At 36.9% G+C, this 288,358-nt stretch overlaps 4 protein-coding genes, 2 non-coding genes and 1 pseudogene across 12 annotated transcripts in view; 2 read left to right on the forward strand and 5 right to left on the reverse strand.

The window, feature by feature from the left end:
• Window positions 1–18,057: 18,057 nt before the first annotated feature.
• TRNAA-CGC (transfer RNA alanine (anticodon CGC)) lies at window positions 18,058–18,134 on the forward strand. Its single transcript has one exon. It is a non-coding gene; the product is annotated as a tRNA-Ala (tRNA).
• Window positions 18,135–38,567: 20,433 nt separating this feature from the next.
• TRIM33 (tripartite motif containing 33) lies at window positions 38,568–153,254 on the reverse strand. 4 transcript variants are annotated; one of them, XM_010976106.3, is made up of 20 exons: window positions 152,612–153,254; window positions 106,437–106,555; window positions 105,871–106,015; window positions 105,581–105,713; window positions 74,402–74,518; window positions 71,909–72,023; window positions 69,526–69,672; window positions 68,932–69,049; window positions 67,244–67,518; window positions 66,486–66,650; window positions 63,539–63,739; window positions 56,124–56,256; window positions 54,603–54,666; window positions 52,139–52,298; window positions 50,646–50,995; window positions 48,421–48,544; window positions 46,991–47,065; window positions 45,065–45,217; window positions 43,597–43,647; window positions 38,568–43,517 (listed from the first exon to the last, which is right to left on the reverse strand). In XM_010976106.3, the coding sequence occupies exons 1-20, from the start codon at window positions 153,135–153,137 to the stop codon at window positions 43,305–43,307; spliced, it is 3,384 nt and encodes a 1,127-aa protein (XP_010974408.3). In that variant the 5' UTR covers window positions 153,138–153,254; the 3' UTR covers window positions 38,568–43,304. The 4 variants fall into 4 exon arrangements, with proteins under 4 accessions (XP_010974408.3, XP_064344933.1, XP_064344932.1 ...); XM_064488863.1 differs by lacking the exon at window positions 63,539–63,739; XM_064488862.1 differs by lacking the exon at window positions 46,991–47,065.
• LOC116155057 (U6 spliceosomal RNA) lies at window positions 79,447–79,553 on the reverse strand. The gene has a single exon (XR_004139087.1). It is a non-coding gene; the product is annotated as a U6 spliceosomal RNA (small nuclear RNA).
• A 3,373-nt stretch (window positions 153,255–156,627) lies between the features above and the next one.
• On the forward strand, window positions 156,628–158,309 carry LOC105085955 (cytochrome c-like; annotated as a pseudogene).
• A 20,763-nt stretch (window positions 158,310–179,072) lies between these two features.
• Window positions 179,073–209,148, reverse strand: BCAS2 (BCAS2 pre-mRNA processing factor). 4 transcript variants are annotated; one of them, XR_010382239.1, is made up of 10 exons: window positions 208,937–209,148; window positions 208,733–208,825; window positions 206,076–206,146; window positions 204,477–204,638; window positions 200,374–200,424; window positions 199,659–199,739; window positions 198,425–198,564; window positions 193,675–193,845; window positions 192,157–192,201; window positions 179,073–180,558 (listed from the first exon to the last, which is right to left on the reverse strand). XR_010382239.1 is itself a non-coding variant. In XM_031457863.2 (8 exons), the coding sequence occupies exons 1-7, from the start codon at window positions 209,027–209,029 to the stop codon at window positions 198,438–198,440; spliced, it is 678 nt and encodes a 225-aa protein (XP_031313723.1). In that variant the 5' UTR covers window positions 209,030–209,148; the 3' UTR covers window positions 190,672–193,845; window positions 198,425–198,437. The 4 variants fall into 4 exon arrangements, 2 of the variants coding, with proteins under 2 accessions (XP_031313723.1, XP_031313724.1); XR_004138783.2 differs by lacking the exon at window positions 179,073–180,558 and having other exon boundaries at window positions 190,672–192,201; XM_031457863.2 differs by lacking the exon at window positions 179,073–180,558 and having other exon boundaries at window positions 190,672–193,845.
• Window positions 209,149–210,056: 908 nt separating this feature from the next.
• DENND2C (DENN domain containing 2C) lies at window positions 210,057–279,545 on the reverse strand. Its single transcript, XM_010980718.3, has 19 exons — window positions 279,447–279,545; window positions 240,506–241,518; window positions 239,833–239,969; window positions 239,304–239,416; window positions 238,538–238,708; window positions 235,118–235,214; window positions 230,640–230,684; window positions 228,618–228,805; window positions 227,094–227,203; window positions 225,442–225,511; window positions 224,843–224,920; window positions 224,182–224,322; window positions 223,547–223,695; window positions 222,906–223,083; window positions 219,383–219,424; window positions 218,213–218,318; window positions 213,408–213,647; window positions 213,080–213,166; window positions 210,057–211,973 (listed from the first exon to the last, which is right to left on the reverse strand). Exons 2-19 carry the CDS (start codon window positions 241,327–241,329, stop codon window positions 211,942–211,944), a joined length of 2,808 nt encoding a protein of 935 aa, XP_010979020.1. The 5' UTR covers window positions 241,330–241,518; window positions 279,447–279,545; the 3' UTR covers window positions 210,057–211,941.
• Window positions 279,546–282,175: 2,630 nt separating this feature from the next.
• The window catches only part of AMPD1 (adenosine monophosphate deaminase 1), a 19,846-nt gene continuing 13,663 nt past the window's right edge, over window positions 282,176–288,358 (reverse strand). The window contains exons 8-16 of the mRNA XM_010980717.3: window positions 288,120–288,314; window positions 287,694–287,825; window positions 286,872–287,035; window positions 284,980–285,106; window positions 284,634–284,797; window positions 283,831–283,951; window positions 283,003–283,176; window positions 282,710–282,820; window positions 282,176–282,355 (exon numbers count right to left, since the gene is read on the reverse strand). Of these exons, the coding sequence (XP_010979019.2) occupies window positions 282,197–282,355; window positions 282,710–282,820; window positions 283,003–283,176; window positions 283,831–283,951; window positions 284,634–284,797; window positions 284,980–285,106; window positions 286,872–287,035; window positions 287,694–287,825; window positions 288,120–288,314 (1,347 nt within the window). The 3' untranslated portion in view covers window positions 282,176–282,196. The remainder of the gene's footprint in view (window positions 282,356–282,709; window positions 282,821–283,002; window positions 283,177–283,830; window positions 283,952–284,633; window positions 284,798–284,979; window positions 285,107–286,871; window positions 287,036–287,693; window positions 287,826–288,119; window positions 288,315–288,358) is intronic.

Raw genomic sequence — 288,358 nt, forward strand, 5'->3', positions numbered from 1 at the left:
AGAGGTTTATGCTTTATGTATTTTGAAGCTCTGTTATTAGGCACATGAGCATTTACAACTGTTTTGTTTTCCTAGCAAGTTGATCTTATGAAATTTATCCCTCTATCACTGGTGATATTTTGTCTTGAAGTCTGTTGAATCTGATATGCTCCTCTCTCTTAAACTGAAGTAAAATAACACTTAAACTCCAGCCTTTTCACATTTCTTGCTCACATTTGTTTATTCTCCAATCTCAGTGCATAGCTGAAAACAAAAATTAGAAAAGTGGTATGAACCAAAAAAATTATTCCTTCTAATGCAGAAAGGAGAGGTGTTAACCAAGAGGCTGGCCCATTCCCCACTCTCATCCCTGATGCAGGGGTGCAGCCTCTCCCTGCTCTCCATGCTTTGCTCTCAAACTTTCCCCCTTGAATCATGAAAAGCAGCTCTACCCATTTATAACATTTTGATGCCTTTGGCTTTATTAAACTTGGGGCTTTCAATAATGTATGAAAAATCATTTCATAGCTAGTAAAGCAGGATTGGCAGACAAACTTTTTTGACCAGAGCATCTAACTGTGAACACAATTGATGCAACTTTAACAAACATTTCAATCTAGAGTAGATTCAGAGAAGAATTTTGTGGCACTCAGAGGAAATCAAGTGCAAAGTTAACTGATTTTTCTTCATTTGAACTTTTCAGAACATCTGTTCCTGTTATAGGAACAGCTGGCAGTATAGATTTCCAGACTGTGACATAGAAGGTTCAGAGGGGTTTCCCCAAAACATTCATGTTAAGAAAAAGTTTGGGGATTTTATTTTTTCATTAAATTGCTATGGTTCGATTGCTGAAAGAACATATTGCTAGTCTTAGATTGTTTTTAGAAATCTTAGACATCCAGTAGGGGCATTGGAGACTTCTAAGTTCATTAAAAATAAATCAAAACCAATTTCCACATGGCATGGGCTTTAAACATCACATCCTATTATTGTAGGAAACTTCATGAATATTTGACTGGCAGCTACCTAGGTGATGGGATTTGAGAATGCCACAGAAACCCTATCCCAGGAACAGATTGTCCACCATCAATCATTTCTTTGAGTGAGAAACTGTCTTCAGAAAGTTCACGTTTCAGCTCAGCCACCACTTCTGTGCAGGTAACATCAAGACTTACTGACACACGGAGCATTTGTTCTTCAGAGCAGTTGGTGGTTCCCTAGGCTTCAGTCCCCATCATACTAAGTAACTCTAATGGCTTCTATTATCAACCCAACACAACACAGATGATGCCAGATACACCTCTACAGTCCTGACCTATTTTTATGAACAATACATTTCCCATCTCTGGCTTCCAGACAGTGTAGTGGGAATGACCATCTGTGAATAGCTGAAACCCAGCTTTCCAAATCAAAATTCCTTATCACACTTCCATGCTATAAGCCCTAATGCACCTAATGGGTTATTCTTCAGCCACCCTAGGACACTTCTCTTCCTTCCTCATTGAAGAAGTTGCAAAGCTTCATTCCTTCCTTTCTAAATCTGATGGCCTCAAAAAAAATAAGACAGGCGATCTGGGTATAAGAAGTCAATAGGTATGAGGCAGTTCAGTTCAGATCAACATTTACTGAACACCTTCTGTGACCCAGACATTATACCAGCATGAAGATCTAAAGGGCTCATGGCATGATGGGAGAAAATGGCAAGGAAATCAACAAACACTTCTGGGGTGCCATTATGGGGCTGTCTCGGTCAGCTAGGCTGTTAACAAAGTACCATAGACTGGGTGCCTTAAAAAGCAGACTTTTATTTCTCAGTCTGGAGGGTGGACGTCAGAGATCCAGTGCTAGCATGGTTGGGGTCTGGTCAGGGCCCTCTCCCAGGGTGTAGACAGCTGCCTTCTTGTTGCCTCCTCCCATAGTGGAGAAAGCTCTGGTCCCTTTGCTGCCTTACAAGAGCACCAGCCCCATTCCTGAGGGCTCTACCCTCATGACCTAATCACCTCCCAATATCTTGCTTCCAAATATCATACTGGAGATCAGATATCAACATACGAACATCAGCTCTATAACAGGAGCTCAGCAACAAAGGTGAGGGAAGAGGGTGACTGGGTTGCAGAGAGCAACCTGGAGGAAGTGATTCTTCAGTTAAGGCGGGGTAGGAGTTAGCCTGCTGAAGGGAGGCCGAGCGGCATGAGGAACAGTATAAGCAAAGATACAAAGACAAAATCTTGGTGGCTTTATATTTCTAGATCTTAAATCAAGTCAGGGAGTGGATGGTGATGTAGAGGTAGCAAGAGGTGAAACTAATGGTGGCAGCCAACAGCCAAATTTTGAAGGACTTGTTAATATATCTTTGTACTTTTTTAAATAAAAATCAGAGTTTTAAGCAGGAAAATTACAAAGTCAGGTTGGCATTTGGATAGATACTTCTGGAAGCAGTTTGAAAGATGAACCTGAGGGGGACAAGACTGGAGGCAGGGAAACCAGTTGTGATAGATCGAATTATTGGTCCCAATTCTTTACCCCACTTTAGTAGCATTACACATCCATGCCTTTTCCGTGGCTTCATGGTGAGTGCAGTATACTTTTTAACCTTGGACTTGATTTGGCTAATGGGATGTTAGACACGGCACAAGCAGAGGTTTGAAATGCACTTGCGTGGTTGAGCTGGCCCACTCGTGTCCCTGCCTGCCGCCATGAGAAGAGTGTGCCTCCACATCCCTCTGGCAGCCAACAGTGCCCGAAGGATGGCACGGCAGTGAAACAGGCCTACACCCAACCTGCAGCTGAGACAAGTCCAGTCAGGCCTATCCTAGATCACTGAACCACAGCCAATTTGTAGGCACATGAGTGAGAAATACTTGTTGTTGTAAGCCACTGAGTTTTGGTGTTTTGCTAAAAGGATTATTGCTTTAAAAGCTAATTGATATACCAGTTAAGAAACTATGGAAATAATTCAATGAGAAAATAATGAAGGTTTGAAATAAGGTAGTGGCAGTAAAGAGTAGGAAGAGGTGAATTCATACATCCCTAGGAAGCAGAATCTAAATGATGGGGTAATTGGATGTGGGGATAAGATTTAAGTTAAGGAAGCCTCATGGGATTTTAACTTGGACAACTGAGGTGGAGAGAAATGTCACCAATTGAGTTGGGGTGTAATAAAAAGGAGCATGTTTAGCTGAGAAGATGACTTCAGTTTAGACATGGAGGACTTGAGCCATCTGTGGGGGTGTCCATGTGGAGATGACCAGCAGGTAGGAAGGGAAGAGAGAGAGGGGGTCAGTGCAACAAACTTGGTTTTGTTTTGATATTTTGCTTCCCAACGTCTGAACCTACTTCCTATATTGGAGAATCTGCCATTGTATGAGTTTGGTGTGAGGCAACACCCCACTGATCTTCAAAAGTCCAAGAGGCCAGATACTCTGTGATATCTGGGACCAATAGTCAAAGGACCCAAGTGCAATGAATCAGCTAATTCTACTCAACACTTTTATTTTGTTAGCATTTTCAATGAAAATACTTCTTAAAAGCCTGGGACAATTAAAAATTCATTCAGATGGTCCCAGTAGTAACATGCAATGTCCTGTCTTGGTCCAGGCAGGGTGTCTATGTCCTGCACCCCCCCACTCACTCTATCCTGTTTCCTGCTCATTCTCTCAACCTGGTTCTCCAGCCCTCCTGTAGACTCTGTATCAGTTCCTCGCTAAATCAGTTCCTTTTCTGAAGTCAACCAGAGTTGGTGCCTTGTTTTAATTCGAGAACACTGACTAGTAAAGACATCAGCAACAGGAGAGAGGTGCAAGGGAATTGGAGAGTTGACTGGAGAGCTGGCTGGAGGACTGGTTCTCTGGCTTGTCAGAGGAGAGAGCAGTAATACCCAGTTAATGTCCAGGGAAGGGAATCTGGCAGCCCCTGGCTCTCAGGGGTAAATTGCTAATATTAAGTTATCACTTTTAGTCACCTGGAAAGATGAACTCATGAAAGTGAGACTTTGAAGACCACATTGCTACTTGCATAGAACAAAATGAAGAGCATGAAACATAAGGAGTGTTGGAAGCATGGCTTTTCCTAAGAGGATTGGACAGTTTGAAAAATGACAAGCTCACATCTGTAAACTTTCAACTTAAAGGCTTTAATACTGTGTTATCTTATCACGTGTGGTCTTTTAAGGCTAAAATAGCTGCAAACCAAGCACAGAGTTACTGTCAAATCTCAACATCTACTGAATTGACTAACTCCCTAGATATGTTATGGGAAGGCTAGGGCATCTTTCAGGAAAATTGTCATCCCCCAAATTTGTAATAAAGATATCTGGGGAAATCTGGACTGAGCACACCGAGCGTTGAATCCCCACTAGGTCTCCCTTGCCAACTGAAACCCATTCCCCTCCCTGTCTGATGCCTAGTTTGAAGATGCTGTAACCCCCTTCACACATTTCTTGCAGAAGGAAGCCAGTACTACTGATGCCCTCCCCCCACTCTGTCACTCATTGCTTATAAGTCTGTCTATAACTAGAGTCAGACACAACCTGAATGACCTCAAAGCAGGGGTCAAAGGGGTGGGGCATAATCACAGCTGACCCTTGAACAACACGGATTTGAACTGCATGGGTCCACTTACATGCGGATTTTTTCAATAGTAAATACCATTGTACTACAAGTCAGTGGTTGGCTGAATCCACAGATAGGGAGGAACTGTGGGTATGGACGGCTGACTGTAAATTATACCGGGATTTTCAGCTGTGCAGAGGCCCTGTGCAGCCCTTACCCATGGGCTGTTCAAGGGTCAACTTAAATTAAATCCACCCACCCACCTACTGTCAATTGGTCTTTGCAAAGAAGACAAGAGTGCACAATGGAGAAAAGACAATCTCTTCAGCAAGTGGTGTTGGGAAAACTGGACAGCCATGTGTAAATCAATAAAGTTAGAACACTCCCTCACTCTACACACAAAAATAAACTCAGAATGATTTAAGGACTTGGACATAAGATGAGACACTATAAACCTCCTAGAAGAAAACATAGGCAAAACATTCTCTGACATAAATCTTAGCAACGTTCTCCTAGGGCAGTCTATCAGGCAGTAGTAATAAAAGCAAAAATAAACAAATGGGGCCTAATTAAACTTATAAGCTTTTGCACAGCAAAGGAAACCATTAATAAAACAAAAAGACAACCTATGGACTGGGAAAAAATATTTGTAAATGATACGACTGACAAGGGCTTAACTTCCAGAATATATAAACAGCTCATTCAACTCAATAACAAAAACAAGGAACCCAATCAAAAATGGGCAGAAGACCTAAACAGACATTCCTCCAGTGAAGACATAGAAATGGCCAATAGGCACATGAAAAAATGCTCAGTATTGCTAATTTTCAGAGAAATGCAAATCAAAACCGCAATGAGGTATCACCTCACACTAGTCAGAATGGCCATCATTAAAGTCCACAAATGATAAACGCTGGAGAGGGTATGGAGAAAAGGGATCCCTCCTACACTGCTGGTGGGAATGTAGTTTGGTGCAGCCGTTATGGAAAACAGTATGGAGATTCCTGAAACTAAAACTAGGCTTACCATATGATCCAACAATCCCACTCCTGGGCATACATCCAGAGGGAACTTTAATTTGAAAAGATACATGTACCTCAATGTTCATAGCAGCACTATATACAATAGCCAAGACATGGAAGCAAACTAAATGTCCACTGACTGATGACTAGATAAAGAAGTTGTGGTATATTTATACAATGGAATATTACTCAGCCATAAAAAAGAATGAAATAATGCAATTTGCAGCAACATGGGTGGACCTAGAGATCATCATATTAAGTGAGTCAAACAGAGAAAGACAAGTAACATAGGGTATCACTTATACGTGGAAACTAAAAAAAGTGACACAAATGAACTTGTTTACAAAACAGAAACAGACTCAGACATTACAAAACAAACTGATGATTACCGGGGGGAAAGGAGGTGTAGGGGAGGGATAAGTTAGGATTTTGGGATTAGCAGATTCAAACTACTACGTATAAAATAGATAAACAACAAGGTCCTACTGTATAGCACAGGGAACTATAGTCAATAGCTTATAATAACCTATAATGAAAAAGAATGTGAAAGAGTGTTTATATAGCAGAATCACTACATTGTGCGCCAGAAACTAACAACATTGTAAATCAACTAACCATCAATAAAAAAGAAGACATTTTAAAAAACAAAGAAAATAGTATAGAGTAGAGATGAGGGGAAAAATAACCTTAAAAACAAGTTAAATCCTCATCAGAAGTGTTTCGGAGTAGGAGACTCTGAGATGGATATTAGCATGCAGGGCCTTTAATAAAGGAAGCGCTCGGGGGACCACATCTGTGGACGAAGCAGAGCTGGGCAGAGAGGTCGAGCAGAGACCTCAGCCCGCCCCACGGCGGGCTCGGGAGCTGGGATGGCCGTGGAGCTGTGCAAGTTGGGGCCAAGGGTCCAGGCGTTTATAACCCAGCTTTGACTAGCCCCTGGATGTGGCTGCTGCAGGAAGGCAGCCTGACCAAGGGCAGTGCTTTTCCTCACCTGAAGCGGCCCTACGTGGGCTGCCAGCTGAGGGCCCACTGCCAGCCCCACGCCCAGCAGCTGAGGAAGTCAGTCCCTCATTCCTAAGAGGTGGGTTGAGTGGTGCATCCCAGTGTTTGCCATGAGTGCACCATTTCCCGTCGTTATTTAATCAGGAGTACGCTGGCCAGAAATCAGTCCGTGTTCTAGCTCCAGCCACTGCGAGTGGCCCTAATTGCCATGTTAGTTGTTGATTTCAAACCTGGACTTGAGTGACTTCTGCAGAATGAAATTCTATGGAATAATGGAGGAAGGAATGTAAAAACTTAGCTATAGAAATGCTATAGGAGATGTATCATGTGTGACCTGCCCATACATCTATTCTATCCTCTAGAGAGCCCAGAGGACCAAAATGCGTTGTTGAGGAGAGTACCAGCATCTCTGAAAAGCAATTTTATGACTGATTCCCATAAACCAATGATGCAGTTGAAATGGGACCCTTGATTCGAATGGAAAAGGAAAGATATCAGAGTAGAAGCAGCTGATTTCAGGCACTTCACTGCCAAAAACAAGATAATCACGGGCATCCCAATAGGCTGCAGGGCTGGAGTGGTAATCAAGATGGTCTGACCTGATTTGGTGGGGACTAATTGATTACATTGTCCACCAACATCGACTCTGTTCTAAGAAAGACTGCATCGCCAGCCTCCTTTCAGTTCTGTGTGGTTACTGACTAGCTTGTGGCCAGTGAGATGCGAGAAGAAAGAAGGGAGGTGGGCGATTCCCAGGGCATGCCTTTAAAGGGGGCGGGGAGGATGTCATGTTACCTGCCTCCATCCTACAGAATGACACATGGACACGGGGCGACATCTGAGGCAGGGTGGAGGAACCAGGTGGTCCCTAGACAGTCTCCTAAAGCAGAGCCCTGGATTGCCTGCCCTCAGACAGTGACATGAGAAATAGGCCACTCCTATCAAAGTCCTTGTTATTTGGGTCTTTCTTACACCCAGAAAAATGCATGGCACTGATCTAGCGGGTGACAGGAAAGAATCATTGCATGCTGGAAAACCAGTGATGTCTCCGGGGCAAGACCTTTGGTCAAACTGTCACCTACAGCACATTGAGGGGTGTGAACCAAGCCTGTGGTCCTGGAGGAAATGGTTGAGGGGAAAAAAATCAGAATGTTGGCATGTTTGGGGTACTCTATCCCTTTTAGAATAATCTAGGGGAAACCTGGTTGGTCTGCAGCGAGGGGTAGAGGGGAGTACTACTCGGCTGAAGAATTACTGTCCTGCCTGCAGCCTGCAGTCCCAGTTGCCTGAGAGGGTGAGAATGGGGGGCTTCTGTGGGTCAAAAATCTAAGCTGATTCTAGTCACTGAACTAAAGTGTTTCTAAATTAAGAGACAGCCTTGCAGCGGGAAATAGGTCTGTGACATGGCCCTAACCTTCCTCAAGCGTGTTTTAAGATCTCTCTCCGAGACGGGAGAACCACTCAGTGGCCCAGGATGTAGGGGCATTGATTTCCCCTACAAACCAGTCATTTCCAATGGCCTTAAGATAACTAGCATTAAACTGGGCGTGGGATGATTTGAGCACAAAGATTTGTAAGTAAACAGCCAGAGCCTTCAGACTTAAATCTATGTCTCAGAGAAAGACAAGTAATGTTGTGTATCACTTACGTGGAATCTAAAACATAAATGAACTTATTTACAAAACAGAAACACAGACATAAAAAACAAACTTATGGTTAAGGTGGAAGGGGTGGGGGGAGGGAAAATGTAGAGTTCAGGATTTGCAGATACTAACTACTATATATAAAATAGACACACAAGGTCCTACTGCATAGCACAGGGAACTATACTTAATACCTTGTAATAATGTATAATGAAAAGGAATCTGTAAAAGCATATATATACATATAACTGAATCACTTCGCTGTACACCAGAAACTAACACCGCATTGTAAATCAACTCTACTTCAATAAAAAAAAAAAATCTGTCTAGACAAGAGAGTTGGCTGTTGGTACTTGCACCTGGAACTAACCAGAAGCAAACAGACAGGGGGCCAAAGATAACACAAGCCTGGCCTGAAAATTCTTGTGACCGATCAACCTTCAAGTCTGTGATTGTTCAACCTCTAAAGCAGAGGTCAGCACACTTTCATGTAAAGGACCAGCTGGTAAATATTTTGGGCTTTGTGGGCTCCGTGGCCCTGATCCCCCTTCCTAGGTTTGCAGGATCTGCCCAGTGCGGATGGCGGTGAGAGGAAGGGCCCCTCCCCCCACCAGGACCAGAGGCTGGTGCTCCCCTCCCCTCTGGCCGCCAGAGGGTGAAACCGGTGGCCTAAGTGTAGCCCAGCTCTCAGGCAAGTGCCACAAAGAGGCAGGGCAGTTAGAACCTCTCAGGTAACTCAGTGGTGTCCCAAGGAGACAGTAGGTCCTGACCTGACACCCCAGAGTTACAACTTTGGTGGGGGTCCTGGCTTCTGATTCCTTGTCGCCACCTGCTCATTTTCTAAGCCTAATCTCTTCAGCTTTCCTGAGAAACTTCCTATCTTTCCAATAAATTGCCCTTTTTCGCTCAAGTCAACCAGCCTTTTTGTTATGTGAAAGCATGACTGTTTATAGTTAAGGATATCAGTTTTGGAGTTATCAGTACAAAGCAGTAGTAACATACATGAGACAGTATGAAATTGCCTGGGAAGAGCACATGGAAAGAGAAGTGAGCTGGAGACAGGCCCACGGCAACGGAAGCACTTAAGGGAGGGAAAGAAAGTGATCTGTGAAAGGGGAGAGAGACTGGGCTGTGGACAACAGAGAGATTGCCTGCAGACAGGTGGAGCTCCAGGTTTGGTTTGTGGCACTGGAGTTGTTCTACATGTAAGTAAGGGACAGAGGGGGTCATGACATTCACAGAAGCCACCAGGGGCTATAAGTCAGGAAGTCACTAACATGGACAGAGAGATCACCAAAGATGGACACACTGGATTCTCAGTGAGCAAGCATTATCAGCACTGACTCCTTGAATCCAATTTAACTTCTTAATAATGCATTTTCCCTACTGTGCAGCTGAACAGTTTCCAATTTTTTCCATTTTTCATTTTTATAACCTTGAGATTATTTCATTGGCAACCATTCTTTCCCATTTATATTTTACATCATAAGGTTGATTCTTCACCTTCTGATCCATATATTCTACCCATTAGAGTATCTGTAATTGTGAATTTTCTTTTATGACCATTTTTTTTCCCTAATCACATCTAATAAACTTGCCCAAGTAGACTTGTTCTGTGAATTTTCAGTCAGTGCCAAATTCTATCAAGTGTACTTTCAACCATTGTCAGTTTTACTTAGCAATATTGAGAATGAATGGGAGACCCCCTGAGAACTTGTTTATTGCTTGGCTAATTGTGAGCTGTGTTAGGATGCAGAGAGAAGCGGAGAGATGGGGAAGGAAGGAGGGGAGAGAGAAAGTGGAGAGTGAGTGAGACCCAGAGGGAGAGGGGGCATAGACCCACTGGGTCCCTGTCTGTAGGGCTGACACGCAGCACCCTTGGCCTCTGACCCCAGCACAAGTAGACTGCGGTTGGCGGGGCTGAGCTCCCATCGCAGCAGGGAGCTATGGGCCAGTGCCCATGCGGCCCACATGCAGGTGCTGGCAGGGACCCCCAGAGCTCTCTGGCCTCTCACCCAGCACTCAGCGCCCAGCAGTGCCCCTTGGCCAGCAGCTCCATCAGTCCTGGCCTCAGCGAGGACAACGCAGAAGACAGTGATGTACTTGAAATGTTTACAAGAAATAAACCATTACTGGCTTGCCAGAAGCCACTGGAATGTGGGGGTTATTTATTACTGCAGCCTAACCTGCCTATTTTGATTGGTATCTATAGCTGTGCAGCTTTGGGCAAGGCATTTAACATCTCTGATTCTCAGTTTTCTCATGGAGGAAATAGAGAAAATAAAACTTAACTTGCTGGGCTGTTTTAAGGATTAGAAATACTGAATCAGAAGTGCCCAGTATATCGCAGACATTCGATAAAGTTTTATTATCAATAGTATTACTTAGTATAAATTTCAATTTAGTTTAATTTGGAGATCAGCTACCTTGTTTTCACTTCTTTTCCTGAATGCCTTAGGATTCAGCTCATTCTAGTGGCAGGAAGGAATGACCCAGCTCTCCCTTTGCTGGAGAAAAAGGGAAGGAATTTGTGGATGGCATAGACTTGAGCTCTGGTTTCTGGACCATCAAGGACTATTGTGCAGGGAAAGGGGGGTCAGCACCCTCTGCGGGTGGGTCAGGCGAAAGGATAGGGGAGGGAACTGAGGATGGGCTGGGAGCAGAGGGTGAGGCCCTCGTACAGGGTCCAGGTCCTGGATTCTGACCCCTGGAAGGTTGCCCAAGAAGGCACCTCTTTTCTTGCTGGAGGAGCAAAGTGAGCAGATCAAGAGAGACTTCTTTGAGCACCAGGAGCCTCCACAGGTCAAGATGGGCCAGGCCTTACCCCAAAGAGACCCCTCCCCTCCTGCACCCAGGGGATTCAGCTTGCAGGAGGGACTGCAGCTCTGCCTGCAGCTCAGAAGTCACCCATCCTGCAGGAGGGACGGGCGGCCACATCCTCCCTGTGATGGCCTCCCACCAGCGCCATAGCCCACCCTGGACATCGGGTGAGCAACCATAGGAGAGGAGGCCCCAGCGGGACATAGGACTTCCTGCCCACCCCACCCCACAACACTTCCTTCCCTCTCCTCTTGCTTCTTCCAAACTCCCTCTCAAGGCATACAGGGACTTTAAGAACAGACATCTGAGTGTGAAGGGATCATAGGTTTAATCTGTTTAGCAAACGCTTTTACTACTGCTGGAACAAAGAGAACTTATGCCTTGATAGTCAGAGATTATTGCACGTTTTAAATTATTAGGACCGAACTAGTAAGTTCTCCCTGTATTTATAAACACAGGGCCCCATTATAAACACATCAACAGACAGAAACCTAACTGCCAGTTTACCTTGATGGAGAATCACGGTGGGAAAAGTTGGAAACGCAGATCTGTGCAGTTGTTCTGCATTCAGTGTGATTTCCATTGGTTCTGTAAACACAGACGTGCTCTTTCTCTTAAACCTCTTAATCATTTGAAGGATAGTATTAAAATGCTTTCTAGGTCTCAATGGTTCTGTCAGGAATTTTCATTTGGATATTTTGTCAACTTTCGTGTCTGTCCTGCATCCACTTTGTGTATTTCCTCTCAAAATACATTTTGCAGATAAATAGGCAGACAGCTGAGTCAAGTTTTATGCCATATGAAAGTTTTATGCCATATTAAAGCCATTTTAGAAAACCTATCAATTCTATCCTAAAAATGACATCGTTCTAATAATAAAGCTCGGATCGCAACAACAAAATTGCCTAACTGCGTGTACCTGGTAACTGTCCTAACGTGTGCCCTCACTTGGCTCCCGCAGTCCGGCCCATCCGCAGCGCCCCTAGCGGCCTCCCAGCCGCTGCGCCTCGGGGCCCTGCACTGTTTCTCTCAGCAGTGTCCACCAGAGGGCGCCAGTGCTCTTCAGAAGAGGGACGCCGACGCCAGTCTTCGCTGAGACAGCCCAGGGTTGTAATGAGGATTGAAAAGGCCACGACAGCCACCTTGCTTCAAGATCATACACTTACCTGAACATGCAGCCCAGGGATTTTTAGATTGAAACCATTTTACATCCCTAGTGGCAGTTCCTCCCAGATAATAATGAAAATGGTGATGATAATAGTGGTGTTGTGATGATCCCTTGCCCAGACAACTTCCTGGCCCAGAAGAATCTTGGCTGCTCCTGATAAAGGATTACCTTGAGGGGGGTCTAAACTATTACTTCTCCCTCAGCTATTTTCAAAATTTTAGTTAATAATATCTTGTATTTTCCTGTCTGACTAGGTTGTAAAGTATTCTTCAAAAACATCTCATTTTGACTTCACAAAAATCTTGTTTCCCTCTTTAAAGATAAGCAAACATTTGCAGAGGGCATCATTACTGCTGCTGGAAAGACACACCCAGCTAGTGAACGGCACCTGAATTCGGGCTCTCTGTCTCCAACGCCTGGGCCTTTGCCTCCCTAAATCCTTTGCTTACCCACTTCTGTCCTTTTCAGCCCTTTCCTCAGACACTTTCAGTCACAGACATTGGCACCTGGGTGAGTGCGGGTGCGAGTACCAAACCCTTTCCCCGCAGCCGCTGGGGCGGAGCAGGTGCAGAGATGGGGCGGTGTAGTGACAAGCTCTGGAGACTGGTGGCTGGATATGCAGGTTCTGGTCCTCGTCCCGCCCCCACCTGGGTGACCTGGGCAGCACACCAACCCGGGTGCAGCTCCTGAGCTGTAAACCGGGGAGCTGGACTAGCTAATCTCCGAGGAGGCCGCATGAAGCTCTGTTGTTCTGGGTGGTGATTGTTAGGAAAGCAAGAGCCACTGCCCACTGTTTTTTGTTGTTGTTTTTTATTCTTTTGGTGAGGGAAGGTAATTAGGTCTACTTATGTATTTACTCTTAGAGGAGGTACTGGGGGTTGAACCCAGGACCTCATGCATGCTAAACATGCACTCTACCACTTGAGCTATACCCTCCCCTCCACTGCCCACTGTTTTGGGATAAACAGTGAGTGTTTCTCTTACCAAGGCTGTCGCCCCAGAAATTGTACCCCTATCCCTCCCTCAAATAGCAAAGTGGTGGAAGATTTGACTTCCAGTGGACCTCGAGCCTCATTATATGCTCATTGTAATGCACTAGCTGCCAAGTGGCACACCCACAGAGGCCATGACAGTTGACAGTTGCCATGACAACAACCAGGCAAGCCCATACAAGGACTAAAAGGTGGGGTGCATCAGCTCCGGGCCCAAACCACACCCCTGATCTCCAATAACTCACAAATATTCCTTCCACTCTTTCCAATTCCCCCTTTTACCTTGACCCTCCTATGTATTTGGTGTCTCCGCCCAAAGTGGGCGGAGAAGTTGATTTCAGGAAGACCGAGTTCAGGTCCCTGCAGTTATCCATGTCTGCAGTGGCCACAGTGAACTGGTTTTCGGGGATAGAGACAGACAGAGATCTGGTCTTGGTCTATCTGCAAGAGTCCTCGTCGACCTTGTGTGACTCTGGCTGAGTTCTGATCGCAGTTCTGAGTACTCTGATTTGCGAGCTAGGTTCCCACTTTTCCGTTCTTTGGCCATTGAACAAAACTTGTGCTGGTCCAGTCTTAGCATGGGCTTCATTACTGGCTGCATGAATTCGATCAGGAAAAAACCCTCACTGGCCAAGACAAGGGGTCTCTGCCCTGGCCAGCTCTGAGCTCTGCCCCTCCCTCTCCTCATGACCAACTAACCCCTTCTCAGGAGCCAGATTTTCCATGCCCAAAACCGGGCAGTCTGACCTGAGAGTTACTTATGAGAACTAGTATTTGATTGGTCAGACCTGCTGGAAGGCGTCCCTGGGCAGCATGAGTGGTGGCCATGGCTACACTCCGGGTGCTGCCCCATCTCTGCCACTTACGACATGAACCCCCACCTCCCGTCTCACAATACTCATTTCCTGCGGGGGAGCCCCTAGATTCCTTTATTTTCTTTCCCCCAGATGTCACACCTAGGGCTTTGAAATACAATAAATAAATCCACTGTAATGATCAGATTAATTACAAAAATTGTCATTTTATTACAGGGAGTGGAAAGACTGGAGGTTCTGGGAAGCCTTACATAGTAAGTCTCACAAGTACAGGGAAGCGCACAGATTCTAAGAACTGATGCTTTTTGCATTTTGCTGGTGCCTGTGAGTGGTTCAAAGACTTAAATCAGGTGGCTTTCAAAAACATTTTGCCCGTTTGTGTTTCTCTGACAAGTGTAATTGCTCTAATGTGCTGCATTTACATAACGCCTTGCATCAGGCACGGTCTCAGTTTTTCCCTCGGCTTCGGAAGTGCTCTTTGTCAAAGCTGCTTTGGTTCTTTCTGTCCTCAAGAGAGGGTTCCCCTGCACCTGTATCTGACTAGTGTCCTAAACTCTGGAAGGTGGGAGGCTTTGAGGAGGAAGCTGGGAGCCTAGGGGCCAGGGGCCAGTCCTCAAGGTGTCAGGCCCCCAGGCAAGGTTCCCAGGGGCTCTTGAGGGGCACGTTGTGTGTCCCCCCAGGCCATGCCTGACTGACTGCCCTGAGGGGGTGGCCCATCTCGTGGGCTGGGCACAGAGTGTCCCCTCCAGGCTGAGCCAGGACAGGCTGAGCAGGGATTTGTGATGGCCCCTTGCCTGGCTGCATTCCTGAGGTGCTCTGGACCACAGGGGCATCCCTGCTCTCAGCCCTGGGGCCCAGCTCTCCTGAAGCAGCCAGGTGCTAACTTGTTGCAGCACCCCTGGCCTCCCCTGGAGGAAGTCTTCCTCTGTGGGGCAGATGCTTTAGCCCCCAGGCTCATTCCACCTTTTCCAAGAAGCTATCTTGGGCTGGTCCTCCCAGCCCTCGGGAGTCCATGGTCTGCAGGAGCTCAGAGCATCCTCCCAGCCTCCCGCTTCATCCCGAGGTTTCTGCGCATCAGAGTCCCCACTCACAGCCCGACCCCTCCTGGGAGCCCAGGCAGCCAGGGAAGCCAGCAGGGCTGCAAGGCCACAGCTGAGATTACACCACGCTGACCCTTTAATCTCTGGTCTCAGTGCTCATGTAGTTTTCCCTCTTTGTCCTCAGGACCTTCCTGTGAAGTAGGTAAGACTGCGTCCACTGTGTTCTTTACACAGAACGAACCTCTGGCTTGCGGGGTGATGCAGGTCTCACGTTACACAGATCTCCTTCCTCACTCGAACTTCAGGAAGCCTGTGGATGCTGCCTGTCTCCTCCCCTTGTAACCAAGCAGGACCCTAGGGGGCCTTCCTGTGACAGACCCCTCCCCAGATCCTGTGCTGTGGCTTCTCTTTGAAGGACCTGGATGACACTGACCGATGCACAGATGCTAAAGCTACTTGATGACCATGAGCACGTGGCCCCCAGACTAAGGCGCAAGAGGATTGACCATGTTAAGCCCCGTGACACCGCCCTGTTACCTCACCAACAACCAGTCAGAACTGTGAGCGGGCTGATCACACACCCCTCACCTTGCCTTTAGAAGTGCTTCCCTGAAACCCATCGGGGAGCTCAGGTGTTTTGAGCTCTAGCTGCCCTGCACTCCTTGCTGGGCGCCCTGCAATAAATGCTGCACTTTCCTTCACCACGACCCGGTGTCAATAGATGGGCTTCACTGCGTGCGGGCAAGCGGTCCCAAGTTCGGTTCGGTAACACTCTCCCAGGCCCGTCCCTCAGAGGGACCCTGAATGCCACCCTCGGTCAGGATGGCCTGAGTGACCCACCGGGTGGGGCTGGCTGAGCCGGTTCAGTCTGGAGGGCGACCACAGCCCCAGGGCAGGTGGGGCTTACACATCGCTGAGAAACTCCCAACAGCACAATCCTTTAGCCCCCTGGTTATTATAATATGTGCTTTATTTAAAAAGAAGTAGCTTTTAGGACATCTCTATGACTGAGGGTACACAAAATGAGTACAATTTATCTAAGAATGGCACAAAACGTTTGCTGAGTGACTCCTATGTACCAGCCACTATTTTTACTCATGAAATTCTCATCTGGACCCTATGAAGCACGTACTATTACCATTATTCCTGTTTTACAGAGGGGGATGCTGAAGCATGAAACAGCAGGACCCTGTGGGACCCTCCTGGATACAAAAGCCCCTCCTTGGCCCCTGTTTCTCTTTTGTAGAAAAAGCCTTTAGTCTCCTAGGCCTGAGTTCCAAAGAGCAGACTTAAGCAGATACTAATTAGGAAAGTGAGGGAATGCAGAAACAAAAGAAAAGCAGTCAAACAATAGTTCAGTGATGAAAAACAGCCCTAGGGGTATACGTAACGATCAGACTCAGATCTTTGGGTTGTTCTGTAGGAACGTAGGCCCCCACCCGGTGGAGGTCAAACTGAGCATGAGCGTGTGGACCCCAGGTTGGAGTCAGAAGGCTGAGGCTGAGCTTTTTGGAACACCACCCTGTCACCTCACCTCCAGCTAATCCTGCATGCTCCTGCAACCCTCACCCCAGGTGTTGCCTTTAAATCCCTTCCCTGAAAACCATCAGGGAGCTTTGAGCACAAGCCACCCACTCTCCTTGCTCAGCCCTGAGAGAGACCTTCCTCTGCTCCAAACTCTGCTTTGGTTTGTTCAGCCTCACTGTGTGCCAGGCACATGAACTTGGGTTCGGCAACAGGCAGAGAAATAAGTGACTTGCCGCATGCTCAACAGAGCTAGGCTTCAACCCCTGTCATCTGGCTCTGAGCCCACGCTCTTAACTACTAGGTTACACTTCTGAAGATGTGTCACCAAAAAAGGAAAATATGAGAGTCAGAATGAGTTAGGAGCTACATAGTGCCCAGAGAACCTATGTGTAGTGCTATTAAAAAAGAACCATTCACAGGGGAAAGGGACACAGGAGGGGGTGAGTGGGGCCCACGGGGAGTCCAGGCAGCCTCAGGGCATGTCCCCTACATCTGCTTGTGCTGACTCCCCAGAGCTGCCCGGGGACTTGCTCCTTTTCTCATCTCCTCCCTGTCTCTCCTGACTTCCTAGAGGCCATGATGCTCTCTGTGCAGGACCACAGGCCTCGGCACATTGTTTATGTTCAGTGTGCTGTGGATTGAGTGCAGGTAAAGGTCCCGTCACACTTGGGTCAAAACCAATGAGGTCACCTGCAAGCTGCCTGGGATGTTCCAAGTGAGCAATCAGTGCTCTTCCTGAGCCTTGAGGGTGACCTTGGGTTCACCTCTGGGTGGGGATTGAGCCAAAAGACACAACCAAGCCCAAGACGGGAAGAAGGAAGGATTTATCATTACTTGCAGCAAGGAAGCAGAACACCGGGGATCTTTCCCAAAGCAGTGTCTCCCCAGCAAATCTGGGCAAGTTTAAGCTAAGGGTACAAGCATTCTCATGAAGGTGCTGCCGGAAGATTGGCCCCCATTCCTGACAAGCCAAATTGAAACTCAGAGACATGGTCTTAGAGCTTAGAAGAAAAGAGACAGCTTTCTAACTTTGCCAGGCACAAGGGACTCTCAGCAAGCCAGTGGCTTCAAAACTGAACTCACCTTGGGGATGCGGCGGGGTGATATGTAGCCATAACTCAAACAATAAAACATCGATAACAATGAACAGAATCATTTTCTTGTCATAAGACTTAGAGTCGTATCATGGTGTCTCCAGTTGACCAGTTCTACAGAGGCTAGTGGCTGTCACTTTTTCGATCTGATCTCTATCCCATGAGCGCCCATGGTGTGATCTTCTTGGTAATTCAGGATATTTTGTAAGGTTACAGTTCCATGAACTTCTCCCTGGAGAACAACTCAGAAACCAAGTATGATTATTATTTTTGATTATTGGAATAAAGCAGAAACAGTAAAATTAATAGCTTTATTTTAACAGTGGGCCTGGAGCTGTGAGAAGCAACCGGTCAGTCAGATCAGTTGACTGGTTTAAGGGCAGGCATTAAGAATAAGCAATCTGGGGGGTCAAGGTATAGCTTAGTGGTAGAGTGCTTGCCTCGCAAGCACGAGGTTCTGGGTTCAATCCCCATTACCTCCACTAAATAAATAAATAAACCTAATTACCTTTCCCCCAAAAAACAAAAAGCAAAAAAAAAAAAAAAAAAAAAAAGAATAAGTAATCTGTTAGCCTAAACGCGGCCATTTTATTAATTCTCCTTCAACGGGGCTTGAGCAGAGAGATTTAGCATAGAATTGGGGCAAAGGTTGAGAGTCCAAGCTTTAGTTGATTGATGTCACAAGGGTCAGAAAAGGTCAAAATCGTCATCCTTAGGTTCTGACCAGTCTGGGGTCTCAGCACTAGTTACCATCCTCCGCCTGGCTGGGGGCCTGAGTTCCTGCAGAACAGCTCAAAGATCCGTATCCGAGTGTTAAATGTGTCCCTTGAGGAGGAACTGGGACTCTGTTTTGTCACTGAACTATTGTTTCTTAACTGCTTTCCTTTGTTCCTACTTTCCTTTGTTCCCTGAAGACGGTTCATCACTGAGCCCTGTTCAAGGGCAAGCACTGTGGCCAGGCTTAGATTACAAAACGACTTTTCCTGTGTCGAAAAAGCCATGCCTGGGTCTTTCTCTGGGGATGCCCTACCCTGTCTGCTGACACTGGGGCTTCCCTCCTTTCTACCTCCAGTTTCTACCTTCCTGGACACCTCACCTTGCTGGGCCTTCTCTTCCCTTTCCCTGAGTTCCTTAATTTAACGTCTGTGTCTGGTTTTCAGTAGAACCATTCCTGGCAGTGAAGGTACCGGCTGATAAACCAATTTTTCTCAAATGGTGCAAGTATTTTGAAATGTCTGTGCTAAGAAACCTTTTATCTAGGATACTATTTAATGCACAGATTGAATGAATGAATGAATGGGGCCTTCCAGAAAGAGCTTTGGGCAAGATTGTGTGAGGACCCAGCCTTGCCCCTGTTTGGAATCTGGCCTGCCTCACATCTTGAGTTTTGCTAGCATGGGAGAGGTGACAGGCTTCAGCTAAGCTATTTGGGTCATAAGAGCCTCACAGACAACCTGGGTCCACAACACTGGGAGCCCTGGGCTGGACCAGGTTGAGCAGCACGCGGGGCCAGCCGAGCACCCACCTCTCCCGTGGGCGGGAGCGCATCTCTGCATGTCTGCTCTGTTCTTCAAACTCAGACTCACTGCTGCTACTGTTTCTCTCTTCTCTCTCCAGTAGCTCCTGCCTCTTTGTAGTTTGTTTCCTCATCACTTCAGCCTGGCAAGACTCCTCAAGGCCCTGACTCGACTTCTTGGTCTCGCCCCACCACATGAACCTTGATTCTACCCACATTCCCAAGGTCAGATGCCTCTCTTAGACCAACCAGCCTAAGACCACCAGGGACAAACCTGGGTCTGACCTGACAACGGCAGGTTTGTTGGCCTGTGGCAGCGAGAGAGCTCACACCAGAGGAGCTGGGAGGCACGTTACCAAATGCAGGAGAAATGAGTTATTAGAGAACGCCGGGGAGAGGTGGAGTGTAGGTGACACTCAAATGAGCAGTGTTCTCACAGCAAAGCCAAGCTGAGCAGGAAGGGATCAAATCAGGTCTGGGCTGCAAAGCGAACCAGGGCCTCTTTCCTCAGAATCAGCAAAGCCAGGACAGCTGTGGATGGTTGTGTCCAGAAAGCCCTTAACTGCAGCTCTGCACCTGGGCTGTAAAACCCAGGCTGCCCTCCCTGTGTCAAAGTGACTTAGAACCTCCAGGCAAGAGGGGATGTTTCATTCACACTGATAGAATTTCAAACGGTGAAATTGCTGGTAATCTATGATTTTAGAGGAAAAGTTTCCCAGTGAGTGAAAGCGCAGTACTCAAGGAAGGGAGTTACGCTTTACAGCTGCAGCATGTCTTTGGGAGACACATTGTGTCGTGGCAACGTTGCAGCTTGCTTTATCTGTGTCTGCTCCAGCATAACTGGCCAGGCGGACTGTTACTTTGTCGGTCCAAGAGGGAGGATCAGATTGGCTTAGCCTAGCTCTGCAAGCTGGGTCCAGCTCAGGCACTGGACGTCAGGTGGGGACCCGAGTCCCCTGAGTTGGAGCCGGGAGGAGGGAGCTGCGGGCCCTCCTTCAGGCTACCCTCCTGCAGGGGCCTTGAGCGCGGCCAACATCACGTTTGTATGCCTGGCGCAGGGCGAGTAAGTCTTGCCCGTGAAAATGAGGATTCCAGCTCCAGAGTTGAGGCAAGGCCCTCGTACAAACAGCCTGGCTCAGGTTCAAAGCATCAGACCGTCCCTACCAACTGCCCCTGCTCCACGCCCCCTTTCCAAGAGGAAGACCACGTCTTAGGGTGTAGGGTAAACTGCTGTAACACAGATCTGAAAACCCGAGGGCTTAAACAAGACAGAAGTTTCTTGTCTCTCAGGTAACAGTCCAGAAGCAGACAGGTGACCCAGGTGGGCAGCTCTGCCATCCGCAGCACGTGGTTTCCACTTGGACATCCAGGTGGCGAATGTGGTTCTTGCCAATGTCCCAGCAAACAGGGAGGGGAGAAGCAGGGAGCACACACTTAGTCCTTTCAAGTGCAAGACTCGGAGACAGGGTAGGTTATTTCAGCTCACATCTTGTTTGCAGAACTTGGCTTCAAGTGAGGGAGTCTGGGGCCGTATGACCAGGTGAGCCTCTCTTACTGGGGAAAGCGGAGAGCAGACACGGAGGGACAGCTCCCAGCACGCAGAGACACAGACCTTGTCAGGCTAGCCTCTTCACCCCCAGGCAAGAGCTTCCTTCCCTCTTTGTCCTGTCTTGGTCTCTGAGGGAACCAGGGACTCAACACCAGAGCCTCCCGGCAGACCCTCCCCCGAGGATCCTGGCAGGGGTCTCGCTGCCAGTGGTGATGAGGGTTTGCTTCACCATATCCTCCTGCGGTGTCCTTCACCACTCAGCCCCCTTGCCCACCCCTATCCCTGTCACTCGGTCTCAGGTGCCTGCCCACCCCCTCTTCCCTCCAAAGGGCTTTGGTAGGCAAAGCAGGCATGGCCCCTGGGAGCACTGGAGCATCCTGAGACCGGGTCCTGCCTCCAGGGCTTTTCCCAGCCTTCTCCAAACAGCTTGTTCTCTTCTCCCTCCCACAGGCCCAAAAGGTGTGGGCCCAGGTGGGGACAGAAGGCACCAAGGTTATGCACAGCCCTGGGCAGCTCTCTTGGCCCAGGGACTGACCACACTGGGGAGGCAGCTTTCTTGAGTGTCCAGAGCAAGCAGCAGGAGACAGGTGGCATCCCAGGCACTGCAAGCGCACGCCCACGTCCCCGAGCCAACCCAGATGCAGTCCTCCACAGCTGGCACCCACACCGTCAGCCCTGGTAGACCTTTGGGCACTGACCCCAAGCCCAGGCAGATGCCGCATCCCTGACGTGGTGGATGCTGTTCTGACTCATGTCCGACACAGAGGACACCAAGGACCACACACACAATTATTACAGACAGACCCCTCCCACCCCAACACTAGCTCTTAAGTTCACATGGAAGAATGCCCCAGAGAAACAAATTCATACTAAAGCGATAGTGACTTCAGGTGCTGAGGGGCATGGTGGCACCGCGGTTAAGTGCATAGACCTGAAGCCAGGTTAACTGAATTAAATCTAAGGTCTGCCACTGACTAGCTCTGGGGCCTTGAAAAACATTACTTAGCCCCTCTTAACCTCAGTTCCTTCATTTATAAAATAGGATTAATAATGGGAATCCAATTCACAGTCATCACACAAGATGAAAAGAATTGCCACATTAAAAGTGTCTAAAACAGTGCCTAGCTCAAACATTCAGTAAATGTTGGCTATCGTTACCTTTCTAGAGGCCTTTGGGTTTTAATAATGGATGATGATAATACATGACCCTGTGGAAAGACAGCCACACATTTCCATGAGGGGCTGAAACCCTGGCACTTTCTTCCTCTCCATTCCACTTCTGGCCACCATGATCCTGGGGGACTCCACTGTCCAGGTGGATGAGCCATCCAATCACTGACTTCCTGCCACCTTGACCTCTTCTCCCTTTCTACCTTCTCCTATGTTCATACTGGGGACATTATCATTCCCTGACTTACTTCACCTTGAAAAATAACTTGAGTGTCCTATTATCTACTGACTACAACTTTCTATCCTCCCACCTTGTCTATTCAACTACCCCAGCTATAACAGATCTTCAATGTCATTGCATATATGTGGAGGGAACTCTAATTTGAAAAGATACATGCACCCCAATGTTCATAGCAGCACTATTTACAATAGCCAAGACATGGAAACAAGCTAAATGTCCATTGACAGATGACTGGATAAAGAAGTTATGGTATATTTATACAATGGAATACTACTCAGTCATAAAAAAGAATAAAATGCCACTTGCAGCAACATAGATGGACCTGGAGAATGTCATCCTATGTGAAGTAAGCCAGAAAGAGAAATACCATATAATATCACTTATATGTATAATCTAAAGAAAAAGGAAAAAAACACAAATGAACTTATTTACAAAACAGAGACAGACTCACAGATATAGAAAACAAACTTATGGTTACCAGATGGGGAAGGAGGTGGGAAGAAATATTTGGGATTTGCAGATACTATTATCTATAAAATAGATAAACAAGTTTCTACTGCATAGCACAGGAAACTATATACAATATCTTATAGTAACCTATAATGGAAAAGAATATGAAAAGGAATATATATATATGACTAAAACATTAGGCTGTATGCCAGAAATTGACACAACATTGTAAACTGACTATACTTCCATTTAAAAAATATTTTTAAAAATATCCTGCCCATCCAGGTAGTAGTCTCCTTATCCATCACCTCTTCCTCTCATTACTTCCCTCTGGATTTATGGTTCATCTTAATCTATGGTTCATCACATTCATTTCAGTCAATGTTCTAAACTCCTTTGCCTTCTGTCCTTTAATGCACCAGTCAGGCAAAATCCTAACCCTGGGTAATTCCCCTATCCCTCTGCCTGCCCTCAGCCAGTTGCACAATGTTGGAGAAAATAAAGACCTAAAACGAACATCTGTTAATGACTTACTACATATCAGGCACTTTTCTAAGTGCTTCTCATTCACTTCTTCCAATAGTCCTATGGGAAAAGGATGACTATTCTAATAGTCCAGGCGAGGCTCAGAGACTTTAAGTGACCTGCACAAATCACACAGTCTAGGTTTCTCTGGCTCAAAAGCCTGAACTCTAATCATTACATTAAATTACCTCTTACACAAAGTCTCACAGAAAGTCAGATTGCTACCAACTTATAAATTCACAGTCACCAAACTTCATTAGTGCCTCATCCATCCTATCTTTCTCAGATCAACTCACTTGTTCCTCTCACCACTATAGCTATTTCAAACTTTCATTTTTCTTGAATTTCTGATCTGCTGCCTCAACCCTCTCCATAACCCCTCACTCCCAGCTGATGGCCTCCAACACAACGCAGAGAAAAAGGGAAGCCAGCAAACATGATGCCCTCAGCTTCCCACCATCAAATCCACAAGCACCATGCTCTGCCGTCCTCTCCTAAGTCCATTCTGTGAGGAGAGGGGATGTCCTTCCTCTGAGTAATGGCCAATCCTACCATGTTCTCCGGATCGCCTCCCAGCTCCTTTGCCTTGGGATATGTTCTCTGTATTGATTATCCCAGTTCTCTTCAGTCTTGAACTTCTCCTGCACTGGGTTTTTCAGAGCAGCTTTGAACTTGCTCGCGTGTCTCTCATTAAAAAGCCAACCATCCCCATCTTTGCTTCCCTCTTCTGACTCTTCCTCATTGTGGCCAAATATCTCTAAAATATGGTCTACACTGTCTGCCTTGGAGTCAATTCTTCTCATGCTTCATTCATGCTGAAGAATGGGAGCATAAGATGCAGGTTCTGGATGACCACAAGGAAGAGGGGTTAATTACTGTGGCATCACCACAGAAAGCCTTGCCTTTCTCTGTACCTACCAGCCAGGGATCACAGAATTCAGTAGTACCAGTACCTTTAAGGTTTTATGCCAGAATAATTCCAATTTTTTAAGTCCCTGAAAGGATTATAAATTCTACACCATTAGCAGTGGGCTTGGTTAACCAGATTTGAGGACCAGTGTTGACTCACAACCAGGTGTTACCACTAAAGGCTTTTCTGATTGCCTAAGGATGCTGTCTTCACCTCTCAGATTTGGAGGAGGATGAAGAGTAGGGTATCATTTTTTTAGGTTCCTCTTCAGGTGGAACAGAACCCTTCAATATCAAAGCAGTACCCAGGATCCTGCTACTACCCATACTTCAGCATGTGGACAGGCTACTGTTCAGCCTCAAACCCAGGAAAAGTGCCTGCCATCCACAAACTGAACATTCACCCTCACTACCTATATAGGATATTGCACCTCTCTGAAATCACTCAGGCCCCCTTTAGAATTCCAGGAGAAGCGATGACAGTTCCCTGAGCACTATTATGGATTCTCCTGCCAGGTACAGATTCAGCCTTGGAGAATCCATCACCAACTAACCAGATTCTACGATAACCCTCAGTAGCATCATAGGGGTGGCCAAACTCCTACAATAGTGAGGCATCTTCTGTTCAGCACATCATGCCTGGTTTGGAGGACCCTCTCCTCTTGCCTCTACAAAGCCTCTGGCAATTACTTGTATCCCTGGCCCTCACCAAATCCAGCCCCTCACCTTGCCTTCTCCTTTGCCCTGCAAGCCGCAAGCACATCTCTCTGAAAAAAAAAAATTTGGCCTCCTGATCAACTGAAACATTTCTCCAGGAAATTTATGGCTTAAGATCTTCATGAAATCCTCCTGATGGGGGCCAGTTAAGAGTTTAGTGAACAGGCTGAAGAGATTAGATAGCCAGAGTAATAAAGACTACTGATGCTCGGGAATGGAAGATGCCAAGAGGCAGAAGTTCATCTTCAAAGAACAGACTCCGCTGTTTATTTAAATACAGGTAGTAGTTCATAGGGTTTAATGAAAAAGAATTAGTCATCCAGTCATGACAGGCAGTTTTGGAACTCCACTTTGTGCATCCCTGCCCCAAACGGGTAGCAAGTAGGACAACTGAGGCTCAGCAATTAGCTGACCTCTTACACAAATTAACATGGGAATGGTCACGAATGACCCAAGAAAGGGAATATACACATGGAAAGTAAAGGAGTGGAAACAGCTGCGATGAGGCACAGGATGAGGTCTGCTACATGGATAATGTTTATGAAAGGTCGATGGACATACGGAGACAACAAAGAAAGAAAATGTGTGTTGAAAGAAACGTGTTATGTTAACACAATCCTTCAGTTAGATCTTCTTCTCTTGGAAAAAGTGAATAGGAAATGTGTTGGTGATTAATCCATTTCTTACTGTTCTTTGGAAGGAACTGGGTAAAATAAGCATTATTTCTTTCTCATACAATTAGAATCAGTTTACAGAGTAACTTGTCCTTAGAATTTTCTTTAATGAAAGATTTTAAATTGTAGACCCAATTTCTTTAAAACTTGTAAAAATTTCTTTAAAAGTTGTAAGAAAAAATGTTTTTTCAAAACATTAAAAAATTTTTTTATTGAAGTGTAGTTGATTTACAATGTTAGTTTCAGGTATACAGCAAAGCGATTCAGTTACACATAAACATACATACGTATTTTCAGTTTCTTTTCCATTACAGCTCATTATAAGAAATTGAATATAGTTCCCTGTGCTATACAGTAGGTCCTTGTTGTTTATCTATTACATATAATAATGTGTATCTGTTAATACTAAGCTCCTAATCTATTCCTACCTCACCCTTACCCCCCGGTAACCATAGGTTTTCTATGTCCGTGAGTCTATTTATGGTTTCTAAATAAATTTTTATTTTTTTTATATTCCACATATAAGCAACATCATATGATATTTGTCTGTCTGACTGACTTCACTTAATATGATAAGCTCTAGGTCCATCCATGTTGCTGCTAATGGCATTATGTCATTCTTTTTTTATGGCTAATATTCCATTAGAAATATAAATATTTAACATAAATATACCACAACTTCTTTATCCAGTCATCTGTTGATGGACATTTAGGCTGTTTCCATGTCTTGGCTGTTGTGAATAGCGCTGCTGTGAACACTGGGGTGCATGTGTCTTTTCGAATTACAGTTTTCTCTGGGTATGTGCCCAGGAGTGGGACTGCTGGGTCATATGGTAAATCTTTTAGTTTTTAAAAGAACCTCCATACTGTCCTCCATAGTGCATCAGTTTTTATATTTCTAGAAATTTGTTAGTTTTATCTAACTTGTCTTATTGGCAGAAAATTGTCCATAATATCTATTTATAAAATTCTTTTTAACTTTCTAATTATAAAATAAAACACAGAAATAGAAAAACCACACAAAGGTATAGTTTAGTGCATTTTGATAAGGTCAGCACCCTTGTGACGACTACTTGGAACAATGAATAGAACTCTGGTAGCTTCCCTGGAAGTCCCTCCTCCTGCCTTCTTACTATCGCAGCCCACTTCCTCCCTCCAAAAGTAACCACCCTCCTAGGTTACAGGAATCATTTGAATTTTTAATGACCCAAGAATGCATCCCGAAAGAATGTAATTTAGCCTCACCATTTAAAAAAAAAACAAACTGGTATGTCTTTAACCCCCTTTTAATGCACAAGTTTCAGTTTCCAACCCTTTCTTTTCCTCACAACATACCTCTGAAGAGCAAGGGCATTTCAGCCAGAGAGTTCCACGCGATCTGGGTTTCGCTGACTGCATAATCATGGTGCAGTTCAACACGTTATTCTGTGCTCTGCAATTTCTACAAACTGGCAGTTGGATGCAGAGGCCTTAGCATTTTCAGGTTACACTCCTTTGGCACAACTGTAGGTTGGATTTTGTTCTTGCATCAGAGGGCATATTACTGCTTTTTCCCCCACCGTGGATTGCTCATTGCTTAGATTCATTAATTCACTGAGGACTGCAAAATGATATGTTGATTCTATAATTTGATTTTCACTCATTAGCTGAAATAATTTTATAAAGGAATGCTTCCCTCATCTGCTACTTGGTTACTCCGTGACAGTTCATATAGGAAAGACAGGATATAGGATTTGAGTCTTTTGATATATTTACCATTTTTCAAAGTAATGAATTGGTTTCCATCATCTTCTAAAGGTTCCCAATTTTTATATCATTATGAACTCACAGATGATATAGTTTATGGGCTTCAATCAACTGTGATTATTATCCTTTTTGAAATTCAAATTATACCATTTTGGAAAGTGGAACTCTTCACGTTGGCTCCTGAGTCCTTATGATATGACAGTAGTAGTGGTTAGCTTCCTTTAGTCTCTTGTGTGACAAGATGCTCCAGGCTTATGTATTTCCTACACCAAAATTTGAATCAGTCATTTAACAGAAAATCTGATTAATTTTATTGTGGAATAGTATTTGAAGACCACATCATGAGCTAGCTTGGATATAATGACTTCTTCTGTGGAACACTTAGGAAAGCAAAATAAACTAAAAAATACTCTTTTAAAATGAGATATAATTTACATAAAATAAAAAGCATCTACTTAAAGTCTATAGTTAAATGAATTTTTACAAATGTATACATTTTTGTAACCACCACCCCAATCAAGATATAAAACATTTTCATTATCAAAAACGTTACAGCCTTTTTCAGTAAATCTACCTACCGAACCAGAGGCAACCACTAATCTAAGTTCCATTAACGTACATTAGTTTAACCTATTCAAAAGAGATGTATACTTTCCAATTATTAGATACTGTGTTCTATAAATCCTCATTGAACTTTATATTTCTGTATGCTTGTTTTAGGTATGCCCCTTGTAAAGAACAAGTATGTGAATTTTTAAAATTAAAGTATAGTTGATTTACAATGCGTTAGCTTCTGGTGTACAGCATAGTGATTCAGTTATACATATATACATATTCTTTGTCACATTCTTTATTATAGACTATTATAAGATATTGAATATAGTTCCCTGTGCTAAACAGTAATACCTTGTTTTTTTATTTTATATAAGCAAGTGTGTAAATTTTTAAATGTAGTTTGACAAAGTCCCTTTTTACTAGGCAGTTTGGTTTGCTTATATTTACTGATTATTGATTTTTAAATTTCTGGAATATTTTGTGCTTTCTATTCATCCTATTTATTTCCTCCCTTTCTTCTTTTAGATTTCCCTTTTCTTTTTCCTTGAATGCATATTACACATTGTAGTTCTATTATTTTTAAAAGGTTATTAGTATGTATATTTAACTTGAGGTCTAACAGTGACCAATGTCTTGACCCTAGTGTCAAACAACTCAAGGCCCTTAAAATGCTTTGATTTTGAGTTTCCCTTTCCTGCTATTTTTGTTCAGTATTTCAGTGCTCTTGTTTACAAAGGGGCTTTTTATCTTTTCCAATATTAAGGTATTTCAAATACCACAAAATTCATCCATTTAAAGTATACAATTCAATGGTTTTTAGTATATTCCTGGATATATATGATCATTACTACAATTTCAGATTTTCATCACCCTCCAAAAGAAACTCCAAACCCTTTAGCTATCAAGCTCTACCCCTAAGCAACCACTAATCTATTTTCTGTCTCTATAGGCTTCCCTGTATTCCACTTACTGTTTATACAGTAGTCATTGATGGACGTTTGGATTACTTCCACCTTTTGGCTACTAGGAATAACACTGCCATAAACATTTGTGCACAAGTTTTTGTTGGGACTATGTTTCATTTCTGTTGGTTATACAGTAGGAGTGAAATTGGTGGGTCATACGGTAACTCAATGCTTAATAGTTTGAACAAGTGCTGTGCTGTTTTTGAAGGCAGCTGTCCCACGTTGCAGCCCCCCCTGGCAGTGTGTGAGGGTTCTGATTTCTCCACATGCTCACTCACATTTATCTGACTTTTTACTTCTACCCATCCCAGTGGGTATGAAGTGAGATCTTCTTAGGGGTTTTGCTCTGCACGTCCCTGGTGAATGACGATGATGGGCCTCTTTTCACGTGCTTATTGAACATTTGTGTATCCTCTTTGGAGAAATGTCTGTTCAGATCCTTTACCCATTTCTTAATTGGGTTATTTGTCTTTTTATTATTGAATTGTAAGAGCTTTTAATATATTCTGGGTACTAGTCGCTTATCAGATGTATGATGGCAAATATTTTCTCCCATTCTGTGGGTTTTTTTCATTTTCTTGATGGTGTCCATTGAACAAAAGTTTTGATTTTCAAATTAAAGTTAAGTCAAATGTATCTTTTTGTTGTTGTTGCCATGCTTTTGGTGTCACATCTATGAATTCCTTGCCAAACAGAAAGTAATGAAGATTTCCCCCATGTTTTCTAAAATTTTTATAGTTTAGCTTGTATATTTACCTCTTTGATATTTTTTTTGTATATATTACGAGACAAGGATCCAACTTCATTCTTTTGCATGTCCTGTATGGTTGACTCACTGACATTTTTTGAAAAGACTCTTCTTTATTCATCGAATGGTCTTGGCACTCTTGTTAACAAATCAGTACAAGAGATTTATGGGTTTATTTCTGGACTCTCAGTTCTGTTCTGTTGATCTAGTTCTGTCCTCGCGCCCATACTACAATATCTTGATTATCATTGCTTTGTAATAAGTTTTGAAACGGGAAAACTATTGCTTTATTCTTTTTCAAGATGGTTTTAGCCATTCTGGTCCCTTGCAATACCATATGAACTTTATAATCAGCTTGTCAACTTCCACAGAGAAGTCAGTTGGGATTTTGATTAGAGATTACACTAAATCTATATATCAGTTTGAGTATTGCCATATTAACAATGTTAAGTCTTTCTGATCCGTGAACATGATGATTTTCTAAGTACATTGATCTTCTTTAGTTTCTTCCATGTTTTATAATCTTCAGAATATAAGTTTTACACTTACTTTGTTAAATTTAATTCCTAAGTATTTTATTTGTTTCCATGTTACCACAAATGGAACTGTTCTCTTAATTTAGTATTTTCAGATTGTTTATTGAAAGTGTGTAGAAACACAATGCATTTTTATATATTGATCTTTCATCCTACAACCTTGCTGAACATGATTTTTAGTTCTAATAGACTTTCAGTGGATTCCTTAGGATATTCTATATATAAAATCATGACATCTGTCAACGGAGATACTTTTACTTCAGCTTTTCCAATTTGGATGCCTTTTGTTTCTTTTCCTTGCGTAACTGCCCTGTTTGCCTCCAGTACAATGCTAGATAGTAATAAGGGCAGATGTCAGTCTTTTTTCCTAATGTTTGAGAGAAAGCATTTAGTTTTTTAGCATTATGATGTTAGGGGTGGATTTTTCATAGATGATGTTAATCCGACTGAGTAGTTTGTCTTTATTGGTTGGAATGTATCCTTTTCATCTAGGTTATCTAATTTGTCATATAATCATTCTTCATATTCTTAATTCTTTTATTTCTATAAGATCATTGGTAATGTCCCATCTTTCATATGATTCTAGTAATTAGAATCTTCTCCTTCCTTTTTTTTTTTTTTGGTTACTCTAGCTAAAGATTTGTTAATTCTGCTGATCTTTCTAAAGAATCAGCTTTTGGTTTTCCTTGATTTTCTCTGTTTTTGTATCATGTATTTTATTAATTTCAGCTATGATCTTTATTTCCTTCTGCTTTCTTTAGGTTTAGTTTGCTTTTTTCAGTGTCTTAAGGTGAAAAGTTAAGTTATTGATTTGAAAATTTTTTCTTAACATGCATTTATAACTATAAATTTCCCTCTAAGCAATGTTAGCTGAATTTCATGTTGTTTTATTGTGCCATTTTATTCATCTCAAATATTTCCTGATTTCCTTTGACTTCTTTGATCCACTGGTTATTTGGGAATTTAATTAAATTAAATCACTTATTTGTGATTTTCTTACTTTTTCTGCTATTGACCACTAATTTCATTCCCTTGTTGACAAAGAACATATTTTGCATTATTTCTATCCTCTTAAACCTACTGAGGTTTCTTTTATGGCTTAGCACATGATCTCTCCTGAGAATGTTCCATATACACTTGAGAAAAATGCATATCCTGTTTTCCGTAAAGAACAGTGTTTTACAGACGTCTGTTAGATCAGCTGGTTTATAATGCTGTTTGTCTTCTAGTTGCTCTACCCATTATTGAAAGCGGGATATTGAAATCCCCAACCATTATTGTATTGTCTATTTCTCTCTTCATGTTTCTCAGTTTTTTGCTTTCGTACGTTTTACTGCTGTTAGTAAGTGTGTATAAGTTTAGAATTGCTTAATCTCCCTGATGTGTATTGAAACTTTTATTATTTTATAAAATGTCCCTCATACTATTTTCTATTTAAAAGCCTTTTTTCTCAAAGTATAGCTTTCATGTTGTTGCTGTTTGCAGGACACATTTTATTTCCTCCTCTTACTTCAATCTGTTCTTATCTTTGAATCGAAAGTGTCCTCCAGTAACAATATATAGTTGAGTCAGGTCTTTTTATCCAGCCTGACAATCTCTGCCACTTTATTGGATTGTTTAATCTAATTTAATGTTACTCAATGTTAATATTAACATAATTGAATTAATCCCTGCAATTTTACTTTCTGCTTTCTAGATCTCGTCTTCTTTGTACTATTCCTCCTTTAATACTTTCTTTTGCTTTAAGTAAATATTTTCTAAAGTATTTTAATGTCTTTAATTAATTTTCATTGTATTTTTTGAAGATTTTTAAAGTTGTTCTAGCCTTTACCATATACACTTTATCAGAATCAGCTACAGATTCATACTAGGCTAACTCCATGTAGGAACATTTCTCTTATATAGCTCTATTTGTGTTTCCTTCTTGTAGTATTATTATATACAAAATCCCATTAATTCTACAATCCCCAACAATACACTATTATAATTATTACTTTAACCAAGTATAGTTGACTCTTGAACATGGGTTTGAACTGCATGGATCTACTTACAGTGGATTTTCTTTCAATACGTACATGATCGTGTGCTACAGTGCTACACGATCCACAGTTGGTTGAATCCTCAGATGCTGAACTGCAGATAAAGTGGGCTGACTATAAATTGTACATGGATTTTTCGAATGTGTAGAGAATCAGTGCCCCTAACCGTTGTTCAGGGGTCAACTGTATAGTAATTTCCTTATGCTAAAACAACTCCTCCCCACCTCCTTTACGCTGTTACTAGCAAATACAAAATACCTTACATTTCAGTATGGGCCCAATGATATATCCATATACATATTATTTTATATAGTTGCTTTTTACAGCAATTAAGAGAAGGGAAATACGCATTTATGCTGTCTTATATAATTACATAATTACCTTTACTGATGTGGATTCAAAGTATCAAAAGGTGTCATTTGCTTTCAGCCTTAAATCCTCTTTAGGTATTTCTTGTAAGGCAGGTCTGCTAGCGACAAAATTCTCCAATTTGTCTATCTGAGAAAGTTCTAATTTCATTTTTGAAACACACGTTTGCTGGATATAGCATTCTTGGTTGACATCTTTTCCCTTTGAGCATTTTGAATGTTATCTATAAGCTTCTGGCCTCCACTGTTACTGTTGAGAAGTCAATTGTTAATCTCCTTCCCTTGAAAGGAGTTGTCTTCCTCTTGCTGCTTTCAAGATACTGTCTTTGAGCATTTTTTTACTTTGAGGTATATTTGAGGATTTCTTTATTTTTATCATACCTGGGGTTCACTGAAGTCCCTGGATGTATAGTTATTGTTTTGCAATACTTAGGGAGAAATTTCAGCCATTATTACCTTGAATATTTTTACTCCTTTCTCTCTTCTCCTTCTGGTGTTACCATTCTGCATATGTTGGTGTGCTTTAATGGTGTCCCACATTTCTCTGACGCTGTATTCATTTTTCTTCATTTTAATCCATTGATTCATCTTCAAGTTCCTTTATTCTTTCTCCCAGTTCAAGTACACTGTGAAGCCTCTCTAGTGAATTTTAAAATACTTGTTACTGTACTTTTCAACTCCAGAATTCCTATTTGGTTCTTTTTAATATCTAGCTCTCTATTGATAGTCTCCATTTGATGTGACATGGTCATCACACTTTCACTTGCTTTTTACCTATGGTTTTCTTTAGTTCCACTTTCAAATTTTTCTTACGAATTGCAACATCTTGTCACTCTCATAGGCAGTTTCTGTTGCCTGCTTTGTTTCCAGTATATGAGTTGTATTTTCCTATTTCTTTGCGTGATTATTATGTGTCAGGGACTGGAGATTTTAGAGAATATGTTGTGGCAATGGGTCTTCCCCCTCCCCACTCTGAGCTTGTTATTTTGTTTAGTGACTGGCCGAATTAGTTCAGTGAAAAGTACTCCCTTGCCTCTCTCAGTATTAAGCTTCTGATGTAGCTCCTCAAGGCCCAGCTTTGGGTATAATCATATTTTCCTTGTGATGACTGAGTTTGGTAGGACTTCCTTACTTCTATGAAGATGCCCAGCTGTTAAACTTCCACAACTGCCAGCTGCTGTATTTCCAACAATGCTGTGGGGCGTAAGTTGCTCTACAAAGGAATCCAATCATATCCTGGCTTCCTTAAAGGCACCGATGACCATTTAGATTTGAAAACAATGAACATCTAGACATGAAAATGATAAAAACAAAAGGACCAAGACAAAATTATACAGAATGCAGTACATTGCAGAGAGATAGACTGTATGAAGAAGTTAAAGGACAGGATGGCTCCTTTGAGCTGTCTTAGTCCCTGGTTCTCTCCTGCAAACTAGTTAACCTACAGTTTAGACTGTATCTTAAATTTCTTCTCAGTTGTCTTTTGCCACAACATGCAGTGTTGTGCCGTCACGTTTGAAGTTATCCATGCCCTGTCGCAAGTGAAGTCGGTTCTTCAAGGGATTAGGCGCTATTGGTTTCATAAACTGCTTCTCCCTCAAGGCAAAATCACTATGCCTGGGCTTAGCTGGGACAATGTCAAACTTCTGAGTGACACCTCTAATCTACGAGCTCAGTGGAGGTGGGAAAGCAGCCCAAGGCCTTCTCTGCTCCTCTTCTAGCAGGGAACCACCACTTCATACCGATATCAGTGTCCCTGTATTCTGAATGAGCCACACCCAACGGGGAGCCTCTGCTCTGAGTGGGGGCTGAGTAGAAGTGAGCTCCCACTTCTCAGCCACGTCACGCAAGACTTAAACTCAGCAACAGGCAGCTGGGGGCAGGATGAGAAAGACTGATATTCTGCTTTTCCCAGGAGGAGAGCCTTCCAGCTGGGAACTGAGGAAGAGGAGAGTCTTGGTTCAAATATTACACACTCTCACCATTCAGAATTTTCACAGGTTCTTTTGAAGAGATGTTTCATCATCTGTTTGCACAGAGAACCATGTTCAGAGACTTTATGTTTTGTTACTAACTTTCACCAGTTTCTGGGGAAGCAAGGAAGTGCAGCTCCTCATGCTATCATGCTGGAAAGCATTCAGTTTTCTTTTTAACTTGCAAAAATCGACATCATTATTGTTTTATAGTCTACTTATCCCCATTAACTATTTTCTTTGATCACCATTCCTTCTTAGATCTGTTTTTTCTTGGAGTAAACCTTCAGAAATTCAATTAGGATATAATAGTAGTAAGTTCTTTGTAGCCAAAATGTCCTTGCCTTTTTTCTTGATAGTTTTTGTTGGGTACAGAATTCTAGATTAACAGCTCCCTCTTGGTATCTAAAATATTACTCCACTATTTTCTGGTTTCCATTGTTCTTAAGCAGCTATAACACTAGTAACTGTTACTTATGGGGAAGGTCTTCTCTTGCTCTTTCAAAGACCCTCTGTTTTTAATTGCTTCATAAGGGTGTCACTAAGACTTCCCACTTTTGTAGGTCCTTCAGAACTTAGCTCAGTAGGCCTAGAATATTAACTTATTCCCCAGCCTTCATAAATGTCAGGATCTATGACTTTAATAAAATTTGGCAAATTCTCAGTCAAAATACCCTCAAATATTATCCCTAACTATTCTATCATCTCCTAGCACACTATTATGTTCATCAACCTTCTCCACATGTCCTTAATGTCCTTTAACTTCTTCTTCATACAGTCTATCTCTCTGTCATGTACTGCATTCTGTATAATTTCATCTTGGTCTTTTTGTTTTCATCATTTTCATGTCTAGATGTTCATTGTTTTCAAATCTAAACGGTCATTTTTCTCCCCATGCACTCTTGTTATCCCCACCTCCACCACCATTAAGCCTCTTGTTCCTTCTCAAATTTTTGATGTTTTCTTCTATTCTCTGTATTGTATGCCAGTGAATCATTAAGCCATTAAGTATAAAGGGCACACTTTTTTTTTTTTTGTAGCCAACATACACAATACCATCCCAATTTTAGAGATGTCAATCTTTTAAAATGTCTTTGTACACAATCATCCAGTAATTTCAATATCTGCAGTCATTGCAGGTCAAAAATCTTTCTCCTGATTTTTAGAAAATGGTTTGTTTCTCATTTTTGTGACCTTGAATGAATCCAAGATTATTGGAACATTACCTATGAAAACTACTTGAGATTGAGTTTCAAGTGCTTTTCTTAAGAAATTAATATTCTGTTGAGTGCCTGGAATTACTTCTAACCTGAAACAACTTTGAATTCTTAAGTTTCCTGACTGCATAAATAGTATGAGTCTGTATCAGCTTATAGATACAAATTCTCGGATGATTTTTTTCCTTTCCTCCACCCAGTTTCCTTTCTCTGAGGCAGGCTATTCTGGTTCATTCTTTACTGAGTGTATCATATTTTGAGGTCCCAGGTTTTGGAGGAGTATCTCACTCTGACCTGATATTTATGTCAGTCCTATGCTTTGTTTTTAAAGTTTAGCAAATTCCATAGTCTTTAGAACACAAGGATTGTCAGAGTCCTCTTTAACAGTTACTTCCCTGGATTCATGCTTTTTGTCCCACAATCTCCTCTTCCCACTCCATTAAACTTTATTTTGAAATTTTTCAAGTCTGCATAAGTTTGAAGGAACATTATCGCTGCACCCATATATCTTTTTCACTATTTGCTATTGTCACATTTGCATCATATACACACACACACACTTTACCTAAACATTTAAAATAAAATACTTCATCCTAGATATTTCAGTATGCCGTCTCCTAAGAAACAGATGTCCTGTATAAGCACGACCCATTATTACACCTAAGAAAATACACACTCCGGATCATTTAAGAGTTCATATACAAATTTCCACAGGTGTGCCTAAAATGTCCTTAATGGCTAGGATTGTTTAATTCAAGATCAAATGTAAACTCATGCACTGCTTGCTGTTTCATCTAGGATAGTCTCCCCACAGTTACTTGAACAGTTAGTTTAAGAATTTATATCAGAAATCTCTGTAATGCCCTATATTCCACTTCTAATTATTCCACATAAGATTCAGGTCAAACACTTCTGGCAAAAATGCTACCAGTGATAGGGTGGAGCTCTGAGCATCCTTCTTCCTTCCTAGCTCAGCAACACATTTAAAGGGTTTGTTTGTTAGTCAATCTTATCCAGCATTTCAGATGTTTTATATTATCAGCGTTCCTCAGGGCATACAGTCTGCCATATTGTCAAAAACTGATGCCCCCTCTATGCTGCCTTTCCAAATCACCAACAGTAACATATTTATAAGTGAAAGAATAGTGATATATTTATCACTACCTGAGGCCAGGTAATAGGAAAAGAGGACACTTGAGACAAAACCTGGCATTAGGTATTGTAGCCTACTGGTTCATGTTTGCATTTATTATCTCCTAAAAATCTATAGCAAAATATGGGTATTTGCTGGAATCTTTAGAAGTCTATATATTTAAGAGTTGAGGATAGGTTTAAACATCTTGGGATCTTGTATTAAAGTCTCTTCTCATCCCATCAATAAAAAGGGAGAAATTACATTTCTAACCTCCCCCTTTTCATGGCAATAGCAGGAAGATATAGGAAAAAGGAAACTGAGAACTTACTATGGGCTGTATATGACTATCCTCGTTTCACAAATAATCAAAAGTAAAACTCAGAGTCCACATAACCAGTAAACCTAAGTTTGGTTTGAACCTTTTAGTCTGAAATGTTGAAGTCTGCCCAGTAGACAAAATTCATGCTTTTTTCCACTGTACAAAATGCATATAGAATGGTAACAATTTGGAACATTCATTCTGATGTTTTACTTTATTAACATAAGCTCTGTATAACCTAAAGAAAAAACAAAGTCAAATTTCTTGAAAGAACGGTCTACACTCAATCATCTAACCTACTGCACTCTTGCTGCTGCTCAAACTGGAACAGCTCTTACCAGCGTCATCTATGGCTTCTAAATAGTTAACTTCATCATTACTTCATCTCTTGTTCTAGGACTTGTTGTCACTGGTACTTCACACTGTGGCTCTCCTGGCTTTCCTCCATGACTAATCCATAGTGCCCTTGTGGAGTCTTTTCCCCTAGTTTCCTCTATTATTAAGTATTCTACTCTTATTCTATACATTTCCTAGGCAACATCATACTCTTACATTGTTTTAGTTATCAACTATTATGCAAGTGGCTCAGTGACAGTTGTTTACTGAACGCCTACCGTGTGCTAGGCATATTCATGATGAATAAAACATTTCTGTTGGATCTTACAGCCCAGGGATTTCTCATGAGCACCAGAACTATGGACCTGCACCTTAATTTTCCATAGGTACCTTCAACTCAGCAAATCCCCAAACTAAACTCATTCTCCTCTACTCGTAATCTTTTCTCCCCTGATTATTTTAGTATATACCATATAAAATATACCTAAGGCAAGTACATGGCCCCAGTTATTGGTCTATTTTACTTTTTAAATCTAAAATTTGACTATTTTCCATTTCCACTGCTAGATAGCCTAGTTTAGGGCTAACCTGGATTACAGCCTACAACTGCCTCTCCACTTCCAGTCTTCTCCATAACTCATTCTTCATAATTAAAACGATCTTTCAAACAGGCAAGTCTGATTATGTCAACTCTCCAAGCCCCATCCTGCTTAAAATTCTTTTCAGAGACTCCTTGTTGCCCGCAGTGTAAGGCCCAAGCCCTTTAATGTTGAGTTTCAAGACACCCTGCATGAAAAGGACTCTGCTCATTTCTTTAGGTTAGTATTTTAATACTCCAACTTACACTCTACTCCAGCCAAACTGAATTTTTGGGGTCCTGGAATACACAGATGTTCTTTTAATTTTCAGGCTTTTGTAATACTTCTTTTTCATTCTCTCTTTACCTGGTCCACTGTCCTATCTTTCATGAATGAAAGAGAATGCTTCCCTGACCAGCAAAATTGGGGGTCAGATCCCTTCCCATGCGTTACTATCTACATTCTGTGTTAACCCTATCATAGCACTCATCATTCTCAAATACAGTCTAAAGACTTGTGAGGGCAGGAAGGTATTTTATCTTGTTCATGACTGTATCTCCAGTGCCTGGCACATAGTATATATTTTAAAAATAAGTTTAAATGATTAAGTCCCAACTCAAAAAGGAAGGAAAAAAAATTCATTTGAAAATGTTTTCAATTTTCTAATTTAATAGAAATAACCAAAACAATGTGGCTTTCAAACAAGGCTTTAAACTGATCTAATACAACTTCTACAACACGTTCCAGAGCATTGTAACAAGAAATATTTACAGGCAGCGAATGCATTAAATAACCAGGAAAGGAAAAGCTTGCTTTTATTACACACCAGCAAAAAACACAGGAAGGGAACAATTAGAAACTGTAACTTTGTTTAAAAAATTAAATATGATTATTTAGAGAATACAATACCACAGAAACAGCACTTTTTCTTTCAGAATCATACTGAAGGATAGTTAACTATGTGCAAAAATAATAGTAGTTGTAGTAATGGTAATAATGAGGGGAGGAGACGAGCTGAAATACTGGAAGCAAGGAACTAGTAAGGCTGTGAATTTAACCCTTTCGTGTGTAGGTATGTCTACATAGAAAATTAACAGGCTTTCAGATTGCACAAAATTTTTTATAGGCGTATTTACATATTTCACTGTGATTTAAAACATAGTTAATGCCTACATCTCTCAAACCAGGAGCAGACATGCATTTCGTTCTTAAGACCGAAATTTAGGCCACACTTGAAAGGGAATATTGCAGTGGCACTTACAAAATCATTTCAGTGCCTTCCCACACACAAATTTGGTGAATTTAAAAATCAAAATTAAAAATGCTGTTCTTTTAAGATCACTTGCTAGAAAAGGGCTAAATGTAATTTTGCACATTTTGTAGTTTGATTATAATAAATGTATCCAAATTGACTAATTTTTGAAGATAATTTTGTTTCTCAGACACAATAAAAAAATATATAAAAGACCACAAAGGCAAACACAAGAAACTAAGATGGAAGAAATGCTATACATGCATTTGACCAAGTAAAAGAAACCATTATATCCAAGAGTACGTGTTGAAATCTGAAATGTCTACATAAACTGTGGCATATAAATTTTTTCTTAAAAAAGTACCTTCAATTTTTTTTACTCAAATGCCTACTTTTAAAAAAATATGCAACTTTCCCCAATTTTTAAAATAAAATGCCACAATATAGTCATTAGCTCCAGCATACATTTAAATTTCTTAATTTTTAAAAGATAGACTGGGTGATATGCATACAAACTTTCCTATAAAATCACCATCCAGGAGGATTATGACATGCTATTAGGCAACAGACTTAAAGCAGTGTTATTGCTTTATCGAGGAGGAGATAACCATGGGAAATAAAGCATCCAGGTCTGGTATGTGATCACACTGTGATATACCTTAAGCTTTGGATCACCTCCAGCAGACTATTAATATAGACGGGATGAATTAAGAATTCATGGGATGAATTAAGAACTTGATTGTTTTAATCAGAGAAGTTGGGGTGGATGGATTTTATAAAACTACTCACTGATCCAATGTTAAATACACAAATAAGCAGTGCTGACTTCAAGAAATGAGATTTTTATACTTCATGTGTTGTATGTGAGTGGGTAAGGGACTTAAAAGGCCAAGGGAGAGCAGCTACTCCCATTTTGAATACTAAGAGACTATTTAACATATGGTAGGCTACAGCCCAAGGGCTGAGTCAGAAACCCTAAATCTACTGGCTAATTAAAACTAATCACTAATAGTTACATGGCAGGATACCTGCTGAGGTAATTAATAAATCTATAATTTCCACACTATAAACCCTTTGCTTGTATTTAAAAGCATTATTTCTTTGGATTAACTGAAAATCTCAAAACTGTTACAACAAAAAATCAGAGTTTAAAATTCCCTTATAAGAAATGGAAGTCAGAAGGTACCTTGTTGATTCCAAAAAAGAATAACTTCAACAGTGGATACAATGCCTTAACCTTTCTCCGTGGTAACGAGTTGATGTTTCTATATAGAGCATGACCTACAATTTAACCATACTTTGGAACACACACACTTCACCTTGCAAAGCAATCCGAAGCAATTCCTTCACTCAGTGAATCAGCTGAGCCAACTGCTAAAAAATAAAAATTTAGGCCAATGGAACACGCTGAGGGACACTTTGTTCTTAGTGTTCTGAGGGGAAATGAAAGCAATAAAGTATGGTGAAAACTTTGTAAGCCTTTAAGGAAATATTTAATATCTCCAAATCTAAAACACTGCCTTTAAACCAAACTGCTTTTCAGGGATTGATACTCGATTCTTGTCTTTTTTAAACAAATTAACAGGAAAACATGCTAAGATTATCTGAATATCAATTTAAGTTTTTGTATTTTTTTAGTTACTGCTAAACAAATTGGCTTATAAACACAATGATTAATGTGCAAGAAAAATCTTAATGAACTCTAAGGTGAACATCTTCATTTAATGGTGGTTTGTTGACAGTTATACAATTTAATAGTAATTCTTCAGCAGTATAAATTATCTTCTGTTAACAGAAATGGAGCCTAGTAAATGCTGACAATAAGTGGCTTTTAAAGAACCAATTTTAAATTAAAAGAAAAAACCCGAAAAACTCCATCTAACATGGAAATGTTTTGAAGGGAACATCTTACCTTTTAAGGCCTCAGATACCAAGAAATAAATATTTACTTAGAATTTTGTTTTTCCAACCCTGTTGGTAGTACTTATTATCTAAGAAGCATAAAAAGGATTCATATGAAGAGCAAACATGAAGTATTAGAACTTGATGGCTTGGCAAAGTGAAGTTATACTGTTACGCATCTCTTTCCAAAAATGTGCCCTTATGTAAGTCTCCTGATAAACTGAAATCATGATGTGCTGGGGAAGAGGAAACACGCTCTGATAAAAAAAAAACGTTTTAAAACAATTTTCTCCTTCTTGTAAGAAAACTTAAGATTTTGAAATTTGAGAAAAATGATGAACTTTAAAACATATACCAAACTGTTTTAACTTATAACAAAACTAAAAAAGAAGCTAAAAGAGAGTCACAGAATGAAATAAGTCAACAGCAATAATAAAACCAACACACCATCAAAAGGCTTGACTCATATTCATGTTTACCCCCACCATTTGTTAAAAGAAAAACCCAAAGAAATTTGTATAATAATTTCTTTATAGCACTTTATTTGATTCAATACGCACTAAAAAATATTTACCTCTTAGACAATTATGTCAACTTTTTTCTGAGTAGTCTACTGTCTGAGCTGTTTATGCTGAATTTTTAAAAAGGCAAAAATGATTTGCCACAAATCTGCTGACATCTGAAAAATATCTAATGGCAAGTCTTCTATTTTGGTCACTTTACATTCTAACATGTCCATACAAAAGTAGGACTAAAATTTTTAACCCAACAAAAGAGAAGCCTGTGCACAGTCTAGAACACACATCTTGGATCTGAGCATCACAAATGAAGAGAAGAAAAATGAAACAGAGCCAAGGTGGTTTATCTGCCTTGGGTGCTGAAATCAGAGTAGTAAAGGTGGGTTTACTCCAGTAACCATTCAAGTGGGGATTGATTGGCTCATTTTCAGGATATACTTACAGGTCTCTTCTAAGTCCTTTAAGCCCCTAGTCCATGCAAATGTCCCACTTGGTGGACGGATGAGTAATCTAACCCCACCGGGTTTATTTCAATATTTTGATATTTTAATATAAGCTGCTTCTTGAAGATTTTCTGAGAAGTCTGTTCTCTATTAAAATAAGATAGAACCTCAAAATATGAATGTGAACATTAGAAATAGACAGCATATATTACAAATCCATTCTTGATAGGAACATTAGTAAGAATACATATTAGCTTAAAAAACAGGCTCAGCAAATGTTGCTGATCTGCCAGAAGTTTTAGTTCACTATTTACAAATAAGACAAAGTGAAATACAGAAAATTTTACACATTTGGTAGTTGACAGATTACTGTTTGCCAATAGTGGTCTATCAGAAAACTGATATGAGGGAAGACTGGATAAGAGCCAGTTGTCACCTTCTCAAACAAATGTTAAATGTACAGAAAACTGCATTATTTTCAATTTTCAAACATTCTGCCTTTCATGGGAATAACTGTATGATCCGATGATTTGATTGCGAAGTGCAATTCTGTGAAGTGTCTTCTGGAAATGACTACTGTAATTACATGATCTGCTACTGAAAAGTTACTATATTTATTTCAGTGGACCATTAAAGGTGATTAAATGACGATCAATGGTTGTGTTTCCTAGACTCTTAACTATGAATAGAAAATTAAACTACTGTTGAGTTCTTTAAACCAATATAAAAACTAAGGCCCAACAGCATCAAAATCAGAAAAAAAAATATATAATGGCATGATGTAGGGCACATCTGCACTGACATCAAAGTGGAATCTGAACAACTTGATTTTTAAGTAGAAAATAAGCCAGTATGTGTGTGGAGGGGGAGGCATAAAGTTGTTTTAATAACTGCACTTTAGTCCAAAGAGATAATTTAATAAGCAACATGATCCTCAAGTACTCGAACACTCAGTATCCTGCACCAGTCAACACCAAATGATCGTCAATGTCTGCCCATTCTAACAATGAGTCCTCTTTAGTAACAGAAATCTTCAAATCACTTCACTTTTGCTTTTGTTTTTACTTTTAAAGTTGCAAATAGAGTCCTCTCCCCTTTTCTTGACAAGAATGTGTTTTCTGTCCATTATTTCAATCTAACACTGTGTAAAAGCTATCAGTTTCTTCAAGGAGGTGCCCACTGTAGGCAGGATATTCCAGCAACACTTAAATAAAAGTTTTTCTTTTCTTTCTTTCTTTCTTTTTAAACAATTGATTTAAGTTCATATCATTTTACTTTATATGTACTGGTCTCTCATCTGACTTTAGGCGTTTTCTGCGGGGCTGTATAAAGTCTTCGTCAGAGTCCTCAGTTACCTCACCATCATCCTCTTCCTGCTCAAACTCTGGCAAAGGTGCGAAGGTCCTGTCTGAGTAGATCTCTGTGAGTTTATCTTCAAAGTACAATGCAACTGCTTTCCCTGCCTGAGCTACTTCTGAATCAGCCTGCAAGCAAAAGATAGGAATATTCACCTATTGGTAATGCATATTCCTTCACCAAGTTTGCATGGTCTGAAAAGCTTACCTTCAAATTAATCTCTTGTGTTTCTGCATAAACTTGAACAACTTTCATCATCTAAAAAGGATACCAGAGTCAAAAAAAAAAGGGAAATTATAATCCTTTCTAAAGTTATAAGACTGCATAGGATTGGTGACGAAAGTCAGCCATACTAGGAGGAACAAATTGCTATTACCAGATCAAGTGCTTTCTAAAATTATACAGAATACGGACCCACTTTCTTTACAAAGCTACTACTAAAGCTACTGTGAAATTCTCTCAAATTCTGAATTAGTGGCGTCAACTTGAATAGGAGTTGGTCTGACTACATCAATCTACTTAAGTGGTTGTTGAAAGTTTGGCCGTTTTTAAAAGAACACTTACATTTGTTTTACAAATTTTTCACTTAATCAGAATTCTATCTGTATGGCAACTGGTTAATCATAAATTATTTAACTACTATTAAAGCAGTTAAAAGGGGTCTTCTTCCCGGCAAGTGCTAACTATGGTTCATCAAAGCATATTTATTTGAAAATAATCTAACTGGATTGAAAAATAAGACAAAACTTGGGACTGTATTAATTTAACTTTGAGCGAGTGAGGTTTTACTATATTCTTTGTGGCATATTACTATAAAGGTGACTAAACTTTTCACCTAGTAAGAAACTTTTTGTTTAAATTTTTAAAAGTCACCTAGATGCTTCCAGAGGCAACTCTGAGTACATGTTGAATGATTCAATGTGATTTTTTTAGTTAATATTCACATGGCACCCAAATTTCATCAGTAATAAAGATTTTAGTTATTAATCTTTTTGAAGATTTTGTGGATCCTCATCCAATTCCATTTTTTTCTCCTATAATAATGAAAACATTCCTTAACAATAAGAGACTTGACCTTTCACAAAGAAAACAAAAATTTCCTTGAAGGAGGTATATATCTACCACATTTCTTCTGAAAGTATGGAGAGCTCATCTTTAGTCTCAAAAAAATACATAACCAAAGTTAATGAAAGTCACATTGCTGAGATCAGAACTCAGCATTATATACTCAGAGCTACTATTCAGGTGAGCCACCTGAGTTTATAATTTTAAGGCTCTATTATTTATATGGTCAATAATGAAATCAAAGGACACTAGTACAAATACCTTTCCTAAATGTACTCAAAATCATTTTAATCATTGTAATCATTTCCCACAAAATATACTTAACTACAGATTACTTTCTATACTTATCTGAAGCCTCAACATGTTCAGGAAGGGGTATTCAATAATATTCCTAATTTATTATATTATATTTAAGTATATACTTCAAAATACATGCAGTAAGCTTTCTTCTTTGGAGCTGTGGATGCAATCAAATTTCACTTCTGACAGAACTGAAGCAGAATAAATTTTTAAAATCAACTTTGAAAATTTCTTGGCAGAAAAAACAAAAAACAAAATAAGCAAACAAAAACTAGCAATCCAAGACTCTATAGTTTGGAAGCTAACATACTTCATTAAACCTTTCACAGTTCTTGAAGATCAAACGAACATCAGCCACAAAGTCATCTGGGATTTGGTAGTGTTGGGAATGTTTTTTTTGCAGCTTCTTTTTCACGGTGGATAAATCCATTGGTTTCTTTATAATTTTATAGTAGTTTGGTATCTAAAGAAACAAATAAGAATATATAAGGATTCTCCAAAAATGCCAAAGTGTTTAATTTGAATTTGGAAATGCATGGCACATTAATTTTAGAGAGAAACATGTGTTGATTATTGAGCCAGCTGCATGCAAATTCTGAGTAGAGAGAATTGTACTTTAAATCTTCTGCCTCAATCACATCATGAAAATCAAATCATATTCAGAATGTATGGCGGTCTATGGTTAGTGAGGGACCCACAGTTCTATCTTTAATAAGTAAATCTGGAAAGAAAGCAGTCAGCAAGGGCAGCCAGCCACTAGTGTTAAGGACACCAGCCCATCCAAATTGTATGACTCCTATTAAAAAAAGAAAAAAACAGATTCCAAAATGTATTATTATTATTATTATAATACGGTATCTTTTAAAAGAGAGAACCTTGTAACATAAAGAACTTCGGACACAGCAATAGAAGGAAAAAGACTGTAGTAACACAATTCAAGTTTTATTAACCATTTAGTGATCATGCCGGGGAGTTCTGACCCCAACTCTTGGCCAAAACTTTGTAACCTTGGGTAATAACTGAACACAGAGAAACTATTTAAACAGTTATGAAAATAAAATATTGAAAAGTCATTTTCTACTGAAAAGCCCCTTAACTTGAAGACCAGGCTTCCTGGTATCAGATGATTACTATTCAAACAAAACATCTTCCTTGTATCTTTTTGTACTTTAAAATCCATTTCTGAGCCTAGCTAGTAAACAGATTACTATTTCAATGCTCTGTAACAGGCCTGGTATTCAGTAATATCTTAATTCAACAAGTGATGGCAAGTAAATAAAATACATGCAGCATATTTTCATCCCATTTATGAGGCCCCGAGCATCCCTGATATTCCTTTTACTATGGGACTTTGAAGCCTTTATTCCTTACAAAAGGTTCATTTAAGATAAACAAAGGGTGTTGGCTTGCAAAATTTCCCCATAGTCTTTTCTTAATCTTGACTATTCATAAAAGAGGATTTATGAAGGCAGAACCAGTGTGAAAGAGTCAACTTTACACTTTTATTCAAATTAATACTTACATAGAAATTATTTTCTCCCCAAAGTACATATACTAGAATCTTAGAAATAATTTAGTCCAATATCCCCACTGTAAGTTTAAAAAGTAGAGGCAGAAAATTTTGTAATTTCCCCACAGTTATAAAGCTGGTTAATGGCAGAACTAGGAGAAGTAGTTAAGTCTTCTAATTCCTAGTTCAAGACTCTTTCCATTATATTTGTATCCTTTGTGTCCATCTTAAAAATAAAAGAGAACACTAAATTCATTGTCTTCATCATAGCAACAAAAATCTTTAAAAACAAACTCCAGTTTTAACAAGTGAATCTCCATTTAGTCCTAATAACATCAAAAGTACTTATTAATAAGAAATTTATCAGCTTTTATTATGCTAAAAAATTTTACATAGGCTACTGAATCCTAAAAATAATCCAACAAGGGAAGAAACAGTTAAAAAAAAATTAAAAAAAAAAAACAAAAAAAATTGTGGGGGGGGGGATTAGGTTTATTATTATTAATTTAATGGAGGTACTGGGGATCGAACCCATGGCCTTGTGCTTGCCAAGCATGTGCTCTACCACTGAGCTACACCCTCCACCCAGTAGAAAAGAGAACTTGAGCACCTTGGTTGAGGTCAAGAAGCCTGAGTTTTAACAAAAGAGTTTGGGCTCTGGCCTTAGACTGTTTAAGTATTATACTCAACTTCTTTATCAGGAAGGTACTAAGGTAAACAACTCACCGAAGCAGGAACTGGTTCCTGGAATTCAATACTTAATTCATGGCAATAGAGGTAAAGCAGAAGACGTTCACATTTCTGGCCCAAGAAAAGAAAGGAAAACCCATGAAATGTTTCCTCCTCTAGTAAGATATTCTTGAGAATGAAAACTTTATCAGTACAAAGTATTATTACAACAAACTGAACATAAGCCTCCCACATTACTACCTATCCAAGTAAATATATACACCCAGAGAAAGATACCTTGCTTCCCGTTTAGTTTTGAGACTGTAAGTTCATTTAAAATAGGTCAGAAGATAGTCAACGATAGAGTGCCTTTGTTCTTATCTGATAACTCAAGTAATTCATCTACTATTACCTCAACTATTTATGCAAATGGATAGGAGTCATAAAAGCAACATACAGCATTTTGTACAACAATTTATCACTGTTGCTACTCATTATAATTCCCCAAGGAAGGCAAGATACATGCTACTCCCTTTCTTGAAGGGATTCTTCTGAGGTTCAAAATTAAATAAAACCTGTCCGTGTCTTCTTAATACATTTCTAGAATTTAAAAAATAAAACCAGAAGTAAATTGAAATGCATTTTACATTTATAGTTTCTATTTGCTTATACTTCTTTTAATATAAGTTTGTATACTCTAAACACATACCTTCTCCTCAAAGACAGTGGAGGGCAGATTTTGCAAGTTTATACATCAGATCAAAGCCAAACATAACTGTAATGACCACAGAATTATGTGAAAGATATTTTGTCATTAGAGATCAGACTACAGACCAGATCAGCAGAAATCTGAGTGAAATGAGGAGAGGAATTTGTATTTCATTCTTCATACGATGGAAAGCTATTAGAGGATTTTAAGTAAGGAAGTGATAGTTTTTAATATGTAAACAAGTCTATGCACTGCATAGAAAATGGACTGTAAGTGGGCAAAAGTACAAACAAGGAGTTCAGTGAAGAGATTATTACAATAGTGCAGATGAAAAACTATGATGACTGCCTAAGAAGAATAGTCAGGGGGGAAAAAACAGTATTATAGTCATTCCTGATTCTTCTATTTCTAATACATTTCTGGCTTGAGCAACAGAGATGACTGGTGGTACCATATGATAATGGGGATTATTGAGGGAGGAATGCAAGTTTTTTATGTTGTTATTAGCTTGTTTTTACTGCCTTTGCTTTCTGAAGGAGAGGATTAAAAATCAAGATTTTGGTTAGGAAATGCTAAGTGTGACAAAGCCAGACATAAGAGCCTGGAGCTGAGGGCTAGAGATAAAGATTTCAGAAATCATGAATACACCATCAGATGCTGAGCTTAAAAAGTGAAAATTTATCAGGTTACATGTATATTACACTGAAGGAAAAAAAAAAAGACATATAGCCAGACAACTACAGAATCCCTAATAATAATCAACTTTTTTGACACTTACCCTTTGGTCCACGGGACTTAACCCCTGTGCAGTTTTCCCCTTCTTAGTATGTTGCAAGTTATCACAATCATATTCAACTTCTGGTTTCCCAATATCTCTGCAAAATGTGCATATCCAGTCTCCACTAAAGAAGGAAATAGGCAATTAGTCCATGTAATCATGATAAAACCCTAGGGAAGCTGATTTCCTAAAGGTAAGTCTACAGTTTCTTTCCAGTTCTGTGGAAAAGAGAAGTTCTGTTTTTGCCAAATCTCATAAAGTGAAGTTGGATAATAAAAACCTCCCAAAACATTTCCATTCTTCAATTGATTACTTTCTGGAAAGCAATATAAAGCCAGTATCTCTGTATTCAAAGGGAGTCTCTTCATAGCACAAAGCTCATGATCAGAACTTGCAGCACAGGATCAATTCTCAAGACCCTGGTTTTACCATCACAATGACTCCATATGCATGAAGAAGACAAGAGCACAGGATATGGAGTTCTTCAGGTACCTTGTACTGTTTTGGCATGTATTAAACATGCCAAAAAAACAATTCTTTTTTCATGACCAGTCTTTTAAATCTGCTCAGTCAATGGTTTTTTTATATCAGGATTTCTATTAAATCATAAATTCCAATATGATGACTTCAAAAGCATTCTCCCCTTTCCCTCCCCATATATATTTATGTGTGTGTCTAGGGATTATACTAAAACTATGTCAACCATTTCAGTTCCTTCCAAAGCACCTGCCTTTGAGAGAAAGCTTTCAGTGGCAAAATTCTAACATTCCAGATGTTACTATCCAAAGAAGCAAAAAGTCTGAAGTCTTAGTTTCAAGACCAAAATGCCAATGCTTTTCTTTTCTAGAAAAGTTAAAAAAAAAAAAGGCCCTTCTTACATCTATGGCAAATGACTATATCTTCTAAGATTTAAGTAAGAATTGTAATTCTTCAGAAAAAATATTCTGGCACTCTTCATACATTCACTACTTTTCTAATCCTAAAGGCTGAATTTTGAAAAAGGGGAGCATTATTCAACTAAAATTATTTCTCCTCAGGAATCTGAGAAGAAATGTGAATTTTCTATCTATAGGTAGAAAAGAAGCTGAGTTTTCCAAAGGACACTGGTTTACTTTCTTTCACGTAAAGAATTTGGGGTAAGGACTGGTGAAGAAGGAAGGCTAAAAGAAGTAAGTATGATTCTACTATTTTTGATCTCTGAAATCAACTGGAGATGAAATTGCAAGAACATAAAATATGTTAAATGTAAGAAAAGAAAGAGTCTTCTAATCCAAACTCTGCCACCTGAAGATGCAGAAATTAATGTCTGAAAATTAGTGAACTGTCCAAACTAATTAAGTTAGTTCACTACAGAATTACAACCAGACTACAGGTATCTAACCCAGATTTGTTCTACTCTATTAGCTAGTATCATCAGCTAGTCTTGGGTGCCCACCAATCAATGTTTTAATGCTTGAAATCAGACTTGGATGCCATGGGGTCATACAGCCTGAGGACAATGCTCATACTTTGCCCCAGTCTTTATCTTTACTCCAAGTTCTTCTCTTCTAACTAAGGAATTCAGTTAACTGTCCATTCCAAAGTTAATGTCTAAAAGACATTCCAACTAGAGGATCAAAGAAAAAGTCTGAGAAATCTACACACAGTGCTTCAGCCAGGAACTACCAATTAACTGCTCCCAGTGGTCAAGAGGAAGCTATTCCTAAAAGAACTCAAGACATTCAAGGTGTTTTTACAAAGTACTTGTTTTTTCTTTAAAATGCCTTTTGAGAGCTTTCAAACATGAGAAAAATAAGTCTTTGGCAAGATCCAAATAGAGTTGCCTCAAACTGAATAGCATTCACAAATAAAGCCATTATTATAGACCCTATGAAGATTGATGGCAATAAATAAAAAAATTATCTTCAAGAGGAAATCAACTAAGTTTCTCAACACCCTAATCCTTTGCCCCTCATAATTTAGTTTTATCTCATTTGCCCAAATTAAGTATAAACTGGAGGCCAGGAAATAGTCTATTTTTTATCATTAAAGCACAACTTAGACCTTGGACATTTCATCGTTCAGCTGCTTGTTTCTCTAGAAAGTAATGGAATAATAGGCTCCCTGTTTTATAGAAGTATTATGCACTGGCTAAGAAGACTATCTGTCCTGATTAACTTTGTTTGGGGGGGGGGGTTGGCTTATAAAAATAAACAACAACGAAAAATCAGTTATTTCACTGGTACCTTGGAAAGCTAAGAAGTGTTGGAACATGACAAGTTAGATGAAAGACCTTTGGACACTTTTCACAGCACAAGAGATCCCCTCCATTTTGGCAGACAGCACACCAGTCTTCATTTGGGTCATCATCTTTGCTGTTGCCATCTCCTCCAATCCTTGTGGACCTGTGCATGAGGCTTCGAATTGGGGACTTTCCATTGACGAGGCTATTGAGCCCTGACTGTTTGCAGCTTTCATTCGTGTCTGTAGGTTCAGTTTTCACGTGGTTTTCCAGGCTTGCTAATGCATCCAACTCACTCTCCAGATGCAGGTTGGTAGAGAGAGGTGGTGTCAAGCTACTCTCAGGACTACTCAACTAAAACAAAGCAAGGACAAATTCTTGAAGAATCATTTAATCCTTATTGTAGGCAGTATGTGTTTAGTTTTGTCAACATGTATATACAACATGATATACTGACATGATTATTTTGAAATGTATTATTAATTATAAAATTTGACATCCTATTAGTAACGTAAAAGAATAAAAATAACCTCAAAATTATTTAGGCATGTTAATGTATGATTTCAGCAAGCAGTATAGTATTAGTTCACTTGAATAAAGGAATTAATTAAACTGTTAGACAGACTAACTGGGAATAAGTACAGGGTTATACTTTTCCTGCCAAGAGCTGACTGTGATGCACTATTTTTCACTCAATAATCTGTCGCATAGCTTTGTAGAATTTTGAAATATTCTTCTGCCCACTTATTTTAACATACTAAGATTACGACAGTGTAAACTCTTCCATCATCCTTTTGCATCCAGTTTTTTGGAGGTACTTTCCAAACCAAGTTCTGAATGAAGAGGTAACACTGCTCTCTAAATCTACATAAATTGCATTCAATATACTGATACCCTGAGCTGAAACTTCTATGTGCCAACCATATGGGAAATGAGACATATGCCTGGGTAGGAAGGAAAAAAACCAAGATTAAAATTTCTAAACAAAGAGACAAAGAGGGACTTGGGCCTTCTTTCATATAAATTTTATAAAATGTTCCATCTGAGGAACTCTAAAGTCATTAATAATTCATAAGCCAAAGGCAATCTTCCCATCACAAAACTCTTTGATCGTTAAACTTCTTTCATGTCAGCAGTCTTAATCCTGAGCTCATAGGTCTAGGAAAATAGCCAAGGATCTTTTTGTAGCCTGAGACTCAATGTAACTACTGAAATGATTAATAAATTTAGAACAAGAACCCAAACTAAAAGATAATTTGAAATGAGTCCTTAATACAAGGACTTAAAACAAGTAAGTCTTTTCTGACCAATTACAGCTGACACTTAGATGAAAAAGATCAGTTAGAAAAAGAGAGATTTGGCTTGTACCAGGCATAAAAATAAAAAAAAAAATGAATAAATGCCCAAACGACCACTATTCAGATTAATACACCCCAAAATGGAAGAACTAGTGAAATGATCTCCTTAAATCCCTGACAGACTCCAGGGGGAACTTACCATGCAGGCACTCCTCCTGCCATCCTCTGTCTTTTCTTGTTTCACGGCTCCTGAAAAGCTGCATATTTCATCTTCAGTGCCAGGTTCTTGCTTGACCTTCACTTGATCAGACTTGAAACTAAGACTTGTTTTTTCAGCAGTTCTTCCTGACGACCCACAGCTAATAAAAACAACAAATAAAGATCACATATTTGTAATTGTTTTTATATACACTATACAGTCAAACTTGATGAAATTCCTTAAGTTATATGAAATGTTCATTAAAGTGAAAACAATTTATTAGCTTTATAGCAGATAAGGATATTTCATAACACAGTTAAGAGGAGTATGGTATAAACATAGCTTCAAAATTTTAAAAACGTAGATCGAACTTTCAGAAGACCTTAGAAACACATTTTATGGTCTGAGGCACTTATTGTAACTCATTCACAGAATCTAGGAACAATCATTTTCCCAGGCTTAGTAGTACAGAATATCAGTAATTGCTCCTCTCTCTATGAAAGTTCAAATTCTTCTCTACCCTCAAATATCTGAAGGAAACAAAATCAAAAATGGTGATTCATGAAATGTTCTCAAAGGAATCACTGTTTTAGCCTCTGAGTCTTTACCTGAATTGATGTGATGATAAGCTAAGAAGACAGGTACATGACTAATCAGTTCTATCTAGACCACAAAGCAAAACAACCGGCAAGGGAAGTGAGTAACTAAGACTGCAATACTGCCGAGAACAAAAACATCTTTCACTCAATTTGTACTTTTAGAAGAAATGTACTGATTATTTAAAGTGTAATTCAAAGCCAAGAAAGTATATAATTTAGGACCAGTCTTCAAAATGCATATAACACATATATACAAATAAAAAATTCATGTATCTTAAATAAAGTCTTTATTACATTGCACTAAATTATTCAAACTAAAGAGTAAAAATCAGTCAACATTTATCTTTAACACAACACACACACACACACACACACACTCTCTCTCTCTCTCTCTCTCTCTCCCTACCCCACCATTTCTTAGCTCTCTGTCCACCAAAAAGACATAAGAAACCATGAATAACCAGTAGCAGTATGTGTCCCTAGTACCCAGGAGACTGTCTCGGAGCACCATTTCCCCATTAACATGACCAGGATTTTAGAGAAATGGCTTGATTTTAGAGAAATGGCTTGATTTCAGGCCTATGGCAAGAAATGTACAAGATGAATCTGGAACATCTAAGAGAAAACAAGAATGCTTTCAAAGACTATTGGGGTTAGAGCAAAAGAACTAAGAAGCTAACTTGAAAAAGCTCTGACAGGCCAAATATGGAACAATTTAAGCACCAATAAAAATAACATCTATAATTTTAGAACATAAAATATGTTTAAATGTATGAGCTCATAAAGTTAATAATACTCATTGGTCACTGTTGGAGGGTACTGGGAATCAACTCATTATTATAAAAATAGGTAAATAAGGAGACAAAATCAATGTATTCTGCCTTTAAAATTTATTTATTTATTTATTTATATATTGGAGGGAGGAATTTATTTCATTCGTCTATTTAATGGAAGTACTGGGGATTGACCTCATGCATGCTAGGCATGCATACTACCACGGAGCTATACTCCCCCCATTCTGCCTTTTTTATAATCAAAGAGTTGATAGAAAAAAGTTTCTGCTTACAGAAGTATTCTAAACTAATAATTATTAAAGCATACCTTCTTTGTTTAGCATTTGTAAACCAGTAAAAAGAAAAGAGCTAAGGCAATGATCATTACTGGCTGTTACCACAAAAAACAAACAAAAAAACCAACCAGACATTTTGTGATCCTGATAGAAGCACACATCACTACAACAAAATATTCTTCCCACCTAGTTCCCTCGAATCAAACCTGAAACTAATCAACCTCCCTGATCTAAATACCAATACAGAGAAAAAAAGAACAGGCAAGTGTATTTAATGACAAGATGGGGAAATGAGGAAAACTCTGTAAGAGAAACAATACATTTCCTCAACAAATATATTGAGTTTGACCTCAACACATGTGTTGATGGTAATGATGGAGTTTACCTGAATCTGATTCAAAGAAACCATTAAAAAAAAAAAAAAAAGCATTTGTGAGAAAAACTGGGAAATCTGAACATTAACTAGAGCTCTATTGATGTGAGAGAGCAAGCAATTAAATTTTTTTAGGTGTGATAATAGTTGCATGGTTATAAAATTTCTAAATCCTTATCTTTAAGTGATAGATACTAAAACAGTCACAAGTAAAATGATAAAATCCCTGAGATTTATTTCAGAATAATTCAGACCAGGGCGGAATGGGTGCGAGTATAGAAGAAATAAGACTGGTCATAACTTGATCATTGTTGAAGATAAGTGAAAAAGTATATGGGATTTCATTATAATAGTCTACTTTTTAAAATATGTATTTGAAATTTTTCTTAAGAAAAATAAAGCTATTAATAATTTAATACTCACCTGCCTCGACTACCAGTACTAGAAGTACTAGGGGGTCTCACAGGTGTGTGAGAATTGGATAAACCTGAAAAACAGAAAGTCAAATGGGTATGTATGAGGGTAAGAAAATTCAGAATTCTACCTACTAGTTACAGAATTCAAGATTATTATAATGCAATTTAGCAATTCTTGGAAATCAGACCTAGTCTTAGTCTGTAAGTTAAGAATGTCATGTATAATTGTAGGCAGCGATCAATCCAGTTTCTCTCAGCTGAGCCCAGACACCATTCTCAGAATCCTCTCAGAGCAACACTATTTAATCCATGAGAACTACGAGATCAAGAGAAAGCTATTTGCCGTCTCACCCCGTCATTAGGTAAATATCCTACTTATATTCCTATTAATTATTCATTCCTTTAAAAACCCTGGCATACGTATACTAAACCTAAAATATAATGATTCCAAAAAATGTATTAATGATACATCTCATGAAAAACTCTTATTTTAAACCTGAACTGTTCTTACTCTAGAAATAATGAAGTGGTTATATTTCAGTAAGAAAGGAATAATCAATTGACACCAAAAAAATATATCCCATAACGACTTCTGCACTGTCAATTTGTTTAGAGTTGCTTTAATCATTCATTCATGTAAAAGGGTCAATAAAACTGGGATTCTGGAAGAGAGCAATATCTCATGGACTTGATTAACCACACTTTAATAGTTTTCAGTAAATTTTGATGGTTTTTTTTTAACTGCTAATTGAAAATTTACTTGCCCTTCCTCAGTTTTTGCCTTCTAAACAATTTTTCAATTTTTTTCATTATTTAACAACATGTTTTAAACTTGGGTTGAAACCAAAGAATTCTTCAACTGACAACCTGTACTGTAAAATATAAGACATGGAAAGTAAATGCATCTATAAATCCAGCAAAGAACAGGAAAACAGTTAAGGGTTGGGGGAGGGGTACATTAGAGTTCTGAATAGTATACACTACAGATATATATTAATATTATTATTTCAGTTCACTGAAGCCTGCCCACATTATTTGAAGAGAGATAATAGAGCAATTAGGGAAAAAAAAGTTACTATAATAGTTATGTCTCAACTTGGCAGCTGTTTGGTCAAACATCAGTCCAGATTCTGCTGTGAAGATATTTTTTAGATGTGACTAACATTTAAATCAGTAGAATTTGAGTAAAACATAATGACACAGGCCTCATCCAATCAGCTGAAGACTTTAAGAGAAAAGAATGAGGTCCCCAGAGCAAGAAGGAATTTTGCCTGGATTCAAGACTGTAACATCAACTTTCCCCTGGGTCTCCACCCCACCTATCTGCCCTGCAGATTTTGGACTTGTCAGCCCCAACAATCACATGAGCCAATTAATTCCTTAACTTCTCTCTCTACACACACACAATCCCACGTACACCCCCTTTCCTATTGATTCTGTTTCTCTGGAGAATCCTGACTAATACACATACTGAAAGATACTTTTTTAAGGTGTTGAAGAAATGAGGCAGTACCTCAGCTGACTTTACCTGATGATCCTGGAGACAGGGCAGAGGGTCCTGGGGAGGGATTCATGGTGCTTGTGGGCTGTGGGGGTAGGTGACTGCCTGAGATGTATCTACTTAGTAGATTATCTAAACTACTTGAACCAGCATCTTCCAACTAAAGAAAAAGAACAAAGATAAATTTGCTTTGATTGAAGCAGAGGAGAAGTTATTAATTTCATTATCATAATCAACTTATGCACACAGTTTACTAACAGATTATCCTATATCAAGCTCAGCTTAATTGTTGTTTCCTTAGGCTTCCCTGAGGACCCACACAGTATAAAGGTGAATTAAGCTGTAATTAATATTATTCAATAAATACCTGGCTGCTCAAGACAAAACCCAATAATCCACCAAATCCTTTATGATTTACTATGAAAATAGTTCTTACACAAATTGACACTTTAGCCTTTTCTCAGAGTTGATGCAGGATCCTGTTTTCAACATCCTCATCCCCTAGCTCGCTACCTTTATTTCAATAACCATAGTCCTGCCAACATCACTCGACCAAGTATGTATCAACATGATTAAACATCTAACTTAAAAGCTTTAAAAAGTCTTTATACTCAACAAAAAATCCTTAGCCTGAGATACAAGGTCCTTTATTACACACACAAAAAGGGCGCAGTCAACAGAAGAACTAAGCCCTTTCCGCACTTATAGGCAGTAGGTTAAAACCAGAGGATCTGGCGTGGTGACTGCAGGCTGGTTCCCAATTTGAACCTCAGTTCCCTAGCTTTAAAACATCCCACCTACAATGAAGAACTGTGATGATGAAATAAAAAAAAATTTATTTAAGAAACAGTAAATACTATTTAATCATGAAAATTACCTTAAGAAAAATTTTACACTATTCCATTATAAGAGATGACCAAATTATTCTATCTTAAATAACTGCTAATCTTCTTGCTTACTGGTCTATTTTTACCCACAGTTGCCACTTTTAATCTTCTCTTCTACTAGAGGCCAGATTACTTTTAAGGCAAATCTAATTCTCATTCAAAACAGAAAACTGAACGTATTAATTTGTTTCTTGCTCTCCTTTCCTCTCAGAATCACTATTTTCAAGGTTATAAGAAAGGAAAGAATGCCTCAAAGTAGAAATTTTGAAGAAAACTATAAATATAAACCAAGATAGAACTGGATTAATAGAAAAAATGATCAGAATAAAGCAGCTCACAACATATTACAGGCAAGGGTGGACTCTGCTAAAGTAAACTGTTTTCATCATAAATGTATGTTGAACCTATCAACAATGTGGGTATAGAGGGAACATACCTCAATATAATGAGGGCCATTTATGATAAGCCAACAGCTAACATCATACCTAACAGTGAAAAGCTGAAGAAGTGAAATCCTCTCCTGTAAGATCAGGAACAAAACAAAGATGCCCACTCTCACCACTTTTATTCAACATAGCATTAGAAGTCTTGAAGCAATTTGGCAAAATAATAAAATAAAATAAAAAGGCATCCAAATTGGAATAGAAGAAGTAAAACTGTCACTATGTGCAGATGACATATTATATATAGAAAACCCTAAAGACTGCATCAAAAAAACTAAATAAATGAATTCAGTAAAGATGCAAGACACAAAATAAAAATACAAATATCTGTTGCATTTCTATACACTAACAATGGACTATAATAAGAAATAGAAATTAAGAAAACAATCCTACTTACAATCACATGAAAAAGAATAAATTTAAGCAAGGAGGTGAAAATATTTCTACACTGAAATCTGTAAGACACTGATGAAAGAAACTGAAAAATACATAAATGGAAAGATGCTCTGGGCTCGCAGACCGTAAGAGTTAATATTGTTAAAATGTCCATAATACCCAAAACAATCCATAGATTCAATGCAATCCCCATCAAAATTCCAATGGCATTTTTCACAGAAATAGAACAAACAACCCTACAATTTCTATGGAACCACAGAAAAACCCCAATTAGCCAAAGCAATCTGGAGAAAGAAGAAAGTTGGAGGCATCATGGGCCCTGATTTCAAACTACATTACAAAGCTATAGTAATCAAAACAGTATGGTATTAGCATAAAAAAAGACCTACAGATCAATGAAACAGAATAAAGAGTCCAGAAATAAACCCACATATATATGGTCAATTAATTTACAACAAAGGAGCCAATACACAAAAGAGAAAGAACAATCTCTTTAAGAAGCAGTGTTGGGAAAACTGGACAGCCACATGCAAAAGAATGAGACTAGACTATTATCTTGCATCACACAGAGCAATCAACTCAAAATGAATTAAAGACTTGAATGTAACACCTGAAACCATAAAACTCCCAGAAGAAAACATAGGCAGTAAACTCTCTGATGCTGGTCTTGGCAATGAATTTTTGCATCTGATTCCAAAAGCAAAGTAAACAAGTGGCACTACATCAAACTAAAAAGCTTCTGCACAGCTTCTGCACAGAAACCATAAACAAAATGAAAAGGAAACCTAATGAATGAGAGAAAATATTCACAAATCATATATCTGGTAAAGGGTTAATATCCAAAATACATACAGAACTCATATAACTCAACAGCAAAAAAACCAAACAATCCAATTAAAAAATGGGCAGAGGATCTAAATAGAGATATTTTCCAAAGACATACAGATGGCCAATGGGTACATGGAAAGATGCTCAACATCACTAATCATCAGGGAAATGCAAATCAAAACCACAATGAGATGTCATCTCACCCCAGTTAGAATGGCTATTATCAAAAAGAGAAGATATAACAAGTGTTGGAAATGATGTAAAGAAAAGGGAACCCTTGTACACTGTGCTGGGAATGTAAATTGGTGTATCCACTATGGAAAATAGTACAGAGGTTCCTTAAAACATTAAAAGTAGACTATCATATGATCCAGCAATTCCACTTCTAGGTGTTTATCTGAAAACAACTAAAATACTAATTTGAAAAGATATATGTTCACTGAAGCATTATTTATAATAACCAAGATACGGAAGCAACCTAAGTGTCCACTGATAAATGAATGGACAAAGCTATAGATGAATGAATGAAGAAGATGTAAAATATCCACATACACAATGTAATATTAGCCATAGAAAAGGAAATCTTGTCATTTGTGATAATGTGGATGGACCTGAAAGCATTATGCTAAGTGAAATAAGTCAGACAGAAAGACAAATGCCATATGATCTCAGTTATATGTGGAATTCGAAAACAAACCAACAGACAAAAACAGAATCAAACTCATAAACGCAGAGAATAGATTTGTGGTCACCAGAGGTGGTGGGTGGGTGAATGGGTGAAAGGGATCAAAAGGCACACACTTCCAGTTATAAAATAAATAAATCACAGGGAGGTCACATACAGCACGGTGACTATAATTAATACTCTACTGCATATCTGAAAGTTGCTAAGAGAGTAAATCTTCAAAGTCCTCATCTCAGACACAAATTTTTAAATTATGTATGGTGACTTATGTTAACTAGACTTATTGTGGTAATCATTTTGAAATGTATACAAACATTGAATTACTGTGTAGTACAACTGAAATGAATGTTATATGTCAATTAATTGAGGTAATTAAAAAAAGCAGGGTAGAGTGCATGTTTAGGATGCATGAGATCTTGGATTCAATCCCCAGTACCTCCAATTAAAAAAAAAAAAAACTAAACTACACAGGTCTTTCCCATAAAAGCCCTTAAAAAACCCTCATGTCAGAGACATAAAGGGCTAAAGATGAGTGTGCTGTGGGCTAGCTAGAGGGATGATTAAGGGATATTAGTAGCTGTGCCTGCCCGGTGGTCATAGCTACTGGCTAAGGATTCACTGGTAAGCTATAACTAAAGCCAACTAGAGGATTTATGAAGAGGGGCAGTTCCTAATATGGGCCACAGGTAGAAACTGAGCTATGTCTCACCTAAACACAAAGGAGGAGGGGATGATTCAAAACGGATATGAAAGTCCCATGTTACCTACCTCTACTCCTACTCCTTTTATATTCTCCCACCTGCAATCTATATATCTGGCCAGAGGAAACCCTAAGGCTAAAAGAGTGGAAAGATTAGGAAGAGGCAAACCACACGTACATAAAAGGGCTTCCTTGATGCCACTACACCACCCATCAGGGAAATGCTAGCTGAAGTATTTACCTCAAGGTTTTACCAGATATGGATGAAGGGTCATTATAAATAAAGTTATACATCTAATTGAAAAAACATTCATTCATTTATTCATTAAGCCAGTGTTTTTCGAGCACCACTGAATACCTGCATAGAATAGGTAAGTGTTACGTAATTTCTCCAAATTCAAAGGAAAAAGACAATCCACAAAGGAACTCAAATAATCAATGAAACTAAGGATACCTAACCACAGGAATAAAAGAAATCTAAATGAAATCAACAAATCATTTTTACCTACCATCCTGGTAAAGATGGAAGACAGCCAGTGTTGGGAACTACAGTACAAAAATGGGTATTCTATAACATTTAAATGTAAATGTGAGTGTCAGAAAGACACACATGGTTTTCCCAGGACTTCATAATATCCAGTATAGTATCCAGATAAATTAAATTACTAAGTATGCCAAATATGGAAAATTGATTACAAAGATTTTAATGAAATAAATCATTAGAATACTATATTAAATATAACCTAATCTGAACAGAATCTAATATTCATTTAGCTATTCAAAAAGTATTGAGGTTCATCATGTACCCCTTCCAATCTGCTGGAGATGGATAGTAGAGTGAAGTAAAAAATAAGTCAGGTTGAGAGAATTCTATTTAAATCAACACCTACTCTATACTGGATGGCTGTAATGACCAGTATTAAGACATATCAACAAACACCTGAAATAGCCTTGTATTTATTTCCTGTTGGCATTGCACAGTTAATGCTACCTTGTCTGCTTCCTGTGTAACCTCCCTCCACTATACCATGGAAACTACAGTATAGGAAGAAAAGTTACTGATTCTTCAAGAGATGATAGGTTTGCTTCCCCTTCTATTTTTGGTTCATATGGTTAACTACTTACTGTGGCTGTACGTTAGTGGTAACCACCTCTAATTGCTTTTAACAGTGGGTGACAATAACAAGTGTTAGCAAGGATGTGGAAAAACTGAAATCCTCACACACTAACACTGCTAGTGGGAATGTAAAATGGTGCAGCCACTGTGGAAAATAGTTCGGCAGTCCCTCAAAAAATTAAACACATTCACAACATGACCCTAAAATTCCACTCCTAGAAATTTACACAGAGAACTGATAACTTATGTTCACAAAAACCTGCTTACAAATGTTCACAGCAGCATTATTCCTAACAGCCAAGAAGCAGAAACCCAAATGTCCATCAACTGATGAATGGATGAACAAATGTGGTAATTCCATAGAATAGAATATTCAGCCATAAAAAGGAATTCGGTACTGGTATATGCTACAACGTGGATGGACCTGGTAAACATGCTAAGTGGAAGCCAGACACAAAAGGCCTGATATTGCATAATTCCATTCATACAAAATGTACAGGAAAGGCAAATCCATAAAAAAACAAAGTAAATTAGTGATTTCTAGGGGCTGCGAAAGAGAGAAATGGAGAGTGACTACTAATGAGGACATGAGTTTCTTTTGGGGTGATAAAGAGATTCTGAAAGTGGATAGTGGAGATGGTTGCATCATCTTGTGAATGTACTACAGGCCACTGAATTGTACATTTTTTAAAGTTAGAATTTAGGGTGTGAATTATATCTCAATTTTTAAAAGTAGACAATACTTTAATAAATAAGTAAATAAAAATAAGGCCAGGCAGCTATCTGCAAGGAAGAGTAAGTTCATAAAAAGAGGCATGGAAAACTAAAGATGGGGGGATACATTCCAGAGATTCTTGTTTTGATTTCAAAGCTCTTTTGAGCAAGATAACAAGGGAAGTCTAATAAAGACCCATTTCCTTTTGATGCTCAGCTTTTCAAAGATGTGGAACATCTACTCTTCCTCCATTTGCTCTCTATAAGAAAGAACTAAACCAAGGTCAGTGGCCCTAGCAAATTAGGTTAAGTTTAACATTAGCAACCTTCCTTCTCCCTTTGAAGGTTTCTCAAGAATTGGAACCAAGTCTTGTTTCTTTTTATTCTCAACACCCAAGCACTTTACATGCACTGAGTGCTTAGTAAAACTTGAATGACTCCTTTAACATCGTACCTATCTCTCTCTGGTTGCCCAAAGCCTCTCAGTACGCTCTCTGTCCATGCCCACAAACCCAAACTATCTCCCTGTTATTTCTACAAATAGTGGGGAGAGAACGAGATTTGTAATTAGAAGCTGGACTTTGAATTTCAAATTATCCATTTACTGGGTAACTCTGAGAAAATCACTAACCTCTCTTACTCTCATCCATAAAATAGGGGTATTATATATCATATGAGATGATTTCAAGCATTAAGCTGAAAGTTTGTAAATTATAAGCTTACATTTATAAATTTTATTTTTTATTAATATATTTCAAATTTTTCCATTCTATATAGTCCAGTACTCTCAGCACCATTCACTTAACCAAAAAAAAAGAACTTTCCTATTACCAGGGAAGCAATCAAATTAAGAGAATTCACGAGTTAGTGATTTTGAAACAATTCTGAAGTTATAGAAACATCCTTTAAAACTAACTCTTTAAAAATCCACTAAATACATAAAAATATTAAATTGTAGCCACAAAGAGAGTCATAGGTCACAGTGTCTTAGTTTCACTGCTCGTTGCTCCCATGGTGACCCTTGACCCTAAGTAACTCATACAACGCATGAGATGACTCAGTATAACCTTCAAATTTTATATTTACATTTAGAAAAAAGATTATTTACATGAATTTATGAAATTTCAGAAGGCACTGAATGGTATTTTTCTTCAGGAAAATGCTACAGGTGAAAGGGACAGGACAACTCAGAGGTCCTTCACGCTCTATCTTCTAGTCCTCACAACTACCTTCTCTCTCAGTATACCCTACAACATGCCAGGTATCTAGACCTTCCAGCCTCTTCCTTTCTCAGTCCAACCTGTATGCACAAGGGTTGGCTATCCCTTCTGTACCTAACAAAAGACTGACAAAAATTTGACTGTATTTCAGCACTAGGCCTCCTTTATGGATCTAAACGTATACCAGAAGTGCTTCATTCAACACACAGTCTGCCTGTCGGCAGATAATACAAAGATCAGCAAAGCTGACACCTTGTAACTTTAAAATATTGAGGAGTGCTAGTTTTTAGCATGTGTAACTTTTAAAAATTTAAATATTCATATTCTACTCTTTGGAAATTTCCCCAAAAAATGTTGCTCCTGAATTTAAAAAGAAAAACCACCAAAAATATATACTCTAACTCCCTAATTAACACAAGTTTTTTAATCTTTCATTCAACTTAAATACAAACCTGTATGGGTGGAATATCTGGCAGCGATGGAAGGTTTTCTGGATTGGTAACTGAGGGAATTAGTTCTATTGCTGTAACAGATGGGCTGGTGGGACCTCGATTTGCATTTGCCATTGTAGCTGTAGTAGGGCTGGTTGGATTGACTGGGTTGTTGTGCACTGACACAACAGGAAAGGGTCCAGCATGCCCTGGGTTTGAGTGCTGTTAGGAAAGAAGATGTTATCATTACTTGATCTGCCAGGATATTCTAATATGAACTAAACCCTGACAACAATTTTTAGTTTTGGAAGGATACACAAGTTTAGTGTTTGATACCTATGGCTGAGACAAAGAAGTAAGCACTCTAAAACTTAGGCAAGGAAAAAAGAAGTCAAACTTAGCCTTTTCATTTTTCTACTCATTTTTGTGTAGCACTTAGGAAAAAAAATAGACTTGCTAAAAATTGTAACCTGTCAGCCTAGTGATACCATTTTACTTCAGAACAAAGATATATATAATAGATAGTCTGGAAGCCCCTAAAGTTTTCAGATGTCAGACCAGGAAAGCCACTGTTCTGTCTATATTTCACTTGGACTTTTTGTCTTTTTTAAAATAAAAATTAATTGTATAATTGTGTATTATGTAACTGATATAGCAGAAAGAACAACAAATTTACAAATAGAAACATGACATCAATTCCTGACTCAAATACTACGTGACTTCAGACCAAATCATAATCTCAGTAATTCAGAAATGTGGATAATGATTAATGAAAATGGATGTCTGTCTTTAAGAGGGCTGTTATGAGGGTCATTTAAGATACTATATAGATGAAAATCTTTGGGAAATAAATTACTATATACATAAATCATTCAAAATATTTAAAAGCTTAACATTCTAACGTTCAGTGATTTCTGTAGGGGCCCAAATGTCTAAGGACAATGTTCTGTGATAGTTGGTCAGTATGACTCTGTAGCTTCTGCACCCTTCCAAAGGGTTTACCTGCTCCCTCGTGATACTTGAAGGCTTTCCATGTACTAAGAGGTACATGGGTATGTGGGTATGTGAACACTTTTAAGGAAATTAAAGTCCAGATAGTCAACCTTCCTATGTCTCTTTTCTGAAGAAAACTCAATTTGCCTAAGAATGGGCCATGGTCTGTAAGTTCTTTTTTTTCAACTACTTCTTTCACAACTACCCTTCTCCCAAAACAAAATACAAAACAGCACATCTCTAACCCACTCCTAATCTTATCCAGCATACTGCCCCAGGGTTTAAAAAAAAAAAATCCTCCTGGAGAGACAAGCAAAGGTACAGTTAGAAAGGAAGGTGTCAAGCTGTTGACAAAGTACCTGGCTCCAAAACCTGGGTAACAAATCTCTAAGTGGGTTCTGGTAATCAACAAAAATGAAGAAAGATCTGAAGATGCTGTTAACTGATAAAAAATATTTTTTAAATAGTTTTGAATTCCCAGATACATATTTCTGTGAACAAGATTCCCAAGCACCACATGAAAACAAAACAAAACAAAACAATAAAAATTGATGATGAATTCTGACTTACTCTAACAAGGTAACAGACATACAAACATGCATAAATGAATAGGAAGAGGCTCAATCTCTCTCTCATAAAGAAATGTGTATCTAAAAGAATTTTATTTTTTGGTTCCTAAAATTCTTAAACAAGGTAAATATATTTACCTTGTTTAAAAAACTGTATAGGAATAACTGTAATGAAAATGTGGTCTAAAGAAAAAGTTTTATTAAAGCTTAATAACAGCATTATCAACTGGAAATTTAAGAATTTTAAAGCTGAGAACATCTTTCCAGTGGAAATTGCAACAAATTGATTCATATATCAAACATAAACATACTAAGATGAAATTCTGTAAAAGCAGATGGGAAATTCAAGCCCAAGGAGAAAAGGGAGTATAAAATTTAGACTTTCAAAAAGAAGTTGCTACAGTATTTGGGACAATAGTGGATCCATTTACAAGAATATTATAATGTCAATATTTACAATATGCTAGACAGAACGTCCTTTGCAACTATTTAAATTTAAAGTTGCAACGGAAGCTTTAAATGTCAACTTTCAAATATGACGGAATGTGTATTTTTCAAAAGTCTTTCCAGAGGTAACTGGACCAAAAGTTGGACGACCACTGCTCTAGGACAGCACTTGTCCAACTTCAGTATGCAGATCGATCTGTCAGTAAAAGTTCACACATTTCTGAGTACTCCCCTCCTAGAAATTGATTCAGTGGTTATGACTCAGAATCTATATCTGACAAGGTCCCCCAGTCATTCTGATGGTCTTTAAAGCATGCTTTGAGAAACATCACTTGAACAATTACAAAATGACCTTTTTTTTTTATATAACTAGAAATCCTATGTAAAAGTAGCCTCATTTTTATAATTATACCTCCTATACAAATATAATCTACTATTCAAGCAAAGATTAAAAAACAAGTCTCTAAACACACTTATTTTTAAGAGTAGGCATATCTATCCTAAAAGAAGCAATACTGAGTAAAGAGAAGAAAAAAATTACATATAACATAGCTCTACTGTTTTTAAAGTCCTTTTTATGTATTAGGTTCAAAATGTCACATTGAAAGATCAGAGGAACAATTTCAGGAAACAAATTCTAATCTAGATTTTACAATTCTCTCTTGTGACTACAGACAAAAAACAAGTTCCTTTGTTTCTCACTCTGTAAAATGAATTGGTTAGACTAGATCATGGGTTCTCACCCCAAAGTATACAATGGGTTTAATGATATCAAAGAAGTTCTTTAAAATTTAAGACAAATGTTATGTGTATTTTTCTGGGACAAGAAGATACACAGCATTAATCAAATTCTCAAAGGTATCAAAGAGCCGTCCTCCCCAACCCATAACTGATTAAGAAAACTGTTGTCTTTTAGTTTTAAAATTATATGATTCTTACAAATGTAACTCTAGGCATACTTGTCTTTGGAGGTGTGGCTGCATCATGGAATACTGAGGGCCGCTGTGCCTGGGTATCCCTGGTATTCGGGCAGCATTCTGAGCCAATCTCATCTGATGGGCTTGGAAAGCTCCACAGTTCATGTTGCCTCTTTGCATTGCTTGCACACTGATCAATCTTGGAGGCTACAAGAGGTAGAAATTGCACTTATGTAATAATATTTATAAAACTATCTTTCAATTATAAAATGTTATTGTAAAAATAATTTAGTGAGGATAGAAGAGCATAAACTAAAAAATGTAAGTCATTCTCATCTCTAGCCTCAGTCTCCTCTCAGTATAGGTATGTGTTTTAAAGCCTACCTGCATTAACTTAATCAACACTGCATTAATAATTTTAATGGGAGAGGGGAGAACAGGAGAGGTACAGGGATGGGAATAATTTGAACAAATGCCTAAAGAATCAGACCTTAGGCAGAAACAACATGGGTCTTTGGCCCAAAGCCACATGTGCAAAACAAAAAAGATGTGGCATGGAGGATAAAAATATATATACCTCCACAGTACTAGAGTTAATTTTGTTTCCTATCATACGTATTTACTTTTTGTCCTCCCTCATAACTCCCCACATCCCTGCCACACCCAAGGCAAATATTTAAACTGACCTCTGGGCGCTGTCCCTGCTAGTGACTCTGAAATGTGTAACTCCTCTATATGAGACCGAGTGTAGCCCTGAGGTCTTCATAATGGTATCAATAACGCAGTGACATAGCTCTCACCTGCTGCTGTAACATCTGAGGGGCGGCCTGCCTGGGGAGCTGCTGTGTGGCTGCTGTTGTCGTTGGAACAGGTGCAGGCGGCTGCTGCATCCTCATCTGCTGCAGCTGCTGGTGTTTCTGTGCGTACACTTGCTGTTGCATGTGCTGAAGTCGAAGCTGTGCTAAGTTAATCTGTCCAGGGGTTTTACTAATGTGGTTTGTCCCTGGAGGAACTTGCCCAACTACAACGTTAGGAGTATAACCAGGAGCTGGTTTACTCTCTATTACTAGATTACCTGAAGGATTTAAAAAATGAGAATAATTTGCATAGAATCAACTAACATCTACTTTGTGGATTAATCATTATATTTTCCTCTTTCCTTTGACAACTATCAGCACTCAAAGCTTCCAACAGCACAGAAGGGATGGGAGCTAGGTTTAAAGGTGATGAAAATCAGAAACCTAACATAGTCCAAAGCCAAATAACTGGCTTTTGATTTTTCAGAATATATTATCTGTCCTTATTTTCTATTTGTACAGATGTACAGAAAATTAAAGAGACCCGAAAGACAGATATTACTAGAGGAGGCCCATCTAGTCAGTCTAAATCAATTCTCCGCTGACAAGATTTAAGGATACTCAAGATAACTAATACTGATTCCGTCTGCCTTTGGATTGTCAAAATGTGCAGGGCAGAGTACTAGACTGCTACAAAAAAACTTTTCTGGAAAAATATTGAATGTTTTAAAGCATTTATATCCTTGGAAGTAACAAATTTTCCTTGCTTCTTACAGAGTCAAGTGCTTTCTAGGAACAGAAGGCAAATTTTAGGAAGGTTTGATCTTAAATAGAGTTGGCAAACCTTTTTCCTGTAACAGGCCAGATCCTCTAGGCTTTGCAGGCAACAAAAGATCTGTTGTATACTCCTTGTTCTTTACTTGTTTTTACAAGTCTTTACAACGTAAAAACCAAACTTAGCTACCGTGTTGCACAAAAAGTTTACCGATGCCTAATCTAAGGGTATAGCCAAACTTGAATATACACAAAGATTACTTTTCTTTTTTAAGCAAAAGGCCATTCACCTCTGCTTTTACACTTTCAATGGTGAGGACTTGACTACTTTGAAAAATGAGTTTAACCAATCTGTAGACAGCTCTACTTGTTGGTTAGCTTGGGGGGTTTTGTTTTACTATACTGAGTTGTTTGTCTAGCTGCAACTTTCACCTATGGTCCTTAGGTCCACACTGTGGAGTAACAAAAGCAAAGTCCATTTCTTTTCCATGTGAAAAGAGCTACCCTTATCTTTCAAACATGCCTCAGAACAATGGCATGTGGACACATCAGCATCCTGGAGGTCCTCCTCAAGTGGGTAATTTGGTACAATTACTAAGCATCTAAAAAATTATTCCAGAAAACAAAGACTCATTTGCTAAGTTTTTGATATGAAACAGTCAATATCAATTTTAAGAAATGTGGGGGGAAAGTTAGAAATGAGATACACATTTTTAAAAACTACATAGGAGACTCTCAACATTCTTAATGATGTAATAAGCACTGCTGAAATGAATTTCCAATGAAGAACATATTTTCCAAAAAGTTTACATGTTAGAATGAAGTTTAGAAACTTTAAGTATCTGTAATTTGTTTTAGATGCTTTCTCCTCCTAATCAGTGTTCCAAGTTATAGCCATAAAACTAATTATTTCTCACCTAAATTGACTACATTCTTTGCCCAGAAGGTGGGATCACAATGGAAACGTATTGCTCCATTAGCAGCAGGGACAGGATCACACCGTGCTTTCAAAATATGGCGCAATTGAAAAGTAATCTTAAAGGGAAAAAATTCACATTAGTTTTAAAATTAAATATCACTTAAGAAAACATACAAGATAAAGACATGAAAGCTCATGTAGCCCCACAGTGTCTGTCTCAGATGAGACAGTATCAGTGTTTAAAAGACTATCTATATGAACAATCAAATGCACATGCTTGAATTTCTGCCATTTCTGGCAATAAACTACATTATACTACTAGGTAACTTCAAAACCTATGATTGACTTAAAACCTACTGTATGATTCCGTTTATATGAAATTCTAGAAAATGATAGAAATCAGACTAATGGTTGCCTAGGACCAGGGATAGAGGGGAACAAGAAATCTTTTGTTAGTGATGGAAATTTTCTGTACTTTGATGTGACTGTGATTACATATGATTACACTTTAAATGGGTGCAGTTCACTGAATGTAAATAATATCTTAATAAAGGCAGTTTAAAGAAAATAAGATACTATGTATGTGTCTCACCAGTCGCTTGCTGTACAGCAGTGCTGTGCTGCTGCCACTCGCAATAGCCCAGTTTGTAAAGTTCATTACATGCTTCACCTGCCGGGAAAGGCCTGTGATGTCGTTCTGCTGCTGTAGCAACTTCATCTGTCTCTCTTTTGTAACATTCTGAAACAGAACAAGAGGTTCACTGAAGAATCCTATATGAAAAAAAATCAACTCATATTTTCTATTGCAAATGAAAACAATACCTGTATTTTTTTAAATGGGATCACTTAATAAGCTCCTCATTATTTAATGAGTCTATGATCAAGGAAAAAGTCATTAACAAAAGTGGGACTAAAAGAGTTCTCTAGGCTAAAACAGACATTCCACATATAGAAATTAATGCTAATGATGTCTCCCTTTTCCTTCAGAAGATCAAAGTATCTGTTAAAAAGTGTCTACTAGGCTAATCCAACATACAGAGCCTTCACACGACATCTGAGCTTACTTTTAGAAACAATTTTATATAATCAGTACACTTCTCAGGCCAAAGAAAATTCTGTGTTACCAGTGCCACCTACTGATGTGGAATGAGGCTGAAGTTAAAATCTTTTTTAAAATATTTAAGACAAAAGGAGAAAGATGAATTCCAGAGTTCTAAGAGGAGAGTTAGAGAAACTTCTCATTTGACAAAAATTCATAAAGAACAAGGGAGTAAGTGAAGATTGAAGGAAAGACCAATTTGGCGAATTTGCTGCAAAGGAAAAACAAACTGCTTTCTGGGAATTAAAATTTCCAGAAGGGAGAGGTGATGCCCTATGTCCTTTGACATTCAGCATGCTAAACTACTTGCCTCTTTGTTCTTAACCACTTTCTTACAAAAATGACTCAATTTGTTTACTTAACAATTTTTTCCCTAAGGAAACAAGTTGCTCATTTCAAAATGTAAATCAATGGATAAAAATATTCAACTGACAAAAATTTCATTTACAACTTTCCTGGAAATCATCCCTTAAAACTTAGGAAAACCTCTAGTTTACAAAGTTTAGAAACATATTACACTAGGAAACATCTATTGCTTAAATTATTAGCATGTTAGGAATATGTGGCAGATTTATCATTAGGTATTTGTGTATATATTAGCATTTATTTATTATTCATCTTTTTATTCAAAAGTTCTTGAAATGGTTTCAGAACATTACTTTGGACCTAGAGTTAAAATGTATTTACAGTAAATTAAAAGGTATCAAAAAAAATTGCTTGCTCATGTTCTCCATTTACAAGATTCTTTTGAAAACAAAAATCTTATATGGTGAAATGCAACTTGACTGGACATACAACAGTTGCAGGAGACCTCAAAATTTAATGGTATGTGTGAGAGTATTTTTAACCTCACAATTGTGTCTCAGTGACAAGATGTATTTCAAAAGACAGAAATTCAGAAATAGTACTCTGCTGCCATAATTTCTTTTATTTGTATGTGACTGTATCTAATATTTCCACAATATTTTATGATGGGGTGGAATAGAAAAAAATCTATGAAAAATGTGAGATTAATAAAGGGAAGGGTTATAGCTCAGTAGTAGAGCATATGCTTAGTATGGACGAGGTCCTGGGTTCAATCCCCAGTACCTCCATTAAATAAATACATACATACGTACATACATACATACATACCTAATTACATACTCCCCCCAAAATTGAGGTTAACAGTAATTAAAAGTTAAATAATCAAATATTCACATAATTTAAATTGTTACTATTCAATGTTGCTTTAAACATAACCCCGTATCATCTAAGCCTACTTAAAAGTACAAAATTTGAAAACTCATCAACTATGGTCAGTAAAGCCTTTGATTAAAACTTAATTTGCATTTCACAAATTGACTGGATTCTCATCTAGAAATTTACATCCACATATTAATCTCGAAACACGCAACACAAAGACTTAATACAACAAAACTATCAGTAAGTTTATAAATTTCAACATAAGCAGCATTTTTAGCAAACTATGGAACACCTAAAAAAATAAAGTGAAGCACACACATGAGTCAGTAAGACACCCAATTCACATGTAAAAGTTAAACCGAGGACCCAACTTGTGGGGAGAAGAGAGGATGTGGTGGGTCAGCTTTGTCTTCATTTACATCACATTTTTAGTAATAATTCTTTCACTCCTAAGAGGACAATACTATCTCCTAATTTATACAGCTAAAATCAGTGTTATTAATTAAATTGGGCTGCAAAGTAACTAACTTGAAAAAGGTCAATTTTCCAATAAAAAACAAACAAAAAAATTTTCAATTTACTTTATTTCCATACTCCCCCCAACCAATCGAAAAGAGCTTTCAATAAACATTAAAAACAGCTAAAGAGCAAGAGAAGCAAGTTTTTGTTTTATTTTGGCTTTGAACCATACCTCTAGCTGCTGTAAGAGAGATTTTCCTTTCTTATTAATTTCATTGATAAGGGTGAAAATGGCCACTTTAATTTCCTGTTCTACTCGTTTGTTAGTCTCATTTACTTCTTTTATCCTGAATAAGAGAAATGCATCATTAGGTTATCGACTTATCCTATGTCTCTGAATCATCAACTGTTACAGAAATTCATCCAGCTGGGCACTTAACCGAATAATTAAAATTAAACCTTTGTCAAAATGTACAATTTATGTTTTGGCAGACCTAACCACTCAATTTGGTCCAAACAAGTTAAGTATGTAGATAAAGAATGGATTTAGTGACTTTAAATTAAGTTCATAAAGGACAGTTTATTAATCTGGATGGCAATCTCCTTTAGTTCCTATGAATGTGATATACAAACATCTGACATCAACGACTGCTGGTTAGTGCCAAGTGTGGCACATTGGTTCTATTTAATAGTAATGCTTTCTAAGAGCAATGTGCAAAAAACCAATGCTGTAACCGATACTATTATCTTTTGAAACAGTAGGAAGCTTAGAAGTATTTAGTCTCGCTTATAATTTAACCACTTCAAATGTGAATTCAGATACACCCCTTTCATAGGTTCTTCTCAAAATGGTTTCCTATTATATACAGTTAAGGGAATAAACATTTTCATTTCTTTTTTAAAAATACGTTAGATGTTTTAGAAATAGGTATAAGTTCCCATGAGGTTACAAAAGTTTCGGTTGCAAATATGAAATAGCTGCTATCTTGCTATTTATAAAGTAGGAAGAGAAGACTCTCACTGATAAATATATAAAATGTTAACAATCATGAGATGGCAATCTTCAACTTCTATACATTCTACTTCTGTACGAACTATAACCGACACTTTCAATTCCTAAAATTGCCTTTCATTTGCCAAATTCAAATTTGAATAACTTTAATGCTCTGTCAAAAATGTAGTATTCCTTCCTTTGTACATCAGTGCTGTTGAGGCACTTTTTGAAAATTTTATTCAGTTGTGTCCTTATCTTATTGAGTGAACACATTTTTTTAAATGAGAGTGCTGATAACTAGTGATGAGAAATATATGACTCAAACTTAAAATGATTCGGCCAAAAGTTGGAATCATTAAGCATGCTGAAAGCAGAGAATAGTTAGCCACAGTCAAACTCTCCTGGATTTAAGCACAGATACTGTATGTTCCATTGTGAAGGAAGGAAAAAAACAAATGTACATTACAAAGTGGAGAAAGGTCACTGAAGAATCTATCTAAAAAGAAGAAGTATCATTAGAGATTTTAATACTTTTTAAAAGCTTTCTGGAGATGAAATAATCTCCCCAACCCTTTGCAATCTTGTAACACATAAACCTCACGTCTCTACACAGCTTCAGGAACATATATACAAAATATGTACAAAATATATATATATAAAAATATGGGACTGCCATATGAATTGTCTCACTATCCTTTCTCTGAGAAGGACATGTATCTGTAATTTATGAGAAGACAGTTATCTTCTCCAATATCACCTACAATATATGAGCAATATGAAAAACCATTCTGAGATAGCCATAAGAACTAACCATGACTAGTGCATATGTGTGTATTTACACATTATCTACAGCCTCTGAGGAGCCTTTATTTTCCTTTGGTATCACTTTTTAAGATGAAAGTTGTAACACCTTACTAATGTCTAATGTACTATTTTCTAATATAATGTACTATTCATTCATTCATCTTCAATATTTTTGAGTTTTATGTGCCATTTTAAATAGTCATAAATTAATTTTAATATTCTAGAGAATCTAGAAGTCTCAATTTTTGTGAATCTAAAGAATAAACACATACCAACCTTATTCATACCTTTAGGAACATAAGAGTTTTAATTATGCCAGCTCCGAGTGCTGGTCTTTAAGGACTCCCTAAGAGTCTTAATCTTCTCATTTAAGGAACTTAGTCCCACTTGTTTTATCAATAAATTTAGTTTATTTAGAAATGAACCAAAATGGAATTTTCAAAAAACAGGTGGTATTACTGATAAAAATAATAACAACAGCCAAAATCTGAAGGTTTACTATGTGCCAGAAACCGTGCTATATATGCGTCTTATAATAATACCACTAAGTACGGTTTTACAGATGGAAAATTAATTTGTCCACTACTCTTCATACTCTCTCTTCTTCCACAGTCTCTAGTAAATTTTGTAAGTCAACTCTCTACATCTTAATTGTGTTTTCTACATTTAATTAAGGCTTACAAACACTAGAGTCATATTAATTATAAAATAGTCAAAGACGTATCCTAAGACTATTCAAAATTTTAGTCAATTAAATTTTCCTTAATTAACAAATACTATAATTCAAAACTCAAGCATACCATTTACCCCTCCAAAAAGTTTTCTATATATGCTTAATATAATATAGAAGGAAAACAAATTTAAACTGGACGCACTGTGTTAAATGATCCTTTAAGTGATATTACAGTTTTAAGGAAACACACTTACCTATTCTGCACCTGAGTCGCTGCAAAATGAACGTAATTCTTCTTCTCAAGAAGTTTAGCCAGTAGATTCTCAATTGCACCTTTCTGGTTTTGAAAAGCTTCTTCCAAAAACTGATATCTTTAAAAACAAAACAAAAATTACATTTAAAACAAAATTTATGATTATGGTTTGGAAATAAAGAACTGCTGCATTGAGTCAATCTTGAAATCTTACTTAAATGACCAACATTCTGTGCTGGCCACACACCCCTTTGTCATCAGCAATTTTTAACCACCAATTCCTTCCCTCTTAATCCGACCCTGAGAAGCCACTGTAAGACAAAAAGAATCACTCAAAACTGAGTACTCTTACATTAGAGTTTTGATTCAGGATTACATTTTTTTTAACTCCAAATAGTGGCATAAGTTGTATACATTTTAAGTCATAAAATACAACCACATTATATAAAATACCTTTAAAGGTGAGAAAATCACCTACAGTTTCAACATCATAAAACCACTGCTACTACTGTAATATATAGTTCCTTAGTCTTTTTATTATGCATTTTTAAATGCAAGTGTAATCATAACATACATACAACTTTGCATGTGACTTTCATTTTTTAGCTTGTCTTTACAATCACCACTTGAAATAATTTTTTAGTTCTAGATTGTAAATACTGTCAAACTTTTCCAAAAGGGTTCTATCAATTAAAAATATGACCAATACCAGTTTTACTGTAACTTTGTCAACATAGTGGTGTATGTTAAGATTTTCTAATACTATAATAGAGAAAATTAGACTTAATAGTAAAGACTACAGTTCTTCGGTTGCTAGGAAGGCAAAATGGTTTTCTTTGCTAGTTTTATTATCTTTGTGTAAATTATTCATTAAGTCAACAAATACTTTTGGGCTTCTTCTATATGCTACGAATACACAGGTTAAAAAAAATCTATTATAAGGGGGCAGGGAATAGCTCAGAAGTAGACAGTATGCTTAGCATGCAGGAGGTCCTAGGTTCAATTCCTCAATACCTCCATTAAAAAAAATTCCATTATTGTACATATTTTTATAATAAATAGGAACAAATATGAAATGATACCACACTGTGAAAAGAGCTATACTGGAGGCATACACATTCTGCACAACAACGCAGTATCTAAATCTGACTCAACACCAAGGAATGCTTCACAGAGAAGTCACAACAGTATTATCCTATGCTAAGTACAGAGGCATATCTGGGGAACTACACATATGTTAATATACCTAAAGAAAGCCAAGCAAAGGTCATAATGTGAGACAATAACCAATAAAATCCAGAACCAGACTGTGAAGAGCAGGGTATACTATGCTAATTTTTGGATTTTAGTTTTTCAGTAATGGGAAACCCTTGACAAATTCCGAACAAGATGTAATAATCAGATTTACATCCTAGGAAAATTACCAAACAGAAATATAAAATATAGAACTGAAGAACAGAGAAAGGGAAGACCAGCTAGAATTCTAAGACAATAGCTCAGATGAGGTATCAGGGTATGGTACTAACTGGTATAGCTGAACAAACAAGTTTGAACAGTGGAGTCTGTCACAGAGATCGGCACTTTTGGTGATTTGGGAGTTTAACTAGAACCATATAAAGTAAGGTCTGTGGTATGACCAAAAACTGAATGCCAAGCTAAGGTCGAGTCAAGAAAAGATCACTGGAAATGAGAAGTTCAAGGTACTACAAAGTTATAATTGTCCACATGGACACTAAAATCATTAAAGGCCAAAACTGAGACAAAGAGGAAGACTATGAGCATCTAGACGTTTGCGCCTTCAGTGAAGGTCTCAGTTAAGGTGAAAGGCTATGTATTTGTTAACAAAAGGAAAGTTTGCTAAGTGGTGGGGTCCAAGAGGTCAAGAAAAAAATGGAGAGCATTAGATGAGAAAGTTTAGAGCAACAGGGGGATCGATCGGTGTTACTGAGAACAGCTGGCAAATGAGATTTTTATTTTGTGCATTAAGAAATTTTTATTGTATGCACAGGGAACTATATTCAACACTCTGTGGTAACCTATAATAAAAAAGAACATGAAAATGAATATATGTCTATTCATGTATGACTGAAACATTGTGCTGTACACCAGAAATCGACACATTGTAAAATGACTATACCTCAATTAAAAAAAATTTTTTTATTGTAGTAAAATACACACAACAAAAAGCACTGTTTTACGATTTTTAAGAATGTTTTTTCAAGCAAAAGAAACCCTGTCTAAAATTTAAAGTTTAGCACATTATAACACATAGATATTAAATAGCAGAAAAGCATGTGAGTTATTTTAATTTAAAAGGCTTTTAAAATAAGGCTCTACTCTTAACACAGGTGATCTAAAGATTGTTCCTTCATTGAAGGAACACTTTATTTCCTAAACCATAATCTCTGTGGTATGTCCAAAATAAAATTTTACTTTGTTTAATCTGTACAAATAGAACAGGAATATAAGATTATAATGCTAACCCTTTTGACTTAAGCTTTACATTGTGAGGAAGGATCTTTGGACCCAGAATTTAATTTATGTCAGCAAATGAGAAGGCATTTGGTAGAAAAGTCAACTAGTATCATAACACACAAAGTTTCAATTCATAAAATTTAACCCTGTATGTCTCTTCTCGGCCTTTTGGCTAAGATCAAATGTAAAATTTAATGCTGTACAAATTTATTTCTTTTCTCACTTCAAAATAAATGTTTTAGAATTCTGTTTCTAGAAACCTCTTGCTGCATTCATGTGAACATGCAGCAAGCAGACATACCATGACACACCGAGGTGAAAGTATGTGTCCTTTCCTTCCCTTATACAGAAGCTGACATCTGCGCCGGATGTTAAAGAGTGAGTAAGAGCTTTCTAGGTAAACAAACTTAGGAGGGAGGCAAGAGCTTTCACTGGGGGAAAAAAATCTCAACGTACAGAAAAGCACACAGTTCTAAAGCCTCTGTCATTTTCAGGGCTAAGGAAAAGAACACAAAGCTAGAAGCGTAGTGAGGTACCAGATGCTAAAGAGCACTGTACATTTGAAGTTGGATTCAGATAAATAATAGTGAACCATCAAGGGACTGATTGAACACTGATAATCAAAATTCTCTCTGTTCACCTGAGTCAATTTCAACTGTATTAGGAGAAAAATACTACTTGAAGCTTGGAAAACAAAGAAACAATATAGAAGTAGTTTTGGCTACAAGCTACTTCTGATTCTCTTAGCTAACAAAATTAACTAACACTGGATGTTCTTTTTGAACTTATTAAAAGTTACAGTTGAAATACTGCAGGAACGGGGGGAAAGATGAACAACCAATAAATGAACTAAGCATAATTTTGTTAATATGTAAATACATGACAGCAATTAGATTTTGTTTGTTTGTTTAGGGTCGGGGGGATTAGGTTTACTTACTTATTTTTTTAGAGGAGGTACTGGGGATTGAACCCAGGACCTTCTGCATGCTAAGCATGCACTCTATCACTTGAACTATACCCTCCCCCAGCAATTTCTTAGATTTTAACCTTGCATATGAAGCAGTGATTCTTAACATGGGATTCTTAGTCACAGTGAGCTAATTTCAGTATTTCAAAATGTCTTGGTAAAAATTATGCTTTTCTATGATTTAGGCCTTATAAGTAAGACCTTCTGTGATTTTGGCTAGAATTATAAAACTCAGTTTAACACATATTACCCAATAATAATATTATGAACCATTGATTATTATGTTTTGGACAGAATTATCATGCTTATATATACTTTATTATTAAAAAATAAATTATTATTTAATGTAGTTTTCTAAGAAAAGAAGCTTCTGAAAATATGGTTCTCATAAGTAATGTGAGAATCACTTAGCTAGTAACTGCAAACTGTAACTTTTGAATGCACATGTAGAGTCTGATTAGGTCCTGAGTTATACAAGGATGCTACTCTATTTGCCAAATAATTACAGTATTATCCTTAGTAACTGTCAGAGTGTTTAACAATAAGATTTTACTCTGGCACTTCCAGAGAAACATATCATCTTAGTTTGTATCCAAACTGAAAATCAGGGAAACATTTTTAAAAATTGATATATGTAGTAATTCTGATTCTGTTTCTTTCTTAATTCAGCTACTCCATAAAACTTAATAAATATGAATCACATAAAATTACATAAATTTCCATGCACATATTAAACTACAGGTTTAATCTCACTGAAACTACCATCCAATAGCAAAAAGTATCCATGTAGAGCCAATTTTGTTAATGTAGCACTCACTCTATCCTCAAGATTACTCTGAAAAAAATCCCAAGCATCTTATTTTATCCAGGCATTTATCAACCTAGATATAGAAAATTTTTAGGCACTGCTAAGTATCTTACATGGATTCTCTCACTTAATCTTTAGAAAGACTTAATGACTAGATAATATTACTGTCTTCACAGTAATAGATGATTTGGACAATCTACTGTGTCTCAGTTCTTCAGAAAAATATGTAACATATTTATCTTACAGGACTATTCCAAGAATTGATCAAAACCACATAAAGCAATAAACATAATATTTTGTTTACTAAAGCACAGTAAGGGCTTAAAACTAAGTATCATTGCTACTTCAGCAGTTAAGAGACATGGAGAATGGTACAAAGGAGTCTAACATACAGATGTCAGAGTTTCAGAAGGAAAGACAAGAACGCAACAGGTGCATTATTTGGAGAGATTATTAATTGAAAGACATAATCCAAAGATTAAGAAAACCAAATCAAAAGAGGTAATCCTAAAAGGCAATGAGAAAACAAAGACAAGTTACCTGAAAAGAATAACAGGTAGAAAAGTTTGCTGACCCCTTAAGGGCAAAAATGCAATGTACAGATATAACCAATGTGCTGACTACAAAAAAACCCTGAAACCTACATAAAATACTATGCCCAGCAAAAATATCTTTCAAAAATGAAAGCAAAATGCAGATATTTTTAGACAAACTAGAACAACATTCACTACAAGTGAACTTTCGGCAGAGTTGGTGGTTAATCAGCAAAGGGTGTCAGGACGCTTGGGGAAGGGTACAAAATGCAGAACACTTCATGAATTTGCGTGTCATCCTTGCACAGGCTCCATGCTAATCTCCTTTGTATAGTTCCAATCTTATTATGTGTGTTGCCAAAGTGAGCACTACCAGTGGACTTTTACTGAAAGATTCTAAAAATAATAAACTTCAGGCAAGGAAGATGAACCAAGGCAAAAGGTCTGGGAAATAAGAAGGAAAAAAAAAAAAAAAAAAAAAAAAAGAAAGTGAGGTAAAGAAGTGAGAAAAATCTTAAACATTATATAAAAATCAATAATAGAATTTTCAGCAGGGGTTAGAAAACAGAAAGAATATAATACATGATAATTACAAGGAGAGCAAAGGAGAGAGAAGAATAAAGTTTTATTTTTAAATTAAGGTATAGTTGATGCACAGTATTATATGTTTCAGGTGTACAACATAGTGATTCACAATTTTCAAAGATCATATTCCATTTATAGTTATTATCAAATATTGGCTATATGCCCTGTGCTGAACATTATCTCCTTGAAGCTTATTTATTTTATATATAGCAGTTTGTACTTAATCCTCTGAGTCCACTTGCCCCTCCTCCCTTCCCTCTCCTGACTAATAATGTAGTTTGTTCTCTATACCTGTGAGTCTGTTTCTTTTAATTCACTAGTTTGTTGTATTCTTTAGATTCCACATATAAGTGATATCATACAGTACTTGTCTTTCTGTTTGACCTATTTCACTTAGCATAATACCCTCCAAGTCTATCCATGTTGTTGCAAATAGCAAAATTTCATTTTTTATGGCTGATTAGTATTCCTCTGTGTGTGTGTGTGTGCGTGTGTGTGTATATGTTTAGACACCCCACATCTTCTTTATCCATTCATCTGGTGATGAACATTTGGGCTGCTTCCATATCTTGGCAATTGTAAATAATGCTATTATAAACACTGGGATGAACGTGTATTTTCAAATTAATGTTTTTGGTTTTTATAGATATATGCCCAGGAGTGGAATTGCTGGGTCATATGGTAGCTCTGTTGTTGGTTTTTTGAGGAACCTCCATACTGTTTTCCACAGTGGCTATACCAATTAACACTCCCACTGACAGTGTATGAGGAGGGTCCCCTTTTCTCCACATCCTCGCCAGCATTTGTTTAATCTGTGGGTCTTTTTGTTTATAGTCATTCTGACAGGTGTGAGGTGGTATCTCACTGTGGTTTTGATTTGCATTTCTCTGATGATTAACAACAATGAGCATCTTTTTATGTGCCTGCTGACCATCTGTATGTCCTCTTTAGAAAAATGTCTATTCAGGTCCTCTGCCCATTTCTAAATCAGATTGCTTGTTTTTCTGATGCTGAGTTGTATGAGCTGTTTATATATTTTGGACATTAACCTCTAATCAGTCCTAACATTTTTAAATATTTTCTCCCAGTCAGTAGGTTCCCTTTTTATTGATGGTTTCCTTTGCTGTGTGCAAAAGCTTTTAAGTTTAATTAGGTCCCATTTGTATATTTTTGCTTTGTTTCCTTTGCCTCAGGAGCAGGTTCAAAGAAATACTGCTACAATTTATGTCAAAGAGTGTCCTGCCTATGTTTTGTTCTAGGAGTTTTATGGTGTCCAGTCTTACAGTTAGGTCTGTAACTCACTTTGAGTTTATTTTTGTATTATGGTGTTAGAGAATGTTCTAATTCCATTCTTTTACATGTAGCTGTCCAGTTTTCCCAGCACCATTTATTGAATAGACTGCCTTTTTCTCTGTTGCATATTCTTGCCTCCTTTGTCACAGATTAATTGACCATAACTCTGTGGGCTTATTTCTGGGCTTGCCATTCTGTTCTACTGATCTGTGTCTGTTTTTGTGACAGTACCACACTATTTTGATTATTGTAGCTTTGTAGTAGAGTCTGCAGTTAAGAAATGTGATGCCTCCAGCTCTGTTCTTTTTCAAGATTCTTTTGGCTATTTGGGGTCTTTTGTGTTTCCTACAATTTTTTAAATTATTTGAATTCTGTGAAAAATGCCTTTGATATTTTGCTAGGGGTTGCTCAGAATGTCTAGAGTACCCTGAGTAGGATGGTCATTTTAACAATATTAATTCTTCCAATACATGAACATGATATACCCTTCCAAGTACAGGTCTTTTACCTCCTTAGCAGGCTTATTTGTAGTATTTTATTCTTTTTGATGTGACTGTAAAAGCAATTATTTCCTTAATTTCTCTATGTGGTAGTTCACTGTTAGTGTATAGAAATGCAACAGATTTCTGTATCCTGCAACTTTGCCTAATACATCAATGAGCTCTAGAAGTTTTCTGGTAGGGAATGAAGTTTTAAAGTGGTCTAAAATTATTAGGCAGTGGGTGATCATATTAAGCTTATACTTTGATAAGTGTACATATTGTAGTTTCTAGAGTAACAACTAAGAGAAAAAACAGTACAAATAACTTTGAAACTAGTAAAATGTAAGAAATGGAATTATGAAAAATATTAGGGAAGGAAATGGGAAGGAAAATAAGAAATGATGAAATGAGATGGTAGATTTAAATGAAAGTAAGCAACTGGAACCTTGAATAATGCAAGAGTTAATCTGCATATAACTCACTGCTAACCCTCTGAATTCATGGTCCCTCTGCATCCAGGGATTCAACTAACCACAGACCACGTAGTACTGTAGTATTCACTACTGAAAATATCCACACGTAAGTGAACCCATGCACTTCAAACCTGTTATTCAAGTCAACTGTTGAACATTAAGTCAACTAAGGGCTCCACTAAAGGATAAAGATTCTTAGACTGAATTTTGAAATAATCCCACCATATTTGTTCATAAGCAACAAAGAGATCATAAGGAAAACAGCAAAGTAGAAAGAAAAAATGAAATGAAAAAGGTATACCATGCAGTACTAGCCAAAAGAAAGCTGGCAACCAAAACAAAATTCAAGGCTAACATGACAAGAGATAGAGGTTGACTCAAACGGTTCAAGTCACCAGTGAGATCATTTTAAGTATGTATGTTACTGACAACATAGCTTGAATATATAGAAAGCAAACAGTGATAAAACAAGAAGAATTTAAGAAATTCAAAATCATAACTGGAGATTTTAACACATCTCTCTTAGTAAAAGAACAAACAGAAGACCTGAGGATACAGACAGAACACAACATACCTGAAGACTACTATACTTGAGTGTGGAACACTATAGCCTAAAGTGCAATATACATTTTTTTCAAATTCACACAGAACCTTTAAAGAAATTAACTTTATACTAGGCCAAAGGTCAGCAAACATTTTGTGTAAAGGTCCAGACACAGTACATATTTTTAAGTTTATAGGTCCTAATGACTCCATCACAACTATTCAATTGTTCTTCTCCCTTCATAGTGAAGAGAGAGACCATGGTAGCATGGTTGGACTTGGCCTACAGGTCATAGTTTACCAATGAATACACTAGGCCATAGAGTGTTAACAAATTTCAAAGGACTGAAATCATGCAAGCCACATAGTCTAACCACAATGCAAATAAATTAAAACCCATCCCTCCTCCAAAAACAGGTAAGTTTTCCACGTGTTTGGAAGTTAAACAAAAAACAAAAAGCTAATCTATAACCTAATCATTGTTCAAGGAAAACATTATAGTAGAAATTAGAAAATATTTTGATTTGAACTGTTAAAATATCACATATCAAAATGTGAGATAGGGCTATGGCAGTACTTAATAGGAAATTAACATTTATTAGGGGAAAAAAAGATGAAATTTAATAAGCCAAGCATTCATCTCAAGAAGGCAGAAAAAAGAAAAGTAAAATAAACCCAAAGGAAGTAGAACAAATGAATCAGGATGAAAATTGAAAATAATGAGGAAGAAAATACAACTTACTAGAGATCAACAAGCCAAAAGTTGGTTCTTTGAAAAGACTAATAATATTGACAAACCTATGAAAAGACTGATCAAGAAAAACAGATAAGGCATAAATAATCTCAGGGGTTAAAAAGGGGGTCACTATCACTACAGATCTGGAGGCATTAAAAGGATAGTAATAAAACCTTTTATCAAGATATTTAAAATTTAAGATAAAATTTGGACAAATTTATAGAAATTTAGAAAAAAATGGACAAATTTATAGAAAAATATAATTTTACAGAACCGATATAAGAAGAAATAGAAAACCTGAACCACAAAGAATCTAAATCTATATTAAAAAATAAATATAACCACAAAATTCCTATCCAAAATACAGATCTTAGAGAAACACATGAACCACATGCACATGTATCCCAGGAGACATGAAAGAATGTTCTTATTTTGTATACCAGTCAAAACTAGAAACAATCCAAATTACTATCAATAAAAGAATGGATTAACTATAGCCAAGAGGTTCTGAAACTTTCTCAGATCATGACGACTTTTAGCGTCTCAGCAATTTTTTTCAGAGAACTAAAAAGAAATACCTAGTAGTTCCATTTATCAAGTAGTTAGGTAAAACAAAAAACAAAAGTCCAGATTTTTAAGGACACTTTATTTAATCCTTAAAATTGTTTTTATTTAAGAGAACTCTGGGACAACATGAAGCACACTAATACTCCCATAATAGGGGTCTCAGAAAGAGGAGAGAGAGATAAAGATCCTGAGAAAATTTTTGGAGAGATAATAACTGAAAACTTGCCCAACTTGGCAAAGGAGAGTCACCCAAGCCCAGGAAGTGCAGAGATTTTCACACAGGATCAACCCAAAGAGGAATACACCAAGGTACATAGTAATCAAATTGAAAAAAAATTAAGGATAAGGAGAAAATATTTAAATCACCAAGAGAAAAGCAACAGATAACATAAAAGGGAATTCCCATAAGGTTATCAGCTGATTTTTCAGCAGCAACTCTACAAGTCAAAAGGGAATGGCACAATATATTTAAAGTGATGAAAGGGAAAAATTTACAACCAAGAATACTCTATCCAGCAAGGCTCTCGTTCAGATTTGATGGAGAAATCAAAAGCTTCACAGATAAACAAAAGCTAAAAGAGTTCAGCACACCCAAACGAGCTTTACAATATACATTAAAGGAACTTCTTTAGTCATCAAACCATAAGAGAACAAAAAGAAGGAAAAAAAAAAAAAAAGACCTACAAAAGACTGCTTTGGCAATTCAGGTTCTTTTATGGTTCTCCTGAGTTAAGTTCAATAAACAAGCTTCTTATTCTCTAACAATAAATGTACCTCATGAAAACAGTATGTTTGGATAGGAAATCCTGATTTGTTGCCACAGCCATTCCTGAGAAGACTGATGGTAGATAGGAATTTACATGTCATTTCTACCAGCTATTTGGATCACATCTGAAAGGCTTTAGAAGAACTTACAGAAAAACTAAAAATCGAGTTTGGCAAAAGTTCTTCTAAAGTAGTTGTTCTCAATCTTCACTGAATAACAAAAACCACCTGAGGTGATTTATCAGTATTCTTAATATACTGTAAAAAATGTTTGATACCCAGGATGCAATTTAAGATTCCTATTTAACAGTCTAGAGTAGGACTTAGGCATCAGTATTCTTTTTTAAAGCTCTCTAGGTAGTTCTAACATACATATAGGATTGAGAATATCAGCTCTAAATCTTACATATCCTTCTGTTTTTTTAAATTTAAAAAAGCCTAATTCCTAGAAAAGCTATTTCTTTAGGAAAATATTTTAAGAGAAATTTCACTTATACAGTTCCACTCAAATGACCACCACTATACTATCTTACTCTTTAACAAAAATATCTATTAGATTTAAAGCAACTACTCTCTCATAAACTATACCGATCATCAAAAAAAAAAATCCACAAACACCCTTCTCTATAGGAACCTGAAATCAGGGATAAAAAATTTTAAGGTGGAACAAAGGTGACTTTCACTCAACCATGACAGAGTAACTGGTACCAGACTAGCTCTGCCACCAAGAACTATAAAATAAGACAGAAATACATGACACAACTGTATTCAATCATTGGACTATAGGCAGAGAAATCATGTAATTCTTTAGAGCATCTATCTGTCTGTAGACAATTACATGATGGCAGCAAGGAGGCTGGAGATCAAGCAGAGCACAGAAGTATCTCTGAACTGAGGAAGCAGAAATCAGGGTTAGAGACTACTTAAGCTGTCGGAATCCATGGAGCAAGGCACTGGAATGGAAGAAACTGTGCAGGGTGAGGCTGGGGAGTGGCGGTGAAGGGCGAAGAATAAGTGAATTCCTCAAGTCCTTAGCCAATGTCTGGGCTTTACATACAGAGGATGAGCTCATGCAAGGCTTAACAGAGAGCAGCTGCTATGAATTCCACGTTGTAACAGAGAAACTAGAGGTCAAGCAGTTTTGGAAGGCAGAATTCCAGCTGAGCCAGTGGGGGAAGAGATTTTGTTCACCTCCCCAGGCACCTGAGAAAAGCAGAAAGGCCACACCTTACACAAAAGGACTATACTTGGAATAATTTATTCCCTAGGCCTATGCGTCCTAACAAAGCCTAAAATCAAGCCTTGGTAAGATCTTACAAGAAATAGAGTTTAGAAGTTGAGAGAGGCTTGGGAAATACCTTGGCTTTCCACAGATCCTTCCTAACAAAGGGTAAAACCAAGCTTACACACAATCAGTGTGATCAGACAGTAATTTAAGTGTCTACTAGAACAACAATCAACAGTCTGCAGAGGAAGATAAAAGAATAGAGTTTCTATATCATCCACAATGTCCAAATCTCAATTAAAAATCACTAGGTATTCAAAGAAACAGTAAAGTATGACTCAAAGTAAAGACAATAATACTGAATAGGAAATGGCACTTAGATGGTCCAAGTGCTGTATTTAGCAAAGACTTCAAATGGAATACTACATATGCATTAAAAATTTAAATGAAAACAGGTTCTTAATGAGTGAACTGATAGGAAATCTCAACAGAGAAATGGAAACTATTTTTTAGAAAAAGGAAATTCTAGGAAAGTACAATAATTGAAATGAAATAATTCACTGAATGGGTCTGATAGCAAATGGGAGATGGCTGAAGAAAAGTTGAGTGAAAATGAACACATGAAAAGTTAGGAAGTCTGAAGAAGTGAGAGAAGAGACTGAAGGAAAATGAACAAAGCCTTAGGGACCTGTGTGACAAATCAAATGTCTAACACATGTGTAACTGGAGTCCCAGAAGACAGAATGCGGAGAGAAATTTTTTTTAAATGGCCAACTTTCCAAATTTGATGAAAACCGTAAACTTACAGATACAAGAAGTTCAGTGAACTACACACGGGATAAACAGAATGAAATAGATACCTTAAAACATCATGGTCAAATGGCGAAGACCAAAGAATCAGAGAAAATCCTGAAAGCAGCCAGAAAACTGCCAGACAACATTCAGGCAAAAACACTATGAATGATGTAATTAAAAACAAAGGCAGCCAGAATACAAAGTAATGACAGCTTTTAAATGTTCAAAGAAGAAACTGTCAATCCAGAATTCTATAAATAGTGCAAACATCCCTCCAATGAACAGAAGCTGAGAGTATTCACTGCAAGCAGACCTGCAAAACAAGAAATGCTGAAAGAATATTCTTCAGGACAAAGGAACAGTAGAGATGCAGAGAGATGAAGAAAAACAGTAATGGTAATAAATGGGTAAATATGTAAGACTGAGCTTTTACTTTCTCTTCTCCAAATTTCCCTACAAGACTAAACACTAAAAAAAAATTATAAGGTAAGATTTACAATGCATTTATGAATAAATGATATGGCATTAGTGCAAAGGATGAAGACTTGATAAACTGAATTATTCTTTTGTACGGTTACTATATTTGTGAAGTGCAAAATTGTACAATACTTTAAGTAGGCTTAAGTTAAAGCTGTGCATCATTAGCCCTAGAGCAATAATTGAAAATAACAGAGGTATACCAAAAAAGCCGAAAGTGGATATAAAATAAAATACCAAAAAACAGTTTTAACTTAAAAGACGGCAGGATATAAACAACAGAACAAGACATAAGAGAAAAAATAAAAACAAAGAGTAAATGGTAAACTTAAACCTATCAGTATCACTAAATACATTAAATGTAACAGGATTAAATATTCCAATTAAAAGAGGAAGAGCCTCCAATTAAGAGAAGGGGCCCTCAACTATTTATGCAATGAAAATATACACATATAATTGATAATTCTTATATTCAAGGAGCTCTACTAGCTTTTTTTCCAGTATCTAAATTAACAAATATTTGTTCAATAGAGGAAATGACTAAATTTGTGTCAAGTACTGTTCTAGGCTCTTGGGACTCAGTGAATAAAACAAAGACACCTACCCTTATGAAACTAGTATCTAATGAGAATTACAAAAAAAAAACAAGCTGTAAATTACAGAATATGTTTAGAAGGTGATAAGCGCCACATAAAAAAGAAAAACAGCAGGAAATGGAGGATTAGGAGTAAAGGGGAAACCTCCAATTTTAAATACAGTGATCAGAGTTGGTCTCACTGGCAAAGGTACATTTAAACAGAGACTTGATGGATATATGAAAGTTAGCTATGCAAACAAGTGGAGCAAGAAAGGTCTAGTTAGAGAAAACAGGAAGGCAGCAGCACCCCTAGCACGTTTTAGAAACAGCAAGAAAGCTGGTGTAGCTGTAGCAGAGTGAGAAGAATAGTAATATGTGAAATGCATGTGTATAGGGCTCTGTAAGGAATCTGACTTTTAGTCTGATTGAACAGGAGAACCACTGCAGGTTTTGAGCAGGGGAGTGACACAGTCTGAGTTGAGAGTCACTCAAGTCGTTTTGTTAAGAATAAACTGAAGGGCAATAGCAGAAGCATGGGGACGATTTAGGGGACTACTGTAGTAATCCACACAAGAAATGATGGTGGCTGAGACCATGAGGTAGTAGAATTTGTGGGATTTGGGGATATATTTTGAAGGTGGAGCCAAAAAGATGTTCTGATAAGTTTGGGTTTGGGTATAAGAAAACAGTGAGGTTGAGGATGATGCCAAGATTTCTGGCCCATGCAATGGAAATGCAAGTGCCACAAACTGAGATGGGGCAAGGCTAGCAGTAAAAAAGGTTTAAAGAAGTTATCAGTTCAACTTTGGATATACAGTTGACTGTTGAACAAACAGAAGTTAGGGATGTCAAATGACTCTGCAGTTAAAAATCCTAGTACAACTTTACAGTTGGCCTACTGCATACACGATTCCCCATCTGTGGATTCAACTCAGATCGTGTATACTACAATTACATATTTATTGAAAAAAATCAACATATCAATGGACCCATGCAGTTCAAACCTGTGTTGTTAAAGAGCTTCCTGCATTATAGTTGAGAAAGCAGACAATCAAGTAGAATAGACAAATCTGAATGAAAGCTCAGGAGAGTGCTGAGGTAGAAATAGAAATTTGGACATCACTGGCATATGGATGGTATTTAAACCCATAAGACTGTAGTTGCAGATCAGAGTAAAAGGCCTGGCACATCCTATATTAGGAATCCAGAAAAAGAGCAAATGAGACAGAGAAAAAATAATCAGTGTGGTAAAAGGAAAACTAAAAGAATGTGGTCTCCTGGTAGCCAAGTAAATAAAATGTATTAAGGGAGTGATCAACCACGTCAAATGTTGCTGATATACAAGGTATTAAGATGATGACCGAAAAGTGATGTATAAGTTTAGTAATGCAGTGGTTACTGGGTGACCTTAGAAAGAACAATGTTGGTAGAATGCTGACAGTCAAATGTGTAACATATTTAAGAGAGAATGGGACAGGAGAAAATGGAAGCTATGATTATAAGCAATCCTTTCAAAAATTCTTGCTGCACAGAAGGAACAGGGACAGTTGCTGGCAGGCAAAGTGGGTTAAACAGAAAGTTCTGCGTTTTCTTTCATTTTTAAAGTTGAAAGAAAAAAACAAATATTGAAAACTGATGGGAATAACTGCTAGAGATTGAAAAAACTGAAATCGGCAGAGTAGGCCAAACTGCTAAAGCAATATCCCTGACTAAATAAAATGTATATTCATTGGAGCAACTGGCTATAGAGTTCAATTAAGATAATAGAAATATGGAAACATTGGTGCAAGTACTTGGTAGATAAGTAGATATGGTAGAGGGACTGTAGAAGTGCTCTTTTGATTGCTTCATTTTTTTCAGTGAAGTAGGAAGCAATACAAATACCTGGGAGTGAGGATAGAGGATGAAATGTTGGACATTTAAGACAGAAAAGATATGAATGTACAGTATGATTGACAGGCAACATTAGGATCCACCTGAGGTTAAGTGATTGTGAATTAAGAATGAGACCAGTCAATCTTATCATCTGTTTTTTTCTCCTGTGATGTTCAGCTGCCATAAGCAAAGCATGATAGAAGGGAAGTAGCATTTAATCAGGATGGTGGTTTTGCCAAGGGAGTTTAACCAAGTGGAATATGAGACTCAAGGCTAAATGCAAGGGAGTGAAAATGATTAGCCACGAAATTAAACTGAAAACAGGTTAAGTGAGAACATAAAGAAATGAGGTAAAGTGAAAGGGTAGTACAATATCAAAATAAGTCACTGTATGTTGAGTAACTGTTGAAGTCTGGTACTAAGCAGAATAAGCCAGAATGATGGGAGATGTGCTCACGAAGAGGAATGCTTGAAATTGAACAAAATTACTGGAAATGCCAAAAGTCTAGTATATGAGCATGGGTGTGAATAGCAATGTAGAGGACATAAACCTTAGAAAGGAGTTCAAAAACACAAAGACCAGAGTGTCAGAAAGATCAAAATTATGTACATAAAAATTACCAGGAATTAAGACAATAGTAGCTTACCACTGAGTTTAGGAACTTAAATCTGTAAGAGATAAAAGAGGAATGACCCAAGAGTTTTTATGTGACAGTACCAATGAGGGATATGAATGATGACATGAGATTAAAATCTGGAGATTTTCAAAGAGGAAGAATAGTCTAAAAAATAAGCAAAGAGAAGACCTACCTCACACCTCAAGGCCCAGTCATACACGAGATATCAAAGAAAAAAACCACCATCCATTAAGGGAAAGCAGTGTCCTAGGGTCCTGTTTCCATTATAGCAAAGGAAGTACAGAAAGGGATCAAAGAGGCTGAGGATATAGATCTTGCTGATGACAAACCATGAATCTCATAGAATAAAGTGGCAGAGATACAGAACTATCACATGGAAAGCCTAGGGGAATTAAAGTATGGTAGATGAGGGGAAACCTGGGAGTGTGGGGCTTTTCTTGAGTGACAAATAGGAATAAAGAATATAATAACATTAGTCCTAGCAGATTTAAAGCATGTAATATCGCAGAGGGTGCAAATATTGGTGGTAAAGAGGGGTGGGGCCTGGGGCTTTCTCTTTTAATCTGTTAATGGAGAAGAGATTCTAGTTCCAGCAAGTCAACCAATTATCTTCACTCCAGATGAGGATAGAAGAGTCAGAATCATGTGGTCTTAGAATGTGAAGGTTTAGCCATGATTTTCATTTTAGGAGAAGCAAACTCACTCTAAATGTATATGTTACATCCTTCCTCATGCTGATAGAGTTAAGGCAACTGAGAAGTTCTGAGAAGATACACTGAATGTGAGTAAACTCTCCACCTGTGATGATGGGGGCAGAAGGTCTATAAGATGCCTTCCAAAATAATAGGTCTTCTTAGAGTTAAAATTCAACACTTAATAACACCATCCACCCTACTTCTATCGTGCTCAATCTAATTTTATCATAAAATAGTGTTTATATTATCACAAAATCTCAGATTTAATATGGTCAAAACTTAACTACCAACTCCCTAAATGCACCTACCAAACCATGTCTTCTCACAGTCTTCCCAACCTCTTTTAAGTTGAAAGCCCAAAGTCTTGGTGTTATTGATATCTATCTCATACAACCCATAGAGCAGCAAATCCACACACCCATTTCAGGCATCAAATCCAAATTCAAAAAATATATAGAATTTGATTACACTTTGCTAACTCCAATGTTAGTACTCTAGTCTAAACCACCATTATTTCTTGACTTAATTACTGAAAACCAGCCTCCTAATGAATCTGATTCTGTTCTTTCTCTTCCTTTAATCGTTCCTCACTACAGGTAGTGTGATCCTTTTAAGACAATAATCAGTCAAACCATTCCACTGCACAAAAGCTTGAGCATTTAACTCAGAGTAAAAGGCAACATTCTTACAACAACCTAGAAAGCACTAAATAATTTGGCCCTTTCTGCCCCTCTGACTTCATCTGATAGAAATCTTTCTCTTGTTCACTGCACTCAGACCATACAGTTCCTCAAAGATGTCAAGTAAGCTATCTCTGGCCCTCTGCACTTGCTTCCTCTCTACCTGAAACATGCTCTTCCTTGCCAAATTTAAGCAAGGCTGGCTCCCATTCTTCCTTCAGTGTCTACTCAAATCTCACCTCCCCCTTGAAGCCTTTTGAAATCACCCTATTTAAAATAAAAACTTACAAGCGCAGAGAGTTCCACAGAGGATGAACCCAAGAAGAACACACCAAGGTACACAGTAATCAAACTGATAAAAATAAAGATAGGGAGAAAATATTAAAGTCAGCAAGAGAAAAGCAACAAATAACATTCAAAGGAACTCTGATAAGCTTATCAGCTGATTCTTCAGCAGAAACTCTACAGGCCAGAAGGGAGTGGCACAATATGTTTTAAGTGATTAAAGGGAAAAACTTACAACCAAGAATACTCTATCCAGCAAGATGGCACAATCAAAAGCTTCACAGATAAACAAAAGCTAAAATAATTCAGCACCACCAAACCAGCTTCACAACAAATGTTAAAGGAACTTTAGTCATCAAACCACAAGAAAAGAGAGAAAAAAAAACAGAGAGAGAGAAAGAGAAAAAAAAAGACCTACAAAACAAACCCAAAACAACTAACAAAATGGCAATAAGAACATATGCACCGATAATTACCTTAAATGTAAATGGATTAAAGCTCCAACCAAAAGACAGAGACTGGCTGAATGGATATGAAATCAAGACCTGTATATATGCTGTCTACAAGAGACCCACTCAAGAGTGAGAGACACATGTAGGCTGAAACTGAGGGGATGAGAAAAAATATTCCATGCAAACAGAAACCAAAAGAAAACTGGAGTAACAAGACTTATATCAGACAAAATGGATGTTAAAATAAAGACTATTACAAGAGGCAAAGAAGGACACTACCTAATGCTCAAGGGATCAATCCAAGAATAAAATGTAACAGTTGTAAATATATATGCACCCAACACAGGAACATCTCAATATTAAAGGCTATTGTTAAGAGACATAAAAGGAGAAATAAACAACAACACAATAATAGTGAGTGGGGGACCTTAACATCCCACTTATATCAATGGACAGATCATCCAGAAAGAAAATCAATAAAGAAATACAGGCACTAAATGACACATTAGACCAGATGGACTTAACTGATATCTATAGAAACCAACAGAATAAACATTGTTCTCAAGTGCACATGGAATATTCTTCAGAATCGATTACATGTTGGCCCACAAAGCAAGCCTGAATAAATTTAAGAAAACTGAAATCATATCAAGCATCTTTTCTACTCAAATGCTATGAGGTTAGAAATCAACTACAAGAAAAAAAACAAAAACTGCAAACATGTGGAGGCTGAACAATATGCTACTAAACAACCAATTGATCACTGAAGAAATCAAAGAGGAAATCAAAAAAATACTCTGAGACAAATGAAAATGAAAACACTACAATTCAAAACCTCTGGGACACAGCAAAAGCAGTTCAAAGACAGAAGTTTATAGAGATAAAAGCCTACCTCAGGAAACAAGAAAAATCTCAAGTAAACAACCTACCCTTACACATAAAGCAGCTAGAAAGTAGAACAAAGAAAACCCAAAGTTAGTACAGGAAAATAAATCATAAAGATTAGAGGAGAAATAAATGAAATTGGGGCCCCCCAAAACAATATTAAAGATCAATGAAACTAAAGGCTGGTTCTTTGAAAAGATAAACAAAATTGATAAACCTTTAGTAACATCCATCAAGAAAAAAAGGGAGAGGGTCCCAAAATAATAAAATCAGAAATGAAAAGGGAGAAGCTACAACTGACACCACAAGAAATACAAGGGATCATAAGAGGCTACTATGAGCAACTATACACCAACAAAAAGGACAACCTAGAAAAAAATGGACAATTTCTTAGAAAGGTACAATTTGCCAAGACTGAATCAGGAAGAAATAGAAAATATGAATAGGCCAATTACCAGTACTGAAATTGAATCAGTAATTAAAAAATTCCCAACAAAAAGTAGTCCAGGACCAGATGGCTTCACAGGTGCATTCTACCAAACACTTAGAGAAGAGTTAACATCTATCCTTCTGAAACTATTCCAAAAATTGCACAGACAGGAACACTTCCAAACTCATACTATGAGGCCACTATCACCCTGATACCAAAACCAAACATACCACAAAAAAAAAAAAAAAAAAATACAGGCCAGTATCACTTATAAATATAGATGCAAAACTCCTCAACAAAATACTAATAAGTCAACTCTAACAATGCATTAAAAAGATCATACATTATGATGAAGTGGGATTTATCCCAGGGATGCACATCAATATCCACAAATCAATCAATGTCAACACCACATTAACAAACTGAAGAATAAAAACCTGATCTGAATCTCAACAGATTCAGAAAAATTTTCGATAAAATTCAACATCCATTTATGATAAAAAAAAAAACTTTGCAGAAAGTGGGCATAGACAGAACATACCTCAAACTAACAAAGGCCATATATGACAAACCCACAACTAACATCATACTTACTGGGGAGAAGCTGAAAGTATTTCCTCTAAGATCAGGAATAAGACAAGGATGCCCACTCTTGCCACTTTTATTCAATATAGTTTTGGAAGTCCCAGCCATAGCAATCAGAGAAGATAAAGAAATAAAGGGAATCCAAAATTTTCCGAATTGGATAGAAAGGTATACTGTGCTCTTAGATTGAAAGAATCAATGTTGCTAAAATGGCCATACTACCCAAGGCAATATACAGATTCAATGCAACCCCTATCAAATTACCAACGACATTTTTCACAGAGCTGGAATAAAAAAATTGTTAAAATTTGTATGGAAACACAAAAGATCCTGAATAGCGAAAACAGTCTTGAAAAAGAACAGAGCTGGGGGGAATCATGCTCCCTGACTTCAGATTATACTACAAAGTTACAGTAATCAAAACAGTATGGTACTGGCACAAAAACAGACACATAGATCTATGCAACAGGATAGAAAGTCCAGAAATAAACCCAGGCACTTATGTATCAATTAATCTGTGGCAAAGGAGGCAAGAATATGCAATGAAGAAAAAGGCAGTCTATTCAATAAATGGTGCCGGGAAAACTGGACAGCTAACTGTGAAAGACTGAAATTAGAACATTCTCTAACACCACATACAAAAATAAATTCAAAATTGGGGGGAGGGTATAGCCCAGGGGTAGAGTGCATGCCTGGCATGCACAAGGTCCTGGGTTCAATCCCTAGTACCTCCACTGAAAAAACAAAAACAAAAAACTGTCAAAATGGCCAGATAATATAAAACTCTTAGAGGAAAACATAGGCAGAACACTCTTGGACATAAATTACAGCAATCTTTTTTGCAAATTAGCTCCTAGAGTAATGGACATAAAAGCAAAAATAAACAAATGGGATATAATAAAACTTAAAAGCTTTTGCATAGCTAAGGATACCATCAACAAAACAAAAAGACAACCTACAGAATAGGAGAAAATATTTGCAAATGATGCACCTGACAAGGGACTAATTTCCAAAATATATAAACAGCTCATATAGCTTAATAACAAAAAAAAAACAAGCAACGCAATCAAAAAATGGGCAGAAGACCTAAATCGACATCTCTCCAAAGAAGACATTCAGATAGCCAACAAGCACATGAAAAGATGCTCAGTATCACTAATTGTTAGAGAAATGCAAATCAAAACTACAATGAGATATATCACCTCACACCAGTCAGAATGGCCATCATTAAAAAGTCCACAAATGATAAATGCTGGAGAGGATGCGGAGAAAAAGAAACCTTCCTACACTGTTGGTGGGAATGTAAATTGTTGCAGTCTCTACTGTTGTAGAGAACAGTACGTAGATTCCTCAAAAAAAAAAAAAAATTTGACTTATCATATGATCCAGCAATCCCACTTCTGGGCATAAATCCAGAAGAGAACAGAATTTGAAAAGACGTGCACCCCAATGTTCACAGCAGCACTATTTACAATAGCCAAGACATGGAAACAACCTAAATGTGGACATCCACAGAGGATTAGATAAAGATCTGGAACACACATACAATGGAATACTTTTGTAGATTCTGTCTTTAATTTGTGACCAATAGCTTGTCATATTTTTTAGAACATCATAATTTTGACTTTATATTTCCTTTTGTTCCTATATAATCTTATGTCCTTTCATGCCCTTTCATATAGGTGGCTGTGTCAATCAGAAACATGCACAGCTGTAGTGACTAACAGTGGCTCTGTAGGCAGTTGATGGTGTTAGTTCAACAACATCAAATTAAGAGTACCTGAGATGATCTCAGCTTTACCCTCATGAGCAGATAATGGTGTCAGAGTTCTAGGCATCAAATACAAATTCAATGAAGGAAAAAAGGAAGAAAAAGGCTGACCTGAGCAACATTTGTCCTGTTTATCACGAACGTAAAAACTTTCTGAAAATCACCTACTAAGCAGAATTCTAACTTATATTTTTGGGGCATAAACTGTGGATCAAAGCTACCATAATGCCAGGAATGCTGAGAAAGGAAATAGCTTTTCTAGTTTCTATATTTGAAACTAGACAAGAGAGGTATAAGTTGAGTATTCTCAACTATCCCACAATGTATGGCATATGGCATATGGCATATGGCATATGACAGTGGCTCTCCTCAGAATGTCAGATGATACTTCCATTCATTCATATTTCAATGTACTTTAAAACTGCTTAGAATCATGTGAGAGCGAGCAGAACTTATGAACTGATGGGCTTCACTGTAAGGCAATCTTTTTAAATCGAAATGAACCTCAAATGGCAACATTAAGAGGCCTCTTCTAATTATTCACTTTCTCTAGAGCATGAAAAGGCCTCTAATTCCAGGAAACAGGGTAGTGAAGAACAGTGAAACAGAAAAGTGTCATTACAGGCAATCTGGAAGCAAGCTGGGAGAAGTGAAGGTCCCACAGTTTAGAGTGTAGATTTACGTTTAATCTCCCTAATTTCAGTAAAGTACCTTATACTCACCCTCCATCTGGGCCTAATTTCTCCAAGAGTCTCTGATCTTACTTAGAGAATAAGCCCTACTTTTGTCATACTTATCACCTCTAGATCCTGAACCACATAGGTGTCTGGGAAATAAAGAAAATGGCTTCATTTACACCTCATTTGCATGCCCTTGGGTTGTAGCTCATTCAACTCTAGTAGGTCAATTATCAGGTCCAACAAATATTCAATCAATTTCCCTGGTTTTGAAAAACTAACAAATCTCTATTGACGTCTCTTCCTTAATTAAGTCTATACTTTTTAAATTTATTTACTAGAGGGAGGGGGGATAACCCTATGGTTTAGCTAGAAACTATGTAGTGTTCTGAGGTACAAAATTTTACAAAGTTCTATAGATGCTTTCCTTTTTTGAAAACTTCCAAGGCCATAAAGAAAACCAAGACCTCAATAAAGTTTTTTTTTTAAAAGAGAAAAATGTGTAAGTCACAATGTTAGTAACAACAGTTAGACTGTTACAGAGTACTTACTGTGCTAAGCATTTTATAGGGACAATTCTCCACTTAACCCTCACAGCCACCTTATAAGGTTGGTACTGCGTTTTCCCCATTTGTAAGATATACAAGCACGCTCACCACAGTTCATCATCTGTATCACTATACTATGCAGCAATCGTCTTAACAGGGGTGCAGGGGGATGCAAAACTATAATTATAGAGTGTATAAGTCAATAATAATTATGGAATAAGGTTACATTTTAACCAAAGGAAAATTCACATGTTTTTAATGAAATCAAGATTCAACATAAGAATCTTGAAAAAAAAAAAAAGATAAAAGAGAACTGTGAGAATTAGAATACTTCAAAAAAATAAACAACTTCAAAAACTAGATCACTAAAATGAAAGACAAAAGACTCAAATCTATGGCTTGGCTAATAAAGAATAAGGAAATAACTCAGCTATTCAACATTATAAACAAGACAGAGATATAACCACAAATTTTTATAAAATCTTAACAGTCTGCTTATTTCTAAGTAATATATTTTTAAAATCTCTATTAAATAGATGATTTTCTAAGAAAATATAAATTATCACAATTGCATGAGTAAGAAGTTTATACTGTATAGCACAGGGAACTATATTCAATATCTTGTAGTAACTTATGGTTAAAAAGAATATGTATGTTACTATATGACTGATATTGTGCTGTACACCACAAATTGCTACAACATTGTAAACCGACTATACTTCAATTAAAAAAATTAAAATAAAAAAAAAAAAGACCTGCAGCTGCTGCAGAAATAACCAGAACCCAAAGTCAAATGCCTCCAGAAAAACAAACAAACAAAAAAAACAATTGCATGAGTGACTCAAGAGGTGGGAAATTCAACTTGATCAATAAGCATGTGAGAATCTGAGCCCCTTAAAGAACTAGCCCTAAAAAGCCATAAGTCCAGACAGGGAAATGGGATGGGTAAGATGGAACAAAGGTATTAGGAAAGAAAACACACAGAAATGAACTGGCTTTAAGGTTAAATAGTTCTCTTGACAGTGTTCCGTAAGTTAAGAAACAGCATTTGTAAAGGCAGAGAAGTTTAAAACAGAAGGTTTCCTACTGTAAGAGTGCAAATAGGAGATAACAGATTGTGTAGTTAAGAATTTAGCCTTGCCCAAAGAGAAGTGTGGCCTTTACCCTCAGCTGCTGGGAACGCATCTATAAGCCCTTGAAATGTTCTGCCTGATAAAAATGTTTTTGTTTCCTTGGGGCCTTAGGCCACAGGCTAATGATATGATTTACAGCAGGGTCTTTGGGTCACAGAGTATTAGCTCAACCTCAGGAGAGTCTGGAGACAGGTCAGTCAACTGGACAGTGAACTGTATCTACAATGCAGAGCTCCAATAAAAATTCTGGACACCAAGGCTCATGCAGGACGCCTTGGCTGGCAATATTCTGTTCATGCTGTCACACATCACTGCCAGGAGGAGTCAGCTACATCCAGAATTACACTGAGAAAAGACAATTGGAAGCTCCACATTTAGAACTCTCCTAGACTCTGCCACATGCATTGTTCCCTTGGATGATTTTAATCCATATCCTTTCACTGTAATAAGCATTAACTGTCAGTATACAGCTTTCAGTGAGTTCTAGCAAATTACTGTATCTAAGGGTAGTCTTGGGAAATCCTGAACTTTCAAGTGAACTGTGAGAAGTGAGTATGGTTTTGGGGATCACCATATTCTGCAGTTGGTATCAGAAGTGAGAGGAGACCTGTGAATTGTTCCCTAACAAGCAGTTGGCATCAAAAATGGGATTCACTAAAATGACCCTGACTCACTGAAACATGTGGTTGAGAAGAGGAAGGAAAAAATGACAGAGGTTATGAATCTTTGATTCCTGGATGACTACCTATCTAGCCACTCATGGTATGTAACTGCAAATGCAATTACTAGAGGTAAAACTTACCAACAGAATTTAGAAATGGTAGACCCAACACCATAGGAGTTGAGTCATTGGATAAACAAGGAAATACAAACTAATTAAGAAACAAGTTCATTAAACAATTCCTTGGTTATTGTTATCTGTAGTAGCTAAAATGAAGAAGGTGTTGGGACAGATCCTGACACTGGGCAAAGCTCAGTTTCAGCCAGTCTGAGCTATGGCCACTAGCCTCAGGGCCATTCCAAGGCAGAAAACTGTGCTGAGATAGAAGACAGCACCTCAAAAACTTCCACTTACAATGTAGTTCAGGTTGAGGAAAGACAAAATCAAGAAACTGATAAAACCAGGAAGTACAATGCAAAGGAACTGTCTCACTGTATGGACTGACATTATATGCTTCCTGAAAAAAAACCTCTACTAAAATACTGTGAGACTGACTAATTATGTAGAAGCAGTATCTTTTTAATATTATAACAGCTTTATTGAGGTATAATTTATGTACCCCACAATTCACCTATTAAAAATTACAATTCAGTGGTTTTGAGAATATTCCCAGTTGTATAACCATTACTACGATCAATTTTAGAACATTTTAATCCTCCGCAAGAGAAACCCTGTATACATTTGCAGTCATTCCTCATTTTCCCAACTCCACCCCAGGTCTAAGCAACCACTAATCTACTTTCTGTCTCTGTGGATTTGCCTATTCTGGAACCTGCATATGGAATCATACAATATATGGTCTTCGTTGACTGGCTTTTTTCACTTAGCATACAATGTTTTCCAGGTTTACTATGTTGTACCATGTATCAGTAATTACTCCTTTTTATTGCCAAATACTATTCTATTATATGTTTAGACCACTTTTATTTACCCAACAGTTGATGGACATTTGAATTGTTTCCACTTTTTGGATATTATATCATTGTGAATGCTGCAGAATAGAAGAGCAATGTTTGAGTTGGTGCAGGATCCGCAGCTCACTACCACTGTACATAATCCATATATAATCTAGACACACAGCAGGTCATTCCCAAGGGGACAGCCAGCCTGGTGAACTAGATAAAAGCCCCTGTAAAGATTGTTTACCATCAGACAGGTGATTATCCATCTCATATAGGTGCTAAATGGAACTCCCCAGAAGAACTGGCTGATATACTTCTCACACAAGCCATGCCAGATTAGCATTATGAAGATCAGGATATTCATCTACTGAGCATGCCTTTTACCAAGGTCAAGGTAAACAGTATGATTAAGGAGAACCCTTTTACATGGGCACCTCCAAGTAATTTTACTTCTGCAAAATCTAACAACAATCTGAGAAGCCTTATCAGATTTACTGTCTCAGCTTTATGGGCCTTACAGATGCTAAGAAAATTAGAGTAATTCATGAGAAAATAGGAAAAGATAAAGGGGAGAGTCAAAGGTTTTATACCAGCAGGAAGAGAATCTTTAGATGGCTGTTTTTTTTTAAAAAAAAAAACAGAGAGGATGAATAAAGCAGACATTGATGGGGTTTAAACAAAGATCTTAATGCAGTGCTCCTGGAGGTTGGGTGGACCAAAGGAAGCCAATGTTGGTCCTCAACATTAAAGGGCACTAAACAACTCTGCTGTATTTACCCCTGGACCAAGAAGTTGTAAAAGCTGGAGGGCAAAGATGATAATGAGAAACCTGACCTTGTATTGCCTGGAGAGACTGTTTCATGGATTAATCAAACTGAAGACTGAAGGAGAGGCCAGGGTCTTCTGGCTCAAACCTCAGCTGAAGAAGCCAAGGCAATATGCACTTGTGTAGGTAAAACAGCCGGGGTGGTGGGGATGTGATAAGAGACACTTCCGGGACTCCTTGGCATGGGAGCCCAATACTCTAAGACTCTAAAACCTACTGAAGGTCTAATGGGGGCTAAGGTTAGACTGGGACGAGAGGGATAGTTGATAGGATTAAGGTTAAAGTTTGGATGAAAGTTGGAACAGCTCATACAACTTAATAACAAAAAAACAAACAAACAAGCCAAAAATAAGCAGCAGACCTAAACAAGCAATTTTCCAATGAAGGCATACAAATGGCCAATAGGCACATGAAAAAAATGCTCAATATCACTAATTCAGAGAAATGCAAATTAAAAACTACAATGAGGTATCATCTCACACCAGTCAGAAGGGCCATCATTAAAAAGTCCACAAATGATAAATGCTGGAGGTGTGGAGAAAAGGGAACCCTCCTACTCTGCTGGTGGGAATGTAGTTTGGTGCAGCCATTATGGAAAACAGTATGGAGATTCCTCAAAAAACTAAAAGTAGACCACATGATCCAGCAATCCCACTCCGGGCCTAATTTCTGGAGGGAACCCTAATTTGAAAAGATATATAAACCCCAATGTTCATAGCAGCACTATTTACAATAGTCAGGACATGGAAACACGCTAAATGTCCACTGAGAGAAAACTGGATAAAGAAGTTGTGGTATATTTATACAATGGAATACTATTCAGCTATATATATATATATATATATATATATATATATATATATAAAAGAATAATTCCATTTGCAGCAACAAAGATGAACCTGGAGACTGTCATTCTAAGTGAAGCAGGCCAGAAAGAGAAAGAAAAATACCATATGATATCGCTTATATGTGGAATCTAAAAAAAAAGACACAAATGAACTTACAAAACAGAAACAGATTCACAGAGAACAAATTTATGGTTACCACTGGGGGAAGCGGGGTGGGAAGGGATAAACCGGTAGTTTGAGATTTGCAGATACTAACTCCTACATATAAAATCAATAAACAACAGATTTATACTGCATAGCACAGGGAACTATATTCAGTATCTTGTAGTAACTTATAATGAAAAAGAATACCAAAACGAATATATGTATATGTATGACTAAGACATGCTGTACACCAGAGATTGACACAACACTGTAAACTGACTATACTTCAGTAAAAAAGAGGGGGGAGAAAGTTCAAATATATGAACAGACTTTATGAAATAGTTATATCTCTCCTTTATGTGAATATATTATTGAAATGGATATTAGGTCTGACTGGTATTATAAAAGAGAAGACATAAGTTCACCCTAAGGCTAGTCTTGATTAGACATGCTAAGTAAGAACCACTAAAACTGTCCAAGTCCATTGAAGTTAATTTGAGACAGTACAGGATACCTGAATGACCAAGAGATTTTGACTTTAATGACGAATTAAAGCTGGAGTGCCAGCACCAATGAATTCTCTGTACAATAACCATGTGTACCCTGTGAAAAAAGTAAATGGCTCATTAAGAATAACTGCAGACTATTAAAGTTTGAATAAAGTTGTGCCACCATAGCATCAGCAGTCTTTGATATGCGTTCCACAGTACAAAAAATATATATACAGCAGGCTAAAAGAGTGGGACTCAGTGACTGAACCTGCAATTTTTTTTTCTTTAACACTGAAAAGGAGCCAACAGTATTTTTCCTTCATGTGGAAGGATCCTAATTTATGTTTATTATACTGCCACAGGGTTATTTCAATTTACCAGCTTACTGGTATAATCTGGTTAGAAGGGATTCAGACTTAACGCAGGTCCTGAGTATAATCAAACACTATACTGATTTCATATCAATAGCAGAAACTAAAGACAAAGGTAGGACTGACTTAACTGCAATGGTGACACACATGACCAACAGAGGCTATTGCTAAATACAGCAAAGGTTGAAGGACCTACCCAAACTGGTGAAATTCTTAGGAGTGATACAGGCAGGTGTTATCCTTGACATTCAACATGTGAAAAAAAAAACCAAAAAAAACTGCTTTTGCCACCTACCCCAAGAACTAAACCAGAAGCCTAACATTTGGTTGGTATATCTGAATTTTAAAGAACACATATTCCACATCTAGGAATATTACCAGCACCGATCAATACAACTACCCAAAAGAAGGTTGCATTTGAATGGGGGCCTGAACAAAACCAGGCCATGTTTGAAATGTAAAAAGCAGTATCTCTCTTGACGCTTTTGGGTCCCTGTGATCCACACTCAGACACGATTTTATAGTATTGGCAGCACATTCTTATGCAGACTGAAACTTACGGCAAAAACCTCTGAGTGTCACTTAGAAAAGACCCACCAGAATTTTGGACCAGAACATTTCTGGATGCCGCAATAAAATTTATATCATTTAAGAGAAAATTACTAACTTGCCACTGGGCATTAAGACAGACTCTGTAACTGAAGGACATAAAATAACCCTAAAACCTGGCTCGTAATGTTTTGGGTGATAGAGGAATACTCTAATAAGAAGAGTTATACAGCCATGTAAACAGAGATGGTTTGTACAGGAACATGCAACCAGGAAGATGCAAAGAGGTATCTATTTATTTTATGTATAAGCAAGTAGCTGGCCTCTTTTCTCCTAAATCTGACATTGAAACCACCTGAGGAGCTGCTGAATGCTATGATCACATAAGTGGTGCCCTATAAACAGCTTGGTTTACAGATGGTAGTTCTAAGGTGAACAGACAGCATTCTGTTTAGAAAACCATCACTCTAACTGAAGAAGGTAATAACAAATCGTATCAATGAGCTGGACTGTATGCTGTTATCCCCTATGTTCAGGTTTTTACTGAACTCTGCACTTGATGTTGAAGAGAGGGTAATCATATGGACTGTTTCTTAACTTCACACAGATGATAAAGAGAAAGAGTTTGGTAAGATTCAATAATGTATGCTATACTGAACACTTTAAACTCTGACTACAGGGTATCACTGAAGAGTGCTTTTAAAGGGGGTGAGGTAGGGCACAACTATACATTAGCCAAATGATACTGGCAGCAATGTAAACAGAATGAATTTGACAAGGGAAAACTCAAAGCACGGAGACTAGTTGTAAATGTGTTTTAGTAATAGGAACTTAGGCTTTTAGGTCCAATGACACTGGTTCTGCAGTAGCCTATTCAGAAAAAATTTAAAGTGTGAACTAAAGAAAAGGGAGGAACATTCAAGAGATAATTAGTACTTCAATATAAGTGGTAAAGGAAAGAGATGAAGGAAAGGGAAGGAATGAATCACGGCTAAATTTTGAGAGAGGGGTGGTTGAACCTATTCTTTCACAGGAAAGAGGATGCCATGTTCCTATTCTTTTTGCTTCACAACATCAATTTAAAGGGCCATAAGAAATCTAAATCCTCAAAGATCCAACTGCAGCTGTGAGAAAGTAATTTAATGTCTTACTGAGATTTATTACAACACAAAGGTAAGATCTGGCCCTGAGCTGAAGGCATCCACAAGATTAGTCACCTCAAGTAAAACATTAGCCAATTTGCAAGTAAGATGAACATTTTGTAACAAAGGTACAAAAGTTTAAAGTAGGACTTCTACACAAATGTTCTGTAAACAGTGAGAGGTGCCTAGAAAAAGAAAAAAGCATTAACTTTATGTGGTCAAGTGTGAGCAATTCCATACACCGTATTCTATATTCTGAATACCACATGGGAGAAAACAAGCACACAGGCGAAAACAGATCTGGAGTCCAACTGCCTATGTTCAAATCCTGGATCTACCACTTATGGTGACACCTTGTACAGCTTGCTAAAAAGCTTTCTGTGAGTAGGCTGGCTCACCTTTAAAACAGTCAGGATACCAGTACCAACACTTCATGGGTGGTTGGTGTGAATTAAATGAGCAAGCAGCATTCAGAAAAGTGCCTAACACAAACTACAGATGCAATAATTGTTAGCAGATAGGATTCATGTACCCTTTTCTTAAAGAGGATTCTAATGAATTCCAATGACTCTAACAAACTAAAAGCTCTAAGACATCCTTTAGTTAATACGTTTAGGTGTGGTTAATACAACTTAACACCTGACTAGAAATTTCAGTAGTTTTCAGAACAGTTCAGATGTTAACAGGCTGGTGATAAGTGAATACTATTGCATTCTGAGGGTAAAGAGGGTTGAAATACAAAACTATGTAGCAATGAATTAGCAACTATGCTTATTCAGATGCTTATAAATCCTTAGTTTTTCTATAAACTGTGTATCTAACGTGATCGGTATATTTATGTTTTGATGTTAAAATGGGTATCAGTTAGCCATACCCATGGAAATATTACCTTTTAAGATGACAGCCCACAGTCTAAATCCCACAGTATACTTGAAAAAAGTGTATTTGAACCAGAGGCATTGAACACAAAGAAATAATACAATTTCATTCTTGCAACCCAAATCCATGTACTGATATATTTTCAACAAATATTCATAAGACAATTAGACACAAATATAGAAACCATTAAATAACTTATCAAAAACATATCTTGCATTAGTAAATAAAATATACAAAACTGAAAATTTTTAAATGCTAAAAAAAATTATGAGATAAATATCTGCTTTAGGGAAAATACTTAATTTTACAAGAACTTTTAATAATACTTAATAAGCAATTATGATTTCTGTACCTATGTTCTTTGTGTTCCAACAGCTGACAGTCTCTACACGTCAGTCTATCACATGTTTCACAGAAAAGTTTCAACTGTTCTTGTTTGTGTACAGGGCAGAAAACAGGGCGCTGACCAGATGCTCCAACAGACTCTGCAGTAAAATAAAACATACATTTTTAAACCAAACCAAATTTCTGTCTAACCTTCTAAATTCTTACTGGTATCAAAAGCTTATAAAGATAAGTAGGAATGTTATACAGGCAAGAAGGGGAGATTAACAGTAATCATTAAAACTGCTTCTGTCTTACCTGAGACATCTTCTTTCTTCCTGATCAGGTGATCTTTAGTGAATTTTACTCTCTGATGTGCTTCAATACATGTCTTACATAGCCACTCTCCACATTCCACACAAAATCCAACTGCACTTGCATTGTCTTCACAACTAGTACATACCTAAAGGAGGAAATAAATACTAATCTACATTAAATTTACAAAATATAGATCCATAAAATTAAAAGGTGAAAATATCCCAAGTTGCTCTCAAATATACCAATGCCTTGTACCTAGAATAAAATTATTTTGTTATCCATTTATCTTCAACAAAATCCTTTCCCCTTCAGATCAAACATTCAGGTGGGCAAGAATCTAAGTCTCAGAACACAAAATCCACGTAAGATTTGAATTTTTAGGTAATGACTTTTTGTCTCATTTAACCAGGTCTGAGGGTGTAGAATAAAGATATCCTTCATTTTCAATTTGAAAGATGAAACTAAGGCAGAACTACCCTAAATTATGTAACAATCCAAACATATTTTTCTTCTAATTCACATTTTGATATCAAGATAGGAATATAAAGAAAAATTGAGAAACATACCTGTTCTGATTTCTCGTCAGAACTGCTAGGAGCTTCAGATGTATCTTTCACAAAATAATTATCCACAAGGTCTATCTGTCTGCATTCTTGGCGGCATACTGGGCACCGTATTACACCAACTACAACACAAAACAACATTAAGAAATATCCTTCAAGGAAAAATAAGGAAACTGTACATGATGCCTGTATGTAACCTATCCACTCAAATGTTATAGGCAAGAACAAAGAAATAAGCATTAAGAGCTGAGTAAAATAAGTTATTCCATTGAGGTATATTCCTTTGGGGAAAAATGATAGCCTATTTAGGAAAAGAAAACAGTATTAATAAGCAAAAAATTTTTAAGGTGCTTCTTTATTACAATATGTAGTTGGTTGGCTGAATAATGGCCCCCAACGATATCCAGGTCCTAATCCTTAAAAAACCTGATTCACTCTATATGGCAAAGAGGATTCTGCAGATGTGATCAAATTAAGGATCCTGAGATGAGAATGCTGTCCTGGATTATTTCATAGGCCCTAAATGTCATCACAAGTGGTCCAGTAAGAGGGAGGGAAATGAAAATTTGACTACAGAAGAAGAGGCAATTGATAAGGAAAGACAAGGTTAGAGTAATATGCTCTGGAGACGGAGACAAGTCAAGGAATACAGGTGGCTGCAATAAGCTGAAAAAGACAAGAAAATGGATTTTCTCCTCAGAGCCTCCAGAAGGAACCAGACCTGCCAACACTTTGACTCTAGCCAGTAAAACTGGTTTCAGAAACCTGAACCTCCAAGAACAGCAAAAGAATAAAATGTGTGTTGTTTTAAGATTCTTAAATGTATGGCAATTTTGTTACAGCACCAAAAGAAAAACACAATCTATCATCTTATAAATTCTAACTTGGTTTAGAACTGCTTAAATTTAAGTTAATGTGAGAAGAAAGAACATCTGTGACTTAACCTGCTAGTGTTCTACCATCTATCAGGACAGATAAACATGCTGAGGTAACATATGGAAGTTACAGTTAAGAACTAGAAAATAGCACCATAGTCGACACAACAAACTGACTACTATTGTCAACCATAAAGTTGAGGATATAACTTAAATGATACAGCTCTTGCTTTTAAGAAAGTGTTCAAGACTAGTATGTAATTTTTACAGTTATTCCATGCACAACGATAGGACGCACTATACAAAGACAAGGATATAAACAGAGTTCCAAAGAGTTGTACGTATACAAACTACAGAACCTTGTATAAAACTGTAATGGAAAAAAAAAAAAAGTCATGGCTAAAAGTAGGAATATCACTCAACAGACATATATACAATGTTAAAACAAATTCAAATTTACAATTATATATTTGAAAGCAAAATAGTTTTTATAATACAAAATGCATCTTGCTCAAAGGAAATGCACAAAAACAATTTTTCAAATTAAAGGAAGAAACAGTATGGTCAGGAGAAAGAGGAAAATGATTATATATATTTCTGTATCTGAGATGGCATGAGTTACACCTGTTCAAGAAACAAAAGTATAACTACAAAGGAGATAAGTAATTTAGGGGCAAAAATACATGAGTAACTAACTTCTTATCGTGAATAAGGTAAGTTTTCACTGAAGAGGTGGCACTTACACATGGTCTTGAAGAATCAACATGCATTTACTAGTGTACAAGAAAGAGTTTACTTGGTTGGCCTGGGTTCCCTAAACCCTACAAATTCCTAAAGAATGCCTGTCTTCAATATCGGCCCTTGACTGGCTCATGGGAGATGATCTCTGAACCCATGGAATATTATGCCTGATAAAAGTGTTTTTGTTTGCCTAAGGCCTTGGGTCATCTGTATTCAGTTTGACTTTTGGGGTCAGCTGGAGTCCAAGTAGGTGGTATCAGTTCTGTGGAGGCTGCATCCCTATGTGACTGATTCCCCAATAAAAACCCCAGACACAGAGGCTCAGGTACACGTCCCTGCTTGGCAATACTCCTGCATGTTGTCAGACACTGTAACTGGGAGACTGAAATATCTCCCTGTGCAACTCCACCGCAAGGAGATACCTGGGAGCTTGCATCTGCTTTCTCCTGGACTTTACACCATGCACTTTTTCTCTCTGCTAATTTTAATCTGCATCCTTTCACTGTAATAAAATGCAACTATGAGCATAACAGTTTTTCTTAATTCTGTGAGTCCTTCCAGCAAATCACTGAATCTGAGGGTGGTCATAGGGACCCCTCAACAAAACAAGGAAAGGAAGAAAGAGCATGCAAATGAAGAATAGCAGGTACAATGTTCAAAAATGGAAGAGAAGAAAAGTAGTCTAGAGACAGAAAAATATCTGTATGCATACATAATTATATATATGTAAAATGTTGAAAAAGTTAATTTGCAACATCTAAATGAAGGAATATCTCTGAAGAGACATTCTGTTCTGAGCAAGAAACATTCAATATTATGAAAAATAACCATTATACCTGTGTAAATAAATGATTTGATTCAAGTCATACCAAGTGTTTTGTTTCTTTGAACTCAATAAGCTGATTCTCAGATTCTTAAAATTTCTACTTCAGTCTGGCAAGCTGACATCACTGTTCATAAAAACATAAATTCACCTTTTCCTCATTCCAAACTCCCCCTTAAAATAAAATTAAGGGATTTAAAAGATAAGTTACATAAGGAATGGGGGAATACATTTGAGAAAGACTCTTATTTGCCATAAGGATTTTCAGAGAAGCTTGGAATAAAGAAATTTGAAGCATGAAAGAATTCCCAATGAGACACAAGGAAAATTCAAGACTGCAGCTGTCAGCGAGTGTCATTCCTATGCTGACTACTTACTTCTGTCAGAATACCCAGAAGTCAAGGTGCCTTATCACCAAGACAAAAAGAGCTGAAGCTTCTTTAGAGAACTTTTTTTTCTATCTGCGTCTATATTTATAAATAAATTTAAAAATTGTATAAATTTTTGTGTTGAAAATGAGAGTCATTCTCCACTTGAGTTTATGAGTAAGTATTCCCTTGTAATTAGTGTAGATCAGATGAGTGTGCTCCTGACTCAATCACTCAGTACTAGTTGTCATGGTGAGTTTTGATTATTATACAAAACTGAAACCCAAACTTCAAAGCCAAAGCTACTGACCAGTTTTATACATAATGTCCTTAGAACTGATTTCATTACCTCGAAGCTCAAGTTCTGAGAGTCTCATTCATACCTATTAATTTCTTTTAAATGCCAATTTACTAAAATGTGTAATTACTGACAGGGGGCTGGTGTTAAAGGCCCAAACAGACAAGCCTACGAACTAGTTTATCTCCACAGTGTTATTTTGTTAAGTGGAATTCAGTTTCAGTAAATTGGTGGACTTCCATTCAAGATGGATCACTAAACAGATGTGCAAAGACCACCTGACCCCGACCTGAAACACAGAAATGACTAACCTACAAGTTTATGTGTAGATCCAAAAATATACAACTGTGTCTACAACCAAGAAGGCAACGTTTTGAAGTGCTGGAAACAAAAAGGGCACTCAAAGCCCAAGTGGTAAGGCACTGATGCAAGTGGGCCACAGGGGTTATCGGTCCAGCCACTGGAAACATGAAGTGACACAAAGGTTGAAGGTGAAACTGAGCTCCCTCCATAAAGCCGTGGGGCAGGCTCTAAGTACTCTATAACCTAAAATCCTTGCCAGCCCTGGAGTCAACCACAAGAAGTCAGAACACCAAATCAGCTTCATACACAGATGTGTAATCAAAGTGTGTACGGTCTGCACAGTACACAGAAAAGCCTAGTCAAGAAACTAAGAAGCTTGTCTAGTAGAGCTTTCCAGGTTGCTGAACTTGTGGAGATTCGGGGAGAATGACATATTCAACGAGCCTAGAAGTTCCACACCTCTTCCCACATACCTTGGCCCATGCATATCCTTTTTCTGGCTGTTCCTGAGTCATATTCTTTGATAATAAACTGGTAACCTATCCAATGTCAGAGGACTTAAGGGAAGTTCAGGTAGTGATGCAACGTCCAGCCCTGCACCTTCATGTCCTGGCACAAGTTTTCCTGGGACTTCAGAAATGCTGAGTGGAAAATTGGGAGTGAATCTATTATAAACCAGAGGAACCCAAGGAATCCAGTCCATCATACTAGTCATCTTCCCCAAGGCTGAAGTCAATGTTTCTCTTCTATTCTCTAACCTAAGTTCAATATCTTACTTAAAATCTCCTCTTCAATCAATCCAAACAAAATGTCCACAATGCAGAAGTCATTATTTTTGCCAAATATCCACTTCTCTTCCTGGGATTCCTATTTAGGTGAATTCACATATTCATTTAACAACAATAGCAAAAAGAAGCTTGTCTGGACGCTTACGAACATGAAACCATCTCATTAGAACACCTCCCAACCCAAGGCACAAGAGGAACTTCCACTGAAGATAAGCTCATAAGTAAAACTACAGTACACATGAAGAAACCCAATACTATTAAAGTGAGTCAACAAACACAATAAACCAAGAAGTAAAAACCTAAACCACAGAAAACAAAACAGCCTGAAAAAGACTTCAAATATGTGTAAATTGTTCAGAGACATAAAGTGACAAACAGAATCTATGAAAATGGGCAGATCTGAAAAGAATCAAAGAAAATAAAATATTATTGAGTAAACTCAAAACACAAGTTAAGTAAGAGATAACTGTAAAGAAAATTATTAATGTATAAGATAAATATGAAGAAATCACATAGAATTCAACACAGGGATAAACAGAGACAAATTACAAAAGCAGTAAGCTAAAGAACTGAATGAGGAACTCCAGCATGTGCCAAAAGTTCTAAAAGTTCATAAAGGAAATGAGGTAGAGATACTACAGAGATAATGGCTGGAAATTTCAGAACTGAAGAAATGAGACCTCAGATTGCAATCCAAGTCTTGAGTAGGCTAAATAAAAAATAAATCTGCACCTAAACATAGCAAAGATGAAAAAAAAAAAAAAAACACTCTTAACAACTACTAGTGACAGAAGAAAATCAGACTTAACAGATGACCTCATCAGTAAAAACAAACTGCCAAAAGAAACAGGAATATCTTCAAAGCTGTTAGAGAAAATAACAGTCAACCAGCAATCTGTATCCTGATAAAGATATTATTCAACAATAAGAGCTAATTAAATTATCGTACATATAACAATACTGCTATATGAACTGCTAATTCACTGCTATAAGAATAAAGCATTAAACTGAACCATGTAAAACTGCCAATAGTAGACCACTTATAACCTGCAAGTATAGCAATTTTACAAAGTTCACCCTGATATTTACTTTAGGAACATCAAAAAAATATTTAGAAGTGAGATATAAAAACTAATAAACAAAGGTATAAAACACATTGGGGGGAGGGTACAACTGAGCAGTACATGTCTAGCATGCACAAGGTCTTGGGTTCAATCCCCAGTATCTCCATTAAATAAATAAACAGACCTAATTACCACCCCTCCAAAAACATATTGATATCTACATATCCATGGGCTAAAAGTAAATATTATATAAATATTAGAGGTTACAAAATAAGAAATTAAAATATCAAAATACGGTAATCTGTTCTAATTAAACTACAGCTTTAAAAAAATCATCCTATATTGGTGTGATATGTATGTACACCCAGCCAAATTTAAAAAAATTAAAGAATGACATCTTAATGAAATTGAAAAAAAATCATTCTAATTACAGTATGAAGGGAAAACAGACATTAAAATTATGCCAATTAAAATAAGGTAAAGCCTTGCATTAACAAAATAAGCAAGGTCCTTAAAACTCAATCACACAAAATAGAGAGTCAAGTTTCAGAAATTCCAAGAATCTCTATTAGTTGGCACCTGTTTCTCAGTATGATTCACAAAAACTGGCTCATGAGACTACTAGGGACACAGGGGCTCTCTCCTAGTCCAACCACGCTCTACCTTGTTCTTCCCCCCTCATCCCACCAAGAATTTTAACCTGCCCATTTGAAAATGAGAACTGTGCTGGGGACAGGGGATAATCATGATCAAATTATATCTATATTTGCATTAGTAGAAGGTTTCACTGTAGTATTTATTGAGAAATTTATATTAGTTCATTTAGTCCTCAGATAAACTCTGTAAAGTAGGTTCAATTACTATCTCTACTTCAAAGATGAGGAAATTAAGGTTCAGAGACATTAGACAATGTTCTCAAGTCATATGACAATGTAAATGGAGGGGAGGGAAGACCTAGACCTGAAACCACAATGTCTGAACCTATAGCTCATGCTCTTAAAGCCTATGCTAAACTAGCTTTCTAAATAAAAGGCTTGTCTATTAGTAAAAAAATGAGAGACTAAACCAAGGCAGTCACAATAGAAATGTAGAGGATAAATTATTACTAAGGCAGAATTGACTGACTTAATGAATAAATGTGTGATGATGGAGATGTAACAGTTATAGCAAGGGAAGAAATTAGACATTCTAGAATTGCAAGTTCCTGGTATAGATAATTCATGGATAATTACATAATTACTCAAAGTGAGGGGAAAGTAATTTTAGTCAGAATGTAATGAGTAAGTTTTGGACAGACTGTTTAGCAGAGTTCTAGAGCTAGAGTGAACTACCAGCATGTAAGTAGTAGTGCAAATGTGAAGCGCAGTTATGATTAGTGAGGGAGAATAGGATCAAGGACAGTATCCCTTGGTATACTAATATTTGTAAGTCAAGCAAAAGAAAAGGAGTCTTGAGATTTAGGAGACAGATTTCAAACATTTTCAACTGCAAATCACAGTAAGTACATTTTACAGCAAAAGCCAGTGCACAAACACATATGTGTCAGAAATAAATGAGAACCAAAAGGGGGTCAACTACTTTTTCCATGAACAATTCATGATCTTGTCACCACTGTACCAATTTACTTTTAGAATTACGTACTATCCTTAAATGTCGACTGACTCTTGGTGTGACCTAACAATCTTTTTATTCAGCTCTAGCTTCTCTTTCCCATACCTTGGAGCAGTTAGTCCAAATCTTCAATCATCAACTCCCCTCCTTTCCCTTAGAAAATAATGCTGAATGAAAAAATATAAACAGGTTTCAGGTGGAGAAAGGGGTGGACGGGAATTTACACCTATGGCCTCCAATTACTTAAGTGGGAGGCCAGATCAAGTGATGAGAGTGAGAGTCTTGTGAGCTGAGTGTTGAAAGTTTGAATTGAGTAATTCAGGGAACAAGAGACTGGAGAGAATAATGAGATTACCAGGTAGTACCAAGAGCCTCAAGTTTGAAAGGTACAACCATTTCCAACGCTAATTCCTCCCTCCACTTCGCACCTATCTCTTGTTCATCTCTGATTCTTTCCTGTGTGCACACGGTAATAGGCACTGATGAAGAAGTACGTATTTTCTCAGAGGGAGGAAGGCAAAAAATAACTAGATTCTGAAGCAACAAGTCACTGATCTTTTCTACAGAAATTTTAGAACAATGAAGGTAGCAGCAGAAAGATCTTAGTATGAGTATGGGGGAGTTGGAAATGTGGAATGTTAAGTATGTTACCCATTCTTACAAAAAAAAGTTGACAATCAAGAGGGAGAAAGAGACAACGTACTGCGAGGAGAGGCAAAATAAAAAATACTGCATTACAGGAAAACAATGGAGATATAATATAGAAAATAACTAAAATAATTGATTTATAATCAAATTAGCTTATCTCTACAAAATAATACCATAAATTTTCACAAGTCAGTTTTACCACTGTGGTCATCATTTTGTAATGTATAAAAATACCAAATCACTATGTTGTACACCTGAAAATAATACTGTAAGTCAACTATACTTTAATTTTAAAAATCGAATATTTTATGTGTACATAATATTTATAACATATATGCAGCCTGAACATAATAAAACAAAAACTCAAAAAGCCAAAGACAAAAATTTTTTTTACCACTAAATATAAAATTAGCTTAAGCTGAAGTCAGTTATATATGGCCACTTATGTGCACAAATGATCATATAAGACCTGACACTGACTATGAAACATAACAAAATACATTTAGGAAATACATTAATAATCATGGATGTTATCATAAAGCCTCTTGGTATTCTTTAAACTTCCTAATTCTTAAAGATGTATCAATCTTTAAATTAAAATTTAGAAACCTCACATACTCAGAAAATTATACGTTCATTACCAAATATAGCAATCTAATTCCAATACTCAGCATTATCTGAAATAGGGTTCCTGTAGTTTTTTCAATATTGACAGAAACTTGTGTAAAAATAACATACTTTTAAAATCGGTAATGTGGACAAGTTATCGTCTGCTATTTTTTAAATGCAGTTTAAAAAACAACAAACAGTTTAACCAATAATTTATTAAGAATGATTTTTATATTTTTATAAGAAAAGCAGGAAAAGGCTACAGGGATAGTATTTGGACTACACAGCATAAATTATTAATATTTGATCCTTTACAGAAAAAGTACTGAATATCTAATTTGAATGAATGATTTTTCACTAACTCAGAAACAATGCCATACAACCAAAAACTTCAAGATAGTTCTTGAATTCAAGTACTCAACTCCAAAACTATAGGAATTCTGAGTCTTCTTAGTGGGCACATCTCACAGAAGAGAGGGCTTCAATTTGTGTATATGTGAGTATATGTGCTTATGTGAGTAAACTTCCATGCACTGAAGTTTTCTTTACTCCCTTTTTGTGGGGGAAGGAGGTATGGAACAGAAAAGGCCCAGTGGAACCTGGGGTCTTGACCATGAAGAGCCAGAATTCCATGGCTGCCTGGTCCACTGCATCTGTTTATTCACTGCCTCCTTTAGAAGACCATCTGAATTCTGCACGGACAGGCTCAATTGTTCAGTTTCTGGATTGTGTGAGGACTGCTCCAACCCACGCTGTACAAACTGAGCAGGGTAATAGTAAGGCTCTGCTACTCTTGGGACAAGGTATTTAATTTGAAAATACATTCAGTACTGGGCAGCTGAAACAGTTTATCATGTCTTCCATGGTCTACTCATTCACCATGACTAATAAACACCACCTCCCATAAACTTGACCCTATAAAGAGAGCCATACTAATGAATAGGCAAAGAACAAGTATATTCCATTTGAGGAGGTTCAGTAACTTGAGGGAGACCGAGGTGAACAATCAGAACCAGCTGACTGGCTCCTACTGAGGCAAAACTAATGGAAGAAATAAGAGAACTTGAGTAGGGGGGAAAAAAGGTACTAAGAACTCTCAGAGAAATGCAGTTAAGAGTATACATCACAAGTATAAAGACAAGAGCTCTGCTGGAATTAAGTAAACATGATTATCACACTTCTTTTAAATTTTAAAGATTAATAAAAGGTAATTCCTAAAAAGCAAATTGATCAAATTAAAAAACACAGCTAACAAAAGAAAGGTTTAAAGAGAAAAGAATAAACAAATATATACTAGCAAATGAGGGTGGGTGGAAGGAGGTAGAACAAACAAAACAGGGAAAACAATAACAGCCTTAAATAAACGTAATTTGACTTCAAAAAGCATTAAATAGGACAAGGAGGAATTTTATTGAGCAATAAAGGAATAAAAAAGGATACAATTCATAAACTGTCATAAACTTTAATGCAACAAACACGATGGCAGCCACAAACAAAACGTAAAAATATACAAAAATGTACAAACATTAACAGTAAAAGATAAAATTTAGCAGCTCTTGAACTTATTATTTCCTTATCTAAATTCTAAAATCCAGAAAATTTTGATAAAAAGTTTAGCTTTAAAACACACTTAGTGTGGGTGGGAAGAGACAGACTGGGAGTCTGAGATTGCTAAATACTGACAGGTATATATAGAACAGATAGACAAGTTTATATTGTATTGCACAGGGAAATATATACAAGATCTTGTGGTGGTAGCTCATGGGGAAAATGAATATGAAAGTGAATATATGTATATTCACGTATGACTGAAAAATTGTGCTGTACACCAGAAACTGACACAACATTGTAAACTGACTATAACTCAAAACACACACACACACATACATACACACACACTCTTAATGAAAAAGACCCAATCTGAACTGGCATGAAACTGTATCTGTAGTTACCCTACTTAATGCAAATATCACTGCAAAAATACTACAGTAATTGATTGCAAGGATCCTGCCACAGCCCAGCTGAGAGGTTAAGAACTGTCTTGCCTCTCTAAAATGTGAAAATTTGCATCCCAAAATGCATTTGACACCAATTTGAATCCTGAATAGAGTTGTTTAACTTAAAAATAATAAAATATTTTTGTTTTCCTATGTCTATAAAACTTTAATCATATAACTTGGTCATGACAGAAGAAAGTAGAAGGTTTTACTGACCACACGTATGGACATAATCCAATCCAATAACCCTAAAAATACACATTGTAATTGACTGTACTTCAATTAAAATAAAAAATAAATAAATAATGTAGACTCTGGAACCAGACTAATTAGGTTTAAATTCTAGCCCCATCCCCTTCTGTGTTGTGTGACTTTGGGTTAGTTCCTTAACCTTGGAGTCTTGTAAAATAGAGATGATAATAGTACAAAAAAAAGTACCTATCGCAAGAGGTGCTGGAAGATTGTATGTGCTAATAAACATAAAATCCAACACAGAGTTAAGTACTCAGAAAATGGCAGCTATTATAATTAGCTACTATTTGTCTCAAAGATTTTAGAACATCACTGTGTAACAGAATTTTCTGTAATAATGGAAATGTGCTATATCTGCACTGTCCAGTGCGGCAGCCAATACAACAGGTGGCCACCAAGCACTTTGAAAGAAGCTTGGTGCAACTGACAAAATGAAATTTTAAATTTAATTTTAGTTAACTAAAATTTAAACAGTCACAAATGACTAGTGGCAATGGTACAGGGCAAATCAGATCTAGAAAATATAACATATGAGATGTTACTTTTTAAAATACTAAACATTTTTTAATTTTTTGACAAAATGAAATTACAAAAGGAAAAATCAACAGCTAGCCAACTTCCACTAATGGAAGAATAAAAAGCAAATCCTCCCCTCAAAATACAGGTATAAAACACAGAAAAAATTGTCACACATAAGCACAAAACCCCCATCTACTTCAAATCACTGGGAAATAACTATTAGACAAAATGAGAAGTGCTTATTCTACAAAAAATGCTAGAGTTTCTGGTAAAACCAGTGGAAGGCACTGGCCTTCTTGCCTGAGGATGATTCTATTCTATGATCCCCACTTCAACTCCAAGTCTGGTCTGCAAGATCAGTAGTTTAACTAGAGTGACATTGGTCATAAAAACAGCAGCTTTGTTCTCATACATACCATATATAAAAATAAATTCAAAATGAATTTTAGACCTAAATGTAAGCCCAGAAACCATAAAACTCCTAGAAGAAAACATAGGCAGAACACTATTTGACATAAATGGTAGCAATGTTTTTTTGGATCGGTCTCCTAAGGCAAAGGAAACAAAAGCAAAAATAAACAAATGGGGCCTAATTAAACGTAAAGGTTTTGTACAGCAAAAGAGACCATTAACAAAATGAAAAAACAACTTACTGAATGGGAGAAAATATTTGCAAATGGTATGACTGAGAAAGGGTTAATATTCAAAATATATAACAGCTCATATAACTCAGTATCAAAAAAAAAAAAACCAATTAAAAAATGGGCAGAAGACCTGAACAGACATTTTTCCAAAGAAGATACAGATGACCAACAAGCACATAAAAAGATGCTCAACATCGCTAATCATAAGAGAAAGGCTTATCAAAACCACAATGAGGTATCACCTTAAACCTGTCAGAATGACTATTATCAAAAAGATCACACGTAACAAATGTTAGCGAGGATGCGGAGAAAAGAGAACCCTTGTACACTGTTGGTGGGAATGTAAATTGATGCAGACACTTTGGAGAGCAGTATGGAGGTTCCTCAAAAAACTAAAAATATAACTACCATATATGATCTAGCAATTCTACTCCTGGGTATATAGCTGGAAAAAATGAAAGAACTAATTTGAAAAGACACATGCACCCCAATGTTTGTAGCAGCATTATTTACAATTGCCAAGATATGGAAGCAACATTAAGTGTCCATCAACAGATCAATGGGTAAAGAAGTGTTTGTGTGTGTGTGTGTAAACCATGGAATACAACTCATTAAAAAATGAAATTTTGCCAAGAACATGTGTGGACCTGGAATGTATTATGCTTAGTGAAGTAAGTTAGACAGAGATAGACAAATACTGTATGTTGCCACTTACATGCAGAATCTAAAAAATAAAAGAAATGAATGGATATAACAAAACAAACAGACTCACAGATATAGAAAACAGAATAGTGCTTACCACTAGGGAGAGGGAAGGGGGAGGGACAAGACAAAGGTAGAGGATTAGGAGGCACAAACTACTATGTATAAAATAAATAAGCTACTAGGATATATTACACAGCACAGAGAATACAGACAATATTTCATAATAACTTTAAATGAAGTATAATCTATAAAAATACTGAATCACTATGTTGTACAGCTGAAACCAACGTAACTCTGTAAATCAACTATAATTTTTAAAAATAAAATTAAAAAATTAAAAAAACAGCAGCTTTGCTGCTATATGAGGCTGGGGCAGGAGGGCAAGTGTGAAAACAGAATTGTCAGCTAAAAATAGGTATCCAAATTAGGAAAGAACAGTTTTGCTATACTGAGGTTAGGATCACAGCTAAAGCAAGCAGTGACCCAAACACAAATTAATGTAAGATACTTAAAATGAGAGAGTCACGGAACAACTGAAATAAATTCTCACACATACCTGGCTAACTAAAAGGGAGACCCAAGAAAAGCCCAGTAAAAACAAAAGGTGAAGTGAGACTAAAAACTGGCTGCAATTTTTAATGTGTTTCCCAAACCACAGAGATGAATCACTAGTGGTGTGAGGCTGATAGGCTCAAGGTATTTGATCACAACTTCCACCCAAAGCACTGGCTGACCACCAAGCTTTGTAGATACAGGAGCAAACCACAGGAAGCCAGGCTAAACAATAAAAATAAAAATACTGAAAAGAGGTATCAGTGGCTACACTGTACAGTTTCCATTACTTTAAAACCAAGTAAGTTATTGAAAAATGCTAACAACCCACAGAAAAACAAAGAGAATTTAGAGTTGCTAAAATATATATTATAATCTAATTGAAGAAACATTTAAAGAAACAGAAAAGTGTGACAATCTCAGTGGTGAGGAAAGTCAGTCACCTAATCAACTGAGTCCAGACATTGAAGTTAGCAGACAAAGATTTCAAAGCAGCTATTATAAACATTTCCAAGAATAAAGTAAAATATGACAGTCGTGCCTCAACATACAGGAAGTCTCAAGAGAGAATTACATATTATAATGACAATCCATAAGATGAAAAGCAAAATATCCAAAATAAAAATTTCATTATATATCTTGGCTCAATAGCAGACTTGAGTGAAACTGTAGATAGATAAGAGGGGAAAAGATCAAAAGGAAACAGGTTCTCAGAGACTAGGAAGACAACATCAAGAATCCCAACATAAATGTAATGAGAAGTTCCAGAAGATCAGAGTAAAGAATAGGAAAAATGCTTGAGGAAATAATGACCAAAAATGTCCCAAACTCAAAATACATTAATCTGCAGGTCCAAAAAGTTGGAAGAACTCTAAATATAATAAAACGAAGAGAATCAAACCTTGATTTACCATACTCCAACCGCTGAAGGGCAAAGATTTTCTAAGAAAATTTTCAAAGCAGGAAAAGAAAATTCATCCCACATAGGGGAACAACAGTAACATTAACATCTGACTTTTCATCAGAAACAATGGAGGCCAGAAAGCAATGAAATGGCATACTTAAAGTAACTAAAAGACTATAAAACAAAGAATTATATATAAAGCGAAAATATTCTTCAATATGAAAGCAAACTAAAGAAATTCCCAGATAAAATTAAAACTTAGGAGAATGTCACTGGCATATGTATATCACAAAAAAATAATAAAGTCCATTCAGGCTGATAAGAACTGAAATCAGACTGTAACTTGGATCGACACATGGAAATGAGAAGCACTAGAAATGGTAAACATGGAAAACATAAAAGACTATTTTTCCATCTTGATTTCTTTTTTAAAAAACCCACAAGCTTGTTTAAACCAATAATCATAATAATGTGCTGATGGTTTTTAAACATATAAATTGAATAATATGACAACAGTTACAAAAGAGAGGAATGGATCTATAGTAGAACAAAATTGCTACATTTTAACAAAATTAATACAGTTGTACCTTGAAGGGGCTTGTACTAAATTAGACATATAACTGCTAGAGCAACAACTAAAACAAAAACAAAGTAAAAATTCAATGAGAAAATTTTAAAGAACGTTAAAAATACTGGTGAACACAAAAGGTTTAGTAAAGGAAAGGAACCAAGAAATGACATGACAAAGATAGAAAATAAACACCCTAAATCCAACCATATCATTACTTAAATATGAATGCACTTGGCATACCAATGAAAAGGCAGAGATTAAGCACAAAATCCAACTACGTGGTATCTAAAATAAACAATTTTTGACTCAAAGACACAACAGACTGAAAGTAAAAGAAGGGGAAAAGATACACCATGAAAATACTAACCAGAAGAGAGATGGAGTGGTTAACATTAGGAAAAAGAGTCTCAGCTAAAAAGTATTACTAGACACAAAAATACACATTTTATATGCCAAAGGGCCAATACATCAGAAATATATAAAAATTATAAATGCATATGCACCTAAAAAATACCCAAAGCAAAACTAACTGAATGAAAGGAGAAATAGACAACTCAACAATTTCAGCTGGAGATTTCAATACTCATTTTTTCAGGAATTGATAAAACAATTACGTTAATAAAATATAAAAGCCTTGAACATAGTAACCAACTTGATGTAACTGATATGCATAGAACACTCTATGCAAAGATAGTACAATACAAATTCTACCACAGCACAAATGAAACATTCTCAAGGACAGATCATGTATTAGTCCAAAGATGGGCACTAGTACTAAGGCCCATGGGCCAAATCAAGCCTGGTCTGTTTCTGTATGACTCACAACCTAAGAAATGGTTTACATTTTTCAAAGAGTTCTGAAAGGTTTTTTCCTCCTGACACCAAATACCTGTTGTCTTTTCTAACACCACTTCTCCAACTCTCTGACATCAAGTGAGTGTCTTACAATTCAATTCAGTTCTGATCCTACCTACCCAGAGTTAGCATTATACTCTATCTCAGCCTCTCCACTCTCCCCAGAGGTCCAGGAACATTCAAGCCCCACCCTCTTATCACACGGTTGGTTTCTCCTAACAGCACACATCCTGAAGCTATCTAGTAGACCCACTAAGTCACTTATTTAGCATAACCTCAGGTATGGTTAAAAGGGAACTTTCATGAATAATGAAAGATGCACCTACCACCCCTATCATTCGGTCTTATAAGTTTGTTTCAGGAACAAGGGACAAAGACCAAACACGTAACTCAAATTGTATGGGGGGAAGAGGAAGTGGGACACAACAGAGATCTTGTGTGGTGTATAAAGCCTAAAATATATATTATCCGGCCCTTTAAAGAAATAATTTGCCAAGCCTTTGCTAGTTAATAAGAGAAATCTCAATAAGCTGAAAAAGTCTGAAATCATACATAGTATGTTCTCCTACCACAACTGAATTTAATTAGAAAGTAACAACAGAAAGAAATACTGAAAGCCCAGATTTTTGAAAGTTTAAAAACTAAATTCTAAATAACCCATGGGTAAAAGAAGAAATCACAAGGACAATTAGAAAATATCTTGAACTGAAAAATGAAAACTAATATATATAAATTCACAGAATGCAGCCGAAGTAATACTTAAGAGTCCAACAGAAATTCTGCCATAAAATGTTCTGTATCTGCAACATCCAATGGGGTAACCACTAGACACATGAGGTAAGTAAACACATACTAGAGTGACTGAGGAACTCAATCTTCAATTTTATTTAATATTTACTAATAGCCATATATCAGAATTAGCTAACACATTTGACAGCACAGGCTTAGAGAAATTTATAGTTTAAAAACATGCTAAAAAGGAAAAAAAAATTTTTTTAAATTGAGGCATAGTTTACAATGTGTCAATTTCTGATGTATAGCACAATTCTTCAGTCATACATGGACATACATACATTCATTTTCATATTCTTTTTCACTGTAAGCTACTACAAGATATTGAATATATTTCCCTGTGCTGAAAAAAATTTCTAATCAATAATCTGAACATGTCCCTCAAGAAGATCAAATCAAACCCAAACTAAACAGAATGAAATAAAGGTGAGTAGGTATCAGTGGAAGGAGAGGGGATGAAACTCAAAGATGGTTCTTTGAAAAGACCAACAAAACTGATGAACAATTAGCTGGATGGGGGACAAGGTGCAGGTAAGGAAGGGAAGGGGGAAAAAGAAGAGGGGTAGATGGGGGACAGAGACACACACTGAGATAGACTGATATAGAGGTTAAAAAAAAGAAAAGAACAAAGATTACCAAACTTAAGAGTGAAATAGAGGACTTCAGAACAAACTCTACAGAAATCAAAAGAATTAAGGGAATATTATGAAAGTTTTTATACCAACAAGTTAGACAATTTAAATGAGCCAAATTCCTAGACAAATACAAAGTACCAAAACTGGCTTAAGGAAACAGAGAAACTGAATATACTTATATCAAGTAAAGAAACTGGATTAAGTAATTAAAGCTTGCAAAATATAAAGTCCAGGCCCAGTTGGTTGTTTCAATGGTAAATTCTCAAGGAAGAAATAATATGAACTTTATACAAACTCTTTAAACTTCTAAAGATGTGTCTTTAAAAAATACAAAAGGAAAGAAAAATTCACAAGTCATTTTAAGAGGCCAATATTACCCACAGACAAAATATCACCAGAAAATTACAGAGTGGGAACAAAGATGTAATCTATCAGAAGAGGAGACAAGGATCATTCCCAAGTTTCTTGCTTAGGGAAGTGGAGTGATTACTCAATAAGAAAGGGCTTACAAGAGGAGATTTGGAAAATTCTGAGACAAGTTCATTTTAAGACATCTGAGATGCATCTGGGTCATTCAAGAAGAGACATTAAAGAGGCAGCTGTGTTAAACAAAACTGTACTTAAGTGAGATTGCATAAGGATAATATAATGTTTTATTCTGAAGTAATGGCCTACCTGACAAGATTGCATGTACTCTCAATAGCTTTCTAGCTGAAATGTTGTTTTAAAATTTCTGGTAAAAAACAATACAATCAGCATTTCATACCTTACAGATTTGTAGGTTTAAATGAGTGATCATTATATAACCATTTATATTGTTCAAAATTTCAACCTCCATGTTTTTATACTTTCAAAATAATTACAAAAGTTGAAATGGTGAAAAAGCATCTTAGCTAAATAATCTTGATCAAGACTCTCTGATTTGCAAATTTTCTCACTTGAAAAAATAAATTATATTGATCATTCCTTCAATTGTTAAAATTAAGTGCTTATTTAAGTCTCTCAAACTCCAACATGATATCCTGAGAACCAAAATCATCTAACACTGCCCTATACAAAATGGGAATTTAAGAATTCAATGAGTCATGATTCTATAATTTCACACCTATAAACTGTAAAATGTCAGAAATCCTCAATATATCCACTTCAATAAATGGTGTTGGGAAAACTGGATAGCCACATGCACCCTAAAAAGAATGAAAAGAATGAAAGAATAAAAGAAGGAAACTGGCACCCTATCTTACACCATACACAAAAATCAACCCAAAGTGGATTAAAGATTCAAATTTAAGACTAGAAACTATAAAACTCCTAGAAGAAAACACGATTGGTAAGCTACTTGACATCAGTCTTGGCAAAAGTTTTTTTTTAATTTGATTCCAAAAGTAAAAGCAACTAAACAAAAATGAAAAAGTGGGACTACATCAAACTAAAAATCTTCTGCACAGTAAAGGAAAATATCAACAAAATGAAAAGGTAACCTACAAAATAGGAGAAAGTATTTGCAAATTATATCTGATAAGAGGTTAATGTCCAAAATATATTAAAAAAAATTCACAAAACTCAATAGCAAAACACAAGAATCCAATTTAAAAATGAGCAAAGTAACTTGAATAGATATTTTTCAAGAAAGACATACAAATGGCCAACAGGTACCTAGCAAAGATACTCAACATCACTAACCATCAAGCAAATGGAAGTCAAAACCACAATGAGATATCACCTCAAATCTGTAAGAATGGCTTTCATCAAAAAAACAAGAGAGAACAAGAGTTGGTGAGGTTGTGAAGAAAAGGGAAACCTTGTACACTAATGGTTGGAATGTAAATGATATAGCCATTGTGGAAAACAATATGCAGGTTTTTCAAGAAATTAAAAACAGAACTACAATACAATCCAGCAATTCCATTTCTGGGTATATATCCAAAAACAATGAAAAGAGGGTATCAAAGAGATGCCTGTACTCCCATGTTCATGACAGCATTACAATAGTCAAGATACGGAAACCACCTAAGTGTCCACCTAAGAAGATGTGGTGTGTATGTGTATACATATATACATACACATTCACACACACACAAAGTGGAATAGTATTCAGCCATGAGAAAAAAGGAAGGGAAATTCTGTCATTTGTGAGAACACAGGTGGACCTAAGTAAAATAAGCCAAAGACAAATATCACATAGTATCACTTATATGTGGAAGCTTAAAAAAAATGTTTGTTTTAAGGTCAAACTCATAGAAACAGTAGAAAAGTGGCTGGGGAGACTAGGGGGAGGAATAGAGGGATAGAGAGAGTTTAGTGAAAGGATACAAATTTTCTGCTATGAGATGAATAAGGACTGAGGATCTAATGTATAAGATGGTGACTAATGTTGATAACACTGTATTATATAACCGAAATTTACTCAGGGAGTAGAACTTAAATGTTCTTACCTATATAAATATAAGGTGATAGATGTGTTAACTGAATAGACGGTGAGGAACCATTTCACGAGGTGTATGCATATCACATTACAATGTACATTCTAAATATCTCACAATTCTGTCAACTATTCCCCAATAAAGATGGAAAAAAAAATCCTCAGTATTTCTACTATCGTCATCTTTTGGGGGGGTGGATTAATTTATTTTTTAATGGAGGTATCGGGAATTGAACCCAGGATTTCATGCATGCTAAGCACATGCTCTACCGCTGAGCTATATACTCCCCCCTCCATGGTCATGATCTTAAGTAAAGGACCTTTTAATTGAAGCCAACAATTTTTTCTTACCTAACCTACTGAGAAAAATCTCCATGTCAGAGGGTAGTAACAGGGAGCTGAACTTCTATCCCTACCTGGCAATAACAAGAAAGAATAAGGTGGTGTAAAGTAAGGCAAGTCATCACTCTATTTCCTCTCTCTGGTATGCTAAGGTCCCAGGAGTAACTAAAATTCTACTTCTTACCTTGCAGCAAAAAGGTAATGTGAGTTAGCCCTACGCTTCCTCCTTCTCTAGCATCACTGAGGCTCAGCGGAATTGAGTATACATGGCAATAAAGTTGTATGAGTTGGTATCCCACTTTTGTTAGGAAGAAGCAAGTGGGAACTGAAATTCCATGTCATCAATTTGCAACAAGGCAGTGAGAGTCAGCACTCCACTTTTGCTAGCACAGTGACAATGGGGCCCAGCAAAGAGCGAACATACACACCCACGTGGCCATCACGTCTTCCACAGGAAGACTGCTTGCTAAAAAGATTAAATATGAACTCAAGTATCAGAATATGATATCCAAAATATCGCAACACACTCAAAAATAAGTCAAACTAAAAAAAAGACAACTAATATATGGTCAACAGAATCAGATGTTAGAACTATCTGACAAAGTATTTAAAGGAATCAGCATATAAATGCTTCAACAAGCAATTACAAATTCTCTTGAAACAAATTTTAAAATAGATCAAAGAGAAATTACAACCAATACCATAGAAATACAAAATTTCATATGAGAATACCATGAACAACTATATGGAAACAAAATGGATAACCTAGAAGAAATGGACAAGTTTCTGGAAACATACAGTCCACCAAGACTGAATCAATTAGAAACTGGCCACTTGAGCAAACCGATCACTAGGAATGAAATTGAATTAGCAATTTAAAAACCTCCCTACAAACAAAAGTCCAGGACCAGATGGCTTCACTGGGGAATTCTACCAAACACACAAAGAAGAACTCACACCAGTCATTCTCAAACTCTTCCAGAAGACTGAAAAGGAGGAAGTACTCCCAAACTCATTCTATGAAGCCACCATCACCTTGACACCAAAACCAGACAAAGACACTACCAAAAAGGAAAATTACAGATCAGTATCACTGATGAACACAGACGCAAAAATCCTCAAAAAATATTAGCAAACAGAATCCAACAGCACATAAAAAAGATCACACACCATGATCAAGCCGGGTTCATCCCAGGAACACAAGGATGGTTCAACATACGCAAATCAATGTGATACACCACATCAACAAGAGAAAGGACAAAAACCACATGATCATCTCAATAGATGCAGAAAAAGCATTTGATGAAATTCAACACCCATTTATGATAAAAACCTTGACCAAAGTGGGTATACAGAGAACATATTTCAACATAATAAAAGCTATTTATGACAAACCTACAGCCAGCATAGTACTCAATGGTGAAAAACTGAAAATCTTCCCACTAAAATCTGGGACAAGAGAAGGTTGTCCATTCTCACTACTTCTATTCAATATAGTCTTGGAAGTCCTAGCCACAGCAATCAGGCAAGAAAAAGAAATAAAAGGGATCCAAATTGGAAAAGAAGAGGTAAAACTGTTACTATATGCAGACAACATGATACTATATACAGAAAACCCTAAAAGCTCCACACAAAAACTACTAGAACTAATAAAAGAATTCAGCAAGATAGCAGGATACAAGATTAATGTACAAAAGTCAGTTGCATTTCTTTATACTAACAAAGAATCAACAAGAAAAGAAAGTAAACAAACAATCCCTTTTAAAATAGCACCCAAAGTAATAAAATACCTAGGAATAAATTTAACCAAAGAGATGAAGACTTATACATGGAGAACTACAAAACACTGTTTAAGGAAATTAAAGACTTAAAAAAATGGAAAGATATCCCATGCTCCTGGATTGGAAGAATCAATATTGTTAAAATGGCCATAATGCCCAAGGCAATCTACAGATTTAATGAAATCCCTATCAAATTACCCAGGACATATTTCACAGAACTAGAACAAATCATATTAAAATTTATATGGAACCACAAAAGACCCAGAACTGTCGAAGCATTACTGAAAAAGAAGAATGAGGCTGGAGGAATAACCCTCCCAGACTTCAGACAATACTACAGAGCTACAGTAATCAAAACAGCATGGTCTTGGTAGTAGAACAGACATACGGATCAATGGAACAGAACAGAGAGCCCAGAAATGAACCCACAAATTTTTGTCAATTAATCTTCAACAAAGGAGGCAAGAACATACAATGGAATAAAGACAGTCTTTTAATCAAATGATGCTGGGAAACCTGGACAGCAGCATGTAAATGAATGAAGTTAGAATACTTCCTTACACCATACACAAAAATATACTCAAATGGATTAAAGACTAAAACATAAGATAAGACAAGACACAGTAAGTCTCCTAGAAAACATAGGCAAAACATCTCACATAGATCTCAGCAATGTTCTCCTAGAGCAGTCTACCCAAGTAATAGAAATAAAAGCAAAAATAAACAAATGGGACCTAATTAAATTTACAAGCTTTTGCCCAGTGAAGGAAACCATAAGCAAAACAAAACAACCACCTAACTGAATGGGAGAAAATATTTGCAAAAGATGAAACTGACAAGGGCTTGATTTCCAGAATATGTAAACAGTTCATATGACTTAAGAAAAAAACAAACAACCCAATCCAAAAATGCGCAGAAGACCTAGACAAGCAATTCTCCGATGAAGACATATGAATGACAAATAGGCACATGAAATAATGCTCAATATCACTAATTATCAGAGAAATGCAAATCAAAACTACAATGAGGTTATCACCTCACACCAGTCAAAACAGCCATGATTCAAAAGTCCACAAATGATAAATGCTGGAGGTGTGGAGAAAAGGGACCCTCCTACACTGTTGGTGGGAATGGAGTTTGGTGCAGCCATTGTGGAAAAACAGTATGGAGATTCCTCAAAAGACTAAAAATAGACATACCATATGACCCAGCAATCTCACTCCTGGGCATATATCCAGAGGGAACCCTAATTCAAAAAGACACCTGCACCCCAATGTTAATAGCAGCACTATTTACAATAGCCAAGACATGGAAACAACCTAAATGTCCATTGACAGATGACTGGATAAATAAGCAGTTGTATATTTATACAATGGAATACCACTCAGCCATAAAAATGATAAAGAAATGCCATTTGCAGCAACATGGACGGTCTTAGAGAATGTCATTCTAAGTGAAGTAAGCCAGAAAGAGAAAGAAAAATACCATATGATATCACTCATATGTGGAATCCAAAAGAATAAAAAGACAAATGAACTTACATATAAAACAGAAGGAGACTCACAGACATAAAATACAGACCTGTGGTTGCCAGGGAGGAGGGGGGTGGGAAGGGATAAACTGGGAGTTTGAGACCTGCAGATACTGACTGGTATATATAAAATAGATAAACAAGTTTATACTGTATAGCACAGGGAAATATATTTAATATCTTGTAGTAGCTTACAGTGAAAAAGAATATGAAAATGAATATATGTATATTCATGCATGACTGAAGAATTATGCTGTATACCAGAAATTGACACAACATTGAACTGACTAAATCTCAATTAAAAAAAAAATCAAAGAAACAGAAGTTACAGAAATTCCAAATGGAAATGATGGACCTAAAAAAATGTAACAATCAAACTAAAAATCTTGATAAATGGCCTCAACAGTAAAGTGAAAATGACAGAGAAGAGAATCATTAACTTCAGAACAAATCAACAGAACTTACCCAAAATTTTTTCGGTGGGGAAAAAAAAAACAGTCTCAAGGACCTGTGAGACAATAGGAAAACAGCTAAAATTCATATCATTGGCATCCCAGGAGAGAAATGAGTGGAACTTAAAAAGTATTTCAACAAATAATGGCTAAAAAAATATCCCAAATTTGCCAAGACACAGACCTGCAGAGATCCTTAAAAATTCAAAATAAGATAAATCCAAAGAAATCCACACCAAGAATCATTAAGTTCTGAAAGCTTGCAGGCAAAGAAAAAATCTTGAAAACAGCCAATAACTGCATTACAAGGGAATATCAATTCAAATGACAGTGGATTTCTCAAGCAAACCAAAGGCTAAAAGAAAAGAACTCAAACACAAATCTTATATGCAACAAGAAATATCCTTCAGGAATGGAGAACTAAAAAGATATTCTCATGAAGCAAACTACAAAAATTTGTCACTGGCAAACCTACCCTTAGTGTATGATTAAAAGAAGTCTGCTAAACAGAAAAGGCTTATTAAAAGAAGGAACATCAACTTTCAGAAAAGAACACTGAAAAGGCTAAGAATGAGGGTAAACATACTTCTTCTCACAGGTCCCTTTCTCCACACAGCCCCAATATATAAGGCACAACTCTATTCCAGGCACAGTAGGATAAAAATACTGGGGCAATTTGCTCACTTGCTTGTAGCGCAGAGGTTCCATGCCAAAGAAGAGGCAAGCCAATAAGACCAGAGGCAACTGTACTCCATCTAGCACCCTGCTCATACAGCAGAGAAGTCACTCCAAGAAGTGAGCCACTAGACCCACCTACAACTCCAGAGTAGTGGCTCAGAGAATTTACCCAGGGAGGCAGACTATATAAGAAGAGAAAGGTCTGAAGTCCTCCCCAAAAGAACAGACTTAACTTGGAACAGAGTATGCAAAAGTTGAACTCTAAGAGCACTTGGAAACAAATTTTTGATGGCAAACAATTAAGAGAAAGCTGATACTTTCATGAGAACAATAAGCTAAACCACAAGCCAGCTGGTTTATCAGAGACCTAGGGAACCTAAAATGGAGCTCGCCTGGAGTCATAAAAAACCTCAAAGACAAACCTCAAAAACTACCTTGAAAAGGGATCTGAATTTCATTACAAGAGACCATCATAAAAGTTATGTCTCAGGGCATTGTCAAAAACAACAGAGCAACTAGACCACAATTAGTGGAGTCTAACAGCTTAGTGAAATACCAAAAGAGGTAGAGAGCTTAAAAGATCAAGAAAATTAAGAGCCCTCCTAATATCATGACATCCCAGGGTGACTACACATGCCCAAGATGATGCCCTCTGAGAAGAGATCTCAGAGGCTTCATATTGTAGTGAAAAATAAACTTGACTTAACTAAAATGACCTAGTCAAGTCATCAAACAAACAACTGGCAGCCCTGGGGCAGGGGTGGGGGAAGTGGGGAGGTACAGTACCGCAAAAGAAGGCAACAACAGAAAAGTGGAACAAAGGATATATGACAAACAGAAAGGAAAATGCAAAATGGCAGGCAAAAATCCAACTATATCAACAGTAACATTAAGTGTAAATAGATTAAACAATCAACCAAAAGACAGAGATTGTTAGGCTGTATTAAAACCAAAACCAAAACCAAAACTAAAACCCAACTACACACTGTCTACAAAAGATACAATTTAGATTCAAATACACAAATAAGTTCAAATTAGAAGGGTGGGAAAAGATATCACCCAAACAGCAGACATAAGGAAGGTAGTGGCTATACTAATTACAGTACTTCTAATCCCCAGAATCTATTGAAGAATGAAAGATCAATGTACAAAACTCAATTGTATTTTTATGCAGTGAGTGAAAAATGAATATGAACTAACAATCTCCAAGAAATGAAATTAAGAAGACAATTTCAATTACAATAGCATTAGAAAGAACACAATACAGTTGACCTTGAACAGCATAGGTTTGAACTGCACGGGTCTACTTACACGCAGATTTTTTTCAATACTAAATACTACAGTACCACACAATTCACAGTTGGTTGAATCTGCAGATGTGGAACCATGGATATGGAGGAAATAAACCATGTATACAGAGGGTGCACTATTAAGTTATGCACTTTCACCTGCATGGAGGATTGGCACTCAACCCTCACATTGTTTAAGGGTCAGCTGTACTTAGACACAAATTTCTTAAAGCATAAAACCTATACTCTGAAAACTATAAAATACTGTTGAAGGAAATTATAGAAGATCTAAATACAGGTATACCTTGAAGACACTGTGGGTTTGGTTCCAGACCATCACAATAAGCAAGTATCACAATAAAGCAAGTCACATAAATTTTTTGGTTTCACACTACATATAAAAGTTACGTTTATGCTGTACTGTAGTCTATTAAGTGTATAACAGCATTATATGTTAAAAAAAAAAGTACATACCTTAATTTAAAAATACTTTATTGCTAAAAAATACTAACCACCATCTGAGCCTTCAGCAAGTCATAATCTTACTGCTGGTGAAGGGTTTGAAATATTGTGAAAATTACCAAAATGTGACACAGAGACATGAAGTGAGCAAATGCTGTTGGAAAAATGGTGCTTACTGTCTTGCTTGATGCAGAGTTACCACAAACTTCAATTTGCAAAAACCACAGTATCTGCAAAGCACAACAAAGCAAAGTGTGCTGGTAAATGTAAAGATCTCCTAGGTTCATGGATCAGAAGACTTAATATTGTTAAGATGGCAATACTTATCAAAACTGACTTACAACTTCAACATATAATCTCTATCAAAATCTTGGTTGGCGTCTTTGCAGAAATTGACAGGTCAATGCTAAAATTTATATGGAAAGTCAAGGGACCTAGAATAGCTACAATAAACTTCAAAAAGAACGAAGTTGGGGATTTACTACCAAATTCAAATCTTACTACAAACCTACAGTAGGCAAGACAATTTGCTACAAGTACAAGGATGCACATAAATAGTTGTACCCTGCTATTCATGGGAGGATTGGTTCCAGGACCCCCATGGATATCAAAATCTGTAGATGCTCAAGTCCCTTACATAAAATGAAATAATATTTGTATATAACCTACACACATCATTCTATATACTTTAAATCATCTTTAGATTACTTATAATACCTAATACAACATATATGCTACGTACATAGGTGCAAATACAACACAAATGCTATATGTAAATAGTTGCCCGGGTGTTTTTGCTCTTCATAACTTTCTGAAAATTTTTTTCTGAATATTATCATCTACAGTTGGTTGAATCCACAAATGTGAAACCTGTGGATATGGAGGGCCAACTGTAGATGAATGGAATGGAAAAGTCCAGAAATAAAAATTCACTTTTATGGATGTTAAGACAATTCAATACAGAAAGAAGAATCTTTTCAATAAATGGTGCTAGGACAATAAATATCCATATGCAAAATACTGAAGCTGGATCTTTACCTCACATACAAATTTTACATACGAAAATTATTTCAACTGCATCATGGATCCAAATGTAAGAGCTAAAACTGTAAACCTCTTGGAAAACATAAGTGTGCATCTTTATGACCTTGGGTTAAGAAATGCTATTTTAGATATGACATCAAACACAAGAGCACAGAAGAAAAAAATTAATTGGACTTCATCAAAGTTCGGTATTAGCATAAAACCTTTTGTGCTGCCAACACTGAATGTAACTCACGTCGATGAGTTGTATGTTTAATAATGGGTAAAGTGGCAAAAATTTTGTTACATATTTTTCCACAAAAAAGTTTTTTAAAAAATCAAATGTTTAAAAATACTTATGTGTAGCAAATGATATCATCAAAAAAATGAATGACAGAAGATACATGCAAATCAGATCTAAGTTTACTATCCGGAATATACAAAGTAATATGACAACTTGATGTCAAATAATCCAACTAAAAAATGGGCAAAAATTTGAACAGACATTTCCTCAAAGAAGATATAAAAATACAATAAGCACTTGAGGAGATGCTCAACATCATCAGCCATTAGGAAAATGCAAATCAAAACCACAATGAAATACTACTTCACAACCACCCGGAGAGCTCTAATAAAAAAGACATAATAACAACTGTTAGCAAGATTATGAAAAAAATGGACCCTCATACACAGTGCTGATGGAATGTATAATATTATAGCCACACTGGAAAACATTCTGGCAGTTCCTCAAAAGATTAAATATAGAGTTATAATACAATCCAAAGATTCTACTCCTAAATACATATACAAGAAAAATTAAAACATAACGTTCATGCAAAAACTTGAACAAAAATTGTTCACAGCAACATGATGCATAACAGTCCAAAAAGGGAAAGCAAATCAAATGTTCGTTAACTGATGAATAAACAAAAAGAGGAATAGCCATAAAATGGAGTATTATTTAAAAAGAATAATGTACTGACACTGCTACAGCATGTATGAACCATGAAAGTTTTGTGCTAAGTAAGACAGTCACAAGAGACCACATACTCCATAATCCCATTTACATGAAATGTATAGAACAGGCAATCTACAGAGACAAAAAGGTAAATCAGTGGTTGTCTAGATCTGGGAGTGGGTACTGTGGGTTAATGGGGAGTGACCATTAATGGGTATAGTGTTTCTTTTTGGGGTGATGAAAATGTTCTAAAATTGACTGAGGTGATAGTTACACAATTCTGTGAATACACTAAAAATCACACTTTAAATGCATGAACTACAATGGGCACTCTGTATCAGTGGGTTCCACATCTCCAGATTCAACCAACCACAGATTAAAAAACATTCAAAAAAGAAAACACCTCCAGAAAATTCCAGAAAGCAAAATTTTAATTTGCCACATGTTGGCAACTATTTACATAGCATTTACATTGTGTTAGATTTTATAAGTAATCTAGAGATGATTTAAAGTATAGATTATATGCAAATACTACACCATTTTATAAGAGACTTGAGCATCCTCGGATTTTGGTCTGGGGTCCTGGAACCAATATCCTGAGGATACTGAGGAGTAATGTATATGGTTTGTACATTTTATCTCAATGAAGCCCTTATATATATTTTGATACATTTTTAAAGCCTTATCTTAATATCAGATCAAATAGATTCCAGGTCAAAAAATATCTCCGAGATATATTTTTAAGTGAAAAAATTAAATAATGTTATTTATATAAAAGAGAAAAATGGTTTTTATTTGTATTTACATAGTGTCAAGTCTTTAAAAAAAAAAGGCATAAAAATGAGGAAAACATGTCACAAAATAAACCACAAGAAGGACAGCAGTCTCCAGCATGAAAGTTGAAAAAAGGCAGACAACTACCTTATTCTCCCTGAGCAGGGAACACATGCATTGGACAACTTGAATTTTCTGCCATTTTGCACAATGTCACAAATGAGAAAGTGCCGCAATGATTGACTTTGGGGTTACAGATAAATTTCAGTGAGTAGGAAAATTCTAAAACCCAGAATTCACAAATACTGAGAACTGATTCTAAATAGTTTTATAATCTCTGGAAGGAAAACCAAGTATTTTTTAAACTTCTTTTTTTTTGTTTGTGGTAAGATATATATACACAAAATTCACTATTTTAACCATTTTTGTGTATCCAATTCTGTAGCATTGATTACATTCACAATGTTATGCAACCATCCAACCATCACCACCTATCTGTTTTCCACAGTGGCAACACCATCTTACATCCCTACCAGCAATGTACAGGGTTCTAATTTCTCCATATCTTTGTCAACACTTTCTGATTTCTTTATTAGAAACATCCTAGTAGATGTGAAGCGGCATCTCATGGTTTTGATTTACATCTTTAATGACTAATGACCTTGAGAATCTTTTCACGTACTTATTCACCACATGTATATCTTCTTTGGAGAACTGTCTGTTCAGATCTTTTGCTCATTATTTAATTGGATTCTGTATTTATTCTTATGTTGTAAGCATTCTTTATATATTCCAGGTAGTAGATTCTTATCTGAGTCTCTCATTCTGTAGGTTGTTTTTTTACCTCCTTGACAATATCCTTTGGTGTACAAAATTTTTAATTTTTGATAAAGTCCAGTTTATTGATTTTTTTCTTTTGTTGCTCACACTTCCGGTGTCATATCAAGAATCCATTACCAAATCCAAAGTCATGAAGATTTACCCCATGTTTTCTTTTAAAATTTTTATGGGTTTACATGTTCTTGGATTGGAAGAATTAATATTGTTAAAATGGGCCATACTACCCAAAGTAATCTACAAATTTAATGCGATCCCTATCAAATTACCCAGGATATTTTTCACAGAACTAGAACAAATAATCCTAAAATTTATATGGGAATCACAAAAGACCCAGAATTGCTGAAGCAATACTGAAGAAAAAGTATGAAGCTGGAGGAATAACACTTTCAGACTTCAGAGAATACTACAGAGCTACAGTAATCAAAACAACATGGTATTGGTACAAAAACAGACATATGGATCAATGGAACATAACAGAAAGCCTAGAAATAAACCCACAGACCTTGAGTCAATTAATCTCTGACAAAGGAGGCAAGAATATACAATGGAGTAAAGAGAGTCTCTTCAGCAAATGGTGTTGGGAAAACTGGACAGTTGCATATAAGTCAATGAAGTTAGAATACTTCCTCACACCATACAGAAAAATAAACTCAAAACAGCTTAAAGACTTAAACATAAGGCAAGACACTATAAATCTCTCAGAAGAAAACATAAGTAAAACATTCTCTTGACATAAATCTTAGCAATGTTCTCCTAGGGCAGTCTACCCAAGCAATAAAAATAAAAGCAAAAAGAAAACCAAATGGGACCTAATTAAACTTATTATAACTTATAGCTTATTTTGCCCAGTGAAGGAAACCATAAGCAAAACAAAACCACCACCTACGGAATGGGAGAAAACATTTGCAAAAGATGACACTGACAAGGGCTTAATTTCCAGAATACATAAACAGCTCATACAACTCAATAAAAAAATTTTAAAAAACCCCAATCCAAAAATTGGCAGAAGACCTAAACAAGCAATTCTCCAATGAAGGCATACAAATGGCCAATAGGCACATGAAAAAATGCTCATTATCATTAATTTTATGAGAAATGCAAATCAAACTACAATGAGGTATCAATCACCTCAAAACAGTCAGAATGGCCATCATTCAAAAGTCCACAAATGATAAATACTGCAGGAAGTGTGGAGCAAAGGAGACCCTCCTACAGGAGGGTAGTTTGGTATAGCCATTATGGAAAACAGTATGGAGAGTCCTCAAAAAACTAAAAGTAGACTTACCATATGATACAGAAATCCTACTCCTGGATATATCAAGAGGGAACTTTAATTCGAAAAGATAAATTTACCCCAAGGTTCACAGCAGCACCATTTACAATAGTCAAGACATGGAAACAAGTTAAATGTCCATCAACAGATGACTGGATAAATAAGTTTTCGTATATTTATACAATTCAGCCATAAAAATAAAATAATGCCATTTGCAGCAACATGGATGAACCTAGAGATTGTCATTCTAAGTGAAATAAGCCAGAAAGAGAAAAATACCACATGGTATCACTTATATGTGAATCTAAAAAAAAGACAAACTTATTTACGAAACAGAAACAGACTCATATAGAAAACAAATTTACGGTTATTGGTGGAGGAAAGAAGTAGGAAGTGATAAATTGGGAGTTTGAGATTTGCAGATACTAACTACTATACATAAAATAAACAAGTTTATACTGTATAGCACAGGGAACTATATTCAATATCTTGTAGTAATAATCTATAGTGAAAAAGAATATGAAAATAAATGTATGTATGTATGTATATAAACGACTGAACTATTATGCTGTACACCTGAAATTGACACAACACTGTAAACTGACTATACTTCAATTTTAAAAAATGGGGCAGAGAAATAGAACAGGCAAAATGGAATTTAAAGTCAAAAGCATTAATAAAGACAAAGAGATGCATTACTTAATGAACAACAAATAGCCATTCACTAAAAGGACTCTATGTATCTAAAAATACAGCTCCAAATACATAAACTGAATGTTGACAGAATTAAAATGAGAACCTAATCCATAATCATAGTGAGAGATTTTAACACATCTCATTCAGGAACTGATAAAGTAGACAAATTGACTAGGGATACAAAAGATTTGTATCAAATGAATAAAATAATAAAATTGAGCTAATATATACATATATAAAAAACACAAACCAATTTGATAAGGCTAAATACTGTATGAATCCAACTATATGACATTCTGGAAAAGGCAAAACTATGGAAACAATAAAAGGATCAGTAGTTGCCAGTGGCTGAAGAAAGGGAGGGATGAATCAATGGAATGCAATATTTTTAATGCAGGGAAACTAGTCTGTAAAATACTATAATGGTAAGTCCATGTCATTATACATTTGTCCAAACCTATAGAACATAAAATACAAAGCAAACCTTAATGTAAACTATGGACTTTGGGTGATAATGAAGTTTCAGTTTAGGGTCACTGCTTGTAATAAATGTATCATCATGGTGGAAGATGTTGATAGTGGGAGAGGCTCGGTATGTGGGGGGGAAGGGGGTGTATGGGTACTCTCTGTAATTTAACTTTGCTGTGACCTAAAACTAGTCTAAAAAATAAAACCTACTTGTGAATTTTTTTTAAAAAGTTTCATAGGTTTAGCTCTTATATTTAGGTTGTTGATCCATTTTGAGTTAATTTTTTTTAATATGTTGGGAGGTAGGGGTCCAAATTCATTCTTCTGCTTGTGGAAATCCAGTTGTCCCAACATTATTTGCTGAAGAAATGATTCTTACCCCGACTAAATGGATTTGGCATCCTTGCCGAAAACCATCTAAGTGCACTGAGAGGATAAATAAACTATTAATACATGCTATACGTTAGAGAAGATAGGAACTCAATGAGGACAAGGGGTGGGAAGAAGACTTTTCACTATTTAGCTTTGTATAATTTTAAAACTTTTGAGCCCAAGTGAAAGTACTACTTATTCAAAAGCTAAAAAAAAATTCAACTTTTTAAAATACAATTAAATAGGCTAGCCAAAGAATAGGATGTATATCTGACAAAAGACTCATGCTTGGAATATATAAAGAATTCCACAAAAGCATTTGGGAAAACACAAACAATCCATAGGAAAAATATATGGGCACCACTTGAACAGGCATATCACAATAAAAGATATCCAAAGGCCAATAAACATACAAAAAGGTACTCAATTTTACAATTTATCAGGGAAACACAAGTTGAACTACAGAGTTATACTACTACATATCCATCAGAATAGCTAAAATGCCAAAAAGACAGAAAATATCAAGTATTAGCAAGAATATGAAGCAATTAAAAATCACAAACATTACTAGCAGTATTATAAATTGATACAACTTGACACAACATTGTAAAATGATTATAAATCAATAAAAAATGTTAAAAAAAATAAATTGATATAACCACTTAAGAAAACTGGCAATATCCAGTAAAGCTGAACGCACGTGCAACTAATGACTCGGAAAGTCCACCCTAAGATACATCATCAACAGAATGTGTGCATATGTTCCCCAAGAGACATGTTAAACATATTCATAATAGGAAAAAAAAATGAGTAGTAAATAGTAAAAAAAAAAAACAACAAAAAATAATATCCACCAACATTTGAATGGATGAATAAATTTTAGTATATTTATAAAACGAATGCTGTGAAGACAATGAACAAACTACAATCATAAGCAATGTGAATAATCTTACAATGCTGAGCAGAAGCAGTCAGTCAAACGAGTACACATTGTTTTGTTCTATTTTTAAAAGTTTTAAAACCAGCAAATTAACCCATGTTGTTAGAAGTCAGGATCATAGGTAGTAACTGGAAGGGGACACAAAGGGCATAGACTTATAGGGTGCTAATAGTGTACTTTCTCACTGTGGTTGCTGGATTTACAAATGTTCTTACTTTATGTATATTTACTGGACTACATATTTAAGATTTTTACACTTTTATTTATGTATATTTCAATAGGATATTTACTTTAAAAATTATACACATCATTAAAAATAAACCAATACTTTAGACTCCCATCACAAAACTATTCTGTATGAGTAAATCTGTTTACTACCATGCTCTCTACTATAAAAGGAAAGTTTTCATACAACTTTTCTTTGGCATAAGATTGCCTTTTTCCAAGCTTCTGCAAAGATAAGCAAGTTCCATTATGTCTTATGCCATATTAAATGATCCACTGGACTCAGCAGTGTATCAAACAGACATCAAATGTGCAATTGTAACAAAAATTAATTTCACACTGTTCAAAATTTGGCAGTAGACCTATGAAATGCTCAAGTGTAACATGCTGCTATGACATACCACCTGAGAACCTCTGATCTAACTCCATTTTGAACATGTAAAAACCCGAGTGTTTCTAAAAGTGAAACACGTAGTTAAATTTCAGAAGTATATCATAACATGGTTTGGTACAGAATTAGTAAAATTATGAAGGCACCTATATTATAGGTTAAATAGGATTTTGTGATCTTGCTAATCACCATTTTCTAGCATTTCAATCCACTTACCAAATTTGAGTACACAATTCATACTTTGAAAATTCTCTGCGTTTTTTTCTTCTCTAACTAGATGGTAAAAACAATACTGATCATTCTAATCATGCTTAATTCTTATTAACAAAATACTACAATAGCATTTACTGAAATACTCTAAAGGAAAAGTTTACATAAGTACTTCAACTTTTAAAACTACGGTATCAGTCAAACTAATTATAAATTAATTATATTCAACTCAAATAAAAGTGACTAACCAGATTCTGAATAAGGACAAAGGTAGAAAAGTGGTAGTCTGCCTGGTATTATCTGGCCAGGAAAGAGCTTTTTTTTTTTTTTTTTTTTTTTTTTATAAAGCTCAAATTTTACTGCTCTTAGGCTACGCAAGCTTTTATACTCTGTAAGCCTTATACTAGTTAACCTGCCTGGCCCCTGAAGGTATCTATCTGAAGCTGGTCTATTATCTCCACATGGGAAAGCCACGTTTAGGTAAAATTTTACCTCTGCCTCAGTGGGTTCGTTTGTTTAAAAAAAAATTTTTTTTTGAGGATACCATAACCTGAAAGAATTTTTACAAGTAAATACAATAACATGAAAAAATTTTAACTTGGAGCCGATCTTATTTTACAGATAAGGAAAGAGAAGTCTAGTCAGATTCAAACAAACCTGCCCATATCTAATTCTGTCCTGCTGGTACTAATTCAGATATCCTACCTTGAAACCATACAACAAAACTGGGGGTGGAAAACAGAGAAAGAGAAAACTGGATCAATGTTAAAACAGCCTGGATTGCAGCCAAAAGCATGAGCCAAAATCAGTCACATATCATGCACATGAGATCCTCAGCTCCCAGGCATCTTTAAGAGTAAAAGCAATGAATTTCAGCCACGACAAATTTCTACTTCTGAACCATATTTCAAAGTAAAAAATCTTGGTTTCATTTTTTAAGAAATCCTGCTATGATGAGATATTCCATTTTAAATTTTCTGATTTCTCTGTCCATTGCTTTCCTGTGAATTGGGAATACTATGTCTGGTACTTAGTCTGGAATTGTCCACATATGTTGTACTCTTTTAGCAAAGCTATAGTAAAAGTGTATAATAAACACTTTGCCATGTAATTCAAAACAAAATAACCCACATTCCACTGTGCTTTAAAAGTGTGACGTTTGAAATCCACTTTTCTCTTCTCTCATTTGAAAAGATAGGTATGCACCAGTAATAGAAGTATTTTTGTAAATGTTCTGCTACAGCCATACATATACCTATCGAGTTATAATTGCATCACTGCAATTTGTAGTGCCCCAAAAGCAGTACAAAGCAATGAGTACCAGATAGTCTGTCACAACTACTCATGCTGCCATCGTAGTATGAAAGCAATCATATACAATACATAAATAAATGGGTATAACTGTGTTCCAAAATTTTACTTTATGAACACAAACATGAATTTCATAACATTTTCACATAGGACAAAAAACTCTTGATTTTTTTCAACAATTTGAAATGTAAAAATCATCGTTAGCTCACAAGTCATATAAAACCAGGCAGCAAGCTAGATTTGACCCATGGGTCATATTTTGCCAACCCCTGATCTAAAGTAAGGTCCAACAATTAACAAGTACAGAACTTCCAATTAGAATTTTAGTGCCTTACTCAAATAGGAGAATGAAGGATTATCCACTGCTTGAGGAAGTCTCAAGACAAAAAGAGATCAAAATAAAAAGAAAAAAAAAAGATTAGAAAATAAAGTTAAGGAGATCTTTCAGAACATCAGTTGAACAAGAAAACAAAGAGAAGGAAAGCATAAGAGAAAAAGTAAGAGAGAGTATGAACCTAGAAGTGCTAACATTCAAACAGTAGCAGTTCCAAAAAGAACGGGGGTGTGGGGATCGAGCGGGAAGAGTATGAAGGGAGGGGGTCCAAATGAAAAAAATTTTAAGTTTAAATTTTTTTTTACCATAAATGAAAATTATAAGACTAAGTGAAAAAGCACAGTGCATTTTTAAAAATGATGAAAGGGAAAAAAAAAAAAAAACAGACAGACACATCACTGTATTTCAGAACAAGGATAGATATTAAAAGGTTCCAAGAGGTAAATTAAACAAACAAAACCCAACTGGGGTTGTACAAAGGAGCAAAAATCAGACTAGCATCAGCCATCCTGATTACTTTAAGACACTGAAAGAGATATTTTCAAAGTTCTGAGGGAAAAAAAAATTCAACCTAGAATTTCATATCCAGTCAAACTACCATTTAAATGCAAGAATAAAATAAAGAGAAGATCAAAAATGCAAAGGCTCAGAAATTTTACTCTTAGCAATTCTTTTTTAGGATGTACAAACATGGGAGTAAACAAAGAATGGAGAAGCCTGTGTAAAGTAATTAGAACCAAGAGTCTCTTCAGAAAGTGGGCTTGAAAGATTATACTCTCAGTTATAAGGGTGCATAAGCAAATAATGATTGTAAAACTTAAAAAAAATTAATAAATCTGACCAATAGCATAGGAAAAAAACGTTACTGTCTGGTTTCAGAGTGAAACAAAAAATTTCTCCTGAGAAGTTCCAAATACAAGTTAGCCTATAAAGTAAACTCCAAACCAACATCTGCCAGTTCCAAGCAACACCAAACTAAAAACTTCAGTGATTTTGCACTGGTGGCACCTGAAAGAAGCAAAAACTCTTTGGAGGCTCGCTCCCAAACACCAGGTCAAGCAGGATTTATAGTTAAACCCCTAGTAAACATGCTCACAATCCAAAACTATAAAAACACTGGAAGACACCATCTACTATAATCAGAAGCAAGTAGACAGAAGCAAGTAATAGTAAAATGAGAACTCAAGAACTTCAGATAATGGAATTATAAAATATAAATATGAAATCAGTATACTTCAGATATTTAAAAATAAAAAGGAAAAGGAAAAAGAAAACAAAGCAAACACAGCTAAATGTAATTTAAGGGAAACCATTTATAGTAAAAATAAAATATAAAGTATATAGGAATAACTCATAAAAGATATGCAAGATTTTTCTAGAGAAAAAAAACTGTATGATATTCAAAACTAAGATTTAACCAAATGGAAAGGCATACAATATTTATGAACAGGCAGTCACCATATTGTAAAGATAGCACTTTCTCCCAAATTAATCTATATATTTAAAATACTAACAAGTTTTTCTAAGTGAACTTTTCACAAAATGATTCTAAAATGTATAAAAGCAAAAAAAATCAAGATCTGTCAAGATAATCTTTAAGATGAACAAAGTATATGTGAAGGGGAATTAAATTACCTTAATGAATAACAAAAGTTTATGATAGCTTTACAATAAGAAATAAAGGCAGAAAAATGAGGGAAAAACTGATTTTTAAAAAAACTCTCCTACATCAAAATACAGCATTCTAAAGAGTAAAAGAAAAAGTCAGGTGTATTAGTTACCTATTGCTGTGGAACAAATTACCCAAAAACTTAATGGGGTAAAACATTACAATAAATCATTATCTCTCACAGTTTCTTTGAGTCAGGAATTTGGGAATGATATGGCAAGTGGTTCTGGCTCTGAGCCTCTAATGAGGTTCAGTCAGATGTCAGCCAGGACTGCAGACATCTGAAAGACGACTGACCATGCTGGAAGATCTACCTCCAAAGAGGCTCATTCACATGGCTGGCAAGTTGGTGCTGGATGTTGGCAGAAGGCCTCAGCTCTTTACAGAACTGCTAGAGAGGCAGCTCTTTTCACCCAGAATGAGGAACCTAGAAAGTAAGGAAAAAGCTGTATACCTTTAGTGAAGCCTCAGAGATAACTGTTAATTTTGCCATATTCTCCTGGTCACTCAAAGAAGGCCTGAGTCACTGAGCAGAGACTATAGGAGGGTGTGAATACCAGGAGAGAAGAACACAGAGGCCATCTTAGAGGCTGGCTACCACACCAAGCCACAGTGAGTTCGGAATAAATTTTCAACTTAAACAGCCAACCAAGGATCAGTATACAGAACATACCAAGAATTCTTGCAAATCAAAACCAAAAAAAGTAAGCAAACTAAAGAAAAACAGAAGACATGTGGACAAGTAATTCAGAGGCAGCAACATAAATCACACATAATGAGCATTTAAAAAGTATTAGTCATTAGTACCACATAATTCACACTATTTACACATCATTAACGCATAAACTTTAAATATTTTTCTAAAAATGATGCATTTATGGTCATCATCCTTGTTTTTTCCCACTTCCCCTTGGGACCAATGTTCATTATAGACACTGGCTAGGGATGAAGGTACAGTTTGTGGCCACAGAAGAGATATAGGTTAATGTATCCAACACTGTGAGCCCAACCTTAGAACTTGTCCTCAGAAAAATAGTGATAGAACTCAGTCAACCACTCACAAATATTGGGGGGGGGGGTGTCAATACATCTACAGTGAGCTATTTACAAATGGTCAACTTTAGTTACTTAGCACTTTTTTCATCTTTACATTGTTTTGGGGCAAGCTCTTTATGAACTGTGATGGGTACTCCAAAATGAAGGACTATAAATGTATGAAACTGCCACCTTCTACTATTCAATGTTCTGACATTTTTTCCAGTGGCTCTACATTATCACTTTCTTATTGTCCCTTTAAAGAAGCAGGTCTCAAACTTTTTAGTCTCAGAATCCTTCTTACACTCTTAAACATTGAAGACCTCAGAAACCTAGTTTAGATGGGCTTTATCCATCAATATGTACAGCATTAGAAATAAAAATGAGAATTTTAAAATATTTAATATTGTAACAAATAATTGTTAATAACTAATGTTTCATTAAAAATATTTTATTAATTCATTTAAAAAGAAACTTATTGAATGTTTAACATCTTTATCAGAAATAACTATAATTTCCAAAACAAAATCTTTTTTAAAGAGTGGCACTGATTTCACACTTTTTAAATTTCATTTAGTGTCTAGTTTAACAGAAGTCTGAATACATGCTTTTGCATTTAATCTGTTGTGATCAGTTGTTTTGAGAATATAAAGAAAACTTGGCCTCTTACAGCTATGTACTTAAGAAAGATGAAGATTATTTTAATAGCCTTTCAGACAATTTGTGGATATTCTGATATAATTCAAAAATTTTTAAGTGTATTTATTTATTTCTAAAATGTCAGCTGCAATGTGAAATTTCAAACTATACTGATGAATTTTACTACTCCCTTACATTAAAATCTATTGGTCTATTTTTCACTTTGAATGTTTCCTATGCATGATTTTGTAACATCATGCATTGGTCATTTGGAAAATATTGGTTCACTATGTAGATCTTCCAAATGTTGACATTTCATTGCACAATACCAAAAAAAAAGTGTTTAATATCACTACCAATCTCATTAGAAAAGCCTTTAAATAATGAGAAGCTATCAAATCCATGGTAGCAGATACAAGTTTCCAAAATCCTAATTTTCATTTAAAAGCTCAATTTTCATCATTGGCAATATATGTCAGCTGTTTTCCTTGAAATGACAAGGCTCAAATAAATCATTTCTAAGAAAATGGCTGTCAAATATCTATGCCTGAAAACCACAGTTTGTTAATCATTCCTTCAAGTAAAGATTATTTTCCAAGAAAAAAAGCAGCTAATTCAGCTTGGAATTCAAACAACTGCACAAGTACTTCTCTTATTGCACTTCAGTCTGCAGCAGAAGCACTTTATGCATTATCCCATTTCATCATACAGAATATTAAGGAGCAAGATTTTAAAAATGTTTACTGCTTCATCAAGGACATAAAACTAACATGATTTTTTACTGTTTTTGGTAGTTTTACTCTAAGTGTGTGGTGGTAAAGATACAATGGCTTTTAGAATAGTTTGGAGGCACTATCTTAATTCCTGTTAAGATGCCTAGCAGTTTTACCCATCACTGTTTTTTGTATCATTAATATAAATGTCAGAACAGTGAATAAGGCAAATGAATCAGTGTTACAATGAAAACAGTTTCAACTGTGCCAGCACCTGAAAGGGTATAAGAAACAATCTCCTTCCAGGGTTCCGTGGACCAACTTCGAGAATCACTACTTTAAGGTATTATTCTCATTTAGTGTCTGCTAAGAGGTGTATACATGAGGAAATGGAAAGCAATTAGATTCTCCTAAACTAAAATTTTTGATGTACAGATACCAGACCTTGTACACACTTAGGATTTACAGCAATAGTTCACAAGTTTTTACATTATTTAGGTAGCTGAAGACGTTTGGAATGCAAATGACGTTGTCAGATGTGCTGTACTTCATTAGATGTCAGAAAAACCTAGAAAAAATACCAACAATTTAACTTCTTGCGTCTTCTTTCTGCTTACTATGAGATAATCACAAAGACAATGAGGGACAACTGGAAGTCAACAAAAATAACAGTAGCACAATTTATTGGGCACTTACCAGGTGCCAGGCAATGTACTAAGCAACTTACAATGTACTAACTCACTTAATCCTCAAAATAATACTATGAAATACGTATAATTATTCTTCTTAATTTATGGATCAGTAATATATTCACAATCATTCAAGTAGTAAATAGTGGAGCTCAAATTCAGGTAGTCTGACTTTTTTTTTTTGATGCTGAAGCGTCATTTTTTTTTCAGGTAGTCTGACTCTTGAATTGCACGTGTCTAACCAACCACAATGCTAGAAGTTGTTAGAAGTGTTTTTCTTTGACACATCTTTAGTAACTAATTGCTGATAACTATATTATCATTCAAAAACTCAAGTCTGTTTATGTCAAATAGGGCATTAAAGAAAGCAAGGCCTAAAAAAATCCCCTGAACAGATAAGCCACATTCAGAACTAGCAAACTGCCATATATTACACATACTCGTGGAGCAAGAACTTCCAAAAGCTCAAACAGAAGACTCCGCAGAGTGGCTCACCATGCTCAGTGGTAGAACAGAACCACAGTGAGCAGGTACTCACTACATCCAGAGGTGCTCCCTCCCACTTCCCACGTGACTGTTGCCATCTTATTAGACTTTTCACAAAAAGTTGAAGATTCATAAATAGAATCATTTTCCCATGTTGATTCTTCCATTATTCCCCACAAAAGGTAAGAATATTAAACTTAAATAGATGTAAAAAGTTAGCACAAAAGGCAATAATAGAATCACATAAGTTTACTAGACAGGAATTAAACTTTACACTGCAGACCTGGAGAGGCTATCTAGGTGACATAAATTAATAGCAGAACCCAATGCAAGTTACTCTCAATCCAGATCTTCATCCACATCACCATGCTGTCTCAGAAATGCCCTACTGCAAAAGTCTCATCTCCTTCAAGAGTTCATTTGAGTTTGCTCAGATGCATCAATACATATTTGTATTTTTATACTGCATTATACATTATAGATTTGTACATACCCACTACAGATAGCTATTCTGACTCAATCTGAAGTAAACCTAAAACAAGTCACAAAAACACTTTAAAAAGTTCACTACTGACACTCAACAAATTTTAACTAGTTCTTCTATTTTGATTTTTTGAATACTCCAACAGCACATAGATCAGCCTTTCTCAAAATATTTAAATTCATGTTTCTCAAAAGTATGGTAGGTTCCAGAATCAGAATTACATGATACTTGTTAAAAATTCAGATTTCTAGAGTCATCCCCAAATCAACTGAAACTGTCTCTGAAACTCCCAAAATTGTATTTTAAAAAGCTTTCCACACAGCAAAGGAAACCATAAACGAAACAGAGACAACCTACAGACTCAGAGAAAATATGTGCAAACGATCCAACTGACAAGGGCTTAACTTTCAGAATATACAAACAGCTCATACAACTCAATAACAACAGCAACAACAACAACAACAAAAACAAGCAACCCAGTCAAAAAATGGGTGGAAGAGCTAAACAGACATTTCTCCAGTGAAGACATCACAGATAGCCAACAGGCACATGAAACGATGCTCAATATTGCTAATTATCAGAGAAATGCTAATCAAAACTACAATGAGGTATCACCTCACACCAGTCAGAATGGCCATCAAAGAAGTCCACAATTGATAAATGCTGGAGAGGATGCGGAGAAAAGGGGACCATTCCACACTGTTGACAGGAATTTAAGTTGGTGCAGCCACTAGGAAAAACAGCATGGAGATTCCTTTAAAAACTAAAAACATACTTACCCTATAACCCAGCAATCCCACTCCTAGGCATATATCCGGAGGAAACTCTAATTTGAAAAGATACATGCACCCCAATGTTCATAGCAGCACTATTTACAATAGCCAAGACATGGAAGCAATCTAAATGTCCACTGATAGATGACTGGATAAAGAAGCTGTGGTGTATATATATACACAATGGAATACTACTCAGCAATTAAAAAAGAAAAATGCCATTTGCAGCAACAACATGGATGATCATCATACTAAGTGAAGTCAGTCAGAGAAAGACAAATACCTAGGATATCACTTCTATGTGGAATTTTTTTAAAAATGGCACAAATGAACTTATTTATAAAACAGAAAGAGACTCACAGACAGAAAACAAACTTATGGTTACCAAAGGGGAAGGGTAGGGAGGATAAATTAGGAATTTGTTATTAGAAGATACAAACTATTACATAAAGTAGATCAACAACAAGGTCCTACTGTATAGCAAAGAGAATTATATTTAGTAGCTTGTAATAACCTATAATGAAAAAAGCATATATGTATGTACAACTGCATCACTATGCTGTACACCAGAAACTAACACAACATTTTAAATCAACTATACTTCAATTAAAAAAAGAAAGGGGGGGGGACTCTCCAGATGATTCTTATTCATTCAAAGGCTATTTATTAAACATTCACTCTACAGTATTCTAGTGGGAAACACAGAACAAATGAGTAAACAAAAACAAGTAAACATTTTGGATTTTAACTGTGCTATGAAGGAAGAAAGGTACTATATCTAAGAGTGACCTGGAGGACCACAGCTGTCCCCAATAACCTCAGGAGATTGGTTCCAAAACACCCATCAGGTACAGAGAGCCAAGTGTACTTTAAAAAGAGCAGCCAGAAACAGAATTTTAAGGGCAGTTAAAATACTCTGTATTATAATGATGGATACAGGTCATTATACATTTGTCCGAACCCACAGAATGTACACCACTAAGCGTGAACCCTAACATAAACTGTGGACTTTGGGTGATTGTGACGTAGGGCCATTAACTCTAAAAAATGTACCACTCTGGTGGGGGATATTGATAATGGGGGAAGCTATGTAGGTCTTGGAGTATATAAGAAATCTCCATACGTTCCACTTAATTTTGCTGTAAACCTGAAACTGCTCTTAAAAAATAAAGCCTTAAAAAAATTAAAATTAAAAAAAAAAAAAGCAGTCAAAGGAAGGTCTTTCTGCAGAGGCAACATCTGAATCCAGGAGTCCTTCATTCAAGAGCAATGGTTCTCAAACTTGGTGTGCATCAAAATCACCTGGAGGATTTGCTAAAAAAGACTTCTGGTTAGAAGGTCTGGAGTGGGGTCCAAGAATATGCATTCCAAACAAGACCACAGGTGATGCTGATGCTGCCAGTCCAGAAATTACACTTGGAGAATCACAGATCTAGAGCTAACAGCTAAAGGGTTTGAATAACACTGGTGTGTTAAAAGAACAGAAAAAAGGCCATTAGGAGGGAAGGTAATGTCACTGTTTCAGAACCACTTAAGTGGTGAGTTAAACTACCAGCTATGGCTACCCAGACCAGAGACGGAATCACAGGTTGTTCAATAATACCTTATACTTGCAAAGAATTTCACAGTTTATAAAAGCACTTTCATATTCATTATTTAATCTGACTCAGTGAAATATAAGTGAAGGACTATTAGCTACATTTCAGAGATAAAGAAACAAGTACAGAAACATTATGAACCTGGGGGAACCAGAAAACAATTAAGTGGCAAAACTATGTCCCTTGACTCTAAATCCAGTGTTCCTTCCAGAACATTATGTTCGATTTTTTTTAAAGAGTAAAGCAAAGGATACATACAGGAGTTAATACTAACAAGTTATTTTCTAGACTAGCTGCCTAAAAACATGGTGGCTTCCAGACTTAATTTGTTTCATATACTGGTTAGAAAGCCACATTACCTTAAGATTGACAATATAAGTCCCGTCTATTTATTTCTCTTAGTTTAAAAACAAAGGATGGAGAAATGGAGAGGGAAATTCAGACTATTCTTCTCTCTCCTGCATAAATAACAGAGAGACAATTTCATAAACTCAGTCCCTCAGCCACATCAACCAAGCACAATTTTCATCTTGTGTTCCCTCTAAATCTCTCACCTAACCCAGGGTCCCACAAGAACACTGAATCCCAAATGTCTTACTATACTCATGAGGCCACAAGCAGTTAGTTATATACCCATTATCCACCCTCTATATACCCATTATCGTTTAGTATCTTCTCCGTCAATCAAATCCTTACTCTTAACCTAACAATCTTACCTGTAGGTCTCAATAATACTCCAAACCCAAAACTGAAATTATATCCTCCCTCCACCACATACAACATACATACACACACATACATATACACACACACACACACACACACACACACACACACACACACCTGCTTCTGTGCCTGTTTCTTTTATATGCATTAATAGCACTGCCATCTACCAAACAATAAACCTGGAACTCAGCCTAGACACGTGTCTCTCTCATACCAATCTCAATTGGCCCCTTATCTCCATTCCCATAGCTACTTACAATTAGCTACCACTAATAATAAACTAGCAGCCATTTCTTAATAACTACCATGTACTAGTGACTTTACACACTTCATTCTATCAGTAACCCTAGGAGGTCAGTATTTTGTCCTTGTTTCACAAATGAAAAAACTAATGCGTCCAAGTCACAAGTAGAAAGTAACAAAGTAGGCATCCAAACGCAAATGTTTCTCCCAAAGCCTGTACCTTTCCCCCATACCAAAATGCTTCTTTCTTTAATACCTGATATCAGTCCCTTTACTACTTTCTCCAAATGCTAATTTCTCCCCTAGATTACTGCCACGATTGTCCTAACTGGTCCTCCTTGGTTCTTTTCTTCCTTCCCTTCAATATGCGAAGTAGTCTTTCTAGATCACAAATGTGATCCTTTTATCCTACTGATATAAAAATCTGTTGAGGGCTCTCTTAAGTCTAACTACACTGTATACACTCTACAGGATGAATCACAAACCTTTTAGTACAGGTCCACAATCCCCTACCTGCAGTCCCAAAATTCAAAAGCGTCGAAATTTTATATTTTTTTCCTGTTTGCAATAAAACCCACTCTGAATTGCAGAAGATTATCTATCACATTAGAGTGATAATTCACATGGTTCACTGCAGAAACATTAATGTTTGATAATAAGTTGTTAACCCAGACCCCTCTGGAGTGTTAGAGACTTTACCAGAAAAAAAGAAAATTTCCAAACTATTCTGAAGTCTAAAACACACCTGGTCCCGAGGGTCTGGATAAGGGATTGCAGACCCCTTACCTATTCAGCTTATCAGGCCAACCTAATTTCCACCAATCACTTTACACATTCCTTAGCTCCAGGGATGTGTAAGGTGTCCTGTGTCCTGAATACTCTCCAACCCAGTAAGCTACTCACCCTTCAAGAAACCTGCTCAAGGGTTTCCTTTTAAGTGAAGTCTCCCTGACCTTCTCTTGACTGTGCCACAACCACTGTACCAAGTACCCACCTCCACCGCTACACCTTATATGTTTGTTTCCCCTATGCTGGACTGTGAATGAGCTCCTCATTGAGTATTTTATTCAATCCTAGCACAGTATCCGGAACACTGAGGGTTCATTAATGTCCAAGGAACTGAAATTCACGCCCAGCTCTCCCTAATTCCCCATTCCCTTCAAAGTTCATTTTCCCCTAACATGCAAGCCCCTCACAGCTATTTTGTTTCCAGAGTTCCTCCTTCCCAATGTCATCTTGAAACTACTTTCTACCAGACGTCTTCTCTTAGCCCCAAATTCTCAAATGCCTTTAACCTCTATTTAATCCCTAGTACTTCTCTCCCCTAGCTTTTAACAAGTCAAGTCCTCTCCCGCTAAGGTAATTCATCCTCACAGCCCTTATCTCTTACCCACTCCCTCAATACCACTCCGTGCTGGGCCTTCCCTCCAAAACGCTTCTCACAAGCGGTTTCCCAGAGCCCCTCTTCTATCACAGTCCGGTCCACTCGCTCCCGAACCTGCGCTCGGCCCGAGTCCACGCCTTCCCAGCCCGCATCCGCACATCGCAAACCTCCCCTGCAGCCGGTGTCCCCTCCCCCCGTCTCCTGCAGCCGGCACCCCTCCCTTCACCATTCCCCGAATCTCTGGAGGGCCAGCTTCTCTGGAAACTGTCCCAGGAGCAGTGTCGTTCACCTCTCAGACCCCTCAGGACCACGCCGGTCCGAGAGGCCCCGGGCCTGAGCACCTCCTTCCCCAGAGCCTCCTCGGCCCCGCAAATCCCCTTGGGCCCAGACTGCGGGCAGGGCCTCACGCTCACCTTGCTGGATGTCGCCGTTGCTGCCCCCCGGAATGGGCACGTTGAGCTGGCGCTCGGGCTCGGGCAGGCAGCGCAGGCAGAAGGAGTGAAGACAGGGCAGCAGCTTGGGCTCCGCCTCACGCCGGCTCTGCAGGCTCTGCTGACACACCGCGCAGGTGTCCAGGAGCGAGGCTGGCGGTCCAGGCGGCGGCCCCGCCGAGGGACCCGGAGCGGGAGCCGAGGCTGGAGCTGGGGCCGGCGTCGATACCGCCCCTCCGGGAACTCCAGGGCCCACCGAGGTTGCAGGGGCTGTAGCAGCCGGGGCCGAGACCGAGGAGGCCGCGGCCACCCCCCCGTCGTCGGGCCCGGCCGCGCCGCTCTCCGCGCCGGCCCTGCCGCCTTCCTCCTCCTCCTCCTCCACCAGAACCGCGGCGAGAGGCGGCTCCGCCTCCTGCGCCGCGGGCCCAGCGACCCCGGCAGTTACCGGCGCGCTGCCGCTGCCCCCGCCGCCGCTCTCAGCCTCGCCGCCGCCTTTGTTTTCCGCCATGTTTTCCTCTTTGAACCCGCCGGACCGCCCCGCGCCGCCCGCCGCCGCCGCCGCCGCCGCCGCCCCCAGCCCCAGCCGCAGCCGCAGCAAGAGCGGCCGCCGAGAGCGAGCAAGCAAACGAACGAGCGAGAGCGCGCGCGCACGCGGCGCCCCCACCCTCGCGTCGCGCAGTTGCAGGAGGGCGGGCGCGGCGCGCGCACGTACGCACGGACGTCTTCCGGAGGGAGGCGGGAACTCAGGGCGCGGGCGCGCAGCCGTCCTCACCGCCCATCCCGCCCTCGAGGGCCGGCGAGTCGAGTCCGTACCCCGGCGCTTCAACCCTCAGTGAGCCTTAAAAGCCAAAGGCAGTTGACGCTGAACTACCTGGCCGGGGGTGGTTATGAGCTCGGACGCAGCGGTGGTGCGGGAAGAAGAGCGGGAAAGGATGGAAGGCCGGGGCTGGTTCCTGCCGAGCCAGCGTCTCCCGGGCGGCTCGGTCCCCAGAGGCAGGCGTGTCTCCGCGGAAACCTCCCTCGGCGCACGGTCAGACGCCCCCGCCTCCTGGCTCCAAGGTGCCGACCTCCTGGGTGTCTCTGCTTTAACTGGCTGCGTTCCTGTTGGTGCTTGTACCTCGGAGGAGCAGTAAAGCGAAGCTTTTTTTTTTCTTTTTTTTGACTGGTGGCGTACCAGAAATAGGCCGAAAAGATCTAGTGAGGACGAAACTCTTTAACAGCTATTTTTAGCTTCTTAAGGTGATTGATTCTCTGACGTTGCTACATATCAGAAAACCAATCAACTGAGCAGCTTTTTCAAAGCAGAGATGTGCCAGGACCACACCCCAGACCTGCATCAGGAAGTGGGGGAGAGCTGATGAATGCTGAAAGTCGCTTTTGCTGAATCTGATGTGCGTCAGCTTGGGGAGTCACCGATCTAACCAATATTAATGTCTCGAGAGTCCCACTTAGTGTCCTGGTGAGACTGCAGTTACAAATGCCCTCACAGTGTCGGTAATGGAAGCTTCCAGGAAGGGTTGTCTTTATTTGAGAAACAAGTACGACGGCTTTTTAAATATTAGGATCATGAAGTAGGCTTTATTTCCTCTTCTGATAGTGTTTTCCCAGGAAACTGTTACTCTTGAGCTGGTGTAAGTCCTTAAAATAAGCCACCTCAAAACGTTTTTCATTTATTCGTCAAAAAATACTGACCCCTTACTATGTGTCAGGTAGTGTTTTAGAGATGCTAGGATTACAGCAGAGAACAAAGAAGATCCTTACTTTCAAGGCGTTTGCAATCTAATGGAGGAAGATTGACATAAATATATTGCAGAAGTATATATACATAGATAAATGCTATGAAGAAGAAAAAGTAAAAGAGATTAGAGATGATTGGGGAAGTCCTCTGTTGATAGGTGAACAAGCCTTGTGGTCCTCTTGCAACAGAATGTTATAGGCAGTGGGCTAAACAGTCAGTACGAAGGGCCTGAGGCAGGCAGAGATTTTTGGCTTGTTAGAGGAACAGCAAAGAGTCAATGTGGCTGCAGTGGTTTGGAGGAGGGAAAGAGCAGTAGAACATAAGAGAATTAAAGGAGCCAGGACATATACAGAAATGGTCTTCAATTTTTTGAACGTTTGTGCCCTTGAAAAGAACTTTGAAAAACTATTTTCTCCCCTCAGACATATGTTGACTCTTAAAATTTTTTGTAATAACTGTAAATATTTGCAAAGAGTGCGATTTCTGACATTTTGCAATACTAACATTTTTCCATTGTCACATTACTTTTTTTCCATTGTCACAAGACTTTTTTCCAAATTCACTTCAAAAAAATAAATTAGTGGGCCAAATTTCTCAAGCAATATCTTTGCTTCCTTGAATTTTTCTTAACCTTTTGGTGCCTGCTACCATTGCCTTTATTAAAATCTAATATAATCAAAATGAGTATATGTATATTCATGTATGACTGAAGCATTATGCTGTACACCAGGTATTGATACAACATTGTAAACTGACTGTACTTCAATTATATATATATGTGTATATATATATACAAAAAAAAATCTAATATAAAAGTGTTTTTGGAGAGGCAGCATGGAGGCTGAATCTGCTCTGGAGCCAAAGTGCCTGGTTTGAAGCCTCGTTCCACCACCTACTAGCTGTGTGATTTGGGTAACTTAGCTTGCCTGAATTTCTTCATTTGTAAAAGGGCATTTGCTCACAGTAAGACCTACTTCAAGGTTGACAATTAAATATTTGTAAAGTGCTAACAGTACCTGGCGATTAGAAACATGAAATGAATGTAAAAGTAGACCCAAAGTTCATGAAGGGAACAGAACTGGAGGGAGAAACAAAGGTACCTCAGAGAAAAATCTCAAGAAGAGAAAGCATGCTGTGGGCTGAACTGAGCAGCGGGTATAAGTAGAGGCTGTATCCAGCCATTCCCCTAACCTAGACTGTCTTTTACCTCGACCTGCTTGCCTGAGCATTATAAGAAAAACTCAGTCCTACTACTCAGCCATAAAAACCAACAACATAACACCATTTGCAGCAACATGGATGCTCCTGGAGAATGTCATTCTAAGTGAAGTAAGCCAGAAAGCTAAAGAAAAATACCATATGAGAGCGCTCATATGTGGAATCTTTAAAAAAAAAAAACAAAAAACCACAAACAAGGCATAAATACAAAACAGAAATAGACTCATAGACACAGAATACAAACTTGTGGTTGCCAAGGGGGCGGAGGGTGGGAAGGGATAGACTGGGATTTCAAAATTGTAGAATAGATAAACAAGATTATACTGTATAACACAGGGAGATATATACAAGATCTTATGGTAGCTCACGGAGAAAAAAATGTGACAATGAATATATATATATTCATGTATAACTGAAAAATTGTGCTCTACACTGGAATTTGATACAACATTGTAAAATGATTATAAATCAATAAAAAAAAAGTTAAAGAAAAGAAAAAAGAAAAACACAGTCCTGAAATAAAGGAGAGAGCTATCAGTAGGTGTCTAGTAGCTCTGCTTTGGAGAAAACTTCCCTGATATTGCTGGTAACCGGAAGTGAAAAGAACTTTTCAGGTGTCCAGAAGAAAACGCCCTCAAAGGGAATGACATAGATAGGTGAGCAATGGTGAGCATAATTCATCATCTAGACATAGGAGATTGGCAGCAGTAAGGCAGAGTAGCCCAAGATCAGCATTAGGATCTGCAATGGCCAATTCTACCACTTCTGGACGGAGCAACCATGATCGGCAGCAGGAGTGGAAGAGACCATGAGGACCAGGAGAGGAATGCTGAGCTGCAGTTGAGATTTGGGGCATTTCTGTTAATGTACCTTACTTGTAATCATGAGTGGGTGAGGCCAGGGGATGTAAAGGTGACATTTTGTGATTTAAAGTTCACTTCTCTGAACACAGGTACATAGGCACATGTAACTTGGACTTAGCAGGAAGTCCAACTTCAGAGCAGACACATTTCTAGTGCATGTGTCGCAAGAGCAAAATTAAAATGGTGATGTTGAGGAGGGCAAGATTTTTGTCCAGAGGTATGCCCAGTGCTGTGGAAAAGAAAGGCAAACACAAGAAATGATCTGTTTTGGCAGAAGACAGGTCAGGCCCCTGGATTCTCTTATACTGATGACAACAAGAACATCACAAAGGCATCACCTAGGGAGAAATGCATTTGGAGAATCCCAAGAAGTACATCCCTAGAACGAAAATGGTCTTCACTGGCACTAAGAAGAAGGCAGGAAAGGCAGACTTGATAGTTTATCTCAAAGCCACTAATGAGTAGCAGTTGGCCCTCTGCCTTATTTCTTACAGAACAGAAATGTCTCAACTTCTTTTCTGTGTAGCATATTTAAATTCACCTCATATACCGGAATCAGATCATGAATGGCTGATAGAATATTTTTGTTGGACAGTCCTGATTTAAATAATGTTCTCTTGTGGTTAAATTAATATGATCAGCTTTTTGAATTTTGATAGTAATTCCAATTCAGCAAGCACTATCACTGTTTCCCCCTTCTAAAGATATGATTGGACTTGCTTGGTAATGTTCACCTTTTCACAGACATGGTGAATGCCATCTCAAAACCTATAGGTTTTTGGTTTTAATTTAGATTTATATAACTGATTATATGAATATAATATTTAAATGTTGGGGAAGTCCCTTTATTGTCTCAGAGAATTTAGCAAGACTCACCTGTGTTTCAGTCTGTGTTCATCAGGCTGTGAAGGGCTGAAGATAAGGTAACAATGTATACTTTATCTTTTTGGTTTTAACTATGCCAGTCTAAAATCCCCTATATCTAAAATGTTTCCTTTTACTGAATGAAAAACATTTTAGTGTGGTTTCTGTATAGCTATTAAACATTTAGACTATTTAACATATAACTATTAACATATAACATATAGACTATTTAACATTAACATAGACCATTTAACATATAAGACAATTTAACATTTCTCACATTTTATAAATGATCTATAAGGTCAGATGCTTTTAAAAGTCAGTGTGACAAGCTTTAATAGCAAGTTAATCTTTACTTTTAAAACCTTTATTACCTAAGTGAGACTGAGTTATAATTCAGGATTGTCTTTAAACAGCTGTTCAAAAACACATGAAACTGTAAAACACCAGTATGTCAATGATTGGTAATGGTGTTTCTGCAAATTTATTAGAAGGATTAAAGTAGAGGAGATATACTATCAGCACACATTTGTAAATTATGTGATCATAAGGCTTAAGATAGTTAAAAACAAAATCATGGAAAATATAAAGTTCACTTCTCAGCATTTCACGATGTTGTGCAAAGTGCGCTTTGACTTTCAGGTGCTGTGTTGTCTAAGTTTGAGAGCCACTAGTACCAAGAAAAAAGAGACAAATTGCAGAATTCTGAGTCTGGTAGCTAGTTCTTTGGCTGTTCTATATTTCTAAGGCCTTCCAGGGGTACAGTGGTAATCCCAGTAGTAAACACGACATTTGAATAGCAGTTTACAATTTGTAAAGTGACTTCACACACATTATCCCTAATTCTTGCAACCAGTAAGATTCATTCCAGTTTAGACAACAAACAGATTTCATGAGTGTACTGTAATGTATTAGCTGTCTATTTTTACACAATAAGGTTGTTTCTAATTTTTTGCTATTGAAACAATACTGTAATAAACATTATGATGAATAATACTTTGCGTGTCTATAGTTTTTTTTTCTGAATATTCCTAAAGATAGAATTGCTGATTCAACAAGTACACCCATTGTAAAAATTTTTAATATATAAATTCAAAGGGTTCTCACTACGTTATTAAATAAATAGATTGTGTTTGATGTATTTTGCTACTATAAATAAAAGTAAATTAACATGCAATCTTTTTTTCAAATTTGTTTCTCTCTCTAAAGATCTCTTTCCTCATGTCCCACTCATTCCTCTATCTACTCTGGCCTAGCTCCCAACCCCATCACCCTGTCAACACAACTCTTGATAAGGTCATCAATGACCTCCATGCTTTTTAAATCCAGTAGATGTATTTTATTCCTAACCTTACTTGTCTTTTCAGTGGAATTTCACAATGTTGGCCATTCCCCCTTCTGGAATCACTTACTTCCATGGCTTTCTTGACACCACGTGCTGCTGGTTTTCCTCCTACCTCTTGGACTGCTGTCTCTCTTTCACAGACTGTGTCAGGGGTCCCCAAAACCAAACTAGGAGAAGTCACAGAACTCAGAAAAGCTGTTATAGTCATGGTTATGGTGTATTACAGTGAAATGATACAGATTAAAATCAGCAAAAGTAAAAGGTCCCTGGAAAAAAGTCCAGAAGAAAACTGGCACAAGGTGCCAGGTGTCTCCTCCCAGTGGAGTTACTTACACAGGCTCTGATTCTCCCAGCAATGATGTGTGACAACACGTTTGTGAAGTGTTGCTGATACTGAGCAGGACCCTGTAGGCACCCCTGCCAACCTTTGCCTCTTGTTTATAGAAAAGCTGAAGTCTTCCAGGCCTCCCTGAGTCATAGAAGAGCAGGCTCAAGCAGCTGATTAGGACAAGCCTGTAGGCATTGGGGGATGGCAATGATTCTGAGCATCTATCTCAATGATTAACTGAGATTATTCTTCCATTTCCCTTCAAAACTTTCAAGGCTGAACAGAATCTTTGGGTCCACCAGATTGCAGGCATTCTAATTAAAAGCAACTTTCCTTTTTGGCACCAAGGCAGTTGCCCCCAGGATCATACCCTTGTCTCTCCCTCAGATAGAAACCAATTTCTTTCATCTAAGTCTCAGGAGGCAGCTGTAGAGAAGAAACAAGAACTGGCTAGAGTCCACCAAGTCCAAGATGATGGAGGATTTGACTTCTAGTCAACCTTGCGCTTCATTATATGCTCATTGTAATGTATTAGCATGCTAAAAATGACACACACACCAGCGCCATGACAGTTGATAATTGCCATGACAACAACTGGAAAAGCCCATCCAAGGACCAAAAAGCCCATACAAAGACTGATTGGCTCCATCACACCCAGAAGGAGGATGTGATGGCAGAAGCCTCCCATAAAAGTCCACATGGCTGACCTGGGTCAGAGCTGTCTCTACCAGCCATCATGGCGGACAGCTCCCCACTGGAGCAAGCACCTTTTCCTCACTCAAGTGCTTTTCTTTCCTTCTCCCTGCTTGAGCACTTTAATTCCTTTTCCTCTTTTGAGAAATAAAAGCAGTTTTTGCTCTGTCCCTCTGCCTCAGCTGTGATTCCTTCCAGCCAGCAGGCAAGGACCCACACTTTGGTGGGCCTCCTAATTTAGGGGTCTCACTATTGGCTAACATTGCCAAACAGGGACATTCACCCAAGCCTTGGTATTCCGGATTTGTATTGGGCGTAGGGGAAGAGTCTGTCCCATAGGCATGGATCACCCACACAACTGACCTCAACTGCTTGAATTCCAGCCCACAGAGGTCAGACTGATACAGCATGGTCCAGGGCCGCAGACATGCTAAAACAGGTGTTCAACACAAATCACATTGATAGCATAAACAATGGGGTCAAAGTGATACAGTCTGGCCCAAGACCTCAGGCATACAAACCATCTTATTAGGCAGAGTATTCCAAAGGCTCAGAGGTTATCTCTCAGGAATCAGTCAAGGATTAGTTCTAAAAGACAAGCCCTTCTTTGGAATGTGCGGGGTTTGAGCAATCTAGGCCTACTAAGTTAACCCTTTGCTGCACTATTCAACATTGGACTTTCAGAAATACCAACTCTAGACCCCCTTCTCTTCTCAATCAATTTTCTTTCTCTAGGCACACTCATCCATGCTACAGCTTCATTTGCCATCCATAAAATAACTCCAAAGTATATGACTTTAGTCAATTAATATCTCCACATGACTGTCTCAAAGGCACCTCAAACTCAGCATGTCCAAGACTCAATAATCTTTTCCCCAAACCTCTTCATCTTCTTCCATATTCCTTATCTCAGCAAATGGTGTTACCACTCTCTTATTTGCACTAGAAAGACATATTTAGAAGATACATTATCTGATTTTGACAGATTAGATACAGGAAGGATCATCCTTGAAACCTACTTCTTAGCCCTTGTATCTAACCTATTACCCAGTCCTGTCAATGTGACTTTCTAAATATTTCTTCAAATCCTTCCATTTGTCTCTATTTCCACTGTCACCACCCTAAGTCAACTTATCACCCTCAAAATATCACAACCCTCATCTCCACATGCACTGTGACTCCACTGTCTAAATTCCCCTGTCCCCATTGTCTAAACTTCATTAGAGTAATCTTTTCAAAGGAAAGTGATCCTTGCTTCGCCAATCCTTATTCTCATGGCTTTCTCTTATTCTTAGGATGAAAAACAAAATCCTTAAGGGCCAATAAGGCTGTGTTTTATGTGGCCTGGACTACCTCTCTAGCCACATAATGTTCCACTTTCCCCTTGCTTCTACATTCTAGCTACATTGGCCTTTCACTTTCTTCATTGTGCCATGCTCCCTGTTGCCTTAGGGCCTTTGCATGTTCTGTCCTCTATGTGAAATAATTATTTCTCCTACCACCACCACCATCACCCACTTTGCAGAGTTAATGCCTACTCAAACTTGAGGTCTGAGCTCAGGCAGTACTTCCTCAGGGAGCTCCTGTCTAGATCAGTTTTCTTAGTTAGATCCCTGTTTCTTTCCTTCATCACTACCTGTGAGAAACAGTATAGCATAATGGTTATGAGCAGGGGCTAGACTGAAAAAAAAAAGCAGGGGCCAGACTATCTGGGTTTGAATTCCAGCTCTATCACTTATTGGCTATGTGACCTTGGGCAAGTTACTTAACCTCTCTCTGACTCAGCTTCATTATCTGCAAGTGGGTATAAGAGTGGTGGGCATAATAAAAACTATATACATATAACAGTACATGTAATACATTATTTATGATTAAATTAATTCCTGGAAAGAGTTTGGACTAGGGACCTACAAATATAAGTACATAATATTTCATTTTATCATTAAGGTCTCAATTTGTAATAATGCATTCGTTAGTGTGATTATCTGATTGATATTTGTCTCTCTCATTAAACTCCATGGAAACAGGGATAATATATGTTTCTGCTTTTCATTCTATTCACACATAGGTGCTCATAAATATTTGATAAATTAATAAGTGATTCTTAAAGGTGGAGTTATACTGGATCAAAAATTGTGCATATTAAATGTTTTCTGCTCAGAGGAGGGTTTAGTTTGTTTGTAAGAATGGAGAGACTTTGACCATGTTTCTGCTTAAAGAAAAGAACTAACAATAATCTATGGTTTGAAAATAAAGGAAAGAAAGGAAACTTTTAAGAAAGAATCTTGGAGAAAATAGAATGTAGAACAAAGAGGGGTAAATTAGCCTTGGATAAGAGAAAGAATATCACTGCCTTGAAATTATGGAAAAGAAGATAGAGTACTGTGGAGATGTAGATCACTTTGTGCCTTTGGGATGTGGAAAGAAGAGGAGAAAAAGCACCTGCAATCTCTGAGAAAGAAGCAAGGCTGTAGGCTGAGAGATGGGCATCAATAAGGTTAGTTGGGCAGTTAGACTCCTTTGGGCTGCAAGTAATAAAAATGGTGGAAAGAATGGTTATTGAGAAGGCAATCAGTAATGTCTGTTACAACTGATAAATGTTAAAAACAGTCACTGAGCTCATCTTCTTCTTTCCCTTTCCTTTACTCTTCCCCAGCAATTCAGCCCAGAAGCCATGAAGTGGGATCAACTATGTAGGTATTTGTGCCTGAGATGGAGAGAGCTGTGGTCCAGAGCAGAGAGTCAAAGACTGAGCAGAGTTTCCCCTGGGGGACAGGGGTCAGCCTCTGCAAGATGAGGAGAGTGGCTACTACATGGGAGGGTGGGCCATCAGGAGTCTGGAGAACAAGCAGGGTGAAGAGGGTGTCCATGCAGGGGACTATTACCCAGCACAGACAGCCAAAGCTAGAGTAGGGTGAGGAGGATGTCCACATGGGGTGGGGCACCCAGTGTGGGACATCAGAGCCAGCACAGGGTGAGGAGGGTGGCCAGGCACAGAGGGATGACCTGGCCCTGGTATCAGAGCCCAAGATGGATGAGGAAGGCATCAGTGTAGAAGAAAGGTCCAGTGTAGGGTGTTGGAGCCTGAACAGGGTAAGGAAGACATCAAAAAGCGAACAGCCTTCCATGGGCATGGGTTGGCCAGCATGGGGTAGCCCAAGAGGGTTACGGATAGGAATTGTCATAATATGTCAGAGCTTCAGTGGGGTGAGGACATCCTCCTCAGTTACAAATATGAAAAGAGAAAACTAGAATGAACTCTGCAGTGCTGGGTTGGAATTGTGGTATCTATGTGTCCTATTGGATGCCAATATTTAGAAAGATAGCTAAAGAAATAAATATAGACATAAATGTATGTTTGTATATGAATGAGAAGCAAAAACTTTACCTCTACTCTCTTAAGATCTCTAGCTGGACCTGAAAATTAAGTTGACATAAGACGGAATAGGAGGAGAAAAGCATACAGACTTATGTAATATAAGTTTTACATGACATGGGGACCCTCATAAATGAAGAACCAAAGCGACAACAAAACCTAAGGGCTTATATATTAGGTTGAACAAAGAGAGGCATTGTGGAAAAGTGACTAAAATATATGGGGAGACTAAAGGAAGATAAGAATTACTTTAACAAGATCTATTTGTATAGAATTCTCTCAGCCTCCCCGACTCCCCACCTCTGGTGATAAGAATGTTTCTTTCCTCATGTGAGAAGGAAGACATCTTTCATATGGGGGTTTCATCCCCTGCTTTCAGGTAGAAAGGGGAAGTCAGTGCACCCGTCCTGCACCTGCTGTTTCTTAAGAACTTTTTGCTCAAAATAATCTTGAGACCAAAGTAGAGTATTTTGGGGTGTCACATTCTGCTACCCTTCATATATATGCATGTATGTGTATGTGTGTATATAAAACATAGATTCCTTAGGCCTGTCCACTGAGAGGCTTGGGAGCAACAATAACCCAACAGCCATAAATATACATAGTACATATTGTACATCAACCATACCCCAATCTTTTAAAAAGTTACATTAAAAAAAGTAAATGTTACAGATTCACAGCCCCTCAGTTACAATTCTAAAACTTCACAGATTTTGAAAATCAGAAATTTTTTGGTTTTATAATATTTGACAGTAAAACCTGACTTCTGCTTTAAAAAGTAAATGCACCTAGCACCAAGATCTTAGATTTTAAATACCTTTCTCTTTTAAAAAGAACTCGGTCCCTTGGTGAAATGGCTGATTCCAAGGCTAAAGTAAAGGCAAGAAAACACAAGATGAACCTGGAATATCTTATTGTTGCAGGAAGTAAGGAAGTCCTCATAGAATGATGGCAACACATTAAAAGGTCAGAGTAACCAGCTTGAATAAGCTCCCAATAGCCAGATCTGGAACAATTTGAGTATCAAAATAAGTAATGATAGGAACAGATTCTAACCCACTGAGTATAATAGAAAACCATGAATCCAAATCAATGAAAATAAGCAAATAAATGGAAACTTTGCTGAGGAAATTTTTTTTTGCCTCTCTCATTAAGGAAATTTGAGGAAATTTCATTAACAGCCTCAAAGTTTACATGTTTGTATAATTTCATATCTCATTTATACTTACATACTGTCAAAATATTACTCACAAACTATTAATTACAAAGAAAAAAAGATTAACTTTTTAGTGGAGAAGACTAGCAGACATTGCCATAATCAAGGAATTGAATTTAAGCCATCAGTAATGAGACAAATCAAAACTGTATTAGGATGACATGAGAACCCAGAACAGATTTCTTTTACACTCCTGCTAGAATTGTATAACCTGCACCTAATCATGATGAAACATCAGACAAATCCAGACTAGGGGATAGTCTACAAAATAGCATGTTTCTAATCTTCAAATGTTTCAAGGTCGTTTGGAAACCATGTTAAGAAGATGGCAAAGCTATGAGATGGAAGAAGCCTGGGCTCTTGAACCACAATCTACTGATCAGGAACGTTGGTTTTGGAATTTATGGGAGTGATAATTAAACTTCTGCTTGAGCCACTATTCATTTGGGGGAACAAAAGAAAAAGTATCAAGGTCACAAATATCAAGAAGAGACTGAAGAACTATTCCAGGTTGAAGAACATTAAAAGACATGACAAAATGCAAATCAAAACCATAATGAGATACCACTTAACATATATTAGGATGGCTATTATCAATAGAAAAGAACAAGTGTTGGCAATTTTGTGGAGAAATTGGAACCTTTATGCACTGCTAACGGAAATGTAAAATGGTACAGCAGCTCCGGAAAACAATATGGCAGTTCCTCAAAAAAATCATGCTTAGAATTATCAAGTGATCCAGCACCATCTTTTCTGGGTATATATCCAAAAGAATTGAAAGCAGGAACTTGAACAGATATTTGTACAGCAATGTTCTTAGTAGCATTAATCACAATACCTGAAAGTGGAAACAACTCAAGTATCCACTGATGAATAAATGGATAAACAAAATGTGGAATATACATACCATTATTTAGCCTTAAGAAGAAACAAAATTCTGACATATGCAACAATGTGGATGAATCTTGAACACATTCTGCTAAGTGAAAAAAGCCAGGCACAAAAAGACAAATCTTGTATGATATATGAGGTACCTAGAGTAGCGAGATTCACCGAAATGGAAAGTAGAATGGTGGTTGCCCTTGTATGGGAAGGGAAAAATGGGGAGTTACTGCTTCATGGATATGGAAAGATAAAAAAATTTGGAGATAGATGGTGGTGATTATTGCACAACAATATGAATGCATTAATGCCACTCAACTCTGTATTTTTAAGTTGCTAAAATGGTAAATTGTTTTGATACAAAGGACATTTCTGGAACAACCGGTTAAACTTGAATGGATCTGAGGTAGTAGTGACATATGGATGTTAATTTCCTAATTTTGATGGTTGTCCTGTGGCTATTTAAGAGAATATCCTTGTTTAAAGGAAATACATGGAAATGTTTGAGAATAATGGAGAATCATATCTGCTATTTGCTCTCAAATGATCCAGGAAAAAAAAAAAACAAACCCTGTTTTTGTGCTGTGCGTATAACTCTTCAATAAACTTAAGATTATTTCCAAAAAAAACTTTAAAGGTAAAATAAATAATGGAAATTAGCAGTCATCTGTTTAACAGTTGAGAAAAATGAATCCTGGGTTAGTTAAAACTAGCCAAAGCATCAGGAGTTGAGCACAGGTCTCTTGGATTATAATCGGGAGCACTTTCCTATACAGTTAATGAAATGTTAATAAAATAAAGACTCCACTGGTAATAGGTATTTTTGTATATATGAGGTTTTGTTTGTCAAAGGTTGGCTTTTTTTAACTACCTAGCACATTATTGTGTGATGAGTCACCATCCCCCCAGACAATGTATCCTCAGGAAAGATAGCCATAAATTAATAATAAGGAAAAAAGAATGGAAATAGAAAAGCAAGTCTGGTGGACAAAATCTTGTGTCTGTATTCTGAAACTAACTACAAATGATTTTTAAATTTTTTTGTTACTTTGTATTATACTTGTCACAGAAATGTGCGGGCTTACCAGAGGATAAGCTTTAACTTCCCTTAGTGGGAAGTACACTGCAGTCAAACAGGAAGTGCTGCCTACCTATTTTAAATTACTTTTATATTTTATTTGGGCTTTAAAAGACTATCTTTTATTATGTAAATATACAAGTTAATCACTGAAAGGAATGGTCCAGGAAGCTTGTTTGGGATTGGAATAGAATTGCTAAGTATATTTATTGCTAATGTCCCTGAAAAAGCAGGGAAGAATTGGGATCCAGAAATGGCCTTGGTGGGTAGGAGGGATGTTCTGGGGCAGTTCTTTCCATTAAATGGATAGAGCAAGGATGTCAAAGGTCAGAGGCCACATCTGGCCTGTTTTGCATGCTCCCAGAAGGTAAGAATGATTTTAGTGGATGAATATTTGTAACTGTTCTGAGCCCCCAATTAAGTAAAATGTTATTCCTAAAAAAATAATTTCATTCTTCTCATTGGTAGACCTTTAATTTAAAAGTGCGTATAACTTCCTCGATTTTGCCTCTTGGCCTTCAAAGTCAAATATTTACTATCTGTTCCTTTACAGAAAATGTTTGCTAACCTATCTCTTCTACAGGTGGGCAATGGTCTATGTTCATATGAAGAATGGAGTTGTGGCAAATATTGGAGACTTAATTGTAAAGAGTTGTCTGCTAAGAGTGATGGAAAAATGGCTGATAGGGTCTAAAAGAGTTGTAAAGTTTTGAAATGATTGCTGTAGGAACTGCCCACATATCATAAAGGGACAGTTCAAGTCATGGAAAAGAGTTAGATTCTTAATAAGTGATGTTTGTGTAACTAGGCTGTCATGTACAGCAAAAAGAAAATTAGGTCATCACTCTTTTGCCAAATAACTTTGGATAGATAAATATTTGAAATGTGAGAGAATGAAAACATTAAAGTACCAAAAGAAAGTTTAGGTAAATATCTTTTATAAATTTAGGAGAGAACTGTCTTTTGAATCTTGATGAAGATTTAAGAAACAAAAGTTGAAGTTGTACATTTGACTCCATAAAAAATGTAAAATAGGTATAACCCTCCTCCTTTAAAATATGCAAGGTTAAAGAGCAACCCACAAATGGAAAAATATGTACATAACATACATGATAAAGGGTTAGGATTGTGCTTCTTAACATAACAGTGTTTTTTGTTGTTTATTTTTTAAATTTTAATCAGATGGGGTTGATATTCTTTGTTCTATGCAGAGTCGATTAAGTGGCTGCCTTAGTTATGCACATGTAACTGGTGAAGGCACCCGCTGTCCTGCAAGGAGGTCCTAACAAAACTTTTTTTGCGGGGGTGGTGTGTGTGTGTTTCCTTCCCAGTTAGCAAAAACGTCTCACCCTTAGTTTTGCCTGGTGAGTCACTGGGGATGAGGTGAATCAATTTGCCTTAGAAACCTAATACCCATAGGAAAGAAGAGACCAAGAACCCAGTTTCTGCTCCTCAAGTCTGAATTAAGGAGAATTTATGTGGATGTACAAAGACTTAATAGCAAAGGAGAACCGAGTAGACACCAGTTCTCTCTGTATTTGGCTATTAGAAGAAGAATCTGTTGCACTTTTGGCTGAGTGAACCCCCCTTAAGATACTTGGACAATCAGTGGAGAGGAGGGGAAACCACAAAGAGGAAAACTAGACTTCCTTCTAACAGGGCATGTGGGAAGCTTAACTACAATAGAGAAAACTAATAAATGTAACTAACCACATTTGTACCTTGTACATTTGTAGAGCAGATCGCATACTAGTTACATTACTAACACAAAGAACTCTTAAAACTCAAGAAGAAAAAAGCATTCAATATAAAATAGACAAAAGCATGACTAACCAATTATATAAGAATAAAAATAAATGGATATTAAGTGTATGAAAAATATGTAAGGTGCACTGGTAATCAAAAAACTATACAAATAAAATGTGGTATTATTTGTCACAGATCAGATGGTCCAAGAAAATATTACTCAGTGTTGTGTATGTGAAAAAAAAAATATTCCCATAAACTAAAAGTTAAGAGGTATGACCAATTGTCATTATGTACTATATATTTTTTTTTGTTTAATTTAAGAAAATAAATAGAGGTAGGGTTTCTAAGGAAATAATTGGGCAAGCACCCAAAGATACGAGAGTGTTTGCTATAGTGTTGTTAGATAATATATGATTCATAAGTATAATAGATTAATTTGTACCTTGGAGTAGAGTTCAATAAGTGAGCTTGGTGCAATGCCTTCCAAATTTATGAGGGGGAGGTATAGCTCAGTGGTAGAGCATGTGCTTAGCATGCATGAGATCATGGGTTCAATCCACAGAGCCTCCATCAAAAAAACAACAAACAAACAAAAATCCTAAATATACCTAATTACCTCCCCCCCCAAAGTAAAAAACAAACCCAAACAACCAAATTTATGAGTCCTAAGATTTCCCTTCTGGTTAATGTCTTTATTATTGGAAGCTCATTCACTGCCCTCCATACCAGCTCCTACCCGCAACCATGCCTAAGTTGCAGGAAATTCTGTCAGCTGTTCATAGCAAGAACAAAAGAAAGTGCCAAAGCTGAGTGAGAAGGAAGAAAAAGGGGTGAAACCGAGGGTAATCATCAGATCCATTAAACTATAACTTGTTTAATAAATAATAAACTGTAGCCTGCTTTCACTGATCAAACTCACTTTGTTTTTCCAAAAACTTGCATATCCTCCAGGCATCAGGTAGCCTAAACAACAAGTCACGAGTCTAAAGATGTTTGCCCAGTTTGTTTTTCAGGAACTTGGAATCAGCTGTTACCCACTTCGAGCCGATTAAGACCAGTTGGGACCTCAGACCCTCCAACTCGGCATGCTCACGTGTCCAATTGGTGACTGTTCGATGTTAGAGGGCCAGAAACTCTGCCCTCAGAACATGCTAGCGCCACCATTTTCTAAACATGCGACCCATGAAGAAGTGTGTAGCTTAGTTTTGCCTGTGCAGCACAATGGTTACCTCATCAGTGTTTGGCTCACTATGTGCCAGGCAAAGGAATCTGGTCTGGTTACAGGAGGCACTGGGATCTCCTGGGCTACAGAAACTTTGTCTAGGGCTATAAGGAATGCCTGAACTGAAGGATGCCTCCTGGTCTTCTGTATTAGCACGAGGGAAATCCTAGTGGGATTCAAGTAACATATAAATGTGATTTACTCATTTCTAGAAAGTAGGCTCTTTCCTGGCCCCTTCCAGGTCATTACAAGCTCCACTTGGACCAGTTCATTTGCCCTTGTTCTTTAGATATAATGGAAACCATGTAATTTATCATCTAAACCAAAACACTTGAGAATGAAGGGGGATGCTATTAATAATTATGTTATGATTGTTTAGGAAAACCAATGCATGTACTCACCCTATTTAAATACCAAATGATTTCTCCGTGCTTGAGGGGAAAAACAGGTCTAATTGACTTCAGATATTAGTAGCTGTAAATTGGAGTAAATTGAAGCACAAATCAGATAGTTAGCTACCCAGCTAGAGAAACAGATATTGATTGATTTGTGAAAGACGTAGCGACACATGGCAGAACAATTTTAATAGATATCTATTTTATCGTATAATATAGTCCACTTCATTTTCTTCTACCTATATTCTGCTTCACAAATAGGCTGATTTTATTATAACTACTTTAACAACTTTGAAAAATGCTGTTGCTACTTCTTTAGATTTTTGTCCTTTTGTTACCGAGCCAGGTCCATTTGCCTGACAGATGCCGAGGTTTGCAGCAGAGATAGGGATTTTTCATGAGACAGCCAAGCATGGAGACAGGAGAACAAACCTCAAACCCGCCTCCCCTGAAGGTGAGCGATTTCATATACTTATGGGTAAAGGGCATAGGGCAGTCAGAGGGACGGGGGATGGTGACTGGAGGTAAGAAAGGGAGGTTATCGTTGCTCTGTGCAGGCGTAAGTGGGCTTCGTGCTTCTTCACAGGATGTATGTTCAGAAAATGGCAGCATTAGCATGATCCCAGGGTGGAATTTTTGGCCCTCTGACGTCAGAAGGTCACCTATCGGATGCGCAGGCCCAGTTAATGGGTTGGTGGTCTCAACTGGCTTGAACTGGACAAGAGCTGACTCAGAGTTCCTGAAAAACAACTCGAGCACACATCTTAAGACTCATACATCAGAGATGATATCTACAGAGGGGGGTGAGGGGAGTCCTGTGATATATTGTCTAAGCTACTTGAAGCTTGAAGGGCATGCAGTTTTGCAAGCTTGATCAGTGAAGACAGATTATAATTTACTAGACAAGCAAGTTATAGTTTAATAGATTTAACCAATGACCATCCTAGGTTTCCCTTTTACATATTTTAAAATATAAAAGGCAAGGTGTGGCAAATACAGTAGGTTGGTTCATTCAACCTTCATGCTAAACCCTTTGTTGCTTACCTTAATCTGACATAGAGGCTCATGCTCCCAGGTCCTCTTGTTGTGAAGTGTGAGCATGTGACTCACTTCTAGCTAATGAGATCTAGGTGGAAGTCTGCTACTGTTTCTTCTTTTTCCTTCTTCCTGTTTAGAATGTATAAACTATTTGATGCACAGCATCCGTTAGTAAGAAAGCAGAACAGGACTGCTAATGAACTGGTTTCTCCTTGCTGTATGTGTATGTTAGGTTTTGGGGGTGGAAATGTGTACGTATTCATATTTCTCCTTTTTTATTACACAAAAGGCAAGCATACTGTCTATACTGCTTTGCAGCTTACAATTTCACTCCTCATTAATACACAGAGATTGTCCTTGTTCTTTTTAATGGCCACATAGTATTCCATTATGTAAATTTAAAAAGCAAACCTCAAATTTGAATAAAAAGAAAAACAAATAAACTTAATTGTATATCAAATAATATAACCTCAGAGAGAAAACTCATTAACTGAAGTAACTTTAAGTGCAGGCTTTTCTCTGTATGCATTTAGTGAGATATAATTTGAAAACAAAATGGGCTACAATGAACTCTTAAAATTTTACTTAGAAGATCTGTTGTTGGTAGTGATAATGATGTTGCAACTCTGAAACTCTTGTATGTAACATAGGGAAAAGCAAATGATTGGTTCTGAGAACCATGGTTTTCTTTGTAGGAGAAGGAAAATAAAATACGGAATGGGGAAAGTGAGGAAAAACCTTGTGATGTCTGATTTGAATTGGAGGGGTCAGTGTAAACTTACGGGTTTTGTTTTATTTTTAAGTGCATTTCCTAGCTTTGTCCACTGAAAAGTCCTAGATGCAATGACAACCCAGAACAGTTTCTAAGTATCATTCTCCACCATAAAGAAGCAGAACTCCTTGGAGAAATGGATAAATCCAGATCTGAGGTAGAGAAGGCACAAGGCAAGCCTGCAATGTTTGTGCAAAAAAGCAAGAAACATTTAAAGACTATTGGGAACATTTCTAAAGGACAAAGAAGCCAATGTAAAGGATTTTAGTGGGACATAATTCAGTCCATAACACCAGTGATCACATTTAGTATCATATTAATTAGACAACCTGACCTTACTCACCTTCTGATATTATGCAGAAAAGGGCACAACATGTATTTTTGCTAAAATATTTCATTTACTGCACTAATGGGGAAGCAAAAAAATAAATCCTGAATGTGAGACATTCTACAAGAAAACTGCCCCAGACTCTTCAAACAGTATACCTAAACTCTTTTAAAAGTCCAGGAAAACTGTTCTAAAAATTAAGAGTAAAGAGACATAACACCAAATGAAATTGTGATCCTTGGGGAAAAAAAGCAGCTATAAAAAGACATTTTGTGGACAAGTGGCAGCATTTAAATATGAATCTAATATTAGATGATTAGACATTATTGTTTATTTTCCTAGGTATGATAAAACTAATGTGGTTGTATGAGAACATCCTTATTCTAGGAAGACACAGGCTGAATTACTTAGGGGTAAAGTGCCATAAAACCTGCAGCTTACTTCCAAAAGGTTTAGTAATAATAAATGAAGTAATTAACAGTTTAAAAATAATAGATTGAAATAAGAAATAAGGTAAATGTGGCAAAAATGGAAGCAATTGAATCTAGGTGAAAAATGTTCACTGTGCTATTCTTTTTAGTTTTCTGTAGGTTTGAAATTTTAAAAAATAAAATGCTGAAAAAAGGTAAGTATTATATAGAAGCCATATAAATGTTTTTGTTGTCAAAGTGGAAAAATGGACCCTCGGGAATGCCTTTGAAGTTTCCCAGGCCAATGTGGCATCTCTTTCATGCTCTGTGATACCAAATTCTAGAACTTCAATAAAAAGCTGGTTCTGACTCTTGACCATGACCCTTAAAAGGCACGAGGTGATTTCCAATGTTTCAGGATTATAAATATGTTTTATGTTTTATTGTTTTTATATCCTTAATTAATTCTCCACTCCTTAATTAAATGATAGCTTCTACTTTGGAAGACAATCAATACCATGGGTTCGTGGTTACCAGTTACATGGTTCCTTCTTAGACCTGGTTCTGTGCAGAGTCACGACCCAACTCAAGTCCACCTTCCCTGCTATTCAGCAGTTCTCTAGTCAGCTCCCGTGTGTGTGTGTGTGTGTGTGTGTGTGTGTGTGTGTGTGTGTGTGTGTGTGTGTGTTTTAAAGTTTTTTTTGGAGGGGGGAGGTAATTAGGTATTTATTTTTAGAGGAGGTACCGGGGATTGAACCCAGGACCCTGTACATGCTGAGCATGCACTCTACCACTTGAGCTATACCCTCCCAGGGTCAGCTCCTTTTAACTTACTAGCAAACAGTATGTCTTCTTCTTAAGACAGCAGTTCCATAAGCCCTCATTACACAATTATGTCTTCCTTTTCCTAAAATTAATATTTATTGACAATACATGAATATGTTATCTTTACAACATGGTGGAACATTACAAGTTTAAGTGGCTTGTGACCGTTTATATCTTCTTATTCTGTGCTACACACTGTTTCAGTAATAAATTAAAAAATACAAATATTCTTGCTCTGGTACATAGGGGAGCCAGACTCCAAAATATTTAAAATGTATAACTCATGATTGTTCTAAGAGCTATAAGGAAAATAAAGCAGGAAGGAGGAAAAGGGACTGCAGAGGAAATTATTTTGTGCAATGTTCTATAGTTTTCAGTGTATAAGCCTTTCACCTCCTTGGTTAATTTTATTCCTAGGAATTTTATTTTTTGGATGGTATTATATATGAAATTGTTTTCTTAATTTTCTTTTCAGATTGTTCGATGCTAGTATATAGAAATACAAATGATTTTTATGTATTGATCCTGTATCCTGCAACTTTACTGAATTCCTTTATTAGCTCTAATAGTTTTTCTGTGGACACTTGAGGATTTTCTATATATAAGACCATGTCATCTGCAAAGAGGGATAGTTTTACTTCTTCCTTTCCAATTAGAATGCCTTTTATCTCTTCTTCTTGCCAAATTTCTCTAGCTAGAAATTCTAGTACAAGGTTGAATAGAAGTGACAAAAACAGGTATCCTTGCCTTGTTCCTGATCTTAGAGGGAAAAGCTTTCAGTCCTTTACCACTGAGTATGATCCTAGATCTCAAATTTTTATAAATGTCTTTTATTAGGTTGAGGAAGTTCCCTTCTATTAGCAATGTATGATCTTGAGTTGGATTATTTGGTTATAAAGTACATTATTGGGACAATTGGTGAAACTTGAATGGTTCTGAAGTTTATGTAGTGTTAATTTCCTAATACTGACTATTCTAATGTTATATAAGAGAACACCTTGTTTGTAGGAATTACACACAGTAATTATACAAAATTCAGGAGAGTTGGGCTTCATGTCAGCAACATATGCTCAAATGAAAGTTTTCTGTATTATTTTTGCTATTTTTCTGTAACTTCACAATTATTTAAAAATAAATATATATTTAAGTAAAATTTTTGTTCAAAGAAACTCACCACAAAGTTTAACAAATGACAGAATGAGGTACTTGCAATCTAAATTCAGTAAGGGAATAAGATCTAGTAACTCTGGTAAGTCAACAAGGAAAAAAATCAGCAACCCCAACAGAAGAATAAGCAAAGGATATGAACAGATAATTAAGAGAAGAGGAAAATAAAAAAGCTACCAAGCATATGAAGAGATGCTCAGATTCATTGATAATCTGAGACATTTAATTTGAAACAAAAATGATACGTCATTTCACTGTTACATTAGCTGGGAACCTTCATGCACTTCGTACACCTGGTAACACCCTTTTAGAGAGCATGTTTTTTTCAAATTAGTCAAACTAAGGGTATTCCTTTGTATCCAACAATTTCCCTCCTGGGTGTGTATCTCCAGCAGTTTCCCTTTGGGGTGTACATCTCAAATTCTCCTGTGGGCCTATGCAAGGAAATATACAAGAATATTCACTGCAGCGTTATCTGTGATCACGAATAACTAAAGGCTGAGTGACCCTGGCTGGGACAGGGGGTGCTCACCATGGAGATCTATGCAGAAATTGGTAGCAGCAGACTAGATGTATAGCTAGCAACACGGATGGTTCTTAAAAACATGTTTTAAGTAAAAAATAGTAAGAAACAGAATGATACTGTACATTCATAAATGGTGAAGATAGTAAATTTTACAGTTTTTTAACCACAGATAAAAAAGAATGGAACAAGAGGTATTACAAAACACTATCTTTCATCTCTGTTAATTAAAAATAACTCATAGTAAAAAGCTGTATACATTTTGTAAGAACAAATACAAATAAAAATGCACTTTAAAAAATAATTATTTAAATTATTTATCATCTTCTAATTCCTCTGCTTCCTTTGATAGATGTGGTTCCCTCCCCTACTTTTTCTTCCTTTCAAGCTAGCTCTACTCTCTTTATTTTAATCTGTGAGTGCGTATTTCCTTGGGTGTGATGACTAGTCTTTTTAGCAATGTCCATTGGGAAAGGTTGGAAAGGCACACCATAGTCTTTGTCAACCCAGAGAAAATTTAGGTAGAGAAGGGGAGCAGTCCTAGGATGGAGAGTCTTAGGCACTACAAAACTCACAATTCACGCCACTTCCCATTGCTCTAAGCAGCAATGAAATCAGTCAAACTCTCCGAGAGAAGAATCATTTGGAGAAAGCACTCCCTGGATTGTCATCTATCAGCCATGGTGGTTTGGAGGTTAAGAGAGCAGTAGTGCCCAAGGCCAGCCCATCCCCACCGCTGTCCTAACTCCTCGCTCCAGCAGGGTTTAGTACTGTGACAAACCCACCCCTGGACCGGAAGTACTGGACAGTAAAGATTTCTACACTAAAGGTTGGCAATGATTGTTCCAATGCCAGGGGATGGCAGGCAAGAGGTATGTAAACTGTTTTTCTCCAAGTTATACTTTCATGGCTAAGATAATGCTCTTTGTCCCAGGGTGCAACCACCACCACCATTACCACCTTAATTCCCCCAACACACACACACACTAGTTCAAAACAATCTTTTATCTGCTCAGCAGGTTTTTATGGTTTGCTTATTATTTCCTGGAAACCCATAGTTTCTCCAAGGTTAATCTCAAGGGGAGGAGCTAACCACCTATCAGTTTCACCGCTTTGGTCAAAAGATGCCACTAAACACACTGGACTGGTACTACAAGAAAGAAGGGGACTTGGGACGGGGTATCGAGTTAAAAGGGAATGAATGAATAGAAAACAGGAAAGAATGAATATAAAAACTATGGGGCAAAAAGTCACCATAGTATTCTGGGTTTTATCATAAAAAATAGTAATTCTTGCCCCCATTACACTGTACTCTGATTTCTACAACCCCTATCATTCAACTTTTTTGGATTTTTCTTTTGCTACTTATATTTCTAAGCAAAGTTTTTAAACTCTTATTTCTTGACTTTCCAATGTTAGATGCTCTCCATTGACCGCAGAGGGAGATTTATTGTGAAACAAGTATGACTTCAGTTTTAGAGTCCCTCACTTTCACAGACTTTTTTCAAGGACCCACTCTTAACTTCAAGCATGTAACTTTGCATTACTTTCCATAAAGAAAACTCCTCGAACCATATGTCTCTGGCTCTACAAAACTTGAATCTATCCCTGATTTACTACCAACTTTGGACAATGAAGACTTAGTTAACTTATATCCTACCCACTTCAACACAAACCAAAAACACACATTTCCCCTCCTCAATCTTCCACAATTATGTTTTAAAATTTTAGTTCATCCTCTATGTTTTAACCCCCAAATGCTCTTCCTTGTTATCTTTTCCACATTATCCTGTTTTGTCTTGTGGATGCAACACTTTATCTCTCTGATAACATTGCAAGGTTTGTTTTGTTTTGTTGGTTAGTTGGTTGGATGGTTTTTTAGTTTAGTTTTACTCCCACGTCATCTCTGTTTTCTCTAAGTTCCTTCCTTCCTCATGGTTTGTTTTGGCCTCTTTCTTATATTGGAGACTTTCTTTAAATGGGTGGTGATCCAGTCACACTTAAGAATGAGGCACTTAAAAACTAATCAGGCACTTAGGTGGGGGGGTCTTGTAAATGGTGGGTGTGCCAGGCAGGCTCTAAAATGGCCCCCAGTGATCCTGACCTGGTAGTCATGCCTATGCAGTGAAGGATTAACCTTTCCCAAAGAGAGGTTGGTCTTTGCCCTGGGTTCCTGGGAGGTCATTTCAAAGCCCTTGGAATATTCTGACTGATAAGAGTGCCTTGTTTACCTGGGGGCCATGCCAGATAGTCTATGCTAACAATGTGATTTATGCTGGTGGCTCTGGACCATACAGTGTCAGCTCAACTTCCAGAAGGGCTAGAGATCACGGTCAGCCACGCGAGCAGTCAGTCATGTCTACATAACTGAGCCCCAGTACAAATTCTGGACACAAAAGCTGGGGTAAGCTTCCCCAGTTGGTAATGCTCCATATGTATTGTCACACACTGTTGCTATGAGAAGTGTGTGCTATCCGCACAACTCCACCGGAAGAGGAAGACTGGACTTAAAACCCTCCTCAGAGGGGGGGTACAGCTCGGAGGTAGAGCATGTGCTTAGCATTTTCCTTGGGGTCCTGGATTCAATCCCCAGTACCTCCATTAAATAAATAAATAAGTAACAGCTCTTCTGGACATTGCCTTATGGACCTTTTCTCTTGGGTGGTTTTGATCTGTATCCTTTCACTATCATCAACTATAACCATGAAAATAACAGCTTTCAGTAAGTTTTATGAGTCCTGCCAAATTATCAAACATGAGGCTGGCCTTGGGGACCCCTACATTTGCAGTGCCTTTGTTTAACCCTCTCCTTTTGAGTGTGCACTGGACTTACTGACTCATTTCTAGCAAAGAGACTATGACTGCAGTGATGGGATGTCACTTCTGAGATTAGTTTATAAATAGGCTGCAGCTTCCATCTTGAGTGCTCTTTCTTGTATTGCTTGCCCAGGGAGAAGACAGCTGTCCTATCCTGAGCCAGCTCTGTGGAGAAGCCACTTGGCGAGGACCCAGCAACCACACAAATGAGCTTGGAAGCAGATCTCACTTCAGTTGGATCTTCAGATGAGACCACAGCCCTAGCTGACAGCTTGACTGCAATCTCACAAGAGATCTTGAGCCAGAGGTACTCAGCTAAGCCATGCCCTGATTCTTGACTCATAGAAACTGTGAGATAATCAGTGTTTGTTGTTTTAAGCCACTAAGTTTTGGAGTACTTTGTTACACAGTAGGCTACAATGTAAGGTGATCAGGAGGACATATGTATTGAGTATCCAGAATAGTTTTTACATGTAGGTATTTTTCCTGAGGCCATTCAATTCCTTTGTAAAAGAACTCTCTAATCTCCCAGAGAGCATATGCCTGGCTGCCTGAGTTCAGGGGCCAGAGCTGGAAGAGGGGCCTAACTTTCACTTACTCCCTCCATTTTTAGCCCCAAGGCCAATTCCTGCACTCGAGTGTGTCTGGTGTGCCTAATTCTAAAGGCTTTCCCATGTCATCTATTTGGAGAGGCTGTGCCTAGTTATGCCCAGGTGGGGAAGGAGCCTGGTGGGTCTAACTGTTCCATATGTAGACTTTAAAATGTTTCCTTGTTTTCAGCCCAGATCCTTGTTCTCAGCTTTTAAAGCAACCAATGTCATTCACAAAAAGCACCCTTAGAAGAGTTAGGGTTCTACCATGAAAAACACAGCTATAAACCTTTTAGGAGAGAATATAGAAGAGTATAGTATCTTCATGACTTCAGAATAGAGAAAGATTTCTTAATCTAGTTTTTAAAAATATAAATTATAAAGGAAAAAAATTATAAATCAGTCTACATGAAATATAAGAACTTTTGTCCATCCAAAAGCACCATATAAAAAAGTAGAAAGACAAGACATGGATAGTTACAACATGTATACCTCACAAGAGGTTCATAAGCTAACTATAGAAAGGCATCTTAAAAATCAGTAAGAAAACAAAGGCAACCCACTGGAAAAAAAAATGTGCAAAAAGCCCTGAACAGGCAATTCACAAATGAGGACATTTAACAAACAAATGAAGCAGTGCTTAATGTTGCTGGTAATCAGTGAAATGCTAATAAAACTGAAGTGAGTTACTGCAACACATTCATTGTGTACAGTGCAAATGACTATGAGCAGAAGCATGGTGAGTTAATTTTTATGTTCAGATAATGGAATACTAACCTTCCAAGAAAGTGCACAAACTAAAGATATATGTCACAAGGATGAATCTTGAAAGATGTTTTAAAATAAAAGAAGCAAGATACAAAAGAATAAATATAATATGATTCTATTTATATAAGGTCTCAAATCAGGCAAAACTAGGAATGTATACATAGATTGTAAAACTACATATATATATATATATATATATATATATATATATATATATATATGTATACACACACACACACACACACACACACACACAGGCATACCTCAGCACTATTGCAGGTTTGGTTCCAGACCACTGCAATAAAGTGAATATCACAATAAAGTGAGTCACATGAACTTTTTGGTTTCCCAGTATATATAAAAGTTTAAGTTTACACTATACTGTAGTCTATTAAGTATGCAATAACATGTCTGAAAAAACAATGTACATACTTTAACTTAGAAGTACTTTATTGCTAAAAAATGCTAACCATCATCTGTGCCTTCAGTGAGTCATAGCTGTAACATGAAAGATCACACTGATGGCAGATCACCATAACATACACAGTAAGAGTGAAAAAGTTTGAAATATTGTGAGAATTACCAAAACGTAACACAGAGACACAAAGTGGGCAAATGCTGTTGGGAGAATCGGGCTGATATATTTGCAACAACATGGATGGACCTAGAGGGTATCATGCAAAGAGAAATAAGTCAGATAAAGACAAATAAAATATGATTCCCCTTAAATGTAGAATCTAAAAAACAAAACAATTGAACAAGTGTAACAAAGTAGAAAGAGTCAGATACAGAGAACAGGAAGGTGGGTTGCTAGAGAAGAGAGGGATGAGGAGAGGAGAGAAATGAGTGAGGGAGATTAAGAGATACAAACTTCCAGTGACAAAATAAATGAATCATGGGTATAAAATGTACAGTGTGGGGAATATAGTCAATAATTACACAATATCTTTGTATGGTGACATATGGTAACTGATGATCATTTTGAAATGTACAGAAATATTGACACACTATGTTGTATAACAGGAACTAACATAGTGTTGTCGATTATACTTGTAAAACAAACAAACTCAGAAAAAGAGATCAGATTTGTGGTAACCAGAGGCAGTGGGTGGGGGTAAGGGGAACTGGATAAGGGCATCAAAAGGTACAAACTTCCAGTTATAAGATACATAAGTACTAGGGATGTAATGTACAACATGATAAATTAACAGTGCTGTATGTTATATATGACAGTTGTTCAGAGAGTAAATCTTTGAGTTCTCATCGCAAGGGAAAACCATATTCATTATATTTCTTTAATTTTCTATCTATATGAGATGATGAATGCTCACTAAATTCACTGTGGTCATCATTTCATGATGTACATAAGTCAAATCATTATGCTGTACACCTTAAACTTATACAGTGCTATAGGTCAATTATATCTTGATAAAATGGGAAGAAACTTTAAAAAATAAATACATAAATAAAATGAGGAGAAAAAATGGGGCTGATGGTGGTGGTTTCATAGGTATATACATGTATGAAAATTCATCAAATTGTACATCTGAAATATGTGTAGTTTACTGTACAAGAATTATACCACAATAAAGGTGTTAAAAATTCTTTAAAAAAAATAGGGCTGACAGTCTTGCTCAACACAGGGTTGCCACAAACCTTCAATTTGTAGAAAATGCAATATTTGCGAAGTACAATAATGTAAAGCTCAATAAAATGAGGTATTCCTGTGGGAAAAAAAAAAAGCATGCAATTACCATAAAAGTCAGGATAGTGGTTATCTGTGTGGGGAAAGAGATTATGATCAAGAAGGAATGTCAGTAATGTTGCATTTCCCGACCTGGGTAGTGTTTAACCAGCATGTGCTTTATAATGATTGGTTATTCTGCAATTCACATTTTATGTATTTTTCTGTAAGTCTGTTATATATAGTAACAAGAAATTTAATTCTTTTTTGTCTTCTCTACATTTTTTGTTACTATAGTTCTGCTATTTAAAATGCTGTTTTATTTTTCACATGGTTACCTTCATAATTACACCTTTATATACTATCCTCTCCCCCTCTGTTTAAGCAATATTTCTTACTCCTCTGCCATGTAGAACAGTTTGTATCTTCTTCCTCCTGCCTCACCTCCTACTCTTCATCCAATTACAATCAGTAACATTACCTGACTCAGGGTTTACTTTTGTGCCACTGAATATGCTCATCCTTTACCTACTTGATTTGTCACCCTTAAATGATACCTTTTGATTCTGAGCTATTACAGATGAGGTTTTCAAAACTTATTCTACTTCCAAATTATCTCTCTCTTCTCCCATTTTTTTTTTTGTAGTTCTAGTCTTCCTACATTGTCAGAGCATGAAACATTCTGTCACCCTCATCCCCACATTTATTTTTTTTTATCTCTACCTTTATTTTTGTTTATTTGTCTTATACCTGAATTGATTCCCACCGGCAGCTCTTCAGCTAGAGTTTGCCCATGTTCTCTGCTACCTGCTGTTAGTTCTTGAGCAGTTTCCTCGAGAAAGGTTCAAATAATCAATATTCTCTGGGTTCTTGCTGGCTTAAAACTTTATCTGTAATCTATGTGTGAAGAACAGTTCGGCTGAATAAAAGATAATCTTTGGTTTTCTTTCCTTGAGTATATTTTAAGTGTTGCTTTTTTGTTTTCTGGCATTCAGTTTTTCTGTTTTGGGAAGTCTATGCCAATTTGATTTTCTTTCCTTTAAATGAACTTACCGTTTTACCTGGCTCACCAAATAATTCTTCCTTGAAATTTGGATAAAGTTACTTTTTTATTGAATTTATTTACTGATTGTTGGTTCTAGTAGTTCCTCTGATGGCCTCGGAAATGATTGGACTAAGGTTTTGCCAAGAACAAAGATTGGACACAGGTCAAGGACATTCACACTGCCCCTTTCTTTAAGCAATATTACTACACCGGTCCAAAAAACTCCTGCCCCTGTTAACTCTATTTTTCTAGACATTTGCTAGATTGCAACATGAAAAAAAAAAAGTATAAGTGACATGCAATAAACTCACATATTTATAGTGTACTATTTGATGAGTTTTGATACATATAGTTTTGACATACACAGGAGCCCTCAGTTTGGCTCCAAAGTATGCGAATACACATGATCCCCTTGACAGCCTCACTTGACTACTAATTCTCTGAGAAGAAAAAGGAATTTCAACCTTACTTCAAAGGAAAACCAAACAACACACACAAGAAGATGCCTACTATATCAGCTAAAATCCCCCAAATTCAAGTCTGAGTTTTTGCCTAAAGTTTCTTTAAAGTCTGGAGTTTGTTTGTTTGTTTTTTGCTCTAGTATGTGTACTTATATTTTACCCCAAACATCTTTCTTTTGAAATATCATTTCCTCTTCTAAAAATAAATAAATAAATAAATAATGGGGGGAAGGATATAGCTCAAGTGGTAGAGCACATGCTAGCATGCACAAGGTCCTGGGTTCAATCCCCAGTATCTCCTCTAAAAATAAATAAATAAATGAAATATTGTTTCTTTACTGAAAGTGTTTGGATAAATAGCATATAATAATTATTTATATATATATTAATTATTTATTATTATGTGATTATTGCATAGTCCAAATTTTAAAAGGCTCTTTAAGAATTTAGAAAATACAACTTACCACAATGATAAAAGAATCACCATAGTCCTTTAGAACTGTGCATAGATTCATATTTTTACAATGCTGTCTAGGTTCTAAAAGAACCAGCTCATAAAAGCCACAGTATTTATGGATTAAATATATTACAGTTTTATATTCACATAACATATTCCCCAAAATATTTGTAAGTAATTTCTAGATTTTCAAAAATATTTTGGGGGGTGATTAGGTTTGTTTGTGTTTGTTTGTTTGTTTAATGGAGGTACCGGGGATTGAACCCAGGACCTTGTGAATGCTAAGCACACACTCTACCACTGAACTATACCCTCCCCCCACCCCCAATTCCCAGATATTTTTGATCTATCCCCAGAGGTTTTTATTCTCTTGTCAAACAAATACTGTATAGTGGAGAATCCTGGCAGATACAAGTAATCAAGGTTAACATCACCAGTAAAATACAGAAATATCATGTTGTTCTTCCAATATGATGCACTGAGAAGGGGACATCACCTTGTGGTATCCTTTAAAATAATGCAGAACCTCAACAGTTATAAGAAAACATCAGACAGTTTTGAGATGATTGTCCCAATTGTGGAAATAGTCTATAAAATAATAGACCAGTGTTCTTTAAAAGTGTCAAGGACTACTTTTGTAGTTACTAAATATTTTGTATGTTTATTATTTTTTACCAGTTGTAATGTATTTCAGAGTATGAATGTACTATAATTTACTTAATCATTAACACACATTTAGGATATTGCCACTTTTTCACTATTACAAACAATGCTTCTGTGAACACTTTGTGCTTGTATTTTTCAGTCCTTGTGCAAATACATCTGTAGAGTTAATTCTTGACTCAAAAAGTACATACATTAAAAAAATTTATAGATATTATCAAATTGCTTTCTCAAAAGGCTTTAATAGTTTATAGTACTTTTTGTTTTAACCTCACGCTCAACATTATGAAAGTACCTTTTCCTGCAAATCATTTGCAACACCAAGTATTACTAATTATTTTTATATTGACCAGTCTGATAGAATAAAAAGCAATGCATCAGAAGGAGGATTCTGGGAAGATGGGGAAAGACAAAGCACCAGAAAGCTGTCTTCCCATCTAGACAACTGTACTGGCAAAATCTGGTGTAGCTGTTTTCGAACTCTGAAGTCTGTAGGAAGGCTTGCAACTTCCAGGGAAAGGCTTGGACAGTAAATTGTGGTTAATTTTGGTAAATTTAAACTCTTCGCTTAGCAGCAGCTATCCATTACCTACATCCTAGGCCCAGAGCAGGAAGCTGTGCCTGCATGTCAGGAGCAATTTGCATGCAGCTTGTGGAAGTCAAGGAGCGTAATAAAGACCTTGTCCTCTAAATATGGGGGATCTGTGCTCTGATCGATGATTGCTGCTCTTCATTATGGATGTGCACACTGAGGTGTGCAGCCATTGTTGCACCCTGCCCCACATTATTACAAGCCTCTCCAGCTCTGCCTGAAGTGACTTACAAGGGATTTAACAGGCTGATGTCTTTTTTTCTTACTCCTTATTTTTCTATTTTTTTCCCCTTTGGGAGCCATATTAGGACATTTAAAGACATTTAAAGACTAGGATATTCCAAAGCAACCACATCTACAAAGGAATTTATACAGTCATCATGCATGCCCAGGGAAAGGTGCAGGCTCAGAAAAGACTTGAGAAGACCCTAAATTTAGATAGACCTCAGATTCATTCCTAGCACAGAGACATCTACAATAATCAAATCAAAGAAAAAATGAAAACAAAAACAAGAAATAGCAAACCCTGGGAAGACGGAAAATCTGATTTCAAGAGTTATCACATTATTAGATTCAAAAGTACAGTTTTCAACAACAATAGTAAAAATATCACAAGGCATATAAAGAAACACGAAATTATGGCCCATTGAAAGGAAGGAAATAAATCAACAGAAAGTGTTCCTGAGAAAGACCAAATGGCAGACTTACTAGACAAAGACTTTAAAATAACTGACTGGAAGAGGAAGGGTATAGCTTAGTGGTAGAATGCATGCTTAGTATGTACCACATCCTAGGTTCAATCCCCAGTACCTCCATTGAAAAATAAATAAAAATAAATAAACCTAATTACCTCCCCCCTCAAAAAAAAATAAAATAACTGTCTGACATATGCTAAAATAAGTAAAGGAAGACATGGATAAAGTCAAGAAAACAATGTATGAACAAAATAAAAATATCAGTAAAGAGATAGAAAACATAAAATGAAACTAAAAAGAAATTCTGAAGTCAAAAGTTACAATAAAATAAATGAAATATTCACTAGAGGAATTCAATAGCAGATCTAACCAGGCACAGAAGAGAATCAAAGAATTTGAAGATAGGACAAAGGAAATTACCATCTCTGAGGAACAGAAAGAAAAAGAAGAAAACTGAACAGAATTGAAGGGACCTTTGGGACACAGGACCAATGTAAACATCATGAGACTCCCTGAAGAAGAGAGAGAAGGAGGGCAGAGATATTATTCGAAGAAATAACAGCTCAAAGCTTCCCAAATTTGAAAGACATAAACATAAACATCCAAGAAGCTCAATGAATCCAAGAACAATGAACTCAGCGACCCAAACTAAAATACATTATAATCAAACTGTCAAAACGTTTCTATAAAGAAAGAATGTTGAAAGCAGCAAATGAGAAGTGACTTGTCCCATATACAGGATCCTCAGTAAGACTGTTAGCAGATTTCTCATCAGAAACTTTGGAGACCAGAAGGCAATGGGCCAATATATTCAAAATGCCAAAAGAAAAACTGTAAACCAAGAATCTGATACCTGGCAAAATTATACTTTGAATGTGAGGGAGAAGTTAAAATGTTACCAGATTAAAAAAAAAAAATAAGGAAATTTGTTATTACTAAACCTGCCCTGTAAGAAATGCTAGAGGGATTCCTGCAGGTTGAAATAAATGGACAGTTGACAGTAATTTGAAGCTGTATGAAGAAATAAAGTTGTCAGTAAAGGTAAATACATGGGCAATTATAAAAACTAGTGTCATTGTAACTTCAGTTTATAAGTTCACTTTCTGTTTTCTACATGATTTAAGGGACTAACACATTTTTAAAATAACAATTATTTGTCTAAAAGCTATTAGTATAACCTTTATTTGAAATACCCCAAGCTTTAAAATAGTTGAATTTATTACTATTTCCCTTTATGGTTTCTGGATTTTTAGATACACTTTAACAAAGCATTCATCATTCCAAGAAGCTAAAATAATTCACCCATAATGGTGATCATTTTGTAACATATAGAAGTATTGAATCACTAAGTTGTGCAGCTGGAACTAACATAGTATTGTAGGTCAACTACACTTCAATAATAACAATTAAAACATTTCATCCATACTTTTTTCTAGTGCTTTAGTGGTTTTGTTTTTCACATTGTAATTTTTAGTTTATCTAGAATTTATGGTTATATAAAGTGTAAAGACAAAATTGAAGTATATATATTTTTTCCAAATGGCCTTACAATTTTGAGTAATCTATCTTTCCCCACTGATTTGAAAAATATTTTTTAATGCATACTAAACTTTATGTGCATTTCATTCTATTTTCTTACTTTCAGTGTTTTCCTTCGATCTGACTTAGGTCCATTTCTTCATCAATACCACTATGCATGAATTACTATAGCTTTATAAAAGAATTTATTATCTGGTTATTTGGTATGGCTAGCCAGCTATTATTCATCTTTACCAGATGTTACCTGGCTCTTTTCAAACATTTATTCTTCTAGATAAACCATGAAATCATGTCATGAAATTATAACCAAATAAGCAAACACAAACCAATTAGCATTTGGATTTAGAGCTACACTAAAATTACAGATTGATTTTGTGAAAAATTCATATATTTACAATCTATTTTAGTCTTCCCAGCCAAAAATATTATAAAATTTTATTCAATTTTTAAATATATATATATATATATATTTCATTTTAATAGACAGTTTTTGAATCTCCAATATGTATTAGGTGTTTTACCAGGCATCAGGAAAACAAAAATTAAGACATGGCCTGTAGGAACTCATATCCTTGCTGGGAGGACTGACAAGAAAACATGCAGTTCTAACATAATATGTGAAAAGTAATTATAAAAGTATGCCTACAATTTAAAGAACGGATAAAGAAGAATGTAACTGCTGCATGGAGAAGGGCAGCAGGGAAGGCTGCAAGGAGGCTATGACCCTTACCTGTTCCTTCAAGGATGAGCATAAATTTATCAGCAGCAAAGTAGGGAAGATATTCCAGTGAGAGGAAAAAGCATATGAAAAGGGATAACATAGTGAAAGGGTATGTAATGATAGGTTTGGAGAATTATGAAAATTTCATTATGGCTTAAGAATTGGATTCAGATAATGAATTGGCAGATGAGACTTAAAAGATAACTTGTCTTAGATTTAGAAATAATAGAACTTAATGTGTGCCCTGTTCTGTTCTATGCACTTCACATGTATTAATTTATGAATTCCTTACAACAACCCTCTTAGATAGGTAACAACTGTTGTGTATATTTTTCACGTGGGAAACAGACACAAAGAATAAATTAACTTGCCTGAGGTCACATCGTTACAGGTGCCAATCAAAATTTATTCCTGGAAGTTTGACTTAACTACTAGGCTCAGTATCTGCCTCTCTCTGAAAAGCTTTGTAAGCCATGGTAAGAAGTTTAGCTCTTAATTACAGGTAACGAAGAACCAATAAAGAATTTTAAAGAAAGGAATGACTTATTAGGTTAATTTTGGGGGGAAGATTACTTTGGTAGCAGCTTTAGGGTGAAGTAGTAGGAAAAAAATGATTACAAGGAGAACAGGAAACAGGTTATTCCTATCATTCAGAGATGAACAGGACCTGAATTCATGACAAATGGCAGTGAATACAGAGATCAGGACTAGTGTGAAATTTCCAAAGTAAATGAATAGGATTGGGTGGCCCGTTGGATATAAGGATTATGGAGGTGTCAAGGACAACAGTTGAGTATGAGAATCTTGTAAAACATGCAGGTGGAATTGTCTAAAGACGGCTTGAGGGGAAAGTCAGACTAAAGATACAGATTAATGAGTCATTCAATTTCTTGGTGGCAATTGAAGTCTGTAAGAATGGAAGCCCCAGAAAAAAAAAAAAACAACCCAACGGGGCCATAGGGAATACCAGCAATGGGCAGAAGAAGAGAAGTAGTCTCTAAAAATACAGATAAGGACTGGTAAAACAGGCAGGAACATAATTAACAAAAAATAGAAAGCAATAAATACTATAAAAGAGGTACAAACAAAGTAATGTGGGAGTTCAGAGGAGGATTATAACTTAATCTTTTGGAGCCTCTGTTAAATCATCTGTAAAATTAGATAGGACTAAGTGGTCCCTAAAGTCTCTTCTGTCTCTAAACCTCTGAAACTATTCAATGTCTATCATACGCCCACTAACATGGTAGATGGCATGGGATGATACAAGGCACAAAACCTGCTCTGGAGGAGCTATTTTACTGGGGACCATAGCCTACACCTTCCCCCCACCACACACACTCACGCACACACAAACACACACACACACACATCCCTGGAGATGGAGATCATTTATAATTAAGGGGTGAATTTTGTGGCACAGCATGTGCAATGCAAATTCAGAGAAGAGAGTAAGATAATACACATATAGAAGCTTAATAGAGAGAGTGGAATTGGGCTGGATTTAGATAGAGAAGAGGGAAAATGTGGGCAGAAGTAAAGATGTGAGTCCACTTATCTGCCTGAACTTGAAGATCTCACTTGGGAATTCATGGGAAGCAGGGCGTTAGTAGGAAGCATAAGGTCAGATTATGGTGGTTCTTATACAGAGAATGGGGTTTGGAACTGACTTGGAGTGAGCAGAGAGCTCCCATAGATTCTTTGGCAGGATTGTGATTTTTTAAGGTACAGCACATAGGTAATTTGATCTCAGCTATTTTTACTGCACAAAATGTCTACTGCTATTAGTAAATTTTTCCCACTGTCAATTTCACAGCATGGTGGACGCTGGGGTGTGCTGCTCAAATCACCCACCTTGAGGTCCAAAGCACTCCAGCTTCTGGGAGAGTAGCCAGCTGGCAGCTCTCAGCTAAGTCCCTCTCTGGAACTTGCCTTGGCTCAAGAGAGGCCCCTTGCCCAATGCCATGCTCCCTCACCAGGAGCAGCCCACATTCAATAACTGGTTGATGGTATTTACAAAGCCCAGCCAACCCACCCCAGTCCAGAAAAGCTCAGAAGCGTAATCCCAGATCGAGATCTCCCAGTAGGGATTGCTCAAGGCCCTTCTTGCAGCTGCATCACAGTTCAGCTTTTCCTCCTGCCCACTCCTTTCACAGGTGTTGATCCCAAGAACCCTCCCTAATAAACTTCTTGCATGCTAATTTCCATCTCAGATTTTTTTCCCCCTGGGAAACCAAACTGCAACACCTATGATAATTATATTTTCACTCAATTTTTCATCTATGCTACTTAACAGTTTAACTGTGAAAAATTTGTAGAAATTCTGGCTTGAGTTTTCTGCAAAAATTTTGTCATCCATAGTTTAGAACCCCAAGATGTACCTTTTATAAAACCTGCAATATCTAAGGTCACATATCTTTTTTGATAATATACATCAGTTCAGTCTGTGAAGAGAGTATAGCTACAAATAGCTAAGCATAAATAATGAACACCAATAAAAAGGAAACACTGAGTTGGTAGTAAACATGGCTTGGCAGGATATACCCTTGGCTAATGGAGCACATTGCTGGGTGCCTTGTATAGTAATATACTTGCAGGTCACAGGTGCTCTGCAGAAGTAGTCCATAGCTGAAGATTTTACAGAGTGCTGTTTCAGGTCACAAAGAGATTGTGACGCCGTTTTATTTATTTATTTTTGCAGTTGTTCAAAATATCTTACTTTTATATATTTTGTGCTTAGTGCCACTTTTTAAAAAAACCACCAAACACTATACTACCTGATAGCTGTCAGCTAAGTACATTACTGTCCTTCAGTTTAAAAGCACCATGAACAAAGTTCAGAAATTTAAAACAATAAAAATGGGCAACAAAACATGGTCCTTCTAAAATAGGGGGTAAAATGGTTAGCATTGTTAGAATGGTTGCCTCCAAGTGTCCATAGCCAAAGGCCTGTGAAAAATAGCTTGCTAAGACAATGATTGGTCTGGTAGATTTTGAGGGAAAGAAGTCGTGTGGAAAAGGGATGGAAAAACAACAGGTTTCTAGTGTATAGCACAGGGAACTATATTAAATATCTTGTAGTAATCTATAATGAAAAAGAATATGAAAATGAATATATGTATGTATATGTATGACTGAAATATCATGCTGTACACCAGAAACTGACACAACATTGTAAACTGACTATACTTCAACAAAAAATACATATATATAGAAAGAAAAAAATATAAAATCTAAAAAAAAAGAAAGAAAAAGGATAGAGAGTTTGGGCATCTATATTTGCTGATGGCCCGCATTACATTTTTGTCCTTATGATGCTTGTTTTTCTATTTATTTATTTAGGTATTGTCAGTTTACAATATTGTGTTAATTTCTGGTATAAGGCATAGTATTTCAGTTGTACATATATATATTCCTTTTCATATTCTCTTTCCCTATAGGTTACTACAAGATATTGAATATAGTTCCCTGTGCTATACAGTAGAAACTTGTTGTTTATCTACTTTATACATAGTAGTTAGTATATGCAAATCCTGAACTCTTGTTTTTCAAAATGTCCTTTTCTCAACAAGATGAATAGATGTAGTTTAGACATAAGTAACATTCAGTGCTCACTGAAATTATCAAGTTTTTAACCCTGAAGTAAATAGGCTTACACTGTACTCTTTATAATACATGCAAATTCAGTAAAGGGAAACATCTATTGAAAACGCTGGGTCTGCAACTGACATATTGCCAAAGAATAAATTATATCCTGTGCTGTAATTATGTATTCAGCAATAATGAATACTAGGAGAAAATAGCAAAGTAGTAATTATGCCAATTACAATTGATTAGTTGGTATTAACATAAAAACTGTGTTCATTTTATTATTCTATCTTGTGCCACAAGAAGGTTCTGATATGTGAAGATATCTGGTCCTTCTTTAAAGTCCCTTTTTATAATTAAATTCAGTGAACCTGGAAGAATACTGGGAATTCGTATTATTACCCATGATGAAATTTTATTGAGTTATTCTACAATTATGCTACAATTTTCGTTGTTTTATGTTACTATGGTTTCTACTTTTCTAATCTGTTTCTCCTGTGCTGTTGGGATACTATCATTGCCTTTTTCTTTTTTCCCTTTTTTATAAACATTTTAATTTATTGTATACACATTAGTTATACAGCTTAAGAAGGAAAAATTCTCTAGAACATAAGACAATAAATAGAACAAAGATAGGTGCTATTATACAAACAGAATTAATGAACATAAGTGTCATTTTCCACCACATTCACATTATGTAATTTTAAAACTAATCTTTTACAATGACCAAATCCTTACTTGAAACTGTAGAGTTGGTAGAGGATGTGTGCCATTTAAGTATTAGTTCAGAGACTTATAAAACGATTTTATTGGTGGTATTTATGTGTAGAGAGAAGAGAACTGTTTACTGTGTATGACTATCATGTTTTAGGAGACATGATTTAACAGTGAAGTTTTTACATTACAAGGAAGAAATCAATTTTAAGTATTAGTTATTTAAGAAATACTATCTAAAGTAGAATGACATTTATTAAAAGTACATATTCCTTCTCTAATTCCTTTCTAATAGTCTATAAACTATATCAAATGAAGCAATGGAAGTTAAAATTTTAACATTTTAGATAGCCAAAAGGAACTAAAGAAAGGAACTCAAATTTAAAGTTTAGAATATCACTTCATTTTTCTATAGAACAAACTAATGCAAAAGAACTGTAATAACTAGAATACATCAATATATGTTATTGTATATTTTTTGTTAGAAATTGAGATTAAAGGTGGTAAAGTAATTACTATTCTCTATAAAGTAGAACTGTTTCTTTGCAGATCTACAAAGTATTAATCTGATGGTTTAGTAGGGCAAGTTGACAACCTGGAGAGTCAGGTGCCCTTAGTATTTTTAACAATGAAAGTGACATCTATTTGAGATTAAATTTAATCTCTGAAAAAGACAGGGGTTTCCTTCAATACGTGAAACATCAGAGTAAATTAATTACCTCCATTTTCTTAAATCATGAAATGGAGAGCAGACAGGTATTATGAATTGCTCCTTAAGTAATTTACTTCACTTCTTAATGAACTTGTGCCCTCTATTGTCAAACAAGAATACTACAAGAAATAAGCAGTTTCTCTCTTAAAGTAGGAGAGCCTAACAAAATGTGGATTGAAGGAAAGGCCTTCAACTTTAGTGAAAAATACAAAACATAAAATAAAGCAAAGGTACATAAGTGTGGCAAAGTCGATATTCTTACAGCCAGTTTTAGAGAGTGGTTAAGATTTAATTATAGCTATAAGCAAAAGCTTAACATACATGGTCACTAACAATTCAATTTAAGAAAAGTTATTTTCTAAGCTGTACACATCTTTCCTTTAAGAGAATTGATTGTATAGTGAAGAGGATAAAGAGGGGACTGAGGGAAGACAAATCTGAGCTTTTCACTGACCTGAATTATGTAGTCTTACACTACTTGACCAAAAACTTTCAAGATCTAAAGAAAGAAAATTTGATATTAGTGTATTAACACTTCTCCTATTGTATTTGAAGCATTTTTCTTTACTTTTGGAAATATAATGAAACATTTGATTTCATTTCTAGGTTCTGCAGAGTGAGATTTTATACTCATATGAACAAAATTTGGATATAAAAAATGTTGATACCCATTTAAAAGGCATTTTTATCTGTAGTAAATTGTATATAAATTAATATTACTAGTGTACTTCTATTCTCTTCAAATGGTTTGACAGTCTCTTGTGATTAATTTTTTAATGATGGTACAAAATCAGCTTTGGGAAAACCAAAGTTTAACTGAAGGTAACTCAAAACATTGTGGTTGATATTAATGGCTTTTACTGTACAATAAAATCCCATTTTAATGAATATGAATTGCTATGTTGTATCCAAATCTCATTAAAATGGAAATTTCCTGCTACTGTGCATTGACAGACTATTTAATCATTTAAGTAAAATAAATACTAAACATATTGCTCACATCATTATCAGCACAGAATTCTTTTCCCTTGTATGTACTCCACCCTTCCTTCTAATGTAGTCTGACAGTTATTTATGGTGTGATGTTGGATAAGTCATCACTATCCAGGAGTAAGATTCCTGGCTGATAAAATGTGAAAATTTAAGAGCATGACTTGCAAGTCGTATATATCACTTCAGTTCCTGTCTCACTGAACACAACCTAGTCACATGGTGTGTGCACCTGATTGGATAGGAAATTGGAAAATTAGTTTTTAGCTGAGTATCCATGTGACCAGCTAAAACTTTTACTATTATAGAAGGGGAAAACATGTATCAGAGGGACAAGTAGTAGTCCTTGCTACAATAAGTCACTGAGACGGTAAGCTGAGTTTATCCCTTTCCCTCTCAAAAAACGTAAGAATCCAACCAAGTCGGATAGGCATAATAGGGTTAATTCTGAATTTGTATAATATATTTTAAAAGACAGTTATTAAAAGCTTCAGATATTGACCTACTGTTAATAACAAATTACTTATTCCTCATCTCTCAACAAATCACTATAGCAAGGTTAGGAGATGTTGACTTTTATGGCTATTTCCCAGCCTCAGCTACACAATAGACCAGTAAAAAACATCTCCAATTCTCCACTACTAATGTTATACCATAATAAAAATAACGTGTCTATTACATTTTTCTCTATAAAGAAAAACATCACGGGGAGTAGGTGGGCAAAAATGGTTTATCATACTGGGCCAGCTAAATCAAAGGGGTTATCTTTTAATCTAGGAAAGATTCAAAGTATAACAGATATGTTATTTTTATCTTCCCAACTTCTTTCTCTGCTTCTGGTGGTGGAAGCACCATCCCCATTTTACTCTGAGGAATTATCAGTCCAATCCAATCAGCTGCTGACTATGGTTCCCTACCACCAAGGCCACAGGTGCATGACCTGAGCCTGGCCAATCACAGTACTCCAAACTGCTGGCCATACCTCTGAGTCCAAGGACTGAACATGGAATCCAGACCAGGTCAACCGAAACTCTTCTCTGGAATTATATACACTGATACATTTGCTTTCCTCTGGCACTGCTAAAGTGGCATGGTGTAAGTCTGGAGCTGCCTTGGATCTGGCTCTGGCTCCTGTTGTACAGAGGAAGCTTATCTGTAGAAGAGAATAAGACCAGAAGAGGAGAGACAGAAAAAAGACAGGAAAAACAATTAGGATGACATAGAATCCCTGGAGATTCAGTTGACCCTGCAGCTGGCTCTACCTCTGTCCTTTCCAGTTAAATAAACCAATAAAGATTCTTTTACGGCTTAAGATAGTTTTAATTAGCTTTCTGTCACTTGCAGATAGTTCCAGTATGCAGAAATACATTCTAAGGATGGAGGAAGCAAAGAGGATGTAATGTAATAAATGCTAGTCCTTATGGTAGAAAACAGGGTAAAACAGAAATATAAACATCTATTCATAAATGTTTACTAAGTATCCCGTTAGCCAATCTTACTCATTTTCAATTCTATGGTGTCCAATAAATTTGTATTGAAATTAAATGAAATATGTGGTTTCTGTTTGTGACTACATATTCTTCTGGCATTAAATAAAAATAGTACCTTCTGACACATAGAGTGGCTATCTTCGAGTACTGGGCTTATGAATAATTTTCATTTTCTTCTTTTTTGCCTGCAATTTCTTAATTGCCTATAATAAACTTTTTTTTCCCATTTTAATCAGTTACTGTTTTTATTCACTATTAGTTTCTATTGCTGCTGTAGCAAATCACCACAAACTTAGCTTAATGCAAAACAAATGTATTATTTTACAGTTCCGGAGGTCAGAAGTCTAAAACTGATCTACAAGACTGAGTTTCTTTGGGAGAAGAACATTCTATGGACAATTTGTTTCCTTTTCTTTTCCAGTTTTAAAAAGCTACTTACACTCCTTGGCTTATGGTCCCCTTCCTTCACCTTCAAAGCCAGCAGTTTAGCATTGTCTCTCCTGTCTGACCCCCTACTTCCCTCCTATGAGGGTCCTTGTGATTATATTGGGCCACCCAGATAATGCAGGATAACATCCCCATCTCAAGAACCGTAACTTAATCACACCTGCAAAATTCCATTGCCAAGGAAAGTAACACATTTATAGGTGCCAGGGATTAGGACCTGGACACCTTTGGGGGGCCATTATTCAGCCTACTGTAATTATCTAACATGTAAATAAATGTGAAAGGTAATTAATATAAAAACTGAGAAGTATAGAGGCATCTTAGTCCATTTGGGCTGCTATAACAAAAGTAACATATACTGGGAAGATGGAAGAACAAGCATTGATTTCTCAGTTTTGGAGGCTGGCAAATCCAAGACCTAAGTGTCAGCAGATTTGGTGTCTGGTGAAAACCTACTTCCTGGTTTACAGACAGCAGTCTTCTTACTATGCCTGCGTATAGGAGAAGGTGGGAGGGAGCTCTTCAGGGTCTTTTATAAGGTCACTAATCCCATTCATGAGGACTCCATCCTGATGACCTAACCACATCCCAAAGGCTTCACCTCCGAATACCACCGTATTGGGGATTAGGTTTCAAAATATGAATTTGGCAGGGGGCACAAATGTTTAGTCAATAGCAGAAGGCTGTATTTCAATGGGGTTGCATGAAGACCTCTGGGAGAAAATAAGCTGAACAATCTGTAGGCCATCGTCTGGCCGTGGCTTCCCTAACAGCTATAAGAGCCTATTCTCAAGAAGTTAGGGGACAAGGCTATAAAAGTGAATCCTGGGAGACAAAGGACTCAGCATCTTTGGGGTCTCTGGCCAGGCCGGGATGTAGGCTAGGGACTGCACATTTGACAGGAATATGTTGGAGATGAACTCCTATGAATTTTCTACTTCTAAGCCACACAGAAGTAGGACATAGCAGAACACTTTCAGCATGTCAAGGAAGGAACAGGAACTTCATCGGGACATAGAGCGAGCCAAGAGTAGGTCAGCAATGTGGGCCAGGCTCATGTGGGCATCCTGCTCCTCAGGATATAAAGATGGTGCCATGGTAGTAGGCATCTTTGTGATGAGAGCTATCAAAATGTTTGTTTCTTGAGTCACACTATTCCAACATGAACTGGTTGCCCTCTGTTGAGTGTACAGATATAATCCTGGGATCCTCTTTTACCAATCTCCTTGGAAGAGTCCTTTTACCTTTGCCTGTGTTGGATCAGGAGTCCATCCTCCAGTAGCTCCTTAACATGCTCAGGATGTAAATGCTTTCAAGATCTCACTTGACAGAAAAGGTTTTTATTCTATCCCCACACTTAACTGATAATTTGACTATGTAGAGTCCTAGGTTGGAAATTTTGCGTAAGAATTCTGAAGGCACTGCTCCATTGTATTCTATCTTCCAGAGCTGATGTTGAAGAGCCTGAAGATATTTTGATTGATTTAAAATGTAACAGATCTCCCCTAACCCAGATTTTACAGAATGGGCTTTGCTATTGTTGTCATTATATCATAATCATAAACTTAACTCTGCAATCCAGCTAGACTTGTGCTAAGGAACACATGGACCAAAGAACTTCAGCAACAGCACCAAGACTATAGCAGACTGTGAGTAGACAGGAGTGAAAGAGTTCTCTCTTGAGCCACAGAAGAAATGGTCTGGTGGTTAATATCAAACATGAGTCAAATTTATTAGAGTTGTCCACAGTCAGCAATACTGATCTTCCTGCTGGTCCTGCTATTATTCCTTGACTCAAAACACTCCACAACTTCCACAACATTCATATCCTCTTTTCACCTTGCCAGTGACCATGTGCTTTCTATCCAATCATTCAGTCTTGCCAGTGTAGATGAACATAATGGGCTTCTTGTTCAAAAAAAGATGTAGTTCAGCTAAGCTGAATCTGGTTGCGGAGAAGGAAGAGGACAGAGGATGACAAAATGATGTGACACAATAATCATGTCTACCAGGGGGAGAGGCTCCTTCTTGCATTACAGACCCCCTTGGGAAACTGATGCAAATTACACACTACTAAAAAATGCACACATACATAAAAAAACTTTACATAGGATGTGAAGTAGTTCATGGAACCCTTGAAGTCATTCATAGCTCTTTAGCCAGTTAAAATATTTAGTGTACAACCTTTCAGACATTTGCTCATGAGGGAAAGTTACTTACCTTTTATATATAAATTCTTAAATAAATTTAGAAAAGTTAGAAATAAAAATGGGGAAGGTGGGAGAAGGCTGCTGCTCCCAGAAAGCTAAAACACAGAAAAATCCTAAATCACATTAGTAATTTTCCCCATCAGTGTGGCCACCTTTGAAAAGTCTATTAATCCATCTTAAAAAAAAAAAAAATCTGTTGAGAAAATTAAAATGTAATTCCTTACCGCCCCACCCCCAACATAAAGAAATATGTAGCAAGCATTAATCTACAACAGTTTTAACATACCACTGAACTTTCCCCAGGGTTTAGACCATTGTGATGCATGTTGGATGCTGATTCTAAATCTTGAAAGATTTTAAACTTCATCACTATACCTTTTTTGACAATGTTTCCTAAGTGCTTCATACTTTTCTCTAATTTACTGTCCTCTGTAATTGAGCAGTCAACTGCTCAAGACCACTGAACTTCTGAGGCTAAAGATCTGTAACTTCCAGTATATCTCATATTCATTTCCCAGTCACTTTATTTTAAAGAGTAACTTACAAAAATTGAAGACAATTTTTAAAAAAATCATAAATGGGATATTATACACATTATTCTGTAATCTGGTTTCCTTCAGGAAAACATGTACCTTCAAAAGCATTGAGCCATAATATTGTCAATTATATCTTAAAAAAAAAAAGCACTCACAATTATCAACATAATAGGTTTAAAAAGTTTTACGTTTAATTTGTATTAATGCTAAACATCTCTTTTTTCCTGGTAGTTCACATCTCAGTGATTTGTAAAAGGTCTTTGTACATGAAGATTACTTATCCTTTGATATGTTCCAAGTATTTTTTCTGAATTGAGCAGGAATCCTTTACACTTTTTAATTCCTTACAAGTAGAGGGGTAAGAACACACCATGGTGCTAGACTACTGTGTTCAAAATCTGGATGACACTTTCTAGCTAATACAACTTCGGCAAATTATTTAATTAGCACCTGTTACAGTCCATGCATGGACACAACAGTACCTACTCCCATGGGTTTTTGTGAAGATCAAATTATATTCACGTAAATTTAGTTCATCTATCTAAAGTGCTTAGAACAGTGCTCAGCACATCCTAAGCCTTATGTGTCATAAGCCTATGATGATGATGATCACAGATATCATACATGGAGCCACTGTATTTCTTTAGTATTGTTTGGTAATCCAGAATCTGTTTAGAACTACCTCTTTATTTGAAATACTTATAAACCAAAAGTTTCCAACTTCTTGTACATGTTGAAAACTTTCAATAAAGATCTCCTGGGTACAAAATATGGTCCTGGTGGTTCAAAATTAATTCTATGAATATAACTTTATTCTAAAGTCATACTTATTTTGAAAGTCTGAAGTTTTTTTTTCTTAATGGTAAAAACAAAACCAAAAAACCCACTGTATTGAAATTTTTTATTTTGCTAAAATGTACAAATAGAATGTTACAGTTCACATTCTATGATTTCTAAGTACTTATTTATCACTGATGATTTCCTTAAGACTTGTTTCTTCAGATGCCTGATCTTCTGTGAAAGTCCAACACACCTTCCTTTCTACTCACCAGATCAAGTCTTTCAGAAGTCTTGCCGTATGTTTTCTTTGTTTGCCTCTCCATGCTGCTGCTTCATTTGAAACAGTTCATTTTCTAATTGTACAATAGTCCTTTCAATCTCATAATTCTTACTGACCAGGGATACCCAACTAGAAAAGAAAAAAAGGGGGAAAAATACTTGACATAACATTTCTCTCACAAGGTTTTTTATAGTATACACATTTTCATCCAGGGTCATAACACTAACCTTCACTATTAACTTTCCATTTTCAAAAACTGAGGCACAATTGGGGGGAAAATGAGTAAAGGGTACACGGGACCTCTCTGTATTACAATTTCTTAAAATTGCACATGAACCTACTACAATTACCTCAAAATAAAAAGTTTAATTAAAAAAAGCAAATAAGAAAAAGCTGAAGAGATAAGAAAAGTGATTGAAGTTGGTATTTAATTGGGCTAAGAGAGAAGAAGAGAAAATAGGGCAGAGGCAGTAGTTAGAGAAAAATGATGAAGAAATTCCTACAACTGTTAGAAAAAATTCCATAGATTCAAGGAGCCTTCTCCTTCCCTCAGAAAAAAATCTCCAGGACAAATGAAAAGAAACACTCATGTAGACAGAAGTCCATGTAGAAGAAACAAGTTTGAAAGAACAGTGTGGAAAGATGCATAACTGATAACACTGGGGACTTGGAGGGGGACAGGAAGGTGGAACAAGGAGAATGATGTGGGTGATGGAGGGAGGGAGGTTAGGGAAAGGGCAAATCAAAAAAGAAATGATACAAAACTCATGATCGTTTTCAGAGATTTGTATAAACTTATTTGAGTATATGAAGAACAAATTTAAAAACAAAATGTATAAACAGAGGAAAACAACCCTGAGACAAGGCAAATTATAAAGAAAGTATGAAATCTCCCTCCTGCAAGGGTTAAAAAATAAATTTTTTTTCCTTTTAAAAGGAGGATATAGGTAGAATCCTATTCAGAGCAGAAAAACTGGACAGAAAAAGGGTGATCTAAGACCAGAATCAATTAGCAGTGGTTCAGTTTCTGTTTGTAACTCTCTCATTTCCTTCCACGCCCATGCTTCAGAAAGACCTAGAGGCAGTCAAGAGTGGGATTCAGAAAACAGCATTTCTTCAACACTTGTGGCATCCCATTTGAACGCTGTTTGAATCACATTGTTGAATCTTGATGTTAAAACGTGCTAAACAATTTAAAAGATGATGGAATTATAGGTACTCACGTTGATTCCATTTCTCTTAATTTAGATCCAGCTGTGAGTTGCATGTTCTTTCGCTGCCAGTTTAAATCTTGAATATGTTTCCTGTAAAAAAAAAATGGTTTATACAACCCATCTATATTTTAATGTAAGGCTAAAATTAGCACAAAAATCTGTAATTTATGTAACCCTTCTTTAATCCCTTGAGAATAGATAATATAGTAGTCATAGACTAATTCCAGTAATTAATTTTCTTCGAATTACTTTTCAATTACAAATTTCATGCTCACTGTGGAGAATCAAACAGACACACACAGATTAAAAATCGAAAATCCCTCCTTCCGTGTGCTTCTCCTTTTCCCTGTTAACTTTTATTCAGTTTTTGGTGGGTATCCTTCCATATTCTTTCCTATATGTGTATGTGCATGTAGAGATTAGTTTTTTTTTTTTTACATAAATAAGATTATACATATTATTCAACAATTGTTTTCCCTTCTAAAAGTGACTTTTCAATGTCTGCAGACTTGCAAACTGCAAATGACCCAGCAGAGATGTTTTTAGACCTCAGGTCTATTTCTCCTCCACTCAGGTAGCGCAAACCCAACACTAGATACTGGACAAAGAGTGGATTATCAGCTCTCTACTGTTGTAAGACTATAGTCCGTTGGTTCTTTTTTCTTCTCATTTTATTAAGGATTCAAATAAACTTTATTCTAAAATAAGAAGAAAGACAATTTACCTTAACTTCTGGAGCTCCTTCTGTGCGTGTTCAATCATATGAACTAGATTCCTAAGGAAGGAAAAGAGGAAAATCAGATTAATGTACATTAAGTTCAAATAGTACCAACTAAAAGTGAACCATCTAGTTCATAAAAGGTCAAGTTTTTCTGCTAAAAATAGTTAGTATTTACTGAGGTCTCCATGCCAAACACCATGTTTGACACTCTATAATACTAGCTAATGTAATTCTCACAAGAATTCTTTGAGGTAGGTATGGTTATCCCTATTTCATATATTAGGACACAAAACTTAGAAAGAGTAAGTAACTTGGTCAAAGTAACATGGCTAAGTGTCAGAAGTGATTTCTCCTTCAGGACTTTTAAACTCTTGAGTGCCAGCCATTTAATGATACTGTGATTTTGTGTACTTATATCACTTCTTAAACTGTTATTACTTGTTTTCATAGAGAAGATGGAAAATATCTGATGAGCATACACATTTAAACCCTCTTTTAGCTTTTTATCTCTTTATCTACATTTATCTTGTCATTCACCCCTCCTGTCTACTGCTAACTACAGAGAAGAAAAAAAACTGTTGTGGAAGGCCACAGATTCAGATGCTGGTCCAAGCTGGCTCTAACTAGCAGAGGGGAGAAGTTGAGCAGTACAGAGTTCCATGTGACTATTATTATTAGAGAAGTGATTCAAGGGTAGAGTTCAATCTCTCTCCCTCTTTCCCTAAGTAACAGCTTTATTGAGATACAATTCACATATTGTATCAATGTCCTCTTAAGGCAGCAGAGAATCACCTTAGAGTTCATTTCACATTGGCCACACTATGCTCTTGCTCTAGATTCAGTATTGTTTCCTGGCTTTCGTGACTCGAATTTTCTGTTGTCCTCCTGAGTTATTCTATCTCTACTGACTGATCTTCTATAACTAACTGCAATTCTCTGGATATTCAGTCTTCAAACAGCTGTGCCTCTGCAGGCTTTCCTTCACTTCATCCCACTTTCCTCGACTTCAACAATCACTCCATGCTGAGGACAACAAAAGCTTAGTACTCCATTCCTGACCTCTGACCATTGACAGGGAGCTTTCCTCTGAATTACCTCATCCTGAACGCCCAGTTTATTTGTTGCCTTCTCCCTTCTTTCATCCTCCCTCTTAAGCATACAGGTCCCTCCTCAAGTACTCTGAATGCTGAAACTTACAGCACTGAATTATGGAAGTCAGAGGTTTGGGTTCTAGTCCCTGCTCTGCCCTAAATAGTTATGTGTCCTTGGATGAGTCACTTGATATTACTGGGGCTAAATCTGCTTATCTGTAAAACTGGGGTCTGACTTTGAAGGTTTCCCTTCATTTTCAAGTACAGAATCCTCTCCTAATTAATTTTATATATATATATATATATATATATATATTCTAGCAGTCCTGCACCAAGACCTACTTAGAGCTAAAAGATTTCTGCCTAGCTTTGACACCCTCAAATCTTTTCATGAGGAGAGAAAATTTACTTTGAGAAGATACAGTACATCACCTCTGGAGAAGCATCTGTTGGGTTTGGAGGAGACAGAATTTACTCAGGGGAATGGCCAACACTGTAAAGTGTTACGTGATTAAATGGAAAACAACTGATGTGCATAATAGTTTGTGTAGTTACTCAGAAGAGGGAGAGAGTACCAGAGGCAGAAGTTCAGTCAGGGAAGACAATGAAGCAGATTAGAGTTGGGCCTTCAATAAGTTGAATTTGGGTAGAATAGTTAAAGGTATTCCAGGAGGAGGCAAGGCATGAGTAAAGGCTTGGAGCAGGGTTTATGATAATCACCAGAGAGAGGATAGTCTGGCTGGAGTGAAAGTCTGTAACTGAGGTACAGCCTTTTGCTTTGAATGTCATATCAAATAGTCTAGACTTTACCTTGCAGGTAAGAGAATACTATTAAAGGTTTCTAGGTCAAGCTGAAGGCAACGTTCTCTATAATTTAATGCCCCCCCCATCTATGTTTTCCTCCATTCCTGGAATGTTCTCACTCTCCTCTAAGCGTCCAAATCTCACGCTTTTTTTTAGAACTCTTGTACACTGTTGGGAATGTAAACTGGTACAGCCACTGTGGAAAACAGTATGGAGGTCCCTCAAAAAACTAGGCACCTCCAGCAATCCCACTCCTGGGCATCTACCTGGAGGAAACTCTAATTTGAAAAGATACATGCACCCCAATGTTTACAGCAGCACTATTTACAATAGCCAAGATACAGAAGCAACCCAAGTGTCCATCAACAGATGACTGGATTACACACACACACACACACACACACAAATATTACTCAGCCATAAAAAAGGAAATACTGCCATATGCAGCAAGGTGGCTGGCCCTAGAGATTACACTTAGTGAAAAAAATCAGAGAGACAGAAATATTGTCTGATTATCACTTATGTATGGATTCAATACAAATGAATGTGTATGCAAAACAGAAACAAACTCACAGATCTAGAAAATAAACTTACAGTTACAAAACGTGGTGAGGGGGGACAAATTAGGGGTATGGGATTAACAGATACACACTACTATATATAAAACAGACAAGTAACAAGGATATAATGTATAGCACAGGGGATTATATCCGTTACCCTGCAATAACCTATAATACAGTACTATCTGCAAAAATACTGAATCACCATGTTATATAAGTGAAGCTAACACAATATTGTAGATCAACTATACTTCAATTAAAACGAAACAAAACAAAACAAATCCCACCCTTCTATAATGACCCTAATCCTTAACATCCCTTCTTTGGGTCTCTGTAGTTTACAGACCACAGCACGCAATGCAGCACTTGCCCTCGTCCTGCCAAAAATGAACTACTGGTTATCTCGCAGACTATGCTGCCTCCTCAACTAGATAAAGCTTCTTGAGGACAAAGATCACGTTCTTCCACTTTATGAAATACAGATTTTTTTGATTTGCTCTCTTAAATTTCTTAACCACCCCACTCCTTTTTTCCTTTATTTCTCTTGTAACATATTCACAATATTAACTGAATTTTTTGTTCTGTCATTTACCAAATTCTGGATATTGCTCCCAGGTCCTTATGTGGCCACAGAAATTTAAACATGATTCTGAAAACTTGAGAAAGGGTATTTATCACTTTATGATTTTGCTTTACTGTCTCAGGAATTATGCCCTAAAAACAGTTTTACCCATGGAGGCCATGGAGATCATCTAACCACCAAATTCTTCAAATAGGAAATTGAACCCTAAATGATAACAAAGCCTGAAGTTTAGGCTAGTCACATGGAACAGAAATAGGAGTTCAGTGGCTTATTTTGGCACTTTGTTTCTGGTGTTAATTCTCTACTTACAGCTAATTCTCATTATTTGCAGATTATGTACTTGTGAATTTGCCTACTCACTCAAACTTATTTGTAACCCCAAAATCAATACTTGAAGTGTTTTGCAATCATTCATGTACATGCTCACAGGAGCAAAAAACCTGAGTTGCTGGACATGCACATTTCAGCTGGAGCAGAACAAGGAGACACTCTGCCTTCTTGTTTCAGGTCTCATACAAGGATGAGCAAAGGATGGAGTTTAATTTTCAACTCTGGCAAGTCACTTAACACTTCTGAAGTCTTTTTTTAAAACTAAAATAAAGAAAACAGAATCTGCCAGGATGATTTGTTTTAAAGGATTAAAGATTAAAACCTAGATAAGATGTGTATATATACATATGGACTTATTTCTCCCAGGAGAAATGGTACTGTATTTGCTAATTCAGCATTCAAGGGCCACTTTATAAAGCAGAACATGCAACTAATGAGAGCTGATTATATAAGCAACTCCCCACATTAAGGATTACATTCTACCAAGTTGTGACTTGTAAATCAGACCTCAGAACTCATCATCGCAATATTATACAACTAATGTGTTAGGATGGTTTAGGTTCCCTTAGTATTCTCAAAACTGTGAGATGAGTCTCAAGGCAGCGGCCTTTCATATGGGTTGTCATTCTAGGACATTGTCCCAGTTTTATCTCACTTTCCCTACCCTATTTTCCACATAAAAAATAAAAATAGCAAGACTATATAGGTGGGATGGGTTTAAAAAAGAAAGCTTCTTACTCATTATATACTTTCCAGGCATTGCATCCATGCTGTGACATTAGTTCCAGGTTCTCAATTCGAACCGCTTGATGCTCTAACTGGGCCATAGAATTGTTTACACACTCTTGCCATGCAGTAATGTCATTTTTCTGACCCGAGGAAGGGGCCGGAAGTTCATATCTGAAATTAAACAACAGTGAAATAAAGCCACATATTCCTCCAAACCTTTCTCTCTCCTCCCAACAGAATGCCTCAAGGGTCTATGCGCACTGTAAAAACGACAGAAGACCGAATATAAGATGCAGACTTTACAATAATAACACACCTATTTAATCCTATGAAACAATCAATTTACAAATAAGACTTAGCATCACTACTGAGTTACTACAAACTAACTTTTGATTTTCATTTTGTTATTTTTACTAGATCCCTTAAAAACTATAAATTATTCCTATGAAAAATTGAGGGATGTGCAACTGGGATTAAGAAGTGATAAACCATTTGTTTAAAAAACAAAAAAGCAAGCTTTATACATGCATCATAAATATAACATTTTTGGAACTTCTAACCATAACCCACAGCAAGAAATATTTTACACTGTGATCCAATACACATAGCTGAACAGAAGTTTCATAAGACAACAGTTACCTTTATATGCAATGCATTCTGGTATTTCCCAAACTTACCTCACAATTTGCTGCTTAATGAATCATGATCTACTTATGGGTTTGAAATGTAGTCATAAAGGAGTTACTATCATGAAAATCTTTAGAGCAGAAGCACCTGCAAATGGGAGAACTCAGTAGTTCTGGAAGTCTCCCTGCCTTTATCATTTGGAAACAGAGCACGAGAAAAGAAGAAATCTGGTCCTCTGGTTCTATAGACTCAAATCCCTCTTATAATCTGCATATATGCTGAGAAGATAACCCTAAGGTTCACGTGGCCCTCCCTGTTCTGACAGGTTACTTAGTGGTTCTCATAATTTCAGTTACCCAGAGCTGAAAAGGACCTCAGATGTAAAGCAACTCAATTCTCCATTTTAGAGCAAGTAACAAGGGTGTTTTGATTTTTTTCCCTGAGGAAGGAGAAACAGTTTTGTAGTAAAGTGGTAATGGGAAGGGAGCTGGTAGAACCGAAGTAAAACTATGCAGGCATACTGAGTTTACTAATGTTGCCTGTTTAAGAGTGAAGCACTGAGGGGGAGGGTATAGATCAGTGGCAGATTGCATGCTTAGCATGTACGAGGTCCTGAGTTCTATCCCTGGAACCTCCATTAAATAAATAAAGCTAATTATCTGCTCCCCTCCACCCCCCAAGACTGAAGCACTACATGTCTAATCAAGAACATTTCCTTGGGAATTCTTAAACCTGAACTTCATTACAATTTACCATCCCCCTGTTGTTGGATTTTAAAATATTCTGCATTTTTGGTGCAAAGAATACTTTTGAACATTAACACAGGATTAAATGAACCACTATTATATGAAAAAACATAAATAAATAACACTAATTTTTTATTTTCCACATTCATTTTAACACGACTACAGCAATTTTACTAATAAATTAAAATGAAAGTAAACAATGATTTGAGCCCAACTGAGCCCAGAAAGGACTTACCGTTTCATACTGAGCAATTCAATTGGTTGTCGAGCAGCCAATCTTTCAAATTCATTTCTCATTATGTCAGTCTAACGAATAAATTAGAGAAAGAATTATTTCCAAAATCATATCAACATACTGAAATTAATAACCACCAAATAAAGAATCTAACCTACTTAAGAATTTATACTTTATTATTATCCATTATGACGGATCATTTCCCTTCCAAGTCTTCTCTGAGTTAAATGCTCTCTAGAATCTGGAGAAGGCACAGGAACACACACCCTTCATATGTAAAGGGGCCCACAGAGAAAAGGATTAATCCTAGATCAGTGGTTCTCAGTCCCATCAGTGGTTCTCAGTCCCAGCAGCACATTTAGAATCAGATGGGAGCTTCAAAAACAAGTCCAATACCAGCCACATCTCACTCCTCTCCCCTAAGCCCACGAGGAGATGATTATAACTTTTGTTTTTAACTCACCAGTTGATTGTAAAATGAAGCCAGTGCTGAGAACCACGGAGGTAGGTACTCACTGGGGGAAAGTCAAGAGAGGACTTGGACATAAAATAATTTTCTTTAGAGCTATGAGCCTGAACCTATGCTTTCTTTTTGGTCTCGGTTGCTCTTTTCACACTGTACTCTTTGCAAAGAATGGAAAATAGGGGGAGGAACAAAAGGAACTAGTTCTGCTTTCTGCTCTAACAATTTTTCTGTTTTCATAAAAATGTGGTATAGCTCCATCCCTTTAGGTCTGATGTTTTGGTCAATAACCTATTCCATTTAGATGAAAGAATAAGCAAAAAAGGCCTTCCAGAAGCCCACATTCCATGTTTCAAAGTTCTGCATTAAGCATTTCTTTTTGGGGAGGATTTTTGCTGAGTTACACACAGCTCTAAGAAAATACGGTCATTTAATTTCCTGCAGAAAACTGAGGCATTTTAGTTAGAAGGCTATGCACAGTGACAGATAAACTGTAACAACTAACAATTAGATAAGAGAGAAACTATAAAAATACAGTACAAGCAATCTTGAGCCATGTAACATCAGAGCCCTTACCTAACTCATATGGCAAGTAAGTGACAGATCTGGAATTTTAACTCTCCAAAGACTGAGCCAACACTCACAGGGCTAAGTCATATGAATGGCAGAGTAAGCATTCATTACACAAAACTGCTTTAGAAGCTCTTCATACATTTAGTTGATAAATTTGAATCTATCTATTCAAATAGATGGGTGCCTATTACGTGCCAGATACTGCTTTAAGATGAACAGTGGTGAAGGAGACAAAAAAGATTCCTGCTCATGGAGCATCCGCATCTTTGCTTCCATAGGTCTTCCTCAACCATCCCATCTAAAGGAGTCACCCAGTCACTCTATATCACATTACTACTTGAATTCTCTGTATAGTTTGATAATCTGGTACTTTCTGATTTGTCTGTCTCCACACTCTACAATGTAAGCTCTGTTAAGTATGAACCTGCCTATCTGTTGCCAAATAAACCAAATAGAATCGATCATCAGTAACAGTTAAGTGAATTAATGGAAAGGCAGTTTCAAAGACAGTTTGAAGAGTAGTTAAGGTCTTGGGCAAAACAGTCAGCCTCTCTAAGCTGCAGTTTTCCCATCTGAAAAATTGGACTAATAAACATACAGTTACATAGCTCATAGGGCTGTTTTTATGACAGAGATAGCCAGCCCAGTACACCATTAGCTCCTACTATTAAGAGGTTAAAAAATCAGTATTCTAATTATAAAGATAGGAAGCATAGGTTGTATTTAAGAAAGCTAAAAAGAAAACTGGTTCAAGTATTTAAAAGTTTGTGGCTGAATGCTGTTATCTGAAACTTTCAGAAATCAAGCTAATAAGGACTCAGTACTGTACTTAGTTCTTAATGCGGTAATATCTATATTTGGGTAATAACATTTAGAAAAAGCATAGGAAAACAGCATAGCATAGAAACATCTCCCTCCTACTTTAAAACTTAACCAATTTTTTTTCATGTTATTTCCGCAGAAATACTGCGTTTGAATAACAGAACTCTTTCATAGATAAATGGTTACCTGTAACGGGGAAGAAACCGGAACATGTATGTACTAAAATGCCTAAAACAATCCGCTAATTTAGAAATAACATTTTACATTTCATTTAGCTGATTAGACCCTAAGTAGTACTTTGTGTGCATTCTAGGCTAAATATTTAAATAGTATTTATTACTTAGGTTATGGTTTGTCCTCAGTCACTCATAAACATTCAGTAAATATTTAGGCTTTGATACAAAGGCCGCCCTCCAGTGGTTCTCACAAGCTTAGGTAATTAGGCTTATACATACTAAAAAAGCCGGTATCACTTGTTTCACAATACACCTTAGAGAGAGGAGGATCCATTTGAGAATTTTCGCGATGAACCTATCTCGGAAAAAGGTTAACACTAATTTTCGTATTGTTATTAGTTCGAAGAGTCCCAGAAAGTCCTCTGTGGGTCTCAGAATAAGAACCCTGGAGAAGGCTATCTATGTAGCTATTTGCAATTGACCGACAATACCCATACAACACTAAGCAAGCAACAGTTAAAGCTAAAATTTAAAATTTACATTTACGTGGCTAAGGCTCTCAATCCAAAACAAAGATTCACAGGATCCTGGTTCACACGCTGGGCTCAAAACATCACACTTACTTCGAAAGCGGAATAATCTGGGGCTGTCAGGTAGCTCAGGTAGTTCTTAGTAGGTCGGTATCTGCGAGTTTCCTCCTCCACCAGCGCCGCAGCCTGAAAACGAGACCAGAGGGGCCAGGGACGGTGGAGCAAATTTTAAGGCCGTTCTTCCGGCACTAAGGACTAGCGAGCGCTGAGTCAGTTACACAAACACCCTGAACTCACCGCTTCTCGAACACCAGGAGCTTCATAACCCTGGTCAAAATACGGCAGCGCATCCACCACAACCTCTCCAGCCACCAAACCGGTGCCCGCCATTCTCAGGTCCGCCTGCGTCTTCTGAGTCTGCGCAGGCTCAGGCTCACTTAAATAGGCCTGCGCCTGACATTAACGTGATCACGTCGCCTGCGTATTAGCTTTGGCGCATGCTCAGTTGTTAATTCTGAGGGCGTGCTCGCCCGGCTAGGAATTGCGCGGCCATTTTGTTTTGGTCGGACGTGACGTCACGTCGTGGTTTCCCAGAGTCAGCGGAACGTCTCAATTTCCTGTCGCCGTTTGCTCCACTTTTTGCTTCCGACTGGCAGCAATTTGGAGAGGAGCTGAGACTTTGATCTCCTCTAGGACGCGGGTATCTTGGAGGGAATCCTTTCGGAGGGAACTGGCTGCAGGCTTTGGCGGGGAGAAAGACACAAGTTTCCCACCTCGGCTTTACTCCCCCAGCCTTCCACTTTCTTCCCTTAAACTTATCTCGCTTTGCACTTCCTTGCTGTATCCCCACTCGTCTTCGTTCTCGGCGCCCCAAGAATCTTGGCATTGAGTAAGTGCAGTTTTTTCAAAAGCTCTAAGAGTGGACGCCAGGCTCCAGTTAAAATTGGGAAGCTTTATTACCCACCCCCCAAAAACAAAACAAAACAAAAATTGGAGAAGTTTAGAATCTGCATAACAAAAAGAACCTTATTTCCCCGCCGGGCGAAACTGGTAACTGTCCACTAACCCCATCTTTTACTAATACTGTCGTTTTGCCTTCAGGGCATGTATAAAACCCAGACATCTGCCTTTAGTACTTCCAGGAGTAGACCAGCTCCCTTCCTTGCCTCCAATCACTTCTGCTATCACTGCCGCTGCAGTGTCTCTGGTTGCCGGCTTCCAGCTCCCTTTGACAAAGCAAGGAGACACCAGATAAGGTAGTAGGACTATATACCATGCCCGGTGGGCAAATCTAGACCCTGGCTTTGTCTGGAAATGCTGGCCATGGTTACTAAGCTTGGTTAGTCTAAGCTTGGTTATCTTTTAACCTACCGTTAGATAAACGTGCTAGCTATAGATTTACGTGAAATAAAAGATCTTTACATCTTAAGTAGTTTTATTTAACTTCTCCAAGAGCTCCGTGGAATTTTTTGTGTTTATTCATGAAAAGATCTGTAAACAACATTTTATACAAATCTTGAGCAATTATTTTACAAACATGTCCAGATTTTGTAATACTTCACAAAAACAAAATAAAACAGACTTAAGGAAGCAGCTTCAGATTGCAGGGATAAAATAAGGCCCCCACCGCTGAAGCAAAGGTCTCTTGACAGAGGAATGGTGGGGATCCACCAAAATAACACCTCCTACCCCCATTTTATAAACACTCGATTTCCCAGTTACTAATTATTCCGTCAGGGTTGGAGTGTCAGAAGAAACCAAATGAGGAGATGTCTGGTAAGAGCCCCACTTGGCGAGGCTGCTTAATAAACATTTTTCTTTTTTTAAACACATAGGCTCAGTTCTATTTTCGGGACCCCATCTATAAAAATTACATTATACCTCACCCATCTTAGATGGTTCAGATTCATTCATGCACACCTGAATGAGCTGTAATGATAATACTGCACAAGTTAATAAGTTGTATCATAATACAACTTACAAAGCTTTAAGTTTGAATAAAATTTTTTAATGCCAGTTAAAATCATCAGCAGGAGTAGAAAAACTGACACTTGCTATAACATTTATCAATGAAAATTACACCACTGCTGACAAATACCTCTTTTTAATCACTACTACTACTTTAGATATGAAGGGTTGTGGTGATTGTGTGGTGTGTGCCCAGGAAATGTCCATATTCTGAGTTCAACTTAATTACAGCAAAAAGTCCAACATTTCTAGGGGAACCAAAAAAAGTCTCATCTAGACACCTGTAGTTTGAAGTCCCTTATCCTCAGCTGAAGGTCAGCTCTGGTACATTTAAACTTTAAAAAAAATTTTCAATAGCTATAATCCTACAGAGTTCAAACTGCTATCTATAGGAATAACCAACTTTCTCTGTGTTCATGAACTAATAGTCCTGCCTTCAGCTGGGCAAGTTATTTAACCTCTTTGAATTCCATTTTCCTCATTAGTAAAATGGAGAAGCAAATATCTCATAAACTTGATTTAAAGACTGAGTAAGATGACATAAACATATGTACCATTCATGGCACGTGGTGGGCACTAAAAAAGAAGGTAGTTCTCATGCCCTTAAAGGACATTTTCCTATTAGCTATAATTCCACAAAGTTTAATGTTGACACGTGAGGGACAAGTTACCCAGTGCCACACAATGTGGAGGAGCTGCAATCTGTCTACTTTTATAAGTTACTCAATAACAGTGCTAATCAGTAGGGCTTCCACAGAAGTGAGATTCCCCTAGACAGAACACTAGACCCAAAAAAACAAAAACAAAACAAAACAAAAGCTATATGATGAGTATATTCCTTAGCTCAGTTCAAACAGTCCATAGGTTTAAAGCTGCCGTGGTATTTCAGTGATGAGAATTTTGTGTGAAGGGATAGTGTTTCCCACTTCTTTCATGCCTCCCTAGTACCTTAAATGCAGCACTTTTCTCACTGTGCTCATCTTTGAGCTGTTTTTTTTTTAAATGCAATACTAAGTCTTTCTCTTGTAAAAGATCAGTGCCTTCATAAACTAAGCACAAAACACAAAGAATGAGCCCAAGAATCAAAAAGAAAAGGCCGCTTAAAAAAGAATCTGGAGGCAGAATAAAGAGAGCATTGGTTCCAGACTACTCCCAACAATTCTCCAGTGATTACTACAGCAGCAACAGGAGAATCCTCCTCCAAGAACCTGACCCACTCTGTAACCTTTCAACTTTCAAGATTTTGTGGAATACTTGAGGGCATCCTGACTCTTGGAAAAAGTTTCTTTGGCACTTTTTCTTCTTTTTGAGATGAAGGCAGTCGATCAAATATTTCATTTCTTCTGCAGAAATTTCATCTTACTTCCTAAAGGGAGAAAAAAGTAGAATGAACTCATTAGTCCATTTTATTTATTGTAAATTATTTGAGGCAAGGGATTAACAACCCAGTCATTCAGAACAGCCCAGGAGTAAGCTGCCATCTCAAGCTATCAGTTGATGTGTTTAACCACCAAACAAAACAAAACAGAACACACACATGAAATCCCAGATGTCTAATTGCAGAGGCAGAAGAGAACTCATACATCATCTAATCCTGTGGTTTTCGATCCTGTCTGTAGGTTAAAATCACTTATCCTGCTTCCTAGAGATTTCTTGGAGCCCGGTGTGGGTCTGGGTAGGGGGGCTGAGGAGGTATGGATTTTCATTTAAGCTTCCCAGGGATTATAATATTGCAGTCAGAGCTGAGAACCACTAATCTAATCTAACATCATGGTATAAAGATAAAATAATAGCCCAAGGTATAATTTGTCCATGGTCTCTCAGCTAGTTAAGGATATGGGCTAATTTTAATTAGGGGCATATATTTCAAAGATCAATATAAATACCACAGAATATCGTTTCTTCATTGTTTTGGGCTATCATGCCACTGTTCTCCCATATCATACTGGATAATTAAAAGTTTACTATAATTGAAAAACATAAACAACTGTGTTTCCTTAAGAAATATAAAATTAGAGACTTGCAGGTAATCCTCTTTTGCCTCAGATGCCCTCTAAACCAGGTATTTTTAATCTGGAGTGCATGGATGGGCTTCAGTGGGGTCATGAACACCCTAAAATTATGTGCAAAATTTGTTTCTATGCTCTAAGTATATTTTTCTGGGAAAAGGTCCAGTTTTTGTAAGATTCTTCCAGGGATGAGGCCTAGAAAAGATTAATAATCATGAGACGCAAAATTCTTATATCATAAGGGAGCTTCATCTGAGGAAAACAGCCCCATGGACGACTCTGATGGAGAATTCTAACTTTTGAGAGAGAGACTTCTTTCCATCCAAAACACTTTGGAACTAGGGTCATGGTTTCTGGTCCCCCTACTTGAGGTTACACTGTTGATCTGATTATAAAGCTTTTGTGATGAGGCATGCTTACTGCAGAAGTGTTTTTTAACTAACAGGAAGACACAGCAACTCACCAAGGCTCCGCAAAATTCTGTTCACCCCACTGGGCTCAGACTCAGGAATTGTTTCCAAATACTGGAGGGCCCGGACCTCAAACAAACCTACAAGGAAAACTCAGGTTGGTGAAACTGTCATATATTCAAGACTGAAAATCAAATAAAACTCTGTTCTCACTACAAATGTACTTCCATAACCAAAACAATATTACAAAATGAATATTTCACATAATAAACAACTTAGATTTTGAGCCCTTGAAGCTTTCTGCTGATTTTGCTTATATTTATTGCCAAATCTTTCAAGTGCTCACTAAATACAGAGGGAGAACTTTATGATAAAACTGACCTTTCACCCCACTTTTTCGAAGCTCTCGGTCCTGGACGAACCCTGCAAACATCTGAGTTTCCATGAAGAGGTCCAGGAAGTGCCGCACACTACGGGAGGTGTGGGATTTACGGAATGGCTCCCTTTGGAACACACGCTCCCCACGCTCAGTGACAGTCATGCTCAAAGAATAATGTCCTACCAGCTCCACAAAAAACCTGACAAATGCTTCGGACACCAGAGAGTTGAGTGTCACAACTTCTGCAAAATGAAAGAAAAAAAGAAAAAAATCCCCTAAGTTTTGTGTTTATAGGGACATTGGCTCTGGTTATGAAAGTGACACCCAGGAAATCACAGATTACGCGACAGGGAATAAGCACAGGGATTCTCATTCTTAGCTTTCTTGCACTCTTCATGACCTGCAAAAAGCAAACGGCTTGTATCCTTACCTTCATTTTCTTCCTCCGCATACTCTGCCTTGCACATCTGTGAATTCACTGTAACTGCTTTTTCAAAGCACACTAGTGAGAACCAGCGCAGTTTAATCTGCTCTTATTTTTATCTCCTTTAAACTATATGCTGCTTTTGTGCTAACCTCCTCCTCATTCCTCATGTGTCCCACAACTTTATGCTCTCCTGATGTCCTGATTCTGTCTTGCCTTTATGACTAAACATTTGTTTTGTGTTGCCTCTTCTTCCTCTTCCTGAGCATGGCCTTCAGACCCCTTCTCTTCAACATTCCCTTCTTTAAATGGCTAACTGGCATAGTGAGCTGGCTTTGTATGTTGGTAATTCTCAACCTCAGATCTCCAGCCCTGATATTCCACCAAAATCCACCTTCTACATCTTCAGGCTACCTATGTGTGGGCATCATTTGGCTGTCCTGATAGCACTTAAATTCTATTTTGTCTAAATGTCGCCATACCTCAGGTCCTTTTGGGAAATTGGTAGACTATGAATCAAATAAATAAACAATACATGTTAAAAACCTAATTCATTATATTTCTCACCAAATCAGGTTCTTTCTCAACTTTCCTATTTCATATTCCACCATGATTATTCCATAATAAATAATAATTATTGAGTGCTTTAGCTATGTCAGGCACTGAATTAAGTGCTTTAACAAACATAATAATCCAGTGAGGTAGGTATATTATTTCCCTTTTCCAGCAGAGGAACTGAGGCTCAAATCAAAGACATTCTCCAGGGTCATCTCATCTAGTGCAGTGGAGAAGCTGCAGGATTCCCAAGTCAGGTGATTCTTAACCACTATAATATACAACAGTATGTTGCTTTCCAGGTTCCAGGCTCAAACCTCAGGTTCAACTTAGACTTGTCCTTTTCCTTCCATATCCAAATAGTATTTTTTTTCCCTTCACAATGGCTCTTGCTCTTTCCCATGGGCTGACTGGGAATCTGGGACCTCCGTTTAATCAGATTTCTACCATGCAGCAGCTATATAATAGCAGGCAACTTGCTTTACCTCTTGTGGCCTCTCTTTCCATATCTGTGCAATGAGGTGGCTGATTAGGCAACTTTCTAAGGTCTCTTCCAACGTTACATTTTCATTCCAATTCTGATTTTTTAAAATATTTTGTTCAACAGACTTCCTTCTCATCTCTTCCCTTCTGCAGCTGAGAATCCATGGTCCATCACTGCTTTTATCGTCAACACTTCTGCCCCAGACTCCCACCCCCTCCAGTTACTGTCCCATTCACCTCGATTTAGCAGCAAAAAGTTTCTTGAAAGAGTTGTTTATAACTGTTGTGCCCATTTTCTTACATCTAATTCCCTTTCTTTTAAAAATTATGCTTTCCTATAATTTATCTTCCATTCTTTGTTTCCGTTTTTTTTTTTTTTGAGGAAGATGGAGAGAAGGAAAGACTTTATTTCAAAATTGTACATTGCTGCTGAGTCTCTGACTACAATCTTTGTTTCCGTTTTAATGTATTTACTTTACATATTCCTTTACATGTATGGATATTCATCAGGTCAGCAGTGAAATGACCACACAAGTGCCTACCACAAAGCTTAAAACAGAACATCACATGTATTTCCAAAGTTCCTTGTGTGATGCCCTCTCCGTGGTGTTCTTCCCCTACTTTTCAATAGAGGGTGACCATTATTTGGAATTTTGTGTATATCATTTGCTTTACATTATAGTTTTGCTATGCACATGCAACCCCAACAACATATTGTTAGGTTTTGTCCATCTTTGAACATTAGATTCTCCTGCAACTTACTGTTTTATTCAATATGTGTCTTTCGGATTATTTTTTTAATGCTATATTCTCCTATCAATGAATGTTTAGGTTGTTTTTCATTTTTGTTATCACATACAATACTACTACAAAAATTACCATACTTCTTTCCTAGTTATCATGTCCAAGAGTTTCTCCTGGGTATGTATCTAAAAATGGACTTGTTGGGTTGTGGGATATGTACACCTTTAACTCAACTAGATGGTGCCAAATTATTTTTCCAAAGGGGCTGAACTAATTTACACATTCTTACCAACACTTGATACTGTCAGACTTAAAAAGTTTTGCCAATATGGTGGGTATAAAATGATATCTCATTGTGGTTTTAATTTACATTTCCCTGATTTTGACTGGGTTGTATATCTCTTCATATATTTATTGGCCTTTCATATTTCCTCTTCTATAAAATGAGTGTTCATATCTTCCCCAGTTTTTCTACTGGGTTATTCATCATTCTAGTTTTGAATTATAGTAATTTTTAAAACTAAATTCCAGATACTCTTCCTTTGTTAGTTCTATTTATTAAAAATGTCTTCATCTAGTTTGTACCTGGTTTTTTAATTCCTTTTCCATGGTGTCCCTTGATGAACAGAAATTTCAAAAACTTAACATAGTCAAATTAATCAGTCTTATTCATTATGGTTTGTGCTCTTTGAACCACATTTAAGAAATCCAGGAGGGGAGGATATAGCTCAGTGGTAGAGGGCATGTTTAGCATGCACGAGGTCTCAGGTTCAAGCCCCAGTACCTCCACTAAAATAAACAAACCTAATTACCTTCCCCTCCAGAAAAACAAAATAAAAATAAACACATAAATAAATTTAAAAAGTCAAAAGCTAAATAGTTTTGATTAAAAAAATAAAAATAAAAATAAATCCATTACTGTCCCAAAACATAAAATATTTTCTTCTATTCTTTTCTAGACATTTTAAATGTTTTAGTTTTAACATTTAAGTCTTTAATTCATTTGAGCTAATTCTGTGTATAATATGAGGTATAGATCCACATTCATTTCTTTTCCTATGGAAAACCAGTTGCCCTGGAATTGTTTATTGAATGGTTCATTCTTTTCCCACTGACGAGCAGTGCTGGTTCTGACATAAATCAGGTTTCCTTATGCACGTGTATTCTGTATTCTTTCCACTTTCATTGCTCCATTTGTTTATTTCTGTACTGAAACCAAATGATCTTAATTACTATGATTTTATAGTTAATCTTAATATTTTGTACGGCAAGTCCTTCAACCTTGTTCTTTTTCAGCAGTGTCTTAACTATTCTGGCCCTCTGCACTTCCATTAAAATTTTACAAAAAGCTGAATGTCATTCTAATTCTCTCTTGAACCTTCCCCAATTTTGCCTTCTTCCAATCATTTTGCTGAATCTGCTGTTACCAAGGTCTCCAGAGCCCTTCCCATTGTCAAATACACTGGTCAATTCTTAGTCTTCAACTTACTTGACCTCTTTGCAGCATTAAACATAACCATTTATTCTTTTCTTCATGAAATACTTTCTTCACTCAGCTTTCACAATACTACACTCCTGGTTTTTCACCCACTTCACTTGCTGCTTGTCTTAGTCCCCTTTCCCGGATCCTTCTCCTCTTCCCAACTTCCAGAAGTTGGGAATCTAAACACACTATTCCCAACCCAGGGCTCAATCCTTAAATCTTCTAAATTTTCTACCTCTACTCACTCTATAGAGTTCTCTCTCTGGTCCCACAGCTTTAAAAAAGCAACTTTTAAATGTATGTCTCTAGCCCAAATCTCTCCTCTCAACACCAAATTCACGCATATAAACACCTACTTGACATCTCCAGTTAAATGTCTTCTAGGTACTAAACATCTAATAGGTTTCTCAAACTTAATATCCAAAACTGAAATTTTAATTACTCCTCTAATTCCGCTCCTTCCCTAATGTTTCTCATGAGTAAATAGCCTTAGTGTACTCATCTGTAAAATGGGGATTAAATAACAATACCTGCTTCATAAACATATCACAAGGATGAAATAAGATGTATGCTAAGTGTTTAAGACAATGCCTGGTACAGAGTAAGCCACCCAATAAATATTATTCATCCACTTACTCAACAAATACTCACTGAATACTATTTATTGAATGATGTTTAAAGTATTGGAGATAGGAAATAGACAGTCACTGCTCTCATGGAATTGCCTAGCACACCAGATAGTGATAAAAGCCATGGGGGAAAATAAGGTCAGGGAGGAGGACAGGAAGTGCTAAGGGAATGGGGACAATTTTAATCAGGACAGTCAGGAAAGAAAGCCTCACTGAGAAAGTGACATTTGAACATGGATTTGCAAGAACAAAGACCAGAAGCCATGTGGATATCTGGGGAACAGTATTTCATAAATGAACTGAGCAAGTGCACAAGTCCTGAAATAGAAGGGGGCTTGGCACATCTGAGGGTGATCAGGGAAGCTGATGATAAGCCTGTCAAGGCACGGGCAATTTCATACTACTTGTGTATATGCTTTGGCAGGGTGCTGGACATTTAGTAAATATTTACTACCTTAACCTTAAATCCACAGACCTCTTGTCTCATACCTTGTGAACAATTCTGCTCCTGAGCCAAGATTTCATCTCGTTCTTCCAAAATCTGCGTCAAGGCAGCTTGAAGTTTAGGTGGTAGAATTTCATCCTCATCAGATACCTGAAGAGAAGAAATTGAAACTTTCATGAGCTTTGAGAGAGAAAGTCTCAAATATGCACTAGTTAAGTCCCCAAAATTCCACAAGTGGCTTTGCATAAATTCTGAGTCAATCTGAAGCTTCCTTTCCCACATTAGGCAAAATCCATGATGTTTATGGTGTATATATCTTAACTATACTTAAAAAAAATAAACAATTTTTTGCTTTTGTGAGCTTTGCTCACTAAACATGGCCATGGTTTCCATCACTCAGACAGGTGGAGAGATGAGCTTAGGTGGCAGGAAAGCTGCATTTGAAGTAGGATGGATGGAGAGAGGGAAGTGGTGACAGAACCTAGTGACTAGCTGGCGAGGCGAAGGAAGTCCGTGCTGTCTGCACCCTTTCATGCCTAGATAACTGGGGTCAAGGTGGTGCTGGCAAGAGCACAGAAGTCCCAAGAGCACAGAAGTCCACGAAGGCCAGGCTGGAGCTTCTGCTATGTGCAGTTCACCAAACGTAAAGGATTTAATATTGTATTCAATAAACTAAACAATGTTAAAATTTTCTGGCACTTTTCCACAAAACACAGAATAAGTGACAGCTTCTTTTCTGCCCCTACTGTATCTTGTATAAATTTCTATTATACCACTTCTAAGATATATACCATGGATATATTTAAGATAATATCTGCTCCCCATCCCTGTTAAACTATAAGGCCTTTGGGCTCAAACTGTCTTACTCACCTTAAGTTTCTGACTGACTAACAGAATATCTAGAAATAATTGGTGCTGAACGCTTGTTAAATATAATTAAATTAGAGGCTTATACATCAACCCATCTAGACTTGAAGGGAGGGTTACCTCTTTTGAGAATGATGTTCAGTCTGTTTCCTCCTTCCTTCTTTGGGATAGACAGGTATACACTCAAGCCAAAAATTTCAGGTCCATCTTGTATGATTGGCCATAGTGTCAAGTAAAGTATGTGCAGGAACTAAAAGTCTCGCCTGAGTCATCTTCTCTAAGTACTTTCACATATTTTCTGGCCAATTATCCCTAAACATTATGTAACCACCTCTTTTGTCACTTACCTCCTGTAAGAACTTGTCTGCACAGAGATCGACTATCAGCACCTATGGAATAAAGGAGCCAGGCAAGTTAAACCAGAGATATTCACAGAGAAACACATTAGGCACTGCTAGATCAGAAACAGTGTTTTGATTCTTTCATGCAATAGTTTTAAACAAAATTGAAGTTTTTTTGGTTTATTTCTTTTTTTAAAAATTGAAGTATATTAATTTCAGTTATATAACATAGTGATTCAACATTTTTATATGTTAACTTAAAGTTTCAGCCCATTTAAAAGTTAACTCATCAATGTGAGTAAGAAAAATAATTGCAAGTGAAAAAAAAAAAATGATGGCGGGCACACCTAGATTAAAAGAGACTAAAAAACTTACCAACAAAATTCAATGCATGGACTTTATCTGGGACCTAATTAAAACTATTAAGAACTTATGAAATAATTAGAGATCTGCATACTGACTTTTGCTGATATTAAGGAGTTGTTTAGGTGTGATAATGGTATTGCAATTATATTAAAAATGCCCTTATATTATAGGGATTCATATTACAATATTTAGAGATGAAATTATGTCAGGATATGCTTCAAAATACTATGAGAGAGAGGTAAAAGTGAAGATTGGCCCGCTCAAACTTTAGAAGTATTGAAGTAGGATGATTGGATTTATTTTACTCTTTTGTTTATTTTTACATGTTTAGGAATTTTTATAATATTAAGTAAAAAAAAAAGGTTACTACAAAAATAAGTTGTGTTTCTGTACACCAACAATGAAGTGTCTAAAAAAAAAAATTAAGAAAACAATCCCACTTTCAAATGCATCAAAAAGAATAAAATACCTAGGAATAAATTTAAATAAGGAGGTAAAAGATATCCATCCTGAAAAACTATGACACTAATGAAAGAAACTGAACAATATACAAATAAATGGAAATATATTCCATGTTCATAGATTGGAAGAATTAATATTGTTTAAATGTCTAAACTACCCAAAGCAATCTATAGATTCAATGCAATCCCTATCAAAATTCCAATGGCATTTTTCACAGAAATAGAATAATCCTAAAATTTCTATGGAACCACAAAAGAGCCCAAACACCCACATAAATCTTGAGAAAGAAGTACAAAGCTGGAGGCCAACACATTTCATGATTTCAAACTATGTTACAAAGCTATGGTGATCAAAACAGTATGGTACTGGCATAAAAAGCAGACACACAGATCAATGGAACAGAACAGAGAGTCCAGAAATAAACCCACACATAGTCAATTTTTGACAAAGGAGCCAAAAATATACAATGGGGAAAGGACAGTCTCTTCAATAAATGGTGCTAAGAAAATTGGACAGCCAAATGAAACTGGATCCCTATCTTACACTATATACAAAAATCAACTGAAAATGGATTAACAATTTAAGAACTGAAATCATAAAACTCCTAGAAGAAAACATAGGAGGTGGCATCTCTACTTTAGTCTTGGTAATGATTTTTTTTAGATTTGACACCAAAAACAAAAACAAAAATAAACAAGTGGGATTACATCAAACTAAAAACCTTCTGCACAGCAAAGCATACCATCAATAAAATATACAGGAAAACTACAGAATGGGAGAAAATATTTGTAATTCATATATTGGATAAGGGGTTGATACACCAAATATATAAAGAACTCATGCAACTCAAAAGCAAAACAAACAAACAATCTGATTAAAAAATAAGCAGAGGAACTGAATAGACATTTCTCCACAGAAGACATACAACTGGCCAACAGGCACATGAAAAGGTGCTCAGCATCAAGGAAATACAAATCAAAATCATAATAAGATATCACCTGTTAGAACAGCTATTATCAAAAGACAAGAGATAAAAAATACTGGCAAGAATGTAGAGAAGAGGGAACTATTGTGCACTGTTGATGAGCATGTAAATTGGGTTCAGCCACCATGGAAAACAGTAAAGAGGTTCCTCAAAAAATTAAAAATACAACTAGCATATGATTCAGCAATCCTACTTCTGGGCATATATCCACAGGAAACAAAATCACTATCTTAAAGCGATATCTGCACCCCCATGTTCAATGCAGCATTATTAACAACAGCCATGATATGGAAGCAACCTAAGTACCCATCAATGGATGAACAGGTAAAGATGTGGTGTGTGTATATATATATATATATCTGTAAAGTTAATATAAACAAAAATTTAAGCAGCACACACACACACACAAATACTAACCAAAGACTGATAATTCTGACCCTCATTAAAATTAAGAACGTTTGTGTATTAAAAAAAAATACCATTTTGGAGAATGGAAAAGCAAGCCACAAAAGGGCTTGGCATCCAGACTATAAAAATGCTTCTTACAAATCAATAAAGGTAAACAATTCAATAGAAGGACAGACAATACATTTTATAAAAGATGATAATCAAATGGCCAGTGAACATAAAGAAAGATGCTCACCCTCAACCATAATCAAGGAATGCCAATTAAACCACAATGAGAAAGTAACTACACATTTACCTGACAGGCTAAATCACACGAACTGATGGTGACAAGTGCTGACGAGGATGTGGAGCAACAGGAACTCTCATATGCTTAACTTAGCACCACTACTTTGGAAAAGCTTGACTTTACTTACTAAAGTTGAAGATACATTTAGCTTATGACCCAGCTATTCCATTTCCAAGTGTATACCCATAAAACTGCATGAACATATGTACCAAGGGTCATGGATAACAGTATTTATAGCAGCATTATTCATAATAACCCCAAACTGGAAACCACTCAAATGTCCATCAACTGTAGAATGAATAAGAAAACTATACACAATTAGAATGATCAAACTACTGTTAAACTCATCAATATGGATGAATCTTATAGATTTAACGCTGCTCAAAAGAAGCCAAAAAAAAAAAAAAAAGACAAAAATATGTAAGTACTGTATGAGTCTATATCAATCTTAAAACCAGGCAAAACTGAACTATATTATTTAGGGATACCTGCCTAGGACGTAAAACTATAAAGAAAAATAAGAAAGTGAGCACCATAAAAGTCAAGATAGTGGTTTCCTTTTGTAGGGGTGGGGAAGGGAACAGTGATTAGAAGAAGGCACGCGGAGGACTTCTGTTTCCATTGCTGTATTCCATTCTATTCCAAAGTTGGTTACATAAGCAAGCATTTTGTGACAATTCACTGAGCTGCACAGTTTGTTTTTGGCACTTACCTATATGTATGTTATATTTGAAAAAATCTTTTAAATTAACCCAGAGTAATTTTTGTGTATTATTTTTAAAAAGACCTACCCTTTAGAATAACACAAGAATTAGCCCATGGTTCAATACTGTGAGATACCACTTTGGATTCAAATGAAGTATAGAATTTTTCTCATACAAAAATATGAGAGCATAATATATTAAGAATAATAATTAAATATTATTGTTAATTACCGACATATCCATCATTCTTACAGACCACTTGTTTTCATTTATCAGTGCTCCAATCTTTCCCACAGGTACTGGTTTCCCCTATCTCACCTCTTCAATGGGTAGGTCCCAGAGCTGCGGTAAGGAGCAAGACAGGATTCCAATAAGGAACGGAGTAGGTGAGCACACAATGTCGATCATAGATGCTGGCAGGACTGGGATGTAGGTATGCTGCCAGGTGAATGGATACAGTGTGGCAACCACAGCATGGCCACATTTTGACAGGGTGCTAGCCAGAGGAGAAAGCAAATGGTGTCACATACAGAAAACACGTGGAGGGCATTTCAGACACTATGTTACAGAATTACAGATTGATGCCAGTTACTGATCACAGATGAACAATTCTGTGATTACTCATTCACTTTTAACATTTAAATTTTTAACTTAATGTACTGAAAATCTTTCATCTCAATCCAGCTCTTTCTCACAATTTATATCACTAAAAACTAGTGTGTACTTAGAAAAGAAATACAAATTTTTAGCAACAGTTTAACAAAGTGCATTTTGAAAGGTAAATTAACAACCTCCAAAAGTCACTGTTATAGCTTATTGTAAATAGCTTTTGGATTATCGATGTCACTAGAGCATTAGGTAATTGAGATCCTACAGTTTTTTTAATATGCCCCAATTTTAAAATAGTAAGAACAAGTATAATACCAGTGCGAAGTGACGTTATTTTACTTATTTCTCACCTTAGGCTATTGGCAACAAAGATGACCCTCCGCTCCAAAAGGAGAGAGGCACAGACCCGGATGAGATGGCACACGCTCAGGCACTTAAAGAGACAATCAAAATCAACATGTTCCAATCGTGAATCCAGTGGTCGGCAGAGTTCAATGGACTGAAAAGCAAGAATTTCAATCAGGGGAGCTGAGATGGGAAAACAATCCCTAATTACAACACTAATGGATTCTGTCATTCTTTTAAAGGTTAAATTTAAGAGACAGTGTCTGTTACAAAGAGTTTGTGAAGCTGCCTAGACTAATTCCAAAACCATGAATACCTTATCTTTGTGCTATAAATTTCTGGTAAAACCTTTTATCCCACTTGACAATAGTGTGTATAATCTTCATTTATCATATTGAAATTGTCATTACAAAGGGGTTCAGTCTAGGAATAGTAGAAAACCTTTAGTTCCTGGTCTAGGATCAAGTATCTCACAGATCAATTGGTTATTTCTCCTGTGCTTTGTTACAACCAAAACGTATTCTGTGTAGTTTATGAAAAAGGGAAAACTATACCCTGAGGCTTCTATCAGGTAAGGTTTATTTGTGTTAAGGCCTGTTTTTTGGCGGCTATCAAATCTCTGGAAAATGAACTAACTTACCTCATCTCCAGCCCCAGGGAGGTAGCTTTTCACTGTGATGGTGCGTCCAGGAGCTGGAAAAGGAGCTTCCATGACACTTCGCATGAATGGGTAAACCAAGGCTGGAGACATTTCTCTTCTCTTCTCTACTTCATCCAGAATCTACATTTACAACATATGTTATTTTATTAGGCTCTCAGTTCAAAAATCATAAAAGAATCCTATTAAAGGAACTGCCAAGCTGGGTGCACAAACTTGAAAACACAAATAGATTTTAAGACAGATAAGCTTCTGCAACCAACGAAAGTCCATTAAAGGCATCATTTCTCTTGGAGGTATCTTTAAATCTCCAAGGAAAGTTACTAAAATAAATCAACTTAATTTTACAAGAGGCGCCCCCTTTCATCGCATTAAGGTAGGGGCAGAGAAGGTGACACAATGACATTCTGCAGTTGGGGTCTGGGCATGAAATGAGACAGGGTGAACCTCGAGGAGGTGATGTTCTCCTTTAATCTGGGAGGTTAAGCAAACCAAAGTGATGATGACAGGGCAACATCAGCTGGATTAGAGATCTGAACTTAAGTCTACGCCACTTAACATGCCGAGTGAAGTCATCGGAAACGAGAACTCACTCAGAGCTCTGAGAGAACACCACTTCTCACGGGGCCCATTCTCCACTCACCTTTGAAAAAAGGTTGAAGCAGCCTAGGCGACTAACCATGCAGTATACCTCAGGGAGTCGCTTTCCTTTGCCTTCTGGCTAAAAGACAAAACAACAACAAATCAAAAAGTAAGCAGCACAAGTCTTTACTAATTTGGACTATTAATACTCTCTTAATACTCCCTAGTGTAGAGTAGGAACCAAGGCTCTTGTCCTTAATGAACACTGAAAGATGGGAAAATGCTAAAAAAAATGATAGCATGATTTATTCCGGTTTAGTGAAGGCATCTAAGCAAGAAGAGAGTAACTCAGAGTTCCCTCTACTGGCTCACTGTGCTCCATCCCTCAGATATACCCAGACTGATATTCAGCCACAACGTCAGTGTTTCCTCATCTATTGCAGACAAACAAATAAACAATAAATCCATACGCTTTCTATTCTGGAACACTCTGTGGCTAACCCCCAATTTGCTCTTACTGTTTAAAGCTAACATAGCTTCTTTAATACACAGATCATTGAGTAGCCCCCAAACTCATCTAGATATCGCGTTTCTGAAGTTCCTACTCTCACTTTATTGCTCCTGGACCAACCCTGCCTGGAGCACAAGTCTGGGACTTACCAAGAGCTTCTTACAGTAACCAAACCACCGGCTCCCATCTTCTCCAGTTAAGACAAAGGAGAACGTTTCACTGAAAAAATAGTCAATAGTTTGAGATCCAAGCAACTGCTTCTGACATTCCTCATGCAACAAACAATTTAAACACTAGAGTCCAACAGCAGTCATTCTGCGATGTAAGAGGAGGCATTAATATGACATTTATTGCAAGTCACATTCCTCCTGAGGGAGAATGGCCAGGCTCTGAGAATATCTTGCTTTGCACTGGAGTGAGAGAATAGGTATAGAATGAGCTGCTGATGCCACCGCCTCCTTTCACTGTCTTATTTATCCAGTTTAGCTACTCATCAAGCCTATTTTGCTTTTGTTGAATGTCCACTTTGGCCAAATGTACAGGTAAGCTATAAAGGATTCTTATCAGCTATTCTTCCCTTCCAAATTCTTCTAGCTGGTTCTGAGTGGTCATATGGAAATGATAGGCAAAGGATTACATTCTTAATATATAAAATTAATAGGAAAATTATCACCTCCTTATTAGAAACACAGGCAAAAGATATGCATTGATAATTTACAAAAAGAAGACATAAAGATGCTCAAAAAATAAATTCATTAAAAATCAAAGAAACTCAAATTCGAACAATAAATTGTCTATATATGGCCAAGAATAAAGACTGGAAGGGAATTTGCTAAAACATTTACAGAGATTATCTCTGAGTAACCAGAATGTCAGTGAATTCTAATTTCTGCTTTTTACTTATTCCTCTGAATTTTCCAAATACTCTAGAATAAACACACATAACTCTTTGCGGGGGGGGGGGGGGGGGGGAGCCAATCATGGAGCAGCCAGGCCAATATGACAGAAGCTGCCTGTGCAGTTAGCAGTGCAACTGGCAGCACAAAAACATCAGGATTGATGGCTCAGAGATGAGAGTGGCGATCAGGCTAAACTGGTTATGAGAGACAGCAGCTTAGTCTGGACGCAACAAAAGGTGGAAGGACCCAGCTACTTAGGCAACAACTGAGTCTGTCTTCCTGCAAGGTCACTGGCATGTGATATGGTTCACATAATCATGCATTTCAGCCTAAATTACAGTTCTGGACAAAAGTTATCTATTTAGAAGCAGGATTCAGAGATGATGATGATTTATTAATTAAGAATGGTAGTTTCCTCTAGGTACTGGGAAGAAATTCTTTATACTACCCTTCTCCATATACTCACACCTTTCAAATGGGAGCCCCTGCTTTGTACAAGTTTGACAGGGGAACATACAATCTGGGTTATGGCTTCTTCTCTCAACTAGAAGGAGAAACAAGATGCCATGTTTTATCTCGGTTTCTAAGTCCCTGCGGTCAAGTCTTTTTTCCTTTTCTGGCCACTTGGTGGCATTTCTGATTGTATGTAAAGTGGAACTGTTTTTCTGCAGAATTGGCAGATTGAAGAAACTTAAGCTTGTTTTCTCTTTGACATTGTGTTTTTCTTTTTTGAGCCCCACATAGGAAATGTTCTAATTCTGTTTCTTCCTTTCCTCCCACTGCATCCTTGATCTGCCACAAAGTCCACATAGCTTCACTGCTGGCTCTACCCATTTCTCAAATGTTCTGATTCTACTTTTGCAGTCCCAACAAATAGAAATCAGATAAAGTAGCCTATTTACCTCTTGAGTTCTGAGGTTGGCACCCAGTCCTTTGAATCAGGAAAACAAAATTTTGGAATAACTTTGAGCCTCTCTTCAGTGTCTCTGGATTGTTTAAAGCCATGATCACCCTGAAAACAAATTACACTATAAGTGACTAATATTCTATTTAAGTTGAGAATGGAAATAAAAAACTCAGCTTGCTCTCAGGAAAAGAGGTCTCTGAGTAGTCATCTCACAGTGGTTTTGTGCTGTTTAACAAAACAGGAAGGCCAAGACTGGTCATCACTGAAGATGCACTGAGAACAAAGTTTCTAAGAATAAAGAATTCTATTTTCACATAGAAAGGGTGCTTACAGAGATCCTATAATCTAATGTGAGAGAAATGGCTGAAAATAGTTTCTTATCTAGAGATGGAATCTTAATTCATGATTCACATACTAGTAAGAATATTTCTATGAATCATGGGACTTATAAAAATCTATTGTATAATACACTGAAAGCAAAAACCTAGTCAGCTCAAGACACTTTCTGATCAATAATCAAAGATGTTTTGAAAAAGCAGATGAATGTTATTTAGAAAAGATACTATTTTTAGAATCAACTCCATATATAATCATTTCCTTTAGCAAACAATCTTTGTTACCTACTTATGGGTTTGCAACTTCCTACAAAATTTTAGCATGGAAGGTCCTTTTGTTCAAGTCTGGTATTGTATTTTAAAGGACAATCTAAATTTAGTTAAACCAAAAGACACTTAAAAATTAGCATAAAAACAAGCAGGTAAGTCTAATTACTATATTGCCTTCATGTAACTAATACAAATGATCTGTCCTTTAATTTCTAAAACAAAACATGCAGCCATTCTGGGTCACTTGGATATTAAGCTCTTAAGAAATGGAAAGCAGTCTAACAAAATTTTAGTTGTACAATATTCTATTATTTTTATATTGTTAAATGATTCACAATCATCTTTATCTTCATTCAAGTTTTCCATACAGAATCAAGAGGGGCTCAGGTAGCTCTCCCTCCCAGACTTATGGGTGCCTAACCAATGATGCCAAGTAACTTGCTTATTGCTTATAACTTGCTACAACTCAATGGGATGGACACTATTATGATTACCTCCATTTCACCAATGAAGAAGCTGAGGCACAGAGCAGTCGAGTAACTGCTCAAAGTCACAGAGCTAATTAGTGGCAAATGCAGATAGTTGGCTCCGAGTCCGTGCTCTAAACTGCTGCCATATCCTGCCATATTTATTATTCCTCTCACTAAGGATGATGAAATTGAGGTTTTGTAACTTGCTAAAGGTCACTCAGTAAACACCAGAGTAAAAAAGAAAAACCCAGCTTGAATAATGAGCTTTATTCCCCGTTGGTTGCATGTCTGACATAAGATGTCATCAGAGTCACTTACCAGTTCCTATAAGAAGTACAGTATTAGTAAAAGCTGATTGAGACAACAATAAACACACACACAGAGAATAAATACACAGAGACAACAGGAACATTCCTGAATGCCTCATGGCCTCCTTGCACCCACCTTGCCAGGGAACTGCTGTATGACCTGGGGAGTGTAGCTGATTTCTGATGGTTTCTTCTGTAGAGACACCACCACAAAAAGTTCGAACAGCTGCTGCTCCTGTAATTCAATCAGATCCCGCTCCAAGGTCTGGTAGTGAGGATTCCTCCTGGACGACTGCTGCAGTTGTGCTATGCGCTTGTGGCGATCTGCAATGAGATCACGGAACACTGTTTTTCTCCGCAGCCTTATTTTCCCTCTAGCACCCAGAGGTCATGACCCATGCAGAAGGAATCTTCAGTCAGTTGATGCTAATGAATGTTGACTAAAGAAACACCTGCCACGCAGACGTACTTGTTAGGGCTATGACATACCTGGGGGACAAGTGCAGATTCTCACAAGCACCTGGGGGCCCTGTAGTGCAACTGATACTCTGTGTCCTAACTGATACCTGTGTATGTCCCAACACGTATCTGTCTTTCATGGCCTGACACCAGGACATGTGGAAAATGTCAGGAAAAAGCACTGGCCTGACACCAGATGTCATTGTTGGGACCATGAAATTATAGGTGGGAAGGAAAGATTTGATAAAAGGACTGAGTCCTATAAAAGGTTAAGTACATAAAATGATACATTTGATAAAATTAAAACAAAAACTATCCTCACATTAAAGAAACTGTTCTTTTCCCTTCTCTCCTTGGCATGTATTACTAATAATGGACATATGCTTATATCAATAAATGGTGCTAAATGTAAGAGCAAAAAAATGAAGTATAAGAAGACACCCATTAGCAGACTAGCTTTCAAAAGAAAGAAATTATGGAAGCAAAATACTTCAATAGTATGAGCAATACCACTCAAAAGTGATGGCATTTATCCTTTATTCTCACTTATCTCTAAATTCTGAACAATTTGGGGTAGTCTCCACTAGAGGACATGCAGTCTTTGCAGAAGAAATAGTTTAAACATCCCAGAAATTCGCTTATGTGTCATTCTGAGACAACGAATGAAAGACTCATCTTCTAATTGTTTGCTTTTCTTTTGAGATATGATGCATTGTGCCCCCAAAGAATTTACCATGTGGATCAAAATATTAAGAACACTTAAAAAATTATTTTGGAGCATTTTCCCAAAATTATCCAGTACATTCAGTGCTCCAGGCAAAGCTTTATTTACTCCAAAGGGCTCAGTTCAAGTCAAGAAAATTGTAGGGCCTGTTTCCCAATAGCAGCAGCACTAAATTAGTCATCTTTATAATCCAAGCTGAATCTGATGATGACTTCAGTTTCACCTTCAGTCAGGCTACTGAATTACACCTGAGGCAGTTCAGGCTAGTGGTAGGAGCGCATGATTATTAATCATAAGATCAGAGTATCTATCAGCCCTGGAACTGTCCTGTCATTAGTGTTGGTAATTCACATCTCCTACTTTTTCTATACCTCAATGTCAGTTAGTTAAATTAAACACTTTGTTGTAAAAATCCATTAGATGAAGGATACAGAGCACTAGGAAGTGCTTGAACAAATACAGCCAGAAATGCATGGCCTAGTCTATATTCTAACAGAAGGTAAATGACACAATAATTTAGAATATAAATGCCTATGAATAAGAAACAGATCAGTGTTTCCTGTCTCAAGGTCAGAGATATCTAAGTTACTTAAATAGTTACACTTGAGTGACTATGAAAAATCAGATATTTAATGCTAAGTATTTGTCTCAAAGGATGATTCACACACCCTGTTCTGGCTGCTGGGAAACTACTGCACAGATGTCTGAACACGCAGCTCTGCCGCGCCCCTAAGAACATTCCAACCTAAGAACCATACAGGTTCGTCTCATTCCATGCAAGATTTTTAATGCTGTCAAACACCTGACACTGTAGTGTTTAGTTTCCCAAATCGCCACAGGTTCTTATAATGAAGAAATCACCTACAAAGTGAAACTTCTTGTAGAAAAAACATGCTTAATCACAAAGGCAGGCGCCACTCCACCTATAACCGGGATGATCATGAGAAAGGGAGCAGCCCCAACTGACTCACTCACTCTTTGGCAGATACTCGGCATCACTTTCATACCCACTGGTTTCACCTGAAAAGAGAGAAAAGTTTCCATTCATATAGTCCAACAACAGTAGGACGCACATGAGCACGAGGACAATGTCAAAGCTCCACAGACTTGGGGACTTGGAATAAGGATAATAAGGATGCGAGCCTTTCTCCAAACCACTCAGTCATATCATGTAGGCCAGTTACAAAAAAGAGTAAAAGGCTCAGAGAAGAAACTACTCCATTTCATCTTCTTCTCACACCCACCTCCCTCCTCAGTTCCCCTCTCATCCTTAATTCTAGAAATTAACAGCAATTCAGATTAGTTTTTAGAAGTCTACGTCAGAGTGGATTCTATTTCGACATTCATATCCTTGTCTTTATATTCCCAAATAAGGTATTGAAGGTAGAACACTAACCTGGGTAAACAAAAATCTCAACACGGAACAAACTATGAATTTAGATTAACAGGAAAATATGGGGCTAAGAGAGATTACCAAATAAGTTTATGAAGTAACATTCTACCTCTTTTATGATGCCTCTAAGCTACATCTAAGGCCAAACTGAACTGAACTTTACTCCAAATTCTTATAGTACTTAGATGGCTTTGAACTGCCTTATTTTCCACAATCAGATTTTAAGGATCTTGAGGATAAGGGGCTTTGATTTTACAAGGGAGTGCTTTGTACAAGAGTAGGCAATTTACAAAAAACCCCCAAAACCAATATGCGAAACAAAACTCTGTGAACAAGTGAACAAAAAATTTCTAGATTAAGCCTGAAAAGTTAAAGCAAAATTTTAAAATGTTATTAAAAAAGGGAAACATTTTAAATGTATCAGGAAAAACAAGGACTAGAAGTCATAAATGAAAAATGTAAGTAAGTTTGATTATATAAAAATGTAAAATTTCTAATCTAATAAAAACAAGGTCCTACTGTAGAGCATAGGGAACTATATTCAATAGCTTGTAAGAACCTATAATGAAAAATCATATAAAAAAATGTATAACTGAATCACTATGCTGTACACCAGAAACTAACAACATTGTAAATCAACTATACTTCAAGAAAAAAAGAAAAAAAAGAAAAAATGTCTAGTCTAATTAAAAAACCATTAGTAAATTCAAAAGGTGAACAATAAACTGGGAAATATTTGTAATGCACATTGCACACACAAGGCTAAGTTTCTTAATATTCAAATAGCTATTAAAATGAGTAAGAAAAAATACAGCATAAAAAAAAATGAATAAAAGTGTATGAATAGGTACACCAGAAATTCACACATTGTAACTGACCACAATTTTTAAAAAAGGTGTATGAATAGGCAATTTATAGAAAAAAGTTTATAACTATTGATAAACATGATAATTGTCCAAATTCATAATTAAAGAAATATAAATTAAAACAATAAGATACAGTTTTCAATCACGATACTGGCAAAAAATAAAAAGCTTTATTAAAACACAGTATTCATGAAGATTATGAGGGAAAAAGTCATTTTCAAATGCTGATCACAGAAACATAAGCTGTTACAATCTGTTTGAGGGACAATTTGGCAGCTGCTATAAAAATTTTAAATATACATTCTTTGATTAAGTCCACTGCTAGGAACTTATTCTACAGATGTATTCTTACCAATAAGAATATAACATAAGCCAAAAAATGTGTATTACAGCATTGTTTATAAAGAGCAAAAAACCACATATATACATATATCCATACATAAAATTTAAATATCCGCAGGTTAAATAAAATGTTAGAAACAACCAAAATGTTTACCAGCTAAACAACATCCTTTTAGATCTATACTAAGAAATACAGTATAGCTATGTGGATCTATATATGTTGATACTGAAAGGCTCCAAAATATATCAATTGTACTTCTTTCAAAAAACAGGACGTACAAAGTCTAAATAGTATAAAACTATTTGGGGAGAAAAAAATATTTGCCTGTGTGTAAAATTTTCTGGGAGTAGTAGAAGGAGGTTTGGGAAATTCTGGCTTTCCATTTTACCTTATTCTACATTATTATAATTTCTTGCTGTGCTCATTTTAATTGTGTAATAAGGAAGAAAAGAATATTTACAGAATACTGCCTCTTCATAAGATAGATGGGAAACGTACACAAGAGATGTTACAGAAAAAGTAGCTACTTAATTACTGTGTATTATATTAACTTCAAACTAACCACATTGACAAAAATTTTACTGGGGCTATAAAATATTGTTCAGTATGAAAGACCAAACAATGTGAGCTCTTAAGTCCTATTTATGGCCTTACCACAAGGCACCTCTCAAGAGCCTATGAAGTGTCTGGAAAGAAAGAAAGAAAAGGGGAAGGGAGGAAAGGCAATTTAACTGGAAAAGATCTTATAAAAGATTATTTAAATGACTTTAACATAGTCACATCTATGGGTTTTAATGATCTGTATTCCAAGACACTGAATGATGGTTAAGGAGTTTATAAGCCAAATAGGAGAATCTACCGAGAATTTGTAGGAATCAAAAAGTACTAAGTTGTCCCTCTTTTACATGTGACTTCAACACACAAAATTATAATGACAGGTTTGAAGGGCAATAAGTCATTCTGTGATACTTGATAACTGAAAGTTAAGAGATGTTTAGGTTGGAATAGATTCCGTAAAACCTAGCACATACTGACAGAGTAGGAAAATACAATTATCTGGTTCTGCAAGGCATTGCTGATATACAGACAAAAGCTTAAGGAGAAAACAAAAAATCTGAGAACTGTGACTATTAGAGCCAAGAGATCCTCAGGCATGAGAGAAATTCCTCTGGTCCACTGCAAGAGCTGGTCAGAGACTGGGTAAATGCATATTTTCTTTGAACCAAGCAAAAGAAAACAAACTTGTAGGGAAGGGTTACAATTTAGGAACTGCTTTTTGTGTGTGTGTGTTAGAAGATGGCAATTACACTGTTGAATATTTTTCTTTCCAATATTGATACAGTGAAAAAAAGGATTTGGCTCTTCAATAACTTTTCTTAAAACCAAATTTACTAAAACGTTCCTAATCCATAAAGCATAAAACATGCAAATAAAATAAGAGATCGGTAATAGCCTACCTAGAATAGAGTATCTGGAGAAGACAGTTATCAATAGACAGCTGTTAATCTGGGAAAATGATGTTTTCTAAGAATTTGTCCTGGCTCCAGTGTCTTGATATTTTATGTATTTTGCAATTTGTAATTTATATCCTTATGTATAAAATAATAATATCTGCTAATAGGTTTATTTAGAAAATTAATCACAACGTATCTGAAAGGATTCAGGATAATATCTGGCATCCATTTTCATCTTCTGTATCATTCTGAATTACACAGATAAAAAGCATTTGACCACATTTTTATTGAATATATGAAAACACATAGAGAGGAGATAGTTAAACTGCTAAAAGTCAAGATTTAAAAGAAAAACTGAGAGTAACTGTTGGTGATTCTGTCATTGCTCCTTGATTCAAATCTATGCTTCCTCCTCTGGCTCAGCTTCTTCCTCTGAAAAATTAGGACAGTCCCTACCTCCCAGGATGGTCATATGCCATACACCAGATAAAGTACAGAAAGAAACTATTACTTCATTCAATAAATGGTAATTACTGTTATTAACAATAACCAGAAATATTTCTTCTGGGAGAGAAGACTGAAACGTTGTAATAATTTTAAATTTATGAAAACTCATATTTAAAATGGTGACAGTTGATTTTAATCATCACATAGTGAGAAGAAAGAGTCTTGAATTATTGCATGGAGGAGTTTATTTTCACATAGTAATTGTTAGAATGTAGAGCTGATTTTCAATTCGGAAATTAAGAAATTCTTGTCTTTGGAAGTTTGCAAAAATATGAAACATTCTTCTCTGGTGTGACTTGGTTGTTATTTCTCACTTATGAATCTCAGACAAAAATTGCTAAATTCTACATATTTTCTGCCAGACAACCAAGTTAAGGATCTTGCATGGGTTTTAAAGAAAATTCTAAAAATTCACTATGGATGTTGAAAGTTTCTTATTAAGACAATGTAAGTTTTATCTGGGCATCTGAAGGATAAAGCTACTGAACTTATTTGATGACTACAGGTTGAGTACCACATATCTTCAGTACGAATGTATCTATCTAATATTTCCATTTTTCCACTGAAAGAATCTATACTGATAAAAGACTATAAATCAGAGTAGGACTACAAAATAAGGATGCAATCTGCCTTTGAAAATTAGTCTTAGTGGTTTATAATAATTTTTTAATTTATTTACTTATTCATCCAGTAGTTATTACTGGGTACAGAAATAAATAAAAGGGATTTGAGGAAGAATAAGAAACAGTCCCTTAGCCTAAAGAAGCTTTATATTTAAATGGGATAGACAGGAAAGTAAACCAAAAACTATAATTCACATCAAACATTAAATTATATAATGCTTTGCCCCTCATATGCTAATAGCTATGTACAGTTGGAACAATTCTTACCTTTTGAGGGAGGTACATCTTTTCCAGTGTAAGGGTGTAACTTTACCCTCTTCTTCCCTCTCTTAGATTCAAATATATCATCTATTTTCAATACAACCTGAAAAAAGACCAGACAAGTACAAGTTAAAACCAACACCAACAGGTTTTTCAACTTAATGATATTAATTTAAATTATTAGTGATTCTCATTCAGAAAAAGATCCATTTTATAAACAAAACCCTTCACATTTTTCAATTTTGAATCTAGAATTATCTTTAGTAAGGTAATATATTGTTCTAATACAAAGTGCATTTAACGTCGGTCAGAGAAGTGGGAAAGGATATTTCCTTTCCAGAGGAACTGAGCAAAAGCTCTGAGAGAGACTGCTTGTCATACCATGTCACAACACGCAGGAAACCTGGCTACTGTGCTCCATAGATTGACCAAGCCTTACCAATGGACTCAAGTTTTCGCTTGCCCAGAGTAGGAAGTGGAATATTTATTCACTTGGAAGACAGGGTGAGGCTCAGTTATTTCTGCTCCAAGGAATTCTTTGCAAAGAGGATAATCACGCTTAGAAAGTTTTTGTCAAAGGAAACATTTTGCTACTGGGAATCCTAATATTACAATTTATCTTAGAAACATGTCATAAAAATAGGAGACTCTCAAATATGCCCAAGTACAAAAACCATGCTCCATTTAAACAGCATTACTCATTACAATTCTTTCTTTGCTCCTTGAAAGTGTGTATAAGATAGAGACAGAGACAGATATACATACAGATGGGCTTTAAAAGAGAGGAAAGAATTAAAGTTGATTAACATCCACTTTTAAAATGAGGTATTGATTAGTTTTTCCATGTATATTTTTCTTTTTTCTTAAAATTCCAATAAAAAAATTCCAAACTTGGTGGGGAGGGTATAGCTCAGTTGAAGAGAGTGTGTTTAGCATGCATAAGGCCCTGGGTTCAATTCCTGGCACCTCCATTAAAAAACAAATAAGTAAATAAATAAATCTAATTCCTCCCCCCACCCAAATTTTTAAAAATTTCCAAGCTTTTTCTTAAATATTAATCCTGATTTAACATATTTAATACCCAGAATTGTAATTGTTAGGAAGATTATATGACAACCGACCAAGTTGCTTGAGAAAAATGCTTGTTTTCTCCTTTGCCCTTGTTTCTCCAGCAATCCTGGCAATCCATAGGCAGTGACTCAGTCCAGTGCAAGAAAAAATAACATGTGAGAAGCATGTGCTTCCAATATGCAGATTATTCCCATATTTTTGGATGTTTGTCCTTTTAAAGATTTTTATAGCTATAATTCAAGTAAAAAGTTACCAATATTCTTAAATATTAGCATTATAAAAAAATAAGAGAACACAACATAAAAAGGTATTGTTAGGGGCTACAGGAAAGATGTATGAGAATAAACATGTATTTTGAATACATAATGACCAAAAATAGTAGGATTAGTAACATGCATTTGAAAAGTATACTCAAATGTTATAAAGGAAAGGGAACTCTCTATTCTAGAAATATGAGATAAAGTAATAAAATTTAAATTTTGGTTATGAGCTAGGAAGAGGAGCCTACAATACCTTTAATTACAGCAAATACAGTAGAATATTCTTCCTAAGAAATGATGGAAAACTTATTGCTGTACACATTTGACACAAACAATATGAAACCCTAGGAAATCTACTCCAGCAAACAATCCCACACAGACTTCCACAGCAGAGAAAGAAAGGAAGGGTGGGGAAGAGACATATGGACTAGATTAGTTATTTTCATACTATGAAACCAGTTTCCCTTCCAGGGATAGCTCTAGTCATCAAAGATGAAATCAACGAAAACTGCTCTCCTCATGGAATGTTGTTCCTGAAGATACTCCAAAATCAAAATTCGTATTGCAAATGGAACATCCTAAAAGGATTTATCTGAGGAGTATCACAGGTAGAAATGCTAACAGTCTGCTTCTGCCTGACAATCAAGAACTCATCACCATTTTTCTCTTCCCTGCTTCTCAAAAGAACCTTTGGGAAAATATTAGAACAAAAAAAGCTGGATCATCTCACCTATGATGAGAACAAGAACAAGCTTTGCATACCCAAGGGACCCACAGTCCATAAAGCACCAAGGCATGAAATCAAAAGCACTGCAGATCTCCTCAGGTCTCATTAAACTCCATGATCCATAATTCCTAAATATTTGTTAATGCCATTCCAAGAACCACATCTTAAATGCAACCCCTTATGTGTCTGTGTTCTAGCCCCTATGAACACATGATCTATTGTTTCTGGGACATGCGGGGGGCTGCTTTGTTGTGCCAGCATGATCTGTCAGAGGACAGAACTACTGTAGAATGCCTGGCAGTTCTTTAAACCTCTGACTTTTAAGTGTTCCTCATCATACACACGAGAACAAACACCTAAAGACTTTTTTCCCACTCAGAGAGATCAGTTTAGTGCTTCCAAAAAACTATGTGTCTTTAGCTTTTCACATATTAAAGAGGGAGGGGCAGGAAATGGATCAGAAGAATTAAAGTAATTGTGGAATAGAATATTTCCCAAGGAACTAATCAGCAGTTACCTAAACCAAGAAACAGCCGTGACTTTGTTTAATGTTAAAATCACATACAAAAATCGTGCGCTAAATAAATACACACAGGCATTTCAGATGGGATTAAGGAAAGGAACACTATTTAAATGATTTGATTTCTTCATTTCTGCAACATAGTCCTGAAAACATTCTGAATTACAGAAGAACAAACTAACAAAAAGAGTTTTAAAATATTTTCATGTGATTTCTTAAGTGTCTCTCCTAAAGAAATACGAATTACAAATAATCTCAATTTCTTCATTTTGGTTCATTGGCTCTCATTGAGATGGTTTACAGACCTACTGCTTTTTCTCCCTTGAGAGAGAAGTCATTTATTTAGTATAATTGGTGAAAATTTCTATTCCCAAGTAATAGTCAAATTTCCTTTTTTCCTTCCTCTGAGCGGAAATTTTTGGCATATATTTTGTCATTAATGAAAAATCTGTAAACTCGAGCACAAAATTGAATTAACTTTGGCTATTATATAAATGAGTGAGAACAACACTGAAGCCTGCTTAATAGAAGGTCCTTTTAGGTGAAATTATAGTGCTTCTCTGAAACAGGCAGCTGATTCTAAAGAGAACTACTAATAACTAAGAATTTAGTGAAGCTCTCCATCTAACATCAATTTTCCAAGTCCACACACACACACAAACCTTGGCAAAAGCCCCATTCATGCATTTTTCTTGCATGAGCAAAATCTTAAAACTTAAGGCTGCTTTCCAAATCTTCTAATTCCAGTAGGTCAGTTCTAACCTATTATTCATTTCAGTCTAAATTTTATTCTCATTTATGGAAATGCTGAAGTAAGGATCAAAGAATAAAAGTACTAGAGTCCTTACTCTTGGAAGATTTTTCCTTTTCCTGTTTGCAACTTCTCCAGCTCGGAAAAGCTTCCATTCAGTTAAAGTGACGGGCAAAGTGGTATCCTTTGTGAGCTTTGACCATAAATAAGCTTGTGAGCTCTTCAGTTCCATAGTCTTCCGTTGAAAGAACTGAGGTTTGGGAGGAAGCTGAAAAAAACAGAAGATGTGCTGGTAAGGGTAAGATCATCTAGTTAATGCCTGCGTTCTCAAACAGTCAAAGATGTTCCAGAAAAATATTTGTCTTTCCATTAAAATCATCTCAAGTGAGGATACCATAATTTCTTTTTCAGCATTTGTAAAGAAGTTTCTTAGGTTTCTACTCCAAAATTCTACAACAATGTAATTAAATTTCCAGAAAACAACGGCTCAGAGTCCTCATTAACTCAAGGCAGCCTTTGCTGTCAGGGGTGGTGAAGGCTTTCAGGGACCAGACAGGTAATTTAGGCCACAGGTTGATGTGAGACTATTAGGGAGCTGCGGTAACTATAGTGAACTAAAAAGTTCATGGCTCATCTAAAGGTGTTTACATTCAAATGTTTTGAAGTACTAAAAAACAAACAAAAACCCTCCTCAAAGCCAAAAAAAGATTTTGTGTTGCCCCTCAAAAAACAAAACAAAGAACAATAAAACCCACATTTAAATGCCTCTTAATTTTGGCCCCACTTAAGCCATTTAAACCCTTTTTTTGTAGGGATCATAAATAAGATTCTAATGTTTTCTTACACTAATTCTCTGCTTATACCTTGGGTGTTTTGAAAGTACTTTTAGGGGGTGGTAGCTTCCATGCTGAAGGGGATCTCCACATGGGCAAAGGCTGTACTGGAATATCTTCATACATATTTTCTTTGGTGGGATCTTGAAAAGTAATGGGAAAAAAATAGTTTAGAGGAACATAACTAAATGGAAACAAAGTGATTACACTTAAATGGAAAAGAAAGAGAGAACTGAATAAATACGTTCAGCTTTCTACTCTACATTGCTATAGGTCTCCAAATCAATAGTTCTTTAAGTTCGCAAACCACTCAGGTGCCCAACCAAGCTGACAGAATTCTCAAAACACTATACTACAGACATCTACTTCTGAACTGAGCAGTCCACTAAACTAGTAAATTCCATCAGAGAATAAATGCATTTATACAACAAAAGTTTCAATATTAAAAAGAAAACTCTGGAACGAGACATGCTTGATTATAAAATGCCATACTATATAGTTAAGGGCCCCACCAAATACATACTCATTAAATTTAATTGCAAAGTGTATGGATACCTACATAAGATATCCTCATAAATATTGTCCTCAGACTGCGTGTAATAAAGTGCTGAGCTGGAATTTCTTCCAAGTTCTTTGTGAACCTTCCGTGAGTTCCGATTTCGAAAGTGCTGAATATCCTCATATTCAAAGGATTTCCTTAAGAAAGGAGACATATTTAAAGTTATATCTTTAAAAATTCTTCTTTAAATTGGTATGATAGACAGAAATTGATAAGTAAAGGACTTGTGTGCAAAATTACAAAGGTGTTTTATCAGATAACTAAAAGCAATAAACAAGGCTGATGCCCTATATGCACCATGAGAAAACTGGAGGCATTTAGCCAATTACATTCATGTTCTTCTTTGGGTATCTTTAGTAAATTCACTCCCTAAGGAAAAGTGAGGCTAAGAGCGGCATGCCCTAAATGAAGCGGAAGAAAGTAGCTTCCCTTGCACCTTTTTACAGACATGAAACAGAAGTTTTTCTACTGCTCTTATATCAGCAGATTGTCTTGGATATTACCTATACTTACAGTATTTCTCTTGTATGTATTTTCCCCTTGGGTTAACCAACATCTGTATAATCAAATTAGAGGTGTAACCCACACATGGAAATGAAAACTGGTTTGAGAAGCAAAAAGCAGCTCAACAGGAAAGTACTTATAAATCATTACCTATCAAATAAAAACATACCTTTTAGATCTCCCTCTGATTTTTCCACCATATTTCTTTAGTTCTGGTTCCTGAGAAGAGGCCAAAGAGGACTCTGCACAGGAATTATTTTCACAGTATTTTCTGTCACAGTTTGTTTCTTTACATGGTGTAACACCAGATTCAGATAAATATCTGAATGTCCTACGAGGTTTTGGCAAAGGATTTATAGAAGGTCCACATTCTTGTCCTTCAGGTTCAGAGTAAATATTTTCTAAGCTCTTCGTTATTCCATATGAACTATCCACAATTCTGAAGTTCAGTTCTTTTTCTGAAGAGTCACAATGTTCTAAAGCCAAATTTAAGACTTTATCTGGGGGAAGTGCTTCTATTTTCGTCCATAATATTTGCGAGGTATAGAAATTTCCCGGAGGTAATGAAGTCTCTGGATCCAAAACTTCTTTCAAGCTTTCAGTTTGTTTGACCCGAGAACATCCCATATTGGATTCTGATTCGTTTTTAGAGGGCTGTGCAGCATCAGGCTCACGTTTCTCACTTTCATCCTCACTCTGATCATGGCTTTTGGCATCTTCATTAATACCTAGATCAACATGTGGACAGTCGGTTACATCCAGCTTTTTGCCCTTTCCCTCAGCAACAGGATTTTTCTTAAGAAGGATCTCTTGATTACAGTTATTATATCTCACTCCGAAGTCCTTTGGATGCCACTTATCTGGATTAGGCACACCATTAGTTCTTCCTTCCCACTGAGAAATTTTTTGTTTGATGTTTTTGCAGTGGCTTCTTGACAATGTCTGAACAGCAGAACGAGAAAAACCAACATCCATGTTCCCAGTTGGGTGCATGACAAGCGAAGAATTTTACTAAGGCTCCATTGTAAGTAACTGAAATACTGTATTCTTTATCCTGTCAGTTAGAATCCAAACAATTCCAGTATTTCCCTTTCATCTTCAATGTGGAAATCTTTTTTTAAAAAGAAAAATGCTGGTCATCAGTCCTTGTTGAAAATGGCTGCAACTTTATCTTGAATAATCCTATTAAAATGAGACAAGAATATGTTAATACAGTTTTGTAATTTTCCAATTTAAACTCCACTAAAACACTGTCCACCTTATTCCCAAATGACTTATTTACATTGCATATGTAAAGATGTACCTGTAACCCATTAAGCAATTCAACTCCATAAATGCATCCCTAACATGGTGATATAATATTGCTGAGAAAATATTCCTTACGGTATTTCTTAAATTGTCTGCTTTAATGTTCTACCATATTTAATTTCATAAAGTTAGGTAGAATGAGGTTTTATAAGAGGTTACACATGCTAGCATATAATATTATTTTGTAATAAATCAACTCTTTATGAAACCTTGTCTTAATGAAATAAGGACCAACAGAATATCATAAAGTGCATACGGAAACACACCTCAAATAACTAAAGAGTTTATGTATATATCCAAAGGAAGAGCCAGATAGTATGGAAACACACCAAGAGCTGATTTCCTTCTCCAGTCCTATGCTGAGAGATAATATTAGCTCATCACATACCCTTATTTCAACTTTAGTATTAGTGCACATAGTGCTAAAGACAATCTGAAGTGCCATTAATTATCAGTAGCTTTGAAATGTAATAACCTATTTTGTCACTGACTGAACTTTCCACATCTCTGCTACCACACCCTGGACCCAAATCAGCAAAAATACTGTCACTGTCACATTCCTTCCTTTCACATAGAGGCTTCACTCATTTGGGCCCATAAACTGTTTCCTCAAATGCAAAATTTGGCAGACACCTTTTTCCTATCAATTGAGTAAAGACCTGATCTCAAGTTCTACTGTATACTAGTTATAAATAGCAACTGATTCAATACTTCCTGAGGCAGGGGTCATCCTTCCTTGAGCTTTGTCTGTGTGGCCTCGATTAACAGGCAGGAAAATGTCTTGGCCCAGCACTGTCAGTGTAACTGACCAAAACTGATAACATACACAAAATTTACTCTAGGCAGAGGAACTGCTAATCATGACTCCCATCAACTTTCAAAATTAAACCATTTCTACAAGTCTGTAGTAAAACCAGCTTCACTAGCAAATAAATTTTGCTAAAGGTTTGCTACAAAGAAAATCATTCTAAAAAACCTTAAGAAATTTAACTGATACGGGTGGAAAAACAAAAGCACCCAAAATATAAAAGCTGTTGTGCAGAACTCCTGATAAAACACTAACACAGAATGTGAATATCCAATCAGCTACTGCTCATTATTAAAACTCTGAAAATTTGTTTCTTGTTTCTGATGTTTACAGAGGATCCCTAAGGATTTCAGGGTGTCCTTGAGACTCAAGTTTTCTTCACTACAGACAAGATGGGAGTACTCTTCTCTCTCCTCAGAGCCTAGTCAAGGTTTTTGGCAGTCTTTGTTAACTCTTTCATTACTCTTCCCTTGTTAATGTGTTTTACTGACAAGTAAAAGATGAAAAGTGCCAGAGCTAAAACATGTTTAACTTGAAAACAATTTAATCTATGGAATTCACATATAAATACAAATGATGTGTACTGATGATGTTTTAGTGGCAAGAGGAGCTTAGCAACATGACACCCCTAACTAGGTAGGTATTATAAAGAGAAATGCTACTTTCTCCCAAATTTACGTATCAACACATTGTAGCTTTCAAAAAATGACAAATTATATCAAAAACCAAGTTTTAATGTAACTTAATTAGATCAGTGCTTATATTGATATCATAGAGAATCTGTCTTTATACCTGATTTCAGTTCTAATTTTTGCCAAATTAACTTAAAAGTCTTTACAGTGTGGCTTGCCTATTCTTACATGTGAGTTGTGATTTTTGTCCCATCCAAAAACTGATCACTCGCCAAATGAGGAGTTAACGTCAGTTTTTTTTCTTACAAGTATCTCACATCTGGCTGTCCTTTTGACCTAATTACCTTATGAGCCACTCTGCTCCCCAGCAACTCCCCCGTGGCTCTCCTAGCCTGCAAGACCTTAATATGCCATCCCTCACCTCCCCAGTTTCTTGCCTTGATCTCTGCTATCAGCAGACATTCTGATCCCTAAGTGCTGGCTCTGCGTTCAAGTCCTAGATCTCTCCAAGCTTCATCTTTTGAAAACTCCCTAAAGCCAACTCATTCGCATTTTTTTCCCTCGAGGCTGTTTTCTCAAGCTTGCCTCAACAATCTAAGAGAAACACAGGTTGAGAAAAATACAACAGCTTCAACGATTTTTAAAACTTTGTTTCTTCTCTTAATACCACAAAATGAGTCAAAAACTTCTCCAACTATTAAGTCAGGCAGGACTCACAGAGCTCGCAATAACAATGGGCAACTTCAAGAGAAGAAACAGCAACAGTCACTCACTTCCTCACGTGAGCAAAAGAATAAATATGAAAAAAATCAAGCATGACTTTAAAAGTACAATAAAATAGAATGCTTGGAGTAAAGGGTACTAATCACAATATTTTACATTCTTTGTTCCCAAAGAGGTGAGTCTTATTAATGTCCTTTTGTTTTTTTTTTTCTATATTGCTTTCCTGAGTATTTACTTTCACCCAAGAAATACGTCAACTCTCGTTTATCAGCATAAGATGTAATTTCTAGTATAACCTATCATATATAGGATTCTCTGTTCTTAGCATATTAAAAGAAACCAATCTAAATTCATTCAGATAAGTGAAATTTTCTTTGAGAAAGAGAATATTAATGCTCTATTTTACTAGCTCAAGACTCCACAGGGAAAGTTCCTCACTCCAAATCCTTTAAAGTATTTTATTTGATTAAATATAATGTGATAAAATAGAAAGCATTTGGAACATTCTAAAACTGATAAAAGGGTATACATTTTTTTTCTTTTTTTACAATTTGTGTTTATTACACATGCATGTTTGGGCTCCATAAGCATTGTAGCCACTGTGAGTATGTGGTAGTGGTGTAGGATATATATAGTTTTTCATACAATCTAAATGTTTAATCAGAATATTCTATTCCAAAATTCATTAAAAATATAGCAATGCACTATCCATTGTAAATCATTTTACCTATCAAATCTGGCATTGACTTTTTTTTCATTTTTCAGTTTTATTAAGTAGAATTGTTACAATTTGACTGCACATATACAATATATTGCATGTAAATACATATACACAATATACTGCACATATTTTTAAAATTTACATATATGTACTGTTCATTGTTTTTAAGAATGTTTAGAGCTTTAGCTTTTTAAACTTACATAGTTACCAAAGGAAAAAAGCCAACCACAAAATAATAATTAATTCAAAGAGATATATATGCCTCACTATTAACAGCAACATCATTTATAATTGCCAAGATATGGAAGCGTCCTAAGTGCGCAGCAATAGATGAATGGATAAAGAAGATGCAGCATCTATACACAACGGAAGACAACTCACCCACAAGAAAGAAGGATATTTTGCCATTTGCAGCCATTCACTCACTTTTTTTTTTCACTTCAAAAACCAGAATTTTCTAACTGGCATAAACATTTCCATTGCATCAAAAACAACAAAATACCTAGAAATAAACTTAACCAAAGAAGTTACCTATGCTGTGAAAACTGTAAAACACTGACGAAGGAAACTGAAGATGATATAAAGAAATGGAAGGATATCTCGTGCTCTTGGATTGGAAGAACCAACATTATCAAATGGCCATACTACCCAAAGCAATCCACAGATTCAATGCAACCCCTGTCAAAATACCCACGACATTCTTCACAGAACTAGAACAAACAATTCCAAAATTTTATTGAACCATAAAAGACCCCAAAAATGCCAAAGGAATCTTTTTTATTTCCTTTCTTCTTTTTGTTCTCTTTTCTTATGGTTTGATGACTAGAGAAGTTCCTTTAACATTTGTTGTAAAGTTGGTTTGGTGGTGCTGAATTCTTTTAGCTTTTGTCCGTGAAGCTTTTGATTTCTCCATCAAATCTGAACGAGAGCCTTGCTGGATAGAGTATTCTTGGTTGTAAACTTTTCCCTTTCATTATTTTAAATATATCATTCCACTCTCTTCTGGCCTGTAGAGTTCTTGCTGAAAAGTCAGCTGATAACCTTATGGGAGGTTCCCTTGTATGTTATATGTTGCTTTTCTCTTGCTAATTTTAATATTTTCTCCTTATTCTTATTTTTTGTCAATATGATTACTAAAAAGGGTATACTTCTAAGTGGTTAATTTTTTGTTAAGTGATTTTTACCTCAATTAGAAAGAAAACTGATGACAAGGACCAGGAAGACTCCCACTTCCGGCATGACTGAATAATTGGACTAGACTTGCCTTCCCAACACAAAAAATATAAAACTGGACTTACATGTAAAACAAGTGCTTTCAGATATTGGATAACAACACAGGACTGTGATCCCTGAAAGCAGGAAAACAAATGAGGCGGGCACCAAGATATCTCAGCTTTCACCCTGGAGGCTCTCTTCAGAAAACAGCACAACCTTGCTGAGTTAAGGATAAAGAGATCAGACTTTGGAGGGGCAAAGGCAAACAGAATGTTCAGGGTAGGGTATCAGAAAGGAGGGAGCAACACAGAGAAAAAGCTCCAGAAATCTACATAGGATCTACTTGAGTCTGGGGCTGAATACTACACTGGTAATGCATAGGGTAACAATGCATGCGGCTGGACAACAAATTACTGGGAAGTAACAACTGCGGGGACCCTGTAAGCTGACTAATACTCAGAGTTCACAAGGGTCTGGGAAATGTTCAACTTCCAATGATCTATGGAAGAGAGGCCTTGTCAAACACCCAGCGCTAATTCAGTAGAGACAGTAGGAGGTCATGGCTTGCCAGCGGGACTAAACTGGCCCTAGAGTGAAGGCTACTTTAGAGCCACCATAACAAAGCTTTTAAAAAGCCCTGAAAGGATCAAGTTGATTCATAAGTTAATTCAAATACCCACAGAAACAAAAGTTAATAATTTTTACACAAAGACAACAAAATCCAGACACACCACATTGTAACAATTACAATGCTCAGCATCCAATCAAAATTAATAAAATGCAAAGAAGCCTGAAAATGAGACCCATGATCAGGAGAAAAATCAGAAGATTCAGAACCAAAAATGACAGCCATGACAGAGTTGGGAGACAAGAACTGCAAGTCAAATATTTTAAATACATTCATCAACTTATAGGAAAACATGAATGTAATGAGTAGAGAAAAGAAAAATATAAAAAAAGAAAATAAATGGAACTTCTGAAGCTTAAAAATACCCCACCTGCAATGAAAAATTCACTGGATGATTTCAACAGCAGATTTTAGATACTGCAGAAGAAATGTTCAATGAAGTTGAATAAGGAGCAATAGAAACTGTCAAAAACTAAAATAAGAACTGAAGCATGGAGAGAAGAAATGACGAACACAAAAACAAAAGTATCACTGGGATCAAGTAGTTTACCTTACATATAAATAGGAATCCCAGAGTGAAGGGGTGGGGAGGCAGAAAACAAATATTTCAAGAAACAATTGCTGAAATTTTTCTAAATTTAATGAAAACTATTAACCCATAGATCCAAGAAGGTCAATACATTGCAAAAAGATAAATACAAGGAAACCCTTATCAAGGCAAACTACAATCGAATTGCTGAAAACCAGTGACAAAGAGAAAATTCTTAAGTAGCCAGAGGGAAAAAAGTATATTACTTATAGGGACAACAAGGCAAGCCAGAAAGCAATGGAAAATATTTAAAGTGCTGAGGGGAAAAACTGTGAATCTAGAATTCTGGACATATCCCTCAAGATGAAGGTGAAATAAAGACATTTTCAGTTAAATAAAACTGTTGCAAATTTGTCAACAGCAGACCTGCACTCAGGGCTAGTGACATAATTTGTGGGTCCCAGAGCAAATTGAAAATGTGGGGCCCCTTGTTCAAAATGAAGTAAATAAAGCTTTTTCCTTTTTTCTGCAGTCTCCCTTTCAACTCGTCATGGTGTTTTTAATTTTCATGTTTTATGTAAAAAATTAAAAATTTATATTATTAGCATGAGTTTTGCCATTCATCTATATATTGTATGATGTCATTTTAAGTGAAAATATCAGAGCATTGTTTTAACTTATATGTAGAAGTACTGAAAGTACACAATTCCTATTTCATGGTCTGTCTTGAATGATGCCTTGAGTTGGCCACAAGAGGCAAATATAACCAGATTCAGGAAGGTTGGCAGGAGGAAGAGAGGGTCCCTTCAGACATAGGAACCAGCCAAGAGAATGTAAAGCCCAAATTCAAAGATAAAATTATCAGAATTTCAAGATGGCTACCTCAGAGTATAAAACGCCACACGACCCCTGTAAGTGCAGGACCCTGTGCAACGACACTGCTCATATGTCCATGACACTGGCCCGGCTTACTCCGTAAGAAATGTTAAAGTCACCCAAGTTAAAGAAAAATGATACCAGATGGAAATGTGGCTATAAACAAAGGAATGATGAGAATCAAACATGCTACACATGGGTAAATAAAAAATATTTATTTTTCTCATTATTAGTCTCTTTACAAAATGACTGACTATTTAAAGTAAATATAATAATGCATTGTGGAATTTAAAACAATGTGGAAGTAAAATATAAAACAAGAGCACAAGGGAGGGGGAAAAATGGAAGTACAGCACTGTAAGTTTCTTACTTTATATATGAAGTGGTGCATTATTTGAAGAGTACAGACTGAACTTGTATGTTGTAAACCTAAAACAACCACTAAAAAAAAAAAAAAGAGCAACAGCCAATAGTTAATAAAAAAGAACAAATGGAATTCTAAAAAATATTCAGTGCAGAACAAGATAGGGGAGTGAGAAGAAGAAGAAATACAAGAACAACAACTACCAAAAAAATACATGAGACAAACAAAATGAATAGCAAGATGGTACACTTAAACTTGACCATATCAATACTTATGTGAAATGTAAATGAGCAAAGCTTTAAATAAAACGCAAAGATTATCAAACTTGATAAAAAAAAAAAAAGACCTAATTCTATGCTTCTATAAAAATTGCACTTCAAACATAAGGACATAGATCTGGTTAAAGTAAAGAGATACACACACTAAAGTAAACTCTATCATAAGAACACTGTATTGGCTGGCTATATTAATATCAGACTCCTGGGCAAGAAATATTAGCATAAATAAAGAGCGACATATCAAATAGGTAACAGAGTCAATTCGTCAAAAAGCTCTAACAATCCTAAATGTTCATGTACCTAAAAGAATTTCAAAGTGCAAGAAGCAAAAACTGTCAGAACTAAACAAATGGACAGATCTACAATTTTAGTGAGGACTTCATTACTCTTCATAACAGTAATTGACAGAAAAATAGACAGAAAATCAGTAAATAAATAAGACTTGAATACTACTATCAATCAACTTGACTTAAGTGACATTTAGGAACACTACTTCCAGCAACAACAGAATTCAAGTATACATGGAAAATTTACCAACAGACCATATGTTGGGCCATAAAATAAGACCTGATAAATTTAAAAGGACTGAAATCATTCAAAGAATGTTTTCTAACCCACAATGGAACTGAATAAGAAATCCGCTCTAAACCAAAAGATATCTGGAAAATCCCAAAATGAAACAAATGCCTATATTAAAAAAAAAGTTTAAAAACAATGAATGAGGATATTATCTTAGTGTTTTAATTTGGAACACATTTTATCCCACTAAGCTTCAAGTTATTATTCTATATTTCTCTTCAGATTAAACTCTCTAGCTTAAGATTGTTTGAATTACTTGACTGCCAGTCTGGCACAGAATGTACCATCCTTTTCAATATTGTATTTTTCTAAACCCTGCAGTGAAATTTGAGTGTCATCATTCCACTTACTATCTGAAACATAAATGATTTAAGATTCTCCCTTAAGAAGGAAAAAAACAAATCCAAAGCAAGCAGAAGAAGGAAATAATAAAGAGTGAATATTGATGAAATAGTGACAGATGAACAGAAAAATCAATGAAACAAAAAAGTTATTTGAAAAAAAGCAATAAACTGAAAAATGTCTAGGTAGACTGAACAAATAAAAAGAAAGAAAAAGCACAAATTAACAATATCAGGAACAAAAAAGAGGGCATCAATGCAGATCCCAAAACCTCTGGAAAGTAAGCCCCACTGGCCTTCAACGACAAACATTCTGGGGACTTGTCTTCCTGGCACAAGACCCCCAGTTTTTAATCAAAATTTAAAAAATCTTTTAAATTAACTTTTAAGTAAATATAGAGATACTCAGAATTCCTATATCTTCTTGTGTCAGTTTTCATAACCTGTATCTTTCAAGAAATTTGTCCATTTAAGTTGTCATATTTACTAGCATAAATTTATTCATAATAGTCCTTTACATTGTTTAATGTGGGGCAACTGGGCAGGGACACAGCCCCACTCACCACCAGGGGCCTGTAGCCAGATACCTAGGAATCCAGTTTCACTACCAATGAACAGGCACCAGGCCCAGAACCCTCTGGGTCTCAGGTCTGTCCACCAGCAAGCCTGCTCTAGTTTAGACCTGCATCATCCACCAGCAGGCAGACACTAGCCCCAGGACAACTGCAGTCCCGCAGCCTGCCATGGCAGGACTCAGTCTATCTACCAGCAGGCCAGCACCAGCCTTGGGACAGGCTAGAGAATGGCCCTGTTCACCAGCAGGCTAACACAAGCTTTGCGACACCCTGGACCCCACAGGCAACTGGTCAGGAAAAAGTCTGGCCCACCAGTGGTCCAACACCAGCTCTGGAACACCTGGGTTCTGCAGCCAGGCCCCACGACTAAGCTCTGCCTGCTGGTGGGCCAGCACTAGTCCCAAGATGTGGCTTCAGCCACTGGTGGGTGGGCATCAGCCTCAGGATCTCCTAGACCCCGATTCCATCCACTAATGAGCCAGCACTAGCCCTGGGGACCCCAACTGACTCACGACTCAGCGCTGCCAAACAGCAGCCAGTAGCCTCCTAAAAAGCAGGGCTTGACAAGCAACCAACTGGGGGCCAGCCATGCCTACAAGACTGCCCACAGTAGCCAGCTCGCCACAACAGAAGGATCCCTAACACACTAGGCCACAAAACAAACTGTGGTAATTTTAAGAAAATTCAAATCATGTCAAGCATTTTTTCTGACCACAATGCTATGAGATTGGAAATCAACTACAACAAAAAAAAACTGCAAAAAACACAAACATGTGGAAGCTAAGCAACATGCTACACAACCAATGGCTGAATGAGAAAATCAAACAAGAAATTTAAAACCTAGAGACAAATGTAAAGGAAAATAAAATGCAAAAGCTATGGGGAGTTTATAATGATACAAGCCTAACTCAAGAAACAAAAATCTCAAACAAAAAAACCTAATGTTACTCCTAAAGGAACTAGGCAAAGAAGAACAAATGATTATAAATCAATAAAAAATGTTAAAAAAAAAAAATAATGAGACATAATAACCCCCCCCCCAAAAAAAAAAAAGAACAAACAAAACCCAAAGTTAGTAATAGGAAAGAAACCATAAAGATCAGAGCAGAAATAAATGAAATAGAAACTAAAAAAACAACAGAAAAGATCAATGAAAATAAGAGATGGTTCTTTGAAAAGATAAAACAAAACTGATGAACCTTTAGCCAGTTTCATCAAGAAAAAAGAGAGGGCCCAAATCAATAAAAACAGAAATGGAAAAGGAGAAGTTACATCTGGCACCACAGAAATACAAAGGATCATAAAAGATTACTACAAACAACTATATGCCAATAAAACGAGCAACATGGAAGAAATGGACAAATTCCTAGAAATGTACAATTTCCCAAGACTGAACCAGGAAAAAATAGAAAGTACAGATTAAAAAAAAGTAATGAAATTGAATAAGAGATTTAAAAAAAAAAAAACTCCCAACAAACAAAAGTACAGTACCAGGTGACTTCACAGGTGAATTCTACCAAAAATTTACAGAGGAGTCAACACCTATCTTTCTTAAACTATTCCCAAAAATTGCAGAGGAAAGAACATTTCCAAACTTATTCTATGAAGCCAGCATCACTCTGATACCAAAACGAAAAGTATCATACAAAAAGAAAATTACAAGCCAACATCACTGATGAACATGGATGCAAAAATCCTCAATAAAATATTAGCAAACAGAATTCAACAATACATTAAAAGAATTAGACACTATGATCAAGTGGGATTTATCCCAGGGATGTAAGGATGGTTCAAAATCTGAAAATCAATCAATGTGATACACCACATTAACAAATTGAAGAATGAAAACCACATGATCACCTCAATAGATGCAGAAAAAGCTTTGACAGAATTCAGCATCCATTTATTTTTTAAAAAGTCTCCAGAAAGTGGGTTTAGAAGGGAACATAGTTCAATATAACAAAGGCCACATATGATAAGCCCATAGCTAACAGCATACTCAATGATGAAAAGCTTAAAGCACTTCTTCTAGTATCAGGAACAAAAGTGTCCATTATTGCCACTTTTATTCAACACAGTATTGGAAGTATTAGCCATCAGACAAGAAAAGGAAATAAAAGAACCCATATTGGAAAGGAGGAGGTAAAACTGTCACTGTTTAATGATGACACGATAGAGCTTATGAATGAATTCAGTAAAATTGTAGGATACAGAACTAATATACAGAAACCTGTTGCATTTCTATAAACAAACAACAAACTACCAGAAAGAGAAATTAAGGAAACAATTCCATTTACAATCACATCAAAAAGAATAAAATACCTAGGAAAAAAACTATCTAAGGAGGTAAAAGACCTGTACTCTGAAAACTGAGACACTGATGAAAGAAAATGAATTAACAGAAAATGATGAAAAGATACATCGTATTCATGGACAGGAAGAATTAATACTATTAAAATTGACCATACTACCCAAGGCAATCTACAGATTCAATGTAAATTACCAATGGCATTTCTCACAGAACCAGAACAAATAATTTAAAAAAAAATTTTAAATTTGTATAGAAACATAAAATACCCAGAATAGCCAAAACAACCTTGAGAAAGAAGAACAGATCTGAAGGTATCATGGTCCATGACTTCAGACTATATTTCAAAGTTATGGCAATCAAATATGGTACTGGCACAAAAACAGATAACATATCAATGGAACAGAATAGGCAGCCCAGAAATAAACCACACACCTATGGTCAATTAATCTACAACAAAGGAGGCAAGAATACACAATGGAGAAAAGACAGTCTTTTCAATAAGCAGTGCTGGGAAGACTGAAGAGCTATATGTAAAAGTATGAAATCAGAACATTTTCTAATACCATATACGAAAAAAAAATCAGAATGTGGAGGGATAAACTACGAGTTTGGGAATAGCAGATACAAACTACTTTACACAAAATAGATAAACAACAAGGTCTTAACTGTATAGCACAGGCAACTATATTCAATAGCTTGTAATAACCTATAATGAAAAAGAATATATTTATGTGTAACTGAATCACTATGCTGTACACCAGAAACTAACACAACATGGTAAGTCAACCATCCTTCAATAAAAAAATACAAAAGAAAGAAATAAAATGAAGATTTAAATCAAAATATTAAAGAAAATAACTCAAAATGGATTAAAGACCTAGACCTAAGACCAGAAACCATAAGAAGACCTAGGAGAAAACACAGGCAGAACACTTTTGACATAAATCATAGCAATATTTTTCTGGCTCTGTCTCCTAGGGCAAAGGAAACAAAAGCAAAAATAAACAAATGGGACCTAATTAATCTTAAAAGATTTTGCACAGCAAAGGAAACTATTGAGAAAACAAAAAGACAGCATTCTGAACAGGAGAAAATAACTGCGAAAGATATGACCAATAAGGGGTTAATATTCAAAATATATAAACAGCTTATATAACTCAACATCAAGAAATGAAACAACCCAATTAAAAATGAGACAATGACCTGTATAGCCTACTTTCCAAAGAAGACATATCGATGGCCAACAGGCACATGAAAAGATGCTCAACATCATTAATCATTAGAGAAATGCAAAATAAAACACAACGAGATACTACCTCACACATGTCAGAATGGCTATCAACAAAAAGACCACAAATAATAAACATTGGTGAGGATGTGGAGAAAAGGGAACCCTTGTACACTGCTGATGGGAATGGAAATTGGTGCAGTCACTGTGGAAAACCGTGTGGAGGTTTCTCAAAAAACTGAAAACAGAACTCCCATATGATTCAGCAATTCCACTCCTGGGTATACATCTGGAAAAAACAATTATTTACTACAGCCAAGATATGGAAGCAACCGAACTGCCCAACAACAGATGACTGGATAAAGAGGAGGATGTGGTAATATATATGCAATGGAATAGTACTCAGTCATAAAAAAGAGTGAAATTTTGCCATCTGCAGCAACAAGGATGGACCTGGAGGGTACTATGCTCAGTGAAATAAGAGAGCGAGAGACAAATGCTGTATATTAGCACTTACATCTGTAATCTAAAACAAACTAGTGAATATCACAAAAAAGAGACACACACATACAGGGATGAAACTAGTGGTTACCACTAGGGAGAGGGGCAAGATAGGGATGGAGTTTAAGAGGTACAAACTACTATATATAAAATAAATAAGCTATAAGATATTTTGTACAGTATAAGGAATATAGGCAATATTTATATATAATATAAATATATATTTAATATAATATATATTATAAATGGAATGTAACCTATAAAAATTCTGAATCACTATGCTGTACATATGAAATTAATATCATATTGTAAATCAACTCTACCTCAAAAAACAGATGCAGAAAAAGCATTTAAAAAAAATTCACGACCACTTATAACTGTAAAGAAAAACCCTTCAGCAAATTAGAAATTAAATTTCCACAATCTCATAAAGGATATCTATGAAAAAACTACTGGAAATATCCTACCAGGTGGTAAAAGATTGAACACCTTTCCATTAAGATTGGGAAAAAAGGCAAGGATGTCTTCTTTTCCCACTTTTATTCAACACTTTATGAGAAGTCATAATCAACGGCCTAAGCAAGGAAAGTTAAATAAAAGGCATTCAGATTGGAAAAGAAGTAAAGGGTTTTTTGGGGGGTTTTTTTTGCAAACAACATGACTATATATTTAATTAATCGCAAGAAATCTACAATTACAAACTGCTAGAATTCATTAGAGAATTTAGCAAGGTCTCAGGATACTTGGACAATATATAAGAATTAATTGTACTTATATATCCTGAGGGTAAATTATTGGAAGATGAAATTTAAAATAACACTTAAGGTAGCATGAAAAAAACAGGAAATAGGAATACAAGACTTATACACCGAAAAGATACTGCTGAGAAAAAAATTAAAGAATAATTAAACAAAGAGATACATCACATCAATGAACTAAAAGATTCAATTTTGTTAAGCTATCAAATTCTCTCAAATTCATCTGTAGATTCATCACAATCCTAATCAAAGTTACAATGCAGTTTCAGTTCATCTATCTCCTTTCATCCACATAACAACCTTGATTATTACTATATAATATACGATTGCATACATTTTTATTGGTGAGGATACTTATGCTTACAGAAGATAAATGAACTGCCCAGGTTACAAAGCCCAAGGGTTTCTTCTATATCACAGCTATTGTTAAAAACTTGACAGTTCAGTTTATTTCAACTTGTTTTTCCTCTGCCAGAGCCAGAGCCACTGAGCTGTCTAATTGCTTCCCATGCCAAAAAAAGAGAAAAAAGAAAGAAAAAGCCAACAGGATTTAACTTCCTGAATCTTAGTGCTTTAAGGGAAAACACTGCCAATGTCAAATTTAAAAATAAAAGGCCTCCTTTATTGAAGTTAGTGCCCCTCAAAGCAGGTGCTTACTGGTCTTCTGTATCCTTAATAATGAAGTGACAATCATTTAATTAAATAGTGTTAATAAACTTGTGACCACAGTAAGCAAAGTCCAAACCTAATGAATTTCACTTTGGGGACAACTTGACTAACTTTCAGTAAAATAATCTATTCAATTTTCACATAAGGCTTACTGTTTGGCTGCAAAGGAAGTTTTGGACTTAACAAGGGTTCATATTTGTAATGAATTTCAGACCTTCTGGAAACAGTGAATGTATGCTGGATAGGATATGTTAATTTTTCTAGACAAAAATCACTTTTATTCAAGCCTAAATTAAATAGAACCAGTATTCCTTTTCTCTGAGCAACAGATTTTGAACAGGAAATCTAAAACAACCTGTCATACAACCATATTCTTAAACATCTAAATAATCTGATATTTCTTCCTCATAAATGCTTTTAGCCTCAAAGAATACTGTACTATTCACTTCAGATTTACCTTAAGCTCTTAGCTCTTCCTTTGTCCTAGAAAAATAAGGGGCTTGGGTGTAGATGCCTATTTTTTTTAAATGCCAGTTTTTCCCCTCCTTTTTAAAAATGCCAGTTTTATGTGAGTGCTAGAATGACTGTTGCTATATGAAGAAAATGGGGGCCAAAAGGATTCCAACTACTCAAATACTAGAAGGCACGTAGCCAAATAGAAACAGAATCACAATTGGTGTCATAAGGGTGGCTTACTTCAGGAAAGAGGTAAGACTAAAGATAAAATCTCTGGGAAAGATGACTGCCTCCCCCCTCCCACCCCAAACCCTCTGTTGATTAAAAAAGGGCATCACAGTAGAAAGAGGGGGAAAGAATATTCATTTTTTGCCCACAGGGTGCAAGGTCCTCTAACAAACATTATAGTCCTCCTCTCAACCATATGAAGTAGATATTAATCTCTCTGTGCACATTCTCCAGCTGAAAAATGGGGATGAGAGACTTTCTCAATAGTCCAAGGTCCTAACATCTGGAGGAGCTGGGATTCAGACCAAAATCTGACCACACCAAAGTCATTTGCTTTTGCCCCTTCAATATGTTATACTGTTCCCCAAACAAAGAGCACTGGACTAGAAATCAGAAGAAATGGGAGTTTAGTCTTAATTCTGCCACTTATTAGCTGTGTGACCTTAGGAAAGTCACTTTACCTTTCTGGGTTTCAGTTTTCTCATCTGTAAATTCTGGTTAATCACTGCTTTCTGTGTACTTCCTTTAATATTTCTTGTAGTGCAGATCTGTGGCCAACAAATTTCCTTCTCTTTTATTAATCTAAAATAACTTTATTTCACCTTCATTTTTGAAGGATAATCTTGTTGGATACAGAATTCTAGGTTGATGGTATTTTTCTTAGATTACTTTAAGACTGTCATTCTTTTGATTTGCCATTTGCCTTGTTTCTAATGAGAAATTTGCAGCCATCTTTTTAAAAATTTAACTATTGTTGGTTTACAATATTGTGTTAGTTTTAGGTGTACAGCTCCAGATTCCTTTCCATTATAGATTATTACAAGATATTGATTATAGTTCCCTGTGCTATACAGTAAATCCTTGTTGTTTATTTTATATATAATGGTATGTATCTTTTAATCCCACACTCCTAATTTATTACTCCCCCCTACTATTTCCCCTTTGGTCACCATAAATTTGTTTTCTGTGTCTGTGAGTCTGTTTCTGTCTTGTAAAAAAAGGTGATTTGTATTTTTTTTAAGATGCTGCATATAAGTGATATCATATATTTGTCTTTCTCTGTCTTACTTCACTTAGTATGATAATCTCTAGGTCCACCTATCTTGCTGAAAATGGCAATATTTTATTCTTTTTTATAGCTGAGTAATATTTCATTGTATATTAATACATCTTGTTTATCCATTCATCAGTTGATGGACACTTTGGTTGCTTCCATGGCTCGGTGCAGCCATTCTTAAGTTAGTTCCCCTGTACATTATGTAGCTTTTTTTCTCCAGCTGCTTTTAAGATTTACTCTTTATCTTTGTGTTTCAGCAGTTTGACTATAATAAGCCTAAGTGTGGTTTTATTTATATTTATCTTTCTTTTGGTCTGTAGATCTTGAATTGGTTGGGGTTTTTTTGTGTGGTTTTTTTTTTTTTTTTTTAAATCAAATTCATTCCCCTCTCGCTCTGCCTCTGGTTACAGTTTCAGATATTTCTGGTTCACCTTTTGATTCAACCCTGGTAGAACATCACTGCACAAATACATGAGACTGCACAATTTCTTTTTGTCTCCCAAACCCTCCTGCAATGCTGCTTCCTTAGTAAACGTCTGAAGACAAGAATATAGCAGATAATTGTTGGTCTAACTTGTTTATTTTCACATTTGGGATTCTTCCAGATTCCAACCTACATTCCAATTCCAACAGTCCATACTGTTAACTAAGGCTTGGCAGATTTCCCTTGGCCTCTATAAAGCCTCACCATCTATGTCAGGGCTACTTGTACCCAGACCAATGCGCTTGTCCCCCAGGTACAAAAGGTCCTGTGACTCTCCACTCACTTATAAAGTAAGCCATTTTGGAATTCAGCTCATCAAAGTTTCCTTGTGTCAACTGCTATTCAAGAGCCCCAGAGAAATACATAATTTTAATTTTGACCAGGATTTTCTTGCTAGTATGGGAACAAATGTTTTTCAAGTCCTTCTACATCCTAACTAGAAGAGGAAGTCATAAAATGTTTTTAATGAAATAGCATAGTGTGAAATAGAAAAAAATGAGAATACACTGCCTGTAAATAAGGGAAAGTATTGCTTCAGAATTGTTCATTTCAGATGTGTGTGTATGTAACGGATTGCAAATGTATTTATCATGGTGAAGTGTGGTCAAAAATTTCTGGAAAGTCTCTGTTCTAGAGACCTTAAAGTCCACTTTGGTATAAAGCACAGATTTAGAGAAAGGATATTAGGACACCAGTCTCTACAGAGAATAGTCTACTACTAGATCAACTTCAAGCATTGAAACTTTTCAGAAACCCAAAGCCAGACACCTAGATTTAAATTCTCTGCAACTTACTCTGTAGTGCGGCCTTGTACTCCTAACCAATCCAGCCTTAATCTAGAACAAGGGAATAAGACTCAGCAGTAGAGTTACTGGAAGGATCAAATGAAATAATATGTAAAGTGTCTTGTACAAAGTAAGTGCCCAATAATGGCTATGACATTATTGTCACAATTTATTTAAACATTATATGTGCATGGGTCTCAGTACATATTCTCACCAATCTAACCTCCTGAATGTCTCTCTTCATTTCTATCCCCAGTACAAAAAACCTTAATTTATGCCCTATTATTCTTCTTCTAAATCTACCATAATGTAGCCTCCTCTCTGGCCTACCTTCCTCCGATATCAACCCCCTTTCGATACTGTTGCCTGAGTGCTATTTCTAAAACTTAGACATGGTCAAGTCACAAATCAGTTAAATCTCTTAGTGGTGCTCCATAATCTACCAAGGTGATTATCAAAACATATCTTTAAAGAGCCATGTGCTTTCAAGAACTGAACAAAGTTCTGCTATTAAAACTGAATAATCTATACCCCCCACCACCCAGTTTGCAGAAATAAGTTAAATTAGTGGCCATTTCTTCAATATTAAGTTTTTTCTCCACAAATATATCTTAAACATTTGACCCCTGCTACTATTTCTGGTGATGGTTAATACTAACAAAATGGCAAAACAAGTAAATATATGGCCAACAAATATTAGTGAAAAAATTGGAACAAGCTAATCATGAAGTGTTTAAAGCTTTTTTAAAAAGCCATGGCACACGCACATCTGTTTTTATAGGACATACACAAAAATGGTCATGATTTTGCTCTAAAGAGTTTCTGGTTTAAATGGTAAAATTAAATGTGTGAATATTTCATGGTGCACCAGCAACAAGATAAAGTCCATACTCCTTAACATGACATACGGGATCTTTCACCCTCTGATTCCAGCTCTGACTCCTACCACTTGCCGTGCTCACACGCTACATTCTAATAACATCAAATACTTTGCACCTACTAGGGAGATTTAGAACTGGACTGTTAGAATTACACAGAGTTCAAATACCACCAGACTTGTTTCTTGGTTATATAACCTTAGTGGAATTATTTAATCCTTCCAAACCTGCTTCCTTATCTATAGAATAGTCAGAATGATTTTAGGTAACACATATTGAGCACTTACTATGAGCCAGGCATAGTTCTCCTCACTTTACCATTATTAACTCATCTCAGTCTTGTGATAATCCATGAGGTAAATGCCACTGTTATCCTCATTTTGCAGAAGAGGTTAAGTAACTGATACATGTTTTAGCACTTTCTGCCACAAAAGACAGGTTTTTTTTGGTAATTCTATAAGGTTGTTGTGGGGATTAAATATGAGATGATGTAAATAAAATGTTTAAGACAGTTCCTGGTATATAAACACTGCTCAATAAATGATAGCTACTATTACCTTCATGAACATACAATGTACTTTCAAGACCAGTTCTAAGTTTTCCTGTGAGATCTTCCTTAGCCCTTTACCCAGAGTTAATCATTCTTTCTATGTGCTCCCATTACACCTAACAGTACTCTGTAATTGTTTCCAGTTTTGAATTCTCCTTACAGCAAATACTTCTGCATATCTTTTCCATGACCTCAAAAATCTTAATAACCTAGAGTCATTCTTGCTGGGTATAGTTAGAAAAAAGGAAACTCAGGGATGAAAATTAAAAGAGAGATATAGCATCAATAGCTAAGAAGAATAAACACTTCTGCAATGCTGTTTTGAAAGACCTAAAGTAAACCTAAATCTCAGAATGTCACTCCTGTACTTGTTACAGCAGAGGATGCTAAGATATGCATAAGAGAAAATTTTAACATAGTAAAATCTGCTCAGGAAGATGGATAAGAATTTGAACTGCTCATGTTATTTGCTTTTTTGAATTTTCTGTTAAGTATATTTAATTAAACTAGCTATAAAATATTAATTGATAAATTTTCAATATAACCCACAGGAAAAATTCTTGCCTAAACTTCTTCACTGAATTTGGCTAAAAATATTTTACAGCAAATGATAAAGGAACAAAGCAGCAGAGGCAAAAAAGTAAAATGTCAGACTGACTTGTGTCTTTCAAAACTTTTATCATTTTGCTGACTGTACCTCGAATAACAAACCTTCAAAGCAAGCACATACAGGGTATCAGCCTTTTATCTCACTACCATCAGAGGAAACAGCCTTACAGGTAACTAAAAATGATTCCCAAAATAGCAAAGAAACAGTAAAAACTCAGGGAAATATATACAAGATCTTGTGGTTGCTCACAGCGGAAAAAAAAATGTGACAATGAATATATGTTATGCTCATGTATAACTGAAAAATTGTGCTCTACACTGAAATTTGACACAACATTGTAAAATGACTATAACTCAATTTAAAAAATGTTAAAAAACTCAAATATTACTAATAATAGACAACATAAACATCTCAAGCAGTTATTGTGCCTAACTGCAAAGCAAGAAATATGGTTCTTCCCCTCAAAACTGAATTCTTTAACAATTCTATCAACTCTGTTGAGATAGCTGTCACAGGAATTTTTTGTGGGTTTTTTTTCTTAAATGAAAGAATTAAAAATGCTAGTTGATTTAATGCAGATTATATTCAGAATTCTGAGGCACAAGCCAAAGATTTAGAATAATGCTGACTTTGTGATTGTGTTACATAGTTGGTTATCCACATTATTCAAAAAACTTCCAAATGACTACAATCCTTCTTCTTTGCTGTTCATTGATCCTAATGGGTACCACTGGAGGTTTATTTGCCACAGCTGTGAGACTTTAGGAGTTATCCCTATAACTAACCCAGTGATGTTACGGATTGAATGTCTGTGCTCCCCTAAAAGCTGTATGTTGAAGCCCTAATTGCCAATGTGATCGTACTTGGAGGTAGGGCTTTGGAAGGTAATTAAGTCATGAGGATAAAGCCCTTAGGAATGAGATTAGTGCCCTTATAATAAAAGACATGATGAAGATGATCTTTTCAATATTGGAGGATACAATGAAGAGACCATTTACAAATTAGGAAAAAGGCCCTCAGACTAAAAACTGGATTGGACGGCACCTTGATCTTGTACTTCCCAGACTCCAGAACTGTGAGAATTCAATTTTTGTTGTTCAAGACACCCAGTCCATGGCATTTTTGTTAAACCAGCTCAAGCTGACTAGGACAAGTGGTAATTCTTACTGGCTCCACCTTCAAAATATTATTTCTAACTCCAATCATTTACCTTCTTCACTGCTACCCCACTAATCCATGCCACCATCATTTCTCCTTCTCTCATTTTTTTGATTTCTCCTCAGTTTTCATCTTCCCTGTCCATTTTATCTCAAATAAGGCTTGTTTCCCCATATATTTCTCTATGCCTTCACCCTGCCGTATTTTCTCCACAGAGCTTATCATTTACCTGAAATTCTATTATCTATTTGTTTGTTTACTTATTGTTTGTCTCCCCTGTTGGAACATAAGTTTTTTCACCACTGTCTCCCCAGTACCTGCAAGAGAACGCACCATATACTAACCCCTTAGTAAATATCTGTTAAATGATGACTAAATCTTGAATATAAGAATGCATAATAAGGAAAGGTTTACGAAAATTAGCAATGCCTAATACTTTAAGGGTCTCCAATGATTTGAAGTTGCCCTATTTGTAGAATAGGGAAACATTTTAGAATACTTTAAAGATAAATGAATAATACCAAAACAACTTATTTAAATGATTATAAGCACCACAATAATGACTTTTTTGTATATTTCCTATTTGTCAGGCACTAAATGCATAATCTCATTTTATCCTTAGAGGAAGATACCTTCACTTTTTAGATGAGGAAACTGAGGCTTAGCAAGGTTAGATAACTTTTTAAGGTCATATACATCATTATGAGTGGGAAAATCAGAATTTGAACTCCAAAATCCTTGTTATTATTAATAGCATGTAACATTTACCTTCAGGATAGAAAGACATTTTTAAAAGGGGCAATATATAAGTCAGAAGTCTCCAAATCTTGATTCTAAACTCCTATGAACAAAAAAGACTGATTCATGTGTATTTATAAGTTATAGACATATACAACTATAATAACATCATGTATATTATAATGTACACAAAAATAAAAAAATTTTAAAGCTTATTTTTAAAAATCATTTTACTAATTTTGTTAAAAATTAAATACATAAAAGGCAGGTAAAATAATCATTTCACTCTCACTAAAGTATTATTAATATATTTTAACTAAGAGCAATGTATTAAACATGGTTTTTTTTTTCTTGAAACAGCAATTCAAAGATCTAGTTCTAAATCTGGTTTAATACTTAGTTTTAAGGGTGTTATGGGCTGAATTATGTTCAAATTCATATGTTGATGCCCTAACCTCCTGTATCTCAGAATATGACTGAATTTGGAGATAGAGTCTTTAAAAACGTAATTAAGTTAAAATGAGATCACTAGGGTGGGCCTTGATCCAGTATGACTGGTGTCTTTATAAGAAACGGAAATTTGGATACAGAGACATACAGAGGGAAGGCTGAATGAAAACACAGGGTGAAGACAACCATCTAGAAAGCCAAGGAGAGAGGCTTAGAAAAAATCAGTCATGACAACACCTTACTCTCAGATTTCTAGCTTCCAAAAGTGTGAGAAAATTAATTTCTGTTGTTTAAACCATTCAGTCGATAGCGGTTTGTTATGACAGCCTGAGCTGGCTAACATAAAAAGGCCATAGTAATTGAAAAAGATAACTCACCACAATACATAGAGCCAATGAAAGAAGAGCTTAACTGACTGAATCAAAATACTCATTGGTCAATTCTATTCACCAATTAAGCAAGGGTTTTTGTTGAAATTTGATAAGTATATTTCCATCTTCTCCAATGTCTGTCTGCTATACTTGCAAACTAACTAGACAGTATTACATTATTTAAATTTTTAACAAAGTGATTAAAAATCCACTGAAACTACTTTGAAAGATTTTAAAACAGACTAGAAAACTGTTTCCAGGAGCGCCAAGTATGCAGACATGAGAGTTTTATAGATAACACATTCACTTCATTTTGGGCAACAACTAATAGCAAAAGAAACATCTCTAGTTATAAAATTCTCTCTCTAAATCATGAGGTAATTTAGAAAAACAATTGACTTTTCATTCATTATTAACTCTTACCTTTAAGAGACATAGTAATGTGTTTATATTTAAATATTTTTTGCCAATAACCACTTATCACAGAAAACGACAATTTTGGAACTTCTCTTATGGTAAACAAAAATTGTGTGTGATAAGTTTGGCAACTTTTAAAAATACTTCTCCATAACAAACGAGAGAATTACTGTGAGATAACAAAATATTTTCATGGACTGTGATGATTCTATCATTTAAAAACATAATCTGTAAATTCAGCTACTTGGACACATATAAAATGGACACACATAACTTATGTGTTACAATAACTAAAAGTGAACAATAGCTAAAAGACAGGTGAAGATGTCACTGTCTATTCCTTTTGCTGGGGAATGACCGCTTTCCCTTGGGATTAATTCCTTAGATGAAATCCGGTAAGAGTGGAGGCACCAGTGTCAATCTGCATGTTAAATATTTGGCAAAGTCTAACATTACTTTTTGAGGTGAAAAGGAAAATAAATAACAACTCTAATGCTCTTTTCACATCCTAATGTATCATCTTGTGCACCTCCAGCAGATCATGAGTACAGAGTAAGGTATTCCAACTTACATGTGCATTCACCATTTTATAAATGAGGGTATTCAAGGCCAAAGTAACCAGGTGGCCCAAAGTTCTGTAAACAGACAGTGTAAACAACCCCTCCCTTTGAGACTCAAATAAGAGAAGGAGTCAGAAGAAGCAATAACTATTTCCCCCCAGTTTTACTGAGATATAATTGACAAAACATTGTGTAAGTTTAAGGTATACAACATCATGATTTGATACATACATACACTGCGAAATGCTCAGCACAACAAAGTTAGTTAACACATTCATCACCTCACAAAACTTTTTGTTTTTAGTGAGAATATCTAAGATCTAATCTCTTAGCAACAGTATTGTTAACTAGAGTCACCAAGATCTGTTTTCTGAAAGGTGTAGAAGTACATGCCCACAGGGGTCATTTACATCTGGATAGTCCTCAGGCTTTCCTGAATGACACGGAAACATAAAAGGAGCCTAGAGAAGGAAAATACCAGGCAGAAGAAAAGAAGAATGTGGTTTGGGAAAACTGTTCCTCAATCTAAACATCAAAGAGGCTAGAAATCACAACAGTAGCCAGATTTCTGCTGCAATTGAACCTCAATCTAGTGTTCCAGCTAGTAATCTAGTTTAGACAATCTAGGTATGATGACTGCAAATTACGCCATATCTAAATATGTATCAGGCCTAAGAGGCTGTACAGGCCACTGAGGAACAGGCTTTAAATAAAGTAGGAAAAGAAATAACTTCACAAACTAGCTTCTTATACCATGAAGTTAGCCAAGACTGTATCGGGATTTATAGAAAAATTCAAAATCTCTATGAATGTGGCAGCAAACTCTTCAGCTAACCATACCTCTCGGAATCCAGGAGATAATTCTGATTTCCAAAGAGTTACTTTGGACCGTAGAGACAAACACAGATTTGGAAATTAGATTCATAGGAGCCAGGAGGTCTTTGTGTGCTAAAAATCTTTATCTTTATCTGATTCCTACATTAGGAGTATAGGGACCAGCTTGCAGCAACTCCTGCTCTGTCCTATGTGCCTCCTTTATAGACCCAGGAATTTCTTTGGGATGCACATCGAATTTTTGATGTGAAAGGTATAAAAATATTTCACCAACAGATAAGACAGAGATGTAGCAAAAAGATAATAAAATATGACTGTTCTGGTCAAAGACGGTAAGAAGAGTTTAATTTGTAGTGGGCACCCTTACAGTGAAAATTAGATTATGAATGTCTAGTTGATCCACAAAATGATAATGCACACTGTTCAAATCACTAATAATCTGCTAGTTTCTCATGCTCTTCAGGTGGTTTCTAAATCACCTCTTCCTGCTCTCAGGTAATGTTTGTGAAAGGAATACAAACTGATTTTTTTGTAGTAGAACCCCTGGTGTAACATACATGCTAATCAGTACACTGAGTAGATCACATCCTTGAACTGAAAATAACAGTTATACCAAATAAAAGGCCAGTAAAATGCAGTTAGCCTATAAGGTTTTACCAAATACCAGCACTTTAAAGATACTCAACTAAAACTACCCAAGAAAAATAAATTTATAAAAAGACTTTGAAAAAGTGGAAAATACATAACCCCAAAGTTTAGAAAATGTTTTCTAAATAATCTAGAGATGTGGTTCATCATTCACATCACTGTTCCCCTCCCATAAATACGGCTATAATTTAACAGAAGTGTGTTTAATGTAATCTAATTGCATGGCTGAGGTCAAAACAGTCCTCTCAGTCTAACTCAGTTCTTACATATTTCTGATCAGCAGCAGAACCTAATTACCATTATTCAAATATTTCCAGTAAATAAAATACAAAGAAAAAAAACAGGAGATGCAAAAGAGATATATTTGTATAGTAATGTGATATTTTAAAATAATAACAATTATTAAGTGCTTGCATGTGCCAAGCACTGTGCTTAGTACCTACTTTCATTATTCCATTTAATTCTCACAACTCTGACAGTCATTATTACCTCCATTTTGTAGACGGGGAAGCTGAGACTGAACTGGTTAAGTAGGTTACCCAAAGCAACACAAACTTAGTTCCACTTTGCGCCAAAGCTTGTGCATTTAACCATTGTATATTACTTGTTTTGTGGGTAGACATAACAATAATATCAGCTAATAAAACAGGATGTCAAATGCAACCTTTCCTGTCCTCTCTGAATTTCAGCAGGGGCTTCAAAGGCCAAAATCAAAACAATAGGAGTCAAATACTTCCCTATTCTCAAGAGAAGTGCAAGGCTTTTAAAGTGAGGTGGCCAAAATCTGGCTCTGCTGACATCAGCTCATTTCCCTTGTCAAGACTACATGAGAAGAACTTCATTTCCTTAATTGTAAGGATTACAAGGGACAATAGAGAGGACTTCTTTAAAGAAAGTAGGTGGTGTACGTTTCTCTGCCTCCTAAGGGAAAAGGGAGAGACACTTCCTGCCCACCTCAAGCCAAGGAACTGAAACTTCAAGATAACCACTTAGAGTGCTTAACATATCTCCTGAAGTAGGAGGAACAAGGGTCTGGTATCAACTCCTCGGTTAGGGGGGAAAAGAGCTGGCTCAGAGCTAAATTTTGAAGACTGCTTAGGTACAACAGTCAAGTAATGTTTCATCAGAAGAGGAAGTGTTATAAAATGTTACAATGTGGAAAATTACATATAAAATTAACTTCAACATCATGATACTTTAGAATTTCATTAGATTAATGCAATGTTAGTAACTATCCACATAATTAAATGAAGAGTATCTTTTCTTTTTTTACTGAGGTATAATTGACATATAACATATTTTAGTTTTAGGTATATAACATAATGATTCAATATACGTATACATTACAAAATGATCACATAAGTCTAGTTAACATACATCAACATACACAGTTAGAGAATTAAATTTTTTTTTCTTGCGATGAGGGCTTTTAAGATTTACTCCCTTAGCAGCTTTCAAATATGCAGTTTGGTATTATTAACTATAGTCACCAGGCTGTACATTACCTCCTCAACATTTATGTATTTTACAGCTGTAAGTCTGTATGTACCTTTGACCCCTCTACCCATTCTGCCCACCACTCCCACCATCCCTGTCTCTGGCAACCACTAATCTGATCTGCATCTATGAGCTTGGAGTTTTGCTTATTTGTTTAGATTCCACATATAAGTGAGATCATGCAGTCTTTGTCTTTCTCTGTCTGACTTATTTCACTTAGCATAATGCCTCAAGGCCCACCTATGTTGCAAATGGCAGCATTTCATCCTTTGTATGGATAAGTAATATTCCATTGTGTGTGTGTGTGTGTGTGTGTGTGTGTGTGTGTATATGCTGTATATATATGTATATGTATATATATGCTGTATCTTTTTTATCCATTCACCTATTGATGAACACTTTTGGTTGCTCCCATATATTGGCTATTGTAAATAAGGCTGCAATGAACATGGGGGAGCAGATATCTTTTCAAATTAGTGTTTTCATTTTCTTCAGAAAAATACTCAGAAGTGCAACTGCTAGATCATATGTGCTTTTATTTTTAATTTTTTGAGGAATCTACATACTGCGCCAGCATTTTCCACAGTGGTGCACCAGTTACACTCTCATCAACAGTGCACAAGGGTTTCCTTCATTCCACATCCTCACCAACACCTGTTATTTCTTGTCTTTTTGATAACAGCCATTCTAACGTGTGAGGGGATATCTCATTATGGTTTTGATTTCTATTTCCCTGATGATTAGTGATATTAAGCATCTTTTTATGTGTCTGTTGGCCATCTGTATATCTTCTAAATGAAGTTTTATCTTAATCTTTTTGATCTTAAAAAAAAAACTCTCTAAAGAAATAACTGTCCCAAATTAGAACTTCGTAAATACTTCAAATAACTTTAAAATAACCTACTTTCTAAATCATAAACTCAGACTTGACTAAGTTCTTAGCAAGACACTGGAAAATAAAAGCAGCAAAATTCTTACTTCCTAGAATGTTCAAAGGTTGAAAAAATTTTCCAGAAACTAAAAAGAAGCCATTTTTCCAAAGTTTTAGAAGTAATACTACTTTTTAGAAATTTTGAAAATATAGAAAACAGGGAAAAAATATAAGCCAACAACATTCAGCATAATCAGTTACATTTTGGCATATTTCCTTCCTGTCTTATTTCATAAGCATATTTTTATATAGTTGCAATTATAGTATATATGTAATTGTATCCTGCTTTTCTTTTTAGCATTATATAAAAAGATGTACTTATCAAGGTTTAAAACTGAGACATAACAGGCTCTCTTAAAAACATACATGCATATCCATTGTACGATGTAACTTCCTATTTCATATTAAAGCTTTTAAAAAAGCCAGAAGACATATTTCTCAAGTCCTCAAATCACATTCCCAAATTATACATCCATTGGATATTTTAGCTCACTTGACAATACAAAACCAACAAAAAGTAAAACTGCATTCACACAGTTATTAAACACATCTCCTTTCCCTCAAATTACCATTTAAAACACATGAAAGTACCAGGTCTTCAATATATTAACCCTCAGGCCCAATAATATCATTTAGAAACAATCAAAGTTATTACTAAGATCACAAATTATTACCAGCTCTTCCCCTCCTTTTCCTGAATAATTCAGCCAAAAGCCATGGGGTGGAACAGAGTGAAGTAGGCATCCACACCGTATCACAAATCCTTTATTACTTGATAATCACACTGGAGTTTAAGAATGACTTTTATGGAGCATCATGCTCTGTTGGAATTAAACTTTATAAACTCCCAAAACATGACTAATCCAAAACAGATCAGTTCTAGAACACTCTGGGTCAATCCTCTTCTATCATAGAAAGTCATGGAAGTAGATAAAAGATGGGACAAAACACCAGGAGTACGTGGAAACATGGAGGCCAAAAGAAGAGACCTTTCAAACAGAAAACAGTGGTCATAGTGACCTGTCAAAAATCAAATAAGGTAAAGATTTGAGTGTCTATTGGTCCTCAGGACCTGGGCGAGAGCAGGTTCAGTGGCATGGAGGAGGCTGAAGGAAGATCACAGTGAATGAGAAATGGATGGGAAAAAACAAATGGAAACAGCAACTGTAGACAACCCTTTCAAGGAGTTTATCCAGGTGGACAAGTGGACAGAGTGGTGGCCAGACAGGAACATGGGGTCCAGGAAAGCTTTTTATTATTTTTTAAGATAGAAAATAACTAAGCTTGTTTAAAACACTAGTGGAAAGGAGTCAGTAGAAAAGAGAAGAATCAAGGCTAGAAAGTAAACCCCAAGAGGGAGAGCAGGCATGAGCCTCCAACTGGAACTGGAGGGATTAGCACTTGACAGAAAGAGGGACAGCTCTTCCATCAGAACAGAAGGTAATGAGAAAAGAAAGATAAGGATGCAGGTACATTTGTAGATTTGGGGGCTGTACACTGATTAGCTTCCCCTGTAATGGCTTCTATTTTCTCTTTGAAATAATATGTGCAATTATTTGCTGACGGTTAAGTGAGAGAGAGAAAAGCCAAAGATTTAAGAAGAGTAAACAATGTTTAAAACAGGCATTGTGGAGAAAAAAGAAGCAAGAATACATACGTTACATACATAAACATAAATAAGCAGAGAGTTTTAAAAAGGCATAGAATTAGGGACTAAACCTTTGAGACATTAATCATGATTAGGAACCGCAGATGAAAAGAAAAGGGAGAATCAGATAGAGAGTTTATGAGGAGAAACCGGGTTCGAGGGAAGCAAAAAACACAAGGAAAGTAGGCACACGTAATATCAACAGGGAAGGAGACAGAGCGAGCAATCATAATTGTTTTGGGGAGAAATGGAGAATCAAAGAGGGATCGTCCAAGGGCAGTAACAGCAGAAGTATATGTTGGTATGGTTTTACAGAACACACACACACGAACACACACACACACACACACACACACACACACACACAATCCCTAAGGTTCTTGAGTCTGCTTAGTGGGAGAGAAGAATTGCCTGATGAATCAAACCCTCTTTCTCCTGCACTGTAGGCCAGTGTTTCACCAACTCTTCTGACCACAATCCATGGTAAGGAACACATTTAATTCACAATACACACACAACTGAAACAAAAGTTTCACAAAACAATAATTAACCTTACTACATATAATAAAGTAAAACATAAAGTTAACATCAAGTATTATTTTATCATTACTTACATTTAAAATTCCAAAATTAATACATGATATAAGTATTAAAGTTAGAAAAGAGTCAGTGTAATGCAATGGGTGACCTTTCCTGTTCATAATTAATTCCAGTCTGGAAAACACAAGGACAATGCTATGTACTTATCGGGTTCACTATAGAGTCTTGTGTTCTTTTGCTTTAAATTGGGTCAGGGTTGAAAACCCTACTTGAAACAATAAGCTGTTGTGAATGGCAAATATAGTACTACACTCATTCTATTCAGTAATGGGAATTCTTTGGTCTTAATACAAAATGATGATTAGCAATGTCATGTAATCACTTCAGAGTAAATTAAGAACTAAGCTGTAAGAATTTTCTTCTTGGAATACACACTGAACTCAATTATTGATGCAGAGCAAATGGATCTTTTAGCCAAATGTTTTTCTTTAATGTTTCAGATTTCCCCTCAGGAAAATAATAACTAAAAGTTTGCAGAGAGATGAGATTTTACAGTATCTCTACATTTTACTTTGTTCAAATTTTCTTCAATAACAATGCTTTCTTCCAGATGCAGCAACGATGTTTGAAAGATACAGTGCCTAGAGTGAAAGGTAATAACCTGACATAACAATGTCATTTGGACCTTAGACATACAGCTTAAAATTTAGTTCACTAGGTCATCAAAAACATCAGTTACATATACAAATTTTGTTATTCAAAAACACTGGAAAACACCTGCCAAATGAGGATGCCTTTCAATTAGAAAAATTCTAGATTCATACAATCTGCTTAGCTCCTTATCTCTTAACAATTGTCAAACTCTACTGTGACATAGTAAATAGGTATAATTAGCTATGAATAAAATATTTTTAAAACTTGGCTACTTAGAAAGTCTCCTTTATAATCATTAATAACTTGTAATGTTTTTCAATACATCCAAGAGATTCAGAGGGTTTTCAAGACATACCAAAGCTTTGTGATACACAAAACAGTGATTCCAAAGAGCATTCAAAGCCCTTAAAACAAATGGGACAGAAAGAGAACCCATACTGACCTGCTGGGCAGAGTGCTCACTCGTGCCCAGCCCACTGCTTCCGCTGGAGGGGAAGCTTCAAGGAAACCAGTGGTCCTACTGCCCAGGATGCTCAGAAGAAAGCAGGAGGATGCCTGCACTGTCAGTTGTGTTGCTTTGACTATTGTTTGTCTCCGTCTCTCTTTTGGTCTTTATCACTCTCTTTCCTTCCTTCCTTGTCCTTGAGTGTTCAAAGGGTGATTTGAAGGAATACTCAATAAAACGTAAGTGTAAACTTTTAGTGAAAAAAAAAGCACTGTTATCAGTCGCTTCAATGTTTAAAATAACTCCTCTATGTTTTCTAAACATATTTGCTATTTGCTTACTTACAACTATTTCAAATTTTTTCCCAGTTTAACTTATGAGGAACAACAATTCAATTTTAAAATTCTATAAATATGCCCACACAGTTGGGGTCAAATTTAAACAACACAGGAAAACCCTCCTTATTAATTACCTTGCCACCATTTGTGACAAACTAAAAGCACAGTGCAACTTATAATACCAGTGATCCCATCAATTTGGACTGTAAAAATCTACACCAAACTGTAGCCACCTCATAAGCATTACTGAAATGTCCCATAATGATACAGAATAGAGGTATGTCAACATTAAGAAGTGCAATTTTTAATTTTCCACTGACAAATCACCAAACATCATAAATGTAACATACATGCATTCTAGACAAATACTTTTTTCAAGAAATATTTAACCATTTTTCTCTTATGCCACTAATATGCAATTAAATAAAACAATAACGAATCTTTCCCAGTAACGGTCTTTAAATTAAAAGGAAACTGAGATAATTTCATGTTCTTTTCTTTCTTTGAAAATATTTTCAAAGGTTTATTGAAAAGTCCTGCGTGATGTTTAAGAATCTTTTCAATTTTAAAGATTTTTAACTTTCATTTGTAACATTAACACAAATATGTGCAGTCTGTCATTTTAGTCAGGCTTTCAGCATTTGACAAACTCATTTTTTAAATAATATTCATTAAACTCTTATACTGTTTCTCAAGTCACTATTTCCTCAACAGTTTTGTACTTCCATATGCCACTACTGAACATGCCTCTGTATTTTTTTTTTTTACTTCATGGTTTCTTCTCCTGATAATTAAACAATACATTTTAAGGGCAAATTGATCTAGTTTGCTTTTAAATAACAATTATCATTGAACGGTTAAAAATATCACAGTTGAAGAATGCATTTAAAGTTCAAAAATAAAACCTGGTTAGATAGTGTCTCATCATTTATACCAACAGCAGAGAAAATTCTGATGCATTCTGCTTGACCCTGAATTATGGTAATATAAATTAACTGTGCAATGACAACCACCCAATTACCATCATCATTAAATTGACCATCACCCTAATTCACATAATGTTGCTCTTTTGTTCCATGTTACCCCTTACAGTTTAAGCAGGGACCAGGGAAAAGGTGATTTGCAGTAAATACTGTTGTAGAGCAGGCTGTGTCATTTCCTCCCAGCAGGCCCTATTATCATCAGCCTTAATAGACTCTTATTTAATCAGAGTATCAAAGAATACAGATAAATATTAAAATACAAAATTATGCTTCATATTGCTAAGTAACCAATTTAAAAATATCCTAGACAGCTGGAGTTTTTTGGTTTTTCACTTGAATGGAAGAAAGAGAAAGAAAGAAAAAAAGCATACCCCTTTTAAGTAGCACCAAGAATAACACACATACACACACACACACACACACACACACACACACACAAATACATACACCCAATTGGTCCTAAATTTTAACATCCACACAGAAAAAAATCCACAAAGCTATTTCTATGAATTCAAACTTCAAAGTAAAACTAGTAATTGTCTTCCACGTCCTCTGCTGTAAACATTTATCACTGCTAATGAAAACCAGGAAAGTCAGAAAGTTAAAGAAGGAGCACAAATAATGACCCATAACTAATATAAACAGGTTAACACTGCCTGAACTGAATGTTTAGAATTATATTTACAGGTTGCTAACCAAGAATCTAAGATTTATAAGCAAAAAAAAAAAAATCTTAAATTTCCTCCCCAAAAACAGCAGATGCAAGAGAAACATCTGGGATGGCTAGATATGAAAACATCAGTCCTTTACATTTTCTTCTCTTATCTCACCATTATTTAATCTTTCAGTGCAATAATTGGCTATAATGCCCTTGAAGCAGAGAGGAAAAAAACTTCATGTTTTCTTTCCCTTAGGAAAGACAAAAAGGAAAAAGACAAAAGATTCCATCCTGCCCAACCCTCTGGGAAACCAGTACAGAACTCTCCTTCCAGGTTTGGTCTTTCATTCCACCAGCTTTCAATGCCCCCACTTTCACTGAGGCAAAAAGAGTTTTTACTGGTTCAGTAAGGAGTATTGAATGTTAGAAAATATTTTCAAACATATTTTTGATTCTGACATTGTACAAGGTAATCTATTTCTCTGTATCTCAGCTTCCAAATCAATGAAGGGAGTGTTTTCCAATTATTCTATTTAAGAAATAAAGGATGAATGAAAATTTCTCAGATGTTTTAAGAAATACACTGGAATTTAAAAGCAGGAGGTATAACTTTGAAGAATCATTTTTTAAAAACTCAACTTACAAATCTAAGTACTTCAAAGAATACCTCTTACAACAGGGTCAGCAAGACTATGGCCTACCTGTAGGCCAAATGTGACTCAACACCTGTTTTTGGCCTGTGAAGTTTTTACATTTTTTAAATGGTTGAAAAAAAAAATAAAAAAAGTATACTACTTCATGACATGTGAAAATGATATGAAATCCAAATTTTACTGTCTGTAAATAAATTTTAATTTGAACTCTGTCCACGCTCATTCATTTAAGTATCTGGCAGAACTGGGTAGCTGTGACAGAGGCTGCATGGCCCACAGTCTAAAATATTTACTATCTAGCCCTTCACGGAAAAAGTCTGCCACTCCCTACCTTAGAAACTATACACCTATTCTAACGATACTACCAATTAGGAAACTATTTTTGAAATTCCTTTTTCGAAAATGCCTTCCAAGCCATAGCACATTCTTTTGATTCTCCTCAGTGGTGACAAACCTTCATTCTTTGAAGATGAGTATGAATTCTGGAAACGGCTAAGCCATTTGGAGCCAAGATTGAATAAGTTGTTTATCAAGATGAATCAACAAGCAAACGTTTGTGGATAATCTAAGTTTATGGGAGGCAAAGATTTCTCTTTTAAAAAAAGCACCATCTCTGACTTCCCAAGAGCAAACAACAGCTAACGACCAAGTGAGGGGAGAGTCAGATGCGTTCATAGCTTTGATCCAAGGTAAAAAGGCTCTGCAGACTGTCCCTGACTTAGTAGGGCTCCGCCTAAAATTTTCTGACTTCATAATGGTACCATAACTAGTATGCATTCAGCAGAAACCACATTTTGAATTTTGAATTTTCATCTTTTCCTGGGCTCGTGATACACAGTATGATACTGGTCATGCTGGGCAGTGGCAGGAGCGGCAGCTCCCAGTCAGCCAGGATCATGAGGGTAAAAAACCGATACACTCCCGACCATTCCATACCCATACAACCATTCTGTTCTCTACGTTTAGTACAGTATTCAATAAACTACATGAGATAATCCACCACATTATAAAACAGGCTTTGTGTTAGATGGTTCTGCTTAACTGCAGACTGATGTAAGTGTTCTGAGCACATGTAAGGTGGCTCAGCTAAACTATGATGTTTCGTAGGTTAAATATATTAAATGAATTTTTGACTTAAGATATTTTCACCTTATGATGGGTTTATCAGGACACAACCCCATGGTAAGTTAAGGAAGATCTGATAAAAGCCCATTTTATAATAAAGTGCTGAATATATCACATAACTGATTGAATACTGCACTGAAAGTGAAAAACAGAGTGGTTGTATGGGGACAAAATGGTTTTAAGTATATTGGCTGTTTACCCTTGTGACTGTGTGGCTGACTGGGAGCTGTGGCTGCTGCCAATGCCCAGCGTCAGGAGAGAGTACTGCATCGTATACTGCTAGCCCCGGAAAAGATCAAAATTCCAAGTACAGTTTCTACTGAATGTGCATCACTTTTGCATCATCCTAAAGTTGAAATATTAGAAGTGGAACCATCTTAAGTTGAATACCATCTATATAAGCATGGAACTAGAAAGTATAAAGGAGGAAAAATAATTCTGTAATAAAGCCAGAAGATCTACTTTCTTGGTTGGCTGTGAATTTGCTATTAAGTTTTGTTTTTTTTTTTTTTTTTGCAAAGAGGTACTCCAACAATAGTTCGGGCAATACACTTTGGGAATAAATGAGTGACTGCCAAGTGAAATCTTAAAAGAACAGGATTCATTTGGATGTAAAAGTGGTTTAATCTTCAATTAAGCCCTTTTAATTGCTTTATAATCACAATTAATAAGAAAATTAACATAAAAATCCCTTCCATTCATACAAAGCAAATCATTTATCCTTGGCCCTCTTGTCTTCTAATTCCTCGTGTAATCCCCGAGCAATTTCATCTGCTTTTATTTACGGCTTCAATTCCCACTTACTGGCTAACTCCACAATCTGAATCCCCAACCTCAGCCTCCCTTCTGGGCTCTGGATCCTCTCTTGACATCTCCATCTCCATCGCCACTTCAAACTCACTGTGTTCAAAATTGAATTAATTATCTTCCTCTCACATTAAAAATTAAATCAAGTTCCTCTATCCAGTTTCTCAAGCTAAGAAACTAAGTTTTTACTCTTCTGTTCACCTTCAAAGCCAATCACTTTTTAAGCCCTGTAAATTCTACATCTTTATCATCTGTCCTCTCCTCTTCATCTCTATTACTATTTTCCTATTCTAGGCCCTTATCGTCTCTCATCTAGGCTATTTCAACAGCAACAGCCTTCTAACTTATCTCTCTCCCTTTTGCCTTTCTCCATCCAATCCAGCCTCCACACCCTACCACCACTGTGTTATCTTTCCTAATTAGTCCTTCACTGGTTCTCATTGTCTTTAGAATCAAGTCCAAAGTCCTCAACACAATACAAAGGCTCTTCACCACATGCCACCACAGACTTCTTTTTCCTTCTTCTGAGTTATAACTTTTCACTTGCCTAAATTTGTATGTTGTTTTATAACATATCCTATACTTCAAAGTATTAAAACTACCTTTAACACCATATTCTATAGTGTAAAGATTTTGCCAAACCGGACAAATCTTCATTATTTCAAATGAAAGGCACTGAAACCCCATACTTATCTAATTTCTAGAAATTTCAGTAATTCTAATTCTTTTTCCAGCTTATTTCCCAGCACCATCTCCTTAGGCCAACCCTTCATCTCTATACACTCTGACTTTTAGAGACAATGTGGACTGTAACACATTCCTCAAACTACCATATACTTTCACATAATATTCCTGGTTTTCATCCTTATCTTCTGTTCCCTTCCCCAACTCAGCAAATTCCTACTCAACCTTCAAAGCTAAATTCAAATGTGGTATCTTTGCTCTAATCCTCCTCCCCAACATATATAGAATTGTTTCCCCTTATCAATGTCCCCATTACACTCTACAACTGTTATAACTCTTACCACACTGAAATTGTAGGGACTTATTTACATGTCTGGTTATAAGCGTCTTGAAGGCAGGGAAGCATTTTCTTTTCTTGAATCTAACATTTAACTTATGGTCTGAGAACAAACATTTTAAACTTCTTGAAAAACAGTCATCTCTTGTATTATTAAGATAACACCATAATTGTAGTAAGTGAGTGACTGAGAGCTTAGAAACAAAAAGAATCCCACGTCATTCACCAGGAAAAAAAAAGTATCCTATATATAAAGTATAATTAAATTGTAGCTTGGACATGCCTTCATCTACACCTTGCAATACCAGTTTCTTTCTCTCTTTCTTTCCTTCTTTTTGAAGAAGTTCTTTACAGAACTCTCTTTTAAATACTTGTTGGATTTCATTTGTATCTCACTCACAGAATTTGAAACTCAGAATAGTAAGATCAGGATTTCTGGAGCTCAACTGTCTGGTTTGACTCCTACCTAGCTCTGTTACCTAGGCTGTTTGACATGGGAAAGTTATTCAACCCTTCTATGTCTCTCAATGAGGAGATCATAATAACACCTCTCAAGGCGTTGTTGTAAGGATTAAATAAGCATGTAAAGAATGTAGAACACTGCCTGGCTCGGAGTAGGTCCCAATAAATGTTGGTTGATGTTATTGTTATCATCAGTTTTAAAAACAGCTTTCTCTGTACTTACGTTAGCCCACTTGGTAATCTCCTAGGTGCAAGGGATTATAGCCTGCCCAGACATATACAATATAAAGGCTAAAACTGTACCCTGGAATATAATAGGTGCTCAGTAAAAAAATGTGACTATAAGGCTTCAGTCTTCCAAGATCAACAAATCATAAATGACTGCAAAATCTATATATGGAGTACATGTTTGAACTTGGTGTTTCAGAACACCTATCTTGCACTGAATTGCTGAAGCATGTAAAACTGTTAAAGCAACACAAAAATTACATTCACCAGGAACTGTCCCTCTACTCCTCCATTTAATTTGATCTTGGTATCCAGTGGTCTAAAATTCTTGTTTGTAATGTAAGACTCACTACAGATCATTTAAAATATACTTTCCAGCTTTAAAAAAAATACCTATTGTCAGGAAAAATTAATATTCTTCCCTGCATTAAAAAAAAAATCTATCACCACATTCAACAGAAAAAAAAAAAAAAAGGAAAAGAAAAGCCAAGAGACACAATTACTACATTTCCTGGTTTCTGCCTGGGAAACTACTTCAGAACACGCCTATAAGTAACCCTAGTCAAAGTCTGCTGGTTACAAACTGCTATTACTTTTTAAAATTTCCCGTTTCCCCCCAAAACTCCTCACACACTCACACCCACAGAAAAGAATGCAAATGTCTATAACCAAGGCTGTACCCCCAAAAAAGTAGTTTAATATTAATTTCATTTTGGAGGACTTAAATCTTACAAAAGCAAATGAAAGTCTTCATTTGAATCAATACTCCCAGCTTATTTTACCAGGTAACTTCAACTATTTACATAAAGCAAAGACAGAGATTGACGGCTACCAAACTTCTTGGAAAATGATTCAGTAACAGCGTATAGATAATACGTGCTACTCTAGAAAAATTCATTAATCAGTTGAAAACGCACCACACTTTAAACAACGGTGATTTGTAGAAAATGAGCTTAAACAACTTATTTACGCAGTAAACAGAGATATAGAACTTTAAAACACTGTAAGTGAATCACTAGCTTTAGGGTAAAGGTTTACAGAGTGCCTACTACGCGCCTGGCACTTAGTAGCTGTTTTACAGGAAATGCAATACCTAACATTTATAGAATACTCTCACCCATCTTATCTGTCCCTCAGAATACCCCAGGCATGAGCATCCCAGTTTTACAGCTAAGGAAATGGAGGCCCAGAAAAGCCGATTTGACCGAGGTATCACATCTGGTACGCGGATCCTGGCGGAGACTCCAGCCCCTGACTCATAATCTGATCATCTTTTGCCTTACTAGTTTAAAGTTCTTAGATGTTCCAATGTCAGATTCTTAAATCAAAATCCTACTTGACGACTTTCACTATTGTACTCGTCAGATTCTGTTAAGAATCTAAACACAAACACCAAAAATGTTTTAAAGTTCACCGTCTCAGCCTGTCGAAGTTCAAGCTCCACGACTAATCCTGGCAAAGGCCCCGCGCTTCCTCCTGGATGCAGGGCGCTCCCACTCCCTTCCCCGGGACTCCCGAGCGCCCCCGAGCGCCACCTGGACGATGTCTCCCGCGCCCCGAGGTGAGCGGCGAGGAGCCCCTTAGCCGGACTCCGCCACAACCGCCGCTGGCGACAAGCGGGGATCCCAGAGGCCGGCGTCCGCTGGGCGCGGGGCCGCGCTCCCGGGCGTCCCTCCAGGCGGAGGAGGTGCCGAGATAGCGGGGCCAGAGCCTACATCTCCGCCAACCCGCTGCCGCACTGCCCGCGGACGACGTCCGACGCCCCGCCACCGCCACCCAGCGTGCGACGCCCACCGCCGCGAGGGGCCGAAGCCCTTGCTTCAGACGCCGCCCCGGGTCGCTCTGCTCCTACCTGCCCTGGGCCTCGACGCCGCGTCCGCTCCTGGACTCCGAGGTTCCCGTCCTCTCCGCGGAGGCGCCAGGTCGGCTCGGTCCCACTCCGGATGGGCTCCGCCCCGCTCCCGCAGGCCCGGACGCAGGCCCCGCCCCGGTCCGGCAAAGCCTGGTTCTTATTGGCTCCTGTTCCCACCCCTCACGCTCGGGCCCGCCCCCGGCACCGCCCTGGGACCGCCCTGAGGGGAGCCGCCCCCGCTCGAGTCCCGTGTAGGGGCCAGAACCTGGCCCAAGATGCAGGGCGCGGCGACGCTGCGGCCCCGGCAGAGAGGCGAGCGGCGCCACTGTCGTCCGGCCGAGACATCTAGCCAAAGCTCCTTCGCCGTCGCCATGCCTGGCCCCCAACTGGCCCCACGGCGATGGACCTGAACTTTACAAGAAGGCTGAGTATTCACAGCTACCTACGAGATAAAACCTAGTTTAATCAAGGAATCCAAATGGCATCTCACTCAAGGAAACCATGGAATTGTCTCCTGTCACTGGAAGAAGTAGGTCCGGTGTCTGCAGTGAAAGAGCAGCACCATTTCTGTGGCTGAGCTCAAGGAGCAAACATGTCTCCGACAGTTGCCGTACAGCGCCAACTTGAAAAGTAGGCAGATGCAAATAAAGCTCCGGACACCTGAGGCTTGAAATCCCAGAGCAGGAGTGCGTTTGATACTCCCAGTGGCTGAGGTCGGCTCCCACGCTGTTGTGACACACATGCCTGAACACTACGCCTGCAACACGCTCATACATGGCACTGTGCCTACAGCGAGCAGCAGCCCAGTTTCATTAAGGCTGCCTAGTCAAGGATGAGTTGAGCCTGTTTCCCAGGCACTTGCTAACCACCCCACCCAGCCTCGCCCCACCTCATTCCACCCTACCCTATTCCACCCCACCAGAGCCTCTTGGATCTGGTGACCAAACTCTTGCCACATCTGTTCACATAGAGGTACCAAAATAGAAGATGGCCAGAAAGAGAGGTGTTTGGTTACGCATCACAGATGACTGTCACAAGCCAACTTAGCCAAAGCAATAAAAGCTGCATACCCCAAGCCATTGTGAAACCATGAGCTGTGGACAATAAAACAGGAATTACCTTCTATGATGGGAGAAAAAAAGGAATGACATGACATATTTTTAATCATGTCTCAATGAGGAATTAAGTGTGAATACTCTTTGACTGAATTTTGAACAGTGATCTTTATGGACTCCTCCTCTCACCACCAAAAACCAAACCTAACCAAAACAAAAACCCTTATATATTTAGAAAACTTCCCAAACAGTTGCCTAAGGTAAAATTTTGGGCTAGAATGGCGTGGCTTTGAAATTTAGTTAAAAGTTCAAATTTATTTCAAAGTTCAACCTTTGTATTCAGGAAGATTATTTGCCAAAATGAGCAGACTGAATTTCAACTACCAAATTTGAAACCAAATCTTGAGTTCTCTGAATGTAATAAATGGATTAACATGTATGTATTCTACTGCCCTCTCATGGGAAGATGGAGATATACATACTGGTAGTTAAAATGCTTTTTTAAATTTGAGAATAGAAAGTTTAATTTGGCAATTTGTATTATTTTGATGACAAAGAGGCCAAGGAAAAATAAAATCAGGTTCTCTAAGGGACTTATAAATACTCAGCAAACAGAGCATCAACTTCAGAAACCAGGGAGAGGATTCTTACACTAGTACAGACATGCAGTTGGGATCGCACCTATGCTTAAGGCTATCTGTAGAGAATGTGGAAGCATGCAGGTATTTGCTTTTTTTTTTTTTTTTTTTTTTTTCCTATTTGAAATGTCATTACTTTCTGTGATGTTTCACAAAATTCTTTTTTCACATTTGTGAAAAAATTTCCACTCGTGCTGTAACTTCATGTTGTGAACAACTAGAGAGTAGGAATAAAATCTGATACTTTATACCTTTGCTGTCTAGAATAGTACCTGACACTAGATGTTTATCAGTAATTGTTTACCCAATAAGTTGAATGAAGTATCAGCCCAACCACTAGGTGGCACCACAACTGTAGGTGTAGAGAGGTATAATCTGACTACTTGGAATTCCATCTGACATTGAGACCTTGAGTAACTTGCATGTTTCTAAAAAGTTACATGTGTATTTTATTTTGGTAAGTGAAATCATTTAAAACGTACCACTACAGCTGACTATAACTTATTGTCAGTTATATCCTTTCAAGCTAAGAATCTTTTTGTAAGATAAATTCTCTGTATGTATATTAACTCGTAAGTACGGATTTTCTATATTGGGGTACACCTGTTCCATTTTTGTCTAAGAAAGCCACTCTTCAGTTGTATCCTGTCAAAAAGACTTTTCAATGGTCTAAGTGCCTTTAATAAGTTTCATTCTATAAACCAAAAGCCTACATTCTCCCTATAACAAATTTGCTTGTATTTTTGCCCTGCCTTAATAACTCTTTTGCCTGAAAACCATGGAAATGCTGGAGTCAGACAATGCCACATCTCCAATGCTACCACTCACTAGGTGAATCCTTGTACAGGTTATTAACGTCACTAACCTCAGTTTACTCATCTTCCCTTCAAAATGGAGATAATAATATCTAAAAAGCTGGGCAAAGAATTAAATAATGTCAGTAGAATAATATCTAATGCAATCTTTGGCTTATAGTATGGAATCATTAACTGGTAACTATTATTACTCACACTCTACAATGAAAATCTCACCCATATTATTATTTGGTTTATTTGTTTTATTCTCCTGATTTAATGCCTTCAGCAATTAAATTAAGTTCATAACACCAGGTTTCATAGCGATAGGCCATGCGGATTTGGGCTACATTTGTCTTTCGGATATCATTTCCAATAGGTCCTTCCTCACGGTAATTGGTGCCCAGAAACCTTGCTTTCTCCTACAAGAGAAAAGGAAACAGAATGATTGTTCTCTTTTTACTCTGATATAGAAAACAATTACATCCCCCACAAAGATTCCTTCCTTATGTTAGCTGCAGGCAAAAGGAAAACAATGAACCATTAAAGCACTCATCCAGTGCCTCAATGTGCATGGTCTGCTGAGAAGCCAAGTGTGTTTTATTCCCCTTGCCCAAAAGGCATGGCCAGAGGGAATAATTCTTTCTAGTCCCTGTCCATAGTAACTATATATGATTTGTGAAACAATTTTTCAACTTGTGTTTCCCCAACTAATTTTTCAATATTCAGGTTATCAGTTCTGTACTCAGAAGGACAACCAGCCAAGGACAGTCTACCTCATGAGAAATTCCACACTGCAGAACACTGTTCCTTGCCACTTCACACATATCACAGGTGCTCAGTTTGAAGACTTGTGCAGCAATGGCGTATTCTTCCATCAGGGGCTCCTTGGGTTATTTATTTCAATGAGGTAAAAAAAAAAAAAAAACAAGGAAGAAAAAGGAATGCATTAAATACACATCCTGCACAAAAAGAATAGTGAAATACTTTGATTTGACTTTAAAATTCTGGGTAGTAAATAACAGTTCAGCAAAGAGTACTTGTATTGCTCAAAATTCCATATGTGTACCTTGGTAAAATGGAATTGCATCGGATCATCTGTAGACAGTGAGATCATCAGACCTTTCTGGAGGAAATCTAGAAAAGGATTTTTGGCATATTCTAGAAATAAGCTGTTGTTGCTCAATGGAGACATAGCGATGGGAATCTGGGCTAAGAAAAACAAGTACTGTAACACAGGACTCTGAAAAGGAAAAGTGAAAAAAAATCTTAAAATGTTGAAAAAGGGATACAAACTAGAAATGTTAAAACCCTATGGTCTGCCTCAAGTTTTAGCTTTCAACAAAATTACCACGTATTCTTTAAACCCCCTTGTAAAGAAGAATAGTTTTAAAATGTAAATACTGTTTAGATTAAATTTATTTGGGATCAATTTTCAGAAGCATTGAGTCACACCTAATTGTTGGAGCTTTAATTGTCTAAGTTAGATGGTCTGTCTCAGGCAGAAGGCCTCACCTTGAAACATTTTTTTTCCTACAAGAAAGTTGTGACTCTCACAAGAGGAATTTTAGAACGTGCTATAACAAGAAATCTGGCAAAAACCTATTTAAGGTAAGCCCAGCCACCTCTGAATTATCCCTTGTCAGAGCTCTAAAATGGAAGTCAGGGGATCTGCGTGAACTCATCACCAACTAGCTAGGCCATCTCGAGCAAGTCCCTTTACTTCTCAGGGCCTCTGTAAAATGAACTGTACTAAATAATCTCAAAAATCTTTTTCACTCTACTTTAATTTGATTCCAGTGTTGATAATGACTTGTAACAGAATGATAAGGGAAAAAATTCTATTACTGTAACTCCTATATAAAAGTTAATATTGAAGAGAGAGCCTCCAACTCACCTTTTTTAAATTCAGGCCATGAGAGATGTTATCTGCTGTCATGAATGCTGTCATGAGATGGGTGAGAGCTCCAGCTTCCCCACAGTGAGGTCGGAACAGAAATGTATTCATGCCTCGTTCCCTAGGGAGATGGAACTACTGTAGGAATCACAGGTGACCGACTAGGTCCTGGCAACAACTCTGGGCATAGAGTGACTTACAAGAAAATCCGGCAGAAAAAAATTAACACTTTGAAAGAGAATGGGGCATCCAAAGGATTCAACAAAACTGGCAATTCCAAATCATAACCTTAATTCTTCCTAAGCACAGACTTTTTAAAAGGAGGCAATAGAGGATATGAGGGTATGGAGGAAGGTTAAGATTTGATTACCTGAACAGAAACATCCTCAGTTTCCACCTGAAATTTACCAATATCACTCTATCATCGTTTCTCCTACTCACACTTTAGTGGGGAACTGTTTCCAGAAAATCTCATTATAATATTCCTCTATTTATTCCTTATCCAGATATATCAAGAAGGGTAAAATGTATGGAACTTTATACTAAATTGCATAGTGATAAGTGTAAATTCCTAAACTTCCAAAGAAAAGGAACCGTGAAAGTACTGAAGTTTCCAAAATGTCCATTCCTGCCCCAAAATAGAGAAACCGAACAAAAAATCAAGGGAAGGAAGTTTCTGCTCTGGGCACTTGGAAGCATTCCAGCAATGCAGTGCAGGCCCTGGACCACCTAGGATACCGATGTGGGAGGACAGAGGTGTGTCACAGAGATTCTCCTTCGAGCTCCAGTTCCCGTCTACTTACTTTCTCAGGCTATTGAGCACCATGATGTTCACATACATGTAGTAGGTATAGTAAGTGTAAGATGGATTCTTCTCCATTGTCCACTCCTGGGGCTTGGGGCTCTTGGAAGAGAACATGTGGCCACTGTGTTTGGATTCATCATCCACACTGTCGAAGCCAGTAATCTGTCAAGGAGAGTGAGCTGCGTGATGGGTTCAGTCTGAGCGCAGGGTCCCACCCCTCAAACAAACTTTCAGCTGCCAAAGGCAAGGACCAGATGTCAGAGATAAGCATAGAGAATTAACCATGGCTAGGTAGGAGGGCTGGTTCATGTGTGGCCATAGGAAGGCCTCCGGGTCATGCTTACATGCTTGAGGAAGACACTGAGGTCTGGGTGAGCCTTGGGGTTGATGGTAGCCTCAAACACTGGCATGAAAACATTCTCCAGCATCTTTCCAAAGTGTGGAAGGAAGTTCTTAGATCGGAACACATCACTAGAAGCAAGAATGAAGAGGATTTTGGGGGAAAAGATTTTTGGACTGACTGCTTCTGAGGGAAGCAGAGGACCAAATACCATATGCAGGAAAAATCCTAGCATGTCTATCCTAGGTCCACTCTGGTACCCTCTTCTTGGTTACCCTTAAAAAGGAGTTCAGCTTGGGTTTGGCATAACAGGTAGAAATTTCTTGCTGAATCCCATGCCTCCAGCTCTTCTATAAACCCTCTGTGGTAAGAAAACTTAGCCTTCACAGCTAAGTCCAGATAGAGAATGAGGAGTAGAGGAATTGTGTCATAAAAGGTCCAATGACTTGTATGTGTGTGGTACACAAGATGGTGAGCATGAAACAGTTATCAAGAACACCTCTGAACACCTCTGTAGCCAGGGACAATCTAATAAACTCTTACACAGCACTCAATATATGCCATCCACTCTTCTAAGTGGCCAGAAATATTAGCTGATTTAATCTTCATAGCAACTCAATAAATTAGATGTGGTTATGACCTCATTTTTAAAGACGATGAAACTAAGGCACAGAGAGGTCATGTAACTTGCCTAAGGTCACACAGCTAGTAAGTGGTAGAGACAGGATTCAAGCATAGTCAGTCCAGTTCCAAGGCCCATGCTCCTAAACACCACACTGTACTGCCTCTCTGCCTTCATGATATTAGACAGAAGTTTTACCCCAATCAAAAAGTTACTTTTTTGACTAGACACAGGATAAAACTCTTGCATTGTCACAGGGCACACAGAACACAGAGGCAGGCGGCCAGACAATTTATAAACACTTAAGTTAGATAAAAGATCAATGATATGAACATCCCTGAGGGCAATGGGTAATTAGCAGATGATAATACCATTGATAAATACTTGTTGATTATGGAGAACTTGCGCACTTGTAGATGAGACAATCGGCAGACAGTGGTAGAGGTTCTGATACAAGAAAGCTACACCTCAGTACAGATGTGCTTGGGAAAGAATGAACTGGACCCAGAGAGGAAGACCAGGAGAAAGAAAATGTATAATAAAATGTATAATAAAATTATTTACAATTGCCAGGATATGGAAGCAACCTAGGTGTCCATCAACAGATGAATGGATAAAGATGTGATTGTGTGTGTGTGTGTGTGTGTGTGTGTGTGTGTTTATAGACACACAATGGAATAGTACTCAGTCATAAAAAGAATGAAATTTTGCCATTTGCAGCAATACGGAGGGACTTGAAGGGCATTATGCTAGGTGAAATAAGTCAGAGAAATACTGTATGATATCACTTATATGTGGAATCTAAAAAGTACAACAAACTAGTGAATATAACAAGAAAGAAGCAAACTCACAGATACAGAGAACAAAGTAGTAGTTATCAGTGGGGAGAGGAAAGGAGGGAGGGGCAATATAGGGGTGCAGGATTAAGAGGTACAAATAATAAAATGTATACTTAAGTATATAATAAAAAGTTCTTATCCTAGCTAAGTTTTAATCATTCCCAATAAGTTATTTTGTGATCTGCATAAAGTCCTGTTTTAAAAAACAAAACCAAAAAACCTGGTTAGGAAACTAAACTGAAGTGACCTTCCTAACTCCTATCTCTGATCGGGAGTGCTGAACCGAGAGTGGACAAAACCAGGCACCCAGGACTGAGCACTGTTTAACAAAACTTATTTCTGTACAGATGTGCTGCATGTTCCTTGTTTGTGTGGAGGAGGTGAGGCAGGTGGGATGAAGGCAGGCTTTAGGGTTTCCAATGGGCTGGTACATACTAGATCCTGGGGACCTGGATCATCCACGTCATGTTGGGGCAGTGGATGCGGTTTTGGACGAACCAGGTGGAGAGTTTGCTCCACTCATCAGGACTGCGGCCGTAGATTGACAGGCGGGGCTCAGCATGCTGGTACTTGGCGTCCACCAAGTCTGCACCTACCTCCTGCAAAGCCAAGAGAGGAGTCCAAAGCCAGGAATTCCCACAGGTCCCTCAGGGGTCTAAACCTGTGGGGTCTAGGGAGAGGAGAGGGGTACTAAGAAGAACGGAGGAAATGTGAAAGGAAGGCAGAGGAAAACCATCACAGTTAGATTGAGAGGTGAGGGGAATCTAGTTGAGAGAAAAGACTGATAGGATAGAGTGGAGTCTACAGAGGAAAAAAGGCAGACTAAGCATGATGAGATCCCAAGGCACTACTGCAAAAGAAACTCCGCTTTCCACATGTCCCCTGTCTCCCAAACACACACCTCCCAACCCCACATATCATTCCTGCTTCCTGATGCACCCTGAAGATGAGGGTGGATTCTGATCTTGACTCTTCCTGAACTTCCAGTTCCCAAAGCCTGAAAGAGCCTGGTCCTTAATCCCAAATCCATACTGTTAGCTTCTCTATCCTAGGAATCAAGGTCTTTTTAAATTATTACAGTGGATGTTTCAGAAGAAATGATCATATTCATCTGTGTGGCTCTTGACTCCAAGGATAGCACTTTCCTATTTCCCTCCCCTCCCCTCCCCTTCTGTCCTTCCTTCCTTTCTTCCCTCTCTTCCTCCCCTTCCTTAAGAACCAGGCCAGGTACCATAGATCTGGTTGGTTCCTCCTCACCTTGATGATAGTGGCAAAATATTCCCCATTAATGTAATTGTCTGTCTTCAGGTAGAGATCCCGTAGCTCACTTGCTCCTACAGGATTGTATTTGTCGTTGAACTTATCAAAACGCTGGAAAGTCTGACGTCCCTGCATCAGGAAACAGGATCACAAGTCTATAATTATCAGAGCTGCTTGGACACAGAGAGTCAGGGAATGGCCTTGAGGAATGGGGGCCTGGTAGCAGGGGAAGGGGTTGGGTTCCAAGAATGGAACCCAGCACCAGTGACAATGAAAGAACTCCCCAAATTGTCTGTGGGTGCTTTGAGTCGGCATGGTGCTTACCAACATGGTTAAGAGGGCTCTGCGAAGGGAGAGTTTGTAGGAGAAAGACATGTGGGGTTCTGAGTATCAGATAAAACTGACATTATCTTTTCAACCTACAGCATGAACATCCAGAGAATCCACAGTCAGGTCATAGGGATGCATTTTTAATTTAGCAAAAAGTTCCTTTAGGGTCAGCTTTTTCTCCTTGGTACTGCAGACCACTCTGTCAGCATCAATTTGGTAAGATTTCTTAATAAAGCGCAGCAGGTGTTTCTGGTTCATGCAAGCAGCTGCATGGATGTGGGTGTCCACCTGTGTGTACATTCAGAAAGAGAGAAACCAGCAATCAGCCTTAG

This window comes from Camelus dromedarius, chromosome 9 (assembly GCF_036321535.1).
Source record: "Camelus dromedarius isolate mCamDro1 chromosome 9, mCamDro1.pat, whole genome shotgun sequence".
NCBI classification, from domain to species: Eukaryota; Metazoa; Chordata; class Mammalia; order Artiodactyla; family Camelidae; genus Camelus; species Camelus dromedarius.

Bases quoted from the DNA above. Each gene is read 5' to 3' on its own strand.
- BCAS2 (XM_031457863.2), bottom strand. From the start codon at position 209,029: ATGGCGGGCACCGGTTTGGTGGCTGGAGAGGTTGTGGTGGATGCGCTG. The intron at 208,826-208,936 runs GTGAGTTCAGGG...TCTCGTTTTCAG, and splicing joins CTCCTGGTGTTCGAGAAGCG to GCTGCGGCGCTGGTGGAGGA. The intron at 206,147-208,732 runs GTAAGTGTGATG...TTTATTCGTTAG, and splicing joins CAGATTATTCCGCTTTCGAA to ACTGACATAATGAGAAATGA.
- TRIM33 (XM_010976106.3), bottom strand. From the start codon at position 153,137: ATGGCGGAAAACAAAGGCGGCGGCGAGGCTGAGAGCGGCGGCGGGGGC. The intron at 74,519-105,580 runs GTACAGAAATCA...TTGTTTTTAAAG, and splicing joins TTGGAACACAAAGAACATAG to ATATCAGTTTTTGGAAGAAG. The intron at 72,024-74,401 runs GTAAGTGTGTTT...TCTCTTATTCAG, and splicing joins GCGACTCAGGTGCAGAATAG to GATAAAAGAAGTAAATGAGA.
- DENND2C (XM_010980718.3), bottom strand. From the start codon at position 241,329: ATGCACCCAACTGGGAACATGGATGTTGGTTTTTCTCGTTCTGCTGTT. The intron at 223,696-224,181 runs GTAAGTTAGTTC...CTTGCTTTTCAG, and splicing joins TCCCTGGGGCTGGAGATGAG to TCCATTGAACTCTGCCGACC. The intron at 219,425-222,905 runs GTGAGATAGGGG...TTTATTCCATAG, and splicing joins GGGACCTACCCATTGAAGAG to GTGCTGATAGTCGATCTCTG.